The sequence below is a fragment of the Strigops habroptila genome, chromosome 7 (genome assembly GCF_004027225.2).
Source record: "Strigops habroptila isolate Jane chromosome 7, bStrHab1.2.pri, whole genome shotgun sequence".
NCBI classification, from domain to species: domain Eukaryota; kingdom Metazoa; phylum Chordata; class Aves; order Psittaciformes; family Psittacidae; genus Strigops; species Strigops habroptila.
Genome location: NC_044283.2, coordinates 24,998,407 through 25,211,787, shown reverse-complemented (window position 1 = coordinate 25,211,787; position 213,381 = coordinate 24,998,407). Strand labels below are relative to the sequence as shown.

At 41.3% G+C, this 213,381-nt stretch overlaps 2 protein-coding genes across 2 annotated transcripts in view; one reads left to right on the top strand and one right to left on the bottom strand.

Annotated features, from left to right (window-relative positions):
• Positions 1-322, top strand: part of PHOX2B (paired like homeobox 2B) — a 1,997-nt gene extending 1,675 nt beyond the window's left edge. The window contains exon 3 of the mRNA XM_030492473.1: positions 1-322. This exon is cut by the window's left edge and continues 134 nt beyond it. Within this exon, the coding sequence (XP_030348333.1) occupies positions 1-322 (322 nt within the window).
• A 20,485-nt stretch (positions 323-20,807) lies between these two features.
• LIMCH1 (LIM and calponin homology domains 1) lies at positions 20,808-209,289 on the bottom strand. The gene is made up of 34 exons (XM_030492195.1): positions 208,799-209,289; positions 138,940-139,010; positions 126,337-126,406; positions 98,394-98,500; positions 95,010-95,040; positions 91,894-92,004; positions 87,191-87,386; positions 82,584-82,833; positions 81,634-81,906; positions 75,961-76,251; positions 74,422-74,676; positions 72,764-73,108; positions 71,728-72,051; positions 70,932-71,165; positions 69,684-69,932; positions 68,733-68,768; positions 64,888-65,014; positions 61,732-61,886; positions 61,136-61,538; positions 57,155-57,376; positions 47,529-47,622; positions 44,969-45,141; positions 44,197-44,302; positions 41,892-41,920; positions 40,795-40,878; positions 39,087-39,179; positions 38,030-38,134; positions 36,547-36,683; positions 35,643-35,764; positions 33,715-33,838; positions 32,273-32,350; positions 30,241-30,349; positions 29,224-29,326; positions 20,808-23,937 (listed from the first exon to the last, which is right to left on the bottom strand). Exons 1-34 carry the CDS (start codon positions 208,892-208,894, stop codon positions 23,912-23,914), a joined length of 5,229 nt encoding a protein of 1,742 aa, XP_030348055.1. The 5' UTR covers positions 208,895-209,289; the 3' UTR covers positions 20,808-23,911.
• Positions 209,290-213,381: the final 4,092 nt, after the last annotated feature.

The following is a 213,381-nucleotide window of genomic DNA, read 5'->3' as shown; positions in this document are numbered from 1 at the left end:
GAGCACTGACCCCGACAGCACTGGCGGCCCCGGCCCCAACCCCAACCCCGCGCCCAGCTGCGGCGGAGGCGGCGGCGGCGGCCCCAGCCCAGCCGCCGGGCAGGGAGCGGCGGGGCCCGGCGGGCCGGGGGGGGAGCCGGGCAAGGGGGCGGCGGGGCCTGGCGGGCTGGCGGCGGCGGGGCCGGGGCAGGGCTGGGCGCCGGGGCCCGGGCCCATCACCTCCATCCCCGACTCATTAGGCGGCCCGTTTGCCAGCGTCCTCTCCTCGCTGCAGCGGCCCGGTGGCACCAAAGGCAGCCTCGTCAAGAGCGGCATGTTCTGAGCGGCGGCGGCGGCGGCAGCGGCGGCCCCTCCCGCTCATTAGTATCCGCCGCCCGCCCATAGTAACGACCACGGGCCCGGGCTGCGCCGGGCCCCGCGGGGCCGGGACCCCGCTCCCCCCCGGGGGGCCGCGCCCGGCTCCCCTCGCCCCCGGCCGTGCGGCGGGGCCGGCCCCGCTGCGCCTCCGCTGGGGCGGGGAGGCGGGGCGGCCGAGCAGGGGGCGCTTCGCGGGCGCGGAGGCGGCGGAGGGCCGCGGAGACTGTGCCCGCGGGCGGCCCGGTGGGGGAGGGCCCCCGACCCACCCGTGGGGTTTTTTTTTTTAAGCTCCTTTTCACGGTCAGCCCGAGAGACAAAATGTCTTCTCCACCCCCTTCCCCTCCTCCGGCCCCGTGCCACCGCCCCCCGGCCCCGCGCCCGTTTCTTACTCCGCCGTCCGGTGTCACTGTCCCTTGGTTGGGTCTCGGGTCTCTCCGCTGCCGCCGTCGGGGCCCCGCCGGGCTCGGCCCTTGCCCGGCGGCCGCCGCCTCCTCCGCACCGCGGATCCGGCCCTTGCAGGGCCCGCGCCCCTCGCGGCGGGCGGCTTGTATTTATTATTAATTAATTATTATTAATTATTATTATTATCCGGTTCACGCAGTTTTTAGGCACCTCCGTTAGGGTTTTCTAATTTTATTTTAAAAGGCACAAACTATAGCTCTTAGTTGAATGTTGCCAGCTATGCTTTCTCTTTTTCCGTGTCTTTCTACAACTGTGTTCTGTGACTCAACTGTATAGTGTTAATATCAGTACAGACTTGTCTAGTTAACCGTATAAATAATGTTTTCCCTTCTCGTAGTCTCTATGGCGTGTCTTTATGGAGAAATAAGGTTCTCACGGGTTCCCTTTGCGTTTAGAGAGACCAGGTTCAGGCAATTATCTATATTTTTGTTATCATCGGTTGCATGTCGTCTCATTTTTTTTTTTTTTTTCTCCCTACCTGTTGGAATATGTTCGTGAGCATAATCGTCATAAATTATGTTCAGGGTTTTCAGATTTATTTATATGTGGTTAAAATGAATGCTTCTATTTAAAAGGGGAAATATTTCTACATGTGCATATAGTTTTCCAAGAGTGTACCATTAACTGATTGTTGATAATAAAATCCAAAAGCAAATATAGCACCGTAGCTCTTCTGACTTCTTGGTAGAGCTTGTTTTTCTGTCAAAGATTGAAAGTGCAAGTCGCAGAATCTCGACTTAGTCATCAAAAGGAGATGGGCTCAGCAGCATTATTTTTAATCTCCGTTACCATCAGGAAAAACCTAACTGCGGCTCCCGTCATTAATAATGGCCTAATTGCACCTTTATTAATTATTTGCAAACAGGCTGACTGGGGGGTGTTGGAGGGACGGAAGATGCGTCGGATCTGACCTTTGGTCGCTACCTCGGCAATTGGAAATGGCCAATATTAAGCGATATCCACTAAAAGAAAAAAAAAGGGGGGGGGGGGGGAGCATAACATCGGGTCTGGTTTGTCAGAGGACACAGCCGCCTGCAGGCCGGCACAGAGCGCAAAGGGTTCTTCTGCTTAAACCCCCCACTCATCCCGACCGCAGGGAGAGTGGCAGCCGTTGGGCCCCGTCCAGGCCAGGACTCGCCCATGGGCCTTGTACCTGGGGACCCGCTTTGCTCTTACCACCCGGTAGCGATCCCCACCCCATCCCACCCCAGCCCGGAGCGCCGGCGGCGCGGCCCCGACGGCTCCCCAGCAGGTGGCCCGGCTGCGAGGCTCCAGCAGGGCATGGGCTACCAGCAGATACCCGGGCTCGCCAAGACAAGCCGGCACCGAGCTCCACCAACCCAGCCAGGGCGGGGCGGGCTCCGGCCCCCGAGCAGAGCCGGGGCCCCCGAGGCTGCAGCGCGGCCGGTGCCGCCTTGCGGGGCGGCCCCTGTGCCGGGGCACTTGCGGGTGAGCTGCAGGGGCGGCGGGGATGAACTCTCTCTGACTCTGGCAGAGTCAGTGGGAAAAAAAAAAAAAAAAAAGACTGGGGATTTGGCTGAGACGCAAATCTGGCAAGAGCGTTCCTCTGCACCACTGGGTCCTGGGGAGAGGGTGCCACCCCCAGAGCACGAATAAAGTGTGTAAAGATGGTACAAGTGCTGTTTCACTAATAAAAATGATTCAATGATCAGTTTTAAAATGTGGCAATAAAACATGCAGTCTATTTTCTGGAGAAAAAAAATATGTATGCCTTTCTTGAATATGTTTTATAATGTGAGTAGCTTTTTCCATTTTACTTTTTCTTCTGAAAGTGATTTCATGATCTAAGAATATCTTTGTTAAAAGTAAATGGACTGTCTCTAGGAATTACCCAGCTGTGGACTGCAGTGCAGTTCTGCTAATAGTGATCCACATGGAAAGAGTTTCCAGCTGTAGAAGCTGCAGTGTTCAGTCCATCTGCTTCACCATGGCTGAACTGATCCCCAAGCTCTTTGAGAAGGCCAGACCTGTATTACCAGTAAACCAACCAACCAACGAAGGGTGATTTAAAGATACCTCTCCTGGTCAGGCCTTTCTGTGTGAAAATGACCAGCTTCCATCTTATGTCATGCAGTCATGATTTGAAAACATTGAGAGATAACAACACACCTCTTCTTTGGGACTTTTTTTTTTTTTTTTTTTTTTGCCAAGTTCACTATTTTGTCTGCTAAAACTTGGGCTTTATTTCTAATAGGAAGGCTTCAACTCCCAACAGTAGACCTAGCTACACATTTGCTAGGACTTTTCTCTTTTAATTTTACCACACTGTGAACTGTTTGGCATCTTGATCTATCTTCTTCCTGATAAACTAAGTAGGCTGTCTCCTTTACATCTACACTCCCTAAGGCTCAAACTTTTAAAATCTTTTCCAGAGCTGGAACTACTCTCTCCTGTTTCTGAAGATACCTTGTAAAAGGGGTACCAGCACGGTACCAAAACAGTGCAGTGTCTGTCTCAGTAGTGGTTCATACAGAGCTAAGATCACCTCTCTGTTTCTTATCACAATTTTCCACTTAGGTATCTGAACTTCTCATTAGTGCTTTTTGGAAACTTGTGCTCTGTCACTTATTCCCTCTGACCTATAAATTCTTTCCCAAGCCACTGCTTTCCATGTTCTGGCCACCCCCACAGCACAGGGAATGGTGTGAGGCCTGAGGCATGCGGCACCCACCATTTATGAGGATGGTGGCAGACCAGTTAGAAGGGTTAATTCATCAGCCTTCATGATTGCTCAGTTAGGTGGAAATGGATGGTTTGAAAATACGTGAAGTTTATTTCTCCTACCTCTCTGCAAGGGCAGGAGTTTGATAATTCAATTAATTTCTTAAGTAATGTACAGGACTGCTGCTGACCTTTACAAGCACAGAAGCTAGAGGAGGGCCATGGGGTACCCAGCAGGAGCCCAGGCAGGAAGAGGATGCTAAAAGGCTGCTCACTTTAATTCCAGAACCGCTTACCAATGGTACCAGTGAAAGCCGAACAGGCAAGCTGATCCATAACATCAAGAGATGATCTGGGGTTCACAAGGCAAGGAGATAGGGACAGAAGGACCTAACAAGAGAAAAGATGCTTCAGTAAAGAAATGAGGGCATTTTTGTTGATTTTTCCCCCTCATGTTGTTCAAATAAAGAATAATTTGTTTTACTATCCAAATCAAATTCAATATAAACACATGTTGTATCTTCAAGAGTTCAGTGGTAAATTCACATTGTGTGTTGAGTGTTTCATTGTCTGCTCTTCAAAATACCAAGACTTGGAATTCAGGTCTAATGTCAAATTTGGCTGTGGGGTAGCTTTTGCACACATTCTCACTTTCTTTTCTCCAATACGTAAACAGAAAAAGTAATTCCTGATTGCAGTATGGATCTCTTGAATGGATGCATTACAATGCAAATGTTCATTTTGCTACTGAAGAATACATAGCCAGCATACAGGAAAACTATAATGAAAAAAATGCCTTTCACTGAGAAGCAAGTGTGTTTAACTAGTTTAAACTTTACATATCTACACGTACTTAATAAAGTTATCAAACTGTTACCAACCAGTGTCATGAAGGATGTCAAGAAAGGAAGTGTCATGAAAAGTGCTTGTGGGCCAGTAGAATATTTTTTTAAATCCTCTTTTTCTCCCACCTTTTTTGACACTGTTGAAAGTGCTAATAGATGTACCTACCAGGAGTCCCCTGGACCAGCCTTACTCCAGTTAAGGCCACTAGCTTACTGCTGTGGTCTGAAGATGCAAGCTAGTGGGTGAGCTCTTTCTAAAGGCAAAATCTGGGGTCTCTTCACACAGGAAGGACCCCCACTGTACAGAGAGGGAATGGGACATGAAGCACACTAGTAATTCCTAGGCACCTACGAAACTAATACCTGTCTGTAACTCCTGCTGCACATTTCGTGTGAATCTTTAGGAGTCAAACATTAGTCTACAGGCTACCCATATCATTCTGTAAAGCAGAGCTGTGCTGTGAAGACCACATTACAGTGGGAGATGAAGACTTCTGCTTCTGCCAACAGTTTAATTTGATATTTTATAAGCTGTCACTTGACAATTATTATGAAATAAACTGGTGGCTTCATCCAGGGTGCTACTAAAATACAGCTCCATCTTAGAAGAACAAGTCTGTACCCTGTACTTTGCACAAGAGGTCATCAAGTAAGCCAAGGAACACCAAGGAACACACAGGTTGGCCAAGCAGAGACAGGAATAACCTCTTCTCTCTACCTGCCTCTTTGTGGGTAACCATGAACATGCTGGGTCTGGGTCGGTGTTGGCCTGCCTTCCTTCTGTGGTGCTCTGTGAAGCTTTCAACCGCTGTGGCCTCCTTGGCTTGTGGACTCTTCCAGAGAGCCAAGTAGAAGACAATTCAGTTTCAGTGAGTCCTTGGTTGCCTCACCTCAGATTTGCAGGCAGTATGTGGAGCATGGGGAGAGACAGAGAGTTGCTACAAAGTGGAAGCTTTAATTCTCATTGAGGTGTATTATTGTAGTGTTAGTGGAGTTCAAGGCGACGTACAGCTACACAGGTATATTCCACAGGCTGTCACAAGCTGCAGGTTATTCCTAATTATTTTCTATCTAAAGGGTCTGACACTGTAGTTAGAAATAAACCCAAAAGCTCTTGGCCCTCTAGACACAGCTACCAAAATACTCTTGCTCTGATAATCTTTAAAAAGTTTACCAAAAGGGATGAGCTCCGAAAATAAGCAGTTCAGGAATCTCCGTAGGTAATACTGCAAACAAAATGCCACCGCATCTAGGGTGCAAACACAGAGGAACCCTCTCTCACTTTAACTCCAAAGTTCCACGCTTTCTTTACAAACTGAGTGTCTCTGTATTTTTAATAATAAATTCTTCTTACATCTGAAAGGAAGAGTGGTAGTTGAACTGCATTTACTGCTACTGTGTGCACTTGTAATATATTACGTGACAGCCTATTTTAGAACAGTCATGCTTTGATTTCATAGATTCAATTATCACTAGGAGTTTCTCTATGGAGACAAAAAGTTTTATAAACATGGCCTGGGTGGTTTTGTCCTGCTGCAGAAATAGAGGATGTACTAGATGGACATCTAAGTCCTTCTCTCCCATTGTATTTGATTCCCACTGCGAATGGTAACACTCCTAATATATTTCTGGGCTGATTTACTGACTGTCAAATCTGGTGACATTCACAGAAAGGTGGCAAGAATGATTGAGAGAGAGCACATATAATTCAAAAGAGGTGGAAAAGTTATTTGTATTAACAAGGGGGTGTGTTGTACTCTATAATGTTACTTACATATGAATACTAAAATCCTGATGAGACTGGAGAAGTTAAATTAGGCACTTCTTGGGCTTACCCATCTAATCTCACCTTTTGGGGACCACATCTCTTAAGCTCTCTCCTGATGTTGATTAGTAGAAACAAAAAAAAGTAGGATAATGTGTAACACTGCAGTCATTTGATTCCTGCCTCAGCAAGTTTAGAACTGGTAAAGGGAGATGCTTCCAATTGTTAGATAATCAAACTGAGGCTCATTGCCACAAGATTTTGTTGAGGTCAGGATTTTAACTGAATTCTGCAAAGAATGAGCTCTTAAGGAAGAATATCCAGCCAGTACAGTTGGAGTTGTTAAGAAAAGATACTGAAAGATTTCTGATATAAACACCCATTTCAGGATGGAGGCCAATCGCTGCTTATTGAAGATGAGACCTTTAACAAATATTTACCCCCAAAAGATTTCTCGTGAGTTCTTCTAAATCACCTGTTGCTGATCAGTGCCAGAAATGGGTTTAGAAACTGTAGATGACAAGTTTTAGGTTGTACATCACTCTCTATTTCTATATTCTAATAGCAAATGAAAGCACGGCCTCCCAAATTTCCCATGTTTACATTTCTTCATTGTCTTTTTTGGTGGGTAATAGGTCCTCTAACATTCACAGGGGAATCTGAGATCCTCTTCAGAAATCTAGCTTCAATCCTGGCTGAAGTACATTCCACAGCTGGAGTCAAATACATCTTCGAAAGTGATTAATTTTTCCTATTATTACTGATTACTTTCATTGATCAATACTTTCATTGGTGCGTGCCACTAATACATTTAAATGTCAATATGGGAATTAATTAACCATAATTATTTCCTTTCAGAGATCATGAATTTATTTTTCTGTTGTTGTTGAGATTTTAGGATAATATCTATGTATATTTTAGGAATTTATATTTATTTTATGTATTTTTTGAATTTATATGTAGTTTTTGTGTATTTTAGGAAAATATACGTAAACTTACATCCAGATTTGCCTTTAAAATTGTGCAGAATCATTTGTATAAAGCCTTGTAAGTATAAAATACTTTTAAGGTATTCTTTTAAAGAATTTTTACAAAATATTTAAAAATAATAAAAATGAAAATAACTGATCACTTAAAAATAGGCATATTAAAGCCCCTATGATTTCTAAACCCAGTTACATGTGAGTTCTGAACAAAAAGGGGTTTCTCTAAGCAATGAAAAGTATTAATGATATGAGAGAAGATTAAATTATGTAACTGTGTATTGTAATTCCTAATGATTTATAAAAGGCAAAATTCAGCTATGCTATACGATAAATTATCATTTAGACGAGACTACAGTTTGGTCTAATAGAATCCCATTATTTAGAAATGGAAAAAGAAAACCTATTAGATTACAGAGTTAATTCGCTGCCAGTGCTGAGGTCACTGCTCTTTCACTCTTGGGCTTGTCTACATGAAAACCGTTTGGTACACTTGAAGAGTCTTCTTGAGCAGAGTTACAGAAAGGCAAGAGGAGCTCTGTGTTGACCTTGCCACTTTACTGGATAAATTACATTCATATATGATTTAAAGAATAAAAATCTGGTAAGGTCTGTGGGTAAATACCCCAAAATGGCAATACAACCAGGTATTGCCAAATATAAAGATTAAAGACCAACTGAACCAAAGCCACAACAGTGCTCTGAAATTAAACTAGTGCAAGCAGAGCGTGAAGAGCCTTGTGACATACATGAACACATCAGGTTTTTCTGCACCTACAGCTATTGAGAAGTTTCAGCCAATACTGGTTTCAGTGGGATCTACTCAGCATACTACTTTTAAGAATAAAACTATAGACTTGGAGACACGTAGTTTTATATTGAAATCAAAATGCAATGGGAGGAGAAAGACTCTCTCACAGGTGTTTAGCTGAGGTAGCAGGGAAGAGAAATGGATCAGATAGAGGAATTCCCCAAAAGTCCCCAGCAAAACTACCCCTGTTGTGGGCAGAACAGGTAAGAGACTTAAAGACTCTTCTTTGTCAGTCCTCAGGCAGAGGAGAAGGGAAGGGGAAGGCATGCTGCTACGTGTGTTAAGAGGGCTGCGATCCCACTGAAATTAGAGTGCACTGAAACCTCTCCATAGCCTGTAAGTGTGGGCTCAGAAGATTCATCTGTTTATTCTGCATTTCCCAGAGCAGTTTAGCCTGCAGTTTAGATTCTGTGGTCTCCTTTTTCTCCCATTGATAAATTAGCCACAAGGGATGTGTTTTCTGAAGAGGATCTCAGAGTGTCACATAGACCTTAAGCTCCCCTGAATTTTTCTCATGGACAGGTGCACTAGAAATGCAATATATTCCCCTCCATAGTAACTACTTCTTCTCTCACTTGCAGCCACAGTTTGGCTGTGAGGCCGCAGGGGATGCCCGACCCAGTGCCATCCAGTGCACCAAAACTGCTTTTATATGTCCCTTGTTTGCTCTCCGAGGTTATGAACTGTCCCCCAAAAAATCTTTCCTTCTGAAAGCAATTTAGTTCTCTTCACTGTGAGCACACGGACCCTTCCTTTCCACCCTGGTACCAAACTGCTACACAGTTTAAAGAGCTGTGATGATAGGCTTTAAAGTGCCCAGGTGTCCCAGTGGGGCATCAGTGGATGCTGACAAACTTGCACTGCTGACAGAGGCACCGCCTTGTGCCTCAAGGAGCTGTGAAAAAAAGTTTGCTTTTAGTGGAGGGGATTCTATTTGTCTGTTTAGCATCATTAACCTGAGATTTGTGAGTTTAACAAACTTGGTATTAACCATGCTGCTGTCTATTGAACAAAGATGCTAAACTTACCGCTTAGTTTCAGTGGCTGCCTGCAGAGATTTGAGAAATATTACTCTGTTACTGTGTCAGGAGGCACAAATCGCCTAATCACTTGTGCTATTGTGTTAGACAAACAATAGCTATAAAAATGTACCAGACACTGCTAATCAGTGCAGCTCCATGAGGGTACACTGTTTCAAGACCCACACTGATTTCATGTTCTAAAGAAATAACTTCAAAAGATTCCTTGTTTAGCTGCCATAGCATTTTATTTATTTATTTATTTATTTATTTATTTATTTATTTATTTATTTAGTAATAGTAATCCTGGGCTGGATAGTTGTCTCACCAACATACAACTCAAACAAATGAGAAGTCACTGATGGAAAACTGATGGAAAAGAAGATTTGGACAATTATACAAACCAGATAAGCCATTAGCTTCTCCTGAGATCTAATGATATGCTCTGCAGGATCATTCTGGCTGCAGCCATAATTGAAGCTGGTCCTGAGTCATTCTGTTGTAGCACAAAACATTAGCAAAAAGGAATCTTTGGCAGCCTCTGTGAAGGGAGGACTAGGATAAGACTGGTGTCTGACACAGGTTAGGACTGAAATAGATTTGAAATATAGGGCTTTGAGAAAGAATTGGCATTTTATTACGATTTTATTTAATAAATAAACCATTTGGAAGCATAATCACATGTCGATAGAGACCTGAACATGCTTTTCCACACTGTGTCACCTGTGAGAAGGCCATTATTCAGTTATGATGAATATGTTATATTATTCTATTAATTCCATGTTTAAATTACGCAACTATTTAAACCACATTCTTTCAACCTGCTGCTTTTATTAATTGACAAACATCATCTCTGTTTTTGACCTCCTCTTGATGAAGACACTGACACCTGTATTTTCATATTGTTTTTTGTTTTCCAGTGGAGAACGACAATTTTGTGATAAATTAAGTGCATATCCCAGTCCACAGGCCAGTTTGTTCAATTCATCTGAAAAGCTCCTTGTGAAGTAAGAAAGACAGCTAGGGCTGTGCTGCCAAAAGGAAACCATTAAGACTGTTTATTGCTGTCCTGGGCCACTTTAGAATTACACACACAATTGCTTTTAAAAGTTCCCATTTGGAAAGAATAAACCTACATGCAAAGGTGTTCCTAGCTATAGGCTCATTGCTCTTCAAGCAGTAGCACCCACTGTCCTGGAAGAAGGTGGTCTCCTTTTTGCCTACCCCAATACTTTCAAGAAACAACCCAGCTTCTACTGGTACACATATGCTTAATAGAGCTGGTTCCTGGTTTTCCCCACATTGGACAGAATTTTGCTTTCAGTTTTTCTATGTTCAACCCAAAATTTCACTCTAAATTCCCTTCCTAATGGCTTACCTCTGTGAGGCATCTTCTTCACTTACAGTACTATGTAAGTGTTACTGTGACAGCCAGAATTAAGAAAAACCTTTACTTCTATGCCATTTTTAACATGTTTCACAAAAATGAATATTTAAGTTATCAGTAGCATTTGTTAGCAAGTTAAAAGATGGATAAATAAACCTAACTCAGGCTAAACATATTCTGTAGTCCTGAGGGACTTCCTGTAATCTTTGAAGTGACCAGAGGGAGTGTGCAGAACAAAAAGAAACACTAAATGTGCACTTAATGGAATGATCTCTGCTCTAAGATAGACATTTAACTATTAACTAATAATTTTTAAATACTTCAGTGAAAATATATGGTATGTTTAGTTTTATTCTATTTGAAATAATTCAGCTGGTAAGTCTTTTCCAGAAAGCAGACTATTGTCACTCCAATTTATTATTCAAAGTAATAACCTTGGCAAAAATGTCTATTATTTCAACTCCTGAATAAGGACTTGGTTCACATGTCTAATGCTCTATGTAAGAGAATTAGCAGAAACTCATCAAAATGTGGCTTCAAAGGAGGAAACTAAGCAGACAGCCTTGTTAATTTAGCATATAGACTTGAAATAAAGTATAACATCCATCATCTCTTGAAATTAAATTAAAAATTGGTCTTGTGTCCAAGGAGAAGGAGCCAATTTTCTGCTGGAAGCAGAGTCTTGGAAGATCACTAAAACCCTTAATGGTTCTTTCATTGTGGGAGCCAATATGAAAGAAAAAGCAGTTTGGGAGTTCAAATTACCCCTCACATTAAATGCTACAACATGTGTAATCTTCAGTTTGGGCTCGATGCTGCTGTTGCAATGCTTTTTGTCACCATGGACATGTGGAGAATTCCAGCTGTGCTTCTCCCCTGGTCCTTCCCATATGCCACTATATGCTGCGGCAATGCCGAACAGTCTTTTGTATGCACAGTGAAACACCCTTCCTTACCATATGTCATGTATAGTTCTTATTCTCCCACAGTAGGTTTCTATGTGTGATAAAAAGATGCTTGCAAACACACACTGAGATTTAATATTGGGGGAAAGAGAAGCCTGAAAATATGTTAACAAGATTTTCAGCATTAAACACAATTTTGTTTCAGATTTCAGCTGTTAAACATCTTAATTTGTTTTGCTTTTTACTCCAGTAACATAATGCTAATACACTCTGACAGCTTGTGACTCCACGCTGAGGAGGTTTCACAAACCAATTTCTTTACTTGAAATTTGATTTACAAAGTGCCTCAGTCCTTTAGCTGGGTGGCAGCAGTCACCGTCACAATACTTGTCATGACTTGAAGTAGGAGCACAATCTGGGCAGTTTTTCCGTGTTTGTTTGTTTTCTTCTAGTGGAGGATTCACTGAGAGGAAAGAATCCTTTTAACTATTTAGTATCCTCATCCGTCAACAAGCTCAATCCAGAAGATACTGTTATGCAATGTCTGCCACACTCCAAAGGAAATAGTATATTTTTTGTTTTGCAACATACATTAAACTCTTAGTGCAGAACACAGGTAGCATCTGTGAAGCTTATTTTTGTAATATTTGTTTTGGGTGAGTTGGTCTAGCATTTCTCCTTCCAGCACAACGTAGCTTTGGGCTGCTTCTCACCAGCAGGAAGGTTAGGCTGCTCTCTGAGTGCTTGTCCTACATACAGCTGCAGGCCACTGCTGAGCCAGCAGAACCATTTGTTCAGCTATAGGCCAGCCCTAGCCTTGTAGGAGCCATTATTTTCCTGGGAAATCAGGTTTTTATCATGGGAGGAGTACATGAGGTAGCACTTCATACCACAAAGCCCTGCAGAATGGGCGTGAAAAATAATAGTTGACCACAAACATCTCTCAGACAGAGCCCTCTAGGATGCTGCCTGCTCTTGGCATGGGTGGGTATCTTCTCTGTGTACATGCAAGTGCCTTCTCTGAATTAGCATATCCTGGCATGTCTCAGCATCCCAACAGGCATGTTGCATAGCATAATCACCTCCAAAGGATAAGCACCATGTAGACCATTTGTTTAAGTAACTATAATTAACTGAAGAAGATGATTTGGCACCAAAACTTTGTGAAAAAACTTTTCTTCACCTTCCCTCCCAATAAAAAGATTTTTAAACTTCTAAAATTTATTTTACTAAGATACAATAGTATCTTAGTATCTTTCTGTTATTCTCCAGGCAGAAGATAAAACTGCTGCTGAGGGAAGAGCAGTGTGGATGTTTCTAGCTCTCCTACTCCACAGGTGAGACTTGGGAAGCCAAGCTAACATCACCTAGCTAAGAAGTGTAGCCTGTAGAGAAGCCCAGAGAAACAAACCACACGTGCCTGCCTCACTGCGGCAGGCATCCCTCATGAAAACATTCTGTTTACAGTTTTTAAATCTCCTTACTTCCAGAAAGGGGACACCTTCTGCCATGTTTCCCTCTCATAAGGGTGTTTAACTAGAGGGATTCAGCTTGTCGCACTCAGCTCCAAGCATAGGAAAAGATCTGCTAACTCAACAGGTCTGTATGCTAAGTAACTGTAGTCTGCACGGAGAGGCTGGAGCTGGCTTCAGCCCAGCCGGCCGCTTCTGGTAGTCTGGCTGAGGCAGTGCAAAGGGTGCTGCTGCTTTGTGTGCCTCATTTCTAGACAGGCTGACTCCATGCTGATGGGCTTCTTGCTCTGGTTACTCATACTGCAGTACCTGGGCAGCCCCATCCTTCTGAACTCCACGGTCACTGTGTGCCGTAGAGCCAACTGTGCCAACACAGCCACTGTTAAATGCATGTCTTTCCAACCCCCTCCCCCCCCCCCCCCCCGAGTTTCTGGCATCTTTATTGCCAGGTTGTAGCCTAAATTAAATTCACTAGTGAAGACATTCTTTCTCTGAACAATTTAGTTTCTGTGACCCATTTGTCCATGTAGAAATACACATACCATAATATTTTTCTGCCTCACAGTGGTGTTCTGAAGTCTTGTTCAACTAATGACTGCAAAAGGGCTTCACTGTTTTCTGGTGATGATGAGATCTGTAAACACCAGTGATTAAGTATGTGGACCAGGAAGCACCCACTGACTCTAGTCCCTCTTTTCTTTTTCAGCTACTTGAAATCTCATTGAAAACCTGAAAATACTTGAAAACCTGAAAAAACAAGTCTAGGTACCTATGGTTTTACACAAGGCCAGTGGCTCTGGGTACCTGACTTGAGGTCTGCTAAAGATATCTGATTATCTGAGAGTGTGCAATCAGGTATCCTCAATAATCCAGCTGCTTCCAAGACCCTGACATTGGGTGCTCAGGTATTGTTGTATTCAAAATGATTCAAAATCTTGTCCAAATTATTTTGTATTACTGTGATACAAAAGAAGTAACTGGTATTTGTATTCGAGCTGCAGCTCAGTACTGTCAAAAGAGATACATCTTGCCTTAAAACTGTAAACAAATAAAATTATATTGTAGAATTTATTTCTTTTCCATGATGAAAAGTACTATGGCAGCCTGTGGAGAAATATGTCTTCTTACATTTTCCTCGCTAGCCACAAGGATTTAATAAAGATTCTCTAGGCAGCATGTGCACAGCTTTGCCACACTTGGGCTGCTTCAACCATCTTATTATTTGCTTATTTCTGCAAAAGTCCCCGCGGCAGGCAGTGCCTGCCCTGCTTGCATGCACCTTTCCAAAGCCTACTGGTCAGTGATGATGTTTGTTTAGAGCCTTTCTTTGTCACTGCAGATGGACAGCAGGCAGCTGAGAAATGCTATATTGATCAACGGAGAAGAATTTCTGGCTAAAAAAGCAGAATCCCTAGCATCTGGGGAAAAAATGAAGCTGTCTGCAGTGGATGGTGACAGCAAACTACAGCAGAGGGAGGAGTGGGGTGCCCTGAGCTGGGCTGTGAGGCGCAGGCAGCAGGGCCGTGGCAGTGCTAGGCTGCTGAGCAGAGCAGGCCCTGGTCAAAGCCCAGAGCAGGTTTTATCTGTGTGCAGGACAGGGTTGAGAAACTGGCTATGTGCTAAGTTGAGAGCAAGAGGGAAGTGCTGTAACTCCACCATTCACCCTTTGAGAGCTTATTCCTTGTTGAAGTCATTTTTCCATCACAGGCACGCAGTTCCTGTAAGTTAGTTATCACAGCTCTTCTGCATCTGATGATTTATTTGCCTTCTTCATTTACCTTGCCTATAGCTGATAGGAGCTAAACTTGATTACTTTTTGTGTCAAAGCTTGCTGAGCAGAGTGTAAGCCTTCAACTCCTGAGTTAACAATGTATGAGGGTTACTGTCAACTGGAAGTGTGCAAAAATAGCCTCATGTGTCTTTGGGTATAGAGGATGCTTGAAAAGCTTTGATGCAGCAAAGAGAAAGGTATTCATGTGTTTAATTGTATTCACGCTGTAAGCAGATTTTAAGCATTCAAGATGAAGAGATATATTGAGAAAGCCAAGTATTGAGTGAAAATATTCCATCATCAACAGTTTATCTGCATCTATATCTTGCTCAATTATTTTGTCTACTTAACGCAGCCCCACATGAAAAAACACAGCTTTGAAGTTAATGTACCACCTACATAAATTTGAACAGTATATAAAGAAAGTAGCTGTAAGTGTCACTGGTCATACCCAGGCTTTTTTTCACAGGTGTAAACCCAACTGCATGGAAGACTTGCAGCTTATGCAAGTCAAAAGCTTTCTCCTTCCCCTCCATCCCACACCCTGAATCACTGCAAAGACAGCGGAGCCGCCTGAGCTCCTCTGTCCTTGGTTTATCCAAAGGTTTCTTGGAAGTCTGTCATCTGCAAAGGTGATTTAGTAAGGCAAGCCTTGCAAATGAAACTACAAGCACCATCCTCTTCTGTATAAAACACAGCGCAGTGAAGGCATCAGTTAGCTGTGACAATTTTGATTCATTTATGGAAAGCCTCTGTGCATTGTTACCAATTGGGGACATGCCTGGCACCAATATTGCAGAACATTCTGGTAGATGGGCTTTGCCACTGCAGCAAAAAAGTCAGCTGTTATGATTTTTGTTGAAAGTTACTTCTAGTTTTGATTACCAAGCCACATGTATGTATACTGGACTGTATCATTCAGTCAATGAAATATTCTTTTACACTACTTAGAGAAAAAAAACCAAACCAACCAAACCAAACTTAAAATTACTTATTTGCTAAGTACAGAAGGATGTAAAAATACTAATCTACAGTTCCAGGAGAAATATAAATAGAAAGCTACCAGCAAAGGTTTGCAGCAAATAAAGACCTCTATTCCTCTAAAAAGATTTGGAAAATGCAGCTGCTTTTCTGTAAGGTGAATAGAGCGGATTCTGCAGCAAAACCTTCCCATGTCTTTTCACATCGCTGTGGGCAAAAGCACATTAGTCACTACCTTTAAAAGAGATAATGGCTTTTCAACTGTTGTGTGCCCATGTGGATCCATAACAAATGATCTGAGAGACAACAGCACTGGCAGAGGCAAAATGGAGAGAATGAGAGTTGGGACCAGCTTATTTGCTTCTGCTACTACCTCCCAGCTTTGCTGTCAGCATGTATATACACACTAAACAGGTAGGTTGCATCTCAAGATAAGTGTTAGGAAGTGGTTTTGTGAGGCTGCAAATTAATTTTGAAATTCAGCTTTAGTCTGTTGGAACAGGCTTGTAATTATAACAGTTAGCAGCACTTTGTAATAGCTCCCTTTTCAATGTCGTCCTACCTTTTCCAAACTAGTAACAAGATACGTTTAGAAGTACTGGTAAGATATGTGTTAACTGGCTTCCTTATGTTTTAAACTCAGCCTAAGGCCTGTGACTACTTGGAACAAGAAGGCAGAATACGTCTCACAGCTCTAGCTAACATTGCTCTCTTCACACTTACCTAAAGATATGGCTGAGTGAAGAGGGTTTGCAGGAGTCATGTGTGGCTCTCCCCTCCCAGACTCCATAAGTCATGCCTCCTGCTCTCCAGGGGATGGGCACACCATGAGCAACTTCCCTCTGCCCAAGAAGAGTTCCAATATAAACCCATGGAACCAGAAGGGGCATCGAAAAGCTATGTCAACCAAGCCAAACGTTTTCTAAAAACCTTCTAAAATGTCAGTTAATGAAACAGTTCAGAGAGCTCAGTTTCCCCCTCAGGTTGGTGATGATATGAATGTTATCACCATGTGTCAGTCAGAAAAAGCTTTAAACTAAGATTTGAATAGTAGCACAAAGTCCAACAGAGAAAGCCCATGCTGAAATCTAGTCTACTTCAATATATCAGTATTAGATAATAGATCATACAGATGCCAAATCCCAAATCACTCACCAAAATTCATTTTTCCTAAGAAAAGTATGTAATTGGACTAAAAGCCCCCACCCTTGCATTTAATATCCTGGTGAAAAATAACCACTTCATTCTCACATGGCAATGTTTAGGCGTGGTCCCAGTAACGTGCATTTGGAGGTGACACCTCCAGTCTGAGTGATGGGGGCATACTGAGAAACAGGAGGATGAGTGCAACCCTATTCCCCCCCAACTAGTGCAGTGTTTTATGAACCACCCTAAAGGCAGCCAAAGAGCACTTGGCCACAGAGAAGAGGGGCTACCCATCGCAAGCACCTGAGTCCAGGTCCCTGGAACAGCAGTTCTGGCACTACCATCAACATGGAGGTTGTTTCAGAAGCGGCTCTGGTACATTCTATTAATTTTCTGAGCTGAAAAAGATTCAATGACTCTGTTTCTGAAACCTTCCTGATATGTTTGCAACCTTTTTATCCCCATTAGCACCTGGGAGGGGTGCTTCCAAGTATAGATTCCATAAAGTTTCATATTCATATCAATATAGCTCTTTTAAGTGATTGAGTATGCTTTGACACACCACATTTCTGTCATGCCATGCTGGGGCATGACATCCCACCTTCAAGTGACGAGTACAGGCATGTGATTTTATTCTGTTGTGAAAGTCTTATCCCAAGACATATTTTAATAGTCTCTCAGCTAGGATTTAATACAGGAAATTTTCTCATTTGCAGAAGGTGTTGATCTTCACAGCTTATGCTGCAGAACCTGTATAGGAGTAGCATGACTGGCTGATAGCTGTTGCATTGGTGATTTTGTTTCTGGGAATACAGTCTTAGCGACTCTCCTATTATCCAGTAATGTGTGTTTGTGAATGCCTTGAAAACATAGTTTGGTTATTGGTTATTTTTACAATGTTATTTTTTACAAGCTCTTTAAACTGTTGAAGCACTGATGGAACCAGTCCTTGAGGGACTTAGACAAACATCAGATGTAGGTAACTATATTTAAGGTCATGCAAAATTCTCTAGGAGAGTCTCAAAGCCTGAGCATACTGTGGCAAGCAACAGGGTTTCCCACTGGGCATCACATGCTTGAGGTGCAACATTGCCAGAGATCCTCTTTTCCACCAGAAATGAGTCAGATGCCAGGTATTTTGTATGGAAAGCACATTTTAGTGAGCTCCTGCACACCACAGACTAGGGTAAAAGATTTCTTTGGAGACTTACATCCTGTGTTACAGAAGAAGCATCATTTGCTATCTGATATTGGTGCTTACTTTTTTGGAAGAAAAGGTTTGACCTAACCACCTGAGACATCCTCCGTCCCACAGGTCCTAACACTTCGCTCTGACACTCCACATGGGAAACTACCAGGTAGTTCCTGGAGATGCAGATGGCCTGTGCCTGTTCTGTGCTTGTCACTCGGGGAGTTTGCTGGCTGTAGTCAGAGGTGACAGACAAAAGAAATTTTAAAAAATCTTGATTTCTTCTTTCTGTTTGATAAATTCTGTTATTTCAAGGGAGGATTTGCATTTCTGTTAATTCTGGTTTAGTTTCCAGACCTACGTGGCTCGCTTCAGCAAGCTTTAAGCAGCAGGTTAGCTGCTTAGAAAAAATCTGTGAACTGTGGATATGGCATTAGCTAAGAGATTTTGCAGTGCATCACATGCAGTGAAACAGATGGACTCTACGGTTGAGTAAATAGTGACTCGTAAGGTTGTCCTAAATAATGGATTTTTTTTTCCTAAATTGCTTAAAACTCCATATGCTTTGGGGAGGAGAGCTCTAAGAGCTACTCTTGCAGTGTAAGGGGTATTCAATAAGGTCTAGAGGGCAGCAGCTATAGCCTTGCAGAAAGGTAAGAATCCCTCTTTTATGTTTAACTCACGCTACATTTTACAACAAAGATGAACAAGAAAGCAGACCCCCCCCCCAACACCAACCCCACACCGTACCGTGAGAAGAGTCACAGCCTACCCTGTATTATCTCTATTTTGCACTCTTATTGCTTGCAAAAGTTGAGTGGCTTCCAGTTTAGTCATTTCCCCTTATCAGGAAATTCAGATGAAATTACATTCATACCGGAGGCTTTTAGAGGTATATAGGAGTCCTGTTTGCCTTTACGGGAGATGTATTTTTCTTGCATCTTTTTTTTTTCCCAGCCAAGTGGTAGTCATCTGCTCACTTCCAGTGTCCACAGCCCCCTGTGTTTTTCACTGCAGATGTATCTCTGAAAATGAACATTTTGTCATCTTCTTCCCCATTTACCCAACCTTTTCCCAGGAGAGCAGAGACAAGAGGTGAGAAAAGCGCCTCCCCCCCTGCAAGGTTTATTGACTAAGTACTTAACTAGCTTCAGGAAGGGGATCCATCCGAGACCAAATCTTTGCAAAATTGGGCAGCAAGAACTGTACCTAAAGCTAATTTTCTAAACAAAGTGGTAGCTGCCTGCTTCTATCTATCCCCCAGAAGAGTTGTCTGGGTAAGGATCAATACTCATGAGATGAGCAAGCTACTGCTGTTTATTACCTGTGCCTAGAGCCTCCAGCAGCTACCAGCGCCTGGCTGTGTTTGCTGATGATCTCTGCACCAAAACAATCACTACAGAGAGAAAACAAACAGCAGAACAAAGGGGTTCAGCTGGACCCTGGAGCAAAGATGTTGAGGAGGGAACAGAGCCCTCCTCCTGCCTGGCTGTGAAGGTGACAAGGGGAGGGATGGAGGCATTGCACCTGGATTGGGTGTGGAGCAGGCACAGAGCTCCCATGGGGGACCTAGCACACATCCCCTTTTGCATGGGGTATCCTCTCCCTCCGTGTCTGAGCCTCAGCTGTAACAACCCACTCCTCTCCCACACCACCCCCTATTTTTTCCATATGCCCCCAGCTTCGTCCTGCTGCTGGGCAAGCTTCATTGTCTCCTGGGGCATGCTGAGGCCCTGTTAGCAGGGTGGTCTTCCTCACAGCCCTCCCGGCAGCCTTTGCTACCTGCAGATGAAGGGGCTGGTGAGGTGAGCAGGTGACGCAACTCCCCTTTCATAAGGTTTGTGGAATTATTTTGGCATTAAATCAGTGACTGTGGTGTGCACCCCACCAGTGCCCTTTTAGGACCATAGATGACTGTGGGCAGGCCAGAGCTACCAGGTCCCCTTCACCAGAAAATAAGAAAAAAATCGTACCAGGATTTCCATTATTTTACTTGGTTCACAAAGGTCACAATCACCAAACCTATGCTTGTCTGGGTGCCCAGCAACCTTGGTGCAGAGCTGCTGAAGCAGAAATAGCTGCCTGCCTGCCTGCCTCCAAATCCAGCCTCAGAGCAACCTCCAGTGGCAGCGAACTGCTCCCACAGACTGGAGCACGCCACCAGGAACACCAACATTCCACCCCAGACCAAAGCTGGCCCTCCATCCAGAGACATGTGCACGGAAATAATGCAAGACCACTACCATTTCCATTAAGGCACCAGGATAAAAATCTGCTTTCAAAAAATTAAATTGTCAGTACTTCCCCATGACTCATCTAACAGCCAAGATGCGCTTTTGGCACACAACCAAACCTGTCATCCATTGAAGACCCAATTAAAAGGAAGAAACAGCGGAAGTTAGTAATTTAAAATTCTGGGTGAACTTTCTGCTGGTTACTCATGAAGCCACATACTGACATTCAAGAACTAGTGAGATACCTCAGCACATGCAAAACTAAGCACAAACTCAAGGATCTTTGCTATGTAAAAATGGAATTAATCAAGCACATATTTAGCTTTGCAGTGCATAAAGTGCTTTATTGAGTCAAAGTCTGAACCACAGTCCATAGACATCAAAGAAAGATCTTCTGAGGACTCTGGGTTTGACTCACAGAAGGACATCTCTGTTCATCTTTTACGACGATAGGCACACATGCTCTTGTAAATACTCTGCTATAGCTTACAGGAGCAATTCACAGGATACTGTCCCATCTCAAGTATGTCTTTTTGATTGTCTCACCTCATAGTTTTATGGAATATAGCTTGGTTCTATCTACCCCTATGATGCAGAAGCTTTTTCCAGTGGGATGTACACACTCTGCAGTGTGGTAATAACTTATACCAAGTAGATGTACAAGCATGCATGGTCTCGTTTAAAAATTAGGCCCAGACATCATATATTCACATATCCTTAATTCAGCTCACGGAGTTACACAGACACATCACATGCAACAGAAGTTAGTTAATAATAAGTAAAATCAACACCACCAAAGGTAATCAACATTTTATTTATAAACATACATTTACTATAAAAGCTGTTGCATTTTAGACAAGTTTTCCTAATTTCCAGAGGCATTTTAGAATAAATAAAATAGAGGAAAGATTAGTGTAACTGGTATTCAACATTAGCCCCAGCTAGGACAGCAATCCTTGTCCTTGAATGGACATGCAGATAAGGATGGTCCGCTTCTGTTTCACCAACCTTTAGGACATTCACCAAGAACTACAGATGTACTGCATCAACAACACTACATAGCAAGAGTAAGGAAAAAGTACACCATGGAAAATGGGATTGTAAAATACAGATGGGTTATGACACCTGTTCAGGTTCTCTGAAGTAGTAAGAGGCTAAATAAATTCTGAAACATTTAAACCTCATTACATACATGGTATTTGCTTAGCAATAATAAATCATTTTTTGCAACAAATACATTTACATTGTAGTTCAAATCTAATAAAGTGTTTTGCTTTTTTTTGTGCTCAAAGTTCCTGATAAGAAATGTATCATCATATATATGTGTTTAAACTGGGGAAAAAAAAAAAAAGGAAACAGAAATCTTAGCCTGAATGAATTTGCCATATGAGACTTCAAAGGAAATATAAAATCAAACATAAGCAGTTGGCAAGTATAACTTCTTAGAAAACTGTTGAAAATTATTCTGTGCTGGTGAAGACATGTTCATTAGGGGAAAAAAATCATCATCTGAGAACACTGTTTCATTTCACTTTACATACAATCAACTTTGCTAAAACATGCATATATGAAACTAATTGATAGGCACTGGGATCAATTTCTAAGCAGCTTCAGAGACCCAGTGGTGTGTCCCAGTGCGATGCATACACCCACCCCACCCCTCGTCCATGCATTTTAATCCCAACCATGCTTCTAAGCCCTTTGGGCACTTACCCCTAATGTGAATGAGAAGCAGATCTAACCCCTGTGACAACCAACTCTTTGATAAGCTTGGGGATTTATTTGCACATCTAAACTCTATCACATGGGTGAAGCAGTGGTAGTGACTTGTACCAAATAGACACACAAGCATGCATGGTCTTGTTTAAAAATTAGGCCTAGACATCATATATTCACATATCCTTAATGCAGCTCATGGAGTTATACAGATGTACAAAGTCGCTTATAAAATCTGCTTCTTGAATTCCCATGTTATGCATTAGTTGTGGGAAAATGTTATGATGACCACATGCAAAGAGTAAGCATCCTGGTTATCAAAACCCTTTAACAGTAAATCATGCAGATGGTTGATCAAAATATTGGACATCACATTTATTTCCAAAACCTTTGTCTGATTTTTTTATTTAAAAATATTCCCCAGGTGAAGTCCAGGAAGGACTCCAGCTTTTTGGATTTATTGCATCCATAAGTCACCACTGACTGTGTGCAACAGCTTTGCATTTTCTAAGGCACAATATTAAGGAAGTAACATGTCACTTTTCAGCAGATAGTCACAATGTCCTCCAAGGACATCATACATGGGTTTTCAATGACACACAGTTTTGCATGGGTATGCAACTCACACGCAAGCAACTGTCTAGTGTTTAAATAAATAGTTGCTAGCTAGAGAACAACTCAAATTTATTGCTTCCCTAATAGCCACTTCATTTCCATTTACCAACACATCAAAAGACAATGGATGTGCACGTAGATAAAATACATCTCTATTAATTTAATTTTATCACAGTTTTAAGGCAGAATAAGTAGGGTGGTTTTTTTTTTTTCCATTTTAAGTTGCATCATAACTGCTCAAATGGGATATTTCCAATAACTGTTTACCAAAAAGTCCTAGGATATTTTACAGTTGCAACACATCCCTAACCTTGTATGTGTATTGCAGATAAAATGACACAGCTCTGACCACTGTTTCTATGAGCTGCCAGATCACTTTAGTAAGGAGATCCGCTTAACCAAAAAAACAACAAAATGAAAACTGGCCCAAACACAGGCAAGTTAAGTCTTTTTTTCCTACTGCTACCAGCCTCCTCCCTGCCTGTCTTCCACACTCCTGGATTTTGCTGACTTTATTAGGGTAGTGTGTGAAGGAACACAGGCTCAAGGCTGTTTAATTCTCGGCTCTGGAGGGCACCCAAACCACATGTGTTTCTCTGCATGAGGCTTCAACCAACCATAATGTTTGCAAGTGAATGAGTAGATCTCAAACCAGCTCAGAGCATCAATGAGTAAGTTACACACCAAAGAGAGAAGCTTCACCATAGCATCAAACTGCAGTTTAGAGACTCATAATTCAGCTGTGTCTTCCCACTTGGCCACCTCTCCCCCTCATCACCTTTCATCAAGTTTAATAACACCATGGGCTGCTGAACTTAGTAAGAAGGATTGCTCCTAATGGGAATCTTGCCATCGTTAACAGTATACAGTCTTTAGGTTTAATGAAGAAATCTTTATTTGAGAGAATATTAAGCTATAGTCATGAACATTACTTGAGGTACACAAACAAAAAAATCCTATCACTAAAGGTGCAATAATTTATTTGTATAACTCCTACCCTCCACTGAAGGTAATATAAACACAAAATGCTTCAGAATTACAGGATGTATTATCAAACTAGTCTCTGTATAAAAAAAGTTATAGCTTCAGTTATAACAGAGAAGTCATGCTGTGATGTTTAGTTTTTCAAATGCACTGATTAGATACTATCTTAAAATTACTTCTCAGCTCAGTTGGCATATTCTATAAAGGTTCTGTAAACCTAAACTTTTTAATTCCTAGAAATATTAAAACAAAACAGCTTCATTGCATGTTTATTTTCTTATTACTTTCAAAAGAACAAGGTAACAGACTGGAAATCATAAGCATACCTGAAAGGTGGGATTTTTTTAATATACTTAGGCTTTGCCTTCCCAAACATGGTCACACATATTTTGCAAATTTCTTAAGAAAGGGAAAACCCAATATATTGCATTTTAAACGAGCAGGTGCAGCTTTTCTGTGAGTTTTACAAAATGAGATGAGAGCCATGATGTCCATAGATTCAAGCTCTTACAAGTGATTGTCTGGAGGCAGCCGATACATATGAGAAGAGAGTTCCTTCTTGAAAGTTTTTAGGACTGAAAGTCATGTCACAATGTAGTTGGCTGTCCAGCAGCTGGGTAAAACGAAACCAAAACAAGTCATTAGTTGACAAATTTTAATAAACATACATACACTTTTCCTCATATGATCTCTGCAATTAAAAAAAAAAAAGCATCTGGAAAAATATATCATTTGTGTCCTGCTTCTCTTTCTTCCTGGGAAGTTGGGGCACTAACTGCAAAGCAGGATTCAGCATAACTCCACTGGAAATATATTTTCCATGCCACATGGACAAATGCATTCTGCATGCACTTTTATTTCATTTTACTCCCAAAGCACTTGGGTGTATATTTACTTTCAGGCTCTGCAGTGGCAAAATAGTAAAGCAAAGGACTGATGAGTCATCTTTAGCTGTGCCTGGTTTGTGTTAACATGGTAATTCAGAGCCCTTGTGTTATTTGGCCACACAGTAATTTACTTCTTGCCTTTGACTTTGATGCTCAGAAATCAGGGTCTACTGAGGCTTTATTGTAGAGAAATAACCTACCAATAAAACTTCATCCACTGGTATTTGAAGAATAGAAATATTTCAGACCCTGAACCATTATATAATCTTTAATGCTTTTCTCTTTTAAGGTTTTTGATAATTTATTTTGAAACAGAATCATCCACAGTTTCAAATAAGCTTCTGGCAGCCAAAATATTTAATCAAGATGTCCCTAAGCATCTCAAAAGAGTACTGAATAATTTTGGGTGGGTCAGAGACTGTGCACACTGCTGCACAGGTTTTCAGATGTAGCCATGGGGGCAAAAAGGCACGAGCTGTGCAATCAAGCAACTGGTTTTACATTTAGTATCAAACTTCCCAGAACTGAAAGGCAAAACACCAACACTGCACCATTTTGTTCTTCATTTCAGATGTGGAGTCCATCAAATTCTAGTCAAAAATGAGCAACTAACCATACTTGCAGTTCTATGAAAATCAGTCCCTTTGAAACTGCCAGCAAGAGCCAGTGTAACTTAAATTTAGTTAACTCATATTTCGAGATTTTGCATAAGGAGCAAACAGAGCGGGAAGAGGCAATTTATAGGAAAGAAGACAAATCCTTGCTATTATTATTCTTCAGGAACCATACATTTCCTCAAAACCTATTCCCTCTGTCATAGACCTGGTTACCATCGTGCTAGGTATGTACAAATGCAAAATCTTACTGCATGAAGCACTATACACAGCTCTGTACTGCATTTTCTAGCACCGTTGCTATAGAAATGATGATGGAGGGGGTGATTTCTACAGTTTATAAGCTGATAAATAATTTATTTGAGCCTTCATCTATCCTTAAGAGACCTCAGTTTTTATATAAGCAAAAAAGATTAAGAAGAAAAGGAAAATACGACTCTTATCACTTTCTTTTTTTGTGTAAAGATGGATGTGTAAATGTGCATTTTAAGGGTCAGGACCTCATCCTCATGAGGAAGGTTTATTGTATCAAGCCTGAAGGGGAAAAGATATTTCTAAATGTGTCAGGTTAAATAAATAATAATAAAAAGTTGCTAACTTTTCTTAGCAGAATAAAAAATACCCAAGCAAAAACAAACCACCAAACAAATGGTTATACAATAGCACCCTCTAGCTCTGCTGATGGGGAAATATCGCAGAAAAACATCACAAAAAAAAAATACCCATTCTTGTGCTGGCAAAGGTAGGTAGGTACTTTTCCTACTCCTAGATTTCTACAGCCACTGCTTCTGAGAGAGAAGAGGGAAAACAGTAAGTGAAGAGAGCTCTGTATCTCCACTTAGCAGTCAGGACTGTGGACAGTGAATATACTGAATAGTTACACGTAGCAGGAAGGCAACGATTCCACATCCAGGTCCACTGGGCAACTTAAATGCATTTATGACAATGCTCACAGCATGGGCAACAGGAGGAGCTGGAAGCCACTGTGCAGCAAGGAGATCATGACATAATCGCCATCACAGAAACGTGGTGGAATGATTTGCATGATTGGAGTGCTGCAATGGATGCCTACAGGCTCTTCAGAAGGGATAGGCAAGGAAAAAGAGGTGATGGGGTTACGTTGCCAACCAAGGAGATATCCTGGTAGGAGTTTGTTATAGACCACTTAGCCAGGATGAAGGTACAGCTGAAGTGTTCTTCAAACAACCGGGACAAGTTTCATGATCACTTGCCCTTTTTCTTGTGGGGACTTCAACCTACCAGATGTCTGCTGGAAGTACAATACAGCACAGAAGAAACAATCCAGGAGGTTCTTAGAGGGTGTGGAACATAATTTCTTAACCCAGCTGGTTAGTGAGCAAACTAGGGCAGATGCCTGGCTAGATTTGCTGTTCACAAACAGCAAATGATGCTTGGAGGCCGTCTTGGGGAAAGTGATTACCAAATGATTGAATTTTCAATCTTTGGAGAAGTCAGAAGAAGGTCAGCAAAACCTCCACCTCAGACTTCCGGAGGGCTGACTTTGGCCTGTTTAGGATGCTGGCTGGCAGAATTCCTTGGGAAACATCACCAAAGGACAATGGGGTCCGAGAAGTCTGGACACTCTTCAAGAATGAAATCCTTAAGGCACAGGAGCAGGCGGTCCTTATGTGCCAAAAATCAAACCAGCAGGGAGGAAGACCAACCTGGCTGAACAGGGAGATAGTGCTTGAACTCAGGAAAAGAACAGAGAATCTACCACCTGTGGAAAAAGGGACTGTCACCCTATGGGAAGTACAAGGATGTTGCTAGGTTATGTGGAGAGAAAGTTAGGAGGGTGAAGGCACAGCTGGAACTAAACTTGGCCACTGCCATGAAAGATAATAAAAACTACTTTTACAAATATATCGGCAATAAAAGAGGGCCAAGGAGAACCTCCATCCTGTCCTGGGTGAAACTAAGAGAAACCTAGTGACTGAGGCTGAGGAAAAGACTGAGGTACTTAATGCTGCCTTTGTCTCAGTCTTTAATAGTCACACCAGCCATCCTCAGGGTACTCAGTTCCCTGAGTTAGATAGCAGAGATGGGGAGCTGACTGAAGTCCCCATAATCCAGGAAGAAATGGTTCGTGACCTCCTGCTCCACTTGGACATACACAAGTCTATGGGGCTGGATGGGTTACACCCAAGAGTGCTGAAGGAGCTGGCAGAGGAGCTTGCTAAGCCACTCTCCATCATCTATCATCAGTCCTGGTCTAGTGGGCAGGTTTGAGAGGATGGAGGTTGGCCAGTGCGACACCTCTCTCCAAAATGGGCAGGAAGGAAGACCCTGGAAACTACAGGCCTGTCAGCCTGAGCTCAGTGCTGGGGAAGGTCGTGGAGCAGATGATCCTAAGTGAGATCATAAAGACGTGTGGGAAGATGGAGGGATCAGGCCCAGTCAGAATGGGTTCATGAAGGGCAGGTCCTGCTTGACCAAGACCTGGTCTCCTACGATAAGGTGATCCACCTGGTTGATGAGGGAGCGGCTGTGGACATTGTCTATTTGGGGTTAAGTAAAGCATTTGGCACTGTCTCCCACAGCATTCTCCTGGATAAACTGGCTGCTCATGGCCTGGATGGGTGTATTCTTCACTGGGTTGGAAATTCGCTGGATGGTACAATCCAGAGAGTGGTGGTAAATGGTGTCACATCTAGTTGGTGACCGGTCACTAGTGGTGTCCCTCAGGGCTCAGTATTAGGGCCAGTGTCGTTTAACTTCTTCATTGATGATCTGGATGAGGGGATTGAGTGCACCATCAGTAAATTTGCGGACAACACCAGGTTGGGTGGGAGTGTTGATCTGCTGAAGGATAGGGAGGCTCTGCAGAGGGATCTGAACAGTCTCGAGCAATGGGCTGTGGCCAATGATATGAGGTTCAACAAGGCAAAGTGCTGGGTCCTGCACTTGGGTGACAACAGCCCCAGGCAATGCTCCAGGCTTGGGGAAGAGTGGCTGGAAAGCTGCTTGGCGGAAAAGGACGTATGGTGCTGATTGACAGCCACTGAGCATGAGCCAGCTTGTGCCCAGGCAGCCAAGGCGGCCAATGGCATCCTGGCCTGTATCAGCAGTAGTGTGGCAGCAGGGCCAGGGCAGTGATCATCCCCCTGTACTGGGCATTGGTGAGGCTGCACCTTGAATCCTGTGTTCAGTTCTGTGCCCCTCACTACAAGAGAGACATTGAGGTGCTGGAGCGGGTCCAGAAAAGGGCAACAAAGCTGGTGAAGGGCCTGGAGAACAAGTCTTATGAGGAACAGCTGAGGGACCTGGGGGGGTTTAGTCTGGAGAAGAGAAGGCTCATGGTGAACCCTATAGCTCTCTACAACTACCTGGAAGGAGGTTGTAGTGACGTGGGGATCAGTCTCTTCTCCCAGGTAACAAGCAATAGGACAAGAGGAAACAGCCTCAAGCTGTGCCAGGGGAGGTTTAGATTGGGTATTAGGAACAATTTCTTCACAGAGAGAGTGCTCAGGCATTGGAACAGGCTGCCCAGGGAAGTGGTGGAATCACTGTCCCCGGAAGTGTTCAAAAACCGTGTAGATGAGGCCCTCAGTGATATGGTTTAGTGGTGGTCTTGGCAGTCCTGGGGTAATGATGATCTTAAAGGCCTTTTCCAACCTAGTTGATTCTATGATTCTGATTCTATGATTCCGATTCTATGATTCCTCCTGTTGTGGTTTTTTTCCAGCATCTTATTGGTTTCCACAAAGTAGAAGCAGCATGAGCCCTGCCCGTCTCATATCGCTGGTGACACTGGGGTGAAGCTGAAAGGCTCTAACAATTTGGTATCAGTCACAGGACTTTGAAGGATGTTCAAGAAAGGCAGAAAAATGCACCTTTTTTTTTTTTTTTGACATGCAACTATTTGGCTCTTTTTTCAAAACTTGCAGCAAGCAACACTTTAGCACATGTCTGGGGATACCACCACGAGGATTCATTCTGAGTTACAAAATGTTCCTAATACCTTACATGACCATTTTGTCCACAAAGGGAGGCCTGAAAACATAAAAAAAATGGGAAATTCTCCAAACAAGGCCCAGGGTCCTAGACCTAGTAGGAGCATCTACATTGTCTCATGTGATGTAACAGATCCAAGCCTCCATGAAATGCAGTATGTGTGCACAGTGTAGTTTATATTTATGCACAGAAACAGCTTTTAAGTCTGTTACTGCTGAGCAGAGATCCTCTGGGCAAGATTTAATGGGCTTGGAAGCATTTTTTGATACAACAGGATGATTAAAATGGCACGGGAAAGGTTCCCCTTACCATGGTGAAAAGATGCCTGAGTGGCAAAGCCAAGAGGAGATAACACCATCAGTTAAAATCATGGCAACACTATTGTTAAAGTTTATTGTCCTTCAGACAGGATTTGGTACTTACTTCTGGATCGGATATAACAATCATTGCAGTTAAGAAGACCATTTCTAATCCTGACATCTGTCCCACTTGCTGCATCTCCCAGCTGTCCCTTGCAAATGCCACACTGTCAATTGAAGAACAGAGAAAGTAAGAGAGACCATGCCCCACTCTTTGTCACAACTCTTCCCAGTTTTTGACTTTTGTTTCAATAGTTCTTGAAACAGCAAGAAAAAGAATAAAACCCCCAGAATCCAGCCCATACTCCTGGGGAGCACTGCACATCAGTTAAATACTTTTTTAGAGCCAGCAATATTTAAGACTGGATTTCAGCAGTCTCCACTTACATAGAAGTGACGTCTAGTGAATTTAAGGGACACCTGATTTTAACATTGCATTCTGAAGCCAGCCCATTTGTGATGGACAAAGCTTAGAGAGGCCAGAGGTTTAGTTCAGGTAAATGTCTAAAAACAAAAAAGGTTTCACAAATGTCCAATACTAACTGGTCCAGAAATAATGGAAATGGACACTTTCTGAGTTCTCTAGAAAACACTACCTTGAGTAATTTCTAGGCTGAAATACTTAGGAACAGTCAAGAAGAATTTCTGATGAGAACTTTGGTGAAAGCCAGAATACATCACCCATTCCATAGTCAAAGATTTCCAACCATAAGTCAGATCAAAGATGGCTTTGGGACTGACCATGTTTTTTGGGCAAAAAAGAAAAATAAATTACAAGGTAACTAGTGTTGTACTTAAAAATCAGTGAAGTTATACTTCCCTCTGTGAGGAAGCTAAGTTTGCTTGATAAATGACAAATTTTAGACCAATTAATATGTCTGACAGCAAAATAACACATTAGCTGCATTACTTCCACTTCTCTACGAACACACACACACACACACACACAAACATACACAACAAACAAGCAAATCCTTCGATCCTCTCATTTTCCATTTCACATCTACACCCCTCAATATACTGCCTCCTCACACCGTGCATGACTTGAGATTTTTCTTAATAAAACAAGCAAGAGACATACCCTGAAGCACTGAATATGGAAATAAAGACCGAGTGTTTCAATAATCATGGCAGCTCCTTTTCCAAGAGGAAGCGCACAGGTAGAACAAAGCTTCTTTCCGCTGACAGACCTAGGAGGCAAACATGACTTTAAGAAAACAGAACAGCAACTGCTGCGAAAATGTAGCCAAATATTTGCACAGGTTATGTAGAGGGACAGGATGGGAGGAAGGAGCATTGGGGGGTTTCCCATAAATGTACATTGACCCTTCAGCCATGCTGCTGAATCAGCCTTGCAGACAAGCAAGCAGAAGTCTTAAAATGCTTGAATGCACAACAGCTCAGACCCATTTCCCTGCCAGTCTGCTGTGCTAGATCGAGGAGATGCAAGCCTCTCAACAGAGGCCTGGATGGCAGGGAACCATGCCCGTGGATTGCGTAGACCTAGTCAATGTCACAGCAATCAAAGCAGATATTCACACAAATTAACTGAGTCAGACTCTCAGCCTGGAATTCTTTCCAATTTGTTTGCAGATGGGTTTGCTTACTGCAGTTAGAAGGCAGGGACGCTGCTCTTGCACCCAAACAAGCTGGTGAAATCAAAATTAGCAGCATCACGGCAGTAGCACAGACCAGGCACCAGGCACTTGCTACCTAATTTTATTCTATCCTGCTGCAGCTACATGCCTGTCAGTGTTACACCTAGTTAAAGCTGAAATCAGATTTCCATCTGCAATGCAAAAATGCTTTAACTCTCTCTTAAGCTTCAGTCTTGTCTAGACGTTCCTAGTAAATCAGCTGTTTGATGACAGCTGGGCGAGAGATCGGGGTCCCAGGAACAACTGATACTCTTCTCCTTAATGGTTTTAATAGCCGTGCAGGTGCACACTTCTGTGTTTCATGCTCTTCCCTTTCCACCTGTCTGCCAGCCTGCCAGAACTGATATTTGCCTAGTGAGATGAACCTGAGGCCAAAAGGGATACCTTATTATTATGTGACATCCATGCTTTTTTCAGCCAGGGCTGAAATCCTCTGCATTACTCAGGTCTACCTTCGTTTTCACTTTTTCTCCACTATTGGAGTTATTATAAGAAGTTAATGTTGGATGAAAGACTAGAGTGCTTTGGGAAATTTTTGAAAGAGGTTTTCTAAAGTTGTAGTGGAACAATGAATTACATCCCCTCCATTGTTTCCAAAACTGAAATTCGTATCAGGAAAAGATCTTAGGAAAGGGTCTTAGATCAGAATATAGCTGCAGCTACAATTATCAAAACAGAAGAAATAGTTCACATAAAAAAATCCCAATAGTTCTATGTCATGGCATCAGAAGGAGGGCTTTGCTATGAAATGTGAACAAAAATGTTGCTTAAATAGAACAAAAAATTGCTGTTTTCTGTATTGTGTTACTTTATTTAATAAGCCAACTGATGTTAATATACCCCAAATTGTCAGTGATTCAATCAAGCTACAGTTAACATTTATTTAGAGTTGGTACACGTATCTCACTGAAAGCTGCACAGCTCATTGCTTGAGAGAATCAAATCTTTAGGAGATTAGCATGAATGTAGGCAAATTAAAAACACAGCAAAAAAGCAAAATGTGTTTCAACTTTGGAAATTAAGGGAAGTATTTCTTTCTAAATCAGCAAGTGTTGAAATGTGACAATGTCTAGAACACACTTTAATCCTGAGCATGTGACTATTTACAATGTAGACAACATCCTTTGGCTTAAGTGCTCTGAACTCATGCTTAACTGCTTACTTTGACTGGGGCTTATATTATCCCATTTCAATTACATTGAAATTTCAATGATCAAGCAGAGTCCTACAGCTGCTTTCTGAACTGTGTTATTTGAAAACATAACAATATTGCTGAGGCAGGCAAGAAATACAGGAGAGGGAGCTACATGTTTATTCCATGGACAGTTATGAATTGCAGCATTTAGAAGAATTAATAGTGCATCCACATAATACTAATGTGATTTACACTGCGGCAGTTCAGCAGTGACTACAAGATGTATTCAGTCTGCAAAATTCCTTATTGACCTTTTGTACCTGTTGGGTGACTGACTCAGAGCAGCAGGAGAGTAGGGAGATGGTGGCCCAGATCGGAAGTTCTCATGATACCCTGCCCTAAAATACAGGAGAGAAGATGCATTACTACAGCTGATCAACAATTAAAAACAGCTGCAGAAATTCCAGGTGGTGGGTTTCAGGATTCCCAGCTCTAAAGATTCTAATTGAGGAAAAAGGTATACATTTACTGTGCATTGCTATTTTGATACAATGAAAACCAGCACACATTTTTTGGTTCTGAGTCTTGGTCTGCTTGCTATTGCTCCATCAGGTAATGTACAAGGTAATCAGCCAAATGCAGATTTCTACCCACCTATCAACCCTCCTATCACCATAACTACCACCATGGTGAAGGAACATTAAGCCAAGGCACACTTTGCACTCTCTGTTGGCCAAGGGATGTGCTCAGAAGCACACTGGTAGAGCAGATGTAGGTTTGTTTGTGGAAGGTCTGCACCCTTTATTGAGTAAAAAGGAAGCTACCAGCATCAAAAAATGGTTTATTACTATTTGTATCCATTTTACCCTGCAAGAATTTGTTGAGAAAACATGCATATTTTTTGTTACAGAAATCATAGGATTAATTAAACATCTCACTGCTTAAAGCTGCTTAGAGATTAAATAACAATTTTCTCAAACACACAGTTTGTTATGCAGAATAGGTAATCAAATCTCAATCGACATTAGTTTTGGCTGGATACACGCTTCACAGAGGTAACACATTTTGCAGACTGTGTTCATATATATTCTAGTGAAAACAGATGTTCCTTTCTCATTACATAGATACACTTTCTGAAAATATTAGGCAAGCAAAACCATTGTTTACTGAAAGAACTGGTATTATCTTTTAGTAATGTTTACTGAAAACCACAAGGCAAAGCATCAGAGAAGAAAAAAACCTCACCAAAATTTACAGTAGAAAGAAAATACTAATCTCTATGTATCTTATTCTAAAAGCTATAATCCTTAAAGAACTAGAAAACCGCAATCAATGTGTGTTTGGCAGCTGGGGAATGAAGCTCTTGGATACGAACTTCAAAGAGGCGGACTTCACATGACATTCCCGCTCTGATATGTAGCCACTTCCCAGCTATAAATGTTTGTCTTGGACACTTAAAACAAATGAATAACACGAACAGTTATGCAAATGACTGTTTTAAGAGCTAGGGAGAAAGAAGGCAGAGAGTAGCAAGCTTGGGGCATGGTCCCTCATGAAACCAGTTACTGGGGTACCTGTAATGAGAAACAAAGTGGCTAAGTGTTAGCAGCCTTGGTGGGAATGCCAGGCATCAAAGTTGTCTTCACACTACAGGACTACCAATGAAACTTAACTGGTGAAGAATGCTGAGTTGGAATATAAGGGAGAACAGAGCAGGTAGAACACCTCAGTCTCTGCAATAACCTTTATTTTATGTTCTCACCTCCTAGTTTCCCCTGCAGAGCTCGGCTGTTGTCCCGCATTCTGGCCTGGGAATGGTCTCTGCCAAACGTCCTCTGCGCGATGTGGGGACTGCTTTGTCAGCAACTGCTGATTCCAGGAGATGTCTACAATGGGAGGTGGGGAAATCTCAATACTTGAGACAAAATGCTTTTGTCAATACTTACAGACCAGCATAGCTTGTGGGCACACCATAAAGGGGACAAGAAATGTACTGTTACTTAAAAATTAGTTCTCAGAAACCTCACAGAAAGTCAGAGACAGGCTCTGCTGCCCCAGAAGACCTCTATGAAACAGCATCCCTTTGCACTACCTTCACATACATGACCTACCCTTCTGCTGAATCTCAGTTTCTGAAGAGAGAAAAGGAGAAGTCAAACAGGTGTTGATGAATAGCACTTGGGAAAATAAAGTATTTCTGTTGTAAGGAAGGAAGCACCAGAGAGACTTAAAGTTTCATGGTGCCTGGGGATCTAAACTCAGTAGTAAGAATTAAGATGCAAGTGGTAGAAAGAATTAAGATGAACTGCTTTCCATGAGCCTACTGATAAACAGCAATTCCCTTGCAATTTCCTTCTGTGTTGCAGATGATTGCGTGAGGCTCAGTGACAGTAACAGCCTCCCAGCAGTATGCAATGATCTGTGTGATGCCCGGGCAGCCAACCATCCCATCTTTGGGACAGAGCACATTACCTGGATCCTTCCAGATGAATTTTGTGGCTCACAGGCTGGGGAGTACCCTCACCTTGCTGTGCAACAACCAGCTGGTTTAGAGGAGAAAGACTTTACTGTGGCCTGTGAAAGGCCTGTTACCTATTTTTGATATCGAGGCAAACTTTAGTCCTGACTATTTAAGGATTTAAGGAGAGAGCGAGGATGTGATGCTGTAATGGGCTAGAAAGGAGCTGTCAGAATTCTTGTAGGGGACTAAGTTGTCGAAGAGAATCTAAAAACCCCCTGATTAGCAGAAGCAGTTAAAAACTGTCACATCTTTTTTTGTTTATGTTTGCTTAATCACTATTACAAATCCACAAGGACGGATTCCTGGGCAGTATCTTCTGCTTCTTTTTATTTGAGCAACTTTTATCAAAGCACTTAGAGTACAATAAAATCAAGACAGGGAAAGCAAACCTGCTAATTTTAAACTGAATTTGCATTTGGAACAAGTAATAACACTGAAACCATTTCTATCCAGATGCTTCATTTTTCTAAATCATCAATTCTTATGCTAGCCTGAAAACAAAAATCTAGATTTCAAAATCTACATCTGCTTTCTGCCTTTAGTCCTACTTACTTTCCACTGTTCACTTGCATTAGATAATGATGCTAAATGAATGAATTTGCCTTTTTTTTAGGGTGATCCTGTTGACAACAATGTTTTGGGGAAATTCCTTAATTCAAAAAACATCAATACTTACAGAAGCTTAAAAAAATCTGTTAATTTTAAATGTCATAAGACATTTCTAACGACAAAATTGAGACAGGTGTCACTTTAGGCTTAGCTTGAAAAGGTTACACATTACAGGTAGTAATTTTCACTGGACTGAAATGGACATGAAAATCTAATTAACTATCAAAACACAAAATAAATGTTGGAAATATGCTGTCCCAAGATAAATCCTATATGTATATAAGATTATGTGAAAGATGGAAGATAACTATGTTAAACTACTACTGTGAACATGAGGGCCTATAAATGATATTCCTACATGCCACTGAAACACCCATCTCTGATGAAAACAAGATTTTAAATTTCACCTTAACATATTTATCTTTGCTAACAGAAAATGCCTTTTGAGTCTGAGACATTCACATTTTTAAGATATATGTGTCTTGTCAATTTCCAAAATTCTTTGAGTTGGATTTCTCTCTGGAAAAGAATACATGCATATGAAAAGTATTGACTCTCACCCTGAGTCAAAGGCAGATTCAGCCTGGCAGGCGAGCTGCGCTCCATCATCGGCACCTGGTGCTCCTGTTCGCCTCCTTTCAAAATACCCATCTCTGGGTGTCCTGTGAGCACTTTATTTCCACTGCCAATAAAAATAAGCCACATTATATAAATAAAGCCAGGAAAAAATTCCACCTAGTATATAATATCAGTCTATTTTTTGCAAAAAGATTTTTGTTGTTGTGTTAGCAATGACAAAGCAATGAGGACAGCTGTCATGAATTAACAAGTTTGTCTCCAAATATGCCAAGTCTTCCTTCTTACTTTATACACTGCCACTGAGATGTGCTAAAGATCATTCTGGATTTGTGGAAAATGGCTTCTTTGCCAGAGAAACAGCTTTTCTCAGTGTTCTTTATATAGTGTTCATCATCATCAGATGCTTCTTGTCTTTGTGAAAGTTGCTATTAGCAGTTGGGCAAAGACCAGGACTTTGAGCACTGTCTGGCAAGTTTGGGTACAGCACTTCTGAGACAGCCAGGCAATCTCCTACAGATTCTCAATGAAAGCACCTACTGCTCCTCTATTCCCCCAAATGGCTTGTGAAACTTGCACACAAGACACTGCACAGTGACATACAGCCATGTCTGTGCTATCTAAGCTCTGATCTGGTTGATGTGACAGCCTCCTGGCAAAGCCATATACTCAAAAGGCAAGCCTTCTGATATGCACAGCTAGCGCTGCACATTGCAAATATGCATAAGCCCGCAGCAAGTCAACATTGATCGGGACATATTACATCTATCACCAGGCCACCAGATGCTGATGCTCCAGCATCAATCACAGGCAGATGTGACATCCCAGAAGTCTATATATGAACACAAAGCTTCACAGGGCTAAGAAATGCTTAGGCTTGATCCATACCTCCTCTTTTCTTGCCAGAGTTCATTTTCCTTGCTTTTCAGAGATGGCATACTGTCCTGCTCCCAGAGCAGCTTTTTCTGTCTTGCAGCTTCTTTCTGTTTGCCTTCCTCTGGAGGGCTGTTTGAATCGTTTGAGTTCTAGAAGACAGCAGGGGAGGGAACAAGGAGCTTCCCTTAAATTTGGCATCAGCACACACATGCGAAAAGTATGGGCTGCCCCAGCATATATTGTGTTGACACACCTTGTTATCATAAAGAACATCTCACATTATAGAGTGGAAACATTTGACCTTGGTAACGCTAACTTAGGCTTTAACAAAGACTTCAGCTGAAACAATCAGCTAATTGGGCTAAACTGAGTATTAAAGAAAAAAGTTAGGGACAGACCAATCATGAGATGGTGTTCAGGATGACAAAATAAAACTTCCCTACACAGCTTTGGCAGAAATCCTTGAATGACTTTGAGAGTCTATAGAGTTTCCCATTGGACTTGGAAGGACTTTGTAAGGGACCTCAGCTTGTTGCCTCTGCCTGGGGGGCAAAGTATTACTCACATGCACTGAGCATCCTCACTGACAATGCCAGTACTGCTTCCATAATGGTACTGGAGTGTGTCATACTTGACCAGTGGTCTTGACTAAGGCACGGCATGACACCCTTCACTTCCGAGTGCAGGCATATGCGTGGCATAACCAACACCACCCAGGAAACTACTGCCACACAGCCATGTGGAAAATGGGCCATGGCTGATGCCCCTGCACAGGAATGAGTGATGAGAGGGGGCAGGAAGAGTGAGAGGATAACCAGATGATACAGTACTCTTAATCCTGAAGTGGAATGAAGAAAGGCAGATGACTTCTTGGGTGTGGGTGCCTTAGGCAGGAGAAAATCATATCTGGGAATCCCACATTTATTCAACTAATTTCACCTGGGGCATCATTCTCTGATCTCTGTTGAACACTTAATTAGATGCTAGATGCATCGAATCAAATATTTTGTGCAGCATAAGTAAACAAAATAATCAGAGAGTGAACATCCCTCTGCTTTGCTGCTTTCTAGGAGGGATGGTGAGAGAGAAAAGGAGGAGAAGTGGGCAGGCAGGATTCAGTCTCATCTCTTTCACTCAAGATTTTGGATGCAGGGAGCTTCCTTCAGATTCTATTGGCTTTGAGAAGGTAGTTAGAATAAACAGAAACAGGTGACTGTTTTTCACAGCACCAGTTAAAGAACAGAAGCAGCTGCAAAGAGAGAAAGTATCACCCTTTACTCTAGTTCAAAATGGGATGGTTGCAGTTTGCTTGGTAGTACGGCTTTTTAATTGTGAAAACACACAAGCTACAGCACTGTGAGGTATCATTAGTTATGGAAGACATCCAGGGAATATTCTTACTGTTCACAGGCTTTGTTAGCCTTTAGTGAAGAATAAAACTTTGCACTGATGATGGCTTAGTATTTATTGTCTTACTACTCCATGAGAAACTCACCAGTGTCTTGTTTCCTTCAGTAGTAGAGGAAGAAGAGGAGAGGAGATCAGCAGAGTTTGAAGAAACAATGAATGGAACTACAGTGTCCTCAATTATCTTACGTTCCTAAAAATGAGGATCAGGAGAGAGTGGCGGTTAAAAATACAGAATGTCAACTACGAGCTTGAGAAGTAGAAGCATACAGTTTGGCTACGTGCGATAGTTAGATGGCTGGGTAAGGACCTGTGCTACCAAGAATACATGTCAATTTTTAATTTGCTTCAAGGTTTTGCACTCCCTTTCCTTTCACCATTACCATCTTTGAGATGGGCTGTCCAAAACTGGAGTGAATGTTCCACTTGGGATGGCACCACTGTTTCTCATGACACCAGCCTATTAAATTTCATATAAAAGTATGAAATTACACACGGTACCTAAGAAAATTATTCTGAAAGTTGAAAAAATTTTGTTGTTCAGATCACAAGTATAGCCCTCAAACACAGAGATGATAAGACATCAATTTGCATAATGCACAACTAGTCAAACTGAAAACATTAATATTGTCCAATTTTCTGCAATAATGACACACATACAACAGAAGAATTGCACTATCTTCTATGTTGTTAATATCCTACAACTGCAAGCTTTGAACATTCCATGTGGATTTTTTTCAATTTTAAAAACCAAGTCCAGTTTACAAAATATCTACATGATCAAGCCCAAGGCACACAACAATTTCATCTGGAGTTCCACCAAGTTCAGGCTATGCCAAAACACACACAGCTCTGCCTCTGGAGGGAAGTCTGGGCATGCCTAGACACAACCACACTGACTCATCCAGACTTGCATAGCAATTAGACACCTCCACATACGCGGAGGTTCTGAGGATACCTGTCTAAATATTTCAATATTTTCCCTCAGTGCCTACGGTAGCGTTTAAGAGAAATAATCCTGAGGATTCAGCCTTGAGCAGGCTTTTCATTAATTAATCCAGGTATGGGATTTTTTTTTGTTATGTAAGTGGGTGCATTTAAGTACAAAATAAGTCAATAAACACCTCCTCCTTTGAGCCTTATACCTCCTCATAGTATCTACGCTCCTCCTCTTCCACTTCTCTCTGGGCCTTTTCCCATTCCTCTTTCAGCTTGTCCTGCTCCTTCTGATACTTCTCCTGTAAGAGGATAAAAATACAGGTAAATTCAGAGTATTCTGTGTTAGGAGTAAATTCTGTAGTACTCCACAGTGAAAATGAAACTGCTAAGAGTAGTTTAATCAGAAATAGAAGGAAATAGGGAGATAAAAATTTGATACATCCATGGGTGTCAAAAAAAGCTTCTTTTCCTCCTCTCACCACTTGTTTCCAGCTTCAAACCACAAGGAACTTTTAACATACTAAAGAAGTTTAATTCGTTAGAAGTTTTTAAATCTTTGGTCAGACATGAAATTTATGCTCAACAATTTCAATAATTCCTTGTTTATTACACAGTATTAAGAGTTCCAAAAAGCCATCACACCTCCCAAAACACGTAGGCAGGGATTTTACACTAAAAATTTCAGCAAAGTAGCATATAAACAAGCAGATTTTGCAGATACTTGTACTAATTTAAGAGAGATACCAGTACAATTGAATGAGTGATGAACACCTGTGCAAGTTTAAAAGATAAATGAATAGAGTGTAAAGGTTTGAAGAGGGTAAGCTTATAATTAGACAAGTAGCTTATTTTTCTCCTTGGTGGAATTATTTCTTGAGAATTCTTTTCACACAGTTCTGTGTGAAAAAGTTATCTCAAAAAGATCTTTGAAATTGTTTGACAAAACTGGTTTGAATATGGGGAAGAATGGTGACTTCCTATCCCTTTTACACCAGTTCCAACTTCTGTTCAAATTAGAAACCACTTCTGCCTAATCCAGAGGAGGTGCATTTACTATTGAGAGAACACCCACATATGCCAGAAAAATCAGGATGTGAATTTTACACCATTTTAAGAGAAAACAACCATATTAGCTAAAAAACAAATATTATCAGGAAAGCAGTAGAGACACACACAGTAATTCTTAAAAGATAAAAGACTACATTTGATATTCTCCATCATTTGACAGTTATTTGCTCTTCTGTTACATGGAGGAAAGATACAATTTCTTTGGGACCGAACCTAATCACAGTTTCAAAAGACACTACTGACCAACAGAGAAATTCAAGTTCTCAAGGCCACTGCACTTCTTCCGACTAGGATACAAAGCCAGAGCCCTTATAGCTTACTCTACCATTAGGCAAAAACAGCGGTTGTTTTGAGGAGGTTTCCCCCGCTCACAAAAATAACCCAAACTATTTGTGTCCGAATTTAGTTTGATGCTTTCTAAGAAGAACCTGTGAACAAAACAGAAGTCTACAAAAATCTATGAAGACCATGATTTTATAGATGAGTTGCAGAGGCATCAGGGTCAGAAAATTGTCAGTCTTGAGAAAGAGGCTCTAAATTAATAAGAGTCTTGAAGTCTATGCTCAATATACTTTAAATATAGTTGAGGATCAACATTTGAAGTAACTCTGTACTGAAATGCAGAATTGAAGTCCTTTTGGTCTTTCCATGGAGTGGAAAAGGGAGACCTAAGAGTGTCCAAACCACAGAGAACATGCGTATGCTCATTTTATCACTCGTCTGCTACAAAATTTGCTCAATTTCCACAGAGGATGTGGAAAACATGATATGAATTTCCCAACTTTTTCCAAAAGTAAAATTCAACAGCTGAACCACATGGTGGAATATACATAGTTTCTTTCCTACCTGAAGCAAACGTTCTTGCTCATGCTGCCACCTTTCCTGGCGCTTTCGCTCTTCTTCTGGATCCCAGGACCAAAAATTTAAACGCTTGCATGAAGAAAAACCAAGCCATTAGACTTTGACACTGCATTTCACAAGGCTACAAGAAAAAGCTGCACTTCCCCTGGTCCACCCTTGGCAATGATGTTAAAATGGGAAATTGAGAACTATATAATGGTTCTCATAGTTTGCAAAAAATATTCTTAGCGTCACTGACACGTGGAATTGCCCACAGGTATCTGAATGATAAAATTATAATTTGGTTTGCAAAGAAAGGCTTAGGAAACTTCAACTGGAGGGGAAAAAATTGAAAAGATCTGAAAGAAAGCTCTAAGCAGCACTCAACAGGGATTCCTGCAGGTACTCAAATTTAAAGAAAATACCTATTTTGCTTCTATCTGATCTTCTGCGCAACATGCAAAGCAATTTGTGATTGTAAAAATTATTCTCTCATTTCATATGGCTGCCAGCACAAGAGCTTACAGCCTTGTTTTAAATTTTTATCTATAATGAAATAAAATCTCAGGCTTCACTAAGGATCCCATTACATGCTATATATTTAAAATCCTTATAATCAAGGGCAATTTTAGACACTTGATGTCATATCCCTTTCCACTAAAAAGCTGTATTTGAATCTAATAGGAAGAGATGATGTCTATTTTTATGTGACAAAGTGAATATGAAATACTTTATACTTCAGAGTAGCATTAGTGGTGAGGATTTTTTTCATTGAGGCAACAGTAGAATTGTGGTCTCCTCTAATTCCTATGCATTTGAAACAGAATAGATAATTTAGTGTTATATATTGTTTTGAGATTGTGAAGCTTTAGTGGCTCCAGCAACCAAGTACCAGCTACCACTCTCTCCAGATAAGAGGAGAAGGCGTAAATTCCAGATTCAGATCATGTCTTGTTTTGGGTTGTATTTTTTCCCTCTCATTTCCGTGAGAAAAAAAATGTATCATTCTGATTCAGGGATATCACAAGACATTTTGTATAAAAACTTTACTTTTGTTAAACACATATCTCTAAACCAAACAATGATGCAAAAAAGGTACTCACATTTGATTTGTCACCACTATCAGAATCAGCTATTAAAACAAAACAAACAGGAAAAAGAAAGATTAAATTTAACATAGCAAAATGTGCTTATCCTGAATTTAAAGCTACATTGTATCTGTATACAGAAGCTTCATGTTAGTTTCCTATTTGCTCCCACAATGAAATGCAAAGATGAATCACAAGCAAATAAACTAGAAAAACAGATTACACCCATCACCCACAAAACTACTTTTTATCTGGATATAGAGGAGCACAATACTAACTAAATCAGGTTCTACTCTACCACCAGCTAATGCCATCTACTTCTGGCCACAGACGTCAGCAATGTTTGGACACTGAGTGTTACCTACCTTGATCTACTTTTCCCTTCATGATTCAATGCAAGGAAGGAAAAAGCATAGCAAAGCTAAAAGGATGGGACTACACTATTCAAGAGCCACAGTTACGAAAAGAACCATTGCTGTTTTCTATCCAGATGTCTTTGAAAATTAGGGTGATTTAAAGAAATTAAGAAAAGGGTATTTATAGGCAAGTGATTTCATTTGGGTGTCTGAAACCACAGCATCACAACAATGTGCAACCCAACAGCTCTTTGTCAACTGTGCAGCAGGAACAGATACTTTCTACAAAAGCAAGAGGTAGAAGTAGTCCCCGTGATCATCAGCTTTCACCCCAGCCCCACGTCCGAAGACACCTATGGCTGGAGGCAGCGTAAGGGCTCAAGCTGGTCTTAGCGCCACATTTACCTGACTGCGAGAAAAACTGTGAGCGCCGCCAGTTGTTGCGAACCCTAAGCGGAACCACGGCCCCGCGGGGCAGCTCTGCAGGCAACAGCGCCGGAACAAAACAAGAAACACAGCGCGGTCAAAAGGCAATGATGGATTCTCAGACCCACCTCAGCCATGAAAGGCTAAGGGAATTGGGGCTGTTCAGCCTGGAGATGAGAAACTGCGTGGAGACCTCGTAGCAGCCTTCCAGTATCTGAAGGGGGCCTACAAGGATGCTGGATAGTGACTCCAGTGTCCAACGCCAGGTTGGATGTGGCCTTGAGCAACCTGGTCTAGTGAAAGATGTCCCTGCCCATGGCAGGAGGGTTCGAACTAGATGATCTTAAGGTCCTTTCCAACCCAAACTGTACCATGATTCTATGATTTTGACTACAATCACTTTGACCCATCGCAGCTAGTTTACAATGAAGCTGCAGGTCACACGAACTGCCTGTATTTAAATGCTATTTAAATGTATTTAAATGCACACGAGAGCACTACCACACTAATGCTAGTCAAAGGCAGCCATCCCTTCGAGTTTTTGCATGGTACGTGCATTCATTCCTATTGCAGAAACGGGCTTTAAAGGGGTTTGTGATCCTTTCAGCACTGTACGTGCTGTGAACACTAGAGGGTAGCCAAGGGTTTCAGCATCACTGAAAATCAGGCGAGAGACCTACAATCTGTTACCTGATGTTTGGAATGATTTGTGCCTAAGACGATATTGTTCTCCAAGCCTGTTTGGGACACATATCCCCACTTAAAACAAGTTAGATTTCTATTTCTTTTCAGACAATAATTTTTTCCACAGTGGATCACCTTCAGTAGTTTCAATCTTGAAAACACCAGGATAATCAGTATATTACCTATACATAAACTAACAACCTAAAAAATTCTCCGGGGGAAGAAAATTTCAGATGATTTTTCTCTCTCGTTCTTTCATAATACCTACATATATGCATCTCTCAAATCTATATATAATCAAATCACTAAACACTATCAATTTCGAGCAAAACTTTGTCATGAAGGCAAAAAAAAAAAAAAGAATAAAAAATGCTCTGCTTTCCAAGAACTTGTAACGGGCACAAGTCAAATTCAGGGATGTGGCCAGATATGTGTGTTGTTCATCTATGGAAAGGAACTCCACATGAGCAGCTAAGTGCAGAATTTATCTCCAGAAATTTTTATTGTGAGATAAACCAATTGCTAAGCCATTTTCATCTGTGAGCAGCAGTACTAATAAAATGTAATACTCATTGACATAATGCAGCTTTTACTGTTAGGCCAGGTAAATGCAAAATAGGGCTCCCCCTCCTCCCCTTGGCTGTGTCACAATTCTGCTGTTGTGTTTAAGGGGAACAGCCAGAAGAGTCTTTTGCATTACAGAGGCCACACTATCATTATCAGTTAGATGCAACTAGAAAATACCATTTTAGCTCCAAAACCCTCTAGGTCATTGATTAGGCACTTCTCCCTGAACACCACATGCACATACTCAGTTACTGTCCAGCTGAGTTCTCCAAATGCTCTTTGCTCACCTTGTTGACCAGAATTCTGCAGAGTAACTTGGCTGGTCTCAGGTAGTTTCTTTAAAAATGGCAATACTACACTCCCCTCTTGTTCCAGGGCTTTTGGTTTCATCACCTGTTCAGATATTTGGGAGCAGAAAACAGCATTCAAAGATCATCAGGTTCAATCAAAGGTTAATTTAACCACTTTCTACTTATTTTCTGAATTAACATGATCAAAAGACAAAGCCTCTATCTCCAGAATTACAACATGGAGTTGCAGTACTGAAGTTCTGGAAACAATCGGTATCTGCTTGTTGTCATTCATACTGTCCTGCACACCAAAGCGGATTCTAAACCAGGACCAACATCTAACTTACCTGACAGAAGAGCATGGTCATTACCTCTGCCACAGCCTGCACTTGTTCAGCACCTCAAGAGGACTAAGAGGGTAAGTTCCACTGTTCCTACCTTCTGGATACTCTGCCCTCCCCACACGTGGTGGGACTGGGGCTGGCAGGTTAAATTCTCATTACTGCTCTAGCCAGTTTACAGGTTCAAATGCTACAAGCAGACACAGGGGAGTTCCTTTGGAGGGGGAAATCTCTGATGACCACAGAATTTGGCACAGAAACTATCCTCCAGTGTCATACCCTGGCAGACTGTTTTGAATGAACTCCTGAAGTGATATTATATACAGAAAAATACCAACCTGCACAATAAACATTTCAGTGTGAGATTTTGCTTCTTTTTTTTTGTTTTGTTTTGTTTTCCACTGCCTCTCTTTCTTGACCATACGCACCTCTGGTGTAACAGGGAGGTCTGCTTCCTTCTGCTGCTCCATTTCAGGTTTCTTCACATTTTCCTCACTTGAAGCAGCTTCCTCTGAAAGAACAGGACTGGGAAGAAATTCTAATCTCTTCACAACAGGGCTGGCACAAGCTGCAGTTGACTTGAATTGCTTTTGATCTGAAACTAATCCACACATTTAAGAGGTAATATTGTGAGGTTAAAATCTTTTTTCAAATAAAATGTAGACCTATTTCTTACAATCTGATTTCTCACTGTATATACTGTGAGCCCATTTACTGGATGCTCTGAAAAAATAATCTTCTTTCTTCAACACAAGCAAAATTAATCTCTCAGAGCAGACAAGACTGTAAAAGTGAAATTCACCTGACAAAACATACATGCTTACACTTGACTTGGGCATCATGGGACACCCTTCGTGGTCAACAGAGGCGTTTCTTGGGGAAGAGTCATGCAAACTATTTCAGACAGTCCTCTTTGGCTGAGATGAGCTGTAACCTAAAACATGCATACCAACATATCGATCTCTTTACTAAAGTTGTGTGATGAATCCTATCCTAAGATGCTACCCAGAGAAGTAGCTATACCACAGTTAGCATGGTCTCCCTTGTCAGCACTGGAGGATATTTCAGCTTGCCTATTTCCACTAAACCACATCAGTCAAGCATCAGACAACAAACAAACTGTGCTAACAGGGAGCCTTGGACTAGAATAATCTAGTTGTCATTCAGTTCTTAAAAAAAACCCGACAAGTTGACGCTGGTTTACAGGAGAAGAGACCAGAAGCACACTGGCCTACAGCTGAGGACTGTGACAGCTACTGTCAGCTGGTACCACCACTGGAAACAGAGCAGCTGCCATCATCCCAGGTAGTGCGCAAGCACCCAGACATCTCTCTAACCTCCTAAAGCAGAACCTCAGCTTCAGATCCTGTCTCTTCTCTAACCATGGCAGCAGTGGCAGCTTCTGAATGTACCTCTTTGACAAGCTGGGAAAGTGAGCTAAGAAAGAGATGAACCCCAAGGTGCCACTAAGAACCTGCACACAAGCAGAGACAAGAGCTTCTCCTGCTGCCGGGCAGATGCACGCTGCTTTGGAGCAGTTCCCACACCACTAGTCACAGCACGGAAGTATCTGGCTTGTACTGAACAGCAGAGGAGGTTGCTTATTCTACAAGAAGGTTGCACAGCTTGGACGACATCTATCCTCCAAAGCAGACATAATGAAAACCCATGTTCCTTTACCATTTCAATTTTTGCAATGCTATATCAGTTTTCTTTGTCAGCCAATATTAAACTTTGCTACCAGTACTCAATATTTGGGATTTCTCACAGGTGTGGAGCCTGACACAAGGTGGCTTTGTGAACTGTAGAAAAATATCACCGACTCATCACTGCTGACTCTTGAGAGGAGAATTTGGTTGGTTCACCACAAGATTGCAGCTTCTACATTACCTGCCAGGTGCAATTCAGGATTGTTAACCTCTGTGCTTTGGCATCTATGAGCCAAAGTAATGAAGTCAGCTAACGAGCCCTTCGTAATAGCCCTTCAGCTTTTACAGCACATCAAGAGAAGGCTGGATATGCTTCTAATTTTGGGGGAATGGTATGTTTGAAGGCAAAGCTCAATTGTTTAAGTCATATTTATTCTCAACAAATAGGAGCATTATGCTTATATATCAATTACAGCCAGAGATCTCATTTAAATACTTACTTCAAATAGCACTTTTTACTTACTCATATCAAGCTGAACTTTGATAGACCCATTTAAAAAAAATGAACAACAAAAAAGACCATGAACTTAGTACGACAGCAGGCAATAGATAAAATGCCTACCCAAGGGTAATGTTTCAGACAAACTCTTTTGAGGAAAATAGCTTCAAATTTTACCAGCAAATTCCTTTCCCCAGATTAGGAATCATGCATAAAGGCTTTAAAGCAGAAAATCAGGAGTGTGCACAATACTGTCCATTTAAAGCCCCTCTGAGGATTGAAATGCCCCTTCTTATGCTCCTTCCACATTTCTTAATGCCTTGGGGGTAGGGGGAAAGGGTTAAATAGAAGCTATTACTGACTGATAGTTTCTGCCATGATTGCTTTCTGGTTACAGCACTCTGTGGCACCAGCTTTTCACTCGCACAAACAGCAAAGCAGACAACTCACATCCCAAGCAATGTGCAGTGAGGCGTGTTATTTCAGCCCTGGAATGACAGAGCAGCCCAGGCTTGGAGGGACCTCAAAAGGTCATCCAGTCCCAACTTTCACGGGAAAAGGAGCCTAGAGGAGACTGCCTAGCACCCCGTTCAGTTGCACTTTGAAAACCTCCAGTCATGGGGACTCTACCAGGTCCCTCGGGAGCTTGTTGCAGTGAATGATCGTTCTTACAGTAAAAAATCTTTCTTATGTTGAGATTTCTGACAACTTCTGCATTTTCTAATAAACCCTCTTGGTTCTGCTGCAGATGCACTCATTGGACTCTGCTGCAGGGTGGGCCTGACCCCCCAGCCCCGTTGGTGGGCAAGGGCAGGGGCGAGGGCAGCAGCTACCACCTACCCGGGGATGGGCACGCTGGGCTCCCGGGTCCGGCACTTCCAGGGCTGGCCTCAACCTGCTGGCTGGGGGCTGGGTCTGCTTCCACTGGGGAGGGCTGCGGAGAACAGTACAGTAGAAACATAGTGAGTACACTGGAAATAAAAGTAAGTGTTAATTCCTCAAGGCAGTACTTGCTGCTTCTTTGTGATGTGTTTGAGCCAGACTGGTTTAGAGCTCAGCAGGGAGCTGGGGAGTATGTTTCAGAGCAGTATGTGCTGCTCGGGTGTTGAATCACTGGGCTTTAATCTCCTTTTCAAACCGTTCATCAGCAGCCATTAATGTGGTTGGTTTGGAATAGCTCCTACAGGCTTTTAAAATTGTAGGATATCTTGGATTGTGTTAGTTGGAGATAAGCATACATTTCACCCCTAGTTTCCTCTTCTAGAATGAGACAAAAATGTATGCATTAGTGAATACATAGCACATACTAGGGTTTGAAAAGTGGCAAAGTAATTAAATACTTCCTTTATTTCACGGTTGTCTAAACAATCTGTTATCTGAAGGGAAAAGCCAGAGTCAGTATTAAAGGTAATGAGATACTTGAAATACTATTAAGAGAGCACTGAAAAAATATGGTGAGACCATATCGAGCCAATAATCCAAATGCGTTTGAAAAGCCAGCTTCCTGGCCCAGGACAAGGCTGTTGCAGAGCTAAAACCACACTGTCAAAACAAGGGTAGCACTTCAGCTGATCTATTTAGCAGCTTCCACCATACATCCGTTTTCCCAGCAGGCAAATCAAGAAAAATCTGCAGCAAACCTATCAGCCACAGCACAGTGCTGCTAATGCATGAAAGATCTAGAAAATGCCACATTCAACAGAGGAAAATAAAAAAAACCAAACTACTTTTAGAAGTCAAAAGTAAACTATTTCAGAAGTAGTCTATTGTAGACTCGCTTTCCTGTCCTCCTCCCACCCCTCCATCTTATTAACAGCTGCAAGGGAGGAAACCTGATGAAATTTCCTCTTTTCTGGAGGCCGGATTCAGCCGTCCACATTCTGCATGGATCCTATATCCCATCCCTGCAGACCCACACGAGCCTACAGCCCGTCACCTGCTTGCATCCCATGAAAAGCAGACCCGGGCTCTCATAGCTCAGCCACTGGGGATGTCTGCTGGCAGTACCAATAGGACAAAAATGCCTGTGGACACACTCTGGCTCCAGAGAGCTTTGCTCTTGGCAGAGCTCAGGAATCCCTGCCTCTCCTCCTCTCGGGAGGGAGGCATGCTCTGGAGGGGGTCAGAGGACATGTCTAGGAAGATGTGCTGTGAGGAAATGGTGCATACTGGTGTGAGGCTATGGCCAGGGGCTGTGACCCGGGCAAGCCCAGCAGGCAGTGAGTGGCGCCGGAAATAGAAGGAGCCCTGCCAAGGTCGGTGCCGCCACCTCTCAGCAGGACAGGCGCCAGATCACAGCCATGAGGCTCTGCAGGTGGCAGTGCATCTCCTGCGCTGCTGGGGCTGGCTGCCCGGCATCTTCCCCACTGCCCGGCGCTTTCCACTGCACCCTCACCTCCGCCCCACGCAAGGCATGGGGACCTCCCCCGCCCCCACCTGCCTAAAAGTGTTTCTCAAGCTGGACAAGGCAGATGGTGAAATATGTGCTCCAAAAAGGCAGCACGGAAAGTCTGAGGCCTTCCTCTCCACCACGTCCACCTGTGAGCGTGCCTGTACCAAGAGCAAACAAGGCATGGAGCATCCCTGCCATGTGTCACATGCTCCAAAGAAGGATGATCACTGGAGATAAGGCCCAGGCTAAAGAGAAATGCTCCAGAGACTGTGCCCCAGAGATCTGCCTCTTGCCATTCTGTGGCTCTTTTCTCCTGCATAACCCACCTCGCCCTTCCCAGCCCATCTCGATGGCAGCCTGTTTCAGTTAGAGCTTTCTCACTGGAAGCCCCTGCAGAAGAACACTGCAACCAAAGAAAATTTCTCCTTCAGCCTCGGTTCTGGCTCCCAACACAACAGCAGCCAGGGAAGAAGCTACTGGAAATCCTTCCCAACCTTGCTCACTGCAGAACTAAGTATTTTTTTTCTCCAGGAGGCCAGTGAGGGTGGCATAACGGGCTGCCCAGATATGTTGTACCATCTCTGCCCTTGGAGGTTTTCAAGACTTGAATGATCAAGCCCTTAACAACCAAATCTAACCTGATGGCTGATCCTGTTTGAGTAGAAGACTCAGCTGGAGGCCTATAACCTGAATTATTCTGTCATTTCACAACCTACAAATGTCTGTTAAACCTAAACAAATGGCTATTATTGACAGCTTAGAGTTTGCCTTAAGCAAGGTAGATTTTAACTGGAAAAGCAAGAGACACCTACCCAACAACTTCTACCCACTGCTCCAAAGCATAACACCTTCCACTTTCTATTATGTATGTTTATATTGTTGTTTTTGGTAAAGCAATGGCATCCACCTTCAACTCTCCAAAAACAACTTTCCAAACAGAAAAATTTGAAAAAAAAAAAAAGGGGGGAAGAGAGAAGAAATTCAGACTTAATTTCAACTTCAGAGGCTTTAAAGCTATGAATAGTGATAAACTGGGTACGATATACAAAGTGTTTAACAGTGTTACCTACACCCAGGGAAGTCAGGTGCCAGTGGCAGCTGGAGCTGGGGAAAGAGCACAGCCACACTGGCCCCTCAGAGGGTTTAAGAGGCTCAGTGAATGCACAAACATGATGCACTTTTATCACCTCTGGGTCTAGAGTTACCTCAGGAACCTACACATGATGCTGTGTCACACAGCTATGCTGCACAAGTACAATAACTAAATCTACCCATAACCTACATCTAGGAGGCTGAACCAGACACAGATGTTATTTATAGAAATTCTTTCAAAAAGGAGTAAAAAAAAAAAGAGCAAGCTACTGCTTGCTGCAGGCAGATTGAATTTTGCAATAGCATGCTGCAGAAGTTCTGTTCCTACTCACGAGACTTGACTCTTCCTCCTCCCTCTGCTGAGCAATTAAATGCTAGTGACATACAACTAAAAATATAAAACTGATTAGTAAGTACTTTATAAAAAAATTAAGCCTACTTCACTGGGGAACTCTCTCATTCCCACTATATCTATTTATAACACCAAGAAATGAAATATTATCTAGTGTTTTATCCAGAGGTATATGATACACTTCAGAAAATTCTTGTACTGATACAGCTGATAAAATGTCTTTCAACCACAGACTATTATCACTCACATTTCATAAATATTTTGTTATCAAATGATGATGTTATTACTGAACATGAGAAAAGGCATACAAACATTTCATTGTACCTAAAAGGATCATATTTTGACATGGACACTCAAAATCCGAACAACTTGGCGAGTGCCATTCCTGAGGTGTTTCAGAGGAGCTCTCATGTTTTGGGATGAAGGACCCATGCAGCCTCTTGGCAGCACCCTGCTGCAGCCACGTGCGTTCATGTGAGCAGAGGCATCATTCTGCAGGACCACAAAGCCACTCCATATGCTGGGTCTGCTGCAGGTGCCTACAAGGGAAGGTCACACAACACCTGCTCGTCCACAAGCAATGAAGCCTTCAAGGGACATAGGATAAACCTTGCTGAATAGGGGCTGGGGCTTTCTCAGTTCCCAGATCCAGGCTGGTGTGAAGACTCTGTCCCATTAACTCCTCAAAACTGAAAAATGCTGTCTACTTGGACTGGTGTTTATATTACCCCATGCATCTAGCCACCCAGCAGTTAAAGTGAGCTTCCGCGTTTAGGATTTAGAAGTGTTAGTCCATGATGGAAAGTTAAATATTGCGATTGCAGTTGCAGTTATGAGCACATCAGTAACAGAGGTGCCCTGGATTCAGCGTTTAAACCATGACAAGAGGACAAAACATCACCTCTGTTGTGCTAACCAAGGTATCCGTTTTAACAGACACAAGCATGGCTGATTGCTGTGTAGTGTTAGTTCAGTTTGTAGTAGACAGGATTTCACTAGGACATCAGCCCAAGTATTTTCTTTAATTAAGACCATACGGGCCAGAAATAGCCACACTGCGTATTGTTGTGGCAGAACTTTACACCCTTATAAATACCTAAAACTACAGTAACTAAGAACTCTTAAACACCAAACATCACTACTACTACAAGAATTCAAACTCCAAAAGAAGTAACAGTAGAACTTTATTAACCCTTATTGTAAATTAAATCAAAATGTAGTTCAGTTAACACTACTTGTACACAAAATCATGTGAAATATCATTACTGCATTTTCTATGAAAACATGACAAAACAAGTTGTCTGGAACCAGCGAGAATGTAGAGATATTAGGAAGAATCAGGTTAGAACTACAGTTTAAATTCTGTGAAATTACTTTGGAATGAAATTGGTTACAGTATCAATAGCTCCATGTAGAAATTGCCTGACACATCTTTCAAACTTCTGTGATTGAAATTCTGCACGTATCATTGACTTGAAAATTTTCCTACAATGATTTCCTCATCAAAGCTAGCATTTTCTGTTGCTGTAAGTGCTAATGGTGGCACGACTTAGGGCTGCTACAGCTAAGTGCATTGGATGCTATGCCAGTATAGTACTACAGCCAGAACACTGCTCTGACACATTAAGTCATCTGCCTCATCTGGCAGTTATATAATGGTATACTTGGGCCAGCTATCACAACCTAAGATCAGGGTGGACCAGTAATTGACAGAGAAGTCTTGAAAGTGCTGCAAGAAAGTGTTAAGTATTCCTGCTAGTCATTTTTCTAGAGTTATTACTGCTCAACTGGGATGTAAAATAAGCTCCTGTCACTCATAGCCACTGAAAAATGCACGGGTGTCTGGAGGATGGGAGACACGGATGCTAGATTCATAACCAAATACTGAGCAGGGTTCCCTTCTAGTTAGTTTGTTTTGCTGCTCTCATTTCTTATCCTAAACCTTTTTCCCTTATGGAAGCCCAGCCCTCCACACATTTTCCCACGTGTGGCTCAAGGCAAAGCTGTCAATCTGGAACAGACGTACCCACTCTACAAGTGTTTCTTGTGAGGAATCAAAGAACAAAGACTTGTTCTACCAGATATGTACAAATCAGGATTTCAACTCTGCTCTCCTGTAGTCTGGCCAACAATCCTCAACCACAAGAAAGCTAATATTTTAATCTCAGTTCAATCAGTGGATTTTTGAAGATGAAGGAGAGTGTTACTTGGATATAGAAAACAGGTTTATTTTGTGCCAAGCAGCCAGTGAGTAGAAACGGACAAGTTTAAGCTAGCTAGTGAAAAATTAAAGCAAAACCTATATCTCTCCCCACTATCACCACCTCGCCCTGATCTTTTTAAAGTTGCTGTCTATATTTTTTTTTTTTTTGATAAGAGCAAAGCTATAATTAGAGCTATAGCAAGCCAATAATAATATAACAAGCCAAGGTTTAGATTGGATATTAGGAAAAATTTCTTCACAGAGAAGGGAATCATGTATTGGAACAGGCTTCCCAGGAAAGCAGTGGAATCACTGTGCCTGGAAGTGTTGAAAAACCATGTAGATGAGGTCCTCAGTGATATGGTTTAGTGGTGGTCTTGGGAGTCCTGGGGTATCTTACAGGTCTTTTCCAACCTAGTTGAGTCTATGATTCTACGATTCTAATAATTTCTAAACGCTCATACAAAGACTGGTTAAAATAAAATGATGCTACCGACAAATTAATCCCCCTACACTAAAATCTGCGCAAATATTGGTTTAAAACAAAACATTTACTTTGCCACCTTCTGATTCAAAGATACAAGTTCTCAGCATTTGTAATGTGCATCACTGTTCTGTACAATGGAAAGAAAACATGACATAATGGCTGACAGGTAGGACCTTGCTGAGGAGATGATTCTCATGTCATTGCTGCCATTGTCACTGACTGATCAGTCAGTCTTTGCCCCAGTTCTTCCAGCTGCAGTCAGCTGCGGTGTGCTTTCTCTACTGCCTCTCTTAGCAGCACAATGCTCCACAAACACCAGTGGGATATTTTCACCCTGCTTATAGGCCAAATTTTTCCTTTCTAGCCTAAAATCATACGCAAAATTTCATAAGCTACTTTGAGTAAAAGTCTCTTGTCAACCCCTCACCAAAATCTAAGTACTGTACCTGTACACTACAGACAAAAGTGCAGTTTCTTGATAATATTTTTCTTTACCATCCTTCCCACCTGCTGCAGCTTCTTGCATTTCATTTCATAGTAGATTTAGGCAGGAGTTACATATGTTTCCCAATCAGTCTCTGATTGCCAATCATTATTTGATTCACATATGGATGGGGTTCTTCTCTGTCAAAAAGACAACTGACACTGAGATCTCACCCATACGAAAAGATCCCTGCACTTCTCTAGCTCCCCAAAAACCTCAATCATATCTGTGTTTTAAGTGGTGCTTAAAACTTGACTCCTGGTGCTTCAACTTCAAAACTTGAAGTCAAAACTTGAAGTCAAAACTTGAGTCAGAAACTTGACTAAACTGTTTTCCAAACTTCAGGCCAAAAGAGCTGTTGAAGTACAGTTGCACAGCATCTTCCCATATTGCAGACAATGCCTGAGGCCAGCCGGACAGATTTAGAGCAGTGCTACAGAGCTTCAAAGGGAAGCCTGCCAGGCGGAGAAAAGACAGGGCTAGTCTATTTGACAACTGAACTGAAACAGGAGGGGAGCAGCTGTAAGAAGGATGGAGGAGGAGGATGGGGCATGCAAAGAACAGGAAGAGATTCATAAGGGGAGGACAGGAGGGCCAAAGGTAATGTATATATGAAAAGGAATATATACTTCACAAAAGAGACTCTGGGCAGAAAATGAACGAATAAAATACAAACCCAAAACAAATCTTGGAGCAACTAGAGAGAAAAAAATCCCTAGGAACAGCATCTCTTAACAGGCAAAGGAACTAGTGCTTATGAATCTTATTCAAAGCCTGTGAAGGACATAGCTAACAAAAACTGTATCAATAAAGGAAAGTATACAAATAAAGGCAGTGAAAGCAAGTTTAGAAAAGGCTTTGAAAACATGCTCAATTTGTAAAAGTTTTCTCAAGGCAAAATAAATGTAGTAGTTTCTTCCACTCCAGACAGTTCTGCTTCTTCATCAGCTGCATTTCTATGCCCGTTTCTGTCATCTTCTCTCCTAAAAATTCAGTAGCGTTAAGCAGCAGACAGAAACTATAGCCCTGGCTTCTCCTTGTGGGAGGTGGTACAGCGGCAGCTTCAGAAGGTTTTCTTACTTCCAAGAATGTGTAGCTTGGAAGCCACATGCTGCTGGGGCCAAAAGCAAACCCCTTCTTTCCCTCTAGATGACTCACAGTGACAGCTAGAGTTATTCAGCATCCTACCCAGCAAGAGGCTATGCTTTATGAGGACTGGGACTAGCAGAGGAGGCTCTTTTCTAATTTGGATTTCCAACCTTCCTAGAGGGGTTATACCTTCAAAGAGGAGTTTAGCATTTCAGGCTTTGCAGATGCAGGCTGACTTCGTTGTGTTAGGTGTCCAGAAAACAAAGTAAAATAGGTACAGGGAGAAGGCTGAGTGAAATGAGTACAGCGTAACTGCCTTGCAGATAAGTTACCAGGCTGATTGCATCCATATTGAGCTATCTACAGCAGTCCTGGTATGTGCCCCAACACACACAGCTAAATGACTGCCCACGCCTTAGTCTAACAAATGGATGGGGACCTGGAAAATAAAAACGCAGCAGCTGGGTAAAGACAGGCAAACATCTAGAACGATCAGAGCCTGTAATTTTATGTTAGGCTGGCAAATTCTCTTCCACCCACAGGAAGGGAATTCCTCCTTCCCCTCACCACACTCAGTGCAATCCACTTGTTTCCCCAGCAAGATCCCGCTCAAAGCAGTTTCCTCTCCTTGCTTTGTCCTTGACATACCTCTGCTTGAAGTTGAAGCGCCAGGAGAAATTATAATGATTTGTGATATCCAGTCACATTATTGATGAAACCCTGAAGTTAGTGATATAAAATCCTTAGTCAGAGCAGAGAAACTCTGTCAATAGCACCATTTGGGTGCACACTCATTCTCTCTAGAAGGCTTCATCATTAAGTGCACTCAAGCTTACAAACCAGGAGGTTCGTGTCGGAGTCACAAGGAATCTGATAATTCAAACTCTTCTGCCTCCTTTGCCAATATCACCATGAGGGCTAAGACACTGGAAGCAGAAATCTGACACAGAAAAATCTGTGTTCAGCTGGCCACATCATCCTCAAAGCTGTAGAAGGGGAAGGATGAGAGGGCATCAAATAGGTACAAATATACCCAAGACCTAACAGTGGCTTCTGTTGCTGAATTTCCTCTCAACTATTCTACAGATATAGCTGTCTGGAAATCCTTAAAAAGGAGACAGTAACACTTTATTTTGGCTACTTATCTGATCACCATTGTGTTTCTAATCTGCAGCAAGCCAAGACTCTTCTTTATCCTCTAAACATTCCCATTACCAGCAATCCCATATCAGACACAATGCTTACCTGGCTTTTCCCTTACAGCCAATTCATTCTGACAGGAGCAGCCTCTGTGATACCACCCTTGCCTGCTTTCCTGCAAATCATTCATTTTTGACTCTATAACGGTTCCCTCTAACAGGATGAAGTCTGTGCTCACAGCACATCCCAGCTCCCATGCTTGCTGCAGGCTCCATGGCATGGTTGTCAGTGGCCAGAGACTAGCACAAAGCAGGGGATGAATGAACCATCACTCCTCAGGACAGATCCCTGCTTACTACCTGTTATCTATCTGGCCAATGCTTGGATGAAATCTGAGATGAAAGCAAAAAATTATCATGTTCCAACTCTCACCACATCTCAAATTCTCTTTGTGTTAGACAGAAAAGAATAGTGAAAATTCTCTCTTCTGCTACTTGTTTGCAACCCTTTTATATGCTTTATTTGCAGTCCAGTGCTTATGTCTTGTTTTGTTTTCACTATCTACTTTTATTACAGTTTTGTAGCATCTAGATTCTTGCTGTGATATGCTCTGGTTTTCTTCCTGCCTTTTTCTCTGGGGAAGAGGGGGAGAAACAGATGAAAAGGTAAAATTAATTTTTTTCTTTGATAAGGCAGTTAAGAAGCACATTGGCCCCTCTGAGCACTTCAATAGCTTATCCCCTGTTCTAATATTTCTGAGAGAGGAATGAATGCTCAAAACTGCCAGCACATCCACAACCTCTTCTTTGAAAATTGAAAACTGAGACTAATTGTAATGGCTTGCACAGTCCAATTATGTTACTGATCTAATCAGCTAACATCAGGAGAAGCGCTGAATAAATCTGCACAATAGCTGGGACACAGAGTTGATTTCTCCCTGGCACAGCACATTTAAAGCATGCTTATCAGCTGTGTAACACTGGAAAAAAAAGAGACAATGGCTGCAAAAAGTTTTTTGAATTTCCCCCTCCCATTTCTCTACTCACATCCCAAAGGAAGAAGCCTTTAATTTACAAAGGATTTTGTTGGTTTTTTTCCTGGTCTGGGCACACCCTCTTGAAATAAAGCAAACATAAGCACTTGAGTTTCATTAGTTAGTGACTAAATATCTTATGAGACAGAAAATTGGCAGAGAAAGTAAGGCTGGTTTGTTCGTGTTGGTCTTACTGTTGGCTCTTTGTGCACACTCTCAGTGGCAGGCCGCTGTAAACTGAGCTCAACACTTGTGGGGTCCTTCTTCAACTCTACCGGGGACCTGTCCCCTCTGGGTACTCCGTCAAATTTCAGAGATCTGCTTGGCGAAGGAGTAAATATTACTGTTGTACACTCTTTATCCTTGTCTTCCATGCCGTTGAAATTCTCTCCATTCATGCTGACTTTTCCATCTACCTGCAGAATACAATTAAATAAATATGCTGAGGTAACTAGCATTCAAAGGAATTTAGGAAATTAGGACATCAACATGATATTACAATTGTTAACACAGTCTGTGCCATCACTTAAGGACAGAGCCAAGCACACATTTCATTTAACTGCCCAAGACAGAAGAAAACCCTGTTCCGGGGGTAGTGGTGGTGATGTATAAACAAAATACAGACAGAAGGTAACAATTTTTCTGGATTCCCTGGTTTCCCACATTTTGTTTTCGCAGTAACATACAAAAACCCTTGGTGTGCATCACAGATCAAAAGATTTTAAAATTTAAGACAAATTTTAGACAAAAATTGCTGGGTTTTGCACTGCCTCATACAAGACGCAAGCAGGTTCTCCTAATTACGCTGACCAATTATGCTTATGAACTGCTGTGTACCCTGACGACCTCACCGCAGTATTAGCAGACTATGCTTTCTGAAGCACTGTCGTGAGAACTTTGAAGCATCAGGAGCTGCAAAGTTCATCTCTTTCTTTACTGTTCACAACAGGGAAGCAAGGAACCAACAAATAAACCTGGGCATCCCACTTTCTCCATCAGGCAATAAAATAAATAGCTGCTTTCCCAGAAACTGATGTTATGCAGTCTCCATGAAAAGGGGAGTGCAGAAACAGCTTAACTACTTTGTTCTCAGGGCCAAGCTAGCTCCTCGGTGGGCATATGTTCCTGCTAAGGAACCCTCAAGCAAGGAAGAAAATACAAGATAAGCTCTAGCTTCATCCTCTGCACTGACACCGCTTCCTCTTGGGAGTTTAACACTTCATAATTATGTTCTGAATGGAGGTGGCATACAGAGACTTCCTTCAATTTGGAGGGCTGTATACATGAAAAAAGTCTTGCTACAAAGACCTCACAAGCCATTGCTCATGAGAGGGCCCAGCTGGAGAGAGACCAGGAGAAGACCAGTTATCAGTAACACCATATTGCTCCTGCCTAGCTACAGCAGAAATGTTTATAGGCTTATCAGCAGGGGTGAGTTTTCAGTAGATTTGAAGGAGGGCTTTGCTCTGTGCACAGAGACCCTTCTTTGCAAAACAATCATCACAGGAGACAACGTAAAGGTGAAGGAGTAAATATGGACAGACTTCTCTGCTAATCACTGGACTTTGGGGAAATAATGGCACAGGCCAGTGATTTCTTAGTAAAGCTATCTGGGATACATACAGTGATTAGTCAGGTTTCTCCACAGGCACTGCCTAAACAAAAAACACATGTAACAAGCCCAGAGGTAAGCCATTCTATGGGAACTTTTCACTAATTTCACTGTTACTGAAAACTGATGCAACAAGTGTCAAAATGGCTTTATTGAACTGAAACACTGTTTAAGAAAACAAAGTTCTTCCCATCTCATGCTCCTTCCTTATTTCACCATTTGCTTATCTTCAGCACTTTACTTCTTGAGTAAACAGCTTGGATACCTCAAATACCACACTCCAACTTAGTATATGCCGTAAGTGTTCAGCTGAGGGCAACCTCCTCCTACTGACTTCTTGTATAAGTGCATCTAGAGGTCTGTTCTCTATCTGAGCCTGATTAACTAAGAGGCCATCTCGGAGGTTGTGGGCATCCTCAGCTCTGACAGATGTGCAAGGAGGTGGTGGCAGTTAGCACCTCGTGCAATCAGCTCCCAGGCAGAGGAGAGTGGTTTCACCCCTTCTGACTGCTTTTCAGACAAAAAGGTCCCCTCCCTTTCCTCACTGCCATCATCCACTCAACACAGCACCACTCTCAGGGTTTAATCTTCAAACACAAGTGTGAGCAGACACTGAGCTCTGTGACTGTGTGCTGGATTATCTATAGAGAGGCAGGTCATGAAAGATCTCGGAAATAAAAAAGCCAGGAAAACACTGGAAGGCTGCACCATCAATTTTAGTGTCTCTGTTTAGACTAAGACATTTCTCTATTTATATTAAGGAGGAAAACCAAATGTTTGAATGATCAGGACAGATGCCCTGGCTGCAGAGTTAAACAAACATACTCCTTTCCTTCTGATCTGGAGCAAGTCAGCACATTGTCACCAGATCCAAGAATCGTTGACATACTGGTGTTTCAAGGGAAAACAACACTACAGCTACATGTGCTAGGGAATGATTCCTACTGAGACAAATCACATTCTTCTACACTGAGCAAACAAGATCAAGGCAGACTTTTAGTGGTGGTTGGTGGGGGGTAGAAGTATCTGTAGGTTAGTTTCTCCCCACAGACGTTAACTATATATGCATTAATGTGAAGATGATACACACACAGATCTTGGTCCTCTGAGGAAAAAAGTGGCATGGATCAGAAGAAAAAACCCAACAAAAACAGGGATCCATGATTCACTGATGTTTAAAATGTAAACTCTACAGGGGTACCAACCGAGGTATACAAGAAATCAGAATTACCAGTTTCACATTTCAACTAGGAAACGTGTGGGTGCACAAGAGCTGGGACAGACTTCAAGAAATTGGACATCTCAACACGCTTCTTCACTATCCATACAAAGACGACTTATTTTTTAGTAAGTAAACAACTTGAATATACATGGTAGTGATGCTACTGGGACATCAGCAGGGCTACAGGGACCCTTGCATGCCACTAGCAAAGTATCAGATAGCAATGGCAGGCACAAGGGGACCCCAGCTCTAAAGGCTGGGGGTGACCATGCCAGTAGGCTTTGCACTGCTTACAAGGCTACAATGAGACTTGGGGAAGCTCCAGTTTTGGCACAGGCATTATGAGCAGCACATATTTTTCAAACTTGACTTATTCTGGCTTGCTCCCTCTAACACATCCCAGTTCTTTGCTTTCTCTAGCATTGGTTCAATATTCTACTCCCATTCTGCACACTCAGTACAAAGATACATGCCTCAGGTTTCATATCCAGTTTCAGTCTCTTCTCCTATCCACTTTGCTCACAAATCTCACAGCTGGCTCCTTATTCCAGGCAGCCCTGCATTTGTCCAAGCTCTCTTACTTCTATTCCCACAATCTTTGTGCAGCTCTTGCAACCCAGTGCAGTCACACCCCATCTCTCACCAGCAATCCCCAGTTACATGCTGCCCCAGTACCAATCTGTTTCCCTAAATCTGCATGGACAGTTTATATCCTCTCTTTATGCCAGTGAAGCAGCTTTCCCCATTCATCCCTAGTAAGAAGCATATTTAGGACAGAAAGTATCATTGGGCAAGCTTGACTCTGGAGGAGCAAGGGGCTCTTCATACTGCATTCACGCACACTGCAGTGTTCCAAAGGCTTATGACTTGGCTGACTGGGATGGACTTATTTGGACATGGCAAAAATCAGACATCTGACACAAAAGCCAGTTCAGGTCTTGCTCCAAAAGTCAGGGCTTCCATGCTCCCTGCCCGTTCCCTTTTGTTTAAAAACAAACAACAAAAAAACATAACAGCATACTCTTTCCTAACCTCTTTCTCATAAAACACCTTGCTTTTTTCTTAGAGGACCCCCTTTCCCTGTCTTTCCCCAAACCAATCTAGCCTGACAAAAAATGACCAGCAGAAATATTCCAGTCTGAACAGAACAAGTTCCTAAGAAGGTTGGTAACCAAGAAGAGACCACTAGACTGGGTAGCACAGAGCACAAAGCTGCGTTTTATAATACCAGAATGCTGCAAACATTTTCTAATTAATTGTGTTAAACACTTATACATTTGGATGATTTAGTCACAATCTCTTTGCCTCCTGATTGACTTTGCGGAGTGCAACATATCCTACCTTAAAGTTCTTTAAAACTTCCTGTGTATTTTTGGGTTGTGAGTAAGGCTTGGGTGTCAGCATAGGCACAGCCTTGGAGACAATGCTTTTGCTGGGAGATGTGCTGCCCATCGAACTGCTAGGCTCTAGTTCGGTGGTGGGAACAATGGTTGCTTCAATGGTGGCAGTGAATTTTGGAGCAGGCAGTGACTGTTGCCTTAAATATCTCAGAGGATTTTGGTCTTTCAGTGGGGAATTTGGCTCCACTGAATGGCTTCTTTCCAGAATTTTTGGCATCTGCAAACGCTCTAGGACAGCTTCACTGATAGTGAATCTTTCGATGTACTGCTGAAGGATGCTCTCAGCCTCCTCCTGTGACTTTGCATTCTTGTATGCCTCATGAAGCTCCCGCTCTCTTCTCTCTCTGCAAGGGTGACAACACAAGAGGGACCATCACATTAAAATTAACACTAAAACTCACTCTAATTTCCTCTGCTCCAACAACATCGCTCCCTCTCTCTCACCCCAGGCCTGCAGGCATGGCTGCCCACAGTTACCTATCACGCATGGAGCACACGTTTCCAGACATGCCACTGCACTCCAGTAAAACAACGTACTTCTCTTCCACAATTTCTCGGTAGGTTTTGATGCTTTTTCTGCGCTCATTCGCTCCATCTCCAGACAATAACCTTTCCATTTTCTTTCTCTCAGCTTCCTTTTTAATTAAATCCTGTGAAGCGCTCCTTCGACGACTCTTCCACCGAGCCAGGTCCTGTGAGAAAAGGAAGGCACCTGAATGAAGAGCTGGCAATAGCTAAAAAATGGCCACAGAAACCAATGAACCTGGTGAACTGCTTTGCAATGCTTGTTCCTCACTGTGGGACAGGCTCCCATCACCTGCAGGCAGCAATGTTTATTTTGAAAAGGAGATTATACCACAAAATGAAGTTGTTGCCTGACTGATTTTTCTCCTTACAGCAGGATCCAGTAAGGATTTCATAGCTCCACTGGTATATTTTCTTTTTGGCTTTGCAGAAGCACGCTAGGTAATAACACCAGGAGATTTGACCTAAAAGGACTAGTCAGGACTCTCGTTTTCACTTGGGCAAAACTTCGGACAAAACCTGATTTTCCAGGAAGATGGAGTACAAAAATTACATCTGGGGAAGAGTTTTAACAATCAGATGTATGGAAGCCAGAAGTTCATTGGAGGAAAGGACGTCATTTCACCATGAACTACAGCCACACTGATAGCTTGCCTTGGAAAGATGACAGTCCCATACTTTGCCCATTCTACCAGATAAATACATGTAAGCATGGTTGACTCAGTGGAGCATCCAAACTTAAATTCTTCCTCATGGGCACCCTCCAATATTTTGGATGCAGATCTGACCAATATACCCTGGAGGCATTTAAAAGATATCTAGATGTGGCATTTAGAAAATGGTTTAGTGGTGGACTTGGCAGTGCTACATTAATGGTTGGACAGGATGATCTTAAAGGTCTTTTTCAAGCTGAACGTGTCTATGATTCTATGACTAAAGTGGCTCACACCTGGCAGTGTGAGACATGACAGAGCACATAGCCTATGGTTAGTATCCAGTTATATATATACCCTTGTTGAAGTAATGTGTCTTACTCTTTTTGGAATCAGCCTGCCCAAAATTGACCAGAATATCCACTGATTCTGATTCTTTACCTTTCTAGCAAAACCAGCTTGACACAAAACCTGACAGTCACAGGAGACACCTGTTACAAGCACCTATGTCTTGCATCCTGCTTGGGTTATGAATTCACAAGTCCTGGAGGGTACAGAGACAAGATCTTTTTCACAGTAAAAGTATTACAGTAAAGAAGTCTCCTAGGCTGTGTCATTTCTTGTAGCCAACTAGTAAAGGAGCAAAATTTTACATGTAAAAAATAACCTCTCCAGAACTTCTGCAAAGAAAAATAACTTCCCAGGAAACTGCAAGGGTGCATTTGTCATTAACTTTATGACATCAGGAGATTAGTATACAGATTATATTTCATGTAGTCTAACAAATTTTGGTTTTAATAAAAAACAGAGATTCTGTACACATACTCAATTCAAAAGCTATTTCATTAATGACATGGTTTTCCAAATACTTTAATTGCATTTTTATTGGTAAACAGCAGAAGGTACTGCAAGCATAACTTATTTTATTAAAACCAGGAACAAACCTTGTCACTTTTAATTTAGCTTAAAACCACAAATTATTGACATTACACTCATGGGAATGCTCATTAAAGTATTTCTTCACATGACCTACATATATCAGCCTACAATCCCCTCTTGAAACATAGGCCTTTCATTTTCCTCAGTTATTAATTATTCTCATTGAAGTACCAAAGCATTTCTTTACTCAGCTACTCCTACTTTTGCCTATTGTTTAGAAATTAGTTTTTCATTAGTAATTTTCATAATTTAAGCCCACCTCCTCTTTTTGTAATCAAAAACCAGGCATGTTTATCTTTTCTAGCTCTGATGCTTTAGAATAAGAATAATAAAAAAAAGCCATGAAACTGTTAATTGTTGGCAAATTTACAGAATAAGCATATAAAAAATATCAGACCATGAATGCAGTGTAGTCTCCATTAAGCCCTCTGAATGCCAAGGACATTTCAGTAAGGGCATTTTTAGCACCTCTTCAGAACTTTTAGTTCAGTGTAGAAGGTGCTGAGGGCCTGGAAAACTTACACTCTTTAGCTCAGAGGACTTTCAATTCAACAGCAAAGAGTTCTCAAACCTCTTAAACGCCTTTGGACTCATTCTTATCTCTGCTGGGAAATTATGGCTTCCCACACAGACAGACCTCTCAGCTTAAGTCCTTCATTGTTCTACTATGAAAAGTTATTTTTCAGTTGCACATACTGTTCTATTTTTTTACTTTTCTTCCAATTTTCTACCAAAAACCTGAGATGTTTCACAATGGCTGTCCTTATAATGGGAAATGTACTAGCTGCTTGAAAAGATGTGGGTTTGGGTTTTAATTTTTGTTTGTTGGTGGTTTTTGTGTTTTGTTTTTTTTTTTTTTCATTAAAAAAATATGCCCCAAATTCCTCATTTACAATAAGTCTTTACAAATGAACAGGATTCATACTAAAATTCCTGGTACTAATTTACCTGCAAATCATGCTTTTCTGCCTTGCTAATTTGCTAAAGATAATGCCAAATACCAGGACAGCTTAAAAAATACATTGAGTAAAGAGGGTTTAGAAAGGTCTTGTAACCCAAGCAGGATGTAGCTAACTTGAAGGCTAATCTGCTTCTTGGACAAGATGGAAAATGGAAAATTTTCTGCATTTATGCAAATTTATTAAAGCCAAGTCCAATCTATTTATTCACTGTCTTGCTTAGTCTTGTATGTTGTAATTTTGGGCATTTACTAATTAGAAAGTTAGAGGAGTCAGTTGTTAGAGAAGCTAGAAAAATTTGGCGTTAGTCTAAAAGTTAGAGAAGTCAGCAGTTAGAAGCTGTTCTGCTTCCATTTTTACCTCACCACAGTTTAATTTCGTTTTTGATTTTTAAAGCAAAATACCTGGTGCGCACCCAGAGGCACCAGAGACCTTGTATTCTGTAATTTACATCAAATTATGGACTTTTACGCATTTAGCAACAATCCACTGGGGAAGAGAGACATTGTTCCTGATTATTTTCACACTAGAGAACAACTGTAGATTTAACAGGTTGTACTTTTCTGCCTAGCTAGCTGGCCTCAATGTCAGCATTGCAGATGATGTGGTATACTCACATCTTGCCATCTGGTCTCGTCCTCTTTCAGCTGGTTGTTTATGTTCTGCAGTTTCTCATGGCGAGCTTTGCTATGAGGCTGAGTCACAGCTTCGTCTTCACATCTCATGTCAAACATGCTCATACTCCTAAACAAGGGGGAAATAAGAAGTCCAGCATTACTTAGAAGCTTATATTCCCTCGGCTTGTTAGAGCTAAAGCCACATGAGGGTGCTACAGCAGAATCAGACACCTGCACCATTATGAAGCTCCCAAAAGCAGCAGTCCCCTAGAAGGACCAGTGAGCATCCCTATGGCTCTCACATAGTACTTCAGGCATTATACTCCTCAACTTTCTCTTGGTTTTGTTAGTTTACTGCAACTTTGCCTCTAAGAAGCATTATTAACACTACACCTCCACCAACTAATAATTCTATTCATATCAGAGTTCAGAACATTTTACTTTCTGAAGATCTGTTTCCCAGTGAGCTTTCAAGACCCCTCCAATTACCACTGCAGACAGAAGTTTCAGTGTAAAAAATTTCAGGGTAAAACAAGAGAGGCTTGAGAAGCACATTACAGGCAGCATGACTAGCTAAATGCTGTTGCTACAAAACCAGGGAGAGCCTGCCGAAAGAAGTATATGCAGCACAAACAGCATGGTACTTCCTCCTCTCCCCTCCCTGCCTCAAAGAAACTCAATGCTATCAGCACCAACTTGTTAATACAGTTAAACTAATAATGAAAAGCTGACATTCAAAACAAAACAGTTTCCTTCTACATATTCTATTTCTGTCCCTGACCTTTGGAGACCTAAAGGAAAAAAAGGTCATGGTTTGATATTATACATCCATTCATGTTATATAAAGAACTTCACACAAAGATAACTTACTTACTACTCCCTCCCCTACTACCTATTATTAGTAAAACATGACCTCAGTTGTGCCACTAAAAGCAAAAAGCAAATAAAAAAGCCATGCAGTTCCACATGAAGTGATTTCACAGCAGTCTTCAAATGATCATCTGTAGCTTTAGGTAAGACAATGAGCCAACTAGCAGGAGAAGCACCCAATGAAGATAAAATTGTAGGCAACTGTGTCTGCAGTAATCAAAGTGAAGAGACATAGAAAGCTGTGCATATATATATTTAGCCAACATCTGTATTCAGGCAAACAAAGATGGGAATGAACCACTCCAGGGAAAACTGAAAGGTCTGGAGAGTGGATGAAAAAGGACATGCACAGATCCCATCCTGTTTGCAGGTATTCACTCAGAAATGAAGGACAGAATACACATCCTGTTGCCTTTAACAGTGAGGTTAGCATATAACCATGCTTCACCCCTCAAACAGAGTGCTGAGGGTGTACATTAATCTGGCTTTCTCTGTGGGTAGTTTAAGAGTTGCATTGCTCAGGATTGGATTGGAACACTCCTAAATAATAGAACCTAAAGAGCTGGTGAGTTTTGTTGTTTTTAAAACTAAAGGCATATCAGCTACTAAGGAACATTTAAGTATCAGTCATATTTTGCAAACTGGTGAGGTAGGCTGGGAGATGCACAACTTGTAATAAAGTCACCCTTGAAGGGTTGATTCCAGTGTAAGAGCCTTTGAAACTCACACTAAGAAAAGCCTTTAGTGTAAAGTATTTGCCAGCTTGTGCCTACCAGGTCAAACTGACTGTGTAGCTCCTTACTTGTACCCTTCCATCACAGAATCATAGAACGGTTTGGGCTGGAAGGGACCTTAATGATAATCTAGTTCCAACCCTCCTGCCATGGGCAGGGATGCCATGCCGGAGAGTTTTTCACTCACATATAGTAGAAGAAAACAGAAGGCCTGAAGTGGTGGTAACTGGTTCTAGAAGAGTGCATGACTACTCACCCTTTGCTATTGGGGATAGGAAAATAAAAACACTTCATACCAAGAGTACCCCAATGTCCTAATGAAAGGCTAGTGTCTATTCCCTGCGTTCACTCAGGTCTCTCAGGGTGCACAGAGACAGCAAAACTAACAATTTTAAGGCTATTAACAATAAATGACAATAAAAAAGGTACTCTGAAAAAGGCTTCAGCCTAGGCCAGGAATCAAACTATACACTACAACCCCACATGCACCTTCTACTCTAGCTGTCACCAGAATTCAGCCCCATCTCTTCATGAGATTGGAATGGGGCTAATAAGCAGCAACACACTAAGTATTGCCTCTTCCGGACCTTGAGACAGACCAGGACTGATGACAATACCCAGCATTCCCTAACTAGTGAAGGGAACTTTGTCAGTCTAATAAGGGCGTTTCTAGTTTTGCTGCTGGAACAAACAGCACCTAGTCTAAGACTGAATTCAAGATACAAAGTGTTCAAAGTAGACTTCACAAACATTTTGGAACCATTTAAAAAGTCAGTTCAATTTATTTTTTCTACTTCAGGGCCAAATTTTATTAGATTCTTCTTAAGTACTTCATCTTCAGGAGGAAAAACACAATCTTACATTTATAAGAACTTGAAGGACAGTTTAGGCAAAAAATTGCTCTGTAAAATGGCACATCTGGAAAGGATGACGATGAGGCTTGAACACTTTTTGTTTTGCCTTTTAAAACAAAATCAGAATCAATGTAGAATAAACAATATGATTTACTCATCTTTGCTACTCTCACATTATACCACCAAACTCATTGCAATGCCTCTTTGAAGGCATCTCCATGCACCTTCTCTCATGTTTGCATTTAATACAGACATGCAAAAATGTGGAAAAACAAATGAACAAATCAATCAGATAGGTAGGCTTTCTGAAATGGCAAGAAAGTCCCCCTTCTGAAGTGTAACACTTCTGTGTTGTTATGCTCTTTTAATCTCATCTCTTCATTTGACTGAACGGATTTCTGACGCCTGAAAACGATCACATTAACTCTGGTCAGAGGACACAGGCTTTATTTAGCATAAAGGTGTTACAGATCTTGTAAAGAATATTCAGTCCATGATTCTAGCCTTTATCATTAGAGGAAAGGGTGACAAATTATATAGAGTGTCTCTTTATATACTTATTTCTGTTTTGTGATTTAATCTGGGAGACAGAGAAGGTCCTGTTCCTGTGAACAGGAGGATATTAAGGACATTATTATGTTGGTAGTTCCCAACGATTTCTTTGCTTCTAAATGCCTGCACTTTGTAAGAATATCTAACACTTTCACAGAGCTTTCTAAACGACACTGCATATTATTCTGAACTACAGTTTGGACACGTACACACACAACTAAAATGCTGGAGTGCAGTAAATGCCATAGTCCTACTCCTTCTGTAAAAAAGTAAAGCATCAAGGTGAAGAGCTTAAAAAAAATGAAGTTTGTACATCATTAAATTAAACCCAACCTGGAAGGGATTCAAAAGAAAGTTTTTAAAATACAATGAAGGAACAACTGAAGAAGTATTTTCCTGGTAATTATTCTGAAGATCACAATGGATTTTATTTTACTTTGAGATTTCTTTTTTCTTCATGTATAGGCAATACTTCATTTTTTAACTCAACATCCAGCCCAGATTCAACCTAACTCTCTTTACCTGTAGCTGATTAGAGGCAAAGGAAATTCAGAAGAAGAACAAAGAAAAAAAAAGAGGAAACAATACTTCAAGCAACAGCTGGACATTAGTGCTATGCTCATTTTTTATGGTTTCTTTTTAATATATAAATTATTTTAGCTGCAATGTAAGCCATATTGCATTCAATTTTTCAGTGCTTGTCTGAAAAATTTATTTGCTGGAACACTGCAAAATAATAATGAGGCATCAACTGCGTTTTAAATTAGTAGAAAGACGGGAAAGCATGCAGTGTAAGTTGTTTAAAATAGAATCTTGTGAACACAAGACAACTTACTCTGCGTCATCAGACACAGCAGTTCTGGGGCCGAATCTACAAGACCAAATATAAAATTAGAATGTTGATAAATATATTAAGCAGTAATTGCAACTAGATCCATACAATTTGGGTAACTGTCACTTGACCATCGAACCTGTACTAGTAAAGCTGACCAAAAAAATCATACTGATCAGGAATTGTGTATTCAGCAAAAAAGACTTACCTAATCATCTGGAGGTCAAACTACATAAGAACACCACCCATCCCTCCCTGACCCCATACTAATGCCCCATTATAAAAATCTGTTGAAGTATACCTAAAATGGGTGTAGAAAATAGTTATTGAAAATATATATTAACATTTACATTAAGTGCCACGCATGCGATGAATGGAGACAAAACAGTTACATTCCACAGCAGTGCTCAGAATCAGCATGGAAGACACAAATATTATAGGCAGAAAGTGAGCCACAAGATTTCTTTTCTTGTTGTTGCTGGGCTTTCTTTGGGGATATGTGTGTAGCTGAGCAAAGGTACTGGTAATACACAAATCAGTGTCATTCACCTAAGTGACAGTCTTGTTTAGAGCCATGCAAACCACATACTTGTATCTGGGATTTATCATAAAAGAACATCAAGTACAAAATTGACACTGCAACATTTTCTAATCACAGAGAAGCAAGAGACACACCTCTAACTGAGCAGAGTCCAGTTGAACCTCCGCTATTCATAAACCTTTTTTGCAATTCAACATAAACTGTAATCAAATATTTCCTTTCAGTTAGCTTTCATTTCAATATTTCAAAAGAATATGCATTACACATCTATTCTGTTTGTTTCCAGAAAGTGTATTACTGACATACAGTATTTTAGTTTGGACTGAAAACACACCAGGCAATGCACAATCTGAATTCTGAAGTGTACACACAGGGGTGTACAAGCTGCGTGATTCACACCATAGAGAGCTCACGTTTGCAGGTGCTCATCCTTGGATGACAATGTTTCCGTTTTGTTTTCCTCAGGAACCTCCTGAAGCTTAAACGTTTGACCAAGGTGGACTTCATTTAGGCTATCTTCACCCACTTGGGCAATACAAATAGTCTCATCTTGTCCTGCAGGAGGGAGACTGCATTTTTCCTGCCCCTGCTGCTGTTCTTGTGGCAGTTGTGTTACAAGTTTTCCAGAGCGATTAATGCAGACTTGTGGACATTTTTCAGGCCTAGTGATCCAAAGGCAGCAGTGCAAAGAGATGTATTAAGCAACATTTGAAAAATCACATATGCATAATGAAAATCATAACTGTAAGTTAACAAAAAAACTCAAACAACCAAGCACACCCACAAACCCATATACCTCATCGGTGACAAGCTACCTGAGGCAGGTGCAAAACCTGTAATTTTAATAGAGTCAAATGCTTACAGTTCTATTCCTCTAAGTCAGAAACATAAACTGTCCTGCATACCACCAAAGGTTAAAGTATTAAGCACATATTTTAACTAAGCTATTAAACTTAAGGTCAACACCAAACCACTGTTTAATTCTATGGTACATGACAGTTTTTCTTCTGGCTGAGCTGTACACTAGTTTTTCACCTGTGCATGCATAAGCACATGGATACCTGCCTCCTCATGTACTTTGAAGAGGCTGATGAATAAGAACCTTTCCGCTCCTGCTTGCATGTGGCTCAACCAGCCAACAACAACTGTTCAAAGGCTTAAACTGCCAACTTCCCCACATAGCCTCACGCATCTGAACAAAGTGCTTAGAAAGACACCAAGCATTATGAGGAGGATCTCGGATTTCCTGTTTGGAAGCCACTGGCACCACCTAAACCACAGACAAGCATCAAACCTACCATATCCAGCACTTCTATTTCTAGCTAGAAACATTTCTAATTATTAGCTCATATTTAACCAAAAATATATAACCAAAATATTTAACCAAAAAAGAAACTTTTGTAAGCATAACACAATCTTGCTATCTATACCCATGTCCACACGCTGTTAGAATTTTGCATCTAGTAGAGCTCTGTTCTGAGTCTTTACAGGGCTCTACCAAAAGGGCCAGAAACCCTGCACTGCTTTTTTCTGGGCAGAAAGTCGGCACAGGATCCAGGACAAGCATGGCAGAAACCGCTGCTAGGCCAACAACAACTCTTCCAGATCAAGAGATCTTGACAAACAGCCACAAGGGAAAGAAAGAAGCACAGCTTTCTTACCTTCTAGTTTTCTTCTCAAGTTCTCTAGCTGTGCCCTGCTTATTCTCCTGCTTTGAAAATGGCATGGGAAGGAACTGCTTAACACTGGGCCCAGGCTGTTTTAGAAAAGCTCCAGTTCTTCTAGCCAACATGTCATCTCTTTGTGGGTCTGGAAATTTCACTTCGTCTTCTGTTCTGCTGCTCTGTAGCTGAAGGATTTCTAGCTGTTCTTGGCCCTCTTCTCGTGTGACAGTACTGCTCAGAGAGACAAGCGATACTGTTCCATGATAATGCTTACTGGAGCAGCCTAAAGGCAAGTAGCTGCTCAGGCAACGTGGAGTACTGTTACTCAAAACACAGTTGCAGAGTGATGGACAACTAGACATCTTCAGCTACAGTGCAGGGAGTGAGGAAATTATGTTGAACACACCACACTTATGTAGGTGATTTGTTAGAAGTTGGGGACTGCATAAAAATGTATGTGAGGAACTATTCATCTCAAAGCTGGCATAAAAGTCTGGACAAAGCACCACGGATTGCAAAAGAAATCCCCCCAAAAGATGAAAGACTGTTTTCATGCTGAACAGCAATTAACAACTGAAGTACTTAAACATTATGAAACAAAACAGACTGTTTTATGTTCATAGGATACATTCTTGTAAGTAATTTCAAAAAACAGAACACATGCCATGATGAATGAGTAAAACACATCTTTAAAAGCCATGTGAAGAATGGAACAACACTGCTGACTGATCCAAGCTAACACCACACACAAACCAGGCATGAAGCTCAGAGGGATCAGCTTCTGTTCTCTGACCTTTCTGCTTCCCACGGAGTCTTCGAATCCTTCTCATGAGCTACTGCCTCCCCTTGCTGCTGCTGCAGCAGATGAGAAGCTACTGACAGGGGAGGACAATGTATGGGAACAGGACTAGTGATACGCCTCTGAAAAGTTCCCATCCTTCTAACCAACATATCATCTCTCTCAATGTCTGGTAAATGTTCGTCGCATTCTTCCTTGGTGTTTTCTTGCTGTTTGTTCAAACCGCATGGGGTTTGTTTCTCAGAGATGGTGTCCGAAGTTGGGACAGGTGATGGCATTCTCCTGCAAGAGTCATCTGTACCTGACTTGGCTACCTCACTAGTGATGAGATTGAGAGGAAGGGTGAGATAGACAAAACATTCTCAGACCAAATGAAAGGTAAGAAGAGGAGTCCTCCACCTCAGTCTGCAGATGTTTTATAAATACACAAACTTAACTGAATGAACTGCTTGCTAAAAGCATTCATTAAAAAATCTTGCTACAGCCACAGACTAAGCGATTAAAGAAAAGCCAAAGAAATGTAAGCTCTGTTAATACATTAACTTCCCAGAGCTGTAATTCTTCACCATATAAATGCCAGAAACACAGAGCACTAATACACTCTGGTTTCAGCATTACATCTTCAAAAAGAAAGTAAATCCATTAGGTTTTAAGAAGGTATTTGCTGAACATCAGTAAGGCCAGCAAGCTGAACAACAAATTCTTAATGTGCTGGAAGCAGGCAGAGCAAAGCCGCTGGAATTCAAGAAGCAGAAAAAGCTTGAACAACAGCTCAGACTCTGAGACACCAGTGATTTCACCGCCCATCAGAAATTTTGAGGCAAGCTCTCAGAAGACCTTTGCACAGCATTGTTTTGCATAACCCTAAACATGTTAAGATACTGTGAAGGCGTCAGATGACTTCTGAACAAGGCCGTGCACATAAACAGCTCTTAGGTCTGCGCTGCAGTCCACCCCCATGCAGATCAGCATCTGGCAAGAACAGGTCTCATTTCCAGCTCAGCAGTGCTTCATAAGCCACACCAAATACCTGAGCTCATTCTGTGGCTTAGATATTTCATCGCTGTGTTCAACAAACCCGAGACTGCCAACAGTGGTTGAAGGAGAGCTTTCAACACCAGAGTGACTTTCCACACCATCTTTCTTGTTTTCCTCTTCTGTTCTGCTCTTGGATGAAACTCTGCCAATAACGAGCTTGTCCCATTTCTGTTGATCAATCTCAGTCACTGGCCCAAAATGCACAAACTTCTGCTTGGGACTACCAGCCTTTTTATTTGCTCTGGCTTTGCGGACAGCAAAATCATCACAGTCTGCTGCTTTCACTGGGATTTCAGCTGGTGGCACAGTGTCACTGGGACATTTGACATCTTCTTCACTAGTCAGAATGAGGAATAAAAGAATCCCCCCAACATGAGACCCTGAATAATGCAAATTAAATGCTCCTAAGGTTCTGAAGGGGTTTTATTTTTAAAATGCAAGGAGAGATACAAACAGCTGTGGTATACTGAGGCCCAAATGACAGATAAAATCTGATAGAGATACTGCAGACCTGTTGGGAAAACTGGGAGCACATCCATGGAAGCTCTTCCTCAGGAGGAGCAACACAGAACACAGCCAATTCCAGACTCAGTTCTTCATCCTAAGAACCTTCATCCTAAGCCACAGTTTCCTTATCTGTTCACACAGACCCCGGCCATGCGGAGCTGCACAACACCAGTACTCCTACCCTGTCATGCTGGAGTTCCAGCAGCATGAGAGCACTAGCAAGGCAATTCACTCATCCTAAACCAAGGGGGCTGAGTCTTCATTTTAATAAAACACCTCAAAAGTAACAGAGAGACTACTAAGATCTTTGAGACAAGAGAATGACTGAGTTTTGATAGTTTGTATTAGAGCTAAAATTACATACAGTAACCGCCTTGTTAGAAGAATGCCTAAACAGATGGCCACCTTTAATTGGAAAATGGCACGTGCCTAAACAGGAAGGCTAGGAGTAGATATCCTTTCCTACTAGAGTCACAAATCACCTGCATACATTATAGCCCATCTCCATAGAGAAATAGCTAAGAATAAGGGCTTTATACTGGCTCCTTTTGCAGAGGTTTGGTTTACAATAAGAGCACATCTACACCATATAAGAAAGTTCCTGAAACCCCTGCTGCAGTGACAAACAGTGCTGGTGTATTTACTCAGCACTGGAGTACAATGCCATGCAGATATATTACCTCAGGTCTCAAAAGCAGCAGCATAGCCACATTAATGCAAAGAGATGCTGATCTTCAGGTAATATCCCTAAGGTATAATGTCCCAAGTCCTGAAGATAGCTTGGTTAGCAGCAGCGTTGTACTACTGTGTTAGTGGTGCCACTTGGACATTTGTGCTGTTCAACTTCGAGCAGCTTCAAAGCAGGTTGAGCTACAAGCAAGAGAGACCTTTCTGACATGATATTCAGAGTGTCCACCAGGGAAGTAACCATGAAACTACTACAGTGCTCTAACTGATGGATACATTTTCATCTCACGATAGATAGCATCCCTGTACAGATTTTGTACTGGAAACTGAAACAGGTAAGGACTGGTTGTCATCAAGGCATTCTTCAAGTTTAAAACAACAAGCACACACATTGGATTGTGACAAACTAAACATGCTTCCCAGGGTGCCAATCCTGACCATTGGCAGAAACCATACCTGGGCTCCCCTGACAGTTTCAATCTTTTCCAGGTCTTCAGATCTGCTTTTGTTATAGAGGCATTCACAAAAATTGCATCTTCTTGTAGCTGAGGAAGGGTGCTTCGAGATTTCTGTTTAGCCAAATCATGTCTTTCAGTATCAGGCTCTTTCACCTGCTGTTCCTCCTCTGACTCAGTCTTCTCAGTTTGCAGAAGTGGGTTTTCTTTGCTTGTTACTATTTGCCTTACTGATGCCATGTGCACCCGTCTTCTTCTAATTTAATGCACATTCCAGTTCAGCAAGAAAAGATATTTCAAAGGAGCAATGATAAATCAGTGTCAATAGAAGAGATTCAGAGCACAAGAAGATAAAACTGCATTTGTAAGATTAGTTTTACATTAATTTTAGGAAATAAACATTTGAAGTTGAAATCTCTCATCTATGCTACCCTGCTCATGCACTGTTGAGACCACTTCTTCATCTGACTTCTATTCCTAGCAAGAAAAATCTTAACGTTATTACTGTAGTAAGCATTTCTGCAATAAGCTTTCTCTTAAATAGTTACAAATATCTCATTTTCATATTATTAGCAAAGTGATTCAAGTTTTGCTCGCAAACATACTACAGAAGTTCTTTGATCTTAGAGTCATGTCATTAGCATTAGAATATTAAAATTTGGTTATGTGCTCTTCAGATGCTGTGCCAAACTAGTCATTAGAAAATGGTAATGTAATCAAATTCCAGCAACTGAAGGCACATATTGCATTACTGAAAAGAGCTACTAAATATTAAGAGAAGCTTTCTGAATATATCAGTTATTACAGTCAAGGTCCACTGTAATGTGTAGATAGTGGTTTTATCTAGGATCACTTCTCTTTGCACAAATAGCACAAATATACTTGTTTCCTGAAGAACTGTGTCTAGTAGATACTTCTGTTCAGTGACTTCTTAAAGGTCTGTATCACTGAACAGAAGAAAGAAGAGATTTTTTAGGCTGAAACCTTGTAACCCATGCTCCATTGCCAAAAACAATGCTGTATAAGAAACGTTAGGACTATGTGCAACTATGTGCAATTCAGTGCAGTATAGCAGGCATATGTATTTGGTGCCTTAACTAAAGCCTTATCTATGTTTTATGCAGGGTATTAGAAGGGCATTAGATAAAACAAATGCATGCAAAAATATGCATTGAAAATGCTCAGCAAAAGAGATGAGATGCAGAAATATATCTTCTAAGTTTATTCTCTGGTACTCAGGCTCATGAAGTGTCTCATAAGCTTAGACAACAGAATTGTCTAGTTAATGTAGTCAATGTTATTTACACTCACAGACAGTTTATGCTTCTGGTCCTGATACTCTTAACAAAAAACCCAACCAGTTCATAATCTACATCCCTTTTGTTTGTTTGTTTGTTTCATTTTACGATAAAGCCTCTGCATTTATTTTACCCTCTAGGTTTTTTTCTTTTTTGTAGCCAAAACAACTTTAGTCCTACACAGCAATAAGCCATGTGAAATTAAGCATTATAATAGAAAGAAAAAGACCATGAATGCACACCTTGCATGTTCCAGCTTTTCCACCTGCAATGGCTTTTTAACATCTTCCAGTTTACCTTTATCTTTACTTGTATAAGGTCCAATTAAAAAGGAGTTAAATGGAACTATATGTTTGGGTTGATTCATTCTGGCTCTCCGGGTGGCAAAGTCATCCTTTTCTAAATCAGGAATTCTGCTGGATGCTTCATCTTCTGAACCAGAATCCTTCCCTTGGTAACATGTCATGAAGGGATTGTCCTTGCGAAGGATGATGTCTGGGATGCTTCTGTTGTCTTCACGCGTTGGCTTTTTACTGACACAGAGCAGAATTAAATAAAGCTCTTGATGCATCAGGGGAGGAGAGGGCAGTGGCAGCACTCATCTCCAGGTCATAAAACAAGCACAGTTATCACATATGCTCGAGCCTGCTGTTAGATTAGGCAAGCCTTGCTATAAACAAAACTTATCATGTACAAGTAACAAATCCGCAAGGACTTCACACAAAAAAATCAGCATTTAAGCTACAGCCAGAAGAACCAGTAAGAACTAGTTTAACATACTAGATGCAGTGAATGTAGTACTGTAAATGGCAGTATTAAACTTCTTGAACACTTCAAACAAAGAAAGAGATTTGGTGCAAATACCTGATCCCTGGCCAACATTGCTGAATCCTAAAATATCAGACATTTGGCACTTTTTCTTCTTAATGGCCCTGTTCTTGTAAAAGACCTGAATAATCACTGAGGCTGCTTGCCCTAATATTCTTAACTGCTTTTCTTCTCACATACATCCATGCTTGATTCTTTCCCTAGCTAACCTTCCCTTCCCCCCAGAATAAGCCCTCTATGCCAATGCTGACATACAGTAGCTACCATGATAGCACCAGTACCCAATGATACTGGCATTCTCTGGAACACACTGCCATCTGCTTTGGTCAGAAACGTGACTGGTACCGACACAGCCTTGATGTTACTGAAGATTACAATAAAAACCCTTGACAGCTGGTGCCCAGAAAGATTAAGCTTATTTTAACTTGTAACAGTCAATACTCTTAAGCAAACTGAAAAGACAGATGGCAAGAGCTAGGCAACTCTCACGTTTAAAAGTGAAAATTGTATTTATTGATAATTCAGAAAGTTGGATATCAAGTAGTACACTGCTCCATGCAGTATTTTTGTAGGCTGCAAATATCTTGCATTTCCTTTTATATAGCGCACCTTGCTATACCAAGGGAAAAAGAGAGTATCACAAAGGATTAAGCAGACTAACATTAAGAAAGAAAATCTAAACAGCAGGGGTTGCTCCAAGTGTCTCTAATATTTAAAAAAACCAGCAGTGTTATAATTAGCTGGTTTTTAAAGCATTTTAAAGCCTTGCAAGCCTCCTATACACACCACTTATTTTGTGGCCTCAGCTACCCTTTCAAAGTACTGTTGAACAAAGTTGCTGGAGAAAGTTATGGGGAAGCCATAAACCACCCTCAACAGGCCAGCCTGGCTCAGGCTCAGAGGACAGAGCAGCAATATGAATCTGCCTGCCTTCGCCTTGCTATGTTGCAACGCACAGGAACCCCAGTTATCAATGTGGAGAGCTTGCTCTCAAATTAGCCAAAGGTAAATTCTTCCTTGGATATCTCTGGAGGACCGAGATTTCATTTAAGGCAATAGACAAAACCGGCCGCTGGTGCTCCAAAGGGAACTGCTGCCCCTCTCCCTCATGAGCATCTCTGTTCACACCACCTTCAGAAACAGCTGGAATAGATGTCTCTGAGCTGCTGTACACTTCACATACATCCTCCATCAGCTAGCTTCCACTTAAAATGACACTCTACAACAGTCTTCCATTACTCTTTCTTCCATAAAGGAATATGGTAATAAGTCTGTTAAGTATGTTGACTCTTGAACATATCAAAATCAACAGCCCTACGAGACCTTCTTCAGGTTCAAATTTCACTGCTGAACAGGTATATTACATCACTCAATTCTAAAACACAGGCTATCAATACACAAGCATAATTTGTCCAAATCCAATTTGCTTCTTAAACCTGCAATACAGTAAATACAAGATGACCACCAGGGAAACGGTCTGACTTTCCATTCATGGTGTCCTAAGACATCTTTGCCCACTACAAGAATTGGAAAACTTTAGGGAAAATACACTGATCTAAAGCAGATACACTGTGCCTAATGTTTTAGGCACAAAGGAAAACAGTTATCTAACAGTCATATACGCTGGGACTTCCTCTCCCAAATAAGCCAGGGTACATATAGTTAACGTCATTTTTCTCCCAAATAAGCCACGGTACATATGATTAACTTGATTATTTTTTCTTTTTTTAAATCAGACTTTCCTACTGGTACCATCACCATTTTCTGAAATCTAATAATTTGGAAATAGTTTTTCAGAAGCCTGGACATAATGGGCATGTATAAAATAACACAACACTCCATTAAATCTTGCTTATATTTACTTCTTAATTGAAAATCATTGAATATTTATTGAGCTGGTTAGGTTGAGGGTATTCTTTATGCTTTTAGTTTTTAAGAGCTATAACCAAGTGATTATTCAGAAAAAACTGCTGTATTTTTCAATCTCATATCCGCCAATCCTATTGAAGCTTGAGAGCATCAAATGTAGCATTTCTGAGAAGGGTGATTTTGGCAACAAAGAAATAGTGAGTTATAATACCCAAAAGAGCAACTATGAGTCATTGTAATGAATAACTGAAGAACTTTGAGCTTTTAGTATGTAACTAGACTTCAGCTATCAGTTTGTAGGTTAAGTATATTTTCCATTAACTTACATTTTGTTTTTAATGGAATTGGAGATGAGCTGTGACATTTTGGGGTCTCCTGAATCAGTTTGTGATGTTCTTGAAAATGCTTTTTAAGGCAAATTTACCATAGAGATAGCAAAGACTGTAGATCTGAAGCTTGCAATGGATTGGAATTCCCAAAAGATTTGCAAATTGCTCTTGTATACCCAGCTCCAGCCCCTGCAGAAACAGCACCCAGATCTATGCTGGTACAGCAGTTGTGAGACTCTGGGCGTTTGCACTGCCTTTAGCAGGGTCTCATACAGGCCTGAGGATCCTTATATAGCATTTTAAAAAAATAAAAAGGTTTTGCATGCTTATGCACTGTCAAGAAATCCATGTCCCTTCTGCAACGAACATGCCAAAAATGTTTGCTCACGTTTCTCTCTTAGATCCTCCTCTCCATCATCTATTACAACACACCTAATTATCCTCTTTTTAGGGAGTCTCCATGAATCTCCTTCTTACCTTTCAGATAGCACAGCGTAAATAAGAGACAGATGCAGACAATAAGCAAGCAAGGAGGATCACACGTGAATAAAAGAACATGCTATAAAGAGACAATATGCTCCTTCGGGAAGGGGGAACGTTTTTTGGCATGCATTTGTATAACATCTAGTTTAATCAAGCCTTTTCCGGGAACATGCTACATCAATGGAGATAAGTACTTAGATTCCAAGCAAAAAATACATTTGCATACAAGTTCAAATCCTTCCTGTGCTGGACCCAGAAAGGTCCCCTACTGAGTTTCAGCTTTAGGAACAATTAGATGCCCTGTAGAACTCAAAGTCACAGTAGGTGTCCTCCAGATGTCAATATGTTGAGAGGAAGCAGCCTGTAAACAACTCAGAGGAACTGGAATTAAACTGACAACCTCAGGTAAAATAAGAGGCTTCTATCATAGAGAGATGAGGGAATAAGGGTGAAAGAAAAAAATAATCAGAATACAGAAATCAGATGGAATGAGAATTGCCCAGTGCAATTAGTGCATGGAAATTTGAACTTGATGTCAAGAAGAAGAGAGAAAATGGAGAGGTTCAAAGAACAAGGAATGACAGTGAGACATTAAGAAAGATGATTAAATGGCTCCTTTGCATCTGAAACCGTCACTACTAAATTCTTCCCTTCTCTTCACCCACCAGTCTTCCACTTACACATACAAATAATTTTCCTAACAGACCTCTGACCCCAGTGCCTTTTCTGCTGTGTTTTCCAACAATCCCCAGGAGCAGGCTCCTACTTCACTATGGTGCAGCTTAGGCTACAAAGCTCTGCTCTTTGACCCTCAGCTGGAGCAGAAAACCAGCAGCTCTTCCTTTCTCCAGCTGCCAGATTCCACAAGATGCTTCCACTGAGAGCCAGGAAGGAAAATGGCTTTTTGTTGCTCCTCCCTTCTCCTTCTGTCCTGTCAGGACAACAGACTGTGCAAGGAAAGAGGAGAATCAATTTCCTGCCAAAGAACCACACATTTGATCACGTGCTCTCTTCATGGACATTAAGACAGTGGATCAAGCACAGAGTTGGAAAGTGGACTCTTAATGTGGTGGGCATTCTCCAAATGCAAATAGCGCTATTTGTTGTGCACTGCACAACACAAGCTATTACTACTTTACTACCTAATGTACACTACTACCAAGGCTAATACTACAGCCTTGGACTCAGAATAGGATTACGCTAATATTCTACCAGTTTATGGATTCCTGATTGAGCCTGAAGGACTCATTTATGACAGACAGTAGTTCTTTGTTAGTATCTGGCATTGTTAAAGTAGTTCCCCAAAACCATACATAAACACTGGTTCATAACAGCTTGACAGCAGTGAAGCAAACCTGAGAAGAGGATATATGACAGTGTATATACTGTAACCATTTTATCTGCATATGACACACCTGCAGACAAGCTTCACTCTGTCTATAAACAGGCTCTATCACATAAGAGCTGTACTTTTTACTACTACATTTCAAAGTCCAGACTATAGATCAGCATCTGATAAACTGCTCACTGTCGAGAAATTCACCCTGCAATCCGAATTAAAATGTTTTGGCCAGGAGGAGATTTAACACTTCCCCCTTATCCAAATGATTTTGATCATTTATAAGAGTCTAGTCTTCTGACATGTTGGTTAAAACTCTGCTTTGCAAGCCATTCCCATGAGAAAAATGAGATTTGTCATGAGGATCTGATATCAGATGATGGAAAGGCACAGGCAGTGAGCCTAGCCATCATTCAGCTTTTGAGTTAAAGAACAGGAAATAACGAAATTGAACAACATCCAAAAATAAATAACACAGGTAATAAGTGAATAACTACTGATACTCCATGCCAAAGTCAGTCAAATTATGATTGCGGAACTATGCCTCCATGCTTTAACTGGTACATGTGTTAACAAGCACTTTACTTTTATAGTTCCTGCCATTAAAAATAAATGCATCATTTATTGACACAGCTAAAATTATTAACCACCTAAAAAGTGTAGTTCAGTAAACTAAGCCATCCCATTGGCAACAACTGAAGTAAGTTTCAAAACTTCGCCTAAACAAGACATTTTTAATGTACATGTATTTTTTTATTAAATGCAAGAAAGCATTAGTGGAAGGTGACAAGTTGTCTGTGTAGTAGTTTTCTTGGAGTCTGTTTACATTATGCTTGTAAGACGATACAATTTCTCAGCACAAACGCAGTTAGCATCATACAACTCTGCAATCCACTGCTGTCACACCACAAGCCTTTCCAGACCAAGACCTTCACTAGTAATTGTGAGTGCTTAGCAGACCGGGTTTTTGTTAGGAGAAGTGAAATCACAGCAGATCGAGGAAACGCACACTTCGGCCAATCCTAAAAATGTGAAGCATGCACAATTTCCCGCACCGCTGGGCTAACCTGCCATAGCGCTGGGCTGCTGACATGACCGTAATGCCAGCTTGCTCGAGCCTTCTTAACTTTTTCATCTCTTCTGCATTTTTCCCCTTGGATGCTGATGTTTCTTTAGTACTACATGAAGGAGACTGGTCTACGAAGTTTCCTTCATTTTGATTCAAACCTACTTGACTTTTAAGGGAGCTTGCCTCAGGAGCCATGGAGCCCACTTTCTCTTTTTCACACAGTCCTGATGTTTCATTCTGTTCTTCTTCTATTGTTTCAGGGTGGGGTTTGCTATTGAATTATACAAGGTTGTTTAATGTATGCTGTGCCTGGACCACATACACTTATTTATTATAAGCATATTTTGTTGATATCAAGACACCAAGTGATATTCTGATAAATGATGTAGGAAGAGAATTATGCTCTTTAATAGAAATTGCTTCTTAGGCCAAATCAGAAAGTGAAGTATCAGTTGAAAAAATCAGCATGCAGAAATACGTTGTCACAGCAATATAAACTGTACTGGTGTATAGAATACAACATAAAAAGAAATTGATTAAAAAAAAAAAACCCAGAGCAAAAATGTTACCTATTTTGGTTGAATACATCACACGTTACTTACAAGTATCATTTGTCAATGAGTAACTGTCTTGAGAACTGAGACAGATCATCCAGAACATATTTGTCCAGCCATGGGTTTGAGTCAACATCCATGGTATTTATATTAACCAACATCTTTGTCAAACACAAGCTATACATTGCATTGTATGGTAAATAATGACATCAAGACGATGATTTTCCACTTTCTGCTTTTCTACCACCTTCGCCAATTGCTACAAACAATTTATCCATACCATCTCAACAAGAGATTTATTACTGCTTCATATGGCTTATGAAAATAATGAAAATTAGGCAAGTGGTAAAGTATCATCACTGAGGAAGGGAGAAGTTGGACAGGCCGATCTTACCTGAAAGGTCTGTCTCCTAGTGGGGAAGTTGCTGTGCTCCAGCTCTTTCGGTACTCTTCCCGTTCAGCTTTCTTTTTCCGAAGTGGAGCAGGTACGTAGAAAGTCTGATTGCTCTTGTTCGGGAGGTACTGGTTAAAAGGCACAGCTGATTTAGGTTCACCGTGTGAGGTCCGCCTTGCCAACATATCATCTTTTTTCACATCTGGCATCTTTCTGTGTGGCAGGTCAGTTTCCGAGTCACTTCCTCTCCCTAGTGAGAAAGGAGAAAAAAATTCCCTCTTGTTTTCACTTTCAGCCATTTTTGAAAAAAATTTTAAATCACAAAAGACATCACCAAAAAATTACATTTAGCATGTGAGCACCAAAAAATGAGGCCACTTCTACCTGTATTTGCATTTTAAAAGCAGTCACTGAAGGTAGTAGCCATAATATCTACACGCAGAGTAAACTTTTTTTCCATCAACCCTTATATTCTTCCCCTGAAAAACTCATCTTTAGCTACAGGTCAGATAAAAAACCTCAGGGTCAGATTAAGCCCGATTTACCAATCACACAGGACGGCTACAGAAGCTTACCTGACTAAAGCCCAAATGTCTCCTAGTTGTACCTATAGGTACGTTTGACCTCATTCACTCTCTTGAACCCAGACTTACATATGCATAGCATATGCTCAAGCAAAAAAGGGCTGCATGCCATATATTTACAGAATTACAGGAATCTGTGGATGTTTCTACACACACATATTAACGTCAATCTGAATGCACACAGCATCAGATTTTGATCAAAGACAGTTATTCACTGACTTTGATCAAAATCTGAGGACAAGCATCTGCTGCTATAAACTATAAAACTCTCTCCAGTCTCATTGGTTTCTTGGTCAATCAGTCTAGCACACTGCAAAACAGTCAGAGGGACTTGATCCTCAGATGGAAAAGTGCAAGAAGAGAGGGAAGGGGTCTCGGGATTTAGAGGTTAGATCAGGATCGCAAAGACTGAAGAATACTCGCTGGCAAAGAAAAGAAATAAAGCGAGAGAGGAAAAATGAGGGTTACACAGAATACGATCAACAGAGCTGAGTGACTGCTTATTTTGTTCAAAATGTTTGTTCAAAGCCTCTTGATATTTACAATCCATTTTGGTTGGGTTGGACTTTTCCAACTTGAAAACAAAACTCCCAGTGGTAGAATACCTTAAAGAGTATTTGCAGTGGAACTGCCCTCATAGGCATTTTGGAAGGCACTTCATAGACATTCACTAGATTCTCTGAACCATCATGAGCCTTTTCAAGTAATTCACAACGAAGCTATGTAAATAGTTCTCTCCCAGCAGTGTAACATCACCGCAGGTCCTGGTTTGATGAGTGAAATGGAGCCATTTCTCCCACCATCATTCAAATCTGCTCCCTGCTTTGGAGCGCTGGATGCCTCTGGCCCTTGGCCCCTTTGCAACACTTGCATATGCAATAGCTGTTCACCTTATGGGGGTGAGGGGAAGCCACACAGGTTGTGTCCTCTTGCTAATTCACCACACTAGTAAATTACTAGCTAATTCACTGAGCTATCTAACGAACAACTGAAAACAAAATCATAAAAATCACAAGTAGCATGTGTGTATAATTCAAACTGGGGGAAGGAAAAGAGGTCTAAATATGCTAGGAATGTTATTTGCAAAGAGCTTTTGCAGCAGATTGAGCTATTCTATGTTTGCTTGGAGAGAGATGAAGAAGGGTGAAAGGGAACAGCAAGAAAAGACAAGACACAATGGAAATGAGCTAGTTAGACAAAAACCACAATGCACTTTTTGCCAGTAATCTTTTGCTTAAGCAACTTTTGTTAACAGCATATGATAAGTAGCACCATGACTGGTAACCTGAGTCTATATCTAAACAAAAAGTGGAGAGACAACCACAGAATCACAGACGTCTGAGGATAGCTGAGGTTTGAAGAGCTGTAGTATCATTAGACTGAGCAGGGCCACAGAGTAGCTAAAAGAAAATAAAGATCCCTTACTGTTACTTGGAAATCTGTTTGCTTTTGACTTTGTCCTGCTCTTTATTTTTGTATCACATCAAAACCAGTCTTGAACCAGCAGACAGGAATGCTGGAATAGATAACTACAGCAGCAGAACAGATTCCTCTCCCTCATTACTGATGTATCTACCAGCATCCCTAAGTTGAGTACTTCAAAGACAACATCTTTATTTATTCATATTTTACTAGCGAAATTATTTTCCACTCAAATTTGCAAAAAAGCACTTGAATCCAAAGTACTGAATGGAAGATGCAGCCGTGCTCTATATTTACCTTAACTTTGTTGTTCTGCTTTTCTAAGTAGAAGAAGCAGCAGCTGCCAGTTTCCACAACCTGTAACAAGCAGGTACGCACTACAGACACGCACAGATCCTTCATACAATGATCCATGTGCAACTGCTGGCCAAGCAGAGGATTTTATTCATTCCTGAGTACATTAGCAACTGTACGGGCAGGTCAGTCTGCAACTCTACTGTGTTTTAAACAAACTGTTCTGCTTACCACTAGTTTTGTTTGCTTTTTGCTAAGGGACACCAGAGCAGTTCCTAAACAGTGGGGTTAATCACAGATACGTTTGTGAAAGTAGTATTACTTATTACTTCCACCTAAACTAATCATCACCTTAGGATCACTTAAATCATCTTCACTCCTTTATTTTTTTTTTTCCTTCTAGGATAGGAAGGAATCCTAATTTTATTTCACTATCATATGATTGCGTTTATAAAGCTCCTATCTGAAAGAAGAGAGGAGTAATGCAAGCAGAACCTTTTCTTCTATCCAGCTTTTCACATACATTATTAAAAACTACATGCAGCTGAGTGAAACACTGGCCTGCTGGGGCCACAGAAAAGATTTGACAGAAAAAAGGTCAGCCAAGCTACACCTCACCTGCAACTCTTAGAGGAGACAGCTGTGAAGTTATGGCAAGAGCAAGCAGGGAAAATAGGACGCATTAGAAAGGGCTGGCTGTCAAGTCATACGTGCGCGCACATCTGCATGCACGCTGGGTCTTGGATATGCTTAAAAGACTAATTTTTGAGAAAAATATTTGTATGCTTGCTTCTTATTTTGTGTTTGTTATAGACTCAAGAATGTGACAAGATAGTATGTCTTAGCTGTGGCAACCAACCAACCACAAAACCTTACTAAAATCTGCTAATAGGGCAGCAGCTGTATTAGGAAGCAGCTACAGGGTGTATGTAACTGGCTGCCCACCAGCTCCAAGTAGGCAGCGACACTGGACACTCCTTGATCACCCAGAACGGAGCAACACGTCTTAATTAGGACATGTGAGGTGTTTCTATTTGCCAACATCACACTTCGTCTCATTTGGGAAGGCAGAAAAATATTTCATACACTAGAGGCTGTGCTCTGCTCAGTGTTTGAGGGGCACAAGGCTGCTTCAGGGAATCAGCCCCAGTAGCTGGTTCTGGATGGTCAACCAGCAACAGCCCCAGTACCACAGGCCACTCAAAATAGCAGCGCAGATCTTAGCCCTACTTTCCCACAGCTCACTCTTGATTCAGCTGTGATACCAACTCTCCCTGACAGCTTTTCAGTTTTAAGGAGTTTCCATTCACCTCAGGAAACCTCTCATGCGCCCGGTTATGATTAGTACTAGTTTCTTTCACGCTGCCAAGAGCAGTATGAACATCTGGTTCCTACCAAAAAGTCTTTCTGACCTTCCTTTTTAATTTTTTTTTTTTTAATTAAATAAATAACATTACAAAGCAGAAGTGATTCATGTGTGGAACGTAACTTCATCTGATGATGAAGTATGACCGATTCATCCATTCATCGGGAATGTAACCATGCAAAGAGAGCCTCAATCAAGCATACTTTTGTTCTGAACTAGAATTCTGATCCCAACAGGTAACCTAAGTGCATGCTCCACACCTACCCCTAGCAAATCACCCCTCATCCAGCATGGTGAGTTTACAAGCCTCTGGAAGACTCTGGGAATCAGACAAGGAAGGCAGAGAAGCAGCACCCCTTCTGTAAGCTTAGAGCTGCATGTCTTCACTCAAAGGTGTACAAAGATGGCCACAGCTCTGATGCCAGGAGCTATTAATATACAGTTTTCTAAATATCATGAAAACAAATAGGATATTTGGTAAAATGTTCTACATCGGACTTCAAAACTCTGTAAAGCTTCAGACATTTCCAAGATATTTCTGTGTCATTTTCTGCCCACGGTTTGCTTAGGCAAACATTTTATTCACTTCAATATTTCCCTTGTTTTGAGTTTTATTTCTTGCTCCAGATTAGTTTATAAGTTCAAATGAGTCTGCATAACATCCTCTTACACCATAACCCAGAAAAGCACTCTTCTAATCATAAAATTATACTGCAATGACGTAACTCATTTTCCAATGCTACACTATCCTAACTGAGACAGACTTCAAGTAAGCTGTTGGCAAAGTCATCTAAACCTCAGGGAGCATTTACTGAGAAGTTCACCCACCAGTCTAGCACAATTCAGAGGCTGTGTCCAGCTTCTGAATGGTACATTTGCTCCATAAATGTTGCTTATATATCACAATGTTATGCACGTGCCGCACTGTGACCGGTACTTACCATCACTGCTCCCTCTGAGCACTACATCTGGAGACGGTGTCTGCTGCGAGCGGGAGCCAAAGGAGTCCAGACTGTCAAAGGAATCATCTCTGCCATGGCGAGGTGGGGAGAGGGAATCGCTGCGTTCGGAGTCCCAGCAGTCTATATAGCCGCTGTCACGAATGCTGCGCTTTGGGCTCTCAATATCCTCTGTTTCCTACAGGGATGCACAGCAGGTACCTCTTCATATAGAAGCCACTGACATACCCATGAGATCCATTACACATCAGACAACAAAGCATCTTCCCAAATATTAAAATATCTTCCCCCCTAAAAGGATTTCCTTATTTTCTTCCCCTTCAAAAGTGCAAGCTTGCAATAAACCCCAATTTTATGCCGATTCAGAGAAAACCCCAACTCATCAAGATTAGTAGAATGACCTGAGAAAAAGTTGCAATAGGCAAGTTAACGAAGTGATCAAAACTGAAAGTAACCTGAAACTTGACTTGTCGTCCATAGTCCATAGCACAGGCAAAGGCACTACAGTTTTAACATTGTGCTTGCATCAGGTTTAAGTCTGCTGCTTTCCAAAAGATCCCCCCCTCCCCTTGCCCATCTATTGTATCTGGCTGGGACACCAGCAGCCAGCATTTGTTGTTGCTGCTTCAGCTCGGCAAAATAATGAAGCAGTGTGCCCCAGCCTCCCTCTACCTTGAAGAGAAATTCCTGTTATGAAAGAGGGATGTCTTTCTCAAGCAATCAGCAATGAAAAATATGCAAAATGCTTTTCCTGATGCCTCAGAAGAATTCAGTTGTGCTCTTTACTCTTTGCCAGCTCCTGGCTCTGGGGGATATGAAAGCACTTGTAGCTGACCCACATGTTCAGAGCAGGGAGAACAATGGTTGTCTTTGACAGCCCTGTGATTATAAATTCTTTCCAGTGCAAGCAGCACATACTAAAACACTGAAACTCCAGCAGAGGAAAAGGTCAATAGAAGCCATCCTCACCCTTGCATTATAATAAATCCCTTGTTTTAGAGAGTGTCTTAACATTAATTACAATCACACAGGCTGAGAAAAAGCAAAAATAACTACTTTTATTCAAAGATAAATCTGGTTTTTTCTCCCCCGACAGTAAGTAAAGTCAGAGATGTGGGTGCCATTATCAGACTGACATTTTGTGACCCAAAGAGGCTGGAATGTGATTTTTTTTTTTACTTTTTTTTTTCCCCCCACAAGCATTTGAATATTAATTCCTAATTACGAAGCACCCCCTGCTTTCCACTAGCTGGAGCACAATGGTTATGTTGAGCACAGCTCCCACTCTCTCTGACTGCTAAGGTTTTACCGGTTACTAGTATTGCCAATGAAAGAAAATCAATCAGGAACATCACAGTACACTACAGTGGGCCACCTCCACAAGAAAGCAGATTTGCTGAAGAAGTGATGGAGAGATGAGAGCCCTGCATTAACACGGCTTTCGTGCTGGAGAAGAAGGAGGCTTGAAGCAAGCCTCAACGTCCTTCAGACTTTTCAGGAAGAGGGCTTAATTAGTGCCACTCACTACTACTCTGCCAAAAAAGTACATCGAGGGCAGCAGCAAAGGTCACCTAAGGCGAAGCTAAACTGTGGCAATGTCATTAAGTAACCTCACTGCAAATTGAAGTGAAAGTGTTTTCTGAAAACAAGCAAAATGTATATATAATAAGTTTGTAACTAAATGCTATGTAATTGCCTTCCCAGTACTGCTTAGGGAACTAAAATACTGATAGAAACACTAGACAACAAAGATCCGTCTCCCTGAAATCTACAGGAGTCACACACATCCAAGAACAAATCTAAAAATCCTATCAAAATCCCGTTCGTGACACGATCCAAAAATCTTTTAAAAATCCAAATTCCCTAAATCCTCTCATACCAATCAGCTATTCTCAATCCTCAGGCACACTTCCATTTTCCTAAATTACTGAATGACACAGAACTATTCAGCAGCTACAGGGACTTAAATTTGGGCAAAAAGCCCCATCCTGCATTCACTATCTCTTGGACTTTGAAAATAGTCCAATTGTGAACTAATGAGTTCTGCAGACCCTATTTTCAAAAGCCTGTTGATGTTAATTTTGCATGCCGCCCACCAGGAATTAGGAGGCAGGCACCAGGATGGGATCCTAGACTTCTGTAAACGTGTTCTTTACAGCCTTCCCCTTGGCAAAGCTACTCTCCCAGCCCAACGCCGTCTCACAGACAGCTACTTGTCCTGCCTTGAACAAACGTCATCTCCCAAATGTTATCAATGGGAAAGTGGTTATCTGCAGGACTGATAACACCGTAACACGACACACAGCAGCACATTAGCCTTTCATATTATCTAATTACATACACTGTGTGTGACTGAGTGGTAGTAAAAGTGTGATTGTCAAATACAAGATGTGTGTCTCCAGGAAGTTCCACCCACCAAATATAATCAAAAAGCCATGGATGTGCTGTCATTGGGAATTTCTAGTTTAAAAGTAAAGAAGAATGCATACCCAAATAGTTAATGAAATTAAAAACAGAGCAGCATGAATAAAATTAGAAATGAATAGCCCTTTCAGTATGAGAAGTAGAAAAAGATGAGCCTGAGACAACTTACATCTGAGCTGGTTTTTGATTTGCTTATTAAAAAAGGAGGGCAGAGAGGATTTATAACAGAAGAACTAAACCAGACTGAATTTATGGTCTATTTAATTATTAAATTCTGTGGAAAAAAATGCCAGTAGAGAATGTGATAAAGTGTCTTTTCATCACTTGAGCTCAGCTATAAAGAACATCAGAGTGTTGCACAGCATGATTAACATGTTCTATTTTACAACCAAATCCTCTTCAGATGCAGTTACAGACAAGCCCAAAATTGCCAGTGGGACATACTGCAGCAGTGCAGGAGTAGGGAGGTGACCTTAAAATAAGTGACCCTCAATAACAGCACCACCTAAACAAGACTTCTGAGGACTGCGAAGTGCTTTGTTTTTACATTAAAGGAATATATAGCTTTGAGATTTTACAAAATCTCTACTCTGTTCCCAGTTCCAACATCTGCAACAAATCAAGTCCAGCCTCTTGCTTTTTCCTTGACCTGCCGTGCTCTGCACTGCCCAGCCAGGCACCCCACAAGCATCAGCTCCCTGGAGAATGCTGCCTTTCAGCCCCAGCCTACTTCATCCCACAAAAGAGCTCAAGAAAAGGACCTCCAAAATGCTCTGATGATTTGTTTGATGGGTAAATGTCACCTGGAAAAAGAGGGGTCTCATGCTGAGAGTTTAAACATTAAAAGATAAACCATGATACTGTGCAGCACTAACTTTATAACAACCTGCACCTTGGCAATTTTTCTGTGCTAGCTCCCTTGTCCATTTTTTTCACCTTTCACAGACTCTTTGGAGTGGGGACTGCTTCTTCCTCACATCTTCTATTTGGAAACAACTCAAGCATTAACTTTATCTCTTTATTGCTTAGGCTCAGTCATATTACTCATGAGAGCTGAAGTCCCAAGTGATTAACGCAGGTCATTTCAAATGAAGACCAAAATAAACCTCTACAAAGAAGGATGTTCTCTTTTCGTCTCCATTTCCACCTGCTTGTTCACAGGAACTGGGCTCACAAACAGGGATTCTACCCATTTAATTAAGGCTCTCTGGTCCATCTAGGGTATAGGAGCTGCTATCAGTCAGCCAAGTATTTCTTCCTCTCCGGTGGCAATCCGGTGCTGGCCTTCTGAGATCCCAGGATGAAGAACTGCAGCTGGTGCAGATGCAGTAGCACAGAGCTCAAGGAGAGTAAAATGAATAGTGTCCCATGGTTCCCAAGGCCTACTGCCTGTGGTGATTTGGCTATTTACATGAGATGGGGAGGAAGTAGCAGGCACAAAGATCTCTGAGGACAGGAGAACTATCTGCATGGCCTTTCATGAGCAGTATGTCCAACACATGGAATGCTAGCACTGGGTGCTGCCATCTTCTTACATGCCTGCTCCTTGCCCCTTCCTTCCCCAGTAAATTCATGCTTGGATATCAATGCTAAACATTACTGAGTTTAAATATCTCATGTTCAGGGCACGCTGGAGCACTCAACCACAAGTCTCCAGACTACTGCAGAGCAATCACAACTCTTCCTTTCCAACAGAGCTCAGCTCATCATAAACCACCAAATATGATTTTAGCAAGAATTTAGAGCTTGGCAAAACACAGATTCATCATAACTATGCCCTTGGTGAAACATAATCTCCTATTTTTACCCTTCAGCTTTATTTAGATACTTTGGTTTGATGTTTTATGTTGCAACTTAAAAACAAAAGAGCTGCCCATGAGACTGACTGTTTTAAAGGAGAAAAATCTCTGCTCCTCTGCTATCTCGCTTCTGAGTCTCAGCTCTTCTAGATGAAATCTGTGTAATAAATGAAAATAATTCAAACCAAAACATATGGAAATGAAGATGACAGAGCCACATGAAAACTCTGAAGCCCTGTTTGACACCACATGCTGCATCACTGATATCGCCATGGAGTCGGCTGCCAAAGTAAGTCGTGTTCATGGCTTCATAGAGTCAGAAACATTTTTGAAGGAGGTAGGGGTTTAGCAGGTAATTTGTATTCCAGCCCACCACTTCTCTCATATTTAGCAACAAACCGGTTATTTATGCGAGTAATAAGTCAAATGAAATATTTCCATTCCCAAAATAAAAAAGGATACCTTTCTCATTTGTGCCAGCAAACCTTCAAACTCCTTCAGGTTCAGGGTTGATCCACTATATGATGTGCAGTTGTTTGCTGCTTTTCCTAGCCAATAAATGGTGACTAACACCTGCAAAAGTTAATATGAATTAATTGAAGCCATCTACGCAGTCACTTACCTAAATCTACTTCCCTTCAGCATCTGTCATTTATTCTAAACTGTACAGTGGCATAAGACTTTGTTATACACAAAACAGAATTGAAAGTGTCTGTCAGTGGTTAAACATAAATGCGTCGGCTAACTATGAAAATTTAAACAGTCCTACAGAATATGTAACTTAACGTATTATCTTTCTGGTATTTTTAGAAAAAGATTAAACTGTCATGTCTATCTGGACAATAAACAGCAAATATAAAACTGAATAGAAAACTAAGCAAGATATTTGAAACTGTCTAGGAGACACACTTACAAATATATGTCTGTAAATACAATAGGAAAAAAATCCCTAACGAGTACTAATACTAGTGGTCATTAATGAAAACTGTTAAGACTAATGGAATAAATAAAACTTCTCAAATGTGTGCCTGCCTATTTCAAGGACAGAAAAGGTAGTTCCATTTTTAATCATCTTAATGTAATTAACCAGATAACATGAGAATATTTACTTCCAAGCTTCTGCTAGTTTAAGGAATGCTTAGCCCAAGATTAATCAAAAGCCATAAGCATCTGGTTGTTCCTATCAGACTAACACAGAATGAATTAGTGGTTTCATTCAAGTTCTGACTTGATCTCTCTGTAACTCATAAGTTAGTTCAAAACTAGCATGAAAAAAAAAAAGCCAAGAATTGCTCTTGCAAATGTTTATATACCCTCTCACTCCTTCAGGTAGCAAAAAAATCTGACACTGCTGGTATTGCACTTTTTTTAGGAAAGGAGAAATTAAAATGCTCATGATGGTCAAATCCAATACCTTCAAAGACAGTCCTCTGCACCCACATATGTCTTCACTTAAAGCACTGTCTTTAATGGTACCTGTGCAGCAGCAATTTGGACTGGAAACTGCTTGTCAAAGGCAATTCAGTTCAGTGTTTTGCACTGATTAAAAATGCCAAACCATCACCTCAGAACTTAGGGCTTTTTCTCATTTAATGCTCATTATTTGGCACATTCCATGACATTGCAAAGTATTTAACTGCAGAACAAATAGGAAATATTTTGATGCGGAAAAGATGTGCAACCGATAATAAATAATAGTTGCCATTAACCATCTTAAAAAAGTTAAATAAACTGAAATATAGTATTTTATGTTTCAACAGGGCCATGTAATTCATACTATATAGCAACCTAAAGAAAATAGGACTAGGAGAAATCGCAGGGGGGGTGCTGGGGACAGTCATCTCTTTCCTAAACTCCTCTTCCCTAAAACATGCACCCACATTCCTTCGGTGCTTCCTCCTCAGTCACACATACTAGACTTTAGATTAGCCTTTTCTCCTCAACTTTCTCTAACATCCCCATTTTTCATATAAGTGTGATATCCAAAATCACACACAGCTGAGGCCTTGCCAGAAAAGGACATAGCATGTGTCACACAGATTCCCTGTTTAAAAACAACCATGGTGCATAATGTAAAATATATTGTATTTTATATATATCATTTATATTTCCCTTTAGTTATTAGATAATATACAGCCATGAAATAAATGGATAACATTTTTAATAAAGTTCAGAAATTTTCCCTTTGTTTTAAAAATTACATCCAAATTGATACTACAGTGCTGAGTGAAAGGAGGTGGTTTCAACAATACGGAATTTTTTTTATCTTCAAACAACCTTTATCCAAGCTGTTTTCCTTCAACTAGCACTAGTCAACAAATTTATGCAGAAAATTCTTACAGGACATGTTCTCAAGTTAAGTGAAAACACTTGCAAATATAGTATTCCTAGCAACCAGGAAACTGTCCAGTTCATTTTGCCATTTGGTTCTCTGATGAAGGTTGTGGTATTTTCATTTATTTCTGCTAGCATTTGATCATTTTCTCTCTTCTTCCTTTCTTGATCCATTTGTTTTGTTTGTTTTTATTCCCCAAATAATATTACATTTGCAAGCAATTCTGACTGGCTGCCAGCCGAGGTTGCAGGACCATGCACCTGGAAAGCATATATTGCCTACAAGTACACTGTAGAGGATACTTTTGAAGCTTTACCTTTAAAACAATACATGTGTACAAACATATTCAGCCAGTGCCCACAAGAGTGCTAAAATGCCAAAGCTGAACTCCTCCCCTACAGCTTTGGGTGCTGGGTGCAGAAGATACTACTCAAATGATGATAGGAAACACAGGATGAATTTTCTTTGGGGGGGTATTGGTGTTTTGAGTGAGTTTTGTTTTGGTTTTTTTTTCTTACCTGCAGTCATGATTACTGGCTTGCAAAGTTATTAGGAAAAGGTCTTGGCATCTCCTAGCAGTTTATAGGGATGTGAGCCAAATATTAAATTGAATTTCTAGCAATTTACAGCTGACTAAGGACAGACATCTTGCTAGGCTTTAGGTGAATAACTAACTGTGAGACCAACAAAGTTTAGCCATTTTCTTTTCCACTTCACAATTACAGGATGCATTATCATTGCTATTAGGTTAAATTAATAAGAAATTGAAGTTAAATGGAATAAGCCTTCTGGGGAAACACTCATTTATTTGGAAGAACAAATGAGAAAGCTAGAAAATCTGATAGCAAAGACTTGCATCCAGATCTAACAACCATTTTGCTTCATATTAGATGCTTTGTGCAAATGTACTTTATGCCTATATATTCATGAAAGGCTACAGAAGCATAGCTTTATGGGCAAGTCAGACTGTTCGCAGTGAATACCACAATGGATAGCACAGAGATTTCATTATTTATCCCTTATCTAAGAAGAGACAAACTTTCTCTATTTTATTTGTATTGAAAGGCTGCTTTGCCATAGCAGTTCTACCTAACTGTCTAGTACAGTAGAACCTGGTTAGGTTTGTATTCAGAAGAACTTCTTAGCAGTACTCAGTTTTTACTGACACAATTCTTGCTCAGGCCAAATACAGGATTAATCAGACAAAAAAAAAAAAAAAAAATACTCCAAGTGGTGTACTTACATTTTTCAGCTTTCTACTATAGTCGATGTTCCTGGTTGCGCGTGTACACACACACACGCACACACACAGAGGAAAAAAAGAAAAAGAAGAAAAAATAATCAGAAAGCAGACACATTTTCCAAGAGCATGTATGCAGCAGATGAAGTTTTCCCTACCAAAAGCCTGCAGAATGCTTCTGCTGGCTGGAAACACATGAAAGCTAAGAAGATGTAGTTCACACATTCATTTATACATAACATGGGAGTATTTTGTCAGCATTACTTCAATCATTAATTTAGAATTCTGGAAGTACAAGAAGAAAACGTGTTTATAATGGTCCCACAGTAAAGCAGGACAATGCCAAAAAGTCCTTTAGAGTTGCTGATTTCTTCAAAAAACAAGATGAAAGTCCTCTCTGCTAAAATACATTCTGCAGTAATCCAACAGTCCGATTCTGCTCTGTGATAAATCATGCAGCCCATACTGATTCTGGAAGCAACGAAACACGCAAAGGAGACTGAGGAAATCATCACCAAAGATTAAGGAAACAGAGCAGGTTCTTCTGTGGAAACAAGCATCACAAAGAACAAAGTAGATGGGTGAAGCAACAAAGATCCTGCCACTTACAACAGAACCTGCTGTGGAAAACATATTTATTTTTTGAATGCATACTCAAGCACTCAAGACTGAACGTTGTCATCCTTCTCAATTTATCTTTTCACCAACGTTCATCAAAGGGTAGAAGTTTTATGTTAGAAACAACAAAGCACAAAGTTTGTGCAAACATAAACAACATTTCAAAATTCAGCAAAGAAACCATTAAAAATGAATGGAGGAAATGTGCATCACATTCAGGTGCTGAAAACCACATAAGACTAGTTCAGAGTTCGCAAAGATTGTCTCCTGATTATTTAAAATGGAATTGCTTTCTACTAGAACAGTAAGTCCACTTCAGAACTAATAGTTACCTGACAAAACCAAAGATAAATGTACTTAAATCTGGGAGAATAACAAAAAGCTAAAAATAGGCAATGTTGAAACATATTTCTTTTTATAACATCTTTTTAAAGACAAAATTTTATCCACCAATACCCACATACTAAGAAAAATAAAACAGTCCGGGTTTTTTTTTCTTATAAAATAGCAGTGGAAAAGAGTCTTGTTTAACAAGTAAGGAAGACATTCTTTACAGTATTAGCTCATAACTTTTACTAGCTGAGTGATCCAAAAAAAATAGGTCTAATGCATACCTCAATTAACATTCATATGAAAAAGAAAATGGTTAAAAATGTCAGTATCTTAATGATGTGCAATAATGTCATATTCATCCTTTACCACAGAACAAATACCTTTTTAACCATATTTAAAAAACCTCAAAAGTCTCCAAAGAGGGGAAAAAAGTCACCTTCATGTTTTGGGAACTAGCTAGCAGAAGACAGTCTTGAACATATTTCTCCAGAACAGTCATGGCTTTGGCTTGTACGCCTCATCTCAGTTACTCAGTGTGAACTTGGACAGTGCTAGGAAAACATTTGGCTCAATTCCACAGCTGCTTTCTCTGAAGAGTTGATGGGGGAAGAAAAAAAATCCATTGCAGTGAGACACTTCACATGTATCCAGCATCATATTCAGCGGAGGGCCAAGCCAGCTCCATGGAGTTTATTACTCCTAGTTTAACTTGCTTATGTGCTGGACAGCTCTCCTTGGAGCTCCATGCTAGCCCCAGCCTCTCAACCTGCCTCCTCCGAGGTACTCCACCATCCTCAATCCCAAAAGATCAAGCTTCTTATCAGAAAGACTGTTTCTCTCTGGTTTCATATAGGGATCAGGGGTTTATATGGAGATCAAGATTGCTTCACGAATCTCTCCAGCTACTCATTGTCATGACTTTACAGGACATTGTAAAGTATCAGCAGTAGGACCAGATTAAGAAGAAATATGTTACATAGTCCCCTCTCACTGGTATGTACAGGCGAGAAGAACCTTATATTAAAGCCAGAAACTTGGAAAGGAGCGAAAAATGGGAGACTATTCCTTAAAACAAGGAAAGTGGCCAATTTGATTTTCGGAACCTTTGCATTTTCCCAGACAGTGCTTGAACACCATGAAAACTTGCCCAGCTTCCACTGCCAGAAGGGAAAAAAAAAAATTAAAAAACCAGAATGCTGCTGAAATTTAGAAAATTGTTTCCATACACTTTTCTAAAATGGATATGTCTGACCAGGATTTCATTAGTGATCTTTTTGGCCAAACGAGACAAGGCCATTCAATCAACTCAGCAGTATTTTTGCTTGTCTGTAGAGCAGTAAGTTTTCAATATTACACAAGACAGACCAAAAAAAAAAAAAATAAACCAGGAGAACTTCTAAATAACACCAATTACAAATTTTGTTAGTTTTATGAAAATATGTTTGGTTTTTGGGGGTGGGGAGCTTGATCGCTATTAATATAAAGGAGAATAAAATACAGTTTGACTGCTTGTGTTCCTTTAGTCCATGATGACAAAGTCTTCCCTGAAAGGGATAACAGTTCCGAATCAAGACCTCAATCTATGACTATATGGACTTTGATTCAAGCCTGCTCTGTGTGAAGTCGGTAATTCTTTCTGTGCCAGTTTCGCATCTATATTTTAAATCACTTTGTGGAGTGAAATGCTAAAAATACAAGCTTTAGAGTCTAAGCATCTATACTCTTTGCAGTGAGGGATGGGTACATGCCATGGCTAAAAAGCTGTTGATTAAAAGGAGATTTTAAAAAAATCACTTCACCCCCTAAAAAAAATTAATTAGTTATTAGGAAGGAGAACCTCTTAAAATGCATGTGGTAATTTGTGTGGCAGTAGGTGTGTGCTTCCATGAAAAGGTATCTAAACTGCATTTCCAGTCCACACATTTCTCACAGACGTCTTCAGCCCAAATATCAAGTCCCAAGCTATAGCTCTTGTTAGACAATAAACAGACCGTGCTGATGTCTGCACCTTGTAGAGTCTGAGAGGCCTATAAATGTCCTATAATGCATCTTCAAACCAGTTTAATCTGAAATAACAGAGCTGTGATTTTTTTTCCCCAGCCTACATAGTTCATTAGTTGGACAGACAAAAAAGAATGTCATCAATTCAGACTCAGGAAAACCCCTAAGTCCCACAGAATCTCATTGCTTAACTAAACCAGTATTTTAAAAGAGCTGCGGTTGGTCTCTCTGGGAAAAATAACAGCCCTTAGAAAAAGCCTGTTGAAGGGAACAGTGTATTCTTCCCAGTGCTGAAGGTTTCCCAAACCTCAGTTTCCTTTTTGCTTTATACAAATGACAGTTCTATAGCCTTTTTGCTCATCCTTAAATATTTACTATTACATTATATGCATCTGAGGTTGTAACATACTAATCACAAACTGCTCTTGTACTTACTTGATGGTTACTCTATTTGATGTGTCCTGCAGATCACCAGGATCAAAAAGCTGAGATTCTTTAAGTCCCAGCTCTTTGCAGCCTCTTAAGAATAGGATGATATTATCCTGAAAAGAGACCAAAAATAAAACAAACCCAAATTTTAAACTGTTTGTCATCAAAAAAAATAACCCGACCAAACCAATCTCTCCCTAACTCAGTAACAGCTCACAAACAGTCATATCATTAGCTAAATGAAGAACCAAAGACAATTCCAGTCACATAATTTAAGAAGTCAGTACATGTTTTGTTTGAAAACCAGATAAACATGAAACTTTTTTTTTTTTTAAGATGTGTAACTGCAACAAGCTTGCTGACTTTTCTCTTTCCAAACCCAGATGTTGGCAATCTTTAACTGAAAAACCCTGCTAAACTCCCCACCTACTGTTGCAGGCTGCCAACACAACTGCAGAATGTTACTGGGCAGAAAAGGTTGGATTTCTGAAGTGAGCAGGAAGGGTAGATACGAAACAGCCCACCGCCAGTTAAGCAAGCAGTTTGTTCAGAAAGCATTTTGCATGTTGATACAAACAAGCCAGTTACTCCTAGTAAACACAACTGGTCTCTTGGCTCTCCAACCTTTACCAGCCAGAAGCCGCTGGAGGTAGGTGCCTTCTGCCCTAATAAAATGCTTGCAGCTACACTTTATGTGACCAGTGTCTGTAAGAAGAAACACCAATTTTATAACAGTTTTTAGGAATGATTTACAATTTTCAGAGTGTAAAAAATAACTAAGAGAGATTAAGCAGAAACTGATATAAGCCTCTTTCAAACCAAATATGAGTGATGATGCATAGTTTTGCACGGAGGGGATTAAATCAGTATGTGTGCATATACATTTAATGTTTGGTTTATACTTACTTAAACTTATGAATGTACACTGCACCCCTTTTACAGAACCAGTGAATCTTTCTTATGCAGATAAACCTTGAAGGCCAGTAGACAACGAGGTTTTAGATATATACACCACTAGAATAGCAACTGCAACAGTAGATGTGTGGACAAGTAAGGATATAACTTACAGCTTGATACTCTCTGAGGCCTCTCATCTCAAACATCCAGCTGGAGGTAAGCTGCCATGGGAAGAGTTAAGAGTGGAGCAGAACCACAGCATGCGGCAGATACCTCCATTTTGGTAAAATCTGGGAAGCAGAGGAGCCTGGGCAGTGTTCAGCTCTTGCCCACCCTGCATGACAGAGCAGGATTTGTGAGCAGGGCTCTCCCCACATCTGCTCCCGGGCCTTTGTTTGGGTGGCATGGCCATAGCTCTGCAACAGCAGCCCTGTTTATTCTGTCGGGGCGCAGCAATCAGCATGCTAATCACTGCAGTCTCTGCATGCCAGCACTCTCACACACAAAGCTCGCCGTCACCAGCCACACCGCAAAGAAATACAGACTTGGAAATTTGGAGGAGTCCAGATCTCCCTTTTTTTCCCTTGGCTGAAACTTAACAGCTCTGGAGGGGAGCCATGGGGGAAAGGAACAGCAGTTGAGAGAGCAGAGAGCCCATAACCCAGAGAGACAGCATCATTCATGACATGAAAAGATGCTTGTAAAATTCTCCATCTGGCTTACTGTTTGCACTATAATTTTTCCAACTGCATAATGAATAACTCTTGTGTTTAGGCTTTGATGGAGGACAATTCTGGTCACTTCCAAACGGTGGCTGGAACAATGTGTAAAACTAATAAAAATGCAAAAGCATTAAAAAAAAAAAAAAAGTCCCTAACAATATTTCCTAACAAAGATACACAGGAAACACAGGACAGAGTAACCTAATAGGTTTAGAAAACAATCAAAGTAGGGGGAACTCCAAGAGTAACTAACTGCATCCATCTTCATGCCAAAAGTTCATATCCAAGTTATGCGAAGCAGTAAAAAATATCAGCCATTTGGCAGCCATGTAGTTTGTAAATTCACTTCTTCTGTTGATGAACAAATGCCCACTGCTCAAAAAACCCCAGTGCCACCACCCTATGCCTGTTTTCACACATGCTTTCATTTTGATGGTCATCATAAGAATAGCATTTGCCAACAGTCACTAACACCATCCCCCAAACAATTTCTCAGAAGCTGGTATCTTCTATGGGCACAAATGACCATGCATGCCAACAAGATGCAATCACTGAGCACTGAAAAGTTTTTGGTTTTGTTAACAGTCTCACAGTTTTTATTTCCCAGTGGTCCTAAAAATGGCAATTTGTTTAAAAGGATTAAAGAAAAGGCCAACAAAGAAATTGTTTTCAAGTTACAGATACTCAGGTAAACCTGCCTACACTGCCTAACCCCAAGCCAATAATATCTCGTACTACTGCAAAACTAAAGTTTTCCTAGTTCACTCCAATACACTGGAGATTTGTATGTGTTCGTTCTGTTGAGCCTATAGAGAAAAACCCTTATAAGCCACTAAAAGGAGAAAGGAGTCTTATTGTAAAGACCCAGCTCCCATCAAAGCTTTCTTTCAGGATCACTACAGCTTGCATAGGCCAAGTCCTGGTTTCTTCGGTTCTCAGAAAATTTTGCTTATATATTCCATTTTCTGAGAGAAATGATAGTTCTGTATCTGTTAGCTGTAACTACATGTTTTTTGTAGTCATCTACAATGCCAAAAAACCAGAAAAGAAATAGGTTTATAGGCAGCAATGGATATAAAACATCCTTAGTTTAAGTAAGTGACTGAAACCACATACCTAACGTGCAGGCCCAGCTCCTTAAAACTTGGCAGAGTTAAATAGGTCATGCAAATGGGTCACGCTGCAATGGTAAGGATGGCAGTGTGGCCAGCTGCCGTGCCTCAGTTAACAGGGTGGTATCTTTTACAGTGGTCTCAGAAGACACACGACCTGAACTCAGTCCCTCTAGCAGCCCCTACAAGGCACTATCGCACAACTGCCTCAACACATTAAATGGAGATGATACTGCCTTTCTCTCAGCTGTTACTTGCTGCAGTTGCAGAGTTGGAGTAGACATGGGGTTGGTCGCTTGGTCAGCACATCATTTCCTACAGCCCCAGAGGACCTGCAACTGTCTCATGCTGTCTCCTCTCAGTTTCAGCCCATATCACTATTCAATTGAAAATATTTTTCTGGCTTTTGTCTTTCACGCACCCAGAGGAACAGTGAGCTTACAGGTTATAGTCTAAACTTCTTTTGCAAATTTTATCTATTTTTTAATCTAGAAAATTTTATATCTGTAAATATAGAGATTTATAGATATCTATAAATCTATTAATCTATACAGATATCTACAAATTTTATCTATGCTTTATCTATACAGTGACATAAACTAAACTGGTTGCTTACAGAAGACAAACGTTTCAGTGTGGTGACAGACAGAGGACACAAGCACAGGATGCATTGATAGGTTAAACCCCAGCCCTTTTCTGCCTGCCTAAGCAGAATCCTGACAGTTACTGCTAGATCAGCACTGTAAGCAATGTCATTTACTTATAAGTATTAGAAATGAAAAAAATTATTAATGTTTTGCTATACTGAATTTCAGAAAAAATAATAAACACACAAAACATTACAAACTCTCAGGCAAAGCTAGCCACAAACCAGCAAGAAGGGCTGGGGAGGAGCAGAGATGGACAAATGGGTGCAGGGCAGTCAGTCTCTGAGAACTGAGTTAGAAGGATGCATGGGAGGGAAGGAAAAGCAGCTCTTGCTTTTAAAACTGCACTTCAATACCATTAACTTTTCATCCTTTCTGGTTTGTAACCTGACAGACTCACCTCTACAAAATCACTTTGCCAGGACACCATCTGCAGGTAATGCAGAGAGAATAGAGGCAGAGGGGTTACACACATCCACAAAGGTGGAGGGAGGCAAAAATATGCTACTCATTTATAATCTTTTCTTTTTCCTTTTTTTAATAAGACTGATAACCCATGTGTTACAAATATGAAAAAATGTTTACTGCACAGCATTAAGTCATTTTCCTCACACTCGAAATGCAGCACAAAATCCTGAACCCTGTAAAAAAAACCCCACAGAAATTGGCAGTAGTGCAGGACAGACACCCTGGAAAGCCACTGCAAATTCACACAGTAGCACTGCCAACACACAAGATAGTTCAAGCTAGCGAGAATCAAATATTCACAGCAGGCAAATTCTCTCCATAGGATCTGCTGATCAGATGCAACGGCAAACAGCTTGAATTTGGCCCACTTCCATTCCTTTCATCTGCCACAATAGTATACAAAATATTCTCACTGTATTCATGCTGCACATCAGACCTGCAGCTTATCACTGCACAACCATCATTCGTCAGATGTGCTACTGCACGGCCTGGATGAGATATACAGATAAACTCGGGGAAAACAAAAGCAAGCCAAGCTGTATGTCTGCACAGAACGCTGAACAAAATGCCAAGTGCATGCCACTTCTGAGAGCTAGAGATATTATTAGTTGCCAGTAGCACCGAGCTGTTTTGCAGGACAGCTGCAGACAAACAGGTGGCGTTTTTCATTTCTGGAATGCTGAAATTTTCCCTGCTCCAGAATAAATTGGAAGATTTCTAAAAAATATATCTATATTTCCACATAGCTTTTCTGAGCAATTTCCAGTACAGACTCTCAAAAGCCTTTTGTTTACTCTCAATGTTTCTTCCTAATCCCTCATTTTTCCATTTTATATAAATAATTAGTGGTGATAATTTATTAATATGAAAGCAATGGCTCTTGATTGATTCACGAGCAGATGGAAACATTGAAACATTCAGTTCAAGTCCACCAGGAAAAAACTTCTTTGAGAAAGGCTGGGAACTTTTCATATATATATATATATGAAATGTATATATATGCTATATATATGTATATAGACATACACACATAATCTTTATTATTTATCCAATATGCTTTACTACTTATGTTTTAGTGTATGTATATGTTTGAGTCTATATGTAATGTTTTAGTCTCTGTATAATGTTTTACAGTTTATATAGTTTGCTTTCTGTATATACAGTAAAACTACACTTCAGAAGACATTGTTTTCTGTGGCAGATTCCAAATCAGTAGATCTGGAAGGAGCTTGATCATAGTCAGGACACATTCACTTAGAAACTTAGGACACTTTCCCTCCAGAAGGTGCAGGATGACAGCTCACCAAACTGAAGCGAGCCCCAACAGCACAGTACAGGGAGACAAGGCTGCACGCACCCCTGGATTCTGGCACACAGCAGCCTCATCTAATGAAAATTAAATGCTACATGGGGAAAACCAGAAAGAGAGCGACCCTGGAACCGGGGAGGGAACGCAGGACTTACCAGCCCGTCAGTGTGGCCTGATCCTCGCCTCCCGAAGCGCAATAACCCTGTGGAGCAGCAGCAATGACAGCCGGCTGGCTGGGAGCCCCGCAGCTGCTGATGGCGGGGCTGTGAACCCCAAACTCCACCCCCACTGCTGTAGAGCAGCCCCGACACCCCTCAGGAGGAAAGCAATCACCGTGTGTGGAACCGTCTGAGCCCCAAAGGCAAAAAACAGGTCCAGAGAATGAATGCAGGGGTGATTCGGTTAAAACAGCAGGAATAACATTCGCTGTCCGGAGATGAAACTGTATGGCTCCAAAGGCAGGGAGGACTGCAGAAGTCACTGGGACAGCGGCCAAGCTTGCCGGCAGCACCACAGGCCAGAAAGACTGACAAGCAGGACTTTTCACAGCTCAGCAGAGGAGGTGGCAAAGAAGCCAAGCATTTCCCTGCTTCTTTTTGGGCCATCCACAAGGAAAAGATGTGTCTCCTCAAACAACAGCCCCACTCCCTTAAGAAAAAGGCAAAAAACCCCCTTAAAACCTCTGTGAAGAAAATGGGTCTGTCAGGAGCACACTGCAACTACACCAAACATACCAGAAACCCCTCTAAGCAATCTCCAGGTAATATCTAAGACTGCCAGAAGATGCTCAGTACCAGACCCCCAGTATCCAGCTCAAAGTGCGAAATTCCTACCAAGGAGCTTAGATCCTGCTGCTTCCAACCAGGCTTACTAGGTTGGAAAATTGCAAGTGCCTACAGCAAGAAGACAGCACACAACTTTGAAACCACTATTTTACACTATTTTGGTCATATAAAAATTACCCTCCTTTGATAGTACGAAGGGAAAGCTGGTCAAAGGAAAGAATATACTCCATTCATCTTTTCAGAGAGCTGCTCTTAACATTTTTGGCATCCAGCAAAATCTTTTGATATTAGTTCCAGTCATGAATTTCATATAAAACACAAGCGCATTCAATCTACACTAATAAAATGAAAATAAGCAACAACAAAAAAACCCTCAAAATCACACCATGTGAATTGATGGGGGTGGCAGGGTGCTCTAAAAAACAAGCCCGAAATAAATGAAATGTGTTAAGCAAATCTAATTGTGAGTACACTTGTCCTCCAGATACCAAAAAGCATAATGTTTAAAATCAAAAGCCTGTAATGCTTTGAGCAAATCAGAACCATAGCGGCACTATGCAGGAAATTGTCTTTGAATTTTCCTACATCTGTCCTTCACCATCAGATTATTTGCCTTTTAAGATCTTTGCCCTGTAACAAATTTCAACCACATTTATAAGCTTCTTAAACAATGCAGTGCATTACTATCATTTGTATGACGGTTATAATTAAAATCCCCAAACAGGAACAGCCATGTTGTGTATAGTGAAAAGCAAATGCAAGGGGCTCAGAATATAAAAGGGCATTGAAGGTCCTGGGAAGGTAGTGAAAATGTTATGCTGGGCACAGAATGGACGATGTGTCTTATTTCTGCAATTTTTTAAATTGAGATTAAATTCCCTGTAGCACGGTATGACGTAAAACGAGGAAAGAGACATTGCAGGAAAGGAGAACCACAACCGGGAAAGAGAGAAGAAAATAATGGGAGGGGACCATATGAAAGAACATGAGCAAGAGCAGCCTTCAACTCAACAGGCAAGAGCAAACCACGGGGGGATGGGAGGGGTGCACATAGCACGAGCACAAGGATGACCCTATGACTTCACTAGTTAAGTAGGTCCTGATATTTCTCCTTGCTGCAACAGGTCATTATCCCTCAAGACACAAATAAAACATTTAAACAAATGGGGGCTCAGTCAACATCCTTGTTGTTGAGGGAGAGAGCAATCAGATTTGCCAAACTCAAGATACACCCTGAGTAAGATGGCTTTGTTTACAGCAATGAAGACAGAACATAAGCAGGCAGGAAAAAAAAGCCCAAAGCATTTCCAGGCCATGCACTGGCTCTGATGCTAATGAAATCACAGCCAGATGTCAGCCAGATGTCAGATTTCACCCAGTCTTGGAAACGGGTGCCTACTGATGCCATACTGTATGTAACAGCCATGCCATGGCCAAGGAAGAGGACATATCCTTTCCATCCCCTCTCCACAGCTTTTTAGTCCCAGATGATAGCACTTGGCTTGTGAATGTTTGGGCCTCAGTTTCATGACTTCTTTCGTTACTCACTTTTCACATTTTTGATGAACAAAGCTCAGCAAGAGCAGGGTTAAAAACAAACTCATGTACAGTGAATTGCAGGCAAAACCTCCTAGAAGGTGCTGGGAATTCACCTTGCAAATCCAGAGTCTCGTGGGTAAAACCAGAATGAAAAAAGACACCACCAAAAGAGCAAAGCATGGTTCCTTCTGCTGTGATGGAAAGGACTATTATTTGTCTCACTCTGCCTTGTTGGTTGGGCTATGAAGTGGGTCAGTACAAGACTTAACTGCAGAGTGGGTTAGGGCAAGAGCTACACAAAAGACAAGATTGAAAGAAACATCACAACAATAATGTTCTCAATGCAACTGGAGCTCAGCACCTGTGGCATCTACCCCTTCTTAACCTGACAATAGTTCTGCTGTCTATCTGGAGAGATAAAAAGATCATGAAGACAAATTTGACCTTTATTTGCATTATAAGTTATGGAAGTATGACTGACCTAAACACAGATGACAAGGAACCCTGAAACCACAGCTAGTGCTACAGTGCTTCCCTCAGGACTTCCACTTGGGGAAACTGGGCACTCTTCATTCTCAGCGAATGCGTGGCTGCTGGCCCACTGCTGAGCTTTACAGCAAAATATAAAAAACAGGCAAGAAATTCACAACTAAGGAGAACATGCTGTTTCCTAAGTTTGGTTTATTTGTATGTGATTATAAGGACATGATAAAGCATTATGGAAAGCACACAGTCTGACTACAGATTTAGAAGATCTCAAATGCAGCAATCCCAAACAAAGTGCTTAAAGTAAACAAAAAAATACATACACTTCAGATTTAAAGTTGCAAGTCATAAGAAATACTACATCAGATACTGTGAAAACAATACCAGCCTATAAGTCAGGGGGGCCCAAGCAATGGCACCACTAAAGAAACTAACCTGAGCATTAAGTATTGGCAAGTATGGTTTTCCACTAGACATATTGTTAAAGCTTATTACCCCACATACAAAAAAAACCCCCAAGGAAATTCATAGAGGAATAAAGTTCAATTACCTCCTGAGTGATACACCCAAAAAGTACAGTCCTGGGGTAATCCAAAGGAATGCTACAAATAACTTAAGCTCCAACACAAATAAGCCCATTAGGTGTTATGTGCAGCCATCAACTACAACCAAACACTGCTGAAGAAACCTTTGCCTTTCCTGGCTGCTGTCAAGGTAATTGTATGTTAAGCCATGGCACAACAGATGCTTTTAAAAAGCTATTTATGTGTTCCTGCTAAGATACTGTTCTACGGTGATAAAGAAGATTACCTATGTAAAGCAAATATATGTGTTAAAATTTATTCGATGTTTCCTTAATTGTTTTAGCAGGTCTAGCAAAAGATACTGCCTTTTTTCACGTACCCTGCCTTCCTTTCTCTGCCTGCAGACTGCAGGCCTCATGAGATCCCTTTGATCACATTTGATACCTCAGGGCACTGTCACCCAATGCGTGCTTTCTATATTTTGACTCGACTGTAGAGAAAATAGCCTTGTTTTCCAGGAAGAGCAGCGTTGACTATGCAAGGAACCCAGCTCCAGGCAGATGCAACTTGCCGCAGGACCTTTGGGGATGGAGGGGGTTAGAAAATGAGGAAAAATCCTGTGCATCATGAGCCTGACCACCTGAAAAGGTGTGTCTGAGGGTCTTTAGTTACCTGACCAGCATAATCTATTATAAACCAGTAGAGGTAACTTAAAGCATAAACAGTGCACCTGTGTGAACATTCAGAGATGACTATCTGGAAAAATACTTCTCAACCTGTGATGAAGTAAACTTGACTTTACTTTCTTGCTCTTTTATGTGGTATGTTCTCTTTTGCTTCGTATATGAAGTGAATCTATCTTCCATTTAAAGCCAAAAATAGTAACAGTTGGCCAATACTTGGACTTCTCTCAGCAAAGACAGCAATTTACTACACAAGGATCAGGATACTACTATGCAGCTGGAGTCATTGGAGGGCCTCTGCATCCCAATGTCCAAGTACAGCTGCTGTAGGTGGGCCTCAAAAGATGCAAGAAAGCTGCCTGTGGGCGCCGGGGGCCTGGCAGTAGCTGTTAAAATCGGACCAAATCTCTGCTCCCTAAGGCAAATGGCAAAATAGTGAAACCGCCAAGGAAGACTCATTCCTGCTCAGTTCGTGACCTCTGCAAAAAAAGCAACAAATTCCATTTCTCCTTTCAAATTAAACATCTACTCTTTATTGCCAAGGAATATGTTTTAATAATCCGTGGTGTTCAAGGGTTGATAAACATCAGAAATCTCTTTGCTGCTGTTACATGATACCTGACATACATTTTCCCCCCACTCGTAGCTTTGCATTTTCATGCCAGCATTACATAAAACACACTAGACTCCTATAATGTACATGTTGGGGTCTCCTTGCAAATACTTCTAAAAGAAGCTGTTCAAGTCCAAAAACCACCATTTTTTTTTAATTGGCTTTTTGTATTGAATGCTGTTCCAACACGTTCCACATGGAAAACCTACATTATTGTTTTTACTTCCATTAAAAAAAAAAATAGAAAGCTTTCATATTTAGATGTCTAGAATGATTTTGGTGAGGAAAAGGAAGTGGAAGAAAAACAATAACTTTCAATTTGCTCCAAGTGCATTTTACAGACAACCAAAATATCTGTGCACAAAGATGCTAAGTAAATCAGTGCCCATTCTTAACTTCGACCATACACAGTGTAACTGCCTAAATTACTAAATACCACAACATTCAATCCATGTATCCGTTGTTTGCTTCTCAGATTTGAAAACATACATTTGGTGTTTAGATGGCATGGCCATAACTGTCAGTCATCTTGAATATCTCCAGTTTGGGGCTTTTTAATGGTAAATATTCAACGCAAGATGAGTTACCCAATAGTTCGGCAGTGATTTATTTTCCAGCCCTTTTCAACCATCCATAAAGCATTCCCTTAGGTATAATTGAAGAACTGGCACAATTATTCAGGAAGCTATGGTAGTTGCAAACCTAGACGGACTATGCAGAATAGCCAACTTAAATTACTAATGTTCGTTAAGCCTGTAGAGGTCATGCAAATATGCCTTTGAAGGGCCACTTGGAAAGCAGGATTCATGGATTACATCTGGATGCCAGAGTCATTTGCAATTGGGAAGGCTAAGCTTTCAGGAGGAATACAAAGTAGTACAATAATACACTGTATTTAAAAAGCAGAATTACCTCACATTAATGGGCATACAATCAGTGATTAAAACAAGAGGGAAAGAAAGGAACTCTTCTTTAATACAGTATATTCCTATTGCAGAAGACAGCAAAGGATCTCTCCTCCTACAGGACAGATACTCCTGTTGTTCAGTTTTCTGTCAACATACTAGAGGCATACTTCTGCGTCATCCTCTTTCCCCTAGGAATGCACAAAGCAACAAGGGTAGGGAGATGAATACATGCATCACACCAAGTCTTCAGGAACAGGAGCTAAGGAGTGGAGATGGCAGAAACAGCTTGTCACATTTGTTGGTGAAGGGAAAAGAAAGGGAAACAAATCAGCTATCACTGATAACTTCATTCCTAAAACTTCAGTTCATACCGTGTCCTCTGACCTAACCAGACTTGATATCACCTTTTGTTTGTAGAAGAAAACCACCAACCATGCTTATAGTTGAGTTTACCTGGGTATAACCAGTGGCTCCTGCTCAGAACAGCCACAAATAAGGCTAGCAGAGACGTTCATGCACCCTCAAACAACAAGTTTCCAACTCCTCACCTACTACTTCTGAAAACCTTTGCAATTTAAAGCTACATTCTATAGATAGAGGTAAAACTTAGCTGATGAGAGTGTACAAAGGAAAAAGGTAAGTTTAAAAGGAAATATTTTTTCCTTTCCCCAGCAGAGAGATGGGACTCAAGAGTTCATTTGATTGTTCAGAGAGAGGTATATCTAGACAGCAGAGCCAGTGAAGTCCAGCAAGATTATTAGGCCAGGCTCTATGGACTGTGAAAGCAGCTGTACTAGCTCCAGAGCCAACAAGAAGCCGTCAGCAATTTAGCTGATTTAAAGCACTGCAGAGTCCCAGTCCCCAGCCAGCTCACATGTCTCCAAACCACTCCTGCAGGTGAAGATTTCTGGAAAACGCAAATGTTACACATGGCTACCCAAAATCAGCTCAAGGCCAGCGGGACTTAATGGCTTTGACAAGCACCTCTGTGCTGCCTTTCCTAGTGACTGAGGAGTATTTATCAGCCAGTACTGCCTTGCCTGAATGGATGGACCCAGCTGAGGCTCAGCACTGTGCTGAAGCTAATCAGCCCTTAAATCTGGAGACTCTACTAAGAGCTACTTGGGGCTTACAAGGTCAACAGATGTAGCCCCATCTAAATATAGGGGATACAGAGCTATGCAACCGCCTTAGGTGTTGTGGTAATACTGCCCAAACTGCAGCACAGGGAGCCCAATCACCTAGGAGGTACCAGACCCTGCGCACACATGTTCTTTCTACATGCACACGTACATGCCAGTTAGCCCAGAGCTGCACAGGGGCTTCAGCATGCCCCATGCTCTGCATATGACTGCAGAGAGCCTGGAGAGTCAGCTAGCACATGAGCAGTGCCCACTTTCTGGGGCTTTTTGGCTACCTGGAAATCCCTAAATGTGCTATGCTGCACTCCTAAGCTGGTCTCATGCATTTGGGCCACTCTGAACAGGAAAGGTGCTAGTGTCGAGCAGTTCTCCTGCAAGAGCTGTCCTGTGGCTGTGCCAAGCTAGGGTGATAGATGCTGCTGCCAAACCCAGCGGACTGTTCAGTGAGTTGCCCACACCCACAACACAGAGGTTATCCAGGGTTTTCCATTCTCTGGCATATCTCAAACTCCACCTTCCATTACCCTGAATAGAGCAGTTGACTGTTTTTCCTCTTATTTACATCCCATCCACTTCCTAACTTCAGACTGGTTCTTTTATTCCTCCAACTTGTATTGTAAAGTTATAAAGGACAAGAATATTTGTACACTTAATACAAAGAGAACAAATTATACTGGAAGCTGTGATGGAGAATACTGACCACAGTCTTTGAAGTTCTTGGTCTGCAATTTGCTTACATAACAGTTTGTACACAGGCTTAACTGCTGGATTTCTAATATTGCTCATCAAATTTCAGCCAAACAAAATAGAATAAGCAAGGTGAACTATTCATGGGAAGATAAAGTATCTGAAAGAATTTTTTTATGCAAGTACAAGAACACCAAGAACTCACAGTTCTTCAAAAATATGTAGAAGTCTGGAATCCAAGGAGTTTCAGTTCTCTAAGATCATATTTTAGAAAGTAAATTTTAATCAGGATTGGGTGGCTCAAGAGATTGGGTAACAGTATTTAAAAAAGCAAGTGATTAATCTCTGATCAGCCAGAGGGTAGGGACTAAAGAGCATTTAAGGTCTCAAACACCCCTGGGAACTAGCCAGCTTAATCTAATACTGTGGGTGCTGCCTCTAGGCAGATTTTTGATTTTATATTTTCTCACACACAGTCCTCATGCTTATAAGTAGCCTCCAAATTTCACTAAACTACTCCGTTATCCTCTCCAAAATTCTGCATTTCAGTTATGCTATGAAGACCCAACAGCAGTTAGATCCTAGGTTTGCTGATAACACTGTGCCAACAAATACCTTGTTTCTCTGTTTTCTTTCTAACTGCAGCTATGTGTTGTTTCTTAATTATAAACTTCTGAAGGCAGAGACTTCAGATGCCATATAGTGTCTAGCATAAAAGGGATAAAGGACACCCATATCAGTAAGTTGACACTTACTTTGCAGGAAAACGGGTTTTGATAACTGCCAACTGTATCATTCAAAGATCTGAGACACTCAGAAATTGAGGGCAGGCATATCTGAAGATACAGCTCCTAAACTTCCTTCAAAATAATCATAATATTGGATTGGCTTTTGCTCTTTTGTTGTTTTAGACAGAATGAAAGAACAAGTAACAACTGGCGTGACATTGCTGAAGATAAAGTATCACCCATTCTAATACAATTCTGCTAATACCTTACTTACTCAAATTTTTGTTTGACTGCAACACTTCTCTGAGAGGATGTAATTACCTCGCTTCTTCCTTGTCTAAAATTCTAGTCCACTGAGATATCAGATGCTACCCAGCCACTATTCAGCACTGTAAAAACAACATACAGGTGTGCACACTAAGAAGGAAGATCAAACTAGTCTGTTTCTCAAAAAAACCCAGAACAAAACAAACCCCAGCCTCCTATAACAAACTTTGTCATGTTTCTTTTTCACGTAAGTCTGTTACTAAACACTGACTTTAGCAACAAATTTTACTTGTTCATTTGGTGCACATTTATTTGTTTACTTACTTTTTTTTTGCCTCTATATAGGCTTTTATAAAATATCTGACAGCACTCTCCAGGGACCATCCATTTGATTTACCAATTTGCAGCTGGTTTTGCCAATGACAGATGCAATTTCTGCATTTGTTCATAATTTTTTTATGAATCACAGAATGGTCAGGGCTGGAAGGGACCTTAAAGATCATCCAGTTCCATCCCCTCTGCCATGGGCAAGGACACCGTCCACTAGACCAGGTTGCCCAAAGCCCTGTCCAACGTGGCATTGAACACTGCCAGGGATGGGGCAGTGTTCTCTGGGCAACCTGTGCCAGTGTCTCACCACCCTCACAGTAAAGAATTTCTTCCTAACGTCCAATCTAAATCAACCTTCTTTCAGTTTAAAGCCATTAGCCATTGTTCTTGTAAAAATTGAATTACTATATGTCCTTGTAAAAAGTCCAGTTTCCAATACATAGTATCAAGCCTATAGGGTTTTTGGTTTGAGGTTTTTTGAGTGTTCCTTCTGTTTGGTCAGTTGTATTCTAATTTGTTTGTATTTTCTTTAAAAATCAACAGCACAGCGAAACAGCTTGTCTGTGTCTGATGCATGTGGACTCTCAGGACATTTCAAGTTATGCTTTTCATGCAGTTGTTATGGTTTAAGAAGCAACTTCTGTCTGACCTCTTTAGGGGTAACAGGAGAAACTTAACGAAAGAAAACATCTGAGTATTGTACAAAAATAAAAGGTTTATTCTGCTTCTGCATATGTCAAGTAAAAGCTGTATAAGTCATTTTTCTAGATCAGAAGTTGAGAAATTTTATTAGCTTGCGCTACTGACCTGTGCAAGCAGTCTTCTGGCACGATTTTCATAACTTGTTTACAGTATCACCTCAGTGATATCCAGAACTCCTTGTTATCTCCACAAGGGTCAAATTCCTGACATGTATTAATTGCACTGAAAATTGCCCTGGATTACTTGAAACCTCAAATAACTGAACCTATTCACCATCCTCACTTTTAAATAACAGAGGACATACTGTATAGCAGTGCTAATACTTTGCGGCTGATTCCTGTAACTCCAGAAATTATAATATAAATGTCACTTTTTATCTAGCAGGTCTGTCAGCTTTGGTCTGAAAACCAGGCTCAAAAAGCAGAGAGCGTTTATAGCATGGCCCTACTCAATGCATGCGGCAGGAGGAGACAGGAAGGACAAAAAGGTTAAAAACAAATATCACTGACCAGCATTGCTGATCCACGCACTGCTGGCCAAGGAAACAGAGTCACTTCACAGTTCAGTCCTCCCTAGTTGCCAAAATTACCTTGGATCCTTCCCATAGTTAGCCAAAGACTAGCTGATGCCTGCACAGTAAGTTTGTGTACCACTGACACTTGAGCTTTACGGTTGTGGATACTGGGCTCCATCTCCTCATGTCCATCACCAGGGAATCAGGCCTGCAGCTTCTCCCTGAAGGCACTCACCAAACAGCTTCACAGGAACCCCTACAACTGCATTATCGGGGCCTGAATGCAAAGATCAGGATACAAAACCCTACTGGAAACTCACATGTTCAGCCAGCAGCGGGCATTAGCTCTAAGATCTCTAATGCTGTTGCTAGGCAGAAGTGGTAAAGTTAGGATTGGTTTTGGAAAAAACAGCAAGCCTGCTTCCAGCCAAAGCAGAAATGGTATTCAAAGGACAACAGCAACAAGGCAGCTTTCGTTAAGAGAAGGTATTAGAAATATCCATGAGTGCTTGGTAACACCCATGGGATTTGTTGGTTATGCAGCCAAGCTACACAGCACCCAATGAACCCAACAGTTATAAAAGGTAAGAAGCAAGAGCACCAGCAGCCCAGGCTATCAGTTTTAAGGCTTGAAGTTTGTTGCCCCACAACAGGTGCAAGGGTGAGATTCACATCTGGCACTCGGTCCAATGTGCCTCCCAACACACCAATACGACTTCGCAACACATTAAGTCAAGTAACATCTCTCTAGCTGTTGCAGTAAAAGGAAACCAAATAATAACACCACCATGACTAAAAAGGAAAAGAAAGGGGAAGGGGAGAAAAGCATAATGTTTACCATCAGCCTTATGGGGAAACACAAGCTTGATCCAAAATTGTGCTTGAGAAGTACTACAATTCAAAGAGAAAAGCCAAGGTGATGAAGGACCATGCAGAATTGACTGAAAAAAGCCAAGTTGAACTCAGTACACATTTCGATGCATGCACACATTTAGCAAGTTCAATACTCTCTCCTTATTGAAAAGCCTGAAAAGAAAACTCCCTTTCACACATCGCACAGTAATAAATCAGTGCACACTATTGCCTCAAGTAGAAACAGTCATTCACCATCTAAATAACAGTGCTTCCCACATGAAGATGAGGAGGCAGAAGCAAAGAGAGACGTGGTAATAATGAAGACTTTAACAGAATGATACCACCTGAAATAGCTGAGGATTGCCTCTGTACTGCAATATTAATTTTCTAGACCATTACTTACATTGCTTGTCCAGAAATGAATGTGTAATTCTCCTACTAAGCTGTGGGACAGATTTCCACATAGTATCACAAGGCTCTTCAGATTTCGAAAGGTTAACAGTTAATGGCTTTGATGCGCCTCGGTCAGATAGTTCAGCCTACCACCGTATTTTTGCACAAGCAATTAACTAAGCTGCTTCCTCTGCAGCATTAATTTTAACAGGTTTACAATAGTATCATTAGACCTCTGGACATTTAAGAGGAAGCACATTACAATTGAAAAGTACCGTGCCAAGCAGGAAACAAGTGGCTTCAATCCAGGAGCACTGAGGAATGCAGAAGGCAAGGAGAATTCAGTGGCAGATAATTCAGCCTCTATGAACTCTTGACCACAACACCAGACTGCAGAATTTTACTGGGCTCTTAAACCAAAGAAATAACTGCACACGGATCTTTAAGGCACTAGTTTTCCACTAGTTTGCTTTTTTGCTTGTTTGCTTTAAGCCAGGGAAACAACTGCAATGTGATCTTTGGAGCAAGACACGTTCCATCATCTGCATTCAGCACGTAGGCTCCTGCTAGTGACATGCACATCATCTGACAGAAGTCCACTTACACTGCCCGGAAAGGTTTTCAGCATAGAAACAGTACGAACAGTTGCTAGCAGACGTAAACTGCAACAGACTTCACTGAGTTGATTCACAGCCAGGAAGGGGATTAAAGACAGCATTCTTCTGCCACCATCTTCAGCGCAAGGGCTGGGGTCATAACAGACTGTTGCTAACTCATGCTTGCTCCCCTTTCACCAGAGAAGAAGGTAAAGGAAGCTTAATCCTCCCTGGCCCATTTTCAGGTGGCAGATCTGTTGGTCTGACCACACTGTGGAAACTTTTGTTCCTGCTCACATCACAGGGACTGTTCACACTAAGAACTATTGGAAGGCGCCCTCCCGTTTCACATTTCCAGCGCTACTGTTAGCCAGTTATCAACATTCTCTAGATCATATCACATGGATTTTATGTGCAGCACCACCTGTCTCTCAGATGCTGTGAGAATGAAGGGTAGCAGCAAATAACGGCAAATATTCTTACTCTGGTCAACCCCATTTACACTAAATTTAGCTCTCACTCTCTCAAATAAATACTGGCATCTGGCTGTTCCCTGCAGTAGAGGCTACATGTCACTGACAAAAACAGTTGAGGATCAGAGATTGTATTTATAGCACAGACCTACAGACTCCAACCTGTGAGAGGCTTTCCAGAATTAGAGAGTGAGAGTACTACTAAGTATAGTTTTAAACACAGACAACCTTTAAGCTGAGGATTTCAGGATGAGACTTTCCCGGGTTCCAGTGGTCTTCAGTTTTGGCCAATAACTTAAGGATTGCATCTAAGTATAAACTCCCCAGCTGCAGTTTCGAAACTGCTTATCAGAAACTGATCAAATAACATCTTCCCCACCTTGGTGAGCTTCTTCCCTCCTGCCTGCGCTCCTGCTCATGCAGCTACATGCTGCAAGATGAAGGAGAAGGGTATTTTTCAGCCTGAGCAGCTGTCCACTCTAGCTAATAACTGTATGAATGCTAGTGCTGACATCGTAGAATCATCTACCAGCATCTGTAACTTCTCTGGGCAACCTGTTCCAGTGCCTTACCACTCTCATAGCGCAGAATTTCTTCCTAATATCTAATCTAAATCTACCCTCTTACAGTTTAAAGCCATTCCCCCTTGTCCTATTGCTACATGTCCTTGTAAAAAGTCCCTCTCCAGACTTCTTGTAGGCCCCCTTTAGGTACCAGAAGGCTGCTAAAAGGCCTTCCTAGAGCCTTCTCTTCTCCAGGCTGAACCACCCCAATTCTCTCAGCCTGTCTTCATAGGAGAAGTTCTCCGGCCTCTGATCATCTTCATGGCCCTTCTCTGGACTTGCTCTAACAAGCCCACATCCTTCTTGTGTTGGAGGCCCCAGAACTGCACACAGTGCTCCAGGTGGGGTCTCATGAGAGCAGAGTAGAGGGGCATAATCAACTCCCTTGACCTGGTGGCCACGCTCCTTTTGATGCAGCCCAGCATACAGTTGGTTTCTGAGCTGTAAGTGCACGTGCTGAGTCATGTTGAGCTTCTCATCAACCAACACCCCATGGTCCTTCTCCTCAGGGCTGCTTTGAATCCAGTCTCTCCCCAGCCTGTATTTGCTCTTGGGATTGCCCCAAGCCGGATGCAGGATCTTGCACTTGGCTTGGTTAAACTTCATGAGGTTGGTATCGGCCCACCTCTCAAGTGTGTCAAGGTCCCTCTGGATGGCATCCCTTCCCTCCAGCATATCAAGCGAACCACACAGCTTGGTGTCGTCAGCAAACTTGCTGAGGGCGCACTCAATCCCACTGTCCATGTCGCCGACAAAGATGCTGAACAAGATCAGTCCCAACACCAACCCTTGAGAGACACCACTAGTTACTGGTCTCCACTTGGACAATGAGTTGTTGACTGCAAATCTTTCAGTGTGACCATCCTTATCCACCCAAATAAGGTGAAGCGCTTGCTGGTGGCTAAGCACTAAGTGGCTACAGCACCTGCTGGTGAAGACTGAGGCAAAAACTTCATTACGTACCTCAGCCTTTTCCACGTCCTGTGTAACCAGGTCTCCCATTTCCTTCTGAAGAGGGCCCACATTTTCCCTAGTTTGTCACCAACGTACCTATACAAGCTTTTCTTGTTGCCCTTGGTGTCCCTGGCCAGATTTAATTCTATCAAGGCTTCAGCTTTCCTAACCTGATCCCTGGCTGCTCGGACAATTTCTCTTAATTCCTCCAAGACTACCTGTCCTTGCTTTCACCCTCTGTACACTTCCTTTTTGTGTTGGAGCTTGTCCAAGAGCTCCTTGTTCATCCACGCAGGCCTCCTGGCTTTTTGACCTGACTTCCCCTCCTAAGCTTGGAAAAAGTGATCCCTGAATATTAACCAGCTTTCTTGGGCTTCTCTTTTCTCCAGGACTTTATCCCAAGCAGATCCCTGAAGAAGCCAAAGTCTGCTCTCCTCAAGACCAGGGTAGCGAGCTGGAGACGCATGTTATCATCAACATATTCCAGGTACCTCCTGGATTGCTTATGCTCTGCTGTGTTCGTCTCTCCAACAGATATAGGGGTGGTTGAAGTCCTCCACGAAAACCAGGGCTTGTGAACATGAGGAAACTCCTACCTGCCTATAGAGGGCTTCATCCACTTGGTCTTCCTGGTCAGGCAGCCTGTAGAAGGCCCCCACTACAATGTCACCTGTCTCTGCCCCCCCTTCAATCCTGACCCATAAGTTCTCAGCCAGCTCCTCTTCCATGCTCAGGCAGAGCTCCATGAGCTCCAGCTAGTCACTGACATAGAAGGCAACACCCCCTCCGCATCTTCCCTCCCTGTCCTTCAATGAACCTGTATCCTTCCATTCCAACACTCCAGTGATAGGAAGCCATTCCACCACATCTCCATGACGCCAGTAAGATCATAGCCCTGGAGACGTGCGCATGTCTTTAACTCCTGTTGTTTATTTCCCATGATATGTACATTTGCATAGAAGCCTTTAGAAGGTGTAGGAAAGTCAAATTCAGAGCAGCTGAAAACAACCATAGCCTCTTAAGTTTTTCTTAAGGACAAAAGCTGACACTTCTTTTAGCCTCAAGGCATGCATAGCTGTAGTTCTGCTTATTTTAAGAGTGCTGGCCTAAACACATGCAGCACACTTTTTATAACCTCATTGCTTATAACACTCATTTTATAATCTCAGTGCTTCTTTTTATAACCTCATTGGAAAACTAATCAATTTTGCAACATAAGTTACCCATAGATTGCAGGTGCCTGGGTACAACTCCAACAGTGCCCACATTCGGGTGACACAGTTGCAGACTCAGGGCATCCAATTCCTCCACTGAAAAGTTCAGAAGATGGCACATGCCTGCAGAACACATGGTATTTGCCCAACTATTAAGAGAAGCCATGAGCGTCAACAGTGGGGTTTGTCCTGGGAGTTTAAGTCATTCTGCTCAGGAGGCCCTTCATTTCTAAGACAACAGCTGAAGAAAGGCACTGGATTCTTCATCTAGCATAGCCCTAAGCTACATAGTAAATGGCATTTTGTTTGCTAAACTATTATTTTTTTCTGATACTTCCAGATACTTAGAGTTTACTCTTAAAAAGTAATTGGCATTTCTGAAACACTCACTCAACCACAGTCAGTAAACCAATGTGATGCAAGTCACGGTTGAACTTGCAGAAGGACACTTTAGGATCTGAAATCAAATCTAAAACTTAATCCAGTGGGCAATGTGCATTTTTCATGGGTAAAAAGCAAACTCCTCCTGGAAGCCAGCTGCCTTGCCCAACCAGAGGAAAGACTGGTCATTTATAGAAAAGGTTAATGCCACGATAAATGCAAGTTAACATTTCAGCTGCCTAGCATTAGGGCTTCAGTAGCAGCAATGTCTTTCTTTTTGCCATTTTCAAATGTTACCCCTGGAATCCTTCACCTTATTAAACCTCCCATATCCATAAAAAAAAGCAAACAATTATTACATAAGCCTTTATTTATATAGTTTTATAAATAATGTCTTTGTGAAGTCACTTGACAGCCCCAAAACAGGTAGACTGTTTACTTTAAATAAGTGCTTTTTCTAAAGCGTGGTAGTTAGCTTTCCCTTCTCAAGGCTGGGCAATAAAATAGTGTCTGTGTAAAACAAAAAAAAAATTCAAAGAGGAGATCCTCTGCAGTGACCATCCTCTCTTGGTTTTAACACAGAAAAGGTTCCCTTTACCTCTGCATTTGCATATTAAGATTTTAAATTATTCAATGTAAATAAAGCCATAGTTGAAGACTCAAGTTGGGAGAGCAGTTTAAAACCAGACTGTGAACAACACGGGAATGCCTGTGATATTTTTGTAAGTGTTATTTGTATTAACATACTGTCTAAGAGTTCTGGCCACAGAGTAGGATTCATGGGGTGAGGTGCTAGACAAAAAGAGACTAGCAGATGATCCTTGCCACAAAGAGCTTACACATATTATTAGCATTTGGCCAAACCAAGACATGACATTCTCAGGAGCAGATCTCAGCAGGCTCAGGGTACAGCTTAAACTGACTGTGAAACTGCTGCATTTTTGAATCCTAACCAGTCTAGTTTGGAAACAGGTCTCAACAACATGACACTGTTCGCATCTGCCCACAGCAGCTATGGTTCACAGCTGTCCTTCAAGTGTGTCTGCAAACCTTTACCCATCTTGGCTGGTGCCATCTGACCCAACGAGGAAACTGTTCAGGGCACTCTAGATGCTAAATGAGACTTCAACTTCCAACAAGGAACAAATTCCTGGACACTGGCAGAAAGGGACGGTATCCTTAGTATGATGAGTAGTGGTCCCAGCCAACAAATGGCTTAGCTTGAGTGCACCGTTAGCCCTGCAGCCAAAGAAGCATCCAGAAGAAGAAGGAACTTTCAGGCCAGCAATTAAGTTCGTCTGCAGAAGCCCTGGCTGAGTGTGCTGGATGCGGCCAGGGGTGCATGAAGCACACAGAAACCTGTGAGGGATCAAAACCAGCCAATTCAGAAGCAAACAGGTGTAACTCCAAGTTTCACCTCCAGCCATCTTAAACACAACACTCCAGCTGGTAACTGAGGACAGAAGGCACTACTCATGGATGTTAAGGACAGCTCACGAGTCAGAGTGGGATGATGAACATGACCACTATGAGCTGGCTGAACTCACTTCTCTGAGGGTGTGCTTTATAGCTAAATGCAGCTCATGCCATCAAAAGCAAATAAACAAGGTGGGATCATTTACCTCCCTTTGGTTTGTTTTTGTTTGGTTGGTATTTTTCCTTGATAGGTCATGGGTTTTTTTATTAATTTCCTATTAACCCAGTATCTCTTACACCCATACATCAGGTTAAAGATCAAACTTTGAAGCCTGGGCAACACAGGCTGAACCCCAGTGCAGCATGTCTCCAGCACATAGGCTCACTGTCAGATCGATGATTAGTTTCTAGCATCGAAAGTTTGAGAGTTTTGGAGCCAAACCCAACTCCAGAGCAAGCGCATCCATTTCAACCAATAAAATGCTAAATGAGATGCCAGCATTGTATTTTGCATTTGACTCACTAGTTTTCCCTCTAAATAGGAGGAAAGCAATGTTTTCTGGCCTGCATTTGCATGGTTAACTGGAAGCAATAAAAAACTTCAATTTCAGCTGAATTTCAATGTAAAGTTTCAGTTTTTATTGGTTTTCATCTCGTTTTTCCTCACTAATGCTTTCTCTATGCTTCCTGCCAAATTTGAACTGATGGCCGTTTTCCTCTTCAGTGATGAATTAACTATAGCATCACTGTAGATTGTTCCGCACAGACTCTGTTTACAAACAGCCTGGTTAAGAAACACCTGTTAGTTTACTTTTGTATTCTTCATGAAGTAGAAATGTTTGTGAGCATAGCATGCAGCTAAATGCACTAAACAGGAATTTTATAAGGTAGCTCTGTCCAGCTCAGGTGACAACAGAAAAAAAAGGCAAGAAAATCTAAACAAAAAATGAATCTGAAGGCTGAGTCTAGAAAGCTTCTGGGTTAAAAAACCCAAGCAATAGAAGCATACATGGACACAATAATATAAACAATTTTCTTTTAAGGATATTATTGTTTTAGTGAAGGGATTCAATATATATTACAGTATGTGATGAGTCACACTACACGTTGCTGTTCTGAACCACTGGCCAGACCCTAAGTATCATTTTAGTTCAATATTCAGACATCAGAACTGAAGGCATGCACAGGAGGTGCAGAGAAGCCAATCACCACTCAGCAAGGAAGATCCACGGAAACCATGGCAGAATGGTTTGCACAGCATTTTGCTGTGATGTTGACACTTTGCTTTCCATCAGCGTTCACAAAAATGCTTTTGGGATGTGAGTGCCAAGAACTTACTGGTTTTGGACAGTTAGGAGATCTTGCTTTCATTTACTCAACATGTGCCACAACTTACACAAGACTTTTTTACGGATACAGTTGTGCTGGCAAATGAATTTGTCCAACCGCAACAAGTACAAAATAATGAAACAGAAATTATCATATTATGAGTCTAGATATTACAATAGGAGCAGGCTCTTTCCAGAAAGAACTACAAAAAATTAAAGGAAGAGTGAGAAATAAAATGGAATAATGCTAAGATAATATTTTAAGGAAAAAAAAAAGTAACAACTGATGTATGAGTGGAAAGAGTGATAAAAATAATGCACATCAGTCAAATTTCCATGTATTTATCTTCTCTAACTATTTTTAATTCTGTGAAATACACTACACTATATTTGGGTCTTGTAATCTTATTTTCAGGTTCATATCTGCATGAAGAAAAAAGATCTCCTTTGCTGAACCTAATTAGAAGCACAAGTTCTAAAGGCTAGAAGGCTAATATGATGCTGAAATTTCTTTGGGATATCACATTATCAAAAAAATACTTGAATTTACGCAACAGTACAGCATACAAGCAAATCAGCAGCAGCAGCAAACAGGTAGCTGTTCTTAATAAGGTTCATAGCAAGTTCCCAGGGAACACTTTGCCAAGAGAAACTTCCTAGGAAAATAATCACAGAAAAAAACCCCACCTTGTTTTCAAAGGAACAACCTTTTTTAAACAGCACACTACAGTTCTGTTCATCCTGGTGCAACAACCATGCAACCAGGTGACTTTTGCAGAGCTATTTTTTTCCACTGCTAAATCATACCAATGTCACAAAGTTGAGGACCGTACACATGCTGAAAACTGGATGCCACAGTAAATACATTTTTATTCAGTAGTGCTGAAACACAAGCCAAGATCTAAGCTAAAGTTCAGGCCCCCAACTTTGTCTTGACTACTTCCTACTATTATATGTGAGATTCTTTCACACAGCCTCTGAAGTAAGTGTCTGAGCTCCTGTGGGGATTGTTCAAGGAACTGAAGTAATGCTATAAACTCTCCTAAACCCCATCAAACAAAGATAAGGCAGAACCTTTTCTTTTTTCACAAAGTGACATTATTCAGGGACAGGAAACAAAAACTAGAACATTTTTTAATGAGGAAAAAAGATAGTCAACATACAGTGGTTAGCATTATAGAACAAATCTTATCTATAATGATGCTGGAAATCTTCTATAGAATTATATATATCATAAGGCATAGTTGTACAAAAATGTAATTAATAGGAACCTTCTGAATTAGTTCTGCCCACTATGAACGTCATACAAAATGAAAGAAACCAACACTAACTCACTGAAAAAAAAATGCTGGTTTCATAAAAATCACTTACACATTAATTATATTCCTTGTAGTCTAACGATCCATCATTGTAAAACTTCTGCAGCTTCAGGTGGTCTTTTAAATTAGTAACTCAGCCAAAATACTTTCCCAGCCTTGCATAATTAAATACATGAAATGACGCTTCTGGAAAGCTGACAGTCTTAAAACGAAGATGTTCAGTATCAGTTTCTCACATGAGAAAACTTCTTCTGGCAACACAGCTCTTTCAGCAAAGCCTGTTACTCCTATCTAGGTTTAATATGTTCTTTCGGTGTTTTGTGAATTTGCTTTCTGGTGGGAGTATTAGCTTTCTGGATTAATGAATACTGAACAGGAATGAGAAAGCATTTCATCAAATTTAATACTCACTGTAAGTCTGAATACCAAACCATTGGTCCTACGTTTTATTTCATTAAAGCAATGTATCATTTCTGCTGTGATAACAGCAGCAGTCGGCACTTCTGGAGATCAAAGCAAATTACAAACAAGCCTGCCAAGCTGAACGTATGTAATTCTATATGTAATGCTGCATACAATCCACATCCTGACTTAGACTTGCAACTAGACAAAGATTATCTTTGTGCATTTATATGGCCTGTGCTTAGGACATTGGTTTGCAGATCCTCCAATCCTTACTTTAACACTACAAGACTAAAACCAGTAAGTTTTGCTTACATGATTGGTGTTCTGGTATACAAGAGGTCTGTAAATAAACCGTTCCCCCTTAAACCAGATGAGGAAGTCACTGGTAAGAATTTCAGAATAACTGCAGATTCATTTAGCTTTAAACACCAGAAGTTTGCAGAATTCAACCTGTTAACACCAGACCAGTTATACATAATACTTCACAGCAGTGTTATGAGAAGTCACTCAAATGTGAAATACACGCAAAAATTTTTACACCAGATAACACTCAGCTAAACATCTCAGCATGTCTCCAATACAGGCTTCAAGTTCACCATTACTTTCCTTCAATAAAGCATACTTCTTCATCTGTCCTTACAACAACAAAGTAGAAAAGTAGAGTATCATCTGGAGAATTACACTCAAGTAGACATTTTCTGGAGCTAGACAATGTATGACTGTTTGTGTCTCTGGAGGTTTAAGATAAAACAAAAGGCACTTTGAGTACTTCACAATTACTCATAAGTTTTAGCTCCAACTCTGTAAAAAAGAAAACCTACCTCTTGTCTCTGCTAGTGAACTAAATACTTATTCTATCAGGGAATTAATTAATTAATTAATTAATTCTGTTAGAATTATTAAGTTACACTTTTTAGGGAGAAGCAGGATCTAGGAGTTCAAAAGCATGTATCTCATACAAGGCAGAAAAGGTATTGAAGCTTTCACAGAATTTCTACATCTACTAGAGGAAATCACACTCGCTGGGGTGAAATAACTGGAAAGAAGTAACTATATACTATGTCAAGCCAACCAAGGCTAAGATAATAAAGAAAAACTGGCAATAAATAAAGGAATGTTCCTCATCTGTGGTCAACTAACTAGGAGGTGTAAATGCTTCTGGACTACAGCATCAATATTTTTTTTTTAGACACACAGATATTGTACAGGTAAGAGGAAAAATGAAAGATATACACTGCACTCAAACATACTGCTGCTGTCTGTACTTTAAAATAGTTCACCATAAATACACAGACTAGAACACTTGATTATTTAAATTCATATGCAATCCTTAAAACAGCCACTCACCACTGTAACTAAAAATTGGCAACAAAAGTTAGCAAGTATGGAACTAGACACCTTCAAAAGCAAGGGGACATTTGCATGGCTTGCTTTGCTTGGAGCCATTTATTCACAGACCAGTAAAAACACCCATTGGTAATGTCAAGAAGCCAGAAACACCAGTGAACTTTTGTATTTAGCAAAGTAATTACTAAAGCTAAGTAGAGTACACAAGTACAGAGATAAAAAAGCCACTGTCCAACACAAAAAAAGACCTACTGTGTCATTAATAGCCTGAAAACTGGTTGGTTTGGGGTTTTTTTTTTTGATAATGCTTTGAAAACATACATCTTGCAAGAGATTTATCTCAAGGAATGAGAAAAGTGCAAACACATCATGACTTTTTCTATGTCCTTCCTACTACAACCACCTTACCTTTGGGATTTTACATATGAATAGGAAAAAAACCAATGTAATTGAATATCATCCTCTTAAAACAGTCATAACAAAAATTGAGTCTTTCCTGAAAGGGAGCCAAGGAAAAGAAAACTGCACTACTGGTATCTTTTGCAGCTGTTTATGTCAAATATTCATTTCAAATAGGACTGTGTAGGAATAAAATTAGATGGGTTTTAGAGGCAAAACAAAGGCACACAAAGAAACTTCAGAGAAAGGATGGTGGGGATCACAAGTTAAATCCTAATACTAGGTAGTATTCATGCAGAAATATGCCTGTCAATCTACAGGTTTGAATAGCTTCAAAGGCTATGTAATAACATTACAGAACCAATTAAAAAATGAATGTAACAAGGTTTCTAAATACACTGCAATATTTTTAATGTGGTTCATATAAAAGAACATTAATTTGAGCTATCAGCAAGTAATACACTCTGAATCTTACACAACTAAACTACAATGTCAGTAGTGCCCAAACAGGAAGGAGCCATGTATGTGAGTATATCAGTAGTCTAAACTGAGGATGGCCACCTTCCACATCCTCAAGGGTCCTTTTATTTCCAGCCACATCACAAGGGAAAATCAATACAGCCATATTTCTACGTCGCTAACCCTGTTAGACCAAATGCTCGTTGACGCCCCCACCTTCCCAACTGCAGGCACAGGACTGTGCCACCCCTTGAGGTGACCTCCTGAGCACCCGGCGCCACTGGGAGCCCACGGGCTGTAAGCGCATCCTCTGTGGTCTTCCTTGCTTATAACAGATTTTAGCCAACTTTTACTCTGCCCTTAAAGTCAACATGAAACAGCTCCCTAGACAGTCCTGCAATGAATGTTATCTGCAGACTGTGGTAATTTGGGGAAAGAGAAAATGAGACAAAATATACAAGAAGTTTTCTTTCCAAAAAAATACCTTTTTGTGGTGATGGCTTCTAACACACTTTCCAGTCTTTCTAAAGTTATCCACAACAACTGGGAGATGACATATAACCAAGAAAACCTCTGAAAATATACTGTCTCTTGAACACTGCCCTCTTCTGAAAAGAAGACTGTCAGGTTTTAAGGTGACTACACAGAGATTTCAGAGGGACTTGTCTGAGTTTAGTAAGTTAGAAGAATTCAAATTACAAAAATAATTGCTATCTGAAATACACAGTCAATAAAATCAAGGTGCAAAAGCAACAATGAAAGATTTTTCATTTTACATACTTACCAAACCTGCAATAGGGGTCGGTAGTCTATTGATCTTTTTTACCAATCCTGGCTTTATTGCATTCAGCAACCTGTTACAAGAAAGGAGTATTTATCAGTGGCAAGTCACAAAATCCAAAGTATCAAACACTTGTCCCAGCACATAAGGATTTCAATGTGGCTGGAAAGGAAGAGTCTCCCCTTTCTCCCCTCCTGAAAATACATGTGTGTACCCAAAGTTCTACCACTGAAAGAAGAAAGATTAGGAGGAAAAATACCCATAGCACAGTGCCTCAGCAGTACTTATTTTATATCTTAAATTGATCTAAATCACATCAGTCTTGACAGGCTCTGGGTGAACTATCACATCAGTCTGACTCCATGGCCTAGAGGCAGGTCATGCCTGTAAAGGCCCGAGAGCAGAAACCCAGAAGGCATCCTGGTATGACCATAGCTTGTAGCTTGGGAGGACAGTCTGGCAGTTTCTGCACTGCAGGAAAGTGAGAAAAGACATGCATTTTATAGGTGGGTTGTCCATTTTTCTGCATCTGTACTTGAAATTAAATGCCATCCCTGCGTATGTTGTTGAGAACGGAGGTCCCCATAAAATATAAATGTAAGAACACAAACAAGAAGGCAGCTCAAAAAACCCACCTCATCACAAAAAACATCATTAGGCCAGTAATATCACAGTTGAACGCTTTTCAGTGTCCAAGGAATAGCAGCCCACCTAAACAAAGTTCCCCACCATCTATGAACATGCTATGAGAAGTGCTGACATTGCTCATTGTTAGAATATTCAAAAAAATTACTAAGCCCCTAAAAGGAGGAAATTTTAATTATAAAATCCTGTTGCAACAGATGCTGTTTCTTTACCACCCTTCCCCCAACAGAAAACCTTTATGCCTTTTAGCCAAAGGAAAATTCAACCAGTCCCATCCTTTGGGAACGAAGTCCGTAGGTCAAGACTCTTACTTCAAACTCAAGATCTTGGAAGAGAAACAAAGATGTCTATGATAATTTAAAACTCTTTAAAAACAAGAATAGCCACTATGGAAGAGAGCAATCTCTCTTTGTGCTGACACTGTCTCCATTCAAGAACTGACTCTTCTGGCAGCTTACTGTGGTGGTAAAATGATTAACATTTAATATTTGAGAGGTCTGGCTAAGAAGTTTACCCTAACTAAAAGAATATTCCTTTCAACTAAAAGCTAACAGTCTGTGATTGTTTCTAACTCTCTACTTCTGAGCTAAGATAACACAAGGTGTGCTACTCCTACAGGCTCCACCAAGAGTCATCTCTCCATAGTATCACGTTATTTACTGCTGGATTCCTTCTTAGGACTGTGGCACTTTGCAAGCTCATTAAGGAGCCCATCCCTCCCAGGGGTGGACATCTGGCTTTGTTAACACTGAAATGATGGTTTTTCCTCACCTCTTTCTTTTTTGTCCAGAACAGCATACACAGGCTGGGTTTCTGCAATCCCCGGGAGAGAACAGGGGAGCAGAAGGGAAGATGCTATTTTAAGTGTTCTCTAAAATCATAGTTACTAAAGCTTCAGTCCAATCTGTCCTAAATTGTACTTGTGTTATTACACACTTGGAGTCCCTGTATCTCCAGCACCCCCATAATCAGGAGTGGCAACAAATCCAACGTGAATGACTTTTTTTTGGTGTTTCAGGTATTTTCTTCATCTTCTTGCAGTTCAAAACTCTGGAACCCACACTCATACAGATTGGTGTACTACTCTGCATTCTGCTTAAGGTAGAATCTAACACTATTATGTCCTAAAAACAAATGATGAAAGAATATACTATTATACACAACCAATTCACTTTTTCCCTCCAGGTGCACAGAATGGCAAGAAAAGAACCTCACACCTCCCTTCCTATAACCTGTAATTTTATTTCATGGAAGGAAAACGAATATCACTTCTTTTCCCCCAAAATGCACTAACCTATCTTTCATCCTTGCACAGCAACAACCTTATAAAACTATTATTTTCCATTTAGCTGCTGCAACAGGCAATTTAAGATTTCTTTTTACTTTTTTGGTTTTTTGGTGGTTTTTGTTGTGGTGGGGTTTTTTTTTGTTTTTTTGTTTTTTTGGTTTTTTTTTTTGTTTTTTTTTGGTCAGAGCACATCTTTCCAAATACTGTAGCTCTGCTTTGGTTTCAATCATCTATATGCCTATTCTGTCTCAGGAAAAAAAGGATATATTAGCTAAGCATCTCATTTTCTTTATTACTCAAACGGGAATACGTCAGACACCGTAACCAATACTGCAGGTGCAGATCAAAAGCCACACGCAAAAACAGAAGTAAAATAAAGAGGTCTTAATGAAAACTTCAAATGCCAAAGCCCATTCCAAATAAATCTTCGAAGTGGCTTGTACAGGCTTCCCTGTGAAATATGGGAAAAGGATAAAATGAGAGGAAGGAGCAGGGAATAAACAACATTTTAGATTACCAGTTGGAGTCTGAAGAGGGAGGAAATGGGATGGGCAAGATGGAAAAGCCTGAGGAAGAAAGGACTCTATTATTAAAATGTTTACCTCCTGTTGGAAACATCTCTAAACAGTCTGGCACCAAAACCCTCAGGACTTGCTCACTGCAGAACGTGCCAAAGGGAGATTTCTTCCAGAGCAGACTGGCTGCTTCTGATGTATTGCCTCATCTAGAGCAACAGTCCAGATGCCAAACTATTGAGTGGCTTAAACTTGCTCTGCCACCAACCTGGTTAAGAAGCCGCACTGTTTATGCAGAGTGTCTCAATGGTCACCTTCACTCACACAGTTATTATCCCTCCCTGCTTTTCGGAAAAGCCACTGAATGCACCACTTCCTACATAGGTCCATACACACCGAAATTGTCTGTGCCAATTTACACTCATCTAGAGCATCTATCTTGATATGTAAAGTCTTGTGAGCTCTGACAGGTTTCTGTTGAAATATGGGCAAACAAAACCCCTGCCATTTTACACCATGACCTGGTGCCACAGCCCAGGGGCAAAAGTCTGCATGGAAGAAAACACTAACCCACACCTTCCCCTGGCACTCTCCTACAACTCCAGTCCCATGCTTTCTTGCTCTGCCAATCCTACCTGCCCCCAGCCATGCCTCAGGTTAAAAACTGGTAACTTAAACCATCAGAAATCTTGCTGAATGGATCACTCTAGGACATTAAATTAAATCTTTAAAAATGTATTTAAAAATATATTTGTATTGCAGCCATCCCTGAGAAAGGTATGAAAAACACAATGGCAGGACAAGTGTTAGGGGAGCAATGTAGAAACCATCAGCTTCTTCATCAGCTGAAACACACACACATTGTTCAGTGCTTTATTTTCACAACATTTACTTCCATTAAAAAGTTAACCATATCACCTTGGTACCAGGCCATGGAGGGCATCCTTGCTACAACATACATTTAAGGCCCCATTCCCAGATCACTTTAGACGAGTTATTTCCACCACCATTCTTGCAGCAGGAAGACACTTGAAGGCACTTGCTCAAAAAACATACCTAGTTGATAGCACATTAAGATCCTCTATCTGATCTGTCTGGCCAGTTTAGCAATACTGATCAGTCTGAGGAAGGTACTAAGGTCCCAACTGGCAGGTTCAGAGGGCTGAAGCCAGCAGGTCCTGAGTTGAACTGAGTACCCACCACTTGTAAACCCAGATTTTCGCAAGCACAAATTTAGTTCAGGTTTGTTTTTTGTTTTTTGGTTTTGTTTTTTTTTTTATAGCTGTGTTCTTCAAACATAGAAAATCCCCAAGCAGATGTGCATCTTCTAAAAAAAAAAACCTTTCTATCACTGTGTGCCACATTCTGCTATGGCAAGGTTGGTGAGCTACTGTATAAATGGTCAGAGTGGAACTGTCAAAGTTGTAACAGAAATCTTGGTTTTTTGTTGGGGTTTTTTGTTTGTTTGGAATTTTTGTGGGGTACTATTTTTCATACTTCTGCATCTAGGAAAACAGATGGCAATGGAACAAGCCCAACTAAGCAGTCCTGAGAGATAACAAAATGGTATGATTTTAAATCTTCCACTATTTTATCCTTTTTCCTTCCCCTTCAGTAAGATACTGCCAATTTAAGGTCTCATTCCACAAGATAAGGGAATTTTGGTTGAAACAAACCATAAAACAATGTCCTTCCATACCATTTTCAAAAGGAGACATAGGTACATTCCTCAAGCTTGATTTTTTTTTGGTAGCTGGGGTTTGGTGACTAGCAGACATTTTAGAGATGACTAGCAAAACAAATTTAGGGAGGACTTTGGAAAACTTTAGCCTTCAGCCAACTTGTTTCTCACAGAAATCGTTCTGGAGTATTAACAGAAGAAGTTAAATGAGACGGGGAAGAAAAAAGAAAGAACGGAAATATAAAGACTCATACTTCTATCTAGCCTTTTGGGTACCTGATATCACCAGTGTTTCACTGCCATGACCAGAGGGAAGATATGATCATGAAATCTCAAGGAACTTTTTTAACAGCAAAAGCAGCAAAGACATGACAAAAAGAAATACAGATAAAATAGTTCTTAGAGGAACTTATATCAAAATATGATGAAGGAAAAAAAACCCCAAACCAACAATACCAAACACCCAAAAGACAATAACCCAAACCAGGATAAAATAAAGCCTCTTCAGGCTCCATCCGTGATACTTGAGTCTCTGTACAAGACCTGACCTATTCTCCAGACCCTTTAAGCACTCTCTGCTGGGATTTCTGCCTCAATTTCTAGCATGCATGCACCTGTCCTGACTCAGGACAACATTCTGTTCTTCAGATCTCGAAGTCCTCCTGCCACTTTCAGTCCAACATCTACACAGCCATCCTGCCTTTCCCCCACACCAGGTGCTGGCTTGGATTCTTCAGTAGTTAGCTGTTAAATGAAGCACAGTAAGACACTGCATAGAAGATAAAACCTTAGACCTGCCTTACCTTATGGAAATGGCAGGACACAATGCAAGTGGAAAGCTGCTCCATCCCCACTCACAGGAAGAAGCTAGGTCATTTCCTTCCCCTGATAAAAACCAGCTCTGGTACGTATGGAAAGAATCAAATGCTCTATTTGGTGCTGTCCCAAAGGCTTGGCATTCGAGGAGATAAGGTATCTCCACAGCAGGACAGACAAGCTGAAATCAGTACTAGCACTGTGTGACTAACTTATTAGACCTTCCTGGGGCTATTTATCACCAGTTCAGCATTTGAAAAACTTTTGCCAGGAAAAGAAGGCGTTCCAGGCAAGAGCTGATAAAAGATCTAATGAAAAGCACCAAGACAACTGCCCATGAAATTCTTGCAAGAAAGCGTCAGTTAAGAAAATACTCAGAGTATGGCTGCCAAAATCAAGCCTCCAAAAAGACCTTGTTCCTAAGAGGAAATGGAAGAGAAGCACTTTCAGAAAATCAGCTTTAGAAATGGAAAAAAAGAACGGGTGAAGTGATGTGTGTTCACAGATCAATCCAGGCTGGAGGGATAGGTATCCAACAGAGATCTTTGCTCAAATAGCAGATCATATTCCTAAAAAGAAAAGCTGACTAATGACCTGATCTTAAAGTAAAAGGGCATTTCATATTTGAGAGTTCAGGAAATTCTATCCACAGTAACCTTTAATGGAGACATTTCTCTTTTTAAATCAAGTTTTACAGATTTACATTCTAACAAGCAGTCTTTCAGCACTTGATAATTATTAGCTCAGACAGCTCCCGTATCCACATATTTTAAACTCAAGCTCTGGTGGCAGCCCCAAAATGCCCCCAAATAGTTGCAAAGGAGAAAAAAATCCATTATTAGTCTTAAAGATGAACAAATCACTTTGAAACAGCAGACAATGAAAATTCAAAACATTTTGTTGCAAAGGAAGTGGTAAAGAAATTTCAAAATATAGAGAAGTTCCTGAGGTCACAAAAATATTTTTGGGAAAACATTCTCAAGGGATTGCTAATGATGTCCCTGACATTATTTATTTAGGATCAGATGAACAAGGTGCTTTTCTAACAAGGAGGACAAAACTGTGTCCTATAAAGGGCTTATAATTAAAAGGTGAATATAGAACTATGCAAATATGTAGCATTGAGAAAACAAGTACGGCAAACACAGGACAGCATGGGTCTTGCTCTGCCAAAGACTAAAAGTATGAAGAAGACAGAGGCCTTGCAGAACAGCTCAAGAAAGGCAACCGGGAGGACTGTGTATAAATAGATTTTGAACCTATTTATACAGAACCTAACACTATAACAACTGACATGAAGAGCGTCCTGTGCATCTATGGATTTGCAATTCACACACAGTTTTACACTGAGTAGCAGTGGCCATGGATAATTGCTCAAAATATGTATCCAATATAACATACACTCTTGGAAAGCTGAAACCTCTCACAGGATTACCTTGTTTTGCACTTGAGCAGCACTCCATCTGAATGGGTCAGTGTTTCACAGTCTCTTGCCCTGTCAATTACCAAGCTCCACTGAAAAAACTCTACTATTTAGTCTGCTGAGATGCATATTATTTTAACATAAATACAAAGACAGGCCATTCTGGCTGTACTCAAGCATGCCCCTCAATGCTATTCTCCTCCTCTCATGCACACAGCTGAGCACTACGGTTTACGTTACCTTTGACCCCCCCACCTAAACCGTACTAATAAATAGCTTTTCATTATAACATGGCAATAAAACTTAAAGATTAAAACCTCTGAATTCATATAAAACTGTTTCAGATATCCTCACATGAACCTAAATCTTAATGCTTAATGAGCCTTGGGGCCCGTTTCTCTAAACTGGAGACATGCCAAATCCATGATGCTGATAATGTTCTGGCTTTACAATGCAGAGCCTGAAAACCACAGAACACCAATCCCTTCTCACCTCAAGGCATGGGTCACATTCAAAACTTCAAGTATGCCTATGAAACTCAAATACCTTCTTAGTTTCCAGGACCAGGAAATTCAAGCAAAAGCCTAATTAAGCATAAGGCCCGGGCATCCACTAACTTCTCCAGTGAGGTATCTGGCAAGACAAGAATCTCTGCACTGTACACTACACAGCCAAGTGCTGAACTGATGCCAGGCCTATGCCACTGACAGACAAGTAGAATAACATATCTGCAAAATCCTACAATCCACGAAGACGACTGAGTATTTGTTTTCCCGTACCAGGTCTCCATAAGTGGCATGGCAATTTTACATAAGTGACATTAATTTGCAAGAAAAGCTTGATTTTTAAACAACCAAACAACTGAAACATGATATATACAGCGAAGGCTGTTCTCCATATGTAACGGTACCACTGACTCAGAAGACAATGTTTTACTATTGCATAGCATTACACTTGCACTTATCTGGCACATATCCAGCCCTTGCTGAAAACGGCATTCATGTCAGCCCAAAGCTTGGTCAGATGCACTAGAACCATGATGCAAGCCCAAAGAAACTCTGCTCTCTGAGTAAAAGCAGCTCATTCATCACCAGTGACATGAAGAACACAAGCTAAGGAGATTTCTTATTTATAGAAGAAAATTATTCTCATGACAGAACAAATTATAAAATCCATTAAGTAATTCTTGATCACAATCACTTTCAGCTCACTCAGATTTATAGCCTCACTTAATTTTTTCTTTAAATACTATAAATCTATGTGCATGACTAACTTACCACTTTATTATTTAAAAGTAAAACCTAAAAACTTTCTTGTACTTTTTAACAGCATATATTTCTAACATGCACAGCTGAAGGGAACTGCCTTTCCTAGACATTGTCCTACATGAGAAAAAGTATAAACCTTTGCCCTTAATTCACTGTACAATTCCAATTTTACCAAGATTAATTAAAAGCAGTAAAATACCTTCATATCTGCTCTTTCAAAAATAACAAAAGAAATAGAGTCAAAGAATCCTGGTTTCGAAAAATACAGATAGTTTCTGCACATCTAACTAGGATACAAAACACCATGAGTTAATATACAAAATAAGTGTCTCTAAGAAACAGAGAAAAGTTTGGGAAAATGCTCATAAGTTCGTATACGGAACTGTATTTGCAAGTGACATCCATCTTTAACCACACACAGTAATTCCTCTTTCACTTTTATATGTTATACCATGACTTCTCAAGGTATGCAGTTAAATATTAGTTAGAACTTTCATGATTCAGAAAAATAAAAGATTTATTACGCCTGCATTTACTGCTATAAATTGATTTACATACATCTATAAAACAGATACACAACTAAACTGTTCTACATACAGTACCTAAGGTATTACACACAATCATGACACTGTTGGACTCCACTGCAAAGCCATATCACTTCTGTTGATATCTAAATCTGAATTCAGTTCGAGTTTGTTGTTTAAGGTTCTTTGCCCAGGATTCATGTCCCAGTTGTTGTTGTTACTCTTCCATATGGTTTAGTCCTATTCCTGACATTAGAATCTCATTACCACTAATACAAACTTTCAGGATTCTTGGAATCCTAGTACTGGTTGATTCCAGAAAAAGCTTGAGAGAAAATATGATCCCAACTGCATGTCAGAAATGCTTACAGATGCATTGGATATATAATTACCCTTGGATAGTCATATCAAAGTAAATAAATAACTTGGATTTTTCAAGTCTCACATTCACTCAGAGACCACCCTAACTGCTGACTGGCCAGCATGAATGAAGGAATCCTGCAGTAGCAGAGCAAGGGGAGGTGGATGGCAAGAAGAATGGAAAGGAACTGCTCACTTAAAAACACACTTGCAAGAATATTAGAGCAGTAACAATGGAGCAAGATTGCAGGAAGATGTATGCATTTTTGTCTTTGCGTAGTAATTTTTAAACTTATTAATAGCAATTGTTGCATGGTTAGAAATAAACGCAACTTCAACTGCCTCATCTGCTGTTTCAGAACTACTCAAATCAGGGGGCGAGCAGATGGAGACAGCATACACTTTTTCTTTTGCAATCAACATTCATTCAGATGCCTGAATCCATAGAATAGGAACATAGGAAGCACTGCAACAACCAGATTTAATTTATTCCTGATTAATCCTCTAGCTTCTTATGATATCTGGGTCAAACCTAAATGTTAAAGCTATGTAACAAGAAAAAAACCCCAACAACAAACCAAAACAAACAAAGCCCCACAAAACACAGACTGTGCTGGAGTGGAAATTGGGGATTTCTAGTGATATTTCCTGCTACTGGTGTTGTATTCCTGCCTCATATAGTTTTCCACCATGACCCCAGGAGGGCATATTTGCCCACCCATGAAGAAGCATAGCCAGGAAACTCCTCAGCCTCTGCATACGAGAATTTAATACACAAAGCAAGAACAGAGCAAGAATTCCCTCTGCCTAGCTATTATGTTGCTTGCTGAAATCACCATCTGCACTGATGTCAGAGAGCTATGCTAAAAAGCCATGAACTCATTTCAGACAAACACAAGCCATAGTCACTGGCTTCTCAGCACAGCTGGGTGTCAGGGCAACTGCACAAGTGGGCTTTCAAACATCCAGAAAGAAGGAAGGGCTTGTGTTACTCTCATCTGTCAGCTTGCCACTTCAGGGCACCCTGCATTGTTTAAATACGCTCCTCAGCTCCTGAGTGGAGTGCATCAAGCTATAAAAAGTGTTGTGAGGCCAAATTGAGATGCCAGCCACAGAATAAGCACTACCAGGGAGGCAGGTACAAGGCTTGTGGGTGTCTGTGGCTAGCACAATCATGCAGGGCTGCTCCACTAGTCAGGCTGGTGGTTCGTAACATGCCCATCCCAACAGTTCAAGCTTTGGGCATTGCACAGTTTTATTAGTCTTCATTTATTAAAATACCTGGATAGTTGCTAGACATAAATGAATCGTTTATAACCACTGTAGTGATGTCTGCCTGAGTTTTCAGGTTGTGTAGGCCACAGACATAAGGATTGTACAAAAGGCTCCTGCCTGTTGCTCCAGCAACAATCCTGCTCTAGACATAGACAAAGCATCATTTTGCACGTGGCTAGTCTGACTGTTTGGGGAATGGACTCTGGCATGCTGGCTATCCCCCTTCCCTTCTTTGAAATACCTGCAAAGTCAGAAGGTAGCTTGAGAAATTTTTGGGACATTCAAGGCATACTAGCTGTGTCCCTGCTCCTGACATCAGCTTCTAGTCCTATAGATGCTGGGATACCTCAGAACCTGAGCTTGCTTTCAGCCCTCACTACAAAATACAACAGCAAGGAAAACACTGAAACTGGCATGTGGAAGTAGGCACCACTTCACACTTGCATCACCCACACAATTGTCTGGCTACGAGCTGCCAGTTAATGGCACTAGCACCAAGTACTGTCCTGTGGAGATAAACTGGGGCAAGTTTAGCTCTTCCCTAAAATTTCAACAGATAAATCAGATAAACCAGACCAGAGTCAATGAATCCTTCCATCTTCAGAAACCTAAGACAGCTACAATTTCTTTCTTGTCCTCTGCAGCTTATCAGAGACTTAGAGACCAGGTTTTCATTTCTTTGTTGAGGTCAGCTGCAATGAAAGCTCAGCAGATTGGAAGGAGGTTAAGATAAAGCTTGAATACTACTAGAATTTATTCCTGAGGTACCCAGGTAGATGTCTGATAAGCCAGAAAAATCCTGTGTAGAAAGACAATATTGCCTGTGGCAGCTTTACTAGCATCTCTTCATCATGCGACAGATAAAAAAATTAACTATCAGTGCTTCACTTGCCAAATCCTGTACTTTTTGAAGATACATTAAGAGTTCTCAGTGTTACACCCCAAATTTCTGTTGAGTTCTTTGTTTTACAGTGGTCTTGGAACCAGTGAGGAACACACTTTTATTGTTGGCCTCATAATTTGTTCATCATCTGAAAGCCAAACCTGAAGGCCAAATTGGTAGCTCTCTGGTTAATGCTCTGTAGCCTAAAAGAGTTTTATCCACTAACCACAGCTATCAGGAGTTGGATGCAATTCCAATATCATGGCCTCTCAGATTTGAGGTTGAGGAAGCAGATCCCTTCAAACTGATCTGCATTGATCCACAGATGGTAAACAAGGACAAGCAATTTGCCCAACATCACAGAGCAATTTAGGAGTATAACCAAGCATTGTTCTTTGACCTGCTTATTACTGGAGCACTCAGCCTCCTAAGAAATACATATTTATTCATTTCATTAGCAAAACATTAGTTAGTTAAGCTTTCTGTCTTAAACATTTACAGCATTTAAATCAGACTATCACTGCTTACTTGCAGATAAGATTACAATCTAATCTTGAAATACACATCCCTTACTTTTCATTCAACACAATTCAACCTTAACATTTAAAGAGCGCTGTGAAGTGATTCACCACATGGCACTTCCCTTGAGCAGGCAGAAGAGATCTTGTGCAAGAGGCAACCCTTAAATACAAAGGGGTAAACTACATGCTCCTTCCGAGTTACACAACTTTTGATCAGCAATAACAACTACTTCCCTTGTCCCAAAGCCACTCCTCAGCAAAGACATGCAACTACAATCAAACTAGATCATATTATTTCCTTTCCTTTATATTTTTGCCCCCTTAACAGCTGAAATTCAAGCTGTCTGATTAATGACACCACTGAGATATACAACACTATTTACACAAATAGGTTTCAAAGCTATTGTATGCTAGGACATAGAGTTGAGTTACAGGATGTTAGCTCAACTCTACTGCTGAATACCGTTTCCAAATTCCAGTACCTTTCATAGTACAAAACTTAACCAATAATTGCAATGGTCCAGCTAAACATTTCAGGAGATCTCATTTATAAATTTCAATATGCATTCAGTTCTTCACAAGATTTTTCCTTCTCGTGTGCAAAGTCAGCTTTTACCAACTTCAGTGACAAACCTGCACACCCAGGCAAAGAATTTGGTCCATACACATTTGTGTCTATTCACACAAATTCAGATTTGTGTGATTTAGATCAGTGGATTCTCCAAAAACTCCTGACGACCTGCATGGGATTTTCAAAAAACTATGGGCATTAGGGAACACTTCAAAATTGCTCTTAACAGTCACCAGCTTTGGCATCTAAGCCCACAACATGCTTTTGGAAGACTCTGCCTAAAAACTAGCTGTTAAAACCACAGACAGGAACGTGCAAGAGCTAACTTGTGTCTCTTGTCCAAAAATCACAAAACACATAATTCAAATGCACCTTTAGGTAAAATTTAGAGGATGCCTAACCTTTCCAGGAACTATAAAAGCAGCTGAGTATTGATGGTATTCAGATGGCTAACTCTTGACAGTGTTTGGACCTGGAGCTGGTCCAAAACACCTCACTGTAGCAGAGACGTCCACAGGCAGGTGTGGAACACCAATTGCCAATCTGTGGTTAACATCTTTAAATAAAAGGAAACCAAAAAGCAAACATCATTTTTACTTTACATAACTAAGGAGCTGGGGTGGAGTGAGGGAAGCACTTTGCAAAACCTGTTTTCTTTAAGCCACATTTCAATCCTCACCGTATTGTTACTTTGGCACTGAAAGGATGCTGTAGTGAAAGACCAGTGTGCAATGTCAAAACTTGCAAAAGGAAACCAACATCTGGCCATACCAGCTAAAGCTAATTTCAGCTTTAGTCAAGATTGTATTTGAGGCTCAAAACTATGTGTTACTTACTCACACAGAAGAATGCCGTTTTCTAAACCCGAACGAAAATCTTTTTCACCAAAACTTCTGCCGGTCACTTGCTGTAAAAGAGTAGGGGGAAACAAAAAAGAGTGACATTCAATAGAAAGCGTGCTTTACAAGAGCAATTCATAACATTCAGTTAAAGCATCTGCTGCATAGGAAACACCTGAGCTTTACAGGCCTTGCCAAAGGACAAAGTCATGTCCATCAACCAGTTTCTTCCTTCCCATTTCATCAAGATATTTAACACACAGAACAAAGTATTTGCTCTGGACAGTGCGATTACAGGTTATAACAGAGCTGTGTTCTAGAATTATAAAGCAAAAATAACAAACCAAAAATGACAATGTAATCTTCAGAGCATTTTAATAATTTTATTCTATAGTGTTTCGAATTTTAAAACTATTTTATTTAGACAAACTGTGTGGTTTTACTGCTTTTTTTGCACCATGTTAAAAATCTTGTACTGGGCTTTTGGCCTTTAACCTATCACCTTTCTAGAGTAAGCGAGGGCAATAGAAAGTGCTCGCATGAGTAATAGCTCTTCAGACACACACCACAATACTCCTGCTCATAGTAAATGGTATTTCACATCATGAGCATGAATACAAACTCAATGGAAGCTAAGGTTTAGGCACCTACTCACAGTCCTGTCAGGGATGCTTGGACCAGGAGGTACATTATGAGCTCTTAAGCCAGTCTGTGTTGCTTAGGGACAGACCATCTAGGAACTGTCTAGGAATCCCAATCTCGCCTGAGGGTGCTGGATGCTACAAACATGACTGAACCCCCATTTATGACTCACTACCATATTGACAATGGCTTGCCATTCATCCTCAAATCATTCTCAACAGATGATGTGTTCAGTTATAAGAATACTTTTTATTACCACCAACAAACATATAAAAATAGTTCCTATGTTTAGAGAGCACTGAACAGAAACAAAACAAAGAAAAAAATAGCCTGCTAGTTTTTAATTGTCCTCCAGGAGGTCTTCTCCTCGCCCAGCCAAAACATTTACCGGATGCTTATAGAGTTCTCATGGCTTGTATCCAATCTTTCAGCAAGACCCTTGCTCTGGGCGTTGCTTCCACCAGAGAACAGTGACTTAGGGACACATCTGTCCTTAAGTCTCTATTTTCTCCTTGCTGTTCCATTCAGATACAAGACCCTTCCCTTCCCAGTTTCCTGTCATAAAGACAGCAATTTATAAAAACTGACAAGTTTGGCACTTTCCCACGGGATTAGCAAATGCAACAGCTTCACAAATGCTGGTTATAGCTATGCACAGTCTTGGGCAGAGAACAACACTTTTTTTTAATTGAAGTGCAAATGCAAAGCCCAAAACCTAATCCCCCACTTAATTATAAACATACTGGTTTTTTCAATGTGAAGGAACTTCTCCCAGCAAACTGGTATGACAGTGTGCAAACTTTACTACCACCACCCCCATTATTCTGAAAAGCATATCACAAAGACATCAGTTCACAATCATATTTTATGCAAATGCATGAAGTTGAACAAGCCATACCTCAGAAGAAACCAGATACGATCTGTGTTAGCAAATGATCTCTAACGATAGCAAATCATCTCTAATCTTGATTTGCTATGACAGAGTGAAATCATGACAATAAACCCATTAGTATTTGGGAGGAACAATCGACAGAGCACATCAAAACTGACTTTTCTTTTAACCATGAAGTACAGTAAAGAAAGGAGTAGGAAGAGCCGCCTTGTAACAGCCTGACTCATAGCAGGTTTTTTTATCTATGCAGAAAAAAAAAAGATTGTAATCTTATTTCACTCCTCAATATCAAATGTTCCAGCTATAGAAGTCAATCTTCTTATGTGTTTGTTGAACACCCTCATTCACCAGGGAGAGCACTGAAATTGTTAATGCAATTCAGGTAAGAATCTACTGCCAAAAACTGTTACCTGAGTACCACTGTCTTTATTGCTGATGTAGGAAGGTTTCATACATAATTACTGGCCACATGAATAAAATCATGAAATGCAAATGCACAGCTGGAACAACAATTCATCCAGCAAGAGGTACAACAGAAACTGACGGCAGGTGAGGAAAGACAGGAAGGTCCAGGAACAGTGCATGTCTGTTTGAAAAGGAACTGGAAGTATATGAGGCATGGAAAGGTTGATGCCTATTCTAGATGATCCAGCCGCAGAGGGGAAACATTAATCAGCCACAAGTCTCCTGATTTAGCCAATTAAAATGTAAAAAAAGTGCAACAGAGAAAGGCTAGAAAGTAAAAATAAGCATGAAGATAACATTTTAAAAGACAAAGATAAATGTATAACAGGACCAAAAGGAGCAAGAAGCTGGGTCCACCTTTTCCAGAGGAAATTAGAGCTCAGTTTCTTGGCATATGCACACAGAGGCCACTTTGGGCCATACCCTCAAGAACAAGTACAGCAGGTCCACAGGCCAGCCTTGTGCGCACTGCTGAGATAACTTTTGCTCAGCGCACTGAGAGTGGGAGGAGTGAGGATTTAAAGTGATTTCAAGCAACAGGATTGGCACTCTCATATTTGCAAACAGCATCTCACATAACTAAGTGCATACTGAAGTGTGCCCAAATCTGTGCTAAAAGGAAAGCATGTGCATTAGCTAGCCATGACATCACAAAACCATTGCATGCTTCACAGGACCATGTTCACATTATTGATCTAAGCTGTTCTGTTCCTACTAGCATATCTTCTTCCATCTCTGGAAAAAAAAGCCTCCAGTTTGACTGCTGAATGAAACTCTGAAAACACTGACATACAAGGACTAGAGGGAAGCATTTACAGTGCTTCTACTGAGTTTTATTGGATGGAAGAAAATTGCACATCTACAGCCAGGTACAGAAAAAATGGAATATAGGGGAAGAGATCTTTAGCCCATCAGCTTTTGTACCACAGAGAACTGGTGTTCAGAACAGAACCTGCACAAAACCAGTCATGGACAGAAGCTGAAAACTGGAACATTGAGACCTGGTCTTCCTTCTCAAGGCCCTCTCCAGACCACCACCTCTTACGTGCTTTCAAGACACAAGTCCGTCTGTTACCAGACCAGCACACTTAGGCAGTACAGAAGGAAGCAGGATACATGGAAGAGTTCTGTATTCACTTCTGCAATGCCAGCACATGGTAATTCTCTGCAGAGCAGGAGTACCAAAGTTAGACTGAATCACCTTAAAGGCAAAACATAAGCTGTATCCTGCTATGATTACTAAAAAAGCCTCCCACTTCTTTAATAAGTTCTATAAAGCTCAGAGGGAAAAAACTGTCTTTCCATACCATACTATAAATTAAAAATAGAGAACAGAAGTGAAACAATATAATTTATTATTGTGCTTCATTTATATGAGAAGGAGTTCTTTCTATTCATCATCTGGATGAAATTTTCTTCTCTGGAAAAAACTGTGAGCGTCTTCAACCAGGGTAATTATTTGACTGCCGGACATTTTTCTCAGTTTCACTGCCACTTAACAACCCAGAAAATGAACCTAAAAATGAATAATAAAAGTTTTTCCAAAAGGAATATTAGGAGACTAAACCACAGCACACTGACTTTGTATCACAAGCTTATGGCAACAACTTTAATACATATTTACACAGTGACACTTCTTATATACAGTATTGTTCTTGATTAACTCCTTTGTTCATCGCAGTTACGCATACCACTAAATTTATGTCATCAAGGATGGCTGTCATCCAGCCACTAACCAGTGCCATATTACACAACTCTATTTTCACTAAGCTTCAGTTCACATTGTTTTCCTTGTGTTTTTTGTATTGCTGCTGGTGCTTCCCGAGATGGCGCTTGCAAAGCAACCACCCCCCCCCCCCCCCCGGTGTCAAAACAGCTTAAGGGCAAGAAAAAGAAAAGGTGACAAATTAGTGAGCAGATGCTGGCCTCAGGTGAAATTTATCTCAGACAACAAGATATAAGTAGTTGGATAAACACTAGGTCATCAGGGACAACAGTCTGAAAACAGTTAGCTTCATTTTCTATGTGCACATGTGAAAATAGCATGTAAAGCAGTGAACAAAAATATAGACACAGCAGGGAGAGGTCTTTGTTACTCATTATGCATTTTGGAGAGCTTGTGAAGCATGACAGCAAGGAAAAAAAGACTTTCAAAAAGTTTGGTAGGCTATTTATTTCTTTGTACATGGGTATGCTACATTTCCTTTTTGTGCAACCACTATTTTCCCCTATATAATTTTTTAGGAACCCTGCTACTTAACTAGAAAACATCCTGCTTTTACTTCAGGGAGATCTGAAAGTAAAGCTTAAACTGTAATAATCACTGGAATGTAAATAGTAAGCATTGGATCATATAAGTAGCAGGGAACACAAACCAAAAGAAGCAGGACAGTTTTTAGGGCATCGGTATTTGGTGCCTCTAGAAATTTAAAGCCAGCTTCACACTTGCAGACCAGAATTGTGCCACTATTGTACCACTACTACTGTTGCAGCGCAATGGCACCTGGAGACCCTTCACCAGCTCCTGGTTCTGACATGTATTTGTCATGCGATGCTTTCCTCTGTCTGCAAAAGCGGACACAACGCATCATCTAGGCATGAGCTCCCTCTCTCTTACTCCACAGTGGAGGGATTTCAATTGCTAAAATCACAGAATATAAGGCAGCCCTGAACAGCTTTATTACAAGCGTAAGGAAGCTAGTTGATTTAGAACAGACAAATTTGAAGGCTGCATGAATGGAGCTTTCCAAGAGCAACAAACACAGGTCTAGGCATACCTGTCTCCCAGGAAAACTGAATGACGACAAGCAGTCAGCAGAAAGATTTCCAAGGCATTATAGTATCAAGGTAATTTACTACAAAAATCAATAAAAGGGTGAACAACTTAAATATCTTATGTGTGTATTTCTACTCTGAGGACAAAACCAGCTTGAGCTCAGAATGACTGATGTGGCCAGCATCAAGCCACCTGAAATTCTGTTGTAAGGAAGTCGAAAACTTCAAGAATGCATGGGAGGAAGGAGGGAGATTCCACACTTGGATAGCAAGATTAATCTGCAAAGAAAACACTTAACATTATTTATTTTTAGAGCTTCCACTTTCTGGTCACTTAAATTTAACTGCAATTTGCAAAGTTTACTAGCTGTGCTGAAGTCCTCTCTGTTCTTTTCCTCTGGCTATTCACTCTCATACTATTCTTTAAAGAGCCAGGGTGTTGACTTGCTCTTTTTTACACTTCATAGGAACTCCATTTTTTTTTGTTTTTTTAACAGCAACAGAATGAAACAGTGGACAGCATATTCTCTTCCACTTGCTTTAAAATCCCTTCTGCAACACTGTCAGTTGAGTTAGCTGATAGTTCTGTGTCAATATATAGCATGTGAAACCATATTCACTGACAAAGACATACTCCCAACCCCTTTGGTGGGTCCAATTCTAAGTCCTCACTAAAGGAATGATTTCTTTACTAGAGAATGCTAGTCAGTGCCTTTTCCACAAAGGAAGAAACAACTAAAAACCCTTAACAGTTAATTTTTTTTTCTATCCTTTGCACAGTTTAGTGAGGACAGGATTTTCTGAAAGGACACATGCACTTACATTTAACGTGTAGGCTAAAAGAACAGGTTCAGTTAGTACTCCATTTAGCAAACATGACAGAAGAAATACAGGAACGAGAGTAAACCAAATGTACCACCAGACAAATTTCCACTCCAGGCCTCCATCATCCCTATTCTTCCTATTAAACAAGAATTTATCAAGACAAAGACAACAGAGCTCCACTTATACCCAAGACAAACCATAAGCCAACTCTGAACTACTACAGAGCAAGACCACTCTGTTGACTCAGGCCCTGAGTTTAGCAGGTCTCTGACAACACCTCCTCACAGTTTTTTCATATACCAACAGAGAAATCAGCCTCTGAGCAGTTGGACTACAATTCTGCCTGCTGAAAGGCCACGACATGATGGGAGAAGACAACTGCAACCAAACAAGGCTTACTGCTGCTGATAAAGCACAGGCATCACTATATTCCTTCTTTCCCCATTAACATACCACTGCCATCAGCAGCTGTTACCTACCTAAGGCTTTAAAGTCAAGTCTGGAAAGGTTTTGTCCTTACTAATCCTCCCCATCACCAGAGCTTTCCACACTAAAATTCTGTATTGCTAACAGTAGTATTATACACGCAGAGTTGCCATACGTTGTTTGGATTTATGATCTTGCGGAGCCACACACATTTCTGCCAGGACATCTGGTAGTATAATCCTGCTTGGCTGGCAAGCTGCTAAGGAGTGTTAAAGTTTCATGATAGAGTAAAATCAGCCTCCTTTTTCATCTCCCCTCCCTAATGGTGTTTGTATACATTCCCAGGTGCTTTGACAAAGGTTGCAACCTTCCCTTTGGGCTGGGGTGGGGCAGAAAATGTTTTATTCAAGGTTGAACATTTTGTGGAGAAAGAGAGCAAAGAGCACCAAGAGAGAATTTAAAAGCAATTCCCGCCAGACTTCTCTTGGCTGCAGTGCAAGCCCTGAAAGCTTCATCTAGCAGCAGGTCATCTGTTACACCCAATTTGTATTTGACAGTGAGTAAATTGGTATAGCATCATTGTTTTATGGGTAACTAGATTCTTATCTGTACTTCAAGCGGTACTATCAAAATTAGATATCGGATGACAGAACACTGTAAGATACCTGGTTGTAATCAGTGGTCCAATTTAGGGTTCTTGTTATTGCTAAAGCAAACAACCAACCAACCCCCCCACTCAAACAAAACAAAAAACCCCAAACACCACTCCACCCCCAACCAAAAAAAGGAAGATAAAAAGATATGGTCTCTATGAGAAAAACTTATTTCCTGTACTTTGGGACCCACCATGCCTTTCTTAGTTTTCATATGAATTAAAGAAGGGAGGAGGACAGGGTGTAGGCTCCTGCCATACATTTATCAGTAAAGCGTCCATCCTCCTTCTTGACTGGGTTGAAGGAGAAATGAAGCATTATTTCAACAAAATAACTTGTATTTGATGAAAGTTACATCTTCCCATAACAGTATGTTCTTCAGCTCTGTACTCATTTCTGTAAAAACAAGACCTCATGCAGACAGTCAGACGAACAGAGATCAGGATTAGCACGTACAATGTGGAGCCAACACATACAACACACCAGAAGACAGTGAAGGATGCACCTTCTCAATCCAAGGTCTCATTTAATCTGGTCCTGGCTGTCTGTAGAGCCTGGCTTCACTTTACACCACCTGGAGAAAGCTCCCTGTTCAGCTACCCCTTTTACTGCTGCTCAACCTACCCCAGTTCAGGGTGAACCAGTGCTCAATGGCAGTTCCTGCACCTTTGAAGGGAAAAAAGCAGATGACTAATAATTACTAGTTATCATGAACGCCCTTTCCCAAGATCTTATTTTCTTACCCAACCAGGCTAAACAAGCAGTCTGCTCACTGAAAAATGAAAGGCCAATTAAAGTTATGAATTTTCCAGCCTCTTTAGTATGATTCCCTGGGACTTGCCATAGACAGACAGGCACCTGCACTGCCTTCTCGTGACCCTCTTTAGTTGCATGCAGAAAAAAAAAGCGCACACAGAGAACTACTCTCAAACCCAGTAACTACTGATTTAGCCCTTATTATGTCCGTAACATGATCCTTCTTGAAACTAGAATTCTTCTTGAAACTGATTCTAGTTTCTTGATGGAGCAAGATAACTCAACCTCTGGCTAGTGAACTCAGTAGCTGTCAGACCAACACGTCACATTTTATCACCAAGCCAAAGATTTTTTAGCAAAGGCCAGGAGAAATTTTTTCCTTTGCCTTAGTGTAGGTTGATTACACTAGCAACTATCCAGCAAAACAGGAAACAGGGCTTCTGGCCATCTCTAAAAGTGCAAAGAATTAGAATAGATACTGGTTTATCCTTTAACTCCTTTTTCTAGTTGCAGTATCCCACGGTCTTAAAAAACTGCTCCTGCAAAATATATGCTACATTGCATCATCTACATGTTGAAACTGAAGTATCTGCTAATAAAACTCTCTATTTTCTCTCCTCCAGCTTTAGAAAGTTTAGACAGTCCTGAATCAGAAGCGTTTAAAGCTCTGTCAACTAATTACAGTCACAGAGGCTGAGCAAAACACAGCCAGCAGACTCCTCATTAAGCCCAAAGTCTTGTCTCACACTCAAAGCAATGAAGAGATCAACAGCTCTGTAGGACATCTAGATTTGTTAATCCCCACTTTACACTGTTCTAACCTATTTTTAGATTATCACTGCATTTACATTTTACAAGACCACTGCACTACTTCTCGGACAAGCAAATTTTTGATACCAGTGAGTTGCTTTTTGCCAGGAACATGCATCTTGGCAGACAACTTTAAAAATGCACACATTTAAAGCTGGACAGAGACAGGAATACAACACACAAGAAGCTCCAAGTTAGAGAGGTTCAACACTAGAAGCACATCACCTTGTCATTAACCACTGTCAACACAGAAACTACCAAAGCTCAGCACTATTACTGAGCTTTTGCAATGAAAAATTATCTGCTGGGAGACACCAGCCCCCCTTTTTGAAGAAATTAGGTGTTCACTTGAGCAAACCATTACTGAATTTAACCAGCCATTTAAAGATGACAATGTCTTTAGGTCTCAGTGGAGCCTCTGAAATGCCAATGATGAGCATCACTAGGAATCAGTCTACCTTGAAGCTTTTAAATTTAATGTCATCAAGTCATATCACAAGTTTATATGTAAAGTGTCCCATTTGCAGCCTGTGCAATTTAAATACATATAGATATATAAAAGTATAGCTTAGCAAGACATTTTAAGACCTGGTTCTCCAGACAACAAGCCTAGAAGCCCAGAGCAAGCAAAGCAGGAAACTGTCTATGGGGAATAAGTCACTTCATATAGATGCTGGTGAATAGCATGATTCTATCTATTGTCAATGTAACTCTAAAAAACTTTGCTCCTTTCAAATAAAAGGGAAAGAGGAAAAAAATCGGTGCTTCTGACAGCAATATCAGAGCTCCTTGGATGTTCTCTCTGAACTCAGGACTGTCACTTGGCATGTTCTCCAGCAGGAACAGAGCTGTATGCCACAGCTTTGCAGTCACCTGCAAAGAAACCGTAGCACTACTGGCTTCTAAAAAGGAAAAAATGTGCATTTTAAAAATCACAGAATGAAGAAAAATTATCCACTTTCCTGCAGAAAGAATGCTATCTTTAATTCAGTCATACACTTTTGAGGCCTTCATTAATAATTGCTTGGACGCAGATCTGTTTTGTTCCTGCCTCTACAGAGACAGAGTTAAGGAAAAGTATTCACACTCTGAATGCTTTTCCAGCTAAGCCAGTTTTTAAACACAATTTGGCCACCAAGCAAGGGTGGAGCCATATTCATAGCGCTGTCAGGGAGCAGAAAGGGCCATCTGCTCCCTAAGGGCAGGTGAGCCAGGAGATAAGGGTGGCCCCAGCACTGGCTGTGTCCTCCCTGATGGGACAGAGTCACACAGGGCATGAACTGACAGTTAAAGCCAGGTATGGGTAACAAGGTCCATCCACTGCATCAGACATCACAAAGTGATGAACTGGGTCTGTTCGAGGAGTCCAGTCAGGACCAAAAGGAGTTGGGGGCCAGAGACAGGACTGGAAACAAGGCTACATCGTGGGTCCAAAGTTCATTCAGGAGCCAGGACCAAAGACAAGGAACGAACACAACCTACAATGTACACACAAGGAGTCCATCCAGGAGACAGGGTACCTATAGCATTATGCTGCATGCCAACAGCAACGGCTCCAGAAGCACCAGCTCTGAAGCCATGATAAACCTGACCAAGGAGCACGAAACAGAATGAGCAGCCAGACCTCCAGATACCAACAGAAATGGTAATACCCCTGCAATCCCTGACAATTACTGTTTCTCAACTACACTGACCCACTTTACCCATCTTATAGGTAACGGAAAAACCCCTTTCTTCTCCCGTCATATCTTGTATGAAAACTGAAGAGGATAACACATTGTGTTGGTTTTGGCTGGGGTAGAGTTAATTTTCTTTATAGTACCTAGCATGGGGCTATGTTTTGGATTTGTGCTGGAAATAGTGTTGATAATATAGGGATTATTTTCTTTATTGCTGAGCAGTGCTTACACAGAGTCAAGGCCTTTTCTGCTCTCCTCTATTCTGCTCCATGCCTCCTGTGTTCCAAATCCTGAATGAGAGGCAATGCAGAAGTAAATAGTGGCTGCCATTAATGCTCCAAGCAAGAGAAACACTTAAGAATAGCTACAATCAACTGATGTTTTAGAGCAAGTAGACATGATATGTTGGTAGATTTAACTGTCTTTAAATAGAAAAGAAAATACTTCTGTAAGATTTCAAATCACAGCCTACTTTTGAAAAGGTATTTCCAAGAGCACCCACCAGCTTAAACAAAACTAAGAAGCTCCTATTCTTTTTTCCACCTTCTGAACTATTTAATTCTCTCCCCTCCTTCTCCCAACCTCCTAAAATCACATTTTTCCATAACTGAAGAATTAAGACCTATCTTTCAGCAGATTGCTCCCATAGGAGCTAGGGATCTTGCAGTGTATAACAAGTACTAGAACTGAAAGCCAGTTTTCATTTGATTTAGCTGGAATAGGGCAGATACACGTAGGTACTGATAGAGTTTTCTGCTAAAGAGAATTCATAAATCAGTATTGTTGTCCCTTGCAATGATAAACATGCCACTTACAGATCAAGAGCATCAAATCATGACCTATTTACAAGGTTACCCCTGCAAAAGAAAATGGCAATGTTATACAGGGCAAGTTGTTGCTATTTTGTCCCCTGCTGCTGCAGATACAGGGAGCCTTTGTTTGGAGGACACTGAGAACAGAAGAAGAAAGGGAGGAGGATTGATGATGCTTACAACAATAACAAACACTGCTCTTTTCTACTGCTAGAGCACCTGCTGCCTCCATCAGTTCAGGCTCATCCATTATGCAGCAGGCCAGCAGGGACAGCTCCAGAAGCACCAGCTCTGAAGTCCTTATGGTCCCGAGCAAAGAGCAAGGTACAGAACAAGAAACCTCTCATTTATCAAATTGATGAGCTGCACTAGCACTTACTCTCTTCTCTGTTTATCATTGGTTGAAACAAATACTAGGAACAATTAGATTAAGCATCTGGTTCAAATACATACAGAGGAATAAAAGAAATTTGCCTTCAACAGAATTTGTCAATTTAGCCTTGTGGTAAATAAATTCCTAAAGGGAGAAGAAAACCCAACAACTATTTTAATTGCTGTTACTTTATTTTTACTGTTAGTGGAAACCATGCAAGCTCTAAAATGGACTGAAAGGAATGTAATTATTTCACCGTAATGCTTTAATAGTGGAAAAGGAGCCTATTAAAAACATGCTTAACATTTCCAACCTAAACAATATGAACTGCAAGTTTCAAAACATTTGCTACATTTCTACAATTCCAAGAAATCTTTTGAGCTGGCCACTACCCCAGCAGAATCAGGCCTGTCCCATGAACATTTTCATGCTTCCCTCACACTACCAATCCAAAGTATCTCATTCATGCCAACAGGGCAATGCAAATGCTACATTAAACATGAAGCACTGGCAGGACTCAAGCTTGAAAAGTATATTTAAAAATTATCAGCATTGGATGGCAAAGCACTTTTCAGAATTAGTTGATTAATTCACAACTTTCAGCTGTTAAAATGAGAGGAAAAAGCATGATTGACAGAAGTTCTTCATCAACACACTGGTTTTCCATGTACTTCCTGACATTCATGGATACTGAGCAACCTTCTTCAAATCTGAAATAAACAAAAAAATTCCAGAGACCTTGAAACTAGTCATTAATTGTATGACTATATAAAAAGGGAAATTAAGTTACTTTCCTAAATAAGTTGATTTTAAATGTCATATATTATTCAATTAGTAGATTAAAGGCAAATAAATATCACCAACTTATCCATTCCTATTAAAAAGCACATAGTACTGACAATGTTAGGTGGCACTCATCAGTAATGTTGCACTTGCAACTGTGGAAGAGCACTACTGTCTTACAAACAGGAAAATGAGCTAGAACTGCCCCAACAGGAATACCTGCCTAATCTACAAACAAAATTAAAGACAACATGGAGAGAAAACCAAAACAAAACAAAACCCCTCCACCGCCCCCTGCACACCACAAAAAAAAAAACAACCAACCCAACCCATAACACTACAACTTATTTAAATAATATAGATATTCTGTGCATCAGCCAACTTTTTTGGATAAAACCACAAAATATTCTTTTGAGAAGGCATTAACTTATGGGAAATTGTATTTCTCTCCCATTGTTTTTTATATGCGAAAAGGTACCTGCATGCATCAGGAGCTTTGCTGCTGAGTTCATATGCTCATACAGTTTTTCAATCTTGACTGTCTGCAAGTGCACCAAAGCCATATTAAAGCCTAAGATGATAATCTCTGTGTTGTTTTAAAAGGGAAAGCTCAGGAAGAACCCAAAGCTGCTTTCTCCCTGGCTAAAACTAAATGTCTTCCTCAATCAGCTGACTCTAATAGGTGCAAAATCTAAACCTCACATGCTAAATATTGCCCAGCTTAGCCTGGAAGAAGCAGTCACTTATGGCAAGCTACCAGGAACAGCTGTCTGATAGCAACCTGCCGTCTGGAATTAAGAGCAAGTGTTTGAGACTTCCCATGAGAAAGGAAAAAAGAAAAACACACAAAAGGCAACTGATACAGGTTCATTTGCTACAAAAGCATCAGCTGACACCTCACTGAAATTTGGACAGTTTCATCCTAACAGTCAATCCAGTTTCTGAATATGCTTCCTAATTTTTCACTCCTTGAATAGGGGCAGACCGCTCCGCAGTGTATGAAAAGGCTTATAAGGAGCTGGAGAGGCTGCTGGAAAAACAATGTTATTTTGCCAAGACTAATCTGCTGATACATTTGCAACCACCACCTGATTTAGCTATGCCACTTAATCTGTCTTAAAGATAATTTTTCTTCTGGTATCAATCCTACCATTGCTGGTTTTATACATGACGAGAGGCACCAGGTATCCAAGTATGAGCTGACTCGTTTTAGCCAAAACAGGAATATCACCACACTCTCTAACCATCTGTTTTTACCATACACTGCAAAGGTTGGCCAAATGATTTTAAGTCCAGTGCTTTTATAGTGTTTTGCATACCCTGCACTCTAACTCCACATTTTAAAAAACTGCTAGAATTTTTCTCCCAGTGTCGTGGTTTGAGCCCAGCCGGTAACTCAGAACCACACAGCCGCTCGCTCACTCCCCCCCCCCCCTTTTCTTCCTCCCCCCGCTCCCGGAGGGATGGGGAGGAGAATGGGAAGAATGTAACTCCCACGGGTTGAGATAAGAGCAGTCCCGCAACTAAGGTATAACACAAAACCACTACTGCTACCACCAATGATAATAACGATTAGTGAAATAACAAGGGGAGAGGATACAATTGCTCACCACCCGCCGACCGATACCCAGCCCGACCCGAGCAGTGATCTGGCCTTCCGGGTAACTCCCCCCGGTTTATATACTGGGCATGACGTGCTGTGGTATGGAATACCCCTTTGGCTAGTTTGGGTCAGGTGTCCTGTCTCTGCTTCCTCCCGGCTTCCCCTCCTCCCTGGCAAAGCATGAGACTGAGAAAGTCCTTGGTTGGAATAAACATTACTTAGCAACAACTAAAAACATCGGTGTTATCAGCATTGTTCCCAGGCTGAAAGTTAAAAAACACAGCACTGCACCAGCTACTAAGCAGGAGAAAAATGACTGCTATAGCTGAACCCAGGACAGTATCCACCCCTTATTCCATACCATTCACGTCATGCTCAGATCCCACATCTCTCAGCACACCATCACCCCTGTCCCATATATACACATATATATACACCCGCACCCACACACAGAGAAAGATATCGTTCCCTAGTCCATGGACCAATCCCTGTAAAATTGCTGAACTCATCCAGTCCATGATGTCAGGCTCCATCTCTTGTAATAGTCTTTCAGGGCAGGAGGGACGGTACATAGTGTTGGGTTGTTGCCTGCTGATGATACCGCCAAACTCATCTGGTCACTGCTGAGCTCGTCTGGTTTCCTCAAAATTCATTCTTTGTTGAGGTGATGATCGGAGGGAAGTCAGGGTCAATGGCTGGTGACCTGAAGATATCTAGCTGGTGGGCTATAAAAGTGTTATAGAGCAGGCAACAGCGTACAATTGAGTTCATTGGCTGTTTTCCCCCAAAATCAAATCCCCTTGAGGTACACATCGGACTTCCCCATCTTCCCGCATTACCCACCAAGTATATCCAGGTCCCTGAGCAAAAGCAACCCCACGAGTGGGTTTGCCTTTACCTGAAGCAGGAATAACCCAGACTGTCTTCCCCAACAAATTCTTTATGTGCACCACAGGAACTTTATCCCCCTCTACAGTACGTAAAAGTTCTGATTGGGCTGGGCCAGCCCTGTTGGCAGATCCCCTACTGTTGACCAACCAGGTGGCTTTTGGTAAATGTGTATCCCAGTGTTTGAAAGTCCCACCACCCATTGCTCTCAGTGTAGTTTTTAACAGCCCATTGTACCGTTCGATTTTCCCAGAGGCTGGTGCATGGTAGGGGATGTGATATACCCACTCAATGCCATGCTCTTTGGCCCAAGTGTCTATGAGGTTGTTCCGGAAATGAGTCCCATTGTCTGACTCAATTCTCTCTGGGGTGCCGTGTCGCCACAAGACTTGTTTCTCAAGGCCCAGGATAGTGTTCCGGGCAGTGGCGTGGGACACAGCGTATGTTTCCAGCCAGCCGGTGGTTGCTTCCACCATGGTAAGCACATAGCGCTTGCCTTGACGGGTTGGTGGGAGTGTGATATAGTCAATCTGCCAGGCCTCCCCATACTTGTACTTCAGCCATCGTCCTCCATACCAGAGAGGCTTTAACCGCTTGGCTTGCTTAATTGCAGCACATGTTTCACATTCGTGAATAACCTGGGCAATAGTGTCCATCGTTAAGTCCACCCCTCGATCACGAGCCCATCTATATGTTGCATCTCTGCCTTGATGGCCTGAGGTGTCATGGGCCCACCGGGCTAAAAATAATTCACCCTTATGTTGCCAATCCAAGTCCATCTGAGCCACTTTAATCTTAGCAGCTTTATCCACTTGCTGGTTATTCTGGTGTTCCTCAGTGGCCCGACTCTTGGGTACATGAGCATCTACGTGGCGTACCTTCACCACCAGGTTCTGCACCCGAGCAGCGATATCTTGCCACAATGCAGCAGCCCAGATGGGTTTACTTCTGCGTTGCCAGTTGCTCTGCTTCCATTGCTGCAACCACCCCCACAGGGCATTTGCCACCATCCATGAGTCAGTATAGAGATAAAGTACTGGCCATTTTTCTCGTTCAGCAATGTCCAAGGCCAGCTGGATGGCTTTCACCTCTGCAAATTGACTCGATTCACCCTCTCCCTCAGCAGTTTCTGCAACTTGTCGCAGGGGACTCCACACAGCTGCCTTCCATCTCCGATGCTTTCCCACAATACGGCAGGACCCATCAGTAAACAAGGCATATTGCTTTTCACTCTCTGACAGTTCATTATATGGTGGGGCCTCTTCAGCACGCGTCACCTCCTCTTCTGGTGACATCCCAAAATCTTTGCCCTCTGGCCAGTCCATGATGACTTCTAGAATTCCTGGACGACTGGGATTTCCTATTCGAGCTCGTTGTGTAATTAGTGCGGCCCACTTACTCCATGTAGCATCAGTTGCATGATGTGTAGAGGAGACCCTGCCTTTGAACATCCAGCCCAGCACAGGCAACCGGGGTGCCAGGAGGAGCTGCGCTTCAGTTCCAATCACTTCTGAGGCAGCTCGAACCCCTTCATAGGCTGCCAGTATCTCTTTTTCAGTGGGAGTGTAGCTGGCCTCGGATCCTTTATATCCCCGACTCCAAAAGCCAAGGGGTCGACCTCGAGTCTCCCCTGGAGCTTTCTGCCAGAGGCTCCAGGTAGGACCATTCTCCCCAGCTGCGGTATAGAGCACATTTTTCACATCTGGCCCGGCCCGGACTGGTCCAAGGGCTACTGCATGAACTATTTCTCGTTTAATTTGTTCAAAGGCTTGTTGTTGCTCAGGGCCCCATTTGAAATCATTCTTCTTCCGGGTCACGTGGTAGAGAGGGCTTACAATCAGACTGTAATTTGGGATGTGCATTCTCCAGAACCCCACAACACCTAAGAAAGCTTGTGTTTCTTTCTTGTTAGTTGGTGGAGACATTGCTGTTATCTTGTTGATCACGTCTGTGGGGATCTGGCGGCGTCCATCTTGCCATTTTATTCCCAAAAATTGAATCTCCTGTGCAGGTCCCTTGACCTTATTCCGTTTTATGGCAAAACCGGCCTTCAGCAGGATTTGGATTATTTTCCTCCCTTTCTCAAAAACTTCTTCCGCTGTATCACCCCACACGATGATGTCATCAATGTATTGCAGGTGTTCTGGAGCTTGCCCCTGTTCCAGTGCAGTCTGGATCAATCCGTGGCAGATGGTAGGGCTGTGTTTCCACCCCTGGGGCAGTCGGTTCCAAGTGTACTGGACGCCCCTCCAAGTGAAAGCAAACTGTGGCCTGCATTCTGCTGCCAAAGGGATTGAGAAAAATGCATTGGCAATGTCAATTGTGGCATACCACTTGGCTGCCTTTGACTCCAGTTCATACTGAAGTTCTAACATGTCCGGTACGGCAGCACTCAATGGTGGTGTGACTTCGTTCAGGCCACGATAGTCTACTGTTAATCTCCACTCTCCATTAGACTTTTGCACTGGCCATATGGGGCTATTAAAGGGTGAGCGGGTCCTGCTGATCACTCCTTGGCTCTCCAGTCTGCGGATCAGCTTATGGATGGGAATCAAGGAGTCTCGGTTGGTGCGGTATTGCCGCCGGTGCACTGTTGTGGTCGCAATTGGCACTTGTTGTTCTTCGACCTTCAGCAACCCCACAACAGAAGGATCCTCTGAGAGACCGGGTAAGGTGGACAGCTGCTTAATTTCCTCTGTCTCCAAGGCAGCGATACCAAAAGCCCATCTATACCCTTTTGGGTCTTTGAAATACCCTCTCCTGAGATAGTCTATGCCAAGGATGCATGGAGCCCCTGGACCAGTTACAATGGGGTGCTTTTGCCACTTCCTCCCAGTCAGGCTGATTTCAGCTTCCAGCATAGTTAACGCTTGGGATCCTCCTGTCACTCCAGAAATAGAAATGGGTTTCACCCCTTGATACCTTGATGGCATCAGAGTACACTGTGCACCGGTATCTACTAGAGCCTTATACTTCTGTGGGACTGATGTGCCAGGCCATCTGATCCACACAGTCCAGTAAACCCGATTATCCCTCTCCTCCACCTGGCTGGAGGCAGGGCCCCTCTAATAGTGATCACAAAATTCTCCACTTCTGTCTTGTAGAAAGGGATTAGTATTCCTTATCACAGGAGCTGGAGTAAAATCAGCTCTTTTGCTCCATCTGGGAAACTGCTCGCCAGAGACTGGAGCAGCAGCTTTCCTGGGAGGATCATCCTTGACCATTGTTCTCCTCTTCAGTTCACGCACCCGTTGCTCCAGAGCTGAAGTAGGTTTTCCATCCCACTTTCTCATGTCTTCTCCATGATCCCGCAGGTAAAACCATAGGGTGGCCCGTGGCGTGTACCTCCTATATTTTCTTTCTCGAGCAGTAGGGCGCCTTCTGTTGATAGCTGAGACATGGGTTGGTACGCGTGGAGAGCTGGATAGATCGGATAAATCGTCTCTCAATTGTTTGAACTCCTGGGACAGTTTTTCCACAGCTGAAATGATGGAAGGGGTGAGATTGTCTTCGAACTCTCGGAGTTGACGAATCAGGAAATCCACTGTTGGTGATACTCCGTCATTCCAGGTCATTGATGCCAATGTGTGGGCATATGATGATGGCGCACTCCGTGTAAGTTTCCGCCACATGGGTCGTGTACATTCGACTTCATCTGGGTCTACGGATGTGTTCCTGGAATCCGGCCTACGATAGATCATCTCTATAATGGCTGATTCCCTCAGGGACTGGATGCCTTTCTCTATCGTGGTCCAGTTGGCTGAGCGATTCGTAATATCGTCTTTGTAGGGAAACCTTTCCTTCACAGCTGCCAGGAGCCGCCTCCAAAGACTGAGGGCTCGCTTCTCTCTTGCAATCGCTTTGTCAATTCCTCCTTCCTTAGCAAGTGATCCCAGCTGCTTGGCTTCCCTACCTTCTAGTTCATGACCGTCGGCCCCATTGTCCCAGCACCGGAGCAACCAGGTGACAATGTGCTCCCCTGGAAGACGGGTGAAATCTTTTCGCATATTCCGTAGTTCGGTTGAGGTCCGGGGTCGAGAAGTGACCTCTTCTTCTTCTTCCTCTTCCTCTGACCCACGTAGTAGTAACTCTTGTTCAGGTGCTGTTGCATATAGTAATGGCACTGGGTCTTCATCTTTCTTCGCTTCACGGGTTGCTCTTTGTGCCTTTCGTTTGCTTTTGCTTACAGGGGCAACAGACATTGTCACAAACTGGACATTTGGTTTAGCTGCAGTGTTTGTCACTGTGGTTGGAGTGGCTGCAGTGTCTGCCACTAGGATTGGAGTGGTTGCAATGTCTATTGCTGGGGTTGGTGCAGCTGTTGTGCTTGGGAGTTGAGTAACACCAACAGCTGCATTATCTGTTGCTGTCGGGGTTTGAGTAGCTACTGTGCTTGTCACTGGGGTTGGTGTAGCTGCAGTGCTTGGAGTAGCCATATTGTCTGTTGCTGTCAGGGTTTGAATAGCTACTGTGCATGTCACTGGGGTTGGTGTAGCTGTGGTGCTTGGAGTAGCTATATTGTCTGTTGCTGTCGGGGTTTGAGTAGCTACTGTGCTTGTCACTGGGGTTGGTGTGGCTGCGGTGCTTGGAGTAGCCACATTGTCTGTTGCTGTCGGGGTTTGAGTAGCTGTTGTGCTTATCACTGGGGTTGGTGTAACTGCTGTATTTGAAGTTGGAGTAGTTGCGTTGTCTGTTGTGGTCAGGGTTTGAGTAGCTGTTGTGCTTGTCACTGGGGTTGATGTAGCTGCTGTACTTGGAGTAGCTGTGTTGACTGTTGTGGTCAGGGTCTGAGTAGCTGGTGTGCTTGTAGTTGGCATAGCTGCGTTGTCTGTTGCTTTGCCATCAGATCCAGAGACATTTTTTTCCCTTTGAAGGTGCTGGATAGTGTTGAGCAGGGCTCTGTAGGCATAGGCCAAGCCCCAGCACGTTGCCAAAATTTGTCCCTCTCTGGTATAACCAGGACGACAGCACACCTCGTTTAAGTGTTTTACTAGTTTTTCCGGATGTTGCACTTGTTCAGTGGTGAAGTTCCAAAGCACTGGAGGGGCCCACTGGCCTAGGTACTTGCCCATACTATCCCACACACCCTGCCACTCATAACTGTCCAGCCTCAGGGAAAATCTCCTGGTGGTCCTCCTATATCGTCGTCTAACCCTAGACCAGATTCGAACCTGATACTGCTGAATTTTTGACATTAAACGAAATAGGATGTTCCTACGACGGGATGGCCGTGGGTAAAACACACTCCGTATGTTTGCCAACATGCTGATCCCCAGCACAATCAGCAGGCAGGTTTCAAGGGTACTCAAAGGCCATCTAAAACCTTCAGAACTCTCAACTGCTGTTGCAAATAGGCTGGTGGGGGAACGGGGGGTGAAAGAGAATGCTTCCTTCGTAAGTTTACCCCCCGAGGAGAAAAAAAAAGATATGCAGTTGCTAAAATATTTCATTATATACCTCCCAATGTATAGTGGTGATGGCCACGCTGGAAGCACAAACCAGACCAGTTTCATGATCAATGAGTCTATTGTATTACAAGTCATTACCATGAAGTACAGTGAAACAAGAACCTTAGCCCAGGCCCCCCAGCCGATAAATGCTAAAACAGCAAATAGTGGCTGTAAGTAAGGTACAACATGCTGAAACTCTGAGATCAAGCGCAACACGTCTGAGAGCCAAATAATCACCATTGTGACGAGTAGTAACAATGAATGCTTATCACAAATATGATTAAACACACTCTGGTCAGATCTGTCGTTATCTCAACCTTTCGTGCCCCACGTTGGGCGCCAAAAAGAACTGTCGTGGTTTGAGCCCAGCCGGTAACTCAGAACCACACAGCCGCTCGCTCACTCCCCCCCCCCCTTTTCTTCCTCCCCCCGCTCCCGGAGGGATGGGGAGGAGAATGGGAAGAATGTAACTCCCACGGGTTGAGATAAGAGCAGTCCCGCAACTAAGGTATAACACAAAACCACTACTGCTACCACCAATGATAATAACGATTAGTGAAATAACAAGGGGAGAGGATACAATTGCTCACCACCCGCCGACCGATACCCAGCCCGACCCGAGCAGTGATCTGGCCTTCCGGGTAACTCCCCCCGGTTTATATACTGGGCATGACGTGCTGTGGTATGGAATACCCCTTTGGCTAGTTTGGGTCAGGTGTCCTGTCTCTGCTTCCTCCCGGCTTCCCCTCCTCCCTGGCAAAGCATGAGACTGAGAAAGTCCTTGGTTGGAATAAACATTACTTAGCAACAACTAAAAACATCGGTGTTATCAGCATTGTTCCCAGGCTGAAAGTTAAAAAACACAGCACTGCACCAGCTACTAAGCAGGAGAAAAATGACTGCTATAGCTGAACCCAGGACACCCAGTTAGCTTGAAGTGATTCTTATTTATACTCATACTCTCTACCTTTCAAAACATCAGTGATTTTTACCCCTCAGCAATAAAAAGAGGTGTTTTTCCTCAATTGCACACCACCAGGAGGTACAAATGTTTAGTGGGACAAACACTTATGTGGGAACAAAGGAATTTAATGAAAGGATGTTAAAAGGGAGAAAGTTAATCTTCCTGCTGCCTCAACACATGGTGGATGGTAGAGGCAAGGGGGCAGGAGGAAGAGAAGGGCAAGCAGTGCTAGATGCCTTGATCCAAAGCATTGAATCCCATAAGTTTTGTGCATATCACTTTCAGATAAAGTCTGTGTATGAATTTTCTCTGCCTTCTCAAAGTTTGACTTGGGGAAAAATAAGAGAAAACACTTCACAAAAAACACTTCACAAAAGTGAAGTTGCAGACAGAAAGTACTTTATCCATTAGGGAACTACATGTAAGTCCTTTTGATGCAGGTTAACTCCTACAGAAAAGCACAGCTGCTGTCTCCAAAAATTACAAACCCCACGTTCGTCCAAACCCTACAAACACAAAAAAAGGCCTCCCAACACTCATTCTAGTTATTTCATTTTTATCTTGATGAGCTGACACAGTGTAAGGCAAAGGTATTTGCATTAATACGAAATGATTAAGTTAAATAAGCCTTGTCTCAAGAGTTTACTGTATCTTCTTACTGCCTGTCTAAAGAATCATTATATAATGGAGCAAAATTGGATGTCTACTAATACAAAAAAAACCCCAGATTCAACATCAGAAAAAATAATACTATTTTTGTATATTTTGCATCCAAACCACAAGCCAGCAAGCACTAGAATTTTCTCCAAGACTAATAAAATTTAAGTTACTTTGCGGTCTCTGGTTACTGGGTTAAAACCAGATACGTTGCTTTAAAACTCTGCTTTTATGTAGCAGGGTTTACAATTTAAACCAGACAGCAAATGCAAATGAATATTTAGACAACTGAAGCCAGGTAGCACCCCCTCCACCTAGGTCTGAACTGCCTCTTGAGCTGCTCCACAAAACCACATCCTCTCCATGATTCAGTTGTGCCATTTTCTCCCCGCTCCTCTCTGGCTCAACTCTGTACGATAGGACTGATTTTGGCCACTCGTTAGAGCAACTGGATCATGATTCTGTAAGAACAAGCTTCCGACTAAATGACCTTGTATTTTCACATTTTAGTGGCATTCTTTTTGGCTTCAGATAGCAAGAGAAGATAGAACGGCCCTGTCTAAAGCCAAAATTAAAAAGTGGTATTGAACAGGCAAATTTAATAACAAATATGCTGTCTCTTGCTATATCACCAACAGACAACGATGTCTTTTGCAGACCTTGTAAGTAGAAGCAGGCCACTACAATCTAAATGCCCAAATCTGTCATGCTGCTTCTATAACAGTTTGCAAGATAACGGCTGCAAGCTGAGCAGAGGTGCTTACTAAGGAGAAAGGCTAGGTCTTTTTAAAGACTTGTCCAGGGAAAGCCAGTGACCCACATGATCACACAGGATCCGTAACTCTTGTAGTTTATTCTTATGAAATAAACCACATGTGGATCATGAGTAGGAACAACAGAAATCCAAGTTGATGCAGTTAGATGAGCTTTCACAATACCGTGGGGAGGAAAAGAAAAAAAAGTGAAAATGCAAAGTTTACTTTCAGTCTATTCCTAATACTAGCTCATAAAATCACAGAACGGTTAGGGTTAGAAGGAACCTTCAAGATCATGTAGTTCCAAATAAACTGATACACAAGATGTATTTTGTGCTGTTTACATGCCCTTTTTTTTTCAGCTGCATGACTAGTAGAAGCCTCCGGAACTGACAGTAGTTCGTTTTGAATTGTATTATTTTCTTACAACAAAATGATCATTGCATTCTTTATAGAGAAAGAAATTTTAGCTCTTAGCTGTAAAGGAAGCTTACTATTTGTTTCTGTAGTTGTAGGGAAGTTAGAGATAAATGCTTAATTTTCATAAGTTATTTTTAACGAAGAATGCGTTTGGGGAGGTTTAGCATCTTTTTTTGCAGAACTATTAGGCTGAGATTCTTGCATTCCTTTCTGTGTCCAATACCTGACAGTTGTCAACAGTCTTGTTATTGCAGAGAGTGCCTCCATCTCTAATATGAAAGTGCTTATACCTGCAAATTGGGTGGCCTGATTTGTTCAAAGTAACTGTATTATGCGAGAGACTGGTCCAGAAAAATAATTAGATTTTAAAAGCGGGTGAGAGGTGCATTGTTTTGTAAAATAATGTACTGACTAACCTCAATATACTGAGCTAATCTCAAAGATAACACTAAAAAAAAAAGTCCCTATGCAAAGAGAGATTGAAAATCCTGGCCAAGTGGCTGGGTTTGTATAATGCAATTGATATGCTGAGATTTTTGTCTAAGTCAAGCAGCTCATAGCTGAGCTGCAAATTGGACCTGGATACCTGTGTCTTAGGTGTTATAACTCCATGAGAACTTGTTTTGGCGGTAATGTTTGTCCTTCTCCGCCTGCCAAGTTCCAGACTTCTCGAGGATTCATTGACGACCCTCACAGTCAGTCTGGGAGTGGCTGGTTTTTTTTCAGCATCTGGAGGTGGTGTTGGGAAAAGAACAATGAGCTGATGGCAGGAGATGGTGTGACAGTGTCCCTGGGAGGTCTCCAGACAGGACTCAGGGTGGTGCTGGGCTGGTCCAGTGGTGGTGGCTGGGGGAGCCGCTGGGATGCTGGTGCAGGCTTCTGGGTTGGGAATTCCCCATTTCCTGACTTTTGGATCAGATACTGCTTTTATCTCATGCCTCGGTCATATGAGTAACTAGGGTATGGGAGGGGGGATAACCTCTGCAAAGCACGCATATATTTGGTGTGGCTCTATGTAGTTCAGAAGTTGCACAGCTGAGTGTTTCTAAACTTTAAGTCTTAGACAAAAGTTCATTCTTGCCCTTTGTTCCAACAGCAAAAAGACTGATTTTGGAGCCCAGTGGGAAATGCAGAAATTGTTTTAATTGCAGGAAGCTCTGTTTTAATCTGAGTTTCACAGATATATTTTAACAAGCCTGACCTTTGGCTGGATTTTGTTTCTGGGCTTTTTCCTGAAGAAGAGTTAGATATTTAAAACCTATTAGCTCCTTTTCAAAAATAAATTAAACTCTTAAACAAAATTTTGAGATGAATCTTTGGCATCTGTTCACTGAATCAAGTGAGTATTAAAAAATTCCTAGCTAAACCACAACCAGTGACATACAAGATGCTAAAAAGAAAAGCAGATGAAATCTTTCCAAACACATTTATAAAATTTAGATTTGTTTTTATTTCACAGCTTCCTTCAAAAGTCTCCAGTACATGCTATGCTCAATGTTCAAAACCAATTAAGTTCTTCAGATTTATTTTTACTTACTACTTGATTTTTAAAGATGAATATAAAAATAGCATTGCAAGTTTGTAATACTATTATTTACCACAGCATTATTTATGTGGCAGCCACTGATACTGATGAGACTGAAGTTTGATTCAAGTCAGCTGCCTGCCATTGTGCATCAGGACCTGTTTAGTCACACATACATTGCAGACACGGACACAAGCCACAAACAGTTTGTTAGCAGTGTAACCTCATAGTTCCACAAATGTGTATAGATACTTCGCAGACAAAAATCTTGGAAGCAGATAGGGAATCATGGCTCTTTTGCTTTCCACTTCCTCTTCTTTCACACACCCTCAACCTTTACACTGGGAGGCTCTGCCAATATTTCTCAGTTCCCTCCTACTCTCTGGGGGTGCAGTCAGCCTAAGAGCTGGCAGGTTTATTGCTGATGGTTCTTTTTTCAAGCTAATTACAAACAGTCTCATTAGTATCTTGTTCTGTGACTATGTCAAATTGATTTTTTTCCTTTAATTTGATAAGGTACTGTTTCAGAGTCCTTTTTTAGGCACTGATCTCCAACCATTAAGGTGACTTTAAGCAGAGATTCAGTTTGTGCTGTATTGCTGAGAATTTGGAAATAGTTCTGACTTGTAAAGTATGGGAAAAATGATTTTAGTGTTATTTGTTTAATGCTAATGCTGCAGTCAGCACACACCTTGTTTTGTTTACTAAATATCTTCTGAGAACTGCAGATTTTGTTTGTTTTGATTGTGAGACATGCAACTGTTGGTCCCTGGGAGGCTGCTCTGTGAATTTGCAAACTGATAAAACCTGTAAAATGTGTTAGCTGGAGACATCATCTCATCTGTTAAATTGTTGGTTGTATTTAGCTGTTGAATGAATGCAAATCAACAATATGAAGATTTAAAAGCCTTTCATGTAGATAGATATAGAAATATTAGATTAAAAAAATGAGTTTTGTGCATAAGGCCATTAATAAGTTGTGTAAGATCTAGGAATGGCTGGGAGAAAACCAGCTGTTTATAATAAAATGGATATAATCAGGAAAACTTTTGTTTGATTTTTCCCATCTGGTCACTCCTATTACTACAAGGGGAAGGAAGAAAGGGGTTTGTTTATTTTAGGGCACCTGAAAGCAACAGCAAATCTCAACCTTCTTGCCCTCTGTGGGAGTTACTAGCTGCAGATGGCAGTGCCTTCTCTAATTCTCCTACAGGAATGGTCTGTAAATAGCTGAACTGGTTATGTCAGAGTTAGTTCCCTATTGGTTCCTGTTGAGAACTGAATGGCTTAGTTCTCACTAACCTAACTTCTGTTAAGAATGTTGTTATTACCTTGGGATCAAATACCACATGGCAAACTGAAAGTGAATGAGAAACCAAACTGGAAGCTCAAGGGATATTCAACTAGACATTAGCTTCCTCTCCTGAGTGGAAATACTTATTTTTCCATTCTTAGTGTGAATAAAGTAGAGAGGAAATGTGACTATAATTGCAAGAGCAAGATGATAAAAAAATTAGAAGGTGGGTGGTATATGGATGGTAATAGCAAACCGGATGAGTTAGAAGAGGGTCACAGCAATGTCAGTTAAGATAAAGGGATCATGGCTTCAAACTGAAAGAGAGTAGATTTGGATTAGATATAAGGAAGAAGTTCTTCCCTATGAGGGTAGTGAGGCACTGGAACAGGTTGCCCAGAGAAGCTGTGGATGTCCCATCCCTGGTAGTGTTCAAGGCCAGGCTGGATGGGGCTTTGAGCAACCTGGTCTAGTGGAAGGTGTCCCTGCCCCTGGCAGGGGAGATGGAACTACATGATCTTTAATGTCCCTTCCAACACAAACTGTTCTGTGATTCCATATCTATGGCAGTCTGCTTGCATGACACAGGACTTCACAGGTTATGAAGAAAAAAACCAGAACAAACAAAAACCACACACAAACACCCCACCCCCCCCAAAAAAACACCCCAAAACCCACACACACACACCAACCCCCACTCCCCAAAAAAAGCCCCCAAAAAACCCCCAACACAACCCAAACCATCAAATCACACTATACTATGAAAATTTAGCAGGCAAACAAACATACACACAAATGGCATTTAAAATATGTCCAGATGATTAGCACACCCTTAAATTGCCCAGTGGCACAATAAAAATCAATATTGCCTGGGTCCTGGCCTCTCATTACCAGCAGATAAGGAGAACTTGCTGTGTCAGCTGGTGCTTGGTGCACAGTGTAGCTCAATACAATACGGAGTATAATCATGGGATAATGGCAAAGACCCAGAAACATTGGCACAGGCTGACAACGGAGACCCCAGGACTGTGCGCAACTCACTGATAGCTGTTAGTCAGGGCAGAAAAGCAGCCTTGAGAGCCTGGGAAAGACTGCTTTAAGCCTGACAGAAAGAAAAGCAACAAGAAAGAAACAGCATCCACATCACACAATATACAGCGCAGAGTGTGTAGGCCAAAGGATGAGACCCATCTACAGGCTCCCACATCGTACAAAAGAGCAGAGTCTTCAGCATGAATGGGGGACTGCCACAAAGCAAAGTTGAATTGCTCTTCTTTTATCTCATGCAATTCTTATTTTTCAATTCCTCCAATGACCAATGAACTCTACAAAAAGTTCTGGTGGCTACTTTATTCAAGGCCATAACTTGTAATTTACTAAAGCAATTATAATTAACTTTGGGGCACATGAAGTGTTTACCATGTGTATTTGAATGACTCGAATGACTATTTGTCCTGGGGAAAGAATGGTAATATAACAGGAATTACTCTATGCAATACAAATGAGAATGAAAGTATATCTGTTTAACAGTCAAATGCATCAGAGCTCCATGTTTTTCACATGACAAAGCTGGATTTTTAATAAACTGCTTTGGACCAACAAATTAGCCTATGCACTTTTCCTTTTTACTTACCCTTCAAAACATGTCCATTGTTTATATCAGACAAAACCCAACCATGTAATGATGAATATCTACATTTTTACTACCTACATTCATGAAATCTCATTTAATTAATCCTGAAGAGGTAACCAGTTCCACCACCTTAAAGACACAGTAATCTATATCCATTCAAGTGTCCTTAGTCCTATCCTATTTTAAAATGTGGTTTTCAATTTTAGTTTTTTCTCACCAGTATCATTTCACCTAGTTATAATATCATCAATGTTGCCGATATTTACGCCACTCACATCAATTTAACATTAGCTCTCCCAAATTCATGACAGTGGCTGTCTGATAAAACAGACAGTGCTCCTTAACAGAGACACACCAAGCATTCAGCTGCAGAGCATGGAAACCAAGGATAATTTACAATGCCAAACCAAAAGAAGTATCTTCATACCCTCTTCTCAAATTATCAGGCTAGTAGATTCCATGTTTTGCAATCAATTTTACACAATTTGTACCTCACCAGCATCCTTTAGTTCTGTTACTTGAAGAATAGTGTTAGACATTTCTGAATTTCAAATCATCATCATCCTGCAGGGCCTTAGCCTGGCTAGGCACACCCTGTCTTCTCCAAAGTGGTTTATTTAGAAGGCAGCATTGCAAAATGTACTCTGGCACCATCAATCTGCTTTTCATGCCACAGAGGAATGCTAAAAGGATTAGAAGATTTTGCCAGGATGCTGAGAAGTTTACCTAAGAATCACCACCATCAGTATGAAAGGACTAAAGCTATGCTGAGGGAAGGAGGGTGTTTTCATCCTTCTGAACCTCCTTTATTAATAGAATTAATCATCCCTAATAGTAATTTGCTAGTGAATGCATGCTGCTCTTGGCAACATGGGAAAAGCTAGGGCCTTCATCTTAAAAATCTGTGATACCCCATACCAAGTAGTCATTATTAAAAGAGCATCCAACTCTTCCCTTCGCCACACAGATTGGGGGCAGAGGGGAATGTGTTGCTCTCTTCTTTAGAGGCTGTTCTGCTGGAGGAATGCTGAAGAAACACCTTCATTTTCATCAAGCACTCACTCACATCCTTCTCACAGGCAAAGTCAATTTTCTACACCTGCCTTAGCTTGCAAAATTAGCACTACCACAGCTCAGGTAAGGATGCCATCTAAAACTTGTCTCTAAAATGATAGAATTGATTCTGAGTAAGTCAGCTTCGTTTTGTTTTACACGTTTATACTAGAACTCTGTTGATGCATATAAAGGACAAGGTGTATTTCTTGTAAAAGCTTTGTCATTTGGCATGTGGCACCAACTGTTTTATTCAGTTTTCTCCAATTAGCAGAGTTAATTTCCATCTAATTAAAAGAACGGGCTATGTTTAGTCTATGTACCATTCTAGCGCACCAAACAAAAGTCTTTTGTGATCAGTGAGAAAATTCACAGAGAACACATACAGCATAATCATTTTGCATTATGTGTGAAATTCCACATCATTAGCCTTTTAAGCAGCAAGTCTTCCACACAGTTTCCCTGGACATAGCTTCACACAGGTCTTCTTATCCACACTAAGAGCAAATTGGTTCATCACCTAACGAAGCAGCCTGCCTACTAGGGAAACAAAAGGGAAGTTCTTTGTTGTTTACCACACAGATGAGCATCATGCTGTTAATAGAAGCACAGTTGGAAGGCAATAAATACAGGTTTGGTTTTTTGTTGGTTTTGTTTTGTTTGATTTTCTACAATTTACATTAGTTACAAGTAAATATAAAGGCAAAGATAACTACACCCTCAAAAACTCAAAAGCCAGTTCACTGGCTGTTGAAAAGTCTTCCTCTACAAAGAGTCTAGAAATTCAGGGGGTTTGATGCCATTATCCACAAGCTAAATAAACTGAAACACAAGCCCCCTTGAAATAGTTTCACAAGACAAGAAAATGACCATTCCAACTCAGCATATCCATAATGGATTTTTTTTTTTTTTTTTTTTTTAAAAACATAGAAGTCTTTAAGAGCACTCTATTTTCAATTGTATATCAAAGATGGCCTATTTCTGGTTTTCCATTACAACTTGGGTTAATAATGCTCTAATAAGCCCGGGGCTGAGACATCAGGTCTTCTATGTGGAATACATAGCATGTTAACATACTTCCCTGGCAGCGTTTAAGACCAGGTTGGACAGGCCTTTGAGCAGACTGGTGTAGTGGAAGGCGTCCCAGCCCACGGCAGGGGGGTTGGAACTAAATGATCTTCAAGTTCCCTTCCAACATAAACCATTCCGTAATTCTCTGATCTTAGATATCTAAGTATTATAGAACACATTGTTCAGAAAAATCCTGCTCCAGTCTATTCTACAGAGTTGATTTTAGGCTTTAGGTAAAAGGACCAGAAAAATGAACTTCAACTCAGCTTTACTAGTCAGAAAAGACAAACCTGTGTTTACGGGCAAACAGCATCAGAAAGACTAGCTGAGGAAGTACATAATTTCAATGCACTTTAGGTCCCTTGTAACAAATCACTTTGTGCATCACTTAGCATATGAAATCACTTTTATACTTTATAGAATCAGATTACCACATTCCCTCTGCTTTTAAATACTTTGGTCCTTATTCACAGGTAAGAGACAAGGAGAGTGGAGTATCATAGCCTCCAGAAAATTAAGATGAGTAGATAGACTAAAAGCTTCTGACCAAAAAGGCCAATGTAGCTGGATGATCCAAAGCCTCTGTTGCAAAGCTCCACAATCCAGCTCACACAAGGACTCTTGGCCTCTTCTCAGATGCTGGAGTTGACAGACCAAGTGCCCTGCTCTGGTAGTTGAAGACTGCTAAGAAAATCTTGCATCTCTCACTAGTTCACACTCATGCACTAGTCATCATCCAATGTATGCAGCAGCTGGATAAACAGAGGTTTGCACCAAAGATTTCTTTTGATTCATAGTGAAAACCATTACTGGTCATCACAGATCACCTGCCATGGAACCAATAATAGTTTCAAATGTCAGGCATCAAAGGAGTCTAAGTGCAGAATCCAGCCTGAACTCTGATTTTTATGCTCCTTAAGATGCATACTGAACACAGAAATACTTCCCACTTTTCCACATGTAAGACTTCTCATACCTGTGTTGCAGACCTGACTAAAACATGTTCCAAAAATAATATGAGCCCTAAACAGAGAGGTTGGTTTGGGGTTTTTTCCCCCACGAGGAAGCAATAACCCTCCTTAAAAGGAAAGCATTCTCTTCCCATTTCCTTTTTCTGGGGTTCTATTAAATACCTAACTGACAATTATGGGCACTTGACATCTTCAGCCAGCTCACTCTCAATTCCTCCTAAAAGCTGTTTGTGGACAGAAGCCAGAGAAACCAGGTTCTGGCCTCAGTAGTCTTCCTCATCAGCCCATTCTGCCTCACAACACAGGTGTCCCTAACAGAACCAAGATGTGTAAAGTAGCTGTGAAGCTACACAAGCCCAGCTAATGATAACGATACTCAGAGCATGAAGCCAATGACCTAAGCAAGTCAGGATGCAATTCCCTTTGGCTTTCTGTAGAGCACAGCACAATCTATTAGATGCATTACGCGCATCTACTCCTTCATGTAAAAGAAGAACACTAAGCAGAGGGCTGCAGACACTTGCATGACGTACAGTGGAGCAGAAAGCAAAATCCAAAGCACTAGCGTGGCTCATGCAGAGGAAGCTGGATGACTGCCAACAGTAGTAATGAAAGAAGAACAAGCATGTGATCTCAGAAGAAACAGTTCAAGTGTACTTGTATGTGGCAAGGTGGATAATGATGACTCAGCCTCAAAAATCTGCAAGCTTTCTGACAGAAAGGTACATAACCAGAAGTTTCTTAGGCAGATGTCTACAGAAAGATACAAAGAATAGAAGGACCAGCCTTGGCCACGATATGGATTTCCAGAGGAATCCCAGTAGCAAATGGCCACCAGATGGACTTAATTACTAATCACTGGTCCTTGTATCCAGGCTGTTTTCCACCTATTTGGCAGACCTCAGTCAACTGCTTTCCAATTTGTCTTGAAGAGGGAGGCAATATCAAAAATCAAGTCAAAGGACACCAGCCACTAAGCCAGTTATCTCACCACAGAAGGCAATCAAGGTTGTCAGCCATAATAGTCAAGCCAAGCTGACTATTCCAAATCACCCCCTTGTTCTTCACATACCTGCAAACAGCTTCCAGGAGAATCTATTTCTGCCATGATCTTCCTGCAGACTACGGTGAGGCTGACACCCCAGGGCTCCTATTGGCCGTTTGTGAAAATGAGCCTGATGTCTGCCCAGTTCCAGCCATGGTGGAACTCTCCCAATAGCCATGACCTTTCAATGACAGACAGCAGCTCTGCAGTGACATCAACCATTTCTCTCAGCAACTCAGGTGCACCCCATCACATTCTCTGCACTTGTGCCTGCACAGTTTTCTTTAACAAGTCCCTTTCTTGATCTTCTCCCACCATGGGTAGTATTTCACTCCCTCAAACACTGTCACAAGGCACAGGGAACTGTGAGTCCAGGCCTGAGAGAAGACTTTATCTGAAGTAAAGAAGGCAATGAACACCTCATGTTTTCCATGTCCTTAATCACTATATCCTCTACTCCATTCAGCAGAAGGTCCATTTCACTGCCAATGTACTGTGGAAGACCATTCTGCTGCTATTTACATTCCCCATACATCAACTCCAGATGAATTTTGGCCTTCCCAATTAGCTCCCTGCATGCCCAGGTAAAGTTTCTGTATTCCTCTCACACAGTCTGCTCACGCTTGTTTTCACCTTCCATAAAACCTATTTGCATTCCCTACTCATTGGCATTTGCCTGCACATCAGAGTGGAAGAAACCGAGGAATGCAGTTGGGGAGATGGTCTCTGAAGACCAGCCATCTCCCCTGGGTCAGCATCCTATAAGATACCTCCAACCAGTTCCCTGAGCAAGCTGAAGTCTGCTCTCCTGAAGCCCAAGGTGGTGGTTCTGTTATCAGCATTCTCTTCACTGTCAATTTGAAATGTCATCATTGATAGTTGCTGCTGCCAAAGTTGTCATCAACCCCAAATCCATTCTTCCTTATTCATGAGTAGTAGGTCTGATGGAACTGTTGTGTTAGCTTGTGCAGCACCTGTGCCAAACGACTCAGAAACAACTACTAGGGGTAGGGGCTGCAGCTTCCAGGCAGTGGAGAGTTTTATCCTGCAGGAAACCATATGATTACATTTGTTTCAGCGTGCTAACAGTCAAAAAGCACAGCCAAAAGAATCAGTGCTCTCACATTGCTCTTCTCTCATGATGCACAGAAGAACTGGTTTTTTGGAATACAGAGGATCCAATACAGGGCATTTCCCAGGCACAATTTAAGGTGTGACTTCCACACAGATCCAAAATACCTTTAGCAACCATCTGAATTCTTTAGAGGCTAAAGAGCTTAATTTAAGTGCATCAGGAATATGCATCATGTCAGTCTGGCTCTTCAGTATTCTTAAGAAAATGGAAAAGGAAGAAATGAAAGAGGCAGTCATGGAATTTGACAACGTAGTCTTTGTTTATCATTTTCAGAATCTCTATCTCTGGCATACATGGAATTTTCAGAAGGATTCGACTGTCATGAAAGGAAACAGAGTCCAGATGTCCAATACTCAAATAACAGAGCCAGTGTACAGTTGTTGGAGAGCCAGAGTGAGAGACGTCTGGTATATTTATGTTCTGTTTGAGTATCTGAGTATTGAAATACGATTGTCTGATGAGAAAGCTGAATGAATGTTTGAATGTCTCTGAAAAAACGAAGGCAGCTGATAAACTGCACTACAGCTCTACTTTATTATTATTTTTTTTTTAAAAAAGGTCAAGCATGGCTCAAGGGTAGAATATGGAGGTCATCTTCTGTGGGAAGATTTTTCTCAGGAATCCTTTCAGCCTTTTCAAATGGCAGAGTTCTGAAATCACCCAGTAAGCGATCTCCTCTGCTTGGACACTCATACTGTGATGGGCCAAACTCACACGGTCGTGGTTCAAAGAGCCTACAGAAGGCTGCAGCATATTAGATAGCTGCAGATTTGCTTCAGTTTTGGCCTTTGTGGACAACACCTTTCTGCCCCATGCAAAGCCATCTTATTCTTAGCTAGGAGCAAACTGTCAGAAGATGCACACACTATATCCTTTTCCAAAGTGGCTTCATGCCTTCTCTTCTTGTCTACGGTACAAACCATTCAGCTGAAGAGAGATATTTGCCAATGTTCTTTTTCAATCAATACCTTTCCCTCATAACTCCCAATACCTCAACTAAATGCTGGCAACCCTAGCCATGCTTAGAGCTTACTCTCCAAGCAAAAGAGCTGGATGAGAGTCAAAGATGAGAAATGAAATTTTCATGCCATACCCAGTATTGAAACACTAAATCCTCCAGCTTGAAGTAGAAGACCCCAAAACACACACGCACTCCTCCAAGAGGACTTCTGAAGAAGCTATACACAAGAACAGTCTTTAGTAGTAAGTGATGTTTCACTGTTTCCCAAGATACTTTCCTGCTACTAAAAGTCACTCCACACTTAAGGTCCAACTGGAAGTTAAAAGCAGACTGCACAGATAGCAGTGAAAACTACTGAGAATTTCAAGAATCCATAATCTTTACTGTCACCTGGCAAAATAGTTGTTGGTGTTAAGACCTATAAATCCTTGCCAAAGAGGCTTTAAAAATAAATAAATAAGGAACTTTAGTCACCTGATGTGCATTTGCAAGATTGCTGTGGGAATAACATGATTGTCCCTGTTTTCTATCTCCACAATGCATAGCGCAGCATTGTAAGAGTTGATCTGCTGAAGGACAGGAAGGCTCTGCAGAGAGATCTGGACAAGCTGGATCAATGGGCTGTGGCCAATGGTATGAGGTTCAACAAGGCAAAGTGCCGGGTCCTGCACTTCGGCCACAAAAACCCCATGGGGAAGAGTGGCTGGAAAGCTGTTTGGTGGAAAAGGACATGGGGGTGCTGATTGACGGCTGCTAAACATGAGCCAGCTTGTGCCCAGGCAGCCAAGAAGGCTCAGGGGAGACCTCATCGCTCTCTAGAACTACCTGAGAGTGGAGCGAGGTGGACGTTGGTCTCTTCTCCCAAGTAACAAGCGATGGGACAAGAGGAAATGGGCTCAAGTTGTGCCAGGGGAGGTTTAGACTGGATATTAGGAAAAATTTCTCCACCAAAAGGGTTGTCAAGTGCTGGAATAGGCTGCCCAGGGAAGTGGCTGAGTCACCATCCCTGAAGGTGTTTAAAGGACATGTAGATGTAGTGCTTAGGGACTTGGCAGTGCTAGGTTAATGGTTGGCTTCGATGATCTTAGAAGGTCTTTTGCAACCTAAATGATTCTATGATTCTAATAAAGTTTCTCCTTGTGCAAACACAGGGAGAATTTTTACATCAGATAATCAACAGTTGTTATCATCAATTACTGATAGATAAATAACATTTAATGACACTTCACCTTACAAGTTATGCAAATTATGTTTTATCCACTCAACTTCATCTGCATTCATTCTGTACCACTCTGTACTATTAAACCAGCCATACCTTTGGACCAAAGTAAGCATTCACTACCCAGAGAAAGAGAACCAGTTCTATTTGAGCTACACAGTATTGAAAACTCTTTCCACTATTGCTGAAGTCTACTAGAACTTGAGAATATGAAAACCACCAACAATAACCCACAAAAAAACCCCCACCAAACGCACCCCAAGCCACGCACACACAAACCCCCCCAAAACAGAAAGAAAAAAAAAAAAATCCCACCCAAACAAAAAAACCCCAAAGAAACAAACCCCCCATCCCAGCAATCCTGCAGTTTCCTTGTTTCCTTTCCTAGGTGGAAGGATTTCTTCTTCCATCTGAATAGAATTTTCTGAGAGCATCTTTTCAGCTTAGCTATGACTGTAACATTTTCCTGGCTGAAGTGGGCTCTCTGATGTCACTACGTAGCCAGCTGCCTGTTTATTTTCATTTAGTTAAAACCAACCAAAAAGTCTCCAGTTTATTACATTGCCAAAATGCACACATGGCACAAGAGAAGGCTTCATGTCATGCATTAAGACTGCAAGAAAATCAAGATAAATCATAAATAAGACATTAATATAATACCATTCAGAAATGACAAATCTAAATCAGTGTCAGCAGAAAGCAAGTTTAATAACTCCTAGTCACTAAACCACCAGTTTAAGGGACAAAAATAAACCACCAAAGCTCAAATACAGTAGGTCACTGAATACAGCACTTTAGAAGCATCTGAGCTCTACTCATTAAACTATATACAATAGTTAGACAAAATGTTACAAATATTTAGATGGCTACCTAGCAATGCAAACACGTCTGTCTCATAGCCACAATGGCTGCTATAAAATGACAGAAACAAGCTATGCCAGTATCTGCTCAACTTCTAACAGCCTAAGCTTAAATCAAAGACAGTGAAATCGGAACATATTAATTTGGATTTAATAGGACAAGACTAAAATATCCACTTTACAATAAAACACAGTTCGTTATTTTTGCTCCCTGTGAAAAGGGAAGGCGACTCAAAAAAATCCCATAGCCAAGAGTTCTGTCAATGAGGTCTTTGCTCCTGTGTCCTTTGTGCTCCCACTATGGCCAAGACACAAATCTTTCCCAACAACTTACATGCAACCTGATGGATCCCAAAAACCTGACCTCTCTGTAAATTTTTTTCCAGGAAAATTTTTGTCACGCTAGCAATACTTACCTTTTCTTGATGACCTATCCCTACCCAACAAAACCTCGTTTGACTCACAACTCCAGAGAGTACCTGCTTTTTTTTGCTCCATCCAGCAGATCCAACACTACAATCAGTCTCACTAGCCCAGCAACCCAAGCAGCACTCAGATGAGAAGATGGCAGGTCCCTGCTTTCCTCCATTTCGCTGCCAGTAAAATATACCCAAGAATCAACAAGTGTACACTGCAGATAAACAAAGCTCAAGAGAACAGTTCTAATGAACTTCCAAGATTCCCAGTGCCCCAGAAGTGGGATATCCTACTGAAACTTTATTTAGGAATAACAAGCCATGCCTTTCAAAAAACATCCGAGACCAAAACACAGGATTCAACTGTGGACAAAGTTTCGCCCCATCACAATTCAAAAGTACTGAACCACTTTCACAGAAAATAGGTTTGCATCAGTCATGTTGTGACCTTTACACAATTAACTTGGGTAACAAAATAAAAGCGTTTCGATTTGACCAAGACTTCCTGATACCCATGTAACAGTCTCAGTTCATGCTACCTCAAAAGTTCAGACTTGAAGACATGCTATGCACCAAGACATATGCAAACTGAGACTTTCATGAAGTTTTTCATTGTTTATACAGTTGGTAACCATTTGCTGCTAAAGGCAATATGCAGTAAAGAGGGGTTTTGTTGGGTTTTTCTTTTTTTTTTCCCTTTTTTTTCTTTTTTTAATAATACAAGTTGATACCATATGTTTTCATAGACAAAAGAAACTAAAAAAAAAAAAAAAACAAACAAAACAAAACAAACAAAAAAAAATCTTTAAAAGCCAAAGCAGCCAGATTCATTTTGGAAAGAAGCTTGCAAAGTCCCAATGAACCACATCTGCAGAGTAACTTCAACAATGATATAAAGTGATTCTCACTAGTTCCTAGTTCCTGTGTACTAATGTAAAAGTTTATTCCTTCGTTTTAAGACAACACTGTCTCTGAAAAGGCTTTTCCTGCCTTGGCTACCATCTAATTATGTTAGCCTCCACACTATTAAAACTGGTTAAGTATTCCCACTCCATCTATCAATCTAGTGTCCTCATCCCATGAGATTCTCTTCTGACACCTCTATAAAATTAAGTAACTCAGATGTGACTGGGACAGCCAAATGAAGCAATAACCTGTAACTCTCTCAGTAAATTTCATTGGCTTGGAAAGTCAAATATCTCGGACTAAAGCAGCCTTACAATGACTTCAAGGCGTTGCACTAAAGTATTGACTCCATCTCCCAGCTCCAAGCAGTTAAGCTGTCTCATTTCAAAGCAATTCCACAAGTTGGCTTTAGCTGCAAGCATTTCACATTTAGAAGCGTTGGGGTTCTTTAACACGAGCCTATAATAGGAAGCCAAACATATTCAGAAAGTAAACTCTGAAAACAACTCACAGGCTTGACTACAGACTACTCTGAACCGAAACATGGAAGTTCAACAGGAAAACACAGTCTAACCCTACAAAAGAAGGGCTTCAGCATTTTACCAATGAAAACCCTTGGGAAATCCAAGAAGCCTGTCTTGTCTCTCACTTCATCTGTTCATTGTAGGGAGGGGGAAAATTCCATCTGTGCATAGAGAGCTCCCAATCCGGCACTACAGACGGCATGCTGTTAAATTAGTGCATTCATTAGTACTGTGTTCTGGAAATGTGCCTGTACATCGTGTGAGGACGAAGGAGGATCTTTCATTAAAAATAAAAAAATAAAAAAATTAAGAGAGAGGAAAATTGCCCCAACCTGGTCTATCCTAGCATCTCAACACATATAGAAACCATCACAGAACCTCCCCTTATGACCTTGTACACAAAACAGATGATCTCAAGCACCAGGGTAACTAGTGGTGCAATTACAATTTGATCTCCTGAACAAACAGTATGTATTATATGCCTTTATCATATCATTGACTTCATTTGCTTTTCTTTGCGATCTGTATTTGGCCTGACAGAAGTATGGACAGCTCGCCTGGCCTGCAGTTAGGTGTACATCAAAGAAGAAAGCTAGCTTTTCCAATTTCAAAAGGAACAGCCCCTTTCTCAGCACTGCCATCACTTCATCCTGATTGCCTTTCCCATTGCTCTTCAGCTCCCATCAAAAACTTTTACTTTTTACACTTATTTAAGTATGATCATCTGGCCTAAGAAATCACTTCCCCACTTTTGCTCATTTGTATGGAAAATTACTAGTTACTTTGTAGTACAGCCATTTAAAATAATTTTAAAATAATTAACAAACTTGCTTTTACCATCCCTGGTTGTTGCATCCTCAGTGTTGACTACACTGGCTGTATTTTGACACTTGGCAAGGAAAGTGACTCCTACCAGCCAACTCTGTCACCTACTTTAAAGGTTTTTCTACCGGGAGCTCAACTTAAGGGGCCCAAATCCATTGAATTATGAGCGCCTAAGAAAACTAATTCCTTCCCTTTCTTGGTGCCCCATATGACTTAAGGCATCTAACATAACTTATCTTTCATTCTTCCCTCCCCAATTCTAAGACTCAAACACTACTGATGCTCACATTTCTATATGCGTAAATACACTCAAGACCTACTTTTATGTTGTTCCTATTTCAGCCTCTGCCTTTCCCATGACTTCAAAACTCCTGCCTACATGACTTCCATCTGTCGATTCAAGTTTCAAGAACATGAGGCTCATCAACAAAATATAACTGAAGCCTGAATCTGCAAGCACTCAAGTGCAGCAGCAGTTTTCCACATAGAGATGGAAGTCCTCTGAGTGCAGGAGAACTACTCGGGTGTGTAAAGTTACTTATGTGCTTAAGCACTTTAGGATCTGTCCTTAATTTTTAAACCAAGTTTTCTGCCAAAATGGCAAGGAGTTTCACAACAATCAGCAGTTCTTGGGAGATTTCCTCTTCTTGTTCTAAATCTTATAAGAACAGCTGTTCTGGAGAAAATTTGGCCATATCTGAATGTCCAGACAGGCTCCAAAACCACAGGTGTAGGCTACAAGCCAGGGATGCATATGTAAATCTTCCTGAAATTCAGTGGGATTCAGGTTTTCTTTCTCTACAAACCCACCACAGAAGGCACAGTGATCAATAATGAAGCTTCAGCAACGGACATGTATTTGCTGCTCACATTGCAGCCAACACTATTAATGAGATTTAAGGTTGAGACAGTTTAGCAAGACTTTTTGCACTGTTCTCACTACTGACTAGTCCTGTTGTATTAAGCTTAGAGTATCTTTTAGTATTGCAGGTCAGTAGGGAAACAAGAAAAACAGACCATGCAGTGCCTGGGCAGGGTTCTTGGGGCAGAAGGCTACCTTGCTATATCGCTAGAAAAGGCATTTGTTCAAAGTATGATTACAGTATTACACAGGCTGTAATCAGCAAACGCTGGGTGTAACAGCCTTGAGAGCAATTCCTACCGAAGTTTTTGTTCAGCTTTACCAGCTAGGACTAGACATGAAGCAGACACTGCACTGACTAACACTAAGAGAATTCATAAGATCTACTCAAGTTCCCAGTCGAAAAACTTGGCTTTAAAAAAAAAAAGAAAAATAAAAAAGAATACATTTTCACCCTCAGTCATAGCAATTCCCTGTACCATTTTCCCTACATACCTTCCATCTCCTCTGACAGAAAGCGTGCTGTTAGTGAACCTTTCAACAAGACAGACATTTTTTTCCTGGCACCTACCACTGAGAGCAAATCTGGATGGAGTTCTTTAAATCTTTTCTAATTTACTCATATTAATTCCACAAAAAGCACATTAATTTGTTCGTATTACCCTTGTATCACCTTGTTCATATTACCAATACGATGTATCGGGAGACATGAAACCATGTATTTAGCTACTTACTTGAATCTTGTGCCTTCTCCAGAAGTCATCATAGATGTATGTCAACAGACATGATTTAGGAAGTGGGAAAGGTGAAACAGTGTTAGATACCAAAGTTTACATTATGAAATTTTGGGCTTTGTGGCTGAAGCATTCATTTAACAGGTTCTTGCTCAGCCAGCTCAAGACCAAATTTGCATTGAGGGATGATCTCTATAGGCTTATTATATTGCTAATGCCTCTCAACCACCTCCATTGCACCAAACATCACCAATTGTGTTTTATTAGAGGCTAAAAAGCTAGTCTATTTTATGCAATGACTCAAATACAATAAGCTGTAAATAACACAGTCTCAGTTTGAAATAACCATTAAAAAAATCAACTCTGAAAAATATTTATTCAAAACTTAACACAGACTATTGGATTTGGGGTGCAGGAGGAAAAAAATCTCCAGTTTATCAGAAAAATACATTTTAAACACTCTCTAGCTCATATTCCAACAGAGACAGATCATTCACTCGTACATACAAACCCTTTTGAACTTACACATAGCACCAAAATCTTGTATTACATCAGAGCTCTCTTCACTGTAAGCAATTCCTAGAATTTTGCAGCTTATAAGGCGCAGAACTTACAGTGGTCTCTGATGCCCAAACACTCACTTTAAATTCCTCACCTGTTCTTTGCCTGTTAGATGACTTCTGTAACCTCTAAGGAGACAACATTGGTAAGGATCAACAGAAACTCAAGTAAAACCTATGACAGCTTTTCATGCTCCAAATTGCACTTCGCCTCCCTTCAGGTGCAAGTTGAACTGCATACCAAACTGTATTCAAAACCATTAAAAATGAAGAGAAACCAAGACCTAAACTCTGTAGAGTTGATGGGTTAAAACAAAAGCTCAGGGTCCATGCATTGCTCCAGCAGCAGCAGCAAGAAATGTATTTACTGATACATCCCCCAGTCAGCGACAACTGGCAATGGACAACAGCTTTGCAATGAATGTTGCTGGATTTGTCACACTTAATTGCAGTGGGTTTCTCCTGCCAGCTCGTAGGAGTTAGAGAGAGGACCCTACATCGTATGACTAATTAATTTAAAAGATGTACAAATAGCCACACCATTCATTATGGTCATCACCCACAACAAAGTCCCAAGTCAATTTTCAATCAGTTTTTTCTTGGCTTGCAATTTCCCTCCTCTGCTTCACAGAGGCAAAGAAGAGTACAACCTGCACAGTGTGGGAGTAGCATAGACACTGTGCTACTTAAACATGGCAAGGGGCCTGGGATGGGAACGTAGGGTAAAAAGTTGCTTCCTAAAGGATAGAGGTTCCTCAGGAGATGTGGGTGTGGGTTTGTAATGAAGTCTTGACTATAAAACTGACGTGGACTCAGAGAGCTCAGGAAGAACTGTAGAAGCAAGTTAAAAAGCAAATGTCATAAAAGTAAAGGAAGAAGCTTGATTTTCCTCTCCTTACTAATTGGAGAGCATAATTTGCTATCTCGACGCAACCACCAATTATTTTGTCCATAGCAAAAGCATTACATAAAGGATGAACCCGATGGAAATGAATGATACAGAAGATTATGCCATTTTTAAGCTTTATTGCTTTCATTTCCACTCAGAACTCCAACCACTCCAGTCATTTAGAGCATTATTTCCAAGCATTTATCTCCTGAAGTCCTCCATGTCAGAAACAATGCCACCCTCCAAAACCTATACCTTGGTCCCAGTTCTATACCATAGTGAAATGCTATGAAAAGGCAGTGGTAATGGGAAATCAGCCAGCATCTTTCACAATTTTGGAGGGAAAAAAAAAAGAAAATCCAGCCAGAATCGCTCTAAACTTTTTAAAAAGTCACAAAATTAAAAAAATCTGTTCATATCTGTTCATACATAGCATTCTCAAGGGTCATTCTGATATGCTTTTTGTTTAAATACAAGTAATACTGAAGAAGGAGAGAACAGAAAGGAAAGTGGACATACCATATGCATATATCTACAAGTGGCAACACTCCCAAACCTGCCATATAAATTTATTGCATCATCTGTGGCTCAGTCAAAATTCATTAGCTCCATATGCCTCTATGAGAGTATGGGAGAGTATGCGTGTTCACACATCTGCTTTCAATCGTTACACTGAGGAAATCCTACACAGTAGACACATGAAATGTCTTTACAACCTGTACCAAAGTGTGAAAGAGACAGAAAGAATTTGAGAAGGAGAATTTTTTCCTCCCAAAAGGAGGACCGAGCTGCAAAAATGAGTCACTACATACCAAGATTGTTTTGCACTTCAACTAAAGTGTCAGTAAAAGTTTAGTTTAGGGACTGAAACCAGTAAGTTAGGATGAAGTATACTAAGAGACAGGTGTTTGTAGTACTTATTACCAACTGTTATCATACTAGCTTCTTGAGAATCAGCTCAAAGGAAGCTCATGTCTATTACCCAAGTCTCCAGTGAATACAGATGTAACAGTATGTTCAATTTGATTAACTAGATGTAGAGCTGCAATAAGCAGGAAGATATGATTTTCTATATACAGCTGTGACTATAAGAAGCAAACAGAAGGCATAGGGAGTGTGGGAGGCCAACTATATACCATGAAATGTTAAGGTCTAGAAAAAGCTCCAAAATATTCTCTGCATTCTCCATTCACTGAATCCTGTATCATGTGATGGGCCAATTCAAGTTCAAGTGGTAGGTACCCCAAGGACCTAATGAAGATGGCAGTTCCTGGCTCCGATCCATTAAGCAGGACTCTGTGCTTTACATGAAGCTCCACCACAGGCACTAAGTCATGTTCATTCAAGGAGCTGTTAAATCAAACAAGGCCAAAACAGTGCCCATAAACGTTGCCTTTAACACCAGACTGCAAAAGAAATAATAACTATTCTGATCACAAGCAATCTGGAAATTGGAGACCATCTTTAACTTCAGTCCCAACCTTTTCGGCCAGAGCATCCTATCCACAATTTTTACAAAAGAGTGTGGGTAGATTAACTGAAAGACATTTCCAATTTCATTTCCTTACAAGTCATATAAAAGGGAGGACTCCTCCTTAACTATCAGTCTCTACACAATGTAGTTTTGTGGTGAATAGAGGGCCAGAGAGCTCTCCTAGCTCTATGCACACTTAGACTTCTGCATTTCTGCCCCAGTTCTGGTTTTGAAGCAGCCCCTCCAGGCCTGAAGACAAGTAATGGGATTCTACAAAACCATTACCCTTAATCTATGCATATCTATGTGTATGTTAGCTAGTTGGTTTTTACATTAACTCTGCATTTGGAATGGCCAAATCTTTCCACATTTGCAGTTCATCATGGAGAGCTTCTATGCCAGGTCAAACCCACAATTAATTTTAATGAACACCATAAACTACTTGGGAGGGAATTTATAAATGAAACCAAGTAAGGAATAGTAGACATTTTCAAAGCTACTAGAATTCTACAAGCACAAAATACTCTTACAAACGTTTCCTCAATCACTTGCTCTTGCGAAATAGCTTTAATTATGAAAATTTTCCTGGCAGAACAACACTCCTCCTCTAGATCTTTTCATGCCTCAAGTCTTTTTTAGGATACTAACTACAACCACCACTAATCATCAGTGTATATGAAATTCTGAGAGTCAGGTGGTTATTCTAGTTATTTATCATTGTGTTTTCTTTTATATTTTCCCAAACATTTCATAATATCATGCCCAGATACAATTTCATAAAAAACACTTAAAATACTGAAGGAGAAAATTGTAAAGTTGCTGAAAACTGAATAATAATTCTGAATATTGGCCTCTTTACACACTGTCAGTAGTTTATCTTCAGAGATGATAACACCATCTAAGACAGAAACGTTATCTTGCTGATAAGCAGCTGTTATTTTTTCCATATAGAACAATAAAAATAATTTCTTTAACCTTTATTTCCATTTATTGTTTGAAGATGCTAATCAATACTACAAACAGGAAGCAGAAGCAAAGAGTCTATACATTTCTATGTACTTATTGTACATGTAAATAAAGGTGATTTTATATTAAGGAAAAAGAAGTGGGCAATTTTAACCTATCACTTGGAAAGTTCTCACACAAAGTACTCAAAGCAACTCTGCACAGAAGCCATCTCGCTTGACTAGTCTAAATGGAATATTCTTGTCCAGGTCCTTTATCGTAATGCCATTTAACACAAACCAAAAGCTATCATTTCCAATCCTGCTGCTTGACAACCATGACCTATGCTGAAATCATGCCTTTATCAGCAGTGTCAGTTTTCCTGTCTCCTAAACCTGGGACCCGTCCTGCCAATGTGTGCTCTGACCTGTAAGGCTGAGCAAAACTAATACATCAGCATAAATTTGATGATGGCATTTCATAGCAGCCACTAATACGTGAAGTGTCCAAATACATAAGGCTTCCAAATTCTGTTCCAGAGGATTTAAACCATTGTGTTACATCTGACCAGAAATTCTGGCAAAATACTGATGAGATATGACTTATGGAAAGTCAAACCTCAGCACTACTCCAACTTAAAAGAATTGTTTTAATATAATTAAACGCATTTAAATATAAATCTACTGTTTATTGTTCAGCGGCTTCTTCCCCAGTAGGGGATTGCACAGAGTGCTGCAAGAGACCATTCATGATAGGACCAGATTGAAATGGGAAGAGCAGCTAAGGATTAAAGGAAAAAAAGGGGGGGGGGGGGGGGGGGGGGAGGGTGTGTGTGAAATCCAGAAGGATTTGCAGGAGCCATTTGCAAAACATCCATTCTCAAACCATGTCTTTTCCCTGCACTTCACAGAGCGGATGTCTCTGAAGAAGAATGCTTGTTTTCCATTGAGTTCCCAAGGTTTCCTTTCCTTGGAGACTAGCAAGCAGTCTTTGTTTAGAGTCAACCTTCCTGAGTTAGCACACACCTGATTTGCAAAGGCAACCACCCTCTACCCGCTGCTGGCTTACTGATATGCCTTTGGTTGCTGTAATACAGAATACAAGTCACAGGGATTGGCATGAGGCAATCGGCCATGCCAGGGACTCAGCACTGCCTGCGGGTGCCACGTGTGAGCTAGATCACTTCCTCACTGCTGTGAATGCTGCAATGCTGACCTGTACAGCAGGAGTTGATGCCAAGAGCAAAGCTGCCAGGTAGCATCTGTTTAATAAATCCTGCAGCCTTCAGCTTTAAAAAAAATGGAAAAAATTCAGCAGCAACAGAGTTGTCCCAAAGCCCATTCAACCTTCATTAATAACACAAATGCATTAACATTATGGCTTGAAAAAATACTGTACAGTTTGGTTGCTAGGAATAGCCCTTTATTGATAAGCCATGTAAAGCTAAGCGGGAAAAGTGAATTTCTGAAATCAGTCTACTACTAATTTCTAAATTAAGAAGTGACAACTCCTGTGAGAGACAGCCGACACCTGTATTTCCTACAGCCGTAAGATAGAAACGCTCTTCCAACACACTGCAGATACTGAACAGCCAGGAAAAAGGCGAAGAAAAAAGCCAAAAAAAACCCAACAGCAAATTCACCACCATAAACACCAAAAAAATAAAAAAAAAAAAAAAAAAAAAAGAATTCTCTGGTACATTATGTCTGTGAACAAGAGTTTTCATTTCCCCCTTGTTTAAGTAACAAGACTTAGAAGACACAAAGATCACAGCATGGGCCACGGAGGGAAAAATGCATAGCAATGAAAGCTTTCAATATCCCACAAGAAAGCAAGACAGCACAGAGCAGGAAGGTTTAAGTAACTGCAGTTTAATAGTGGTTTTTTGCATCACAGACTCAACACTAAGAATGCCACTTTGCTCCAAAAGCTTGATTTATAACCAGGCTTTTTGAATGTTTGAAGGAGTTGATTTTCTTTGTAATAAAAGGCTTTTAGCATCATGTTCTGCAAATAGAAAGTTTTCATTATTTCAGTCTTTTGCTACAACATGTGGATGATTTTGTTGTTCCTAAGAGCTGGCAGAATTTTAAACCACTAGGCAGCTGCATAGGAATGAGGGGGTTGAGAAACAGAGAAAAAACCTGGGGGATGGGGGTGGAGTGTGGCATTCCATAGATCAAGTGGTATCAAATATATCATTGTGCAGACATTTGTTCCTGGTTCTACTACATGCCACCAGCTACAAGCAACATGATAGCACTTCCTAAATTTGTCGAAAAGGAAGAAGCCATTTGGACTTGTTGCAAAAGCTAAGGATAGGGGACAAAAAAACCCCAACCAAACTATAGAGTCAGAAGCTGCAGGCCTGAACTGTTTTGAAGACCACCCTGGCTAAAGACAAACAACGCCCTTTGCTACCAGATTAATTCCACAACTAATTGAGACAGTTCAGCCCAGCAGCTGTACGCAGTGTCACAACAAGAGCATGCTGCTGGACTTGGCACAAGGCAGGGACTACCTCAATTGCCCTCCTCAGGATAGTTTAATGAATATATATATGCACCAGCAAGCAACAGGCAATCAAAAGAAATGCTACATACCTGTTTTACCCATATAAGTTCAAAGACAAGCAAAACTGGGTTTTTTTTTTCTGCTGCAGTAAGTTTAGGCAGGCTGCTATAGGACCCTCAACCTATCCCTCTTTCCCATTTGGTGATGAAAATGAACCACACACAGCAACTGCAAATAAGAACACCCAGAAATGCTGAGTTTCATAACTGCCCCTTAAAGGGGGGAAAATAAAAGAAGAGAAAAAGAAAAAAAAAGCCACATGCAAACACAACTTGAAAAAGCTGCACACAAACACAGCTTCTAGAAAAGGGGATGGGGAACCAAACTAGACAATTCCAAAATGCTCTGACCCCGTAGAGCATCTGCTGAGCTCATTACAGAAGCTCACTTCATCGCAAAGTTTGATTCCCTGAACATGTATCACCTCTAAATGACTGATGTACTGAAGAAAAGGGTGGAGATCTCTTCAGCTTCCCTGAAAGAATATATTGTGAAGACAAAGTTGTAGTTTACAAACTATGTTTTCCTTAAAATTATATATATATAAAAAGTGTGTATCAATCATCATCCTGCAGTCCCTTTAGTTCTGGGTCTGGTTATTCCCCTCCCCCCCCCCCCCCCCCCAGCCAGCTAATTTTTTTCTCATCTTTGAGCTAAACAGCAAAACCATGAAAGCTCACTTTTGGGCCCGGAAACAGCCGGGAAGTCCTGCACCAAAGCTGAGCACCGCAGCTGTGGTCTGAGGTTAACCTCAGGCACTGAGAGGCTGGGGTGAAATGTTGCCTCATGGCACATTTAAGAGCAGTCACCCTGCTTTTAACCAGCCAGCTGCCTCAGCACAGCCTTCCCCTCATAGCTCTGAGAGCACCAAGGCTATGCCATTTTTCTGGCTTAACTTAAACACAATGACACTAAAGAAAGAAAAAATAATACACATTTACACACCCTTTCTTTGACTCCATTGGTCCTAAAGAAAGCTAGAGACTTGATCAATAATCACGTCCACTATATTCCCTCCTTGATGGATAGGGTCGTGATAGTGGTAACAATCTACCCATACATCAGCTGCAATGAAATCTGACATTAAATCCACATTCTGGTGTACTTTGATCTATTACATTTCCAGTCGATGCTTTTTGCCAGGCTGTTGTGGGGCCTGCTCAGCATTTAAGTGGGTTAGCCCATCACTAGAACAAATCTTGGCTAGGCTACAAAGACACTTAAAACAGCAAACCATCTCCACGGCATCCCTTCTGCTGGCAGAGTGGGGATAGCACTTGAAAACAGAGCGGAAACACGGCGAGTCTCATGGCCAGGAAGAATGGCTCACACTAGGTTAGGAGTAGTCATTTTTGAGGTCAGCAAACCATTTGGGCAAGACAGCAGAGGTAGGAGGGCCTCAGGATCGGGGCGGGGGGGAGGAAGGAGGGAATTCCAGGAGCAGCTGGACATGTCATGGATATTTGGTTTCAGTGTACGTTTTAGAAAAGGAATAGCATGCTTAAAGATGGCCACAGGCATCAGTCAAGCTGTGCTCTTGATACAGCCATCCCTTTCGGAAGTATCCCCCATTAAGTCACATCAGTGATAGAGCTGGATGAGTCCTGTCACCAAACTGACAGGCAAGGCACTTCACTGAAGACACTCACATGTCACCACTTACTACACAACAATTTCTGGGCAGCAGAGCTGGCTAACAATGCTCTGTCTTGTTTCAGACCTCCAAGTTCAAAAGGCTCATTCCTCGGTTCACCTGAAGACACTGCCCATTTACCTGCAGAGCTGCCTAATTAGAGGCAGATTTTGCACCTGAACATTGAAAGAGTACAGTTGTTCCCATATATGATGCTATTAGTGCTGATTGGAGATTATCCATTAGGTACAAGTGTTTTGTGCTTATTAGCTGTTAAGATTCTGTGCATATATACCATGGAATGAGAGTTATCAAGTATTCAAATAGTAGACTCATCTACTTTGCTGTGGACTAGGTCTTGGTTTTCCTCTAACACAACCTAAAATCTACAAAGCAAGAGTTAAGAAAAATAAGGGAAAGAGGGGTGACTCTTTCCCATGCGAACCTGCCACTTGGGGATCACAGCTGCAAGACCAAGAAACCAATAGCATGAAAGTAACAGCAGGAGAAAAATAAGGGAGAAATACTGGCATGGGGGTTCAGTGGCTTGGGTGAAAGAGCTGTGAACAGTAGACTCTTAACCTTACTGAGGTATTCAGGCTCTTAAAAGTGCCATGCCACAGCACCACCTGGGGATCTTCTGAAAGCCAAGAGTTAGGTCAGAAATCTGGCAGATGCCCACATCAATAGTTAAGCATGTTCCCAGATGCAGCAATGATGAGGAGATCTGTGCTAGAGAGTTAAACCCTCACAATTAACAAAGAAAATCCACAAACAATTTATTTCCCAGCATGCCAGCCAAGCACGATGGAAAAGGATGCTGTACTCAGACAGCCTCACCTCATAGCCAAGTCCATCTCTGAAGTCAGCCCTCAGAGAGATAGACGGTCTTTTGACTAGAGCTAAGGACCAGCCTAGAGCAGGTGACATGAGCTGTCTGTCTCCAGCTGTGTGAAGCCAGTCACCATCTTGATTCCTCTAACCTCGATCCCTTAACTGAATCTAACAGGGAGGGATGAAAAGGTCAGGTGTCCTGTACCTATATCCAACACTCTATATATATGGCTAGGTGGAATAAAAGCCAGTTGAAGACTTACAATCAAAATCCTACTTTGGTCTCTGTGTGTCATCCTGCTTTGACTCATAAATGCATGTGAACATTTGTAGAAGGAACTTCAACTGAAGATGTCATAACATTGTTATGTTGAAACTCATTTTCCCCTGAAATAAAGATGGTGATGCTTCTCACACTGGCAGTCACAAAAACCTCCACAGGAACTGAACTGGAATAAATTTAAGCTTCAACATCATCTTTCCCCAGTCAAAGAATAATATGCCAAGCAAATAGTTTACATAAAGCTCATATATTTAGTTTATATGAGCCAATAATCTACTTTTGACAAAACCAAATCAAGAAAAATCGTAGCTTTAGAATTTTCATTCACCACACTTACTTAAGTTCTGAAAGAAAACCCATCAAGCTCTTTAACAGGCAGTAAGATATGACTAAGTCTTGATTTGCCTTTTTTTATCAGATTTGTGACTAAGAGTTACTTTACAAATCTTTTCTTCACACATATTTCTCTGCTTGCTTATTTCCTCAACAATTTATGTTAGTATTCAGAAATTGGGTCCTCAGTAACATCTAATGGGTGAACTGAATGACAGAAGATATCAACAAAACACAGTTTTACTCAAAAAATGCTTGATATTGTTCTGATACCACATACAGGCAAAAACTGTAAGACCCTAGTTAGAGACATCAAAGGGAAAAAAGCTACTAACGACCCTACCAAAAAAAAAAAAAAAAATTGTATATATAATATGTATACATATCCTACTGCCCATAACCTCAATCCTCAAATTATAGGGTAACTAGACAAAGACTGATAAATTGTGTCTGTCTTCCATAAGGCTTTTTGCAAGAGCAACTAAGAAAGCAAAGAGGGACTTAGCCAGCTGCCTTCTTCCACCCTTTGCAGAATACAAAGTCTGATTTTCAGAGATGGGAAACTGATGGTGCTCACACATATGAAGGAATGGGCAAAATAAACATGCTCCAGATATGACAACCACACTCTTGCCAGCAGGATACAACTACCTTCATTATTGTATTTGGAGTTTTTTTTAGAGCCCTCATGAGATAATGTCTGGATCATGCACACTCAGCTTCAAAAATACTTTGGGATAGCTTCATTCTGCCAGCTCTTCCCCTTACTTCAAGGTCAGCTACTTTGGGAAAAGGGTGTATTCTCAGTTTTTCAGAAACCACCTGGACCTACAGGATTTAACATCAAAAGGTATTTTACTCAGTGGCTGGTTATCAAGAGTCTGCCATGCAACTTTCCACGTTCCCTCTGCCATCAACAGAAACCTGCACAAAGCCACCTTGTGCTAAAATCTCAAGTTTCTCCTCTTTTCCACAAGAGACACTAGCTGCAAGCATTTTCCCAGGGTTCCAGCCAAAACTTTTATTCTGCTTACTTGTGTCCCCATTTGGGAGCCTATCATCTACTCCTACCCACCGTCATAGTGCAACTATTGTTCTGAGAAATGATTTCATGCCAACACACCAGAAGAGACTCATATGATGTAGATCCTGTGCTTCAAAACCAGACAGATAAGGTTTCCTTTCTGATCAACACTTATCTTATGAAAATGGTAATAGAAGTCTTACAATGACATCCTAAAACTTGACTCAACTTAAATATATAGCTTTCTGATTCCCTGAAGCTTTTATTTGAGATAAGCCAGCTCATGTTACAGTCGCAGCACAAAAACAGATACAAAAAACCAAGCTTCTACCATAACATTTAGATGGTCACCATGTACTTTGGAAATTGCCAAATTTTTTTAAAACCTGAAAAATCTCCAAGACACAAGCGATTCTCTGAGATGAGCCAGAAATTTCCCTTCTAGCTGGATGCAACACTATGACTTTGCTGTCCCTGGAGCCTTTCAAGAATTAGCCGCAGGGAATTGTGGCACCACTTTAAATGCATGGCTGGTGTGCCTGTATGCACACTTGACACACACCTTCTCTTTAGGCCTCCCAGTATCACAAGGAATCACTAGGTAGTACGATCTGAGCTTATCAACAGTCTGCCTCAAAAATACTCCACATAGTTTACAACTGGAGGGTTGTATGTTGAGAGAGTGCTGTCTCTAGAACTGCACTGAGTGTTCTGGGTTGGGGCAGGACTCGTACATGCCCAAAGAAAGTACGGGATCAGAAAAGTAAAAAAACCCCAACTACTATTTGTTTAGATTACCACAGGTTTTGCACAATATTCTTTTAAGGATCCTTTATTTTGTCAAATGCCCACTACCTGTGAACATTTAGCACACTAAGAGCAAAACGTTGTATTGTGGGTCACACCAGGCATACTACTTGGACTCTAAGTCTGCTACTTCCATAACACTTAATTGATTTATTGATCACCAAGATGAAGTCAAACTTATCATGGTTCCTTGTCAAATTTATTATGGATTCTTTTTTACAGATTAATTCTGTAATTCTTTAATTTCTCCTTCCACCATTACAAGAAGAGTGACACGCATCTATTCTTAAAAGCACCAAACAGGAGGAGGCAGCTTTTGTACCTTGTAGTTGGGTAGAAAGAGGAAAGTGAAATTTACAGATTTTGAGCTAAAAAATAAAAAAAAAAAAAAAAAGAAAAAAGGGGCAAAAAAAAAAAAGGGGGGGGGGGATTAGAAAAAAATAAATAAAAAGATCCCTACTTCGAATCTACCACAAGGCACTTTAGATTTTAGAGAGTTCCAAATGAATACTATTGTTTGATAATAATGAGCACCACAGGTATTAATCATTTCAGTTTGATTTTTCATTCTAATTACAGGAGTTAGCAAAGATGTTACTGAGGTAAAGAAAATTTAGAATAGCATAGCTATACCAAGACAGACTGACAGAGTAAGCTCCCACCCACAGCCTTTACAACAGACAAATTTTGATCTATTAACCTTCAAATGCTGAATTTCAGCCAAAGAATTCAGAATACCAAGGAACAGACAACTCCACACAACAGGACAGATGTTGCTGACCAGCCTGCCCAGACCTCCTGCCTACCACGAGTCATTTCAAAACTCCTAATTCATCATGACTTCTTATTTCCAAAAACTGATCATAAGCATGAAAAATGTTACATTCCAGTGAAGTGTGTATAGTAAGCCAGAAAATTTGTGCTGGACAAGGTCTTTGATTGCCTTTATCTAGGGAGGTGAAGACAGAAGGTCTGCAATGCTAGTCAGAAGATTACTACTAATTACAGCAGTTTATTATCTATTAGCAAGGGAAATAAGTCACCAGGACTGTACCCTGGTAGGATAATAGTTTCCCTTCTAAGGGCATTTCAGCCCTGCTTGCTTCCTCTTAGAACAGGTAAGGGTGGCACACGGCCCCAAACCTTGTGATTCAACAGCACCCACACTGCTCTCTTAATTTAGGCTGGTGCCAACTTTAAAGCACACAGTCTAGTGAGGTATGAGGATGATGGAATTTAGAAGACAGGAGAAAAGGAAACTGCCTCAGAATTATAAAGATCAAAGAACTGGTATTAAAACAAGAAAAAATTATTAGGTCATCCATATCACGGGAGACTGAGAATGAAAGCCTTAGAGAGAAACAGTTCAGGCAAGGACAATGATGTTTCCTTGCCTATATAACTTGTACATAGGCAGCAAATGCAGGGAAAAATTGCAGGGAGTCGAAGAGATGCTGTTATATTTCAGCCAGCTACACAGCTTGCTCAGATTCAAATACTTCCCTGGCTTGTCCCGCTGTACTCAGTTGTATTACTAGTCAAGTCATTTATACCAAGCTTTTCATAGCTGATTACTAGTCACACGTTGCTCATTTGCTATGAGTGCCTGGCATCCCAGCACATGGAAGAGGGCCATAGCTGTGCCTCTATAATGCTACAGAATGCTAAGTACATGGCAAAGAATGCAAGGTCTTAAGAGTCTCAAATTAGCATACAGTCCTGAACCTATTTTCTCTGTACCACAGTTCTGGTACTTACTTACAGTGATGGCATGAAATGAGATTCACGTTTGCAAAGAACTTTTTTTGCAAAGATACTTTAGTGATGAGCACCACAGAAGTCTGAGAAAATAATTTTGTCCTCAGGATTTGGTTTGAATAGCACATAATAAACATGGCATAAGACTGCATGTTGAACAGTAAGGAGAAAGTGAAGCACTGAATAGCTGTTCATTAAGAGCTGCACTATTCATTCTGCGCACTAAAGAGATACTCAGAAGAAACACAGCAGTGACCACATATTTAATATGCATGCCCATGAAGGAGAATTGAGCTTGCAGAGACAACGCTATTGTATTACTTTAGCAGGCCTGACCTTGCAAATTTCAGCACGTTCTCCAAGACTGAAGACAGAAACACATGCAATTATTCAGATAATTCTTATTTCACTTGCATTTAGCCATCTTCAGCGAGATCAGGTTCAAGATGCTGGATACCATGTGAGTAAAGTTAAAACCTATCTCCCTTGGGAGAATACAGCACAACTCTTGTTAATTTAACATTTTTAAGTTTTTACAGGCAATTCAGTCTAACAAATGCTGCAAGCACAAGCCAGGAGATGAAGTGCCAAAAGACTGAACAGTCAGACAAACTATATGCTCAAATGAAAATCAGTAAGAAAAAAAATAATAAAGAAGTCAAATGGAAAAAGTTTTCTTGTGCTGTGCTGAAGTCAAATAGCTTGGCTGGGCTTTGGTGAGGCCGAAAGCCCAGCATTAGCCCACAGATATCCTCTGTATACAGGAAATTTGCATTAGTATTCACTTATCTTCATACAAGTTCTGCTGCTCATGAGACCATGAAGCTGGATTTTCTGATACTGTATACATGGAAGCTCTATTGGTGTAAGAAGTCAGGTATTCTTAGAGGAATACACTGAGCCTTCCTCAGTTCTCATAGTGTTATACTGACTGATCTCTACAGTATTAGAAGCCATCATAACAGATTTTTAAAAAATCCACGTACTTCAAAAATGCAAATAATTTCTTTTCCCATTTGGATTATAGAATTTACTTCCGCTACCCTAACTTAAAGCCACAACAAAAGACAGCAAGCTGACTAAGGACAAGTTACTCTTAGCACACTAAATATCTAAGGCAAAATTATAAGTCTCCTGTAAAAATTTAAGTATATAATCTTATGGTAACAATAACAACCACCAAGAAACCAGGAGTCACTCTATCTGAAGTTACAAAACTTACCCTAAAATCAGAGAGAACAAAACTGGTAAACAGCTGGACTCCATAAGGAAACTAGACGCTATCACCAGTGACGGAAATACACAAAATATAGTATTTCAAGACACATACTTACAAAATCTCCCAATCAGGGACAAAATAAAGAGGTCATCATAAGCTACAATCTTGACTTCAGCCTGGCCACTTTCAACGGCTGTCAAACTCCAAGCAATATTGGTAATAGAAATATTACATAAGCATCTCTGCAGGCTACTTTTTAAAAATGGAAATGTAAGCAAGCTGGTCAGCTTCTGTGCACCGATGGGATTTGGGTTTGTAGGACCAGGCTGGCAGCTTTTACTTGAATTGCCAAAAAACAAAGGCCCAGAAAGCCATGTTCCACTCCCACTTCCACCAAGCTTACCTGGACCATCTGCCTGGTCTACACTGTGGCCTAAACCTATCCTTAGGATAGGTAAATACAAGACAGTACAAACAGAAGACATGGGATTTAAATTCTTTGGTCTTCACGAGAAAGCTGGGCACACAAATTGACTCTCCCATTTAAGGGGAAAAAAACCCAATCTATATCTCAGTACTTACCTCATGAATTTTTCTGCTGATGACATTTTAAAAAGCAAATCAGTTTTTAAAGCCTTTAGATTCAAGAAGATTATTTTTTATTACAGACATGGTAGCAGGAATTATTTTTAAGTAGAATTTAACACTATTTTGTCCTTCCAGAGAAATCTACTGTGTGTTCATGAGTATGATCTGACACAACTGCTTTTCCAAACATTTTCCAAATATAAATTGGGCTGGTACTTGTAATTAGTAGCATCTTAAACCAAAGTCAGTTAAGTCTCAAAATACAACACATCAGCTGAACAGAGTATTTGAAATTTATCTCCTGTTGAAAGGGACATCAGTTCTTTTGCCCTTTAATTCATGGCTTTGTTCTTTCCACTAATGAAAACCACCTTTGTTTTATTCCTTTCACGCCCATGCTTTAGCCCATGAGAGAACTGCTCACCAGAAGCACATCAAATCCATTCAGTGCACTCTGGCAGCAAGATAAATCAGAATAAATTGATGAGCCTAGGGAAAGAGTATTGGTAAGATAAAAATAAAGGGGTTATCACAAATCTTTCTAGAATTGCACTGAACATTATAAACACAATGTGTGAATAGGTGTCACTAGAGCTGAAGTCAGATGCAGACCATGAGAGAGCAATACATATGCTTAACATTCTCTTCATCATGCAAGAGATCCAAGGCCAGTGAGAAACATTATTAGAAAAGAAACAGATGTTACAAGACCATGCATCCCAACCAAAGTTCTTCCTTTTACCTGCTTGTCAGCAGCAAAACAACCTGCACAAGGAAACAAAGCTTCTCCATCCAACCTGGATCAGTGCCGGGACAAACTAAGCTGCAAATCCAAATCAGAACTAATTCTTGATTTTAATTACAGGAAGAACACTGACACATTAGCTTAAAACCAGACCCCCAAACTATAAGACACAAGTTACTTCCAGGTGACTGCAGAGAAGTGAGAGGAATGGTCATTCAAGAATCAAGTGTCCCCAGAACAGAGAGTACTAACCTCTAGTTACACCCAGACCAACTGTGCTGGCAAGAACCACTGTTGCCACCTCCACAAGACAGGAGGACATCAGGTTGGAGGAACACCACCTGTACCATCTGCATTGGCAGAAGGCACTAGCACCATGGCTGCCATCACCACCATTACAAGAACTCTCCTCCCAGGACAGCGCTACCCATGTGACCAAATTTGGAAACTACAGTAATCGTCTTCAGGGAGTGAACACATAAACACATGATCAGGTTAGATATAAGGAAGAAGTTCTTTACTGTGAGGGTGGTGAGGCCCTGGAACAGGTTGCCCAGAGAAGTGGTAAATGCTTCATCCCTGGCAGCATTCAAGGCCAGGTTGGACGGGGCTTTGAGCAACCTGCTCTAGTGGAAGATGTCCCTGCCCATGGCATGGGGGTTGGATCTAAGTGATCTTTAAGGTCCCTTCCAACACAAACCATTCTATGATGAGATTGACCTTCTTGTTGCTTATGGACTTCACTAGGTGTTTAAGGAACAGTTGTACACAGTACATACCAAGCTCACACATGGCGTGTGTGGTGTCTCAAGAACAAAAAAAAGCTGAACAAAGCTTGGCTTTTAAGGTTTTGGCTTGAAAATATCATGGGGGAGCGGAAAAGGCAGAAAAAAAGGAGAGTATTTATGATAAGTCTTTACTCTTAGCCCACAGGGCAATTAAGCTGGAACTCCAAATATGAAGGATGCAGGGCAAATAAAATATTTTAAGCACTGTAGAATTACTGGTTTAATGAGTCTGCCAAATGATGGCACACTCCCAGTAAAGAGTTCTGGCTGCAGAAAGCTCTTAATCCCTATTAATAACTAACTGGGAATAATGTCAGCAAAACAGCTGTCAGGATGAAATGCTGTTCAAGTTGACTAGAGAAACAACTGCCTAGAGCTGGAAAGCAGTATGTCCAGCCCAACCTAAAAGCAAAAAGCCAATGTTAATCATGAGTTTAAGTAAAATCTGCCACCACTACCTTCTACCTTAAAAATGGGGTGTATGAAGGAGTAAAACACAAGCAGAAGAGAAGTCACTGTTCCCTTCAGAAACACATCAGTGTACTCTGGAACGAACTTGAGAGTTGGGTCCAAGACTCTTCCAAAGAGAAGATCTGGCAAATCAGTACCTGTTTGTACTCAGTGCTTCTCACTTCCCACTGAAGTGGAAAGCAATACTAAATGCTAGCACAAGAAGAACTGCTGAAGAAACAACTTCACAGAAACAATGTACCAGAGAAGCTCTATTAAGCTCTGCTGAGCAGCCTACTGTAGTCAAAATTGCTATCACATATTTCTAGTAGAAAGAGCTGCATCCTACCTGCAACTTGATCAGGCCTGAAGTCCTCACTCCAACCCGGACTTCCCACAGGAAAAAATATTTTACAGTGGATTAGAAATGACTGATCTAGTTTATATTCTCTGAAGTGCCTATTACAGGGTAAAGCGAGAAGCTCTTTATCCAGACTATCCTCCTCCTCATCTCCTCTCTTCTCTCAATAAATTTTGTGAAACTTACTTTTTCCTCTGCAAGCTTAGAAGAAAAACCATGAAGATATACGTACCAGGATACAAAGATATAAGGAGGATGGATGACTAACTACACAAAAATTATTCAAATGAGCTTACAATAACATTCTGCTACATAAAGATATTTAAAGCACTTAGGGTACATAGGATGCAGACAGCTGGCAGCATCCATGTGACAGATGCATCAAGTGTCTTGCCACCTATACTGCTCTGCATTAACAAATGCATTACTGGGCAGTCATTTACAGACAACAAAATCCCAAAACTTGCTCATGCAAGCAGCAAGCAAAATGGTCCAGAGCCCTCTAGTCCAAAGTCATATTTGAAGTCAGATGGGCTGTTAATAAGCAAGAAAGAGGCATTCTGCTTTATTAGCAAGAACAAAGTTGTTATTTTCCCACTTGTATTAGTCCAAATAATGTGTCGCTGCACTGGGAGTGAAAGAGCTACAGTTACTTCACTCTAGAAATTCCCAAATGTGCTCTTTCCCTCCAACAGCCTCATTAGATTACTGGCAGGAGGGAATTACACCTCTGAGAAGCACAAGTGCACAGGCCAACACTGCTTCAAGCTCAGTCATTTACAAGACACTTTCATGGCAATCCATAAATGCAACTGGTTGTGGAGGAACTGTCAAGACAGCAGCTCCTTTCATCTCATGCCATTGTCCTAAGGAAATCTGCCACGAAAGACCTCCAAACAGCGAACTACATGAGTGTACACATTTGGAGTGACCTTCTCCCCCCACTAGAAGCTTTCTGCATTGTAGAAGAGCCATTTTTCTAACTTGCTTTTATTTAAGAAATGAAAGCTTTTCCTCAACCAGCAAGAGTTTGACATGCACAGGAACTTTATTTTTTTTGACTCATCACATCTGCTTCACCAAGCACGTACGCCTTGAATGCCGTTGCAGTTCTTGCAGTTCTAAGTCTCAAGCACTCTCCCTCCCCACCAAACACAGAAATAGGAGCTTATGTTTTGCTCTCTATATACTTTTTTGCATATGAGATGCCTATCTTTTCCCTTTCAATCCTAAAAAGAAAACTTCAACCTGGTTGAGGCGGCATGCACTGGAAAATGTTCACTTCCCATGGCTAACACTGACAGCCCCTCCTCCACCAGCACTTTTTCCAACAGCACGTATTTCCTGGGTATATGAGAGCCCAGTTCAAGCCATGTGAAACTGTCACTTTCATGCTTCATATTGGAGCTCTCCATCCTGTACAAAGGTTGCCACCACTGCTGCTTCTTGAAGTCAGCTCCTCCTAGTCACATAGCCCTGTACCCCAAGCATACAGTGACGAGAAACCCCCCTTTGCCTACACAGAGATCTCCCCTATGCTCTTCCTTCTCTTGAGAGACACCAAGAGACAGGAAAAGGCAGAAAACAAAAGCTTTCAACACAGTTAGAGATTGCACCACTTCCAAGAAGTCTGGTCTGGCTTTGATCTATTGATTTCAAGGCCCTTAATGTGGCAAGCTGAAATACAAGTTTTCTCCACACAATTTAAAAATGAAAAGGAAAACCTAGTATGGCACTGGAGAATTAACTGCTGCACTGAAAAACTAACAAATATTGAGGGAGACAGAAAAGCCACAAATATTAGATCTGCCTATAATCAGAATATGCACTCAAGAATCTTGGTTGAAATCCAGAAATAAAAAGAATTAAAGCTTTTATTCAGCAGTGCTACACCAGAGACACTCTCAAACTACAGTGAATGGAAATTGATGGATAAAAATCCCACAAGCATTGGTAGACAAGTTTTCTATTAAATCTCACTGGAATGTCACCTCAGAGCTACCCCTGCGAATTTTCATTAAGTTATCCCACAACTATCTACAACAGCTTTGCTTACTTTCTCCCCTGAAGCTACTAACAAGAAGCAAAATGAGAAAGGAATGAAGTAGCAAAGCATTTATTACCAAGATGCATTTTAACAGGAATATACGAATCTTTTTGTTTAGGATACTCTGAGAAGGCTCTACCACCAACTGCAGCTCATCCTTCATACATGAGGCTAGAATAAATCCAGTTTGTTGCTTGTCTTTGAAGAGCACCCATGCTAAGTGAACATCTGCAAACCTAGCTGAGGACTGCTTTCTGGGAGAAAGTCATCATCAAAAGATAAGTGAGGGAGGTGAAATTACCTTGCAGCTTCACCAGCTTTATTTTTAACACCCTGCTCCCTTCATGCTCTTCTCTTCACAGGGAGTATCTAACCCCTCAGCTGTGCTGTGCCAAACTAAGAGGCTCTGGATGCCAGGAACATGATGCAACAGCCACCTATGCTGGAACCACCACACAACAGCCACCACCTCTGCTTTCAGACATGGCCACGTGTCTGGTCCATTCTGAGAGATCAGTGTAACACTGCCTACAGCCCATACCTCCAGCGAGCAAACAGAGGTTTGTACAGAGGTGCTTTTCCTTGACAGAAAGCACCCACCTACCCAGCACCCTCAGCAGTGGAGCAACACAGGCAGAGCAGCATTGATCTGCAGGAAAGAGAAAATAAGGCCCCAGCAAGACTGAACATCTGCATGTTCATAATTAAAATGTTTAGAGGGTTCTTTTGCTTCTCTGTAGAAGAGGCAAGCTGTTTCTAATAAAGGATCATTGGAGTTGCTTGAACTTTGTTGATTTATGAGTTTTTTTCTTGTAATTACAAAACTGAAGGCCTCTTGTCGAAATAAAAATTGGTTTGGGGAGGGGTAGGATGTCAGGCTAGGCTTTTATATCATTTCTTAAAATAAAGTCACCTTGATGACTCACTGATTCTGACACCTGCTTTTTCTTGCCAGCAGAATTTTTTCTGGAAAACAGTCTATTTTCTTGGCTATCTTTAATTGATCTAAACACTGGCAGAAGACAGACACCACACATGCGTGCTCCCAAATGAGGGCTTTGCTTTTCCAAAACCACAACTTCAAAAAACAACTCATCGGAATCAGGAAAATGATAAACAGGGAAAAAAAAATAAAAACAACCCTCAGTTACTTAGCTGCTGTCTTCCCCCCCCTCCCCCCCATTTCGCAGTTCTGCTTCTGGACTGAAAGAAAATTTCCAGAGCTGTTTTTGTTGCAACAATCTATACGAGTTAGCCCACTGAAATGAATCACAACAATCACACAGAAACAAAGCCAAGGGATCCAGCGCTGAAGGCCCTGGCACTGTGGGCATCCCTGCCCACGCCAGTCTGACAGAGACAGGGCGGTTACTTCTGCCTCTCCTCATTCCTCCCTCCCCTTCCCCAAAGCCAGTCAGAAAGTGCTCACTGCCAAATAGCAGTCTTTAGCTAACACACCATGGTTCCTTTTTAAATTGGAAAAGGAAAAAGGAAAAGACAAGAAAAATTGCTAACAAAGACAAGCAGTTAATAGTACTTCAAACAAGGAATTACATAAAAAAATGGGGAGGAAGATTCTGCTGCTTTTCTTCAGACATTGAAGCTTCATTTCTCTGACAGCAGACTGAAGAAAAATCTCTTATTAAGGATTTTCTAAATTAGTAAAGTAGACACTTGGATGAAGGATTTTAAGGGTTCATTTAGGGGGTGTTGGAAGGGAATGTCCGATACACCCGTATCAGGTATAAAACATGCACCGCTGATACTCAAGAAATTAAATCATTATGAGTTCCATAATTTCCTAGAATGCTTATAGGCAATTGAAGACTAAAGTGATAGGTTTGGATTTGGGAGTTCCATTTGTTTTGAGACACTGTAGCAAGACCTCTAAATTCCACCGGAGCCGCAATCTTCTGCTGTGATCCAGCAGCATAATGTAACCCTGTGCATTTTATGGAAAACAGTGCTTGCAAAGCACTACAAAGAGATTTTTAACCCCAGCCCGCTGTCCTCTGTAGCCATGCAACCATTCTGCTCCCACTTGAAACCAGCATTATTTATGGGCACCAGCCTCTGCTTACGCAAAAGCAAGACTCTGCTTCTCAAGTCAGAGCAAAGGTTACAACTCCGTGCCAGTCTGTGGCCTGCTCCTGAAGTATGAATTCATCTGATTTTCTTGGCCATCTGGTTTTAGTGGAAAAAACATTTTGAGCTTTTTTTCCTGCCACTCTGGAAATGGAAAGTTCCAATACTAGAAGATGTACTTCTCTTCATCTTCAGTTCACAACTTCTCCAAGCGTCCCATCCGGTGCAAGGGATTTCACATGATTCAGTGCTATTAGACATTATTAATACCATGTGTTAAAGCCCATGACCTCTGCTTTTGCTGAATGTATTTTAGATCTGATACATTTTAGGAATATTTGTGTATTAATCTTCTTACAGATTCCAGCTCCTCGCTGCTAGTGAGGAAAACCTGAATTACAGCAATGTATGATCTGAGGAACAGAAAGCAAGTAACAGCCTATTTTATCTTTTTAATGATACTGTAATCCAGCTAGAGATTCAATTGCTCATGATTGCAATACCGTACTAAGATCTACCAATGGCTACAAGAAAGGAAACGATATTTAGAGTCCCAGGATGAGGACTCCTGGGTTTTTTGCTCTACAGAGAGTATGTGCCACCACTTTCCCTACGGCTTGTAGATAACTGGCAGGCTGGGATTCTTCTGAAGCCCATCGAAAGGTCAGATGGAGGTAGGAAAAGTATAGGGCAAAGACATCACAGAGAATTTTTTCCTTTCATGCTGTTCCTGAAGCTCACTGTGGTATCACACAGTGCAAAAATCCCCATCTTATTTCCAGCATGAGCCAGGATCATGGAGAAAACTGTGTGAAGGAGAGATTAATGAAGAGCATTTCCCTCTTAACTTACTCATTCAGCCGTACAAAGCAGAACTAAAGAATTGCTTCCCCTGCCTTCACCACACTGCTCCTTAGCCTGTGAAGTGCTCTGTGAATCACTGGCAGTGGTGCCAGAGCCAAGAAGCCACAGCAACACTATTTTTCAAAATCTTAGCTTGTCAAAGTTGATTTCAAAATCAAGCTGTCTTTGATACTCGACATGAGGCCTCAAACCACCAGAAACCAGCAAAACAAGGTTTCTCTTCAAATGAAATGGATTTTCTACTTTCTACATCAAACAAGAAGTTGCTAGACTATTTTAAGTCAATTTTAACATCAGATGCACATTGTATTGTTAACTCTATTATTAAGGTAGCCAGTTTGCTAAGGGAAGGGTTACTAGCAATAATCATTATATATACACACCAAAAAAACCACCCTAAAACAAGAAACTAGTTAACAGTAGCAAGTTATACTAGAACTGAGCAGAGTGACTATCAAGGTAAAGGATTCTTATAACCAACTAATACCCCAAACAAAAAACTTGTTAAGGATTCAGTACCTAAATTCTCAAGAATTAAACTTGCACATCATCATCTCAAAATCTGAAAAGCAAGACAAGAGAAATAATTTCAATTCCTTATTGGTCACTTACAGCAGTGCATAGTGAATTAAAAAAAAAAAAAAAAAAAATCTCAACAAGCCAAGGAAATCAAGTCACATTTACAGTTTTCCAAAATAAAAGAGGTTTATCAAAAGTAGTTAGACTGGAAGGCAAACAGATTTTACACTGCCTTGAGGATTTTCTACAAAGGAAACTCAGTAGCATACCCTGAAAATGCCTGCAATAAGCCATAGGAGTTTTGCCTTTGTATAGAGAAACATCTTCATGTAAACAGGCTCTTTAGCACTACAATAACATATTCAACCAATAAAGTAGCATTAAAACTAAAACAAAACTAAAGTGATGTTTACTCACGCACTGTCAAGAAGTCATAGAATAATCACGTTAGTAGGGACCTCACAGAGCTTCTACTTCAACCTCCTCCTCCACACAAGGGCAACTCTCAGGTCTGACCAGACTGTTTCCAACTTTCTCCAGTCAGGCACAAAACATTCCAGGGATGGTGACCTCTCAGCCTCTCTGGGCAACCTGCATCAATGCTCAACTGGTCTTGTGGAGAAGAAACTTTCCTCTATGCCAAGTCATAACCTTCCCTACTTTAGCTTACGACAAGTATCTTGCCCTCCTGTCACATACCTCTGAAGTGCCTGGCTGTCTTCTCAAAAACCTGCCCACAGGTACTGTGGGGCTGGTGCCATGTCCCCACAAAGCCACCTCTCCTGAAGCGGCCCAGCCCCATCACCCTCTCCCTCCAGGTAAGTCCTCCAGCCCCAACCAGCCCAGGGGCTCTCCACTCAGCTCCCTCCAGCATACTGATGTCCCTCTCACACTCTGGTCCCCAAAACTAAATGCAGTATTTCAGGTATGGCCTAGCAAGCGCCAAGCAGAAGCAACCAACCACTTCCATCAATCTACCAGCTCCAGAATAATCATGAACGGCAAAGCTCCTCCTGCTGAGCCTGTTGTCCCACAGGTCCCCTCAGGTCCTTTCCAACAGAGCCGTTGCCCAGCAGTCACTCTCTACCCTGTCCCATGTACAGGGAGAACATTTATTCTGTTTATAAGATAAAAAGCAGTAACAGGCAGTATTTTTCCCCCCATTTTAAGCTGGGGTGTGTTAGAGTTCTTCACATTCTTAAAAGGCTGTCTCAAGGACACATGCTGCAGCCCTTTCACCTGAGACAGCTATTAAAATAACTGGGAGAAGTTTCAGCTATTCATTTTGATGCTATGTTATTGGTTTCAGTAGCTGTTGTAGTCATTGTGATATAAGGGACTGAGCAGGGCAAGGAAAGACAGTACTTTCTTCTCTAAATGATACATTGGAAGGAGGACGAGGGAAAGCTTAGATCTTCAGGGCCAGCATGCCAAAACGTTCATACCTTCTCCTATGCAGCTGCCCTTTTAAGTGAAAATTTCACCTCTATAAATCTTGCTTTTTCTGTAATATTGTTCCAAAACTGTTCTTGTTGGGATGTTTGCAGAGAACCAATACACAGAAGTATTCATCTGTGGACAAAAGATTCTAGACTGGTAGATTTTCCAAACAAAAGATACTGCAGTTTTTATAACCTGTCATGAACAACACTTCCCAGATTGGCCAATACATTTAGAAGGTAGAAAACAATTCTGATGTATTGACCTGCTATTTATCCTCCATACTTGGGATAGATTCCACTTCCCTTTTCAGAGGACTAAAAAAAAATTAAAAAAAAAATTAAAAATGCAGTTATCACTAGCAGAACAAGTGCAATGAGGTTACATAGCTGTGTTAACTGATCTTCACCACCAACTGCATAATGGCATTCCAGACTCTGGTGTTAAGGTCAGATCTTATACCTATTTTAAAATTTTAGTATTGAAAGGAGAAATTAATTCAGTTTTAAGACAATTAACAGCTCAGTCCTGCATTTTCTGACATTATCCCTTTATCAATAGTATTGTTGTTCTGATTATTCTCACCTCCGTGCCAAGCACTACTTGTAACACAGCTTAAACGGATCTCATGACAAGGGAACTGGGTTCATGTACACCAGACAGAAGGTCAGATGCCAGGCAACTGGGAAAGGAAAAAATTTCTAGAAGGTGGCAGTGTGACAGGGTCAGAGACTTTGGGCAGGTTCTTTCACCTCCTTTAAATCAATTCAGTTTTCATTCCACTGAATGACTAACAGCCAGAATGAAGAACATCCCATCTGCCCTGTCTGCAGTCCCTAAAAACTGCCCAGGAGGAGATGCAGAGATAGCAGTGAAGAACTCGTCTCCAAGTCCAGTCACTATAACCACAGCAGTGTTATTCTACACGCACATGCACCTAGGACCAGAAGCCAGCCACACACCTTTTGTCTCTTCATGGTTGCCTTACAGACGCTGTGGGAAGGATTCCTTTGGCATAATTTAAGCTTGTCCGCAAATCAGGCAACTTGTCTAATCCATTTGCATAGGTTTCTTCTAGCCTATCCTTGCTTGCTTTAATAGATTAATTCTCAATACATTAAGTATATAGGTAAGACACTGGAAGCAGTAGAAGAAAAAGAGCAAAAAAGAAAGGCTAAACACAGAAATTTGAATTGTAGGCACTACTTAGCAACTCAATCACTTTCCTACAATATTTGATTAATAAAACCATGCAGCCTTAAAGTCATCATTCTACACTTACATGATTGTATTCAAATAATCTCCTAAGGCAGCCAGACTGACTTCTCTTGAACTGCTTGCTGGAGAAAATGTTCATTGGATTTGATCCATTCCTACCCATATAACAGCAAGACTGCAGTGGCACCCAAGGTCCCAGTCTGGCTAGAGGCACCAGCGTTCTAGGAACTGTATCAGTGTTCAGAGGACTAGGTCCTATTCAAGGATCTTAAAATCAGGCTCACAGCAAAGGAAGAGTAGATGTCCAAATGTATCTGGAAATACACACACTCCTGCGGGGCACAGATTACTCATACAGTCAGTGAATCATTTAGCTTACCCAATACTTTTCATCAAAAGAGCTTTATCTCTGATGTTCTTCATACTATATTTTGAAGATCATATAAACAAACTTGTGTATTCCTCAAGTTCCAGGCCCCTACAGCAGATACTCCAAACAAGCCTCTTCACCAATTAGAAAAGGTTCTGTCAATGAACTACCTTGATCTCCTCTTAAGTTACGTTTTTGCAGTGGGAGCCATAAGCCTTAGCTCTCTGGCACTTGATCCTGAGGAATGAGAGACATCCTAAAGAAACCTTATTTCCAGACTCCTGCCACAAGACAGTCACATGAAGTTTATTTGCCTGAATCACTTCGCTGGTTTTATGGCTCTTTTCCACAGAGACAGTGCTGCAGAAGTGTTCTGCTGTGTGGCATGACACATCCAGAAGCACTAAGGAATACGCTTGGTCCCACTGCTTCTCCTAGAAGCAGCATCACTACTTCCACCTTCAATTCGGAAATCTAACACAGGTGTTTTGCTAGAAGGAAAAAATAAAATAACCCACAAACACACAGCAAACTCCTCTGGCTGGCAAACTTCTCCTTAACTAGAGAATCCTCAAGGGGAATATATACAAGAGAAAAGTAGCAGACTTACTAGAACTTGATGGGGTTTAGCCTACACACATCTAGAGGCAACGGCAAAGTCAAGCACTCACCACAGGGGACAGAAAAACATGACTTGTTTATTATTACCATACAACTATAAAGGAAGCATTCTTATCAGCTGGCAAAGTTTATAAGGAATGGAAGTCTACGGAAAAGCCATCCCTAATTGAACCAAGTCTTAACAATGAGGAGAGAGCATATTAATGAGGTAAGGCTAGGAGGTGTGATGAGGAGATAACAATACCCTTAGGAGTTACACTAGTACTAAATGCGACTTTATTACTGTACTACTCTCTTATAAATCTTTACAGCAAAAATAAATGTTTATACAGATGTTCTTTCAGCCATCAGTTATTCTAGTTTAAACACACATACAGGGAACCTTGACATTTCAAGATTACAGGCCATTAGTTTAAATTAGATTTGTTATTTTGCTGTTGTAACCCACTAGGCTTTACAAGGCTGATATATTCTTTCAGTGAAACTGAGATGCCTTAACTGAAATGAGATACCACACCTTTAATAATGCAGACTGATGCAGCTCTCTCATAGGGTTTTTTCTTTTTTTTTGTTCGGTGCCTTTAATTCCTCTGAGTGCTACTAATATGGTTCATTGTATCATTAAGAGGGCATTCTTCACTTCAGTAGAACATGCCAAGCTAAACTAAAATAATACCACTGGTTTACTGTTACACAGAGGGATTCACAGTTGATATTTGTGCAAAATTAAGCAAGGCTGACCTCTGGTTTTCTACCCAAAGCGGAAAGTCCACGGAATTCCAAAATCTCACCTTCTGCAACATACAGATGACACCAAATCTATCACTGCTTGAAATAACTGTCTTACAAAGCACAAACTGTCAAATGTATAAGCAGCTTTGGCAGTAAGAGTCAGAGTTCTGGCCAGCCCTTTTCCCTGCTTAGGTGGACACCTTAGTGCTGCTGGTTCAGAGCTCCAGGAGAGACAAGAGGATTATTACAGGGATCCACCCAAACTTCAGCACAACTTAAGACTCTCCTATCCTGCAGCATCCAGATGAAACTAATGCTGGCAGAGGAAAAAGAAGACTTCTGGCACCCAGAAGACCTGCTCTGGTGAAAGGTCGCAGACTCAAGAAGTGAAGGCAAGATCCCTAAAATCTCTGGACCAGAAGAAGGGGAGTACCTCGATCTTTGCAGATCTAGACATTCAGCCATTTCATGTTTTGGTTCCCCATCTGCAAAAAGAGGATAGCCTCCCTTTCCAGCCCCACTAGAGGAGAAATGCACTGCAGACCATATGGTGGATTCCTGTCAGCACCACACAATGGTGACAGTGCTCACATGAGGATTCAAACCAGATGAGAATCCAACTAGCATGTCACAACTTAAACACTAGCAATAAAATGCACAGCAAGCTCAGAGTTTTCAATCTGTCCACTCCTGCTTTCAGGTCCTTGTGTGGCAATATTTTACAGCCTAAGACAGGCTTTAAACTGTCTCGCACCACTAACATCCTCACTAGCCTGTCCTCTCCATGCTAGAGAGGACCAGCCCTGGTTTCTTTTATTTTTGTTTGAGGTGTCATTTTAAATGGTCAGAAGCGATCTGGAAGGCACAATACACTGGACATTTGCTGTCTCTATACCAAAGAATAAAGTGGTGAGAGACAATGACGGAGCCAGCTGAAGCAGATGGATCTAGTAGCCAGACACAGCATGACCTCCATTTCTAGTTTTCACCCAGATCAGTAAGGTTTGGCACACAATGTCGATACCTATAACATTTCTTGATTTTTAGATTTTATTTCTTTTTAAGATTGATATTGCTTTTCAATAACTTTGGACTAACACTTCAAGCTCTGCATAATTCAGTCCAAATCATCCAGATTTAGAACAGTGAATGGTAACCTGATTTTTTGAAGAGATAATAACCCTCATGCTCCAGAGCTTAAGCCAAACTGGGATTAAAAGGAAATACAATGTGCTAGGCAAATTAAGCCACATTTGCTTCACTGGCAGCTTCTTCCTCCTTTCTCTTAGTAGAGGCAACAACTCTGGGTGCTGCTGCAAAAGCAGATGCTTCCCTCTCACACCATGGCCACGGCAGTACTCCAGGCTCCTGACACACTCCCTCAGGCAAGAGGATGGTGGCAATACTACCAGCACATTACAGCTTTGCCATTCATGTATCAAGCAGATTAAAAAAGAGTGGAGGAAGCACAAGAAGATACAGACAGCTCCCTTTGTACGCATGGGCTCCTTGGGCCTGCATGGAGGACGCAAGGAGTTGAGAGCCCTTCTGCTCTGCTCACCAGGCCCTGGGTCACACAGGAATTGGCATGAGACCTCCTGTCACAGTGAACTGCGGAATACACCGCCCAAGAGAGAAATTTCCGACTGACCCACAAGTTTCTACTCTTATACAGGAAGACTTACAGTCCCTTAATTGTTATCATGCCTGGAGTGACTGCTGGCAGCTTCATTGCCTAGAGAGAACTGCTTCACCATTGAGTTCTTGGCTTCATTAGCAGTCAGCAGGACTTACAGTCACAATGTATTTCATGTACCGTATGTATGATGGAGTCATGTGCCTCTCTCTTGGCCCTCTGCTGCAAAGAAGGAGATATAGGAAGCACCATATTCATCTTCACAAGACAACCGGTGTTTATATGCACTTCCTTTTTCCTCTTACAGGCTGCATACTCACCTTTCCTTGGCACAAAAGCCCTTCTTTTCACATTTCTCAGTGCTCCTATGTCCCTGGCCCCACACCAGCCAGTTTACTGTGTCAGCGCCAATTCCCTGAAGTCTGACACAGCATTACCTTTCCAGCTGATATTGAACTATTACAGTCTGAAATTCCCAGGGCTTCAGGGAATCTTAAAGTCACAGCAATTTTAACAATAATTTGCCTAACCGCTGTCAGAAAACAGAATCCACTGAGGCTTACTAAAAGCTGCAGATTAAATTCAAAGCCCGCAGCTGAAGGGAGCTGTTACCCTGGTATCTGGGTTTATACCACCTTCACGCGTGTTCTGAACCGGCAATCAGATGAAGAGCTATTTAAAGTATCTCTATTGTTACATGCCAAAATATTTAACTATTAAATGTCACCCGCCACCTGCCTGTTTTTGCATTTTGCCGCACGAGCAAACAGCAAGCAGGTCTGGGTTTCTGTCCTGCCTGCACCGCCAGGCCGGGTGTCTCTCCTTGGCTCGGCCGAGCGATGGGAGAAGCGGCTGCAGCGGTGCTCCCCGCGGGACGCGCTTCCTCCCCCCCCGCCCTGACCGCCTCTTCGCGCGCTGCGGAGCGGTAGCTGCGCGGCCGCGGACACCACCTGCGGGCCAGGGGAGCTGGAACAGCGCGGGGCCGGGGGTTCCCCAGCAAGGCGGGGGGCCCCCGCCGACCCAGGACTAGGAGCCGCGCTACGGGACTAGTCCGCGCCCGCTCCGCGCCTCCGCGCACCTGCGCGGCTCCTGTTTACAGCCCCGCCGTTCACACATCCCCGGGGGCGCGGAGGGGAAATGTGATTAGGAGATTAAGTTTGGAGGAGATGCGTGGGCGGAAGGGGGCAGGGGCTCATCCAAATTCGGGCATCCTGCGCGGGCGCTGAGCCGCGGCTCGGGCGGCCCCGGCCGCTTTCCCTGCAGCGAGCAAAGTGGGGGGGCTGGGACGCTGCTTGGCATGGAATGAAATGCCCACAGTCCTCGCTACAAGGCGGGGAGGGAAGGGCGCCGGGTGCTCCCGCGGGGTGTCCCTGTCTCTGGCCATTCCGCGGTCTTACCTCGATCCACTTCTGAGCCTCGGTGAAGGCCAGCTCGGGCTGGGGGGGATCAGGAGGAGGCTGAACCTCTCCCAGCTCCAGCCCGGGACTGGCCATCTGCAGGGCCCCGGCGCGCCGCGGCTGCGGCGGGGGAGCAGCCAGGCACCGCGCCGCCGGCCCGAGGTGAGCCGGAGCCGCGGCCGCAGCGGAGACGCCGGAGGCCGCTGTGTGCCTGTCCCTGCCTCGCAGCCGCCGGGGCGGGGGCCGGCGGCGCTCTGCAGCCCGGCTGGCTGCGGCTCCCTGCGGTAACCTCTCTCCGCCGGTGCCCGTCCGCCCGCCCTGCCGGCTCGGTCCTCCCTCGGCTGCCGCCCCGCCCGCCCCGCCGCCAGAGCGAAGCTGCGCTGCGCTGCCCTGAGCTGCCGGCTAAAAATAAAGCAAGCGGGCGAAGCCGCTTTGCCTTCAGCCCATGCAAATGCCCGCGCCGTCGCCTCCCCGCCGCCAGCATCGCATCGCAGGCGGCGCTGCGACCGGGGGGGATGGCACGGCACCCCCAGCTAGAGGCGGGGGGAAGACGACACCAATCCGTCCCTCCCCACAGCGACTAGAGGGCAGCGAGCCACCCGTACAAACAGCAAGCTGCTGGTTGAGGCTGCTTCATTAAGCACCTGGTTAACTGATGTCGTTGTACGAAGCACCTGAGAGCCTCTAGCCCCCCCGCGGAGGGGGGTTCTGCTCACCTATCCAGATCCTCACACACCTCCCCTGGGCTGGGGGCCTGTCGCCCCCGTGTCCGGCATCTGTAGGCATCTCGTCGTGTGGCACAGGGCCGAGAGCGGCCTGGCAAGGACAAGGACAGGCGAGGGCCAGCACAGAGCCTGACAGCAGCTTTCATCTTTCAGAAGTGAGGCAGGTGTCAAGGTGTGCTTAAAAAATACCCTGTGTGATACTCTTGGGTTTTCTCTTTATGCAGAGGAAGAAAACAAACTGTCCTGTAGAGATCTGCAGGCCTAACTTGCTAACTTGTGTAGCTCAAACAGATGCTCTTTGGCCTAAGGTTAAGCATAGAGGTTTCTAGAAACAGGGAAGAAAAATGTTTCACAAGGCCTTTTTAAGCCTAAAACTCCTAAAAACGTCCATTTATGAGTGTTGGAAAGATGAGCCAGTCAGTTGTGTGTTTATGCAAGTGTAGAAAGATATCTGTGTGCTGGAAAAGCAGGTATGCGAACCCCTACTACTAGGGGGTTTTTGAGAGGGGTCATCACTGGCCATATTTTCAGCTTGTGATAGTTGTCAGCAAATTTTGATGAGAAGTAAACTCCGGGATCTACTTATCCACATTCCCTTAATTTGGGTCTGAATTTGCCTCAGTTGAAAAGTTGGGATTTTGAACCTTGTTTATTGTTATAAATTGGTAAAAGAAAAAAATGCCTTCAAAAAAATGTCTTCAAATATAAATATATCACAAACCTGCATATGTTTAACTCTGTTTCCATTCTGGGATTTTGTCTTTATTATTCTCTACATTTTGTTTATTGTTTCAAGTTTGCTGCAGTAACAACAGGCCTAAAAACAGGAGATAAAGTTTATAGGGGCTTTTCTGAGAACTGCAACCAAACAAAACCTTGATGAATGGCAACCTAATCTCAGACATTTAATGAGAAATAATAAGTGTATTTTGAAATACTTGTGCTAACACAAACTATTTTCTGATTCTTGTAATATTTAAATATCACCAGCGTGTATCAGACATCAATTAGATTTCTTTTCCAAGGGCAGTGGAAGACTAACAATTTAAAATCATTAAAATAATTATCCTCCTTTTTGTTATTACTGTGCAATATTAAATGTATGATTTTGCTGTCTGGTAATCTCAACATTGTCTCTCAGAGAACTAGAGGAGCTGGAATGGGATAAGCACCACACCACACAGAACATCCCTTCAAGACAGAAACCTTATCTTAAGTTGAGAGGTGGACGTTCGTTTCTTATTTATACAGTCAGGTTTTATGGATCACTAAAGGCAGTGTGCTCTCATACACACTATCAACCACGCATGTTCCTATGCACACACATTCAAGCATGCACAACTTTTAAAATGTGTTAGATCTACACAGAGATGTAGATATAGAGTTACTGCAGTCTTTAAAGAGCCCTGTGTGTATTTAGGAGTGTAAAAGACACCCTGAATGGCAGCAGGAATCTGGCCGCTTCTTTCCTAATCCTAATCCTGACCCTGCTTCCCATTCTGTCAAGTGCGAGGCAGCATCCCTACCTCCCTGTTCCCATGGAAACACACTTCTAGCATCAGCCCAGCCTGCCTTATTTATTTTTTTTTTTTAAACCACCATCTGCCTTGGGAGTTGCAGGGTTTGCTCTAAGCCCCTTCAATACCAGTCACAGGGTTTTCAGTCATTTTTCTTTCCCTATTACAGCCACCCTGGCAACTGGTACAGAGGCAATACATGAAAACGAGCACCTCAGAAACTCCAGCAAGGTTTTCCTAAGGTCGCTCTGTTGCTGCTGACCAGAAACATAGCAATGGGCATTTTAACAGCAACAAAACGAGAGAGTTTTTCTTGTAGATCTTTGCAAAACTCTCTTGTTTAAAAACGAATGCTTCAGTTTAGCTTCTCTGGTTTTCTTTCCAGTAAACCTCAAGCAGGCATCTCAGCAGTCCTTGTCACCTGAAACAAACTTGCAACTGTACTTATTAGACAGAGGTGCAGGTATCAGTGCCAAGTTGCTTATCTGTGTCCAGGTACAGCCACTCCTCCCAAAAGCAGACTGTGCCTGCGCGCATGCAAAGTAATTGTGGAAAAATGTGTGATATGGTGGCTATAGGTGAAAGTAGAAGCAAAGAAAGAGAGTCTTGTCTTCTTATCAGAGGTCTCTCTGCTGCTATGCACAAAAAGAAAAAATAGAGGCTTTTAGGAAGATACAGTTTCAGGTAGAGTGAGGGTTCAGCTTGTATTAACTGATTTGGTCTTCTACCCAATTTAGTTTTCTCCTCTGGGAAGAAGAACTCTCCTGGCCCTTTTTTTCTTCAACATAACAACTAAAATCTCTAAGCCTGTTGAACAGCAGGAGCAGGGGTTTAATAAGGCCTGACTGGTATCATGGGAGGCCTGATCTTACCCCACAGCAGCAATGAACAGCTTGCACCAAGGAAGCTGTGTCCTGGACAGCCTCTGCCGCTGTCATGTGTGTCCCTGAAAAACGGGTATGGTGTTCAAGCTCTGAGCAAAACTACTCCTACATGGCATCTTTACACTCTCCTTTTCCTAGTTGCATTAGCTTGACAATAAACCTCTTTCTTCAAAGCAGATCTTCCAGTAACACAGGCACCCTCCATTTGGAAAAAACTACTTTTACCAAAAAAATACTGCTCAAAGAGCAAATGGGTGAAACACCTGAGGATCCTCTATTTCTATTATATCTTACCCAGCTTATCAATCTTTTCTTTGTGACCTTTTATAAACATGTGTTAAACCAGGAAGCCCCATGGGCTGGTTAAGAAGGGAAGTTACCCTGCAAGCACCGGGGCTTTTCTGCCTCCTTATCTCCGCCACAATCTGTCAGTCCTGGCTGATATTCTCTGAGCAGATCTTCTTTTCCCCCCAGACCATAATGTTCATAGTTGGGGATGTTGCTCAATCCTGAGCCAAATATTGGAGAAATTTGAGCTGAGCCACAAGCAGACTGCTCTGGCTAAATATTTTTTCTGTTGTTTGCTCCAGGACTTTCCTACATTTCATTGGTTTGATTCTCCTTTTTGTCCCTTTAACAAACCACTGAATGTCACACAGAGAACTTGAGGCTGTATGGTATTTATTGTAAAAATTCTGCTTGGAATTTCTCCATTCTCCAGAGTATAAAACAGTGGTAGGCACACCCAGCACAGCTCTGTGTAACCTCCAGATTATTTCAGAGCTGCTGTGAGCCACCATGGGACGGACTCACACTGTTGCAAAGAGCAACATGGCTGACTGATGATGGTGTGGGGGTTGGACAGCTCTGGCTTAAAGCATCCTTCGTGTTAATACCTCTCGACAGGTATTAATCCTCCTGGAGAGTGGAGATTTTTTACTGACTGCTGAAGGCAGGTTGTGCACTTTCACAGCTTGTCATGTGTGAAAGGGTGAAGTGAGAGGTGAACGGAGTGAGCGGATGAGAAGAGCCCTAACAGCAGTGTCTATCAAGGCAGAGGAGGCTGGTGGAAGAGATCTTTACCAGAAGTTTAGTATTTTCTTCCTTGATAAAACTAGATTCAAAGACAGTTCAACTCTCCATGACATGCAGCCTGTCTTTGAGACTAGGCTGGTAAAGGTACCCACTCAGAAGCAAGAGAGAGAAAAATCCTAATTCTGAAAAATGACTCAAAGGAAGACTGTTCCTATTGAAGAGAATTTTTAATTTATTTCTTAAAAACTTACAAGCTAAAATAAAGTAACAGCAGAGCTTTAGTTATTTTTAGTTCTCATGAAAAATCAATGAATCTGATCATGAGAGTGTGTTGATTTTTTTCAATCACTCGAACAAATGCTGTGACTTCACATTTTATTTAACCGGGGCATCTGCTGTGGTACATTTGCAGCGTTCAGCAT

What these genes read in the sequence shown, in the direction of transcription:
- LIMCH1 (XM_030492195.1), bottom strand. Translation starts at nt 208,894, where the DNA reads ATGGCCAGTCCCGGGCTGGAGCTGGGAGAGGTTCAGCCTCCTCCTGAT. An exon ending in AGGCTCAGAAGTGGATCGAG is followed by an intron (nt 139,011 to 208,798) that starts GTAAGACCGCGG and finishes ACTCTTTTACAG; the next exon opens with CAAGTGACCGGCAGAAGTTT. An exon ending in CTCTGGCAAGAAAAGAGGAG is followed by an intron (nt 35,765 to 36,546) that starts GTATGGATCAAG and finishes TTTTATTGGCAG; the next exon opens with TGGAAATAAAGTGCTCACAG.